Raw genomic sequence first — 206,413 nt, 5'->3', positions numbered from 1 at the left:
CAAAAAGCAGAAACCGATCCCCATAAATACAGAGAACAAAGTGGTGATTACCAGAGGGAAGAAGATGGGGGGCAGATGGACAAAACGGGGGGAAGGGGAGAGAGAGGTACAGGTTTCCATTTATGAAATGAGTAAGTCACAAAGACAAAAGCTCCAGTATAGGAAATATAGTCAATGGCACTGTAATAGCTTTGTGTAGTAACAGATGGCAGTAGCTACGCTGGTGGTGAGCAGTGCTTATAGTACAGAGAAGCAGAATCACTCTGTTGTACACCTGAAACTAACGTAACACTCTGTGTCAACTACACTTCAATAAATAAAATAAATAAAAGGCTTTAGCACTTGGGTAAAATTTGTAATGAGGACATTCTGAAGATATCAGAGAATATGTTGGGAGCATCTGTGTGTCTGGGTATATGCATATACCCAGCCACAGTCGGCATGGCATGGAACCAGAGAGCCCACAAGCCTCCAAAACATAGTCTAGAGTCTTCTGATAATTTCCAGGAAAATCCCTGCAACTTGCTCTTAGATCGGGACAGTAGGGTCTGCTATTAACACTCCAGCACCAAACTAAAAATCCAACAAATTATGCTGCCAATGTATATGCTGGATATGAATGTAAGGTACTGTCATAGTTACTTAAACTTACGGTATTTTCAAACCAAAGGCTGGGGGCTTAAGGTCAAGATGTCTTGCTTATAAAATAAAACACATTGTACCAATTCAGAGAACACTATGCTAAAATATTTTCGGCAATAGTAGCAGAATTACACTTACCTTGGTTGACTCCCTTTGACTTTAAGGTGGCAGGCAAGGTTGCTCCTCTGTCTACATCTCCAGCCCCACCTCCTCCTACATGCCCACCCCGACGCTCACACGTGCAAGCACGCTGCACTCTGGTTGTGGCAAATTACTTACACTTCCTGAAATCCAGAGCTGCAGCCCTCCCAGTTGCACCCCTGTGCACCTATGATTCCCAGAATGCACTGCCAATTTCCACCTGACCAACTCCTTAAAACTCAGCTCAAGCTCAACCTCCTTGGGGAATCCTCCCCATCTTCCCACTCTCCACCCCTCTGGGTGGATGCTGCTCTTAGGGGCTCTCGTAGACCCCAGTGAATATCTCCACCAGAGTTTTTTCTTCCATTTACTTGCTATCTTCTCCCACAAGACTGTTAACTGCTAGTGGGCAATGATTTTTTTTTTTTAATTTCTGTATCCCCTACTCAAGTGCTAAGTGATGATAAATGAATAAATGAATGAAACAATCAGTTAATTAGAACAAAATGATTTGGGTTGAAGAATTTATGTGTTTTGAATAATTTACATACAAAAGACAGAGTTGGGGCCAAATATTTTTTATGGAAAGTAATGCGTAGTAAAGATATAAAAGATTATAATTAATATAAAGAGAGGCAGATTCGGGGTGCCTGGGTGGCTCAGTCAGTTAAGTGGCTGACTCTTGATTTTGGCACAGGTCATGATCTCAGGGTCCTAGGACTGAGCCCTGAGATGAGCTCTGTGCTCAGCGGGGAGTCCACTTAAGCATTCTCTCCCTCTCCTTCTCCCTCTGCCCCTCCTCCCACCCTTTCTCTCTTTCTCTAAAATAAATAAATAAATCTTTAAAAAAAGAGAGAGAGAAAGAGGCAGATTTGGGCTCAAAGTAGAATTTTCTAAAAACCAGGACCATCCCACAAAAGAAGGGCCTGTCTCTGCATAGGCAAATTATGCCAGTGGACTGAATTCAGCCCATGCCTATTTTTGTAAATAAAGTTTTACTGTAACACAGCCACACCCACTTGTTTACACATTGTCCATAGCTGCTTTCACACACAGCGGCAGAACTGAGTAGTTATAAGAAAACCCTAGGGCTGCAAAGCCTAAAATATTTACCATCTGGCCCTGTATAGAAAAAATTTGCTGACCCCTGGTCTACTAATGAAGTTGTGAGATTCCCATTATAGAAAGTATTCAAGTAGAGTCTGGATCTGTCCAGGATGTGGAAGGAATATGTTCTCTTAACGGGAGAGTGGTAACCTTTAAATTTCCTCTCCTCTGGGCAGGTCTGTGATTACAGGTCTCCTTTTCTATGACAAAAACAAGTCATACTCTCTCATTTGTCTTTGACTGACAGCCCTATAATGGGTAGCATTGCTAGGTGTAGAAAAGGAAATCATTGCCCAGCCACGGTTTAAGTAATGCACCTGACTCCCTAAATACAGTTTAGTGGCGCTCTGAATAATGAAAGAAATAAGTTTTTGCCTTCAAGCGTCACCAGGGCACTATCATAGGAAGCTGTCATGAAAGATTCAAAGGAAGCCAAAGGGACAGTGACCTGATCTGCTGCTAACTCGGTATTTCCCACAGACCTAAACCCAGGCTCTCCCTCTGGACCACACGTATTAATCAGCTGGCAGCCCTTCGGCCTTCACTCACTGTTCTTTATGAGGCTGGGTGGTCGCGGTGGGAGAGGAGTCACCTATGAGATTACCTCTCCTGCTTGCTTTCTTCTTATCGACTCCCCTCAATGGTGCCCCGAGGTCAGGCCTCCAAGGCTGCTTTTTCATCCTTTGGCAGGTTTATTTACTAGGAATGACAAATTCTCAGAGTCAAGCACTCTGGATGAAAAACAATTCCCTTTCAGAAATCATCCCCTCTTCACATATTAATATGAGACTTGTGAAATGTTAATGTTGGACTAAAACTGGGTGTGTACAAACATTTGTTGTGTATTAGGAGAGTTGAAATGTCTGCATGCTTCCAGACTTCCCTTTGCAGAGGCTGTCTCTTTAGGTAGATGAAGGAAGGAGCCGCGGCATCAGGAAGACAGAAGGCATGGCTGTATCCTGCCACGGAAAGCCTTGCTGCAGGGAACTGGCCACCCGCTGCAGGGAACTGGCCACCCACGGCAGGGTGGGGGCAAGTGGCGTCTTTGCTCCCACCTCCACATCGGTGCAGCTCGTCGGCCATCTTAACACGGTTATGGTATCACTAGGTATATTGTTCTACCAGTAAAGGAGGGAGAGAAGCTAGCCCCAAAGGCTTCTTTTTTTTTTTTTTTTAAGATTTTATTTATTTATTTATTTGACAGAGAGAGACAGAGAGAGCACACAACCAGGGGAAGTGGGAGAAGGAGAAGCAGGCTCCCCGCTGAGCAGGGGGCCCAATGTGGGGCTCGATCCCAGGACCCTGGGATCAGGACCTGAGCCGAAGGCAGTCGCTTAACTGACAGCCATCCAGGCGCCCGCCCCAAAGGCTTCATTTTCAAGTGGTTACATGAGCTTTCCCCAAAGACACTTAACTTTCATTCAGCCCCCTTCAAATTGCTCCTCACCAAATCTATCAAGTCCCAGGAGATGTTCAAGGAGGAAGGCAGCTGAAAAGACCCCCAAATATTTGTGGTTGAAATTATTTATGGCTGTTGTTGACTTCTTCCGTGGCCACATTCGAAAACGATTCTTTCGGGTTTCTAGCAAATCCTTCTCCTTCCCCTCCTGTCCCTTCACTCGGTGGCTGTCTCCTTGCTGACCACAGCTGCTGTGCCAAGGAGCTGTACTCCAGTTTCCAGATTTCTGCCCACTCTTGTTATCAGTCTGAGGGAACCAGCTGCCTGAGAAGGGACAGGAAGAAATAGCTCCCGCATCACGTGGTATAAAGGGAGGCTCATGTAAGCTGCAGCTGTCTGGGGCCAACTTGCACAGATCGCTCACATTGGCTCCCCTCCGCCTCCTCCTCCCCCCCTCCCCAGTGCTGGAGGGTACCTGCTGTAATAAAAAATAATAGAGAAAATTTTGCTCCCCTGAAACCTGATTGAAATGCTCCACTGCAAGGAGTGACTGGAGGTCAGTAGGGGAAACCTTTGATCATGGGATTCAGAGAGTGGCTCCCTCTTCTGAACTCCTTTGGCACCAACTGGCTGAACCAGTCAGTGGCATTTATCAAATCCTGCTCTGCTCTGTTGTCTGTGCTTGTCTATCTCATCCACTCAAAGAGTGTGTAAAAATTCCTTAAAGGCGGGCGCCTGGGTGGCTCAGTTGGTTAAGCGATTGCCTTCGGCTCGGGTCATGATCCCGGAGTCCTGGGATCGAGTCCCGCATCGGGCTCCCCCTTCTCTGTGGGGATCCTGCTTCTCCCTCTGCCTCTGCCTGCCACTCCCCCTGCTTGTGCTCACTCTGTCTCTCTCTCTCTCTATGTCAAATACATAAATAAAATATTAAAAAAAAAAAATTCCTTAAAGGCAGTATAATCCCACATGCTCTCCCCTGCACTTCCAATGGCTCCTAGCACAGGACCTTGCACCCTGAAGTCATTTGACACTTCTTTTTTTTTTTTTTTTTTTTTTGTTCGCTACTTTTGAAGCCTGTGAGCTCTTTGAATACACTTTAGGAATTTTTAAAAGTCTGAAGAGTAACCTGAACACAGAAGGGAAGGGATCAGATTGTTTCAGCCTTCTTTACTGCAGTAAACAGAATGATGGTACCGCAGAGATGTCCAAGTCCTAATTCCCCAGGAGCCGTGGATATATTATGTGACATAGCACAAGGGGGAATTAAAGTTGCAGATGGAATTAAGGTTACTAATCACCTGACCATAAAACAGGAAGGTTTCCCTGGATTGTGTGGGTAGACCCAACATAAACACAAAGGTCCTTGGAAGTGGAAGCAGGAAGTAGGAGAGTCAGAGTCAGAGTAAGGCCCTGTGAGGAAGACTCTGCTAGCCTTTGCTGACTGTGAGGATGGAAGGGCACACAAGCCAAGCCATGTGGGCAATCTCTGGAACCTGGAAAAGGCCAGAAAACAGATATATCCCAGGGCTTCCAGAAAAGGAGGCAGCTCTGCTGACTCCTTGCCTTTAGCTCAGTTCTGGCTTCCAGAAAGGTAAGATAATAAGTTTGTGTTGTTTTAAGCCACCAAATTGATAAAAAAATTTTTACAGAAGCAGTAAGAAACTAATAGACTCAACTATCCAAGATTTATGGAAAAGGAAACAAAGTTTAATGAGGAAGTATTAAGGAAGTTTAATAAGGAAGGGAGTATGATTTCAAGGAGAAGGAGAAGGTGTCCCAATTTACTTCCCAAAAAATGTTCCTCCCACTTCCCACTGGGCCTTGAGAACTGGGAAAGTAATATCTCAGCCAGTTGAATAGGGCACCGTCCCTGGTTTCTGTAAGGAAATTTTTTTTTCTTAGAGAGAGAGAAAGAGAGCACATGAAGAGGGAGGAGGGGTGGGGGGAGGAGGGGTGGAGGGAGGAGGGGTGGAGGGACAGAGGGAGAGAGAGAGAGAGAGAGAATCCCAAACAGGCTCCACTCTGAGTGCAGAGCCCGACTTGGGACTCAGTCTCACAGCCTTGAGATCATGACCCGAGCCAAAATCAAGAGTCAGATGTTCAACCGCCTGAGCCACCCAGGCAACCCTCCGTAAGGAAATCTTACATTGTTGGCTATCAAGGATCTAGTTTTCACGATGGAAAACCACTTGTTATAGTGCCTAGACAACAAAATGTTGCTTGAAAGTGGTGTCTCCAAACCTGATAAGCAGTGGATGTTGCCAACTGAGATAGGCTTGGAACCAATAATACTGGCTGGAAACACAAGGTGATGCATGGAGACACAGGTGTTTGCCAAGCCAGAGAGGAAAATAGAGAGAATTGGGCTCCAAAGGCCATCTTTGCTAATATCACAATTTTGCTTACTGTCAAACACTTAGAGGGGCAGGCTCCCCAGTTCAGTCTTTATCGAGTTGATTAGCCTGGGAGGGCTGCAGAGGCTGCTTCTATTACATCCACTGAGTGAAATAGGAGCCTCCAGGGTTCTTGTAATTGCTCAGTACCGAGGTACAAGTCAAACACGTTTATGGGAGTTGGCCTCTAGCCCACTTCCTATGAATACACATAAACACACCTTTTATTGCTCAATAATGTTTTCCCTTTTGCAACTTTTTATGAACCACTAAAAAAATGGGGACTGTATTTTAATTTTTTCCAAAAAAGGAACCACAGAAATACCAAATCTTCCAAATGGGAACTACTCTTGCCTGCTGCCTCAACCAAAAATTATTCACCAAGGGAGTGGTCAAAGACTCAGCTTGATATTAATTTGGTCCAAATCCAGCTAACTTGCTCCCCAGACTGAGTTTCTGCATTCCTCTTTATGAGCCCAACCTCAGCCTCTGGGGTGCCTAGGTGCAATGCAGCAGAATTCATCAGCTCTTTATGCCTATGGGAGGTGCTCCCCACTGGCTCTGTTACCAATCAGCGTTCTCTTGCCTTGGCTCCCATCCAGAAAAGCAAGAAGGTCTTTCCTCCACGCACACCTTTCATTGCCACCTCTACACTGTGAGTCAAGCCTTTGTGACCTCCTACTTGGACCATTGCAATAGCTTCCTGAGTACCTTATCTCCAGTATCCACGTTCTCCAATTTCTGTAACAAACCACATTGCCACCAGATTAATATCTAAAGGAGAGATACAATCATATCATCCCAGCTTCAGTGCTTCAAAAATTCTCCACTTTTCACCCAGTGAAGGTCAATCTCCTTAACCTGGCACTCAGCTTCATACAACCAGGATCCGAGTCACCTTCCCAGATCTCTCTCTCACTACTCGTTTCCCCGCATTCTGCCCTGCAGACAGCCTGGATGATCCGACACTCTGGCAGCATACCCCACACATGCCTTTACCCTTGCCACTTTCGAATTCTTTGTTGCAAGCCACAAAACCCGATGTGGGCTACCTTGGGAACAAACGGATGTGCTGGAATGATGTAGGGCAGTTCACAAGAATCTGAAGAGCAAGGCATAGAAAGTACAGGAACAAAAGTTACTCTGGGGAGAGGGCTGCTCAGTAGCAGGAACTGTTGGACCATCTCTTGGGGCACAGCCGAAGTGGATACACGCACCCCAGCTTTTTGAGTTGTGTTGTTTGCCACTCTGCTTTTGCTTAGATTCCAGTTCCAGAGAGTATTCAATAGACCTGACTTTGGCTAGAGAAAATCAGACCACTTTGATAGATGATTTTGCAAACTTCATCCAATGGGAGAAGAGAATTCCCCAAAAGTGAGTCAGCGTGTTAGCGCCGAAAGAACACATCATGGAGGCCGGGCAGCCAAAAGCAACAGATATCGGCACCACAGTATCTTCATCGAAGATGCTCATTCTCTACCTGCCAGTCCCTGCCCATCCTCGAGACCCAGTTCAGACATCATTTTGAAACCTACGCTCATCTCTCTTGTTATGAACCCCCAGTTCAGTGTGCTCCCTCCTTTCTTGGATCCCCCTTGCTTTCTTCCTTGTTTTATAGGTTTTATGTCTCATCCCTTTCCTCAGTAGCTTTGGATTGAGAAAGTTACCTCCCTTCTTTCTGCTCCAGTTTCTGGCTCTACAAAAAGCAGACAGTAATAACCGTTTCACAGAATCTTAGCATGTAATGGGATTAGTTCAGTGCCTGGCACATAAGAGGTCCTCAGTAAATGCTGTTGTTGTTTGTATTAGCCTGTCATTGTCACCATCATCAGTATATAACTACTTTAGACTGGAAACCAGGATGAGTCTGTCTTTATGGACCCCGGTGAAATATTTTACACACAAAACTCTTTGCTACGTCTGGTGAATAAATTACTCACTCAATAGAACAATCAATCAATAAAGTAAGAAAAAATTTGGAAGCTGAGATTAAAAGTGGGGTTTCAGTAGGTCTGCTGTTTCTACCTTTACCACCCAGTAACAGACCCCAAGTGGAAGAGCAAGGGTCTCATAGAAGTTCCAAGAAACAGACAGAAACAGAGCTTTCCATTGAACATTCCGTGGTTGTGAGGCAGTTGGAAATACAGCACCAGTTCTGTTGTTTTTTTTTTTCAGTGACAGCCTGTGTCTGCAGAAGATTTTAAAATTGGTGATGAAAAGAAGAAAGAAAGGAGGGAAGGAGACCATTTATTAAATCTTTAGGGTGGCCCATGGTAATAGGAACCAGATACCCTAGCCCCCGACCTAGTTTTCCAACTCTCTCAGTCGTCCCCTCAAGAGCCATCCTTGGTTGCTACTATGTGCAGTAGGTAGGGATGCTCCTCAGGCATTCTTATCTCCTTGGTTACCATTATGGGTCTGTCATCTATGAATTATCTAAACCCTCTTCAAATCTATTTATATGTCCAGCTTTTGCCACTTTCCACTTGTATCTTAAAGTTTTGCTTTAAGCCTCATCTGGATGATTAGGGGAAAAAAAAAAAAATAAGTCCTTCCAACAAAACCTAGAGATAGTTCCATTGAAATCTTACCTGCGCCACTCACTCAACAGCCTTGGGCCAGGCATTTGCTCTCTCTGCTTCATTTTCATTAACTTAAAATTGATATAATAATCTTCAGATTAGTGCATTAAAGGTTAGTTAGATTTTAACTTTTCCCTGCCATTTCAGAATATAAAGGAGATTATGTACATGTTACATCTTATTACAGATTCTGGATTGGAATCCATTTTTAATTTGCCTAAATGTGTATGCCTCCCTGATCACTTTTTTGTCATCCTATTTTTTATGCACTTTGGATAATTCCGGTAGGACCACAACATATGGCTGTGTGGATGATGCACTGCAGTACTCTAGGGGACAACACCCATATCTTGTTTATCCTAGATAATGTACGTTCGTTATCAAACTTTCCAGACAATTACCCGTAAGGTGTCTCAAGGAAGGGGTACATTTTTCTACTTCGCACAAAGATACTAAGAAGACATTATGGCTGGATTTGAGACAAAGTGTGTCTTCCCCCACTTTCCCCCCTTGGGTCTTTAATGAACTTCCATTTATTAAATAGATTCAAGGGAGCCCACTGGTATTTCAAATGCAATGACCTCCTGCATCAGACTTCCCACTCATGGCATATTGACAGTACTCTGATGGCAGCTCTTCCTCATGGAGTTGGTCTTTGAGGCCCCACACTTCCTCCTTCTATAAGATGCCAGCAAGCAGATGCAGAGGTCTACTCAGTTTACAGCAGCCCAAGACAAGCCTCAAATGTAAGTAAGTCCCCTTGTTTCTTAAACCCGCCACCTACCAATCTGGAGTGCTCTGCCTCTTCCTTTGGTCTCTTCCCGCCCTCTGCGTGCAGGGCAGAGGGAGAGCAGGGGAACTCCTGAGATTGCAAACCCCAGCACCTGGCCTTGGGCCCAACACAACATAGTCAGGAAATGGTGGCCGAAGGATGGGATGGAGGGAAGGAGTAGAGGGAGGGAGGGTAGAGGCAGCAAGGTGACAGGACACCAGGATTTGGCACTGAGACCCACGAGGCTCCATCATTTGGGTGCAGATTTGTCTCCATTTTTAGATTTTGAGCTTAAGAACAAAGATCATAGTCTAGAATCATCTTTATATTCCTCCAGCCAAAATGCCTAATATAGAATCAAACATGTACTAAACGTTCAATAAATGTTCACTACATTGAATTCCCTCAATGAAATGCATTGGCTTTCTTCTTTCACTTTTCGGGAGGGTGATGTGTAGATTAGCCCTACTTTTTAAGATCCACGAATTCTTGTATATGGGTAACTTCTAAATCCCAAATTATAATGGGTTTCCACCTAGTACTAATAGTAGTACCACTGATCTGCCTGCCTCTTGTGCCCAGGAATACTTGAAGATCCCATGGGTAAAGGAGACTGGAGTCTTTTAAAACTAAAGGAGCCCGCCTTCACCTTCTCTCCAGCACACCAGCAAGAATTAATTACCTACTTGGAGGGGAATGAGCAGAAGCATCATCCCATCTAGAATGGGAAAACCAGGCCCTTGGGACTCAGAGGACCTCAAAGCTGAGCCTGCTAAGCTGCATCAATTTAAGGAGGATTTAAATGGCGTTAGCCTGCTTTCTCTGTGTCAGAAGTGAATCACATTGAGATGAGAAGGAGGTCTAGCGATGACAGCAAGCATCTTGCATGGGGTCAGTTGGCATCATCTATTCTAGATACCTGAAGTCTAAAGATAGCAACTGTGTCTCTGGACTTAGCACAACTTTGAATTATTAAGAACAGGGATTCAAGATTAGAAAGAAGCCTTGCATTTAAAAACAGATGGGTTTCTCTTAATTTCTAGGGAAATTAGGAATGCCTAGATGCTGCTGCTGATAGAATTGACTTCTATTAGCATACTACAAGGTTGATGCTGGGTCATTTGTGCTTTATTGCTTTGTAAAATTCCAAAATCTTTAAGTGCTCTCAACAGCAAAAACCCAGGCAAACTGAAAAAGCTCCTCTGTCCACGTCCCTCACCATCTTCCACTTCCCCTCTTCTGCTTTGCACCAAGCACTTTCTGATTAAAAGGCAGTCACCCATAAAAAGCAGGCAGAAGCCCAGCAAAGGTAATGTGTTCTTTCCCTTTATAAAACGAGTGGAATGTCAAGCTATTACCCAATGTAGGAGCACACCAGTTTTAAAGATCTTCAGCAAGCTTTCTAGGTGTTAAGCCGTGCCAAACGATTCACTCGTTACTGAACAAACTTTTCTTGAGCATCTATGTTATGCCAGGGATTGAGCTGTCAGATGTACTGGTCAGAATCCATTACCAAGAGTTTAGGGCAAAAGGCTGTGGTCTAGACCTCACAGGCAAGAAGGTCGGTGCACTCCGTTCAGTGAAAGGCTGTGTTATCTTCCCAACGATATACTGGCAGGAATGAAAGAAGGTCTTCATAGTGTCTATAGTGGCCTTTGAAATACGTTTTTATAAATCTCATGACTCTCTTGTGAAAAACCTACTTACATTGCACTGTGTTTTTTGGTCATAGAATTATGACCAAATTGGTCATAGATACACACATTTTTTTAATATGCCAGTTTTTAACCCTGTTTTAGCATTTCTCCATTTGTGAATATACTGGGTGTCTCAAAATGTGAAAGTGGCCCAGGCATCCCCGAGGGTATAAAATAATACAGCTAGCATTATAGCACAGAAGTGACATCATCATTTTCTAGCACTTAACTCATCTCAAAGTAACAATTACTACCCTTTTAAATCTCCACTAAAGGTTTCTTACTGACTCTATAATGGCTTGATGGCATTTCACTGTAGTTTGGAATTGTATTCTGCTGCACTTTCATCTAAATCCCCCCACATCAATTTCCCTCCATTCTTTCTTGACCTATTGGTGTAAGTAGAAAAAAAGAGAGTCATTGACCATCTTTTATACTGGCTATTCCTTACCTTTCTGCAGTGTATGTGGACAGAGTACTTTGCTTGTCGTAGATGCTGAACAAATGCTGCTCAATTTTAACCAGTCAAACATATTCATACACCAAATCTATCTATATCCATATGTAGATATATAGATATATATGGAGAGAGACTATTGAGCAAACTACTTCTTCCAAAACACTTCATGTACATTATTTTGCAAAATCCTGTAAAGTTGTTTTTATTATCCTAGATTATACAGCTGAGGAAGCCAAGTTTCAGAGAGGCTAAGTGACTTGCCCCAGGTCACACTGCTAATAAATTACAGAGTTGGGACTTATGCTCAAGCCCATCTAACATCAAAGCCATGTTTCTGGCTCCAGATTACTTGGTAGTGTCTCACCTTTGGTCCTGGGGCTAGATTTGGCTGCATCTAATTGCCAACAGACTTCATATGTACTTTCTAACAAAAACAATTCTTAGCTATGAACAACTCTACGGAGAATTTGAAAAAAAAAAAATGAAGAGTAAATTTGGAGAGGTCAGAGCTTTGAAATTTGTTCTCATCATATTTCTTGAAAGTAATTGCCCAGGAAGATAAGGTGGTACTTGTTTCCAGTAAAACTGTGACAGTCTCAGAAATGCTGACTCACTTGTAAGGGAACAACATTCCTGGAACTATGTCCCATATAAAGTGTCCTGTCAGAACTCTAGAGTGCATGAAAGGGCCTCTCTGACCACAGCACCTCTTCCCCCTCACGTGAACGAAGGTGTTCAAGGGACACCTGTCTAGTCGATGATCACACGACATGTCTGCTTTAAAGAAGCCACTACTTCTCCAGTTGCATTCTAAAATATGTTGCTGCCAGGACACTTGTTTTCTTTAAAATGAACAGTTTGAAATTAATAACTTATTTTGTCTCCTTTACTATTTTAGCATTTCACTGTTTGGATTATTTTACCCCTGCCTCATTTATGTGCAAGTCACATTTATGAGTTCTGACCCTACACATAGAGAGCAAGAAGCGAGCTCTAGCCAACTCTCTCTCTCTCTTTCTCTCTCTCTCTCCAAAACTCCCCACCCAGTACTTTCTAGTATCCCATGGCCAAGCTTTATAAAGATGCATGTCCACCTATCATTTCTCATTCTCTCTTCGGTGTTCAGCCTTCAACCCACCGTTCCCTCCACTACAGTAAAATGGTTTTACTCATGTACCTCCAAAAAGTCATGTTGAATGCATGTTCCATTCCTTATTTATTTGATCTCTCCAATATTTGGAACCACTCACCATTCCCTCCTTGAGACTTTTATGTCCTTTGACTTCCTTGGTATCATTCTTTCCTTGTTTTCCTCCTACTTGGCCAATCCTCCTTCCCATTTTCATTCATATGATATCTTTCATAACATTCATCATTCTTTTCCCTCCTGCATATTGAATGTTAATCATTCATGAGAGCCTGCTTCTGCACTTTTAACTACACTCTCCCCAGGTGACCTTACTCTTAAGACAGTCTTATAATGTGCCCATTATACTGCGTCTGCCAACTACTGTAATCATAATAAGGGCAAGGATCACACGAGTCTTGGCCTGGAGCATAGAAAATGGTTACTAGATGTTTGTGGAATGCAGTAAATATCTATCTTCAGCCCAGGTCTCCTTCCTGGGTCCCAGACAATAAGTGTGTATGTGTGTGTGTGTGTGTGTGTGTGTGTGTGTGTGTGTACATGTGTCTATACATATTATACGTCTACCTACTGGACTACTCCCCCTGAATGTCCTACAGGCATCTCACATTTATCTTAGTCAAAAGAAGCTTATTCTCAGCTGGCCCTCAACCTCTTCCTTACCTTTGGTTCTCTTTTTTAGTAAGTGGCATCATGCAAATCAGATACCCTAGAGGTTGTCTTTATGACTCCCTCTTCACCCACATGCCCTCTCCCCGTATCTAATTATTCATCAAATCCACTTATTTTTCTCTTCCAAAGCTTTCGTATCTACCCTCTCTAATCCATCTGCTCATGCGACCACAACCTGAGTTCGGGCCTTCATCGTTATGTATCTACCATGGCCCTTCTAACTGGTCTAACTCTTCACTCTTTGAATACCTCCATGCATCTTCTACACTGCCATCTGTCAGAATATTTTTTTCTGAAAGCAAACCCAATCATGTGTAATTATATATCGAGTATTAAATGTCCATGAATTTCCCCTTTCTCTGTCTTTATAAAGGCTGCAACAGGCACATCTCATGAAAGGGGCCCTCAAGGCAAATGCAACTATATCCTTGTAACAGGATTCAGCCAACCTTCTCTAATGGGGATCAGAGCACCAGGTCAAGAGCACCCTAGATTCTTATACTTTGTTCATGCAAGAGTGGTAGTGCCTGTACCATATCCCTAGGCAATATACTCATCTTGAATAGTACTTATTTCACTCACGTAAAATTATTGCTAGCATCCCTCTGGCTAATTAATAAACCCTCCAGTGTCCATTGAGATGGCGGAGACTTTATCATTTACAGTAGCCACCTGATTAGACTCTTGCAAAGGCTAACTAACCTCCCCTGGAGTGTAGATTTCTGATCAAGTTCCTTCAAGTATTAGCAGGCTGCCCCTGGAGGTAAGTTAAACTGACTAAACACACACATATGCATTACACTTTCCATGCTGAATGATTTTAAACTAAATGACAGACAATATAATGCCCTATTTTGTGGGGCCTTACATGCTGGTATAATTTACCTAGTGGATACTTAAGCAGTGCCAGTATATACCCAACCTTTTGCATCCTTGCCTCAATGATCAATACAAGGTTTTGCAACAGAGGTTTTGTTAATGAATAAATGAGTAACTTTCCTAACTCATGACTTATAAGGACAAAGATTCTGGAGAGGAACTCAGAATTCATTTTACCTATCTTGGCTTAAATCTTCTATTTTCTGATTGTAGCTAATATTAAGTTAAACCATACTGAAAATGAAAATGCCATCTTTAAAAGTGAAAAACACGTGAATATTGGCAATTTTATACGGCTCGGCCTTCCATGAGGCTTCCAAGCCACCTTCAAATAAATGAAGAGAGACGAGTTTAAAGAACTTGTAAGAATCAAGTTCTGTTCAAATGCCTAAGCGTGGGGTCCCAGGAAGAGGTACCCCTACCTGTCAGTGTTTTGATGCCTCCAACCCCCTTAATATTCTTTAATCATTCAGTGGGGACTGTGGTTGCCTTGAAGTTGTCACAGATCAATTAAATCCCGGGTGCTTCAGAGGTGACATTCAGATTAGCGGGAGGGTGAAAAGAAATCAATTCTTATTTCTTGGCCTGTGAGTACCCACAGATGCCTCGGTGTGAAGAGTGAATTCTCATTTCAGACACAAAGGCAAAGGTGGCCTCTCCTTTCAGGGCCACTAGCTGATTGCTGAGGTGATGCATGGAAGAATAGGAACCCCAGGGGTCTTGCCTCTCCATTAAGGGCACTGACACAAAAAAGACCTCTTTATACCAGCAGTTAGAAAGAGGGCAGGATGGAATTCCTCTTTCACCAATCCTTGAAGTAAAATTACCTTGAGAATTTGGGCTTCAAACAGGGATAAGAGCACCAGCTTTCATTATCCAGCCAACAGGTGAAGGGAAGAAGTGCTTTCTGTGGGGGGTGCAGGGAAGGAGGAGTGAGTCAGGGTGAGGCAGGTGAATTCCACCATTTAATAAGCCATCACCCCTGACCCGCCAGACAAAGACAACGTAATTCCTGAATGGTTAAGTCAGAGCAAAAGGGCAAGTAATTAGACCGCGGGTGCCAGAGCACTGAGGAGCGTTACATTTCCAGGGTTTGCACTGAGAGCAAATTGGATATATGTACTCTGCTTTTAATATATTCTGTTTTCTAATTAGCAATGAGGGCTGATTTGTCAGTCATTCCACCTATAATGCATAAAGCACTGGAACATGGGGGGGAAGCAAGTTGAGAAAATCAATTATGCTTATATTTACATTCCCTCAAGGCTGAGGCGTTACCAAAAAAATGCCGAAATATTATCTCTCTCTTTACAAAGGAGCAGAACGGAAGGGTGAGATTGCAATTCAATATAATGAATAAATCCCTGGCTGTTTGGCGAGAGGTACAATAACTAAATATTTATGAGACCAATGATGGAAATGCATTTCATGTGGTCAACAATTGTGGAAATATTCTACCCTTTTTAAAAAGCCTAGGAAAAAGTACATGTTTAAGAAATAGAGAATCATCTTTTATATGTGGGGAGTTAGCAGGAAATGGTTTAAAATCCAGCCTTTTTACTGGATGGTGGGTGGCAGAATGGGAATTTCTCACCCCCTCCAATAGCCACATGAGTGTAACCACACTTTTTGTGGTATATAACTTCCTTCCAGACTTCTCAAGAGGGTACTCTAAACTCATTCAGTTACTCCACTTCAGCTCACGTTCAGTCCCCAACGAAAATGAAGGCATTCCTTTACCACCAGTCGGTCCAACCTAGCCCTGCTAAGGCCACCAGGATCTCTTAATTTCCAATTTAGTGAATACTTCCCATCTTCATCCTAACAGACTGCCCTATGGTTGTTGCCACAGATGACTCCTCCCTTCTTCTTCAAAGACCCTTGTCCTTGGTTTCTGGGATACCTCACTCTTGAGCCACCCAGGCGCCCCGAGGATTCCTTGTTTAATAGGTACAGAGTTTCAGTTCTGGAAGATGAAAAAGTTCTGGAGATCTGTTTCACAACAGGGTAAATATTTTTAACATTACCAAATTTAACCTTAAAAATCAGCCAAAGATGGGCAACATGATACATTTTGCCACAATAAAAAAAGTCTTTAATAAAAAAAATAAATGTATGGGTGCCCGGGTGGCTCAGTCGGTTAAGCAACTGCCTTTGGCTCAGGTCATGATCTCAGAGTCCCAGGATTGAGTCCCGCACAGAGCTCCCTGCTCAGCGGGGAGCCTGCTTCTCCCTCTGGCCTTCACCCGGCTCGTGTTCTCGCGTGTGTGCTCTCTCTCAAATAAATAAATAAAATCTTTAAAAAAAAACCTAAATGTATTCCACTTCAAAATGGCAAAAAAGTATACTGTCCTTTCTGAGACTAGATTTAAATGTTAATAAATTGTTCAAATTAAAAAAAAAATAATTTTAGACATAAAAAAATCTGAAAAAAAAAACCAGTTCAAAGTATAGCCTTTACTCAGCTTCTTCTTCTAAACTTACATAATTTATATGCATAATTTAGTGATGAAAACTGGGACATGAACATTGTACCAATACTATTAAGTAAACTAGAAAACATATTCAAATTCCATCAGTTTCCCCCCTAACGTCCTTTTTCTGCTCCAGGATCTAATCAGAATGCCTCCTTAATTTTATTCCTCATTTTCCCCTTGTTTTTCATGTTCTTGACAGAATACTGGCCTGTCATTTTGTAGAATGGAGCTTAATTTGTTTTTTCTCATGTTTTCTTATGATTGGATTGACCTTGAGTCTTTGGGGCAAGAACACGACATTAAGTACTGTTTGGCCTTCTCAGTGTCTAGTAGAAGGTCATGCCTTATTACTTGTGATGTTAGCCTTGATCACTGGCTAAGGTGGTGCCTGCAGTTTTTCCTTTCTACAGCTACTATGATTCCCCTTGTAATTAGCAGAGATGGTTTGAGACTGTGCTAATATCCTGGTTTTCCTCAAATTTTTGCCCAATCATTTTAGCATCTATCTTAGTAGATTTTACTTCTGTATTCGCTCAGGAATGATTTTGTATTTCCTTTCCTTCTGTACTTTTTAATTGGATTTTTTCTGTAGGAAAAAGCCATCCCTTCTCTTCATGTATTTATTTGATTATTTAATCAAATAATCAAGTATTGATTCAAGGATACTTTATTTTATTGATTATATATTTATATATATCATATATATCAAATATTATCATCTTTATATATATATGAATACTAAGCCACACATATACACATCTATATTTATTTCTATATCAATCTATCTGCATTTTTATTAAAAACCATGAATTCATATTGATACCTATGATTTGAATCCAATCCCATGAGGTTCATTCTGGCCCTCTCCCTTTATTTTTCTGTAACTTCTTTCCCCAGTGAGACCCAACTGTCATTATCTACAATATATCACCTATTTGTTTAATACTAGTTTACACATAAGGTAGTTACACTATTGTTTATCTGTATCTCTAGGAGAAATAGATTTACTAACAAGATAACAGTACTTGTATATCATTTGTTTCATCTTTGGCCTCACAATATCCAGTCATAACTTTTTCCAAAGTTCTTTAGGTGAGTTCTTTTTTAATCCATTCACTTCAGTGCAGTTATGCCTTTCATTTTTTTTTTTATTCAGCCATCGTTTATTAAGTATCTACCATGTGCTAGTCACTGCTATACAATGTGCATATAAATCAGTGAGAAAAGAGACACCCAAGAACTCAGTGCTACCCTCTTCAACACAATAATAGAGTTAGGTTCATTTGTGACTGATTACATTCTATTTTAGATTTCCTTTACTTCCTCATTGATTTTATTTATGGAGGAAAAGGTTTGTATATGAAAGATTACTATGGTTCTAAAAGTCACACCTATATTTTAAAACGTATATAGTATATACATATATAAAATAATGTGCTTGTGTGTATAGATATGTGTGTTTCTCCCTTTTCATCCCTACTAACCCGTTCCCATTCATGCCTTCATTCCTGCATCTTTTCCCGCAACTTCTGCAGGTACCCAATCTCTTTAGTTTCTCATTTATCTTTCCTATATTTCTTTTGCACAGATGCGCAGATATGTATGTATTTTCTTATTTCCCTTCTTTCACACATGAAAGTTAACATCCCATATACACTTGTTTGTACTCTTCCTTTCCACTTATTTGGAGAAATCACTCCATAACAGCTCACAGAGATCTTCCTCAGTCCTTTTTACCATAGCAGAGTACTCCACTGTGTAGTTGAGCTACAGTGTATTCAGCCACTCCCCTATGTACTGGAATTTAGATTGTTTCCAATATTTTGCAATTACAAACAATGCTGTCATAAGTAACATTGACATATATATTTTTGTATTTATGGGAAGTATATCTTCTAGATTCCTAGAAGTGGGATTTCTGGGTCAAAAAGCAAGTACATATGTAGTCTTGTTAGGTATTACTAATTTGGCCTCCAGGAGAGTTGTAATGGTGCACATTCTCGCTAACGATTTATGAGCGAGTGTCTGTGTCCTCACGGCCTCATTAACAAAATGTGTTGACATGCTTTCTGGTTTTTACCAGTCTCATAGTGAGAAATTGTACTTCAGCACTTTTTAATGTGCATTTCTCTGTTTATAAGTGAATCGGAACATCTTTTCATGTTTGAGAGCTATTTACATATTTTTGTGTCTGTTCATGGTTTTTTCCCATTTTTCTAACACATCTCAGCCTTTGTCTCTCAATTTCTTTGTAAATATGTATCTCTGTCTGTGGTATATGTTATAGATATTTTGTTATAGTTTGTCAGTCCTCCTTTGATTTTGTTTATGGTATGTGGGTTTTGTTGTGAAAAAATTTTTAATGTAGTTAGATTTCTCAATCTTTACTTTTATTGATCCTCGATTTTGAGTCATGCCTAGAGAGCTTTTCCCTCACCTTTAATAAGGTTGAAGGGGAATTTGCTCATGCCTTCCTCACATATTGTATGCTTTTTTTTTTACATTCATTTAGATCCCTAACACCTTTGGAGTTTATCCTTGTGTATAGTGTGAGATATGAATCTAATCCTATCTTCTTCCAAATGGCTACCCACTTGTCCAGCACCGTTTATTAAAAAGTCCACCTTTACCCAATGATCAGAGATGCCACCTAATAAACTAACTTCTAAATCTATGACAATGAAGAGACTATGAGAGCCATCAACTGAAAAGAAATTTACAAAAAATTATTTATTACAAGAAGCAAATAGAAGAGCATTGACAAAAGAAAGTGAGCTAAAGAAGCCATGACTAGAATATATACAGAGGAGGGACATTTTCTAATGATTAAAAAGAAATCATCAAGAATACATAACACGCTTAAATGGGTGTAACTGTAGCATGTCTCTTGACTGATTTTCTAATCTACCAAAATGTTATGGGTCTCATTTAACACAAAAGTTTGGGTTGGAAAACCATTTCTTTGTTGCTCAGAAACTGTTTTCCATTTCAACCCACAGAGCCAGAGGCATAACGAGGAGCTTTCAGCCACATCTACAGTAACATCTTAATATTCTCAACATACTTTAGGTCCTTGGGAAACAGCTGGATATAGTATTCATTTAATTTTTCCAGCTGTGAGTTTTTAGCTTTTGCTTTTGGCCTTTTAAAATTTTACCAATTAATTTCTATTCTCCAGGTAATGAAAACATCAAAAAAATTTTTAAGGGAGTGGTTCTGGGATAAGACTTGATTCTAAGAAAAACATGAAAAGCCAAGCAAAGCAGCTTGGCAATGCAGTTCTGTGTTAGTCCTGATCACTGCTCTGCTTCCCACCCTGCAAAAGCATTGAATTTCAAAAACACTTGGGGTTCATTACAAACTGGATGATGATTTTTGTTATTAGTCAGATCAGTTTGACATTTAGGAAACTCTCCAGAAGGCACTTTTAAGGTGTGCATGAGGTGGGTAGATTAAATAACTAGAATTCATACCAAAAGATTTATCCATGTCCCTGAGCTGTGGGAATCAGTGAATCAGCTAAAGTCTTCTCTTCATGTTTATGAAATATGTTTCCTCCCGGGAGTTCTCCTCACATTCATTATCTCACTAATCATCTACCTATTCCCTTGGAGAAAGGAAAGTGGGTAGAAATGAGTTATGTTAGCTCTTTTATTCCCAGGAGGGAATACTGACGCTCAGAGAGAACAAAAATAGTAATTTAAATCTGGGGGGGGAAAAAATGCTGTCCTAAGAACTGTGTGGAGTAAACATGTAGATTTTACCTTTAATCCCTACAACTGATATTGAGAATAAAATGTGAACTCTGCCCAATGAGTATCTTTAGTGTTAATTTGTGATTTAATGCGAAAAGTACTTTAGAGCACTGTACCAATAATGTTGGTTAAAGTTTTGACATAAAACCCAAACTCATCAGAGTCTCTTCTGGCCAACCTGCTGAAAGCCCTATCTTCTTGTGCATGCTATGAAGACTTAGGTATGATCTGCTTCAGATGGGGATAAATCACTGAATTTCCTCATCTATAAAATGAGTCCTCTGGCCTCTCCCAAATGTTTTTGCTCTAGGTACTTGATGAGAATGAAAAGATTTGGGAAGGTCCTTTGCCTCTTTAGAACAAAATAATTCTATATGGCTAGTCCACAAATTATTACAGGCTGAAAGCCCCAGGACCTCAAGAGAAATGAGGACCTTATGCCACTTGACCTCAGTGAGAATTTTAATAAAAATGAAAAATATACCATGAAAGTACCTACTGCTGTTTTGTGGCTCCTGATATTTATTTCTGGTGGATCATGGTTATGATCCCAGCCAATGAAGCTTTTATAGGTTGGTCACCATTCGAAGGTATTGATGTGTTTATCACATATATGAAAGAATGAAATTAATTAACATTTAGGGGTACTATCTTTGCACGCATAATTGTAATTATTCTTAACATCAACCAAAACAATACAGCATTATTATCCTGCTTGATTAGTTTATACAGAAGAAATTATAAAAGAAACTTATCCAGGATATCATAGCCAGTATGTGGTAGAGCTGAGATTTGAATTCAGGTCTTTTGATTCTTAAATACAGGTTCTTTCCAATACACAGAACACTTGTCAGCCATGATGTTTCATTTTAATTTGAGTTACTGCAATATTTTAAATTGTGTAATTTACAAAATGGACATGCATCTGTATCTGCTGTTTTGGAAATACTGGGGTTCTGGATGAGATGGGGGCAAATTCAACCTCTGTAAGTAGAAGAAGGATACACAGTGTCACTTCTTGAGAAAGGCATCCCTGGGGAGTTTGCAGGTTCAAGGGACACCTGCAACCCCAGGAGTTGCATACCTGCATAGAGATTCTCTGAAGGATGTTCCATAACCTGATACGTCTGGGAAAGGAGGTATTGTGGGTATTTTTAATATAACTGAATAGTGGGTATTTTCAAAAATAACAATGTTCAAGGCTAAAATTATGACTGCCATACAATATGACATTAATTTTCAACTTTTATTTTGCCCTAGCATCCCTGCAGAATACAATACACTGATACCAGTCATAGTGGTGTATTTCTCTGCTACACCATTCACGGCCAAGTGAGCAATCTATCTGATTTCTTGAGGATATCTGTAGAAATTTGGAAAAGTTCCAAACTTTTCCAATTTGGAAATTTGGAAAAGTTCCCTTCCTCAGATAATTCACCTGTGGGAGTTGGGGGAGGTAAGGAGAGCCATACTCTCACCACTGTAGAAATTTGGAAAAGTTCCCTTCCTCAGATAATTCACCTGTGGGAGCTGGGGGAGGTAAGGAGAGCCATACTCTCACCACTAAATAAATCCAATCCTCGGGGCGCCTGGGTGGCTCGGTGGTTAAGCGTCCGACTCTTGATTTTGGCTCAGGTCATGATCTCAGGGTGGTGAGACTAAGCCCTGTGTCGGGATCTGCACTGGGTGTGGAGCCTGCTTAAGATTCTCTCCCTCTCCCTTTGCACCTCTTCTCTCTCCCTCTGCCTCTAAATAAATAAATAAATCCAACCCTCATTAGAGCAGACCATGCTTTCACACAAATTATTAGAAATAACAGCCTACAAAACTACAGATTCCTGTAATTGTAAAGGCCTGATGTAGCCCCATGCCCCAAGGCATGTAGCTTGATAAGTACATACTGTATACATCAATCGCAACTCTCCTCTCTGGGCTAATTGGGGCATAGTCTCCACAACTACCAGCAGTGACCCTGCTCAGGGACTATGAAAATACAAGTCTCCACATTTCATTAGAAGCACAGAAGGGCTCCAACCAAGTACCTGTTAAAAGATTAAAACCTCAATCTCTTTGCTCCTCAATAATTATCAACAACTCAGTTGATCTACTTACCAAAAACATTTATCCTGCCTAGAAATTAAAGAAATACAAACTAAAATGATTTTTCACTTCTCAGAATTGTGATTTTATAAAGTTTAAACCAATGCTGATAACCCATACATTTCTACTGGCAGTGTGCATGTTGGTACAAACTTGCTAGAAAGCACTGTGGCAATGTGATTCAAAAAGTAAAGATAGGGACGCCTGGGTGGCTCAGTCGGTTAAGCCTCTTGCCTTCGGCTCAGGTCATGATCTCAGTCTTCTCCCTCTGCCTGCCGCTCCCCCTGCTTGGGCTCTCTCTCTCCTCTGGCAAATAAATAAATGAGGTCTTAAAAAATATATTTAAAAATTTTTAAAGTAAAGATAAAGGCTACATCCTGTATAATTCCAACTATATTATATTCAGGAAAAGGCAGAACCCATGGAGACAGTAAAAACTGTCAGTGGTTGTCAGAGGTTAGGGGGAAGAGAGGAATAAATAGGTGGAGCAGAGAATTTTTAGGGCAGTGAAACTACTCCATATGATACTAGAAATGGTAGATACATATCATTACAAAGTTGTCAAACCCATAGAACATACAACACAAAGAGTGAACCTTAGTGTAAATGACAGACTTTGGGTGATGACATATCCAGGTAGGTTCATTGTAACAAGTGTCCCACTCTGGTGCAGGATGTTGATAATAGGGGAGGCTGTGCATGTGTAGGGACAGGTGGTATAGGAGAACTATAATTTTTACTCCATTTTGAGGTGAACCTAAAACTGCTGTAAAAAAAATTAAAGTATTTTAAAGAAAAATTTTTTTAATTTTGTTTTAAAAATCTTACTAATAAAAATCAATCTTGAAGAAATACTCAAGATGCAATCAAAAGGTTACATTAAGGATGTTTATCAGAGTAATTGTGAAAATTTAGAGACTAAATATCTACCCGTAGGATAACAGGAAGAGAATTAATGGTACCGCCATAAGGGAATACTACGCAGACATTTAAAATCAACCCTTTGATTTTACATACATAAAACTATGAGAAAATTCCCATTGAGGGTAAAAATCAGGATATAAAAATAAGTGTAATACCTAGGGTATATAGTCCTTTCCATCTCTTGGGTATAACAAGATCTGTATTTAGAGACAATGTGAAAGGTTTTTCTTTTAATTTGGGATGGGGAAAGCTTTCTAAAGCATGACAATGAAAACAGAATCCATAAGAAAAAAATGGATGAAATTTAATATATATAAAATATTTTTACTGCTGGGCATCAATCAAAACAGCAATATAAATAAATTAGATATAAACGGGGAAAAATACTAATAGCATATGTGACACAAACAATTAGTGAACTAACCTCACAATCTGGAAATCTAGATCAATATCTGCTCGTATTTGTTCATATTAAAGCTCTCTTGACTCGGTTTTCATTTCTCTAATAATAGCTACCACGTTAGGTTGTTGTGATGATTAAATTAAACTTTGAAGTTCATAGCACAACTTATGACACATAGCTCTAAATTAATAATAGATGTTACTACTAATAAGCTAAAGAAAACTCTAGCAAGTCAGCATTTTTCACCCAAACTATTAGTAAAAATTAAAATGACAAGTAATACCAAGTATTGGGAAGGGATGAGGACTCTCATATTTTGCTGATGGGGAGTATAAATCTACAAAGTCTTTTTCAATGGCAATTTGGCAATACATATCAAAATCCTGAGAATGCCCACATATTCTTTGAGAAATGTCACTTCTTAAAATTTATCCTAGGGAATATCAAATACACCATAATGAATGTACAAGGGTTTTCATGACAAAATTGTATATAAGGTTGGAAATAATTTTAATGTTCAACAACGAGGAATTGATTAAATAAATTATGGTACATTAATACTACTAGGATTTTTTGGTTATAAAAGACTCATTCAATTTGCCTCAAGGAAGTGAATATTTATTGAAACTATAAATGGCACAGAATGAAGTTGAGAATCTTATCCACATTATCATGCTTCAGTGGAACCCAAAGATATTCTCAGAGGAAGCACTAGTCCAACCGTCCGTTAAGACCTCCCAAGGATGAGAATGGAATTAAAAGAACCAAGGAGTCATTCAGCAGACAGCAACCTAAGAAACCCAGAGTATCTGTCCACTCATCCCTCTGAGTTTGTTCGTCCAGACTGTATCATGACTCAGCTACTATCTAACTGCTTCTGCTAACCAGCTACCTAACCCTCTATATTAGCTTCTAATAATACTTTTCTCTTACTCTTGGCATCTGTAATCTCTTCCATGTCTGCTCTGTCACTGACTAAAATCCTCGTAGTATTGTACAAATTCTCAAAAGAATATGATTGGTTGTGTCAATTGCCATTGTCTCTAATTAAGCATGCTTTGGCGGCAGACCATCTCGTAGGTCCTAGGTCATTGGAACGTGCACACATGGACTGCTCTTAGAAAGGCCAGAGTGGGGGGCACCTGGCTGGTGCAGCAGGTTAAGCAACCGGCTCTTGGTATCCACTCAGGTCATGATCTCGTGGTCATGGGATCGAGCCCCTCCACGGGCTCTGAACTCAGTGGAAAGTCATCTTAGGACTCCCTCTCTCTCTGCCCCTCCCCACTGCATGTGCGTTTGCTCGCTCTCTCAAATAAATAAATAAATCTTTCCGAAATTAGAAGGAAAGAAAGAAAGAAAAAGACCAGAGGGTGCAAACAACCTACATATGGACTAAATCCAGTCTATAGATATATTTGCTTGGCCTGAACTTTGTTGGCCCACACAGTGGAAAGATCAGGGAATTTCATTTAAAAATAGAAACTTTTAGCTCTTCTTGAAAATCCAAAGATTTTGGCAATACTTAGTCTTTATTTCCTGGGTAACGATAGTTGGCAAAAACGGAGTACTGTCCTCCCCCTTAAAATAGGACTTCAGTGCTTCAGTTCTTTGCAGTCTCCAATGAACCCTCTATGGTCTTCTGCATCTGCCTGCTTACTTGCCTGGCCTCTATTGACTTTTGAATTTGCAAACCCTGGTTAAGTGCCCTCCTCTGCTCCAGTCATTTCTGACCAGAGTGGTGGAATCGGGTGATAATAAACAGTTCCCCATTTGTAAGAAACAGTAAGTTCCTGCTCCCTCAACATAGGGCCAAGGACAGGAACACTTCTGCATGTGGGTATGGCAGACATTCTGAGGCTTGGCTTATCCATTACACAAACCGGGCAAATGCGTATATTTTTATAATCAATATAAATCATTTATTTATACATAGATATGGTCGCAATACATCGCAAAAAAAAGCAGGTTCAAGGGACACCTGACTGGCTCAGTCGGTAGAGCCTACGACTCTTGATTTCGGGGTTGTAAATTTGAGCCTCACGTTGGGTGTAGATATTACTTAAAAAAAAAGTGGGTTCAAATCAATAAGAGTATTATCTCATTTTTTGTAAAAAAATAAATAAATTTATATTCAGGAATTGCTTGTTCTTTGAATCTAATCCTTCCCTGGTTTGATACATTGGATATCAAATTTGGAAGTAGTGGGAGAGTAGGGCTATACATATTCCACTATTTTAAGATTTTATTTATGTATTTTGAGAGAGGGCATGTGGGGGGGGGGGCAGAAGGAAAGGGAGAGAGAGAATCTTGAGCAGACTCGGCTCTGAGTGCAGAATCCGAGCAGGGCTCTGAAATCATGACCTGAGCCGGAATCAAGAATCCACTGAGCCTCCCAGGTGCCCCATATTCCACTATTTTAAATGGGAAAAATTATAATCTGTTTTAAGTCCATCCAAAACCCCAACAAATTCTCCAAAATTTAACTAAATATTCTTAAACACCTATATAATAATATCGCCAAGGATTTCTGCATAAATGTATGAAATGTCAGCTACATAATTATTTAATACTTTATGGGCTTTTTAATGGAGACATCTTTATGTAATATGCAACAATACAGTAGAAATTAGTTTTCCTTCTGTACCGTAACAAGCACATACTATAATGTAAATTTAAAGGTACTATATATTTTAAAGTTATGCTATGTATATAAATAACAGTTAAGCAAACATGGAAATTGTTTTTAAATGATCACTTACCAAATAAGGAGTCATTTAGAGAGAGGAAGGTAGAGGCTGCAGTTAGGTAAATGTTGATGCTGCTCAGGATTGGGTGAAGGTGGGGCACCTGGGTGGCTCAATTGGATAAGCATCTGCCTTTGGGTCATGTCATGATCCCAGGGTCCTAGGATTGAGTCCTGCATCAGGCTCCCTGCTCAGTGCGGAGCCTGCTTCTCCCTCTGCCTGCTGCTCCCCCTGCTTGTGCTCTCTCTCTCTCTCTCTCTCAATTTGACAAATAAATAACATCTTTAAAAAAAAAAAGGATTGGGTGAAGGTGAGCTGGAGTGAGTTGGCAGAGAGCAAGTGAAAACAGCAAACATCTACAGATCACCTGTGTTCAAGTCCAAGATTCTCGTGGACAGTCATCTCTTTTCGGCACTTGAGTTTCTAGAAGTGGAAGGCTGTGAACCATTATCTAAAATGGTAGATAACGACGGAGCAACAAAATAAAACAAAATTTGCAAGAACGATCATTCATTCATCTTGCATAATTCCAAGTTCCCTAAAGACCAGCAACAAGTATTTATGGCTCTGCTTCCTTCCCTTCCTTTGACCTAGAATGAACATCAAGTTAAACAAGTGCTGTGGTCGTTAAGTTCTTTGTACCATCATCCACTTCACTAAATCTAGCCTTCTTCACAGGATTTAGGATTTTTCCTTTGCGTTAATCACTTCCTCCAAACCTTGAAAGTCAGCAACAATTGCGGGAGTAGTTGCTCCCATACTGCATTCATTGTTTGTTATGATACATGCCAAACCCAGTTGATAAATTTGAAGACCTTCTGAATGTCAAAACTCTTCCATAAATCCTGAATCGAAGCAGTGTTGCCTGCATCATCAGACCATTTATCAGCATATAAGCACCACATACTGCACCACCATCTGTAAACAATATGCCTTGACGGCTGCAGCAACTCTTAGGTTCAGAGGCTACAATAATGACATAACGCTGGGAGGCAAAAAGACCACTGTGGTATTATTTCCGTAATTGTCAACACTTGAAGGACATCTGGGCGCATTGTCTATTATCGAAAGAGCCTTGTTTGCAAGTTTTCCATTCTTGTGTACTCTCTGATGAATAGAGACAGTTAGCCCCTCATGAAATCACTGAACACTGCCTTGGGCACCCAATCTTTATGAGCTGAATATCCCAGAACAGACAATTCACTTTTCAATAGCCCCTAAAAGGTGGCAGGGTTTTCGAAGTGATACAGCAGCAGAGGTTTTAGTTTCGACATCATATTCACTTTAAAGCAATGTTAGCCTATTTTGGATGGTTTATGTTCTAGCACTTTTGTCTCCCTTACTGAAATGAACGTGCAAGATGGCATTCCCTTCCAAAATAGCCTCGTTTCATCAACATTAAAAATTTGCTTTGCAGGTCAATCACTTTGTCAATAGTTTTCTGCAATTCACGGGCCCGTTGACTTTCTTCACAGGCTTCTTGGCATTCTTAGGAGACATTTTCATTTCATAACGTGGGGGATCTGATGAGATAATGCACAACATGTGGGAAGTATGCAGGCACGGGATTTAGTATGATCGGAACAAGAGCTGAGAATCCATTGCAGCGTGCTCTCTACTGTCTCCCCCGAATTTGGGCACAAATCAGTTTGGCTGCTGTGACAATGTGGATTTGCTATCACAAGTTCTCTTTTCAGATTGTGAATTTGGGAAAAGAAAAATTATGTCATTTATACAAAGATTTGGGTAGGAGATTCAGAAGGCAAAACACATCCATTACAGTATGAGAAGAATAAGGATATAAACCAAGGTTAATAGTAACTATCTCTGAAAGATGGGACAGTCATTTTCATGATTTTTCTTTCTCTTCATTAAAGCTTCTAATCTCTCAAAAATGAATATGTATCAATTTTGTGGTTGAAATGGGAAAAAGAGGTAAATCAATAGAATAAAATGCCATCTACCTGGACTAGCAATGCACTTTACACCTGAACCACACTGTTTTGGTCCTCAAAGCAGAAAGGCACTTTAACAATATTTCTCATTCACTTATACTGCAGAACTTTATTAAAAATGTAACAAGGTATTGCGGTACCTGGGTGGCTCAATCTGTGAAGTGTCTGCCTTCGGCTCAGGTCATGATCCCAGGGTCCTGGGATTGAGCCCCACATCAGGCTCCCTGCTCAGACGGAAGTCTGCTTCCCCGTCTGTGCTCTCCCTCCCTCTCTTTCAAATAAATGAATTTTAAAAATCGTAAAAAAAAAAATGCAATAAGGTATTAAAATGGGACTCTTTTTTTAATCCAGTTCAACAGAGACCACCAAGAAGCTGAGAGCCAGACAATAGGTGACAAAGGAGACTTGCAAAAAGGTGTCGGAAAGCTGGTTTTCCAGCCTTTAGATGAACGCCACGTCAATGGTATAAAAAAGGTTTTGTAGAAAATGTGAATAAAGAAAACCTGCCGGCACTGTGCCAATTTCCGTCCCCTCCCTTGGGGCAAAGAAGGCTGTTTGTCCTTTACCTCCAGCTTGGAGAAAGGGATTTGAGGGCAGCATTTAGAGAGCTTGATGTTTCCAGGAATGTGGAGGGCATGGTGCCTGACACCCAGAAGGAGCCACCGCCTGGGGTAGAAGAGCCCATGAAGAGCCCCAGCTGCAGAGGGCACGACCCACACTTGCACCAATTGCACGGTCACCGCACTGCCAGCTAAGGAAGCTGCTTCCTTACCCCACCTTCTCTTCACTTCTCCAGAGCAGAGGAATCCACGACAACTTAAGTCATGGAGGTAGGAGGACAGGGTGAAGTAAAGGAGAAAAAGAAAATTTCAAGACCGGGAAAAAAGCAAGATGCGAGACCTTGTCCTTCCCCTACCACCACAGACTTCCAGTCCAACTTGGAAGGAGGAGGAAGGTTCCGTTGCAAAGGAAGTTGTGTCTTGGGTGCAGGTCTTAAAAGTTAAGGTGCCTGACGTGGGGTTCAAACTCTTTGCTCCTCAGGGAGAATCCTAGGTTGGTGAGTTTCCTCCCAATTATTTAGTGGAGAGAACACAATAGACAAAAAGGAGACTATTCCAGTGACCAAAAGTGAATGGAAACACTTCATTTTCTGAAAATGATAAGAAAATCCAAAGGATCCTGTCCTAAACTTCAAAAGAAAGGGGGGGGGGGGGCGGTGGGGAAAATCAACAGGCATTAAATGGATAGTGATTGTGGTGTGGGGAGCAGGAGAATAAAGTTGCTTCTAATTGTACCCTATCAAGTTCTGTTTGATCATATTTCTACAACTCCCATGGGCATCATATTGCTATGGTGACTATAAAAAAGGGATGGAGGGGCGCCTGGGTGGCACAGTCGGTTAAGCATCTGACTTTGGCTCAGGTCATGATCCCAGGGTCCGGGGATCGAGCCTGCTTCTCCCTCTCCCTCTGTCTTCTGCTCCCCCTGCTGGTGCCCTCACCCTCTCTCTCTGGCAAATAAATAAATAAAATCCTAAAAAGAAGTGATGGAGTACATCATAACTCCAAACTTAAACCTTCCTTCCCTACCAGAGCCCACAGGAAGTCATCACCCCAGTCTGTTGCAGCAGTAGGTCTACTCCACAGCAGACTGTTTTTATGTTACACTCACTGTGACTCAAGGAACTGGTCCCGCCGGTGGTGGAACCGGCTATTGCTCAGCTGTGAAGATGTACAGAATACAGTGCGTGGTGCCCTTCTCGCAAATACACCAGACACTCTGCAGGCACTTGAGGGACAACCTCAATCCTAGCTTCATCTTACCATTTCTACTTTTTGCCGTTGTTATCTTTTCTCTTTTCATGCACTACGTTTCTATGTACACCACCTCAAATCCATTCTGTGCTATGGTAGGGCAATAAAGATATTTATCACAAATGTCTACAGTCCTAGCTTAAAATCATTTGTTCTAAAATTAATCTTGGACATAATTCAACTTCGTTCTGATAACTATAAAGATGCTTTGGGGTCTTGTATTGCCTTAAAATATGATCATATATTATGAACTCCAAGTTCATGGTCACAGGTAAGGAACAGGACAGGAGGACAGGGGACTGAAGAGAGATGAAAATTCTTCTAAACACTCTGGGAGAGGTGGTGGGGAGGTTGTAGTTGTAGGGACAGGTGAAGGGAGGAAGGCAATAAGGAATACAAGGGGAAAGAGCCTTACAAGAAAGTCCTGTTGTGGGCGCCTGGGTGGCACAGTCATTAAGCATCTGCCTTCAGCTCAGGTCATGATCCCGGGGTCCTGGGATCGAGCCCCGCATCGGGCTCCCTGCTCGGCGGGAAGCCTGCTTCTCCCTCTCCCACTCCCCCTGCTCGTGTTCCCTCTCTCACTGTCAAATAAATAAATAAAATCTTCAATCTAATTTGTTTGTAGAAATAATAATTCATTTGCTGTGGCAGGAATATAAAGGCAGGGGAAGTAATATTTTGGTGTACCTCGGGGCGCCTGGGTGGCTCAGTCGGTTAAGCGACTGCCTTCGGCTCAGGTCATGACCCCAGGGTCCTGGGATCGAGCCCCGCATCGGGCTCCCTGCTCGGTGGGAAGCCTGCTTCTCCCTCTCCCACTCCCCCTGCTTGTGTTCCCTCTCTCACTGTGTCTCTCTCTGTCAAATAAATAAATAAAATCTTTTAAAAAAAAGAAAAAGTCCTGTCCCCCAAATCATGGACACTGAAATATGGCATGATTTTGAACAGTTGGAAGAGGGCTTGCTGAAGAAATGGAAATCCATTTGAATTGGATACAAAGATCTTTTGGCTTTGATTGATTAAAACATCGAATTTATAATCCTAACATTATTTGTCTCCATATAGGACAGGCTTCACTCCATCACAACAAAGTAAATGCTGTGTATTAATGTTCAAACTTTGGATTCACCTATAAACCAAATCTGCAAAACTTAAGGATGTTAACAGAATGTAACACAACATAAATGTTGCCAATTTTGACATTATATAGTTAATTTCTTTTAGTGCATTATATAGTTAATTTCTTTTGGCGCAGACTGTTCAGGGCTCTCCACCTGCATCACACCCCCCGCCCCGCCCCCATCCTTCCTGAGGCCCTCTGTTCCAGGGCCCCCCTGTCACTGGAGCCCCCGCCAGGGTGCATGAGAGCATGCCCACCACCAGCCCCACCATTCCCACTTCCCATGCACAGGACTTGGAGGAGCTGCCTTTTCACTTCCGGAACGTAGGGGCAGGTGGATCAGAGAGCTTCCTCGGGAGAAGAGCCACAGAGTAAAAAGAAGCAGCATGATACTCTCACTGTGGAAGGTGAACAGGATGCGTCTGGGGAATGAAAAGGAAAAGAGCAGTTAGATGTAGGGGACAGGAGACGCATGAAAAAGTGGACAGACATAGTGGAAGGCAGGCAGACATTCTAAGAGCCTCCTTCATGTGGGAGATAATATTTATTACAAATGTATTTATCACTGTGGGGAACCAATGGAGCTTAATAACCACTAGCACAGATTTTAGAGCTATCCCAGCACTACCACTTATTAACTGGCAACCTCCTGCAAGTTACATAACTGCTCTGTGCCTCAGTTTCCATGCGTGACAAAGAGGGGAAAGAATTGTGATTTCTTAGGTCCAATGTGAAGATATATGAGCTGGGTGCTAATAAAAATGTGTTCAATACATTTAATATTATCTAAAGTCATTGGGAGGGGAGCCTGGGTGGCTCAGTTGGTTAAGGGTCTGACTCTTGATTTCAGCTCAGGTCATGATCCCAGCGCTGTGAGATGGAGCCCCGTGTGGGGCTCCGCACTGAGCATGGAACCTGCTTCAGATTCTCTCTCTCCCCCTATTCTTCCCCCCAACTCAAAAAAAATCATTGGGAATTATGAGATGCTGTTTCACTTAGTATAATAAAAAATCAAACAAAAATAACAATTGTTTTAAATTGGAGGTGGAAGTGGGGTGAGGAGAAACTATAACTTATGTAGACTAAGCATTTTTCAGCCTCTCAGAAGTTCAACTAATAAATAATGCCTAAAGTTGACAGTTGAAGAAACAGCAGTGTTTTGTATTATTTAAAGTTAGGCAAGTAACCATTAGAAACACTAAAACCAGGAATAGTATAAGCATTTATTATTTTTTAATCAAGTAGAAAATTATACAGTTCTTCATTTCAAAAATAAAGTTATAATAAATTTGGCATGAATTAATTCTAGGGAAGTTGAAACCACAAAAGCCAAACAAATCAAGCTTAATCTCTTCTTTTGCAAATGAATTCAGCCTGGCAGATTTATTTGGAGGTGAAAAATAATCTCTCAGCCTACAATATTTTCCCAAGTCTCTGCCACACTTTCCCAGGGTTATTTCCAGCAATGCCCCTCCTCTTGGCAGTGAGGCTCAAATCCTGGGGAGGTACAATATTAGTGCCTTATGTCACATTTTCAAAGTCTACAAAAATTATCCTGGCCCACAGCCCAACTTCATCCGGGCTTATGTGGCTGCTCTTCTAGCTCCCACATGTGGGTGTGAGGTATGTGGATGAGGAAACACTTTCTCTAATGGATTGCTACAAAGGTTATCAGTTTTCACACTTTTTGCAGGCAGGTGATCAGCCAAGCACTACTTCCATCAGTAACAACAAGTTAGCAAGTCAGAGCTGCCACCTTTCTCATCTCTTTACCTAACACTGCTCCCTGCAATGCTTACAATCCACATTCTTCCTATGGCATATCTAACTGGAACAGGTTTGATTTGCACCTGCTGAGAGGAACTAAAACCCCAAAGGTATTTAGACATACATTGAATGTGGTTTTTTTTTCACTTCAGTGACGGAGTTGGTTCACTTTCCCCAATATACTGGAAACATTTCAATCGTTATTGAGCACCTATTACCTGTCAAATTCTGTGCTAGGAATTGACAATCTAGTTTAACAGATAAATTAGACACCCTCCCCCCCCCCAAATGTAACAAAATGTAAGTTCTAGGATGACGGCAAACACAGAATGCTGCTAGAACAGGTAGCAGGGGAACTAACCCAGCCTGAGAAAGAGAGTAGAGCAACAAGGCATCTTAAAGGAGAGAAGGGTTAAGCATAAAAGGAGAGGAAGGGCATTCTAGGAAGAGGGTACAGTATTGATAAAGAGTTAGAATAAGAGTGGAGAATGTTCTGGGAAGGTTTTATATGGGGAAGTGGTGAGTGAGGGCTCTAAAGAGGTAGGAAGGGGGCAGGGAGGATCATTATAATATTCTAAGAAGCATATATTTTTCTGGAAGTCTCTAGCAGACAGTGAACATTTTTAAGCAAGAAAATAACAGAATCATTTGTTTTTAAGAGATTACTCTGGGGCACCTGGGTAGTGGTTAAGCATCAGTTGGTTAAGCGTCTGCCTTTGGCTCAGGCCATCCCAGGGTCCTGGGATGGAGCTCTGCCTTGGGCTCCCTACTCAGCGGGAGTCTGCTTCTCTTTCTCTCCCTCTGTCCCTCCCCCAACTCGTGTGCTCTCTGTCTCCTAAATAAATAAAATCTTTAAAAAATTAAAAAAAAAAAGATTACTCTGGCTCTAAAGGATGGACTGCAGTAGAAGAATCTGTCATTCAGAAGGTAAATCAGACACTTCCTAACCTACTTCACATCCCTCCCACTGAAGCCTGTGCATGAGTATGTGCTACCTACCTCTCACTTCTGCCCCAGGCCATTTCTGAGGCTTTGAGGTGTCAAAATTGCCCGCATTCATCATGCAAATACAGCCTGTAATTGCTGGAAACCTAACTTAAAAAAACTGGGGATGGAAGCAGAGAAATCAGTGCTTCCCCCAACAACAAATAAAATTTTTTCCACAGGACTGAGCAACCGTGGCTTGTGGTGGTGGCCAACTAGATAAAGCAAACTGTGTTGGATTTCCCATCTCTGTTTCTCCATTCCTACTCCCCAAGATAAACCACCTCAAAAAAATAAAAAATAAAACAAAACAAAACCAAACAAAAAAAAAAACCTTGAACACAGCCTTGTTCCACACTCTGCTTTTGTGGAATGCAGGCTAGAACTAGATTACCACATAAATGCAGGAGAAAGTCATGTATACCTGAAACAAAGCATAGCAATTAGATGCAGGCATGAATTCATTTATAAGATCTTAAGGAGTGGGATCCCAGGCTGACTATGAAGAATAAGGAAGAGAGACGAGCCAAGGCATAGGATGATTCCCAGGAGTCTGGCTCAGGTGACAGTGTGGCCAGTAATGTCATTCATAGAAAGATATAGAGGGGGAAAAAAAAAAACCAGTATTACAGGGGTGAAGGAAGAAGACGAGACTTCAGATCTGAAACTACAAAGTGTGAGGTGTCTTTAAATCAGGGGATGTTTAACTTGGGAGCACCCAAATATATAAATCAATTAATAACCAACATAAAGAAACTCATTGATAATACAATTATAGTATTGTAGGGGACTTCAACACCCCACTTACAGCAATGGACAGATCTAAGCAGAAAATCAAAAAGGAAACAAGGGCTTTGAATGACACACTGGACCAGATGGACTTAACAGATATATTCAGAGCATTTGATCCTAAAAGCAGCAGAATACACATTTTTCCTGAATGCACATGGAACATTCTCCAGAATAGATCACATACTGGATCACAAATCAGCCCTCAACAAGTACAAAAAGACTGAGATTACACAATGCATATTTTCAGACCACAATGCTATGAAACTTGAAGCTAACCACAAGATAAAATTTGCAAAGACCACAAATACATTGAGGTTAAAGAACACCCTGATAAAGAATTAATGGGTTAACCAGGAAATTAAAGAAGAAATTTAAAAAAAAATACATGGAAGCAAATGAAAATGAAAATACAACAGTCCAAAACCTTTGGGATGCAGTAAAGGCAGTCCTAAGAAGGAAGTATATTGCAATACAGGCCTACAACAAGATGCAAGGAAAGTCTCAAATATACAACCAAACCTTATACCTTACGGACCTAGAAAAGGAACAGCAAATAAAGCCTAAAGACAGCAGAAGGGAAATAATAAAGATTAAAGCAGAAATAAACAATATAGAAACAAAAAAAACCCCAGAAGAACAGATCAATGAAACTAAGAGCTGATTCTTTGAAAGAATTAATAAAATTCTTAATTAATAAAACCCCTAGCCAGACTTATCCAAAAGAAAAGAGAAAGGACCCAAATAAATAAAATCATGAGAGAGGAGAAATCACAAACACTACAGAAATACAAACAATTTTATAAGAGAATATTATGAAAAATTATATGCCAACAAACTGGACAATCTGGAAGAAATGGACAAATTCCTAGAAACGTATAAACTACCAAAACTGAAACAGGAAGAAATAGAAAATGATATGGCAAAGAAATGGAATCAGTAATCAAAAATCTCCCAACAAATAAAAGTCCAGGGCCAAATAGCTTCCCAAGGGAATTCTACCAGACATTTAGAGAAGAGTTAACAACCATTCTTTTCAAACTGTTCCAAAAAATAGGAATGGAAGGAAAACTTCCAAACTCATTCTATGAGGCAAGCATTACCTTGATTCCAAAACCAGACAAAGACTCCACTAAAAAGGAGAATCACAGGCCAATATCCCTGATGAACATAGATGCAAAAATTCTCAACAAGATGCTAGCAAATCAAATCCAACAGTACATTAAAAGAATTGTTCACCATGATCAAGTGGAATTTATTCCTGGGCCGCAGGAGTGGTTCAATATTCTCAAATCAATCAACATGATATGCCACTTTAATAAAAGAAAGAATAAGAACCATATGAAAGCATTTGACAAAATACAGCATCCATTCTTGATTAAAAAAAAAAAAACCTTCAGCAAAGTAGGTAGAGATGGAATATACCTCAACCTCATAAAAGCCACATATGAAAGAGTCTCAGCTAATACCATCCTCAATGGGGAAAAACTGAGAGCTTTTCATCTACAGTCAGGAAAAGACAGGGATGTCCACTCTCACCATTGTTACTTAACATAGTACTGGAAGTCTTAGCCTCAGCAATCACACAACAAAAAGAAATAAAAGGCATCCAAATCAGCAAGAAAGAAGTCAAACTTTCACTATTTGCAGACATCGTGATATTCTATGTAGAAAACCCAAAGACTTCACCAAAAAATTACTAGAACTAATACATGATTTCAGCAAAGATGCAGGATATAAAATCAATGTACAGAAACCTGTTGCATTTCTACATACCAATAATGAAACAGCAGAAAAAAAAAAAATCCAGTAATAGATCCCATTTACAATTGCACTAAAAACCGTAAGATACCTAGGAATAAATCTAACCAAAGAGGTGCAAGATCTGTACTCTGAAAACTATAGAACACTTATGAAAGAAATTAAAAAGGATGCAAAGAAATGGAAAAGTATTCCATGCTCATGGATTGAAAGAACAAATACCATTAAAATGTCCATACTGCTGAAAGCAATCTACACATTTAATGCAATCTTTATCAAAATACCACCAGCATTTTTCAGAGCTAGAACAAAAACAATCCTAAAATTTGTATGACACCACAAAAGACTCTGAATAGCCAAAGCAATCCTGAAAAAGAAAAGCAAAATGGGAGGCATCACATTATAAAGCTGTTTTATAGTACAAAGCTGTAGTCATCAAGACAGTGTGGTACTAGCACAAACACAGACACACAGATCAATGGAACAGAATAGAAAACCCAAAAATGGACCCACAACTACATGGTCAACCTATCTTCAACAAAGCAGGAAAGACTATCCCCGGAAAAAAGACAGCCTCTTCAACAAATGGTGTTGGGAAAACTGGACAGCCACATGCAGCAGAATGAAATTGGACCACTTTCTTACACCATACACAAAAATAAATTCAAAATGGATGAAAGACCTAAATGTGTGACAGGAAACCATCAAAATCCTAGAGGAGAATCCTAGAGCAGCAATCTTTTTGACAGCGGCCATACCAACTTCTTAACTAGATACATCTCTGGAGGCAAGGGAAAAAAAACAAAAATGAACTATTGGGACTTCATCAAGATAAAAAGCTTCTGCACAACAAAGTAAACAATCAACAAAACTAAAAGGCAACCTAGGGAATGGGAGAAGGTTTTTGCAAATGACATATCTGATAAAGGGTTAGTATCCAAAATCTATAAAAAAAGTTATCAAACTCAACACCCAATAAAAAAATAATCCAGTTAAGAAATGGGCAGAAAACATGAATAGACATTTTTCCAACAAAGGCATCCAGATGGCCAACAGACACATGAAAAGATGCTCAACATCAGGGAAATACAAATCAAAACCATGATGAGATACCACCTCACACCTTTTAGAAAAGGCTAAAATTAACAGCCAGATGTCAATGAGGATGTGGAGAAAGGAGATCCCTCTTACACTTTTGGTGAGAATGCAAACTGGTGCAAGCACTTTGGAAAACAGTGTGGAGTTTCCTCAAAAAGTTAAAAATAGAGCTACTCTATAATCCAGCAATTGCACTATTAGGTATTTACCCAAAGGATACAAACATACAGATTTGAGGGGCACCTGGGTGGCCCAGTCAGTTAAGCATCCAGCTCTTGGTTTTGACTCAGGTCCTAATCTCAGGGTCTTTGAGATGGAGCCCTGTGTGGGGCTCGGACTTGGTTTCAGCTCAGGTCATGATCTTAGGGTCATGAGCCTGAGCCCTTTGTCAGGCTGGAGCATGGAGCCTGCTTAAGATTCTCTGTCTCCCTCTTCCTTTGCCTGTCCCCCCAACAATTTGTGGTATTTCTCTCTTAAAAAAAAATACGGATTTGAAGGGTTACACACACCCCAATGTTTATAGCATTATCAACAACAGCCAAACTATGTTAAGGGCCCAAGTGTCCATCGAGTGATGAAGGGATAGAGATGTGTTATGTATCTACAATGGAATATTACTCAGCCATCAAAAAGAATGAAATCTTGCCATTTGCAGCAACATGGATAGAGCTGGAGTGTATTATGCTAAGCAAAATAAGTCAGAGAAAGACAAACACCATACGATTTCACTCATATGTGGAATTTAGGAAACAAAACAGATGAACATGTGGGAAGGGACAGAAAAAGAGGAGTAGGCAAACTATAAGAGACTCTTAATGGTAGAGAACAAACTGAAGGTTGATGGAGGGAGGTGGATGGGGGATTAGCTAAATTGGTGATAGGTATTAAGGATGGCACTTGTTATGATAAGCACTGGGTATTTTTTTTTTAAGATTTTATTTACTTGAGGAAGAGAGAGAGCATGAGCAGGGGTAGGGGCAAAGGGACAAGCAGACTCCCCAGTGAGTGGGGAGCCTGACACAGGGCTTAATCCCAGGACCCCAAGATCAGGACCTGAGCCAAAATCAGAAACTCAACTGACTGGGCCACCGAGGTGCCCCAGCACTGGGTATTATATGTTAAGTGATGAATCACAAATTCTACTCCTGAAATCCATATTACACTGTATGTAAACTAATTAGAATTTATTTATTTATTTATTTTAAGATCTTATCTATTTATTTGACAGAGAGAGACAGTGAGAGCAGGAACACAGCAGGGGGAGTGGGAGAGGGAGAAGCAGGCTTCCCGCCGAGGGGGGAGCCCGATGTGGGACTCGATCCCAGGACCCTGGGATCATGACCCGAGCCGAAGGCAGACGCCCAACGACTGAGCCACCCAGGCGCCCTAAACTAATTAGAATTTAAATAAAAATTTGGAAGAAAACAAAATTAAATAAAAAATTTAAAAAAATATAGTGATATGAACATAGATGTAGAGATAGAGACATACATACATACATACATAAAATAGTATAATGTGAGTATATAAGATGCAAAGAAATAAGGACCAAGATGAATATTTGGGGAGCAGCTACATGTAAGAGATGGGAAAAATTATTTTATACAAAGATATATATTGAGATGTAGCTCAATAGGTAGGAGGGAAAAAAGTAGTGACACAAAATCCAAAGGAGGAGAGAGTTTTTACAAAAGGAGGGAATGATGCATCAAAAAATATAAAATACCTAGGAATAAATTTAACAAAGGAGGTGAAATATCTGTACGCTGATACTATAAGACATTAATAAAAGAAACTGAAAGAGATTCAAATAATTGGAAAGATAGTCCATGCTCATGGATTGGAAGAATTAATATTGTGAAGATGTCCACACTAGGGGCGCCTAGGTGGCTCAGTCGTTAAGCGTCTGCCTTCAGCTCAGGTCATGATCCCAGGGTCCTGGGATCGAGCCCTGCATCGGGCTCCCTGCTCAGCGAGAAGCCTGCTTCTCCCTCTCCCCCTGCTTTTGTTCCCTCTCTCGCTGTGTCTCTCTCTGTCAAATCAATCAATCAATCAATCTTTAAAAAAAAAAAAAGATGTCCATACTATCCAAAGCAATCTTGATTCAATGCAGTTCCTATCAAAATTCCAATGGCATTTTTCACAAAAACAGAACAAACAATCCTAAAATTTGTATGAAACCACAGAAGACCCAAATAGCCAAAGCAATCCTGAAAAAGGGCAGAGCTGGAGGCATCACATTCCCTGATTCCACACTATATTACAAAGCTAGAGTAATCAAAACAGTATGGTATTGGCATAAAAACACATATTGATCAATGGAACAAATGAGGAGCCCACAAATAAACTCATGAATATATGGTCAATTAATTTACAACAAAGGAGCCAAGAATATAGTGTGGAAAAGACGTCTCTTTGATAAACAGTGTTGGGAAAACTAGTTAGCCATGAGCAAAAGAATCAAACTAGACCGTTATCTCCAACATGGACAAAAAATTAACTCAAAATGGATTAAAGACTTGAGTAAGACGTGAAACTGTAAAACTCTTAGAAGAAAAATAGGTGGTAAGTTCCCAGACATTGGTCTTGGCAATTATTTTTTGAATTTGACACCAAAAGCCAAGGAAACCCATAAAAGCAAAACTACACAAGCTTTGACAACATCAAACAAAAGGTTCTGCACAGCAAAGGAAACCATCAACAAAATGAAAAGGCAACCTACCGAATATAAGAAAATATCTGCAAATCATGTATTACAACTCAATAGCGAAAAAACAATCCAATTTAAAAATGAGTAGAAGACCTGAAGAGGCATTTTCCAAAGACATACAGATGACCATCAGGTACATGGGAATGTGCTCAACATCACTAATTATCAAGAAAATGCAAATTCGAATGCAATGAGTTATCCATTCATACCGGTTAGAATGGCTATTAGCAGAAAGGCAAAAGATAACAAGAGTTGGTAGAAATGTGGGGAAAAGCAAACCTTTGTGAATTATTGGTGGAAATAAATGTAAATTGGTACAGTCACTATGGAAAGGAGTATAGAAGTACCTCAAAAAATTAAAAATAGAACTACCATATGATCCAGCAATATTAACCATTTGGATTTTCTCAATTGTGAAATGCTTGTTTTTCTACATGGAAGTCTAATTTTTTTGGCTTTTTAGTTCTTTATAATACAATTCTGGATGAGTCCATCAGTTATACATATTGTGAACATATACTCTGTGACTTTTGCTCTTAATGATATCTTTTCATGACCAGCGTTTTCTTTAATTTTTTTATTGTTATGTTAATCACCATATATTACATCATTAGTTTTTGATGTAGTGTTCCCATGACTAGAAGTTCTTAATTTTAATGCAGATTTATCAGTCTTTCTCACTACAATTATCTTAAACATAGTGACACATTTAAGCAGTATTTTCCAACCCTGGACAGATTAAGATACTTTCCTGTATTATCTAGTAAAATCTTTAGTTTTACCTTTCATATTTACATCTCTAATTCCCCTGGAATTCATTTTGTGTAGAGTGTGAAAAAGAGATTAGATTTTTCTTTTTAAAGAAAAAGATAACCTATTTTTCTCAGTATCATTTATTGAATAGACTGTCTTCACTGTTTTAAAGTGCTGCTTTTGTCTATCGGTTTTCAATTAAGATCCACTAATTTATTTGTGTTCAGTGCACCAAGACTTCCAATATCTCGCTGTCCTGATACTATAGTTTTATAATAAACATTGTTTCTGATAAAGCAAGTTCTCTCACCTCTTCAACTGATTGGTCATATAACCCTTTGTATATCCATATACATTCTGGAAACAATTTGTCATGTTACACCCACACACACCCACACACACCCACACACACAAAACCTGTATTTTGATTGGCTTGGATTTCTATCAATTTCCCACACCTGGCAATTTCCATATTTTTAACCTCAGTTATACACTAAAATTATTTTTAAGTTGTATTTCACATACGTTTGATATTTGTTAGGAAACCCACTCTGGCTGTATTTAGTCATGTAGCCCAAAATTCCTTAGTTGGAATTTTATGAAGAACAGTGCCTGAGTTTTATTAAATGACCTTATAGAATCTATTGATAAATCATGTTTTTTTCTCCTATAAATTGTCAATAAGTCATATTCGTAAAGTTCCAAATATTGAACCACACTTGTAATCTTGAAAGAACCGTATTTGATGCAGTAAAATCCCTAAAACAATTCAAAAGGCTCTTTAGCATTAATATTGGATCCATCTGGGAACCTGATTCCCATTTTGGCTCCCTAATGGTGCAGAGTTGAGAAATAAACTTGAATCAAACTATTTGAGTCTAAGAAGGCTGAAGTAATAGATGAGAATATATTCAGACTTCAGATTAATGTAATGCACCATTATCCTGTAATCATGCAGTATGTCACAGGACTGATTTTTCTTTCAGTCAAGGGAAGTGTGTTTCATTCACCATGATCATTTTGTCAGTTTAGATCTACTATGTTTATTAGTCATTCCAATGGTCATATATCGATTAGACTGTATTTTAATTGTACTTCTAGACTTAATTGTCCATTTAGAATGATTGCTTCTATATTCATAATTGAAATTAATCAGTACTTTTCTTTCTTAAATTCTTTTAAAATGTTGATATAAAGCTTATATTAACTTCATGAAATGAATTGGATAGCTGCTAATCTTTTTTAATTCTGCAAAGTAGGACTATTACTATACATTAAATAGCCTTTTAGTGCTGGAACTCAGCTTTGAAATTATTTGGAATTTGCATCTTTTTTTACAGTACATATTTACCTTTCTAACTTGTGCTATTTATTGGGCCATTAGAATTTTCTACTTCCTCTTGAGTCAACTTTGGCTTACTTTGCCTAGGTCCTCCACATTTTCAAATTTGCTATGGAGTTAAACATTTTCTTATGTCTCTTTCATACGTGTGATTCTTTATTGATATGGTTCTATATTCAATACAACATGTATGAATTATATGGTATAACCCACAAATACAAGAATGGGTTAACATTACAAAATATATTAATATAATGCAACAGATTAAAGATCAATGAATAAAACATTTTCTCAACAGAGGTTAATTTTATATAATATCCATACATGATAAAGCATCTTAACAGGTAAAGAATATAAACAAACTGTTTTTAATTTTTTAATGGGGATATACCAAAAATACTAGATCTTAGAGTAGGTATCATTACTGAGAAAAACTAGAGGATTCCCTTTAAAGTTAAAATTAACTACCTGCTAATATTTTGCCAGTGTTCATCCAATACATTTCCAACTTCATGCCTTATCTCAGGTCATTTCCTCTCCCTAGACACACCATACTTTTGGAGGGAATCAAAGCTCCATCTCCAACAAAATGATAAAAGCTGTGTAATTTCTGCCAGAAAAATGCACACATGCACTAAACACAAAATTTTATATAAACTATCATAGGATTCACTACCTCCATCCTGCAAAAGATTCCAGATTAGAAGCTTCGGTCCTGGAGCGCCTGGGTGGCTCACTCCATTAAGCATCTGACTTCAGCTCAGGTCGTGATCTCAGGGCCCTGGGATCAAGCCCCACATCAGGCTCCATGCTCAGCGGGGAGTCTGTTTCTCCCTCTCCCTCTGTCCCCTGTCCCCCCCAACCCCTGCTCATGCTCTCCCTTTCTCAAATAAATTTTTTAAAAAAAAATTGCTGTCCTACAGGGCGCCTGGGTGGCTCAGTTTGTTAAGCAACTGCCTTCGGCTCAGGTCATGATCCTGGAGTCCTGGGATCGAGTCCCACATCGGGCTCCCTGCTCAGCGGGGAGTCTGCTTCTCCCTCTGACCCTCTTCCCTCTCGTGCTCTCTATCTCTCATTCTCTCTCTCTCTCAAATAAATAAATAAAATCTTTGAAAAAAAAATTGCTGTCCTACATATAGCTCAGTATACATAATGCTTAAAAATATTAATGGAGAAAGGAACAAGCAGATATATAGGCAAGCAAATATATGAGAGAAGTTGATTCAGACATTCATACTGACCTATGAAAATCTGTGTAAAGGAATTATTTAAAACATGAAACATGGGTGCCCGGGTGGCTCAGGTGGTAGCATGTCCAACTCTTGATTTCAGCTCAGGTCATGATCTCAGGGTCATGGGATTGAGCCCTACATCGGGCTCCATGCTCAGCAGGGAGTCTGCTTGAGATTTTCATTCTCCCTCTCCCTTTGCCCCTCTCCCCACTATCTCTCTCTCTCTCTCTCTAAAATAAAGAAATAAATCTTTAAAAAACAACAAAAAACATGAAACAAAATATACTTGAGTTTTAAGTATTTATTTACAAAGTTCTTACTAATACAACTGCTTTTAAAATATATCAATAAAGAGTGATTTACTATTTAAAAATGGCAAATATGTGGCATAGAAAAAATCTATATAGTCAAAGTATTAAAGCAGATGACTGAAAATTGTTAAATGACAGTTAAATGTTTGCAGTACTCCCTACACAGATAGGAAATAAAAATTCATTTGTTCATAGAAACTTGATTATTTTGAATCACTGACTATAAAAAAAAAATCTATTGTGAAAATTAACATCAGGGTTTGAAAGATATTTTACAATAGCAAATAAATGTATTTTGATTTTACATTTAATTATGGGACCAAAATAAAAGGTAGACCATACACATATCTATGTATTTTACAGATTAGTAAAACTGATGCCAATTTTAGAATTATTTCATAAAGAGTGTAACAGTCTATACCACAATTTCCCCATGGTCTTACCCTTCAAAATAAAATTCCTCAAACTATCAAACTAAATGAAGACTTGCTAGTGGCTAAAATCACCCAAAATATATGGCCCCTGAAAAAGTTACAAGTATACACCAATACCATGTTTGTCAAAATACACATTATTTTTTAATCTTTCTGTTCTTATCTCAATCTGCAAAAATATTTTGGAACCATCTCCTTTAACTATTATTCTTGTTAATAAGGGCAAATCTTTTAAAATCCACACTCTAGATCTTGACATTTGAGAATAAAATAAATTGCAACAGGAGCAGCTAAATAACTACTTCAAACAGCACATGTGAAACAAGTCCCCACTACTAACCAGAAATCTGTGCAGGGGTTTTATCTAGTACATTCTTTGATATCACTCAATTTCTTCACAAATTGAGATACACAAATAGGTATTTCCAAAAATTCATTCATGGACACTATACAGAGAGATTCACAGCAGTATTTGGCATCCACCAATAAAATTTATTTACTATTGTCAAGTTGCAAAGCTACTAATATCATGAATAACTTAAATTATTGGTCTTCGAATGAAGGATCTGAGCAAAGAGAAAAATTACATCAAAACCAATATAATTTTTACATGAATTAACTCAAAATATGTAAGAGGTTAACTTTACTCTTTCAAGAAGAAAATCAAATGACATAGATTTAGTGTTACCTATATTCTTTCCAGCTTTCACCAAGTGCTAATGACAAGTACCATTTAAGTCAGTTTCTTATTTGAGTATGAAGTGTTTATAAGTTGCTATAAATTAAGATTTTTTAAGTTTCATATCAAATGAGTTGTAGATCTGCTTAAAGTATGACTTCTTCTTTCAAAGAAGGAAGGCAGGCTGACAAGGGAGGGGGATGGGATACCCTGTAAAGACAAGACAAATACTTTTATATTTAAATTTTTCTTTTAAAAAATTTTAAAATAGTTTAGCATCATGCATATTATTTTACAAATTAACACAATTAATTTTAAAACATCTGAAAATTCTAAACTCTTTAAATAAAAGAATTTAAATTAGGGTAAGGGGGATCGGAAGAAAACAATTAAAACTATTTTAGCATTCTGAAAACAAAAAAACAAATGGACAGACTAGTTAACTACATATTAACTCAATTGGTTTACTGCTACTAGGGTGTATCTGTGTGATATTAAAGACTGTTTCAGGTTCTTTAAAAAAAATTAATAAGTTTTTGAGGTAAAAAGACAAACCCTAGTGGTTTCTTAATCATAAAGCAAATTTAAGAGGAGTGAAATTACTTCATGAAAAATAATTCTCTAAAATTAAAGGTCATACATTCCTAGAGAGTTTCTGTGTTATGTGTGCAATCCATAGCAAAATAGCAGCAATTCTGATAAGAGATTATTAAGTTACTAAGCTATCTAAATTTATTGTTTCAGAGGCCAAAGTTAAATATCATCAGAATTTTCAGTAATAACAAAGGAACATGCACAAGAACACCAAAAACTGAAGAGCAGGTGTAAATCAAAATGAATTATAAAGAAAGTTACTGCTTTATTTTAACATACATGAATGTCTAACTGTAACTAAACTTAGAGCCAACAAGGTAGCTGGCTGTAAGTTCTCATCAACAAGGTAGTAAAATGTAGTATTTAAAGAGCTAGGTTGGTAAAGTATTACCATTCAGGTGATAACAAAGATGATTTAAGTAGATAGTATAAAAGCTTACATTTTCTTCAAGTGAAACGTTTATGATTTACCATATTAAAAAGCAAGAATTTTATATAAATGCCATAAATCTAAGATTAAGAATCAGATTTGGAATAAAAATCTGCTTTACATCAAAATTATTACTATTCTTTAAAATGATCATTTTCATAAATAGGAACATTTCTAATGGGATTGAATTTTTCTGGACTTAAGAATAAATTACCTTGCAAAAAATATTTTTATGTATCAATACACAAGGAAACTCTATTAAGCCTAAATTGTTGTGAATTCAAAGCAGTTATAAAGTTGTGAATTTAAAAGTCCCCACCCGCCTAATAACGATTCAGTGAAGAAAGAATGCTTTCTTTTTTCACAAATACAAATTTCAAATAGCTAATAAGCTCACATTAAACTTTCACGAGGCTTGTTTCCATTACTGGTTGGCATATCTCCTAATTCTTCACAAATGTCAAAGATGACTTGGATAGGACTTTTTTTGAAATTTGAAAAATCAATAGTTCCTTCTAGTATCTCTGAAAAACTAGCTCGTGAGGCAGAATGACGGATAGATCGAAACCAGGAGTTTTGAGAGCGCCCACCAGTAGAGTTTGAGCGCTGTACATAAACATGCTTAGTAAATCCAATTATATTGCTTGTGGAAACAGAATGGACAATCTGTTAGAACAGAAATAAGCAATTGAGAAGAGGACATGAACGTCTTAAAGATATTTTAGGTACTTCGTATTTATATTATCTACATAAAAGTGACTAAACCATAAATAATTTTCTAAAAATTTTCTGTAAAATCAAATTACATTCATTTGAAAAGCAATGCTTATAATAGTTACACAGTTATATAGATGCAGGATATAAAGAAGGGACAGTACTTTGGCCTAACTGCATTTTGTCCATCTTAATTCATTTTCATTTTTCAAATTTCTTGGCATATATTTATATTATCAAGCACAACTTCCCTCCCATTGGAAGGTTAACCTTCCTCCAAAATTTGTATAAATATACTCATAGATTCAACTATAAGTCTCTGAGTTAAGACTTAGACTTAACTGGCTTTTTAAAAAAGTAAGAGTTATTGAGTATTAAGTACCTCATCTATAAATTTTATATAATAAAAGGTAACCAGGCCACTCACTATGTGCCAGGAACTGTTCAAAGCACTTTGCATATATTAACTTATTTAATCCTTACAACTACTACTTTAAATTCATCTTACTGATAGTGAAATTGAAACAGAGAGATCTTTAATAACTTCCCAAAAGTCATACAGCCAGCAAATAGCAGAGCCAGGATTTGAACATGTGAGTTCCAGAGTTTATGCTCTTAACCACTATTCAAACTGCCTCTCCTTAGATAATCACATTGTGTGTGTGTGTGTGTGTGTGTGTGTGTGTGTGTGTGTGTGTGTGTGTGTGTGTTTAGTCCTTATAGTCCTATATGGTTAAGTACTATTAACCTCTTTTTTCCTCAGCTGTAAAAATGAGGATAAGAAGAGAATAAGAAACTTGCTGAAGGACACACAACTAAGAAGTGACAGTCATTTGCTTTTCTTAACCTTAGTAGGTTAGATCAATAATAATTTTACAAAGAACAGACACATCACTCACATACTTAGAGACAGTAATAAATGTTAGAAATGTCCCTAATATTAATTATCTAATAATTCTGATATCACTAGGAATTTGAATTATTCAGGAAATATTTAAAAACATACACATATGAATTCAGAATCCATATCATCCTTCAGCTTCAGAGGTTATATTCTACTCATCACAGAAATAGTTAAAAAAAAAAAAAAAAAGCCAAACAAAAAAACCTCTATCTCAGCTATATTATTGGAGCCAATCTCCATAAACAGAACCATCATTATTTACATGTTTCTTTTCTTAGATTTTTGAATGTATCTCAATCCCAATAAAATTTCACATCAAACTATACACTAAGTACGTCTCTAGTTCATTAAGTGAAGTTTTTCTCAGTTACCTTTACCCAGTAAAGAGCCTAAAAGTTTAGAGATTAAAAAAGAGAGTTAAGACTTCCATCTTCAAAAAGTTAACAAATTCCATACCAATTCCATAAATGTGAGTAAGTCATTTAGCCCATTAGATCAAAGTCACTTACTGCTAATGATGATGTGCTAGAAAGACGACTCATTACATGCTTGTCATTGCTGGAAGGACTTCTTCCCTCCACTGAGCTTTGGGATGTCATAAGGGCCCTTCGCAGAGCTCTTTTTGGAGTTTTTGAGAAAGAGAATGCTCTTGTAACCTAGAGTTAAAAAGAGTCACAATTAATTAAGCATACATAAATCTAATACAACTGATAAGAACACAAACAATGCCAAATATACATGAAGTTTTTCTACAAATAGTATATGTCAGAATTAGAATTTCTTTGGACAAAACAATGAGAAGATGAAGTAGTACATTGTAGATAGACTATTCCATCCTGCAATCAGAAAGCACTATAGCCCGAAGGGAGAAAGAAAGCAGGAGGAAAAAACCTGGCCTGAGAGATTAGAAACCTGGGTTTATATTAGATTCTGCTAAAATTTAGTTGTGAAATCTTTAATCCAAGGCCACTTGAATCTCAATTTATTTATTAAAAAAGTGAAAGAGCTCATTTGAATCATTCAACGTGTTTATCCAGTATACATCATACACATTAAATGCTGGAAGATACAAAGATGATTAAAATAGAAGGCCTCCCCCTCAAAAGCAAAGAAAACAACAAAAAATTGTAGATGATGGTTGCAAATTTTGCTCAAAATATTAAAACTCTAGTTCTACTTTTAAGAAGCCCCATTATACGGGCAAGTGGGTGGCTTAGTCGGTTAAGATCTGAATCTTGATTTTGCCTCAGGTCTTAATCTCAGGGTCGTGAGTTCAAGCCCCACGTTGGGCTCCATGCTGGGCATGGAGCCCACTTTAAATGAATAAATAAATAGCCCCATTACCAACATTTTTACATAGTCCTCAACTCTGATAAAGTAAGAAGGGAAGTGATCTTCATCATTAGGAGACTGAAACATATTTATGGTCAGGAATAGATCCCAGGTCTCCCAATTCTATCAGTGCCCTTTGCTGAAAAATATCTGAGGCAATATTTAAGATGAATGTACATATATCTACATCTAAACCACCACCCGTACATTTCTAGTGAAGCATGGGGCATAGAAGCATCACTATAACAAGAATGGGAGGGATAACAAGTTGTTAATAATTACTGTGTGAAAGGATTTGCTGAACTAAAACTATTATCCCTATGGGCCATTTCCTAGAACCAAGAAAACAGCTGTGTTAAACTATCCTTATACTGGTGTTTATAGCAATGTTATTTTAATATACTCTGAAAAATACATTTTGGAGATATGTTAAATAATAAGCTAAGACTCACCTTTTTTGAAGTCTTTTTTATTGCTCTAGATGCTCTACTCAATGTACTGTCCATATCTTTAGTATTTACTTCAAAGGATTCTGGATCAGCACTGTAAATAAGATTCTCCTGTTGAAAAAATAATACTTTTTTATAATTTTAAAATAAATAAGGGTGCCTGGGTGGTTCAGTTGGTTAAGCGACTGCCTTTGGCTTAGGTCATGATCCCAGGGTCCTGGGATCGAATCCCACATCGGGCTCCCAGCTCAGCGGGGAGCTTGCTTCTCCCTCTCCCCTCTCATGCTGTTTTTCTCTCTCTCAAAAAATAAATATAATCTTTTTTAAAAATAAAAAAATAAAATAAATAGGTAAAACAAAATAAAAATATACAACTGTTTCTAAAATCAAAGCTCTAAGTACATGGGAGTATATACAAATAAAGCTACTCAGGTTTTTTATATGCTTGACATAATTTCAACTCTGAAATATACTAATTTAAGGACAGTAAAAAAAATCAGCATTCACTAAATGAAAAATTCATTGCAAGGACTATGGACACCAAAGCAACTGAAAAAAGAACTCAATAAAAAATCTTTTTAACAACCCTAAAACCAACAAGTTAGAACCTTAGTGGACACAATGCTTACGTATAAAGTCTGCTATAAAACCAAAACCAAGAAACAATTTCCTTGAGATAATCTCAAATTAAACTTAGACTTTTTCCTTTTTTCTTTCTTCCTCAACCAACATCTAAATGGATTCTAAATTGGAGGTTCTGAACCTATGATCAAGAGCTCCTAGGAGTGGCAATGGATAGAAATAGGAGGTATGCAACCTCCCTGAAATCATGTGCAAAACTCTGTGTGTGCATAAATGCAAAGGACAGTTTTCTGAGGAGTAAGCTCATAGTTTGTTACATTCTAAAAGGAGTCAAAGATTTCAGATAGGCCAAGAACCACCGATCAAAATTAACCTTAAATGAGACAACTAATCTCCAAGTAATCCAAAATATCACTTACTCAAATTACATTTGGGCTTTTTGAGGAAAAAAGCACGTGAGACAAAATGTCTTTGCATACTCCTATAACCAATTTGCACTTTAAATTTATAGATCTAGGTCATGAATCAGTAAGTTTCCCCACTAGTCTAGCACTATTAAGACTATCCTCCACCACTGTCATTCTGTGGCTAGAGAGAATTTTATACAACCTTGTGAATACTGGTTTTTCTGAAAATGTTCTCACATGCAAAATGTAGAAAATATCTGTATACTTAACCCACAGGAGTCATGAAACAAGATAATGCACAGTAGTCCTTTGAAATAAAACGTTAAACCCCCTTGCAAACAAATAGTCTTAAATATTATATTCTACAATTATAAATGCTTGCTTTGGCTCTCTGCCATTGACATCCACATAGACAGGCTTGGTTTTGCCAAAGCTTCTTAAAACAAGCAAGTCCGCCCTGCCTGCTCCAGACCCTCTCTTTCCACTTCGTCCACCTGCTGAAAGACTCAGTCACTTACCGAATCTTAATCAGGTAACAGTACTTGTAATCATCAGTAACTTTTTAAAATGTTATAATTTTTTTCCTGAGTCAAAAAAACAAAAACAAAAACAAAAACACACACACACACTTCCATTATAGAAAATTTGAAAGAAAAATTACCCACAAGTGTCCTGGCCATTTGCTATTTACATTTAAACATATTTCTTACATATATTTTTATATGCATAAATGTTTTATTTTAATAAAATTAGAGTGGTTCTATTCAGTTTTATATCTTATATTTTTCAATTAGCTCTGTATTATGGCTTTTTTCCATTATCATTAGATACTCAAAGTAATTACTATTAATGAACAGATGATAAAAGTCTCCTCTGATTATATGAGAATTAATTTTATTATTTCATTATTTTTTAACACAAAGAGCCTCTACTTTCTTCTCATTAAGAAACAAATATAACATCAAAAAATAAAATATTTAGGAATAAACTTAAAGAGATGAAAGACATACACTGTAAACTACAAAATGTTGTTGCTGAAAGGAATTAAAAAATACTTGAATAATTGGAAGATTTAATATTAACATGTCAATAGTACCCAAAGCAATCTACAGATTCAATGAAATCCCTATCAAAATCCGAGTGACTTTTTTTGCAAGAAAAAAAAAATTCATTCCAAAATTCATATGGAATCACAAGTGACTCCAAATAGCCAAGACAATCCTGGAAAAAATGTACAAAGTTGGAAGTCTCAAACTTCTTGGTTTAAAAACCTACTATTAAGGGGCGCCTGGGTGGCTCAGTTGGTTGAGCATCTGACTCTTGATTTCAGCTCAGGTCATGATCTTGGGGTCATAGGACTGAGCCCCACATCGGGCTCCTCCCTCAGTGGGGAGTCTGCTGGAGTCTCCCTCCCCCTCTCCCTCTGCCCCTCTTCCCACCCTCTCACACACTCTCTCTCTAAAATAAATGTATCTTTAAAAAAAAAGAAAAAACACCTACTACTATAATCAAAATGGTACTGTACTGGCATAAGATACAGAATAGAAATGGAATGAAACAGAATAGAGAGCCTAGAAATAAACCCTCAGTAATATGGTCAAATGATTTGACAAGGGCATCAAGACTATTCAGTAGGAAAAGGAGGACAGTCTTTTCAACAAATGGTGCTAAGAAAACTAGATATCCACAGGCAAAAGAATAAAGTTGGATCCTTACCTTACAGCACACACAAAAATTAACTCAAAATGGATCAAAGATCTAAATATAAGAGCTAAAAACTATAAAACTCTTTAAGACAAAGAAAACATAGGTCAAAAGCCTCAAGACACTAGATTTAACAGTGCTATCTTAGATATAACACCAGAGACAGAGGCAACAAAAGAAAAACAGAAAAATTAGATTTCATAAAAATTGGTAAATGTTGTGCAAAAGACACTATCAGTAAAATAGGTAGCAATCCACAGAATGGGAGAAAATATAAATCATTTATCTGATATATCTGAGAAGGGATTAATATCCAGAATATATAGAGAATGCCTAAAACTCAACATCAAAAAAAACAAAACAAAACAAAAAAACCAGATTCAACATTCACCACCTACACCTACATTTTCTTAAAGGTTTTTGAAATGGTTTCACTTTTAACTCGCAAATCTACCTATAAACTTATATGGATATAAGGTTAGGATATACATCTAATTTTTCCTATGTATTTAACCAACTATCGTAGCACCATATGTTAACAATCTTATTAAATTGTTAAAGTACTATATTTATCATACAATAAAGTCTTATTTCAAGAACATTTATTCTTTTCGTTGTGCAGTAGTGTTCTGATCATTGTAACTTTAAAAATACAATGTAATATCTCATAAAAGAAGTACTGTTCTTTACTTTTTTATTGTTGCTTTTTGTTTAAAAATTATCTTTGGAATCATTCTGTCAAAATCCAAAATTTCCTGTAGGATTTTATAAGAACTACAATGAATTGACATCTTTATGCTAGTCCGCATTCTCATTTAGGAACATCACAGATTTCTTTGTAAAGTATTATATAGTTTTCTTAAAATAGAAAACTTTCATTTATTTCTTACAAGGCTATTCCTAGATTTATACTAAAATTTCCTAAATTTATACCAAGTTTTATTGGAAAGAGGGGTCTTCCTTTCCTATACTTTCTAGTTAGTTACTGCCAGCATAGAGAAAAACTATTGAGGGGCACCTGGATGGTGCAGTCGGTTAAGTCTCCAACTCTTGGTTTTGGCTCAGGTTGTGATCTCAGGGTCATGAAATCGAGCCCCGTGTTGGGCTCCATGCTCAGCGGGGAATCTGCTTAGGACTCTCTCTCCTTTGCTCATGCCCTCCCCCCCACCACCACACTCTCTCATGCGCTCTCTAAAATAAATAAGTCTTTAAAAAAAAAGAAAAACTATTAATATGTATGTATTTTTTATTTGGCTGAACTAAGCTGTTACAAGTTCTAATACTTTTCAATTGGTTTTTGTTAGACAATCATTGGAAATAACTGAGTAGTTAACATCTCTTAACAATCTATGAAAAACCAAGTAGTCAGGACCGTGATTCAAGCTCTGCCTATCCCTGAGTCTCCCTTATCCCCATTCACATACACCTGGCAAGGTTCTGCATTAACATCTCCTACATCTTATAATAGAGGGATCACATTTCCTACATTGCTATACATATGACACCATAAACCAAGCACAGGTGTAACTTTAGTTTTATGAATTTGATTTTGTTCTCATTTCATTTACAATTTTAGTTTCATTTGATTTCATTTCAAATTTGCTTTCATTCAATCAACAAATACATATATTAAAAACCTATTTGATAGAACTTTTTTATGTTCCTAGATACAGAAGCAAATTCAGAAAAAGGATGTTTTGACACAAATATCTTTTCCTTCATGATGTTTTGTTTTCAAAGTACAAAGTAATTCATCAATGCTCACTCTAAAATGACCAACCCAAGATATTTTTAAAAAATGAAACACTGAAGGGGTGCCTCGTTGGTGCAGTCAATTAAGCATCGGACTCTTGGTTTTGGCTCAGGTTGTGATCTCATGGTTGTGAGATCGAGCCCCACATTGGGCTCTGCCCTCAGCATGGAGTCTGCTTGAGATTGTCTCTCCCTCTCCCTCTGCCCCTCCTGCTCATGCACACACTCTCTCTCTCTCTCAAATAAATAAATAAATCTTAAAATTAAACACTGGGTGCCTGGGTGGCTCAGTTGGTTAAGCGACTGCCTTCGGCTCAGGTCATGATCCTGGAATCCCAGGATCGAGTCCCGCATCGGGCTCCCTGCTCAGCAGGGAGTCTGCTTCTCCCTCTGACCTTCCTCCCTCTCATGCTCTCTCTCTACCATTCTCTCTCTCTCAATAAATAAATATCTTAAAAAAAAAAAACAAGAAAAAAATTAAACACTGAAAGATCCAATAGAATTAGGTGGGACACAATTAGAAGCTGTAAGAGAATTAACAAAAGTGACTGGTTATAAAACTGACATACATATCAAAGATTAACCTACATACAAAACAATTAGAAAACAACTTAGCTAAAATATCTCATTTATAAATGGAATTATGGAGAGAAAATTACCTAGGAATACATCTAACCAGAAATCCATGTGTCTGCACTCTTTTTTCTGGAAAGATAGATGAAAGTATCAAAAGTTGCACTGCTATAAAAAAAGACTAGTGGGACAGGTGCATATAATTTACTGGAGTATACTTTTCTCTATTTGATTTTTTATGTGCAAATATTATTTTTCTATTTCAATTAGAGAGTAAAACTCATAATATGAATATAAAATTAAATCCCTAAGCAGTTGCTAATAAAAGAGATACTTTTCTATTGCTATCTTAACTGTTATTAAGCATATAACAACCTATGAGCTGAAAAGAGAGCAGATGGCTTCCTGTTTTTTCAAGGAACAAATAAATTACTTCTAATTTGGTTACGGTCTTTTACATGAGGTCTTTTACATTTCTAGAAGCTCTGGGTGCAGAATGAATGAAAAAGTAAGCAACTAGGTGGTTCTAGTGGCTGAAAAGACAATATAGCTGTTTGCTAAGATGTAAAGATGAAGTACTTCCTTTAGTTCTCTCTACACAGAGGAAGGTAAATAGGGCAAATCACAGACAAAAATGTAAAGTAGGAGAAACTTCTCTTCATTATTCCAAGGTTTTTTCTACTAGTCTTCTTGTCTTATTAACAGCTCCCATTCTCTCTTCCAAATATTGAAAAACCTTACTCTGGGGTACTGGCGTGACCTGGTCTTTCCCCAAGGTTTTCCTCTCTCGCCCCCCCTGAGGCTTCCTAGACAGGCAGTTCCGCAGGGGACTGGACACTGAGACTGTCTAAAGCCGCAGGGAAATTGTGGGATATTCACCATCACCATTGCCAGAAAGAGTGATTTACGGCTTTGTTCTTTTCTTAAGCTCTCAATTACTGTCTCTCTCTCTTTTTTTAAAGATTTTATTTATTTTATTTGAGAAAGAGAATAAGAGAGAGAGAACACATGAGAGAGGGGAGGGTCAGAGGGAGAAGCAGACCCCCTGCTGAGCAGGGGGCCCAATGCGGGACTCGATCCCAAGACTCCAGGATCATGACCTGAGCCGAAGGCAGTCGCTCAACCAACTGAGCCACCCAGGCACCCTCATACTATCTCTTGTGTGGGCTTTTATTCCTGAATCTTGGCTAAACTCCTTAGGCTTAACCTATTGGCCTCAAAAATACCGGGCAGTTGCACTGCCTGTCTACCTCCTCATTACTATAGTAATCGGTTATGTACTCTTATTTGGGCTAAACCTGATGAGTACCTCTCCACTCAACTCCATTTATACAATCACAGACAACTATGCTAAAAATCAACAGCAGAAGAAATACCAAGAAGATGCCAGCTCAACCTTAAGAGATATTCCTACTAGTGAAGTAAACCAAATGTTCTTTTTTGCGGCCAAAGAACTTTATGTCAAAACTAAATTGTATGAAGACTAACACCAAGCATTTAAAGTTTTTGATGAAATAATTTTGACAATTATTTTTACTATCTTTTATAATACCCAATACTGAAATGTAAAAAAAAGGTGAACTTAGATTAAGTTCCATTAATATTATAAATGTTCTCAAACATTAGTTATTAATAGAATAAAATACTGCATTACCATATACCACTTTTTAAAAAATAAGTACCAGTAAAAGCAAGTCCCTCCAAAAAAACCTTACTCTATTCCTCTAAATTTCCAAAATAAAATAAAAATAAAATTTATAGGGCGCCTGGGTGGCTCAGTTGGTTAAGCGACTGCCTTCGGCTCAGGTCATGACCCTGGAGTCCCGGGATCGAGTCCCACATCAGGCTCCTGCTCAGCAGGGAGTCTGCTTCTCCCTCTGACCCTCCTCCCTCTCACGCTCTCTGCCTCTCATTCTCTCGCAAACAAATAAGATCTTAAAAAAAAAATTTAAAAAATAAAATAAGAAATAAAATTTATACCAGAACTAAAACTCATTTTTAGTAACATACTAATATAATTCTAAAAACATTTCATGATTTAGTCAACATATCTCAAGGATTAAAGACTAGAAAGGGAAGGAGTTCTTCAATAAGCCCCAAATCCACATGTACCTAAGACTAGTTCTAAAGACAGAGCTGCAGAGTTTAAGATTAGAAAGTAGTAATCGATTTCTCCCACTGAGAGATAATAATATTAATTTCAGGAGAAACTGAATCTCAGCTACAGATTTATTCATGGGTGTTAATTCAAAAGAAATCTTCCAGCATTTCTGACATCTTAAGCTAATGAGCCTACCCACATGTGAGTTATCAGACCCTTTTTTCCCTAAGCTCTCCTCTCCCACTAGTCCTCAAATGCACATACTAAAGTAAAAATAACTAGTATCATGGTGCCCCTCACCTTAGCTTATGCCTCAGTGATTTCCTCAAGCTCTATAATCATATTTATAGCTCAGAGCTTCGGCTTTGGCCAAATTAAAGGAGTACCAATAACAGATATTTATATTAACAACTTATTATGGATGACTAATAACCAGCAGAATTAAGTACAAATCATATTAACTCCATTACAAATATCTTCAGCTCAGAAGCACTAACTCTTCCCATATATGTTCTACTTTCAGTCTATTCTTCATGTAGTTAGTTCTTAAACTTGTAACTAGAATCTCTAAGAATGAATATTGCTACTTTAAGGTAGCCAGTAGTGACTAGACTAAGATGTAAAAACTTGATTTTTAAAAGAAATATGAAGAATTAGTAGTAAAAGACCTGAACTATAGCACTGGGCATTTAATTATCAAGTTACTTCCTCTAAACTATTCAAAGTAGGGGGAGTGAAAGAATAACATTGCTTAAATCCACTTGTTCATAGATTATACTTTTGATATTTGAGATTAGAAATCTGCAATGGCATCAGAAAGTTACTATCTGACCTTAGACAATATATGAACTTTAAGAGTATGGACCATACATTTAAAGGTTACATACTGGAAGAGACCAAAAATATAAACCTAAGTATTCTGAGAGATAAAGCTCTCAACAGATTAAAACTCTAATCTTTAAATTCGAAATTAAAATATGGGACACCATATCCATGGGGAGAAAAGATATACAAAAGGGTTTAACCAAGAATGAGAATACCTGGATTCTAATGTAAGCTTTATGTTCTTGGCCTTAATTTCACATGTAAAATAATGAGATTAGATTAGGTTTTATTTCAGCTTAAAAATTCTTAAGTCATTTATAAATGGGCATGAAAAATGAAACAGTATAGAATAAAACAGTTGCAAGCTCCAGTTGTTTAGGGAACCCAAAATGTGTAATAGAAGGACAAAAACTACTGATTGAAAGAATCAAGAAATTTTTATCTGTTACATTGTGTGTGTGTGTGTGTGTGTGTGTGTGTGTGTGTGTGTGTGTGTGTGTATTTAGAAATACTCTTCTTGTTATCAAGGCAAATGTTATCAAATGGTAAGACATCAACTCAGGGCTTTTTAAAATTTACTATGTATTTTATATATTTTTTAAAGATTTTATTTATTCATTTGCGAGAGACAGAGAGAGACAGAGAGAGAGAGAAAGAGAGAGAGCACGAAGGGGGGAGGATCAGAGGGAGAAGCAGACTCCCCGCTGAGCTGGGAGCCCAATGCGGGACTCCATCCAGGGACTCCAGGATCATGACCTGAGCCGAAGGCAGTCACTTAACCAACTGAGCCACCCAGGTGCCCTATGTGTAGTATTTTAAATGTGGGAAAGAGCTCAACTGAAGTCAGTGAGAATATCTCAATTTACAAAATATTTCTTAGTAACAAAATTTCACAACTTCAAAGAATTTTGTGGTTTAAGTATAAATCAGGACACAGTTAAATGTTTGCTGCCATCTTGTGGCTAACATATGAAATTTTTCCATTAGCTGTTTATATTTTAGTTCTAGAATGATTAGCCATCCTGTGGCTAGTAATTCAATAGACTATATTTTAAGGAAAATTTTCCATTAACAGCACTTCAGTATTATGGTTATAAATTTGGAAAGGTCTTCATAAGCCATGTAGTCTGACATAATAAATGTAGGAGTAATTTCTACAACAGGCAGTCACTATACTACAAGGATCCATTTTATATATGCATACTTAGACCTGTGGAAAACAAATTCCTCCTAACAATGAACACTTTTGTAAGCTTTATAACAAAAGCTGTCTTCATCATTTTTCTAGCCAGCACTGTTGTATGCACTAGCCTTCTGCGAACCTTTCTGTGGAACAATCCTTTATTTATAACAACATATTGTTGGCCCATAGAAATTAAGAAAACAAAAACATCATGCTGGATGAAGTGTTCTATAAATGACAATTAGGACAAATTAGTCAATCTCAGGATTTTATTCTTTGGTTTTCCCTGTCATGTCATTTACTGAAAAAGAAATTGAAATCTCCTGCTTTTTAAAAAAAAGGGGGAGGGTCTGTTAATTGTTCTCAACATTTAGGCAGGAGGTTTTAATCAAATATTACCTACTCTATAAACCATTATAATTATACCTTAATAGCCTTCAAAGTCAGACTTAACTACGATAAACATTTTAGTCCAACAGGAATGTCCAAGGCAATCTTCATTATAGTACTACTGTGCTGAAAAGGGTCGTTTATCAATGCATTCTCCTCTATGTCATTTGTATAAAGATGAAAGGGTCTATATCTGTCTATTACATGTCTCTCCCATTTATAATGAAGAAATCAAATTATTTCTTAAGGGATCTAGATTTCATCCAAGATCTACTACAGGCTATCTGATTTCTGTGAGTCATTTAACTTCAGTAATTTGATTTTCTCATGTATCTGCACTTTAAGCTGTATAAGATAATTATATATTCATAATGGTATTTGATTTTCAGAGGTTGGGCTCAGAAAACTGGACTGGCAACAGGCCTGACAGAACAACTTGCTACAACTCACCTATTGCTTTCAACAAGATAAAAGAACAATAGAAACAAGATTCCCTCTATTTTACAAATAGCCAGGTCAAAGAGCACCAATAAAAATCACAGAGTACTAGAACAAGTCCCAAAAGCCTCACTCAGTCAGAAAGGCACAGGAGCTATTAGGCTTTGAGGACCTATCTGTAAGCTAGGGACTCAAAATGTCTCGTGTGTCTATACTTTTAAAAAATCTTTCCCAAACCAATTTTTTAAACCAGTTTTCCTCAATTCACATAAAACAAACTCTCCTACATTCATAATTACCAAGTCATTAGAAATGTACAGGGTTAGTCTGAATGCATTGCAATGAAGTTAAAACTTTCATTATAATAGTTGTTTAAGAACTTACAGCGTCTGCTTTACAAATGGTATTGGCTACATGTCGACATAGCATCTTTAGCCAGTTTTCTTTTGGAAGTTCCTCTGATGTGATCTGGAAACTGAGCAGCACATTTGCCCGCTCTGTTGGTGGCCTCACAAGCAAGGCAAAAGCATTATGGCAATCTAGGGTTCCAGAATAAGTATAAACATTAAGTGTTACTCCTTGGAAAATGATAGATTTACTCAAGTTTGGTTTCCTCAGAGCAACAAAATTCCAATAAAATTATCTCTTCTCCATCCTTCCCATCCCTCTATTTTTAACTGGACAAAGAACATCACATGTTACATTGAAGCACTGGAAAGAATTCTAATAGTAAGTACCATGTGAGAAACCAACAATGATAATTTACTGACATTTAGTATTTTCTATGAAATCTACTATTTTCTGAGACAATTTTTTTGAATTAGATTATATCATTTCTTAGAATTCCAGAATTTAAGTTTTAAATTAAAATGTGATAAGATTAATTTGATAACTTAAATCAAGTGCAAAGAAATAAAATATCCAAATATCAAAATGTTACAAAATGTTTTTGGACCAAAATGCTAAAACAGAACCTATTTTAAACAATAATTATAATCTATAATTCCGATCCAAAAATATGGAGATGATTTAAATAAATGCACTATTGTAACCCTTAATAAATCCAGAATCTGACAACCAAATAAAGATAGCAATAAAAGCTGCTGTTCGAGTTTTCTTTGTTTCTCATTAACTCAAAGTCTTCCATCATTAGATGATGGGATCAGTAATGGAACCAGCTTACACCGTAAAAACATTATGTATAACATCTAAAATACGGCCATGCACACACATGCCAATTAACCGATGATACTGGTTTTGGTAGGTATAAACTTTTGGTAATTGCAGGCCTTCAGAGAACCCTCCCGAACACTATCAAGGTTGAGTAAACTCTCCTTAATACACATTTGTCCCATGTTAATTCTACCATAGTTACTTTAGGTACATTTATTCATGTACTTCTTTCCTGGTCATATCCTAAACATATTCCTAGCAATGCAGCCATTGCCAACAGGGAAGGAATAAGATGCAGAGCACAGGTAACAGACTGATTTCTTTTGGATTCTGAAGGAATAAAAGTAAGTTTTGTAAGGATAAGAGGCTAAGTTACTGCACTATCTTCACATATAACCATTTAAAAGCTCTTTGTCCCTTAAGGGATGAAGATATCCCACAAGTTGAGATAGTATTTTCATTTGAGAAAAATAAGTTATCAAGTAGGTTCCTAGAGAAGAGTTGGGATAGAAGTATAAGAAAAATTACTTTACCAAACTAACCAACTGTATTTAAAGATAATTTACCAGTTTAGGGGTACCTGGGTGGCTCAGTTGGTTAAGCATCCAACTCTTGATTTCAGCTAAGGTCATGATCTCAGAGTTGTGAGATCACGCCCCGTGTCAGGCTCCATGCTCAGTGGGGAGTCTGCTTGAGTTTGTCTCTCTCCCTCTCCCTCTGCCCCTCCCCCTGCTCATGTGTGCACGCGCGCTCTCTCTAATAAATCTTTAAAAATAAATAAAAATAAAAAGGTAATTTACCAGTTTAAAAAAAAAAAACAAAAGGGAGTGAATCAAACTTACAATGAATGTTAACTATTTTCATTTAGCCAAGTTTATCCAGTGAGCATACCTTCTGTTTCTCTTATGTCCAGTACCTTCTTTATCTGAGAAAGAGGCATTAGATGAATATGCTTAAGAGAAGCTGGGGGCCGGGTATGGCCAGGAGGACTCCTAAAAGTGCCAATAACCTTGTGTCGTTTTCTTGCTATCTGATTACAGAAAAATATGAATGAAAACAATTAAAGACCAAATACTTAAAAATGATATTAATCACATAAATCTACAGATGATTCTTTTTGACTATTAGTCATTCCAGAATTACTGTGATAAGAAGCAGAGTTACCATGTGACAAATTCATACATGAATGTAATTGTGTAGCAGAAATGCTGATGTATATATGAAAAGAGCCTAAAAGTCAGGAAAACAGACAAAGGGACAAGATCTATTGAAAAGGTCCCAAAGGTGTGAAAAAACTCAGAAGCACTTTGAGAAGGAATAGCATTGAAGGACAGAGGAATCTTCAACAAAAAACTTTGATCTTAGGAAGGGGAATAGTTGCTCTGGGATCTCAGTCTTGGGTTCAAAAGATAATTGATTTCAGTTTAAGAGCAGAATTCACAATGATCTCAGATCCTGTACAAGGCATTGAGGACAAAAGAGTAAATAACACAGAAATGGTTCTGGCTCTCGTGATATTTACATACCATTCAGAAAGAGGCAGGGTAAAGAACTAACTAACTAAACAATACATTATGTAAATGACACAAATTATAAACTCAAGCTACAGTGTTAAGATGGAACCCTACTTAAACCCCGAACTCCTGTAAGAGGAAAAGATAGGTAAAGTAACTCTGGGGAAGACAGGAGCAAAATCAGAAAGGACCTTGTGATTCATTATGTACTGAATTCTGTGAATTTTATAAGGTTTTTAAATTTATTATTTTCATTTCCATGAAAGCCTAGTGTACTATTTTGCCTTTTTAAAAGAATGTCTTTTTTGAGGTCATAATAATCAAATGAAAGATATTAACACAAAATGACTTAGGATAAGTTACTTAATGAGTTGAGATTAGTCATCATCATGAATGACACAGTATGGCTAAAAATGCACTACCCTGTGTTGGCTAATCAGAAAAGATCAAAAGGCAGTCAATATCATATTCACACTGAAGCAGAAATATGATACAGATCTATGTTACATATCAAATATTAAAAGTTAATTTACATTAATATAGTTAAAATAAGCAATGAAGAGTTTCTTTAAATAATTTCCACCATAAATATGAATATTCTTTTAAATCAATTTGGATAAGCAAATAATTTTAAAGTTCATTTTTAAAAAGGAAAAACAATAACAAGTACCAATACTGATGACACAAATGCTAGCACATCAAGGTAAAAACTCAAAACACAGATAAAATATAAAAGGGAATATATGTCTGTAAATCCTCAGTTAGTTTAGCTTCAGTAAAACATCAACTGTCAAATTTAAGAGAAGTCAATATAGATTTTATCCACTTTAAATGTTTCTAACTTTTACCATATTCTTCACTCCAAATTTGCTAAGGATTTTTTTTTTTTAACAAGCTAAAGAATAAAAGTTTAGGATTATAAATCTTGAAGTCCAAATTGAATGTTGGCGATAGAGCTGTTTCAGTTAATATGATTCTAAGATAGGGAGCTAAGATAAACTAGAACAAAAAGTCAGTGGATTTAAGAAAGTAAAGGAAATGCGGAATCGGAGTATCACATAATGGGACTCAGAAGCTACAGGAAATAACCAATGACAGGAATTAAAGAGGCAGGTAAGTCAATGAGGCAGTTATAGAAAACTTCATGGAATTTGAAGATGTATGATCAAAAATTTAAAGTAAGCCACAACTCTCTCAAGAGTATGAGGATAAAACCCAGAATAGATTAGCAAAGAGGTACAGACAATGGAGCCAGTTGACCTGGGCACTTCAAGAGGAAAAACCTAAAAAAGGCTTTTAAGAGAAGCAAATAAACAGAAGTACTGAGCAACTATGTACAGTAAAACCCCACTGGAAATTGACTTCACCTAGCCCCTGTTCTCCAAAGCAAAGCAGGCTGATATTCTCCTTATGGGGGTGACAAGTAGTTCAAAATTATCTGCCTCATGATTTTTTATGACTTTTTCAGTTCAGGGTACCTTCAATTATGGGTAGTATTTTCATTGTCTTTTGTGACATTACTGACCAATAAAAAGACGATTTTTTATTAACCTCACTAAACAAAACTCCGCATTTAACACAAATCAAGTTTTGGTGAGATTTTATTACACCTGTAACTGCACATGGTTGGTTCTCTAAAATTCCCTTGTATTTTACACTTTAAATAATAATGTATATAAGAGGGCAGCACTTTAAGAGAAGTAGAAAAGGATAAAAGAGGTACAGACTTTAAAGCAAAAGGAAACCCATCAAATCACTTCAATGAAAGCAAAAGCAAGTTACCTAATAACAGAAATGTCAGGAGTCTTCTGACTAATATTTGTTTTATCAAAATACACAGGTTTTTTTTTTCTGAGATAAAGGAAAATACACATTTTTATATCTCCCATTAGACTGTTTCATTGTTTAAAAATACACTATTAGAGTTGGAAAAGCACACAAAGATGATTCAATTTGCCCACAGAATATGGGGTAAATGCTTTAAGAGATGAGAATTTTAAATTATAATCATTGTACCCCATCTGATATACTAACCACTCACTCACCCTAAAACCTGCTGTTTTAAGCAAAAATCGGGGGATCATGATTCATGGTAGTAAATAATCAAGTTATCCTACTCTTCAACAAAATACTGGCTCCCTCTTTGCTTGAAAAATCTACTTAAATTTCAAATTATTTTGTGGATCTTGAACAAACATACATAGAAACAGAAAGTTCCTAAAATTCTTGACCTAAGCATTTATTAACATGAAAATAAACTAAATTTTCATTTTGACTTGGATTTTAAGTCATGAAAATTTACCATACTTCTTAGTATTAAGCCTTCTCTTAAAAGCATTCTATTAATAGTATTAAACCAACAAGAAGTCTCAAAAGTGATTAAGTTTACTTTAACTTGTATATTCTACTTCAGTCAAGGCTTGGCTTTAAATATTCAGGCAAGTCACACAAATCAGCAGTGTTATATACATTAAGTACAAATTTACCTCCAGGCAGTCATTGAAGAGAAAGAGAGTTACTTGCTCTCCTCTGTCACAGGGGTGTTCACCTAGAGAAATTGTTTCAACTCGTTGGACTAAGCTTCGGTGAGAAGACAAAAGATTAGCCTGTATAGATTGAAAATATTAGTAAAAGAGATCACTCGGTAGTAATCTTTTTAAATTTATCATTTAAAAGAAAATGGTGCCGGGGCGCCTGGGTGGCCCAATTGTTTAAGTATCTGGTTTTGGCTTGATTTTGGCTCAGGTCATTATATCAGGGATCGAGCCCTATGTTGGGCTCTGTGCTCAGTGGGGAGTCTGTCTGAGATTCTTTCTCTCCCTCTCCCTCTCCCCACCCTCCAGAATAAATAAATCTTTAAAAATAAAAAAAGAAAAGAAAGAAAGAAAAAGAAGATGGTGCCAAGATTCTGTTTATATTAGAACTATAGAATCTAAATAATAAGAAAGAAAATAAATTGACAATCATCAAAAATGAATACTTACTGGGCATCCATCTACTTCATAAACAACATCAAAAATTTGCTTTTGGGCTTCTGTTTTTCTCTTATCTTCATTAATATGGCTGAAAAATTAATAAGTTTACTTTTAAAACTTCAACTTTTAAAACAATATGAAAACTGCATACAAAGATATCTCGTGTCACAAAAAATGATCTTCCATGTGTTTATCTTAATTTTGACAACTGAATCAGTTAAAATACTTCCTAAAAGCAGCCTATTATATTAAAAAAAATTCCATAGAATCCTTCAGAAAATTGTTTTACTATCTTCTTTCTGTATTATTTTTTTTTTTTACTATACTCACTATATACTTCCTAAAATACAGTAAACCTATACAAACTTCACATTAACAATTCTAAATGTTAAGGTTTTATGTAGGTCATTCCCAAGTCATATCCTAATCATTTTATTGAAACAAAAACTAAGACTAATGCTTCCATACAAGATGAAGTAAGAAGGAAAGGATACACCTTCTTCCTGAAACAACTAAAAAACTGTCAAGATATAAAGAAACAGGGTTGGGGGGTGCCTAGAGGCCTGATGGCCCCCCCATCAAAATAATACTGGTAAAGTACTCTACACACCAAACAAGTAAATTGGGCAAGTAATAACCTTTCAGCTTTCTCTTTTGTGAAGATTAAGTTAACGCTGTCTACTTCACAGTTTGTTGAAAGGATCAAGGTAAATTATGTGCAGTGTATGTTAAACCATTAAGTGTTGAAAAAAACTATTATCCTGGCCCTAAAATAACAAAGCAAAAGCATGAAGGCTGGCTGATCGACATATAAAATATACATAAACAAAAACAGAAGCTGTTATTTGCTAATTTGAACATTATTCTGCTGCTGGACCCTCTCTCTAGAGCTAAGTATTTTAAGAAACTCTGTTTCATATAGAAGCACCTCAGGAAATCTCAGAAATCATTTAACTAGATCTATTAAACATGTTGATGACATAATATCCAAAGAGTTAAAGTGCCCTCACCCTCCATGAGGCAAAACAATAGCAAGTTTTCATTTCTGATTATAATAATCAAGAAAGATCATTTCTGGGGTGCCTGGGTGTCTCAGTTGGTTAAGCATCTGCCTTTGGCTCAGGTCATGATCCTGGGATGGAGCCCCACATCAGGCTCCCTGCTCGGTGGGGAGCCTGCTTCTTCCTCTCTCTTTGTTGTTTCCCCTGCTTGTGCTCTCACTCAGTCTATCTCAAATAAATAAATAAAATCTTAAAAAAAAAATTAAAATGTAAAAAATAAAAATAAATAAAAGAAAGATCATTTAAGTTTATTTACTTATTTATTTTTAAATAATCTCTATACCCAACGTGGGGCTTGAACTCACGACCCCTAAAAAAGATGTAGTACACACACACACACACACACACACACACACACACACACAATGAAATATTACTCAGCCATCAAAAAAATGAAATCTTGCCATTTGCAATGACGTGGATGGAATTAGAGGGTATTATGCTAAGTGAAATAAGTCAATCACAGAAAGACATTTATCATATGATTTCACTCATATGTGGAATTTAAGAAACAAAATAGAGCACAGGGGAGGGAAGGGAGAGAAAAAATAAAATGAGATGAAAATAGAGAGGGAAGCAAACCATAAGAGACTCTTAATCATAGGAAACAAACTAAGGGTTGCTGGAGGGGAGGGAGGTGGAGGGTAACTGGGCATTAAGGAGGGCACGTGCTGTAATGAGCACTGGGTGTTATATAAGACTGATGAATCACTGAACTCTACCTCTGAAACTAATACACTATATGTTAATTAATTGAATTTAAATTAAAAAAAGATCATTTCTGATTAGAGCTACATCTCCAAGTTAGACCTATAGTAAGTAGCCTAAGTTTAACAATCAATCACCCAAGTCAATTCTACAGAGTTTATACTTTAATACATTTCCAACCAACCCTATCAATTTATACTCCATTAAATTCAAGGTAAGAAACAAAAAATCAAGAGTAAAAGTGAAAGAAGTATTATAAATCTATCTTTTTATTTCACCACAGTCAACTTTCTGAGTTACATTTGGGTAGTTTAAATGAAGACAAGAACACACTATGCCTGGAGGTATATGAAGAACATGTCCAGAAGTATTTATAACATCACCAAATTTCTAAATCAATGTTACTTTCTATGCATAATAGTTTAATACCTTAAGAAATAAATGTTTTTGATTTATCAATGTATTCTTACAATACTTCTCTCATCATTTTAATGTGTAACTACACTATTAGAAAAATAATTTAGATAACACTTTATAAAAATTTGCCATTGATATTTTTTCTTCATTTATGATTCCTAATTGTTCTACAATTCCATTTTAATCTAGGAAACAATAAGAAATTGAAATAATGCACTTACGTCATTACTTCCTTTAATGATCCAATAGCTTTTTCTAGAGTGCTTTTGTCAGGATTTTCTTCGGCTGTATGCTTCTTAAGATCTGTTATGATAAAATGGTTTTTTTCCATGATTAGAAAAACAGTAGTAAAAAAAAAATAGTTTTTTAATCTGACTTCAAAATACTGTCCATCTTGGAGCACCTGGGTGGCTCAGTTGGTTAAGTGTCTGACTTCGGTTCTGGTCATGATCTCATGGTCCTGGAATAACACCCCATGTTGGGAAGCTCAGCAGCAACCTGTCTGCTTATCCCTCTCCCGCTGCCTCTCCCAATGCTCTCTCTCTCTCTCAAATAAATCTTTTAAAAAAATAAAATAAAATGCTGTCCATTTTGATATAGGCTGCTTAATTTTTTAAAGATATTATCTAAGCTTTACTTCAAAAAAAGTTTTTCCACGTTCTCTTAGGAGCTCTCTTCTTACACATTTGTTAGGGTTTCCACAATTTTATTGACTAAATTCTCAGGATATGTACAGATTTTCTTACACTGCTATCTCAATTCCCTTTTAGTAAAGCCTGGGGACACTTAGGTTCCTCAAGCTCTCTCCAAAGTGCTGAATGAAAACACACAATCCTCAATTAGCTGAGAAGTCATTATATGTTGTATTTCATGTTGGGACCCATGGCTCTATAACAGAGAGCATTCGGTAACCCTGAAACCTGCAAATGGCAGGTTTTGTTTAACTTAGAGGTTCATGACATGCTGACACTTTGACTCCTATAGAGGTTAAGCTTCCTATGCCATGTTCCATCTGATGGTTCCCTAGTACCATGTCCACCCGATCTCATAAGAGAAAGGCTTAGAAACTATTTGATGGATTTCTAAATATACTTAATAAAAAATAATGAAGTAAATAATCCAAAAAAATGCTTTATAAAGTTAAATCACACTGCTTTGTTTGTGTAGTCTCCTTATAATCTAAAAAAACAGGACAGCTTTTAAAGATGGGGGAAATCATCTTATAAACTAGCTATTCTAACCTACATTAGATGATCTTAAAAACAACAAAAATGATCAATTTTTTAAATTACTACAACTCATACATTACCCAAAATATTTTAAAGAGAAAAATAGATTAAACAGTCACAAAATTAGCCTCTTTATCTGCTGCTATCCATAATACTGTGCTTAAGGTTTGGGGAACAAAATGCTTTATTACAGACTTATTCCTGTTTGTAATTTAGTTTTCATACTTAATTTTAAAAAATATAAAAACTGACCCTGTCCTAAAAATATTCACTAGTCAGCTAAATGTAAAGGCATATACATATGCTTTTCTTTTGATAGAGGCAAAATTTATTCATAAAAATTAAATGTAAAAAAATAAAATTAACTCTTTAAGCTCCAGAATAAATGGATTCAGGCTTCAAGCATGTTCTGCACAATCTAAGAAAGAAAGTAAGCATTAGATCAAGTATACAGATTTTATAAAGATTCAAAAAAGGACTAAATAACTTGAGACATGAATCGTCTCTCATCTTGTGATTTTTGTGGGTTAATTTTATTTACATGGATATAAATTGATTTTGAATTAATGACACACCATGAAATAAACGTAAGGCTTTTGGTAGAGAAACAAAACTAAAAAAATAGTCAATGTAATTGATATGGTAACAAATAAAGCATTTTAGGAGACTTAATTATTGTAGTATCTGTGATTTTAAGATTATCCATAAAGGTATTTTCTATGTAAGACATAAACTTTAATGCTGAAATCTAAGAAAACTATGAAAATGAAAAGAATTTCAAAATTTTTAGAGCAAAACAATTCCATAAAAAAACCATCCAAAGTAGTCTGAAAACAGATCAGACAAGTACCATTTAAAAGTAACGCAACACTGGGTAACCTCTGTACTGGTCGAATGAGAAGTTCAACAAGGCTCTGCCGTCCACATTCTGGTTTAGCTTGGTTTATCTGAAAAGAATTAACAACAAAAAAGGTTTTCTGCAAAGATTAAACGCCTTACATTTATTATACCTTATCACTAGTGCCCTGAAAAGAACTAATAGAAGAGATGGGGTGGCAGTTGTTCTCTGGAAGATTACTGTGGTTAAATAATCTTCCAGGACCTGAACTGACCTCCTGGCCACTCAAGGATTAGCATCTTAAACACAAAGTGAGTTTCTCTGCACACTCGTATAAATTCCATCTTAAGTTTCTCTTGAGTCTACACCATTCACAAGAAAAAACAGTTTTTGAGGTATTAAGTATGCTGATACCACTGAGTAAACAAAATAAAGCACTGGTAAAGAAAAAAAAAATCCCTAAAGGGAAAACCAAATCACACTGACAAATGTTTGAGAACTAAAACATGTATAACTTTAAAAAATATGAGTACCTACAGACAACATTTTCACTCACTCAGCTCCCTCATGGCCTCTCCTATCTAAATCTTCTGAAGCCTAATATCACTGCCACTCTCAGGTCTGGCTAAAGTTAACAGATTAAACATTAAGGTGTTCTTACAATGGATAGATTTTTACTAAAAGCATAATTTAAATGAACTCCTTCAGAAATTATCCTGATTTTTTATTTGAAAGAAACGCATGTTACCTTCAGAAAAGCATGAAATCTTGGTTTCTGTTTTTCACATTTAATAATTGTTTCCTTGCTCATTTCAAAGAAGTTTACAAAGGGAGGGTAGGTTTTTACCAAATCTTTTGACTAGGAAGAAGAAGAAAAAACACATTAATTGTTATACATGTTACCCTTAGATAATGAAATTTAAAGCCAAATAATAGTCAAAATCTGATATACTGGATGCAAAAGAGAAATTTAAAACAAGTTTCTTAAGTTAAACACAGAAATTTTATGAATTTCTCATTAATGAGTTAATTGCTAACCAAAATGCATCAACTGGTACATATAGCCTAAAACTTGAAAAGCAAAGACTCAGAATCGAAAGTATACTAATGCTTATTGTATTGACATAAACATGACAAAGTTTAGGGCGCCTGGGTGGCTCAGTTGGTTAAGCGACTGCCTTCGGCTCAGGTCATGATCCTGGAGTCCCTGGATGGAGTCCCGCATCGGGCTCCCTGCTCAGCGGGGAATCTGCTTCTCCCTCGGACCCTCTTCCCTCTCGTGCTCTCTATCTCTCATTCTCTCTCTCAAATAAATAAATAAAATCTTTAAAAAAAAAAAACGACAAAGTTTAAAAACTTCTGTAAGTTCAGAATATAGTAATTAGTACCCAAGAACATGCTATTATTTATTGACGAATCCAAACCACCATTTAAAAGATCAATTATATTACCCAAAATCTCAACAACAAAAAAAGGGAAAACGTCTTGGCTAACTGAGGAGACTAACAGGTATCAAAAAGATATGTGACACAATAGCCAAAATATGGAAAGAGTCCAGATGTCCATTGAGGGATGAATGTATGAAGAACATGTGGTACACATACATACAATGAAATATTACTCAGCTATCAAAAAGAATGAAATCTTGCCATTTGCAATGACGTGGACGGAACCACAATATGGTATTATGCTAAGTGGAAGAGTCAATCAGGGAATGATACCACATGATTTCACTCACATGTGGAATTTAAGAAACAAAACAGATCAACATAGGGGAAGGGAGGAAAAAATAAAATGAGATGAAAACAGAGAGGGAGGCAAACCATAAGAGACTCTTAACTCCAGGAAACAAACTGAGGGTTGCTGGAGGGGAGTGGGTGGGAGGATAGGGTAACTGGGTGGTGGGCATTAAGGACACTTGAAGTAATGAGCACTGGATGTTGTACGCAACTGACGAATCACTAAATTCTACCTCTGAAACTAAAAAAAAAAGATGTGACCAAAAATAAGAAGAGAAAAAGATATGTGACAATAATCTGCATATTTGGAATTCTCAACCAACCAGAAAAAAAACATGTAAGACTATATGGTAAGGATGGAAGTTAGGAGAAGGTTTCAGAAAAGTATGTGCCAGAACTCAAGGAATTGAAACCTATAAATGATATTCAAAGAGACTGAAAGACACTTATAAACCCTATTCACAGCACCTCTTTCAAAATGAATTTACTTTATTTGATAAAATTAAGTTATGTGGTTCCTACCCTAGTTTAAAAAAAAAAAAGGCAGTTCATTAGAAGCTTTTATGCAGAGGAAACACAATGACAGCAAAAAAATGGCATCAACTATAAAGAAAAAAAAAACCTCAATTACAGAAAATTTTTTAAAAAAATCAATCTGTGACAGGCAAATAACTTGACATATATAAAATGATTACAGCAGAGTATGACAATCAGTGTTCCTAACAATGACCTTGGGGTTTCAAGAAAGTATTAACTTATATATAGCAAATATGTTTCAGAAGAACACTTCCAATATATTTTACAAACACAACTGTATCAAAGTTTTGAAAGCTCTCACATTTAAACAAGTAACTGTCATTCCCTGCGAGTACTTAATGAGATGATGCTTTAACCTGAAATCCTAAAGAAGAAATAAAATACTTACATATTTAAGAAATATGTCACCAATGCTTTTGCTCTCATCCCAATTAACAATAAGGTCTTCAAGATCATCCTAAAAGAGCACAGATTGAAACATTTAAGCTTGAACTTGACAGTCCCTTAAACATCTTTCAATATTTTTGAAATATTTGAAAGAAGCACCTTACAAAGTATCTTAATTTGATGTGCAAAACAATTAATATAACACATTCTTTCTCCTTAACAAGGAATCAACTTTTTGACTAGAAGGAAAATATCCTTTGAAAAATAGTTAAGAAAATATAAAGAGTGTCAAGTCAGTAAGACTAAGCCTAACTTTCCAAACTGATATGACAGCTCAACATCTTTTCCTATTAACTATAAAGCTGATTGCCATTATTAATTACAGAAAACTACTTTCAATCTTGCTGCTAAAGCATCTTACTTAACATCAGCCATTTGAAACTGTAATCTCTAACAGGTCAGCAAATTTTACTTAAAGGACCAGATGGTAAATATTTTAAACCTTGCAGACCATATGGTTTCTGTTACAAGTACAAGTCCTTATACTGTGGAAGCAGCCAGACAATTCATAAGCAAGTGAATGTGGCTGTGTTTCAATAAAACTTTCTTTACCAAAACAAGCAAAACTACGAAAGTCCGAAACTGACTGAATTTGGTCCATCAACCGTAGTTTGCTAATTCCTGATCTATAAAACTTTTCTATCATCATCCTAAAATAAGAAATATTTATAAAAAATTAAGACATGTAAAAGCATTATAAAATAAAACACAAATCAGATGATAAAATGAGATGCCAAGAAATTACACATTCCCTAAATGAAATTCTAAAAGTGACTTGAAAGTAGAAATTAATCAATAAGCTCTTATAACCAAAAGTTCTCCAAGTGTCAGCGACAGGCCCCCCAGGACATCTTTTTAATGGGATTCATGAGATTAAAACTATTTTCATTACAATACTAAAGCTCTATTTGGTTTTCCACTCTAATTCTCTCAAATCATACAACAGAGTTTCCCACAGGCTACGTGATGTGTGATACTGCAAAAGACTGAATTCAGAAGCAGATATGAGAAAGTCTTCTCTTAAACCAGACAGAAAAAATGTAAAACAGTGTCACTCTTCTCACTATTTCTGCTTTGGAAATTAGTTACTCTCCATAAAGATTATGTTATTTATGCTACCCACATAATGAGTTATTATTGCTTTAAATGTATTAATATAATTTTTAAAATGGATTGGATATCCACATGCAAAAAGATGAACCCTCACTTTACCCAAAAATTCAAAATGGATTATAGACCTAACTATAGAGCTAAAACAATACAACTTTTAGAAGAAAACATAATCTTTAAAACCTTAAGTTAGGCAAAATTTCTTAGATATGAAAGCAAAATCACAGTACATAAAAGAAAAAATGGATAAACTGGACTTCATCAAAATTAAAAGCTTTGGCATTTCGGGCGCCTGGGTGGCTCAGTTGGTTAAGCGACTGCCTTCGGCTCAGGTCATGATCCTGGAGTCCCGGGATCGAGTCCCGCATCGGGCTCCCTGCTCAGCAGGGAGTCTGCTTCTCCCTCTGACCCTCTTCCCTCTCATGCTCTCTATCTCTCATTCTCTCTCTCTCAAATAAATAAAATCTTTAAAAAAAAAAAAAAAAAGCTTTGGCATTTCAAAAGACACCATTAAAAAAATGAAAAGACGACCAACAATAGACTGAGAGAGATATGTACAAAATACGTAGCTGATAAAGGACTTGTATCTAGCATTTATAGAGAATACTTGCAATTCAGTAAGACTGACAACCCAGTCAAAAAATGAGCGACAGAAGTAAACACACATTTTACCAAATATAAAAATGACTAATAAGCATGTGAAAAGATGCTCAACATCATTTATCATTAAGGAAATGTTTACCAAGGCCACAATGAGGGGCACCTGGCTGGCTCCGTCATTGGAGCGTGCAACTCTTGATCTTGGGGTTTTAAGTTCAAGCTCCACATTGGGTGTAGAGATTACTTAAAAATAAAATCTTAAAAAAGCCAAAAAACAAAAAACTGCTATGTATAAGAAAAATAAGAAAATACACAAATTTTTTAAATTTGGGTGATGAGATTATGGGTATTTTTTTTTAAGATTTTTTTATTTATTTATTTGTCAGAGAGGGCACAAGCAGGAGAAGCAGCAGAGGTGGAGGCAGAAGCAGGCTCCCGGCTGAGCAAGAAGCCTGATATGGGACTCATTCCCAGGACCCTGGGATCATGACCTGAGCCGAAGGCAGACACTTAACTGACTAAGCCACCCAGGCGTCCCAAATTATAGGTATTTTCTATTCCTCTTTTCTTTACTCCTGATTTTACAAATGTTTGACAACATGTATTGGTTTCGTGGAAAAGAACACAGGCTTTGAAAACCTTTTTTTTTTAAGATTTTATTTATTTATTTTAGAGAGAGACGGAGATTGTGCAAGCAGTGGGAGGAAGGGAGGAGCAGAGGGAGAGCCAGAGAATCTCAACCAGACTCTGCTCTGAGCATGGAGCCTAATGTGGGACTCGATCTCATGACCCTGAGATCATTCATGACCTGAGCCAAAACTAAGAGTCAGATGTTTCACCAACTGAGCCACCCAGGAGCCCCACACACTCTGAAATTTTTAAATGTGTGACAAACCTGAAATCAGCTAAAAAAACAACTAGTAGTTGCAATATTGTTAATCCAACTTTCTAGAAAAAGCTTAAAGAATTATGTTACACACGAGAAAACTAAAGAGTGACAATCACTTCCAAAGCTCCAGTGAATCAGAGAACATGATTTTCTCAATTGAGATTATGATCCCGTACACATAACAAGTATAACATTTTATATTAGAAGAGCACTTGCACACCCAGACTGGCTAAATGACTGACACAAATTCAACCTGATTCACAAATTAGTGGTAGAACATCAAGCTGAAAACCTACTTGCCTTCCCACTCTACCTTTATGCCTCCCAGTGTTTCCTATGAAAGAAAAAATACACCAAGAATACTTTTCAAGTATTCAGAAACCTAACTAGAAACAAGGATAAACTAGGCTGAAACTTTGTTAGCTTTTTAAGAAAATAAAGATTCCTTCAGAGTTCCCTTTAGATCTAGAAATAACTGAAATATGATTGTGGATTTTGATAAAGTACAAAATATGTTTGATAAATTGCATTTTTATTAACTTATAGATCATTTATATTTGTTTATAATGTGCAGTAAAATCAAAAGTAACTTAATGTACTTGTTTGAAAACATTCTATAATTCAGATTGATCTTTTTATTGGAATATGGACTAAACATTAATATGAGGTGTTCTGAGGAGAAAATTGATCAGTTTACTCAAGCATCTCATAGGAAAAATAAGAGGAAATAAAGCTTAACTACTTTTAAGAGTTCAGGTAAACCTGCCCCAAAATTACTTAACTATGAGAGACTAATACCTGTAAATCACAAACCCTTCATCAAAGGAAAAATCATTAAAAAGATAGCATTGTCTTATGTGGTTTTTGTATTTATCTGACCAGAAGTAGAGAAATGAACAAAATGGTCTCTAAGTCTCTTTCAGCTTCAGTTTTTCAAACAATCCAAAGCAAAACAAAATATACAACCTGAGAGAAACAGTAAGAAAATAAGAAAATTAGCAAAAGCAACCACGTCTCTATAGAAAAGACATGAGAAGGCTTAATTCCTTATTTTCAGGATTCATAAAAAATAAATAAAATAAAAAACAGGCAAACAACAAATATTAATAAGGCATTGTAGCAAAGGGACATAAATGATTCAAAGAAATAAATAAGGGAATAAGTTTTAGGTACAAAACTCATTTAGCCAATCAATAGTACCTGAAAAAAGCATTATATAAACACAATCCAAAAAGAATTACTACCAACCTAACATATAAAATTTACCTTTATCTTTGTGTGCACATCAAAGATATCAGGGATACTACCAAAAATAGTCTTAATCTCTTCTGGTGCAAGGATAGGCCCACCACGTTGTCCTTCCTCTTCCAATGGTACTTGAAATAACTAAAATGTTTAAAAAAAAAAAAAAAAGACTAATTTAGATAGATTGTGGGAAAAGGAAAAAAAGTAAACATATAGACAGTGATAAGAGAGGAGATGTTGAGGGGTGCCTGGGTAGTTCGGTCAGTAAAGTGTCTGCCTTCGGCTCAGGTCATGATCCCAGGGTACTGGGATCAAGCCCCTTATCAGGTTCCCTGCTCAGCAGGGAGTCTGCTTCTCCCTCTGCCTCTCCTCTCCCGCCACCCCCCACCCCACTTGTGCGTGCGCGCCCTCTTGCTCTCTCTCTTGCAAATAAAATCTTAAAAAAAAAAAGAGAGGAGATGTTCATGGAAAAGAAAAAAGTAATTAAAAAAATACTTCTCCCTAAATTTGAAACCTTTTTTCTTATAACATTTTCTATTTTATCCTATTTATTTATACATCTGTGTGTGTATACATTCTCTTATAATAAAATGTTGTTAGAATCTAATAAAAGTTTATCACACAGTTCTACAAATCATTAAAATTGTTAGAATACAAGAGTAATTTCTACTTTCTATTCAGGTTACTAAGGAAGACAATAAGCAATCAGTTATTTCCAGACATACACTTAATATAAGTATTAAATGTCTTGACATAGTAGTGTATTAAACCAAGTTTAATAGAAAGAGACTGGATTTCAAACTAGAAGACATGTTTATGTCTATATTGCTGCTTGTATCAATCTAAAAAAATAAAAAAAACCTAGAATAAATGAGTTTAGCAAGGTCATAGGTCAGCATAGAGATGTGCACATTCTCTCTCTCTCTCAACACACACAATCACATTCCTATATACCAATAATGTACAAATGGAAACCAAAATTCAAAAAGCAGTACACTTACAATAAAAAATTAAAATTAGTATAAATATAATAAAATATGTACATGATGCTGAAAATTATAGAAAGCTAATGAAAGAAGTCAAAGACCTAAATAAATGAAGACATGGATCGAAAGATTCAACACAGTAAGAAATGTCCATTCTTCCCCAAATTGATTTATGGATTTAACCCAATGTCAATCAAAATCCCAGGACTTTTTGTAGATAAAGAAAACCTAATTCTACAAATTTATATGTAAAGGCAAAGAACACATTAGTATAAAGCTGCAGTATTCATGACTGTGATATTGGTGAATAGAAAAACATACAAGATTAATAGACGAGAAAAATGTCCACAAACCAACATACACAAAGATGACCAAGTAATTTTTGACAGATCCGATGGTGGAAGGCTAGTCATTCAACAAATGGTACTAAAACACCATTTGCCCTAGGCAAAAAAATAAACTAAAAATGGATCACAGACCTAAGCAAAAAGCTAAAACCATGAAAACATTTAAAAGAAAACATAAGAGAAAATCCTGTAATTTAAGCTTAGGTTAGAGCTTTTAAATATGAAATCAAAAGCATGAACTATAAAAGAAAAAAACTGATAAGACTTCATCAAAATTTAAAAGTTTTCAACCTAGAATAAAAAGACATGCTAAAATGTCCACAATAGCCAAACTATGGAAAGAGCCTAGATGTCCATCAACAGATGAATGGATAAAGAAGACACACACACACACACACACAAATGGAATATTATGTAGCCATCAAAAAAATGAAATCTTGTCATTTGCAACGACGTGGATGGAACTAGAGGGTATTATGCTAAGAAATAAGTCAATCAGAGAAAGATAAGTATCATATGATCTCACTGATATGAGGAATTTGAGAAACAAGACAGAGGATCATGGGGAAGAGAGGGAAAAATGAAACAAGATGAAACCAGAGAGGGAGACAAACCATAAAAGACTCTTAATCTCAAGAAACAAACTGAGGGTTGCTGGAGTGGAGGGGGGGGTGGGAGGGATGAGGTGGCTGGTGATGGACACTGGGGAGGGTATGTGCTATGATGAGCACTGTGAATTGTGTAAGACTGATGAATTACAGACCTGTACCCCTGAAACAAATAGTACATTATATGTTAATTTAAAAAAAAAAGACATGCTAAAGACTAGGACAAAAATATTTGCAAATCACATATCTGACAAAGGACTAGTATTCAAAATATATAAAGAATTCTCAAAACTCAGGAAGGAAACAACTCAATTAAAAATGGGCAAAATCTTGAGCAGTTATTTCAACAAAAAAAGATAGAATAGATATTCAACATCATTTATCATTACAGAAATGAAAATTAAGGCCATAACATACCATTACATCTGTATGGCTAAAATAAAAAGTACTGATAATATCGAAACTGGTTGGGATGTAATCAACCCGAACTCTTACACATTGCTGGTGGAAATCCAAAATTGTATAACCCCTCTGGAAAAGGGTTTTACAGTTTCTTAAAGTTAAATATTACTTACCATATGATTAAAGAACTTCTGGGTGTTTACTCAAGAGCAATGAAAACTTATGTTCACATAAAACCTATACAAAAATGTTGATAATAGCTCTTTTTATAATCACCCAAACTGGAAATAACCCAAATGTCCTTTAAGGATCATCAGATAAAATTGTGGTACATCCATACAGTGGTATACTATTCAGCAATATAAAGGATCAAACTATGCAGACAAGTTAGAAGAACCTCAAAGGCTAGCAAAATGCTAGCCCCAACAGGTTATATTAACTATAATCCCATTCATAGGACATTCTCAAAAAAGACAAATTTTTTTTTAAAAAAAGACAAAATTATAGCGATGAAGAAGAAATCAGTGGTTACCAGGAGTTGCAATCAGGAAAGGGTGTGACTTATAAAGGAATAGGAAGTACCAGGAGTTTTTTTGGGGTATGGAAATTACCTATATTCTGATTGTAACAGAGGCTATACAAATTTTTGCATGTGTTAAAGTTCATAGAACTGTACAAAGTCAATTTCACTGTATGATAATTTAAAAAGCAAAACTTTAAAAAGCCAAATGACTATTCAAACTAAAAATAATATTGTTGGGGTCTTAATATATGTGGCAGTAAAATGAATGCCAATAGCGCAAAGGGGAGGAGGAGATGAAGTAAAAAACAAAACAAAAAACAACGAAAAAAGATAAAAGGAAAATACATTATAAAGAGTAAGGAACTAAATGAAGATTATGAATTGTTACTATTTTTAAGAACTACAATTCTGTAAGTTTATTTATCCAAAATATTTATATGTACATATAGATATATATTGTAAATAAATATATTTTTCAGGCCTTCCATTTCTGCAATTATGATGAACCCTACCTGCTAAAAACAACTAAAAATACCGAAGTAAGAAAGAAGAAAAGAAACATGGTTACATTTACATAGCTTGTGCACCTACACATATATGATAAAACTGTAAGGGTAATGATAAGCACAAAATTCCAAATGATAATTAACTTCTGAGGAAAGGGAAAGGATTAGGATTTGGGGGGAAAAAACAAAATAGAGGTTTCAAAGATATTTGTAATCATTTATAAACATTCCTTTATCAACATTTAATTAAAAATCTTTAACAAAAATATTCAGACAACCAAAATACATCAAGGTTCATTAAAAACTCCCAATAGTCTTAAGACATGTTAAACTATCCAAAAGCAGTTCTCCTGTGTTTGGCTATATAAAATTAGATAGCCAAAAACTTCTGATTCTACCTTTCCAACATTTCTCAAATTTATCCTGTTTTCATTTTCACTGACTTTATCCTAAGAAGTTCAGGTCCTCAAAATCTCTAACCAAGACTGCTGAAATAACCTTCAAATTGGTCTCGCCTCCACAATTTCCCTTCTCCAATACTTTCTTCAAAGTGAACCAAGTTATCTTTCTAAAATCCAAGTCAGATATCATCTTCCCCTTCCCATCAAAAATTCTTCTCTAGATTACAGATGACCTAACATACTATACAAAGGCCTACTCTGGTCTGGCATAGGCAGACTTACCTCAAATCTCACTATATCCAAACCCCACCCCCTACTCTAAGTCCCCTTAACCACCCTAAACTCTAACGCCCCTAGACTAGTCATAATACCTTGAATGATACACATCTTCAATTGTCTGTACTGTTTGCACAATCTCAAATACACTTCCCACCCATATTTTTTGCATGTACTAATCATACTCATACTTTAAAATTCACTTCAGGGGTGCCTGGGTAGCTCAATTTGTTAAGCATCCAACTCTTGGTTTCAGCTCACATCATGGTCTCAGGGTCGTGGGATGGAGCCCTATCGGGCTCAGCACAGAGTCTGACTGACATTCTCTCCCTCTCCCTCCGCCCCTCCCCTTGCACATGCACAATGCACGCTCTCTCTCTCTCTCTCCCTCTCTAAAATATATAAATCTTTATTTTTTTTTAAGATTTTATTTATTTATTTGACAGAGAGAGACAGTGAGAGCAGGAACACAAGCAGGGGGAGTGGGAGAGGGAGAAGCAGGCTTCCTTCTGAGTAGGGAGACCGATGTGGGACTCAATCCCAGGACCCTGGGATCATGACCTTAGCCGAAGGGCAGACGCTTAACGACTGAGCCACCCAGGCGCCCTAAAATATATAAATCTTTAAAAATAAATAAAATTAACTTCAATTTTTCTATTCTTTATGATACTCTTTCCAATGTTCAATCCATTGAAACTTCCAGCCCAACACCTTCCCTAAGCTGGAAGAGTAAAACTCTCACTTCACATATTTCCAAATACCTTATCTAAACCTCCTTCGTGATGCTCATAACCTTCCATTTGGTATTATAATTAGGTATGCATGTTTTATCTCCTCTTCCAGTCTAAGCTCCTCTAAAACAGGAATCCTCTTTAACACTTGGCACAATAATTTATATTAACAGGCACCCACATATTACATGAAATAAAGAAGCTTCTGGATATTCATTTAATTTGGAGCCTAAATTAAGTTTTTCCAAATCCAATTTCAAAAAAAGGGAAGGGAAAACATCAGTCCTAAAATAAAGCTGAAGGGAACATCATTATGAATTTAGACCACAATCTTTTAAATAAAATCTTAGGTGAGTTTATAGTAAGCATAGTGGTATGAGACTATCTACAGTCTAATAATTCTAAGGGCGTTTTTTAAAAGGCATTTTAGTGAGTTTAACTGATATGCAAATTAGAATTCTGAAACTCCAGTGCATTTAACATGGCCTGAAAGGATTTACATTTCTGGGTAATAAATGCTACCAAAGTACATGAACAGTATATGCCAAGGGGATTTTCCGCTACTCGACTACATTTTTGGCTGACTATAAAAACTTCAACAAGAAACTCATCTAGAATGATTTCCCTTGAGGAAGAGCAAAGCTGAGTTAAAACAAGTAAAGTTTACTACAGCAGAGGGCCTCATAAACCCTTGACTACTGCTAAACAAATTAACTGTGAAGAATAACCTCTCCATGAATACCAGGAAAGAAGTCTTTCCATTTCTTATCCATGCATTTTATCAATGGCACAAGCAACTAAAGGCTATTATATTGAACACTAATGAGTTATATTAAGAATTCAAATAGAGATCAGTTAAAAATTAACCCCAATCAGAAACTCCCTATTATTTTTCTATTCAAAGATAAGCTTGATGGTATCAACTTTATTTTCCTGACAATCTCCTTCATTACCTAAAACAAATCTATTCCCTCTTTCTGCAGATGCCAAAATAGTGTCCTAAATATTGCCTTTTAGAACTCTGAATTTCAGTTTATTCTTAGTATCTTCTTCAATCTCATCCTATAAGGATCGATTAGAATTTTTTCTTCAGCAGTAACTTCACAGAACATTTTAATGATAAGCAATGAGTTAACATTTATGATTAACCACTGCATACTTTAAGAAACTTGACACATGAAAGGATTACCAAAAAAATTACATCCATATTGTTATGCTTCATTGCTATTGCTTTTCGCATATATACAGTACTAAATAAAGCAATGACTCCTAGAATGCACACTTTTAGAAAAAGTTACCTACCATATCCACGTATAAATATAAATGCAGTATCATGACAGAGAACCTGCAAAGTTCCATATCAAATAAAACTTGGTCCCCTCTAAGATCATCTACTGAGGATCCTTCTCTTTTTTAGTCACTATAAAGAAGGTGCTATTTCTATAAGAATAAAAGCTACTATTACAGTATGGCATTTCCCTAATAGCAGTTTTTTGTCATATATTTTCATTTTTAATACGTATGTTCAAATTCTATGCTTATATAACTTTCTTATAAGAAATAGTATCTCTTAGATTTTTTAGTTAAGAACACTGGAACAGGGATCATTTTGCAACAAACTTTTACCTGAATAATTGTGGCCAATATATTTACGTAATTACTTTCAGTTTGATAAAGTTCTTTTGCAACTTGCCACCTGGCTGACTGCTTCGAAGGAACCGGAGTAGAATTTTTAGAAGACTTAGTACAAGACTTCGGTGTTTCTAAAAGGTAAAAAGGAAGAAAGATTTAATGAAAAACCAGACATTGTACAGATTTAACAACAAAAAAAGGGGAAGGATATCCACTCTGAGAAATATACCCATTTAGATTTTCATTAAAGTAAAATTTCCTCATGGGATAAGGCCAGAAAAAAATAATGGTCAAAAGTATCAATGGCTCCAAACTGACAGACATTATACTAAATAACTGGCCTGTACTCTTCAAAAATGTCAACGTCACTAAAAACAAAGTTGAGGAACTATTCCAGATTAGAAGGCACAAAAGAGAGAGAACAACATATGATCCTGGATTGGACCTTAGACCAGAAAAAAAAAAACTTTTTTCTTTTCCTAAAAAGGGTATTAGCAGAACAACTGATTAAAATTAAGAGTCGGTCATACTATTAATGTCAATTTCCTAATTACAATACCTCTATTGTAGTGGTACAAGAAATTTCCCTCTATTTTGGGAAATACACATTTAAGTATTTAGAAGAAAAGGCACATCTTATCTGCAACTTAGTCTCCAACGGTGCAGAATACGTGTGCATATAGACAAAGAGAGAGAATGAATGAATGCTAAAGCAAACATGGCAGAATATTTCCATTTGGGAATTCTGAGAAGAGTACTGGAATCTCTGTACTATTTTTGCAGCTTTTTGCAATCTGAAATTATTTCAAAATAAAAAGCTCAAATAATAAAATGAAAAAACTATATAAAAATATTTAAGTTTAAGAATAAAAAGGTTATGATTATATAGTAACAGAAAACTTATCATATATATAGAGGAAGCCTTCCTCAACAAAACACAACATCAACTGCAAATTCTGTTAGTTTTTAACATAATATAAAACATCCAGTCCAACACAAAGTGGGAGGACACATTAGTATACTTCATATGTATTTCAAAAAAATGAAATCATAAGCTTTCATAAAAGCTTAAGATATACTTTCTTACTATAGATATGGTTAAAGTACTTTAACATAATGTACAGAATCTCCTAATGGCAAGTTTTTAAATAGGAAAACAAATGTTTTAATATATATATTAAAATGTATAATATACAATGACATGAAAAAACAACATACAGACCCAGCATATCAATTTTACTCAATGATAATTTTAAATATTAAAATAATGATGTATACAATAAGAGTTTGAATGCTTTCTAAAGCTAACAGACCAAAGATTTTCCCACTTGTACATTATTTCAGACTATTCTCCAGACCCAAGAGCTTCTGCCATTACAAATGTCAAGAGGAAAAATTTGACATATATTGACTCAATTTAACTATTGTGTTTACACAGTGACCTACAAACTGAGGATTCTATATAGAGTACCTAATATATTAGAATAGTTGTCATGTCTATTTTCTTCTCCTGTCCCCTAAACTGCATATTCAAGCTTCAGTCCTTTATGATCAGCTCTTAACATCTCATGCCCAGTATGTCCATCACAATTATGGAACCAATAAATTCTTACACCTATGGATCTAATCATAATCTTTCCACCCAAGCACCAAGTTCAATTTTTCCAAATACCCACTGGGCATGTGTACCTCAATTTAACGTGAATAGTCTCTAAAACTATACTATCTTCCTCTAAAATAAGGACTCCCTATTTTCACCAAGGTAACATTCTTCTATTTTAATACTCTGCTGTCATCTCTTATTCCCTTCTTGTCACTCCATTCTATCAGTATCTCCACAGTGCTTCCTACTTTCCTTTCCAACCATTAGCAACCCTGGTTCAGGGCTTTATCACCTTGTGGCCCAAGCCACTGTAGATTACTTCATGGTCTGGCCATCTCTAAACTGTCTTCCTTTTAATCATTCTTCAGAAGAATCCACTACAAATTACCTACTCAACCAATTACTCTACTGCTCAATAGTTTCTAAAGTTCCTTGTTGATGACAATATGCAGTCCAGACATACCAGTCTGATTTCAAAGTCCTCTAATATTGGGCCCCAATTAACCTTTCCAATTTAATTATTACTCCTCCATTCTCATAAGCAAACTGACCAATTCACTATCCCTTAAAATATGAATTTGTATAGTATTATTTATATTCTTGTTCCCCTCATTTCTCAACTCCACCTCAGTTTTCTGGGCCTTCTATAAATTGACACTGAACTCTTTCCAAGAATATTTAGTAAGTACCTACTCTATACTAGGTATTGAGAACAAAGCAAAGGATTAGACAAGGTTCTTGTTCTCTTAAAGCTTACATTCTGGTGAAACAAACAAAAAAATATAATTTCTAACAATGATAACTACTACTGAAGACACAACCAGGTAATGGTTTAGTGAGAAGTGCTGGAACAGGGACTTAACTTTGCAGAAAGCCCAGTAAGATTTCTTTAAGGCAAAGAGGTCAAGTATAAAGTTCCAGAGGTATGAATGTAGTGGAAATATCCAAAGAATAACAGAGATAGTGTGACTAAAGCTTAGAGTATTACAGGAGAGCATGATATCGTCATATGAGGTTGGATGTAGGTGAGAAAGGATCACATAGAAACTTGAAAGCTATGGTAATACAAACCCTCTGAATGACTTCAGGCACAGGACTGGCATGATTTAATTTATATGTATTTTAGAGACCTAAGTGCTGCATATAGAAAGGCAAAAATGGGGGCACCTGGCTGACTCAGTGGGAGGAGCATGTGACTCTTAATCTCAGGGTTGTGAGTTCAATTCCCACATTGGGTATAGAGATTTCTTAAATAAATAAACAAACTGGGGCGCCTGGGTGGCTCAGTAGGTTAAGTGTCTGCCTTCAGCTGAGGTCACGATCCCAGGGTCCTGGGATCGAGCCCTGCATCAGGCTCCCTGCTCGGCGGGGAGCCTGCTGCTTCTTCTCACTATGCCTGCTGCTCTGCCAGTTGTGCTCTCTATCTCTCTGTCAAATAAATAAATAAAATCTTTAAAAAAATAAATAAAAATAAACTTAACAAAAAAGGCAAAAATGAATATAGAGAAACCATTTAGGAGACCAACATAATCATCTAAGAGAGATCCATTTTATAGAAAAGGCTGATAAAGGAGTAGAGAGTGGTAGAGAGAATCAAAATCAAGGGTTCTAATTTGATTATGTTAGGTTTCAGATATATATTAGACATGGACAAGTAAGTATTAAGTAGGTAGTTGGACAGGGAAGAAGACACATTGGGGAGTCAACAGCATATGAATGTTTCTAAAGCCATGGAATTAAATGAGACCACTTTGGGAGAATACAGTGGAGAAGAAATGACTCAGGAATAACATTCAAGTTAGAGCTGGAGAAGTTAGGCAAAGGAGAATGAGAAATGAGGTACAAAAGCTAAGAGAAAAAAACTATCTCCAGCAAGAAATAGCTATTCATGTGTTAGATGCTGCTGACTGTCAGTCGCGGGGCACCTGGGTGGCTCAGTTGGTTAAACGTCTAACTTCAGCTCAGGTCATGATCTCAGGGTCCTGAGAACGAGCCCCACATCAGGCTCCAGGCTCAGTGGGGAGTCGGCTTGTCCCTCTGCCCCCTCCCCCAGCTCATGCTCATGTTCTCTCTCTCACAAATAAATAAAATCTTTAAAAAAAAAAAAAACTGTCAGTCTCCTCAGCAAGAGCAATTTCATGCAGTAGGGGCTTAAGTTCAATTGGAATGGTTGGAGAAGACAATGAAAAGCAAGGAAATGACACAACAGATCAAGGTAATTCTTTGAAGAGTACTCATGTAAAAGGAAAGAGAGAAATGAAATAGTTAAGTAGAGAGTCATGGGGTCAAGAGGTTTTGATTATTTCTTAACTCTAAAATACACAACATATTGTGTGCAAATTAAAAAACAAAAATAGAGCGAAAAATTGATGATCAAGAAAGAAGAGTTAATTGTAGAGCCTCCCTGTATCATTTGAGAACAAACTGAGCTCACCCTCCACTGATTTCATCATACCTATTTTCTCCATAATTCATGTGACACCTTCTGTGATCTTGTTTTGCTAATGTTAAGAATTTGCTCTTTGAACAGCTCTACCATTTTCTAGAGTGATATACAAATAAAATATAGAAAGCACTTAGCATATAGTAAGCAATCATTAAATGGAAGCATTTTTATGTGTCTCTTCTCCTCAGCTAGAACAAAGGTGATAAAGTCAGAACCTTTCATATTCCCGCTGTGGTAGTGATTTATCTAAATTCTAATAATTATTCCATTCCACTAACTTTTAATGATCAATTTTTTTAAATGTGAATTACCTCCATAGTTAATGCTAGACTCTGGTGTGTTGGAGATATCTAGAAGTGACCCTATAGAAAGGGAATGTTCAGCTGATGGGCGCTTACGGGGAGGAAAAGGTGACATGTCTGTCTCTCTTGAAAGCTGAGCAAGTGTCTCTTTTAAACGACGTCTTTTGCGATTGCTGTTTGGGGTATTTAGAGAAAGCAGTGACACTGATTTCTTGAGCTCAGGAGTATTAGCCTGCAATCAAAAGCACAAAAGCTCAATTTTACTTCCTTGGTTCTATACTGAGACAGCAACAGAAGAAAAATATATTTACAAGTCTGACAAAATCTGGATTTTGAACAATAATTTTACAACTACACACTCTGCCAGGTAATTCAGAAGATTCATAAAACACAATAGTCAAGGGACCACTGTAATTGCCTAACCCCAAGCACCTCATTCTGTTTCTTCACAGCTCTATCATCATTACATATTCATTTGTAAGCTTGTTTACTGTCTAGTCCCCTGTTAAACTCTGGAGGGCAGGGACCATTCATAGTTTGTTCACGATATCCTTAGCATTTAGCACAGTGCCTGGACATATTGCTCTACAATATTTGCCAAATAACACTTGGCTTTAAAAGCTCTCTCCTGAAATTTTAAGCAGTTTTTAAACTTTATGGTTAAGAACCTTATACTAAGAACAAAAGCATTCAGAAGACAATATAGTACCTATCTAGATTTTATAGTAATACAATAAATCTGCACCTCATCTTCATTAGTCCATTCAAATTAAATCTCCAACTAAAGAAAATCCTCCCTTAAAGCCTGCTTCTATACCTTTATGCCATGTTTTGGTGAATGATACCACTCTTCACCAATCTAGCATGAAGGCTGTGTTTTCCTTGCCTATAATCTACTACTAGAGTCATTTTTCTAATGACATCTCTCCCCTTAATATTCTTCAATGGCTCCCAATACTTACCAAATTCTTTAACATTTTAAAAACCACTTGATTCTACCTAAATCATAAGCTTTATTTGTTGGCCTTCTTTCCCATACTCTTTTCTAAAGCCACACTGAACTACTTGCTATTTCAATGTACTTTCAAGCTTCACACCATCTCTCACCTGCTGTCTAACTTGAATGTCCTTACAAGGTTAACCTAGTAAGTTGGCTCTTTACTCTTTTTACTCTTTTCAGTCCTGCCTGAGTCTCTCAGAATGAGGCTAGTTAAAATAATTACTCAACTATAGCACGTATTCTGCACTATAGTTGTATGTATATCTATCTTTCCCTTAAGATTCTAAGTTTCTGAAGATAGGAGTGTTATTGTTCATAACAGTATCACTATGAAGTAGCACAGAATGACATATATTAGATTAAAATAATTCTGCATTGAAGAGTTTTACTTAAATCTACACAAACTATTACTCAGTAACTAACTGTTCAATTATTTTCAAACTCTTAAACATGACTTAAAGATGACCAGTAGGCCAATTATACTACGCTCTTTTCAAACAGAAGTGTTATCTTTATACAATCAAATGCACAAAACAAATGACTAATGGACAAAAAAAAGCATACCTTTTCATATAAATACATAGTTTCTCCAGCTCGGGCATCCATTTGAATGCTTCCCCAGAACCACTAGGGTAAGAGGAAATAAAAAATGAATTAAGAATTTATCTTATCAGAGAAGCAATTAGTAATATTTTTAAAAAACCAATCTTGGGGCTTCTAGCTGACTCAGTCGGTACAGAAGGCAACTCTTAATTTGGGGGTCATTAGTTCAAGCCCTGCATTGGGTGTGAAGCCTACTTAAAATAAAAAAATAAAACAAAATAAAAATAAAATTCTATCTAAAAAAAAAGCCAATCTTATCCTAGAATTACTTGCCTCCTGTTTGACAACATAAAGTTTCTTCGAAGGTTCAAATGGAAGTTCTTTTACTACATTCTCTTCAACTACAAGGTGAGTGCATCTTTCATCTCCAACAGGTAAACAGTTACCTCCTAAAGAGAAATGCATGCAAGCATAAATAAGCCGAACTGTTTATCTCCAAACCTGAATTTTTAAAGAGGCATATTCGCCAGGAGATGATAAAGCAAGAGTGGGGGGAAAAATATAACTTTTAAATTGTAATAAATTCTACCTTGCATTTTAGTCATTTCTTCCATATTGGTTTTTTCTTCATCCGAAAATCCCAAGAAACTTAAAATACAATCTTGAAATGGAGGAACTTTAAATTCATTTCTAAAGTCATCAACTGATGCACAGAAATCCCTAAAAACAAAATATACTCTTCTAAAACCAGCTAAAATTCAGTAAGTATATCAATTTATGAATCTATAATAATTCAAGGTTTTCAGCATAATCCATTTATTGAAAATATTTTACATGTAGTCCTGAAATGTTCACAAAAACACCAGTTAAAAAAAAAAAAATTGGTGTGTCCTCAGTCATCCCGGAAATAACTTCTAACAAAATTTGATCACAAGTAGTCTTTACAAGATTCAGATCCTTGCTCTGGACATGAAATTTTCTATGTATTCCAGGGGTTCTGTAGTTTCATGAAATGTTAAATAATGATGAAGTAGAATAGCAAGGAATTATGAGGTTGGAAAGCTTAACAGGTTATGAACTGCAATCACCACTTAGAATGTAACTAGACAAACAGTGAAAAAAGTGTAACAATCTAAATATCCAGATGCATTAAGTTTTTACATAATAGTTTTAGAATGTTAACGATAATCAAAATTATTTCACAAGGTAAAGTCTGAAGATATCACGGATGCTTTTCAATTTTCAATTTTTTATAATTTTTTTTTATAACTTTGCTCCTCCTAGACTTTATTCCTTAGGCTACCCAAAGACTATTCATTTTATCTACACTATCTATGAATTTAGGGTTTTGGGCACATGGGTTTATAGTCATAACATACTTAATTCAAATAATGAGCTACTGAATTTCTAGAAGTCCAAAGCGCTATCCATAGCGCTAGAGCCACCTTGAACTACTGAATTTCTAAACACTTACTGTTCATTCCGCCTTTCCCAAGCTTTATAAATCCATTCTGACTTCATAATTGGAGTGCCCAGGCTCACAGCAATCTAAAAATATAAACATTAATTACAATAAATTTTCACCCTAAATAACTGCATTCATGGAATTTCTAAGCAATTTTATACATACTGTTTTTTGCAGTTTTAGATAATTATTCATCTGCTTTCTGACAAAGTATAAAGAAAAATTAACAGAAAAACTGTCTTTCAATCATACAAGTTAGGTTAAAATAATTTAGAACGAGTTCCATGATGTCCAAACCATTTCCTTTATTTTTTTTAAAGATTTTATTTATTTATTTGACAGACAGAGACATAGCGAGAGAGGGACCACAAGCAGGAGGAGTGGGAGAGGGAGAAGCAGGCTTCCCGCCGAGCAGGGAACCCGATGCGGGGCTCGATCCCAGGACCCTGCGATCATGACCTGAGCTGAAGGCAGAAGCTTAACGACTGAGCCACCCAGGCGCCCCCATTTCTTTATTTTAAACAAATGTAACTCTGAAGCTAAGTTCATCTTTATTTTACTATATTTCTATTTCTCCTTTCTCCATCTTTACTTCCTTGGAAGTACTGACTCCCAAGATAGGACTACAGAAGAAAATATCTGATTAAGTCACGAAAAACGGAGATATGAATTGGAAAGAATACCTCCCAGGAATTTAACACTACCCCAAAATTACCATGTTACATAAATACACTGATGGAGGGTGGGAACAAGGTGATAAATTCTTTGTAGATACTCAAGTGCAGTCTTAAACTAAGATTTTAATTCTAGTAAAAGTAGTTTCTCCTGTTCCTTTACAGTTTTCGCTAGTTAAATCTTATAACCATTTTATAAGAACATAACTTTGTTCTTATTAATACCATTTAGACAAGAATGAAATATCTGCTCAACACTTCCTAACCCCCTTATTCCCCAACACTTCTAGTAACCTTTGCTAATATTAATCATCTGCCTGAAATGTCACCCATCTACCAACCTCCACAATCCTACTCATTCACAAATCCTACTTATTTCAAGACCTAACTCAGGTTCCATTGCTTCCTCAAAAACTAAAGACCACACTCCTATAATTTAAAATTTTTACTAAATGTACATATAGCAAAAATGGAATTTCTGATCCTCAATAAACCGTGGGAGAAATAGATAGGATGAAAGTACTGTTATTAAATCCACCCCCACCAAAATGCTATACTGAAATACACTCAAGTTTACATACCCTGAATTTTTCTCCTTGTGTACAATTTGCCACCAAATGTGTAACTTTTGAATTAAAGTCTTTTCGAATAACTCCACCCATGTGATGAACCAATGTCACCAATCTGACCTCAAAAGAAAAATTAGGGAACATTAACTATGATTAATTTGAACAAAATTTTAAATTATGTTTAGAAGTCATTTAGAATCTACTGAAAAATTTTTACTTATAAGGTACATATAAGAATTTTTATAAAGATATGAATTTTATGTCAAAAAATTAAAGATTCATTGCCTAACAGGCACAGACAAAATTATATATAGAGATAAGATAGTAAAGATAATTACACAAAACTTAATTAAACAACTGGCTTTCATGCATCCTAAACAGAAGACTTCTTTTAAACACGAGGTTATATCACACCAAGATTCTGCCCACAAAGTTACAGTAATACCCTATTAGCTCCAACACAGAATTTTATGAATCAAAAAAGTTTCTACGAATTCTCTAGGGCAATGAATATACTTTAAGCCTGGACGTGTATAACAAAAAATTGCAATGTATTAACAAAAACTTGAAATAACGTGGCTGATGATCCTTAACAAAAAGACAATTTAAACAGATCAGATAGTAATGAAGGTTTTCTCTTAATTCATATGCCTGCCAGCCTAAACAAAATGTTTCTTTACAAGTCTCTTCATAATGTTTCTTCATAAAATTTAAAATAGTATATTCATAAATTCTCCTTCAATATGTTTAAAATAAAACTATGATATAATTAACCCCCCAAAAAATGTCAATTTAAATTTATTTGGCTGGAAAAAATATTCCTTGAATGGAATGTTTTAAAATACTTACTAGTTCTTCTTTTTTCCTGAATCCAGTAAAGCATAGTACTAGATTCATCATGCTTGTACAATAGAGTGGGCGACATGAAAAAGGCAAAGGCTAAAGGACACAACAATTTTAAATCTGTGAGTTTTCTTTATAGTAGAGAACAGAACACATCTTTCTCAAGCTAAAACATATTTCCCCCTCTTGCCAATCAACTTTGTCAATCCAAAGATTTCCTGCATTTTTCAATATGCAACAAAAAAATAGCAAAAAAAGATTACATGTTTTATAATACAAAAATCCCCCATAACTCCCAATTTATATTTGACACACACAATCTAAACACACTTTACTACTGGCAAATTAAACATATTTATATGCAAACTTTCAGTTCTAAAATATACTTTGACTCAAAGTTTTATCTGCTAGGAAAAATTTCAGACTCCATACACTATTGTAAATGTTTCCAATTAAAATTCCATTTTATAATGAACACTACATAAATAACACTATACTTGAACCAAATATGATTCCAATTTTTGAGCTAAAAAAATGGAAATAGTAAATAATTTAAGCAACAGAGATAGATAGATAGATGTATGTATGTATGTATATATATAAATAATAGGAAAAGAATGGTTAAAAAAATAAGTATAGATATATAGTTCCCACCATTATGCAAGATTATTTAACAATTTTGGCCTTTAAAAGGTTTACTTGGTTTTTTGAAAGCAACACTTCTGACTCAAAACAGAGAATTAAAGATTATCATGCACTTTACTAAGTACCTATAACAAAAGAAGCACAAAATTGACCTATACAATTTTAAGTTAATAAGGCAAGTTTAAGAATGGCAAAACATAGCAACAAAACCAAAGATTACAGACTAACTCTACTACAACTCTAACACTGAAATGTTATTTAAAAACAAAAAGCTGGGGCTCCTCACTGGCTCAGTTGGAAGAGCATGCAACTCCTGACCTACGGGTTGGGAGTTCAAGCCCCACACCGGGTGTAGAGATTACTTAAAATAAATAAACAAATAAACAAATTTACAACCCAATATAAAAAAAAAAGCTAAAATAATTTAATTTTAAGCCATGCAGTAACAAATAAAAATGGAAATGTGTATTTATTCTGTGGAAGAAAATAAGTTTATATATGTATATACATTTCTGGAACCCAAGTTTAAAAAATTATTTCTCCCAAGATATTGCAGGTATTAAGATATATATGTGTGTATATATACACACAAATATGTAATTGTCATTATTTAACTTTCAAAGTCTTAGATTTTCACTCTTAAAAGTTACAATAGAAAGATTTTAAAAACTATATTAGAGTAGCCAATACTATCCCTATTCTAAATCTTACATACTCCCAACAATTAACAGGATTTTTCTGCTTACGAATTTTCACAAAATTCATTAATAAAAATTTAACCTTGAAAGTCATAATAAATGTATATTTTCTTACCTCTCCTTTTTGGGCACAGTTTAAGATAACTGGTGGTCCAATAATTCTATAATCAGTCTTGTGTAACTCATTAAAAACAGAATCCTGGAAGTCCATGACTATGAATACATTTTCAAATTCTGGAGAATCCAAACTTTCAAATTCTTCTAGTGATTCCATCTTTACAAAGGGCACTTTAATTTCCTTGATTTTTTTTCAGGTGGTTATTAGAAATAAAAATTATTTATAGATTACAAAGTTAACTCATATAACTCTAAATAACACCTAAAAAAATCAATTCACTATCAACACTTTTTTATATTTGTAGTAAACTTTTAAATCACACAATGAGCATTATACTTAATAGTGAACAGGCTTCTTTCTTTACTATTTGTTTTTTTATATATACATTTCTCCATCCATACTGATATTAAATTTTGAATATTAATATCATAAAGGCATAACTGTGGACATGACTTAGTCATTATAAATCATCTAATACACATATAAAATTAAAATGATTTTTTTAAGTATACACATTTCGATAGTAAGATGCATTAGAAAGATATCCACTATTACTTTTTATTTTCACCAAGAAAATGATGCCACACTTAACAGTTCTTCCTGCATAAATCATCTTCAGAATGATTTATAGAAATAGAAATAGAAAAAATACTATGGCATTTAGTATCTACAAAAAGGGTATAGATTAACTTAATCATTTCAGGATATATGAGGGAAATAAGAGAAAGATATAAACATGTAGGTAGCTGTTACATGGCAAATGTAGAATATAAAAAGGCTTTCCTGTTTAACACTTTATAATGTACATCTATGAAAAAGAATGAAGATATTTCAGTACCTGTATGACTCCTATGCAAAAAGAACAGAACCATTTAAAAGAAAATCCTGAATAGGTCAGTAAATTGTTTGGGCTTTATTTGCTAGGCTGATGTGATGAGCTGAATTGTGTATCCTCGAAACTCACACTGAAGCCCTAACCCCCATACCTCAAAACGAGACTGCATTTGAAGACAGGGCCTTTTAAGAGGTCATTAAGGTTAACTGAGGTCACGTAGGTAGACCCCAATCCAATCTAATTGGTGTACTTATGGGAGGAAATTTAGACACACAGAGTTATCAGGGATGTGCATGCCCAGAAGGGCCATGTGAAGACACAACAAAAAAGTGCTGGCCATCTGCAAGCCAAGGAGAGAGACCTGAAGAGAAACCAAACCTGCCAACACCTCGATCTTGTGACTTTTAGTCTCCAGAACCTAGAGAAAATACATTTCTGCTGTTTAAGTCACCCAATGTCGGTATTTTGTTATGGCAGCCCTCCAAACTAATACAGCTGGTATATAGAATTAGATATATTTCATATGCTGAGACAAATTCCCTGATGACTGTCAAATTATTGTAATTTATATTTTTTAAGATTTTATTTGAGAGAGAGACTGTGTGCAAGCAAGCAGGTGGGGGGGGGGGGAGTCTTAAGGAGATTCCATAACAATCGTGGACCCCAACCCAGGGCTGGATCCCACCACCCTGAGAACATGACCCGAGCCAAAACCAAGAGTTGGACACTTAACCAACTGTGCCACCCAGGTGCCCCTGTGATTTATAATTTTGGAAATAAAGGAAGAATTTGGAATAAACATAAAATTAATGGGAAAAAAAGAAGCTAAAGAGTTTAAAGAAAAACATCAGACCTTTGTAAATATATGTGTGCCATTTAAATTTAACAATGCCAAATTACAGTGTAAAAAGTTCATTACTTATAATATATACCATAGTTTGGGATTTCAGAAACACCTAAATTTTTAAAAATAAATATAAAAGATTCTATTCATCTAGCTTCAGAGTGCACAAAATATACCTTGTGCCTAATTTAGGTCCAATCACCATTAAGTGGAATTTAAGAATACAATCAAGAGTAGTGCAGCATGCCACATGCAATGAAATGCTTGACCTACCATATTAACAACACTTTTTATTAATTTTTCATCCGACTTTCCAGGACAACTTTCTCTTATCTTTATAACAGGGACTTCCATTATTTTAATAGTCTGTGGAAAAGAGACTTAAGTATAAGATTAAGAAAACTATAAAATTATTTAAACACTGATGGAAGAAAAATAGCCTTTCTTAAAAAAAAAAGCTAAAATTCCATACCTTTAAAGCTTTTATAAGTTCTTCTTGTTTTCCAGCTTCCTGAACCAATATCAGTCTCGTTTCAATTTGAGGCATTTCTTCTATTAAAATTAAAAATGTTTAAATATGTTTATCAGGTACTAATATCAAAATCAACAGTTCTTAATCCCTCTTTTCGCTATATCTGGCATGTTTTTCCATCTTTGAGGAGACTGCTTTCTCTAAAATTAAAATGACTTAATTCTCAGTTTATTTTTTAAAATTTGGCCATCTATCACTTTAGAGAAAGAAAAAACAAATTGCCACAAAGTCTACAAACATTAGCACTCCTCCTAACCAAAAAAAGCATTCACTATCTTGCACAGCCATCCTCTTCAACAGTGCATGCAACGTCGGGACAGACCCATTTATATAGGGGCTAAGGGAATAAGTGGCTTTTCACCTGACCAGTCATAACTGGGTAAACTCCAACAGTGTTGCAGCTAGATTGCCCTCACACACAGAAAAAGCAATATTCAACAATAAGATGCTTTCTCCTTCAAAGCTGAGAAGCATTAATCCAAACAATAATCAAAAATCTAAACGGTATAAATGGCTAAAATCAACAACAAAAGAAACAACAGGTGTTGGTGAGGATGTGGGGAAAAGGAACCCTCATGCACTATTGGTGGGAATGCAAACTGGGGCAGCCACTGAGGAAAACAGTATGGAGGTTCTTCAAAAAGTTAAAAATAGAGCTACCTTATGATCCAGCAATTGCACTACTGGTATTTACCCAAAGAATACAAGAACGCTAATTCAAAGGGATACACGTACACTATGTTTATAGCAGCATTATCTATAATAGCCAAATTATGGAAGCCAAGTATCCATCATCAATTGGCGAATGGATAAAGAAGATGTGGTGTATATATAATGAAATATTACTGAGCCATAAAAAGAACAAAATCTTGCCATTTGCAACAACATGGATGGTATTAGAGGGTATAATACTAAGAGAACTAAGTCAGAGAAAGACAAATACCATATAATTTCACTCATGTGAAATTTAAGAAACAAAACAAGCAAAGTGAAAAAAATGAGAGAAAGATAAAGCAAGAAACAGACAATAGAGAACAAACTGATGGTTACTGTGGCGGGGGAGTTAAATAGGTGATGAGCACAGGGTGATACATAGAAGTGTTGAATTACTATATTGTACAACTGAAACTAATATAACACTGTATGTTAACTAACTGGAATTGAAATAAAAACTTAAAAAAACTACAAAGAATAAAAGATTCTGTCAACAAATATTTACTGAATCACTTTACTCTAGCTTAACAGTATTACAGTTAAATTCTAAATTCCTAGTCAGTTTAGGATTAAAATAATGATTTGGTGTTTTAAAGCTGATTAACAGGTTTACCTTCAACAGGTTTACCTTCAACATATGAAGCAGATCCAATAAATACATTTTCCTTAGAAATTTCAGTAATTTTAGAATCAAAAATAGAGGAGTCTGCCAAGCTTGTCCTCCCAGTAGTAGATGTTAATACACTATTGTCAGCCATTGTTAGTACTCTTCTACGTTGGCTGAAAAAAATAAAAAACACATGAGCATTGGGCAAAAACATGCATTAGAGGCTCTACTTTTATATCTAGAATTTATAAAAAGTATCATTACTCATTTTTCTTAATACTGAACCAAAGAAATGTCATTCAACCTCTCTGAGCCTCCATTTCCTGTAAAATAAAGATACTACTACCTGACTCATAGGAATAGAGTAAAAATAACAAATAACACTCAGAACATGACCCGATATACAATGAAAATTCAGAAGGTAGTCATAAATATTCCATCTCCCTCCTCCTCTACCCCTTTGCCCTCAACCAACCCATTTTCCTATCTTCATTTACAATACTACCATCATCCCTCAAATAATCCCTGTCAAAAACTAGATCTATTCTTACCCTTTCCTCTACTTTATTTTGCCCTCCCCCAAATTCCTATCAATCCTATCTCAAGTACTCTGGGAACTCATAGGGTTGTCTCTGATTATTAATCTATTGCCAAAGCAGCTTCAAATTTTAGAAAAAAAGAGCTGAGACCTGGCCCCACTTCTCTATGTTCAATGCCACAATGGCCACTTGGTCAAATACAACAGCCCCAAACAACTTTATCATCAGTTTCTTCAGATCACTCTCCACATTGTTGCCTGGGTTGTGGTCCTAAAAACAAATGTGACCATATCACTTCCCTGCTTAAGAACTTCCACGAACACTCTTCCCTATAGGGTCAAGTCCAAATTCACCATCAGGTTTACAGTTTGGTCCTAGATTAACTCTTCAACCTCATCTCCTGTTTAATTTCTGCAGTCCACATATACTGTACTGTATGCTCCAGCCACAATGTATTTCTCAGCATTTTTCAAACACAGATCACGATTTACTCCACACACCTACTTACATTTAATAGTACTCAATTCTCCACCCAGCAGATCTTTCAACTCCCAACCCACTGCTCTTGACTCATTCTCTGTGGATGTCTCTGTATATCTCATATGTGTAGATTGCTCTTATCTGTATTTTCATATTACTTTACTATCATCTCTCCTTTAAAAGATTTAACAAGACAATTACACATGGGTTAGTGTCACTATGGCTCTAGACATTAAAGGATTTTTTTTTTTAAGACTTCCAGGACTTAAGAGTTGAAAAGTTAGGCTAACAGGGAATAAAGAAAAAGTTAAATGAATTTTCAATTCAAATCAAGGTTATTATGTAAGTTTATTATCTTGAAGTTAGTTTCCAGAATATTCGGCAAATATAAAGAGGCGGCCCTATCTTTATCTGGTACATGTCTGACCTACTGTACCCTCTCCTACTTTTTTTAGGTTAATAAGATATACAAATATCTTCCACCAGCTTTTTATCAAAGTAATAGTTTAAATAAACTATATGCTGTGGAGAAACAGCATATAGTTCAGGTATCATTAGCATCATTTCTAGATGGTGATATTAAGTAGTGCGAAGATGAGCAAACTAATAATATCCAAAGACCTAAGCATAATTGTTAGGCGCACACTTCAAAGCCAGGCAACCCAGCCTCCTGTCTCAACTCTGCACTCAGTTTCCACATCCAAGAAAAAGATAATAGCACAACTCAAATCCAGTTGTGATGAAAACTGAATAGAAGACATCTTAATATGAGTGACAATTATTAACTTTCATAATATTCATAATGTGGACATTTTTAATTGTCTTACCATACATCCATATCAATCATTATTCTAAGGATCTCCAAAGGAATGCCCCAACAGTTGTTAATAACAGTCTCCATTTACAATCAATGACAAATTCTATCGAGCCCTTATTGTTGTTAAGTCTCCTACACTTAACGGTTTCCAGTCAAAAAGAAAAGGCTCTACAAAGGCTATCATTCAAAGTTCCCTTAAAAGAACCTTTAAAAAAAGTCAAGAGATGAACTAACATACTTTAAGAACTGAAGGAGGGAGATTTTAATAATCAAAAACATGAATTTACATTCTTCTCCTATGCCTGTTTAAAGGCCAACAAAATAGGTAATTAAAAATTAAAATTGTCTCTGTTAAAACTGTATATGATCAATTTATTGCTGAAATAGCTTCAAATTTTAGGGAAAAAGAGTTGCGTGGAAAGTTGATGACAACACCCAACACTCTGATTACAAAAGGAAATACACTAATCACTTTTTCACATTCATGCATTCTGTAAGCTTGTAAGACAATAGGATCAGTGTTCATAAACCTATACAGCTTATTTCTCATCCAAGAATATAGTCAAGCAGCTTTTGACTAAATAACACATGCCTCTTTTCATCCCAAAGAGAAAATCTGTCACTTCAACAAATAATTCACTTTAGGTTTCCTTTTACTTATTTTTTTAGGCAATCATCTTTCAGAGGAGTTAAATGAAATACTGGATATGATGGTAGTGTTACTGACAATAATAACATTAGTGTTAACATTATAAACGTTATGGTTAATATTTATTTAACGCTTAATATGTGGCAGACATTGTTCTAAGTCTTTGAAACCATCCTAAGAGGCACGTACTATTCCTGTCTCCATCTCATAAAGAATCCTAGAAAAGAGAGGTCAAGTAACCAGCCAAGTCAATAAAACAGGGATCCAAACCCGGGCTGATTCCAGAGGCTTGCACTTTAAACCACTAAGCCAAACAAATCTGTACGGGGAAGGAAGGCGCACGCGGGGGGGTCGGGAGGGGAGGGTCAGGCGGAGGCCGGAATGGGCTGGCATTTTTAAAAACTAAAAAGTAAACCTCCTACAGAGAAAACACCAAAAAGAATCCTGGAGTGAAACCACTAAGCACTCTGAGATAAGCCCCCAAAGGCAGCAGCTGTGGGCCGCCAGAACCGCAAGGACAAGGCGGCTTGTTGAGACCACGCTTCCCAACTCCCTCCCTTCATCCAGACATTCTTCCGGAAAAAATATCTCACCAGGTGAGAGATGAAGATGCCCAACAACCGGGAAGACTTCGGGATCCCACTGCGCTCACTGCCCAGCTGTTAGTAGTGCGGTGGCGGAGTTCCCAGAGCCAGGAAGCCTGAGCAGGGGGTGCTCCGGAATTCGCGGTCATGGGGCGGGGGAGCCGGACAAGAGAAGGGGCCCACTGCTCCGGGGGCTCTGGCCCACTCCCACCTCCCCTACCCACATCCACAAAGTTCTCACCACTCTCAAAAAACGCCTCGGAAGTCCACCTCTTCAAGCACTGATTCCCCTTACTGGTACCGCCATTCCTCGCGGGTGTCAGCCACAACCAATTCAAAAAGTGAGCCTCTTTCTCTAAAAGCCATGCCGATTGGCGCGTGATGTCAACCTCCTTCCCATAGGCTGCGGTCTCCAGAGGGGCGGTGATTGGCCACTGCTCTCCGCCCACCTCCCCGCAGGCGCCGATTGATTGGTTCTGCGTGTGTTTCAAATAAACCTAACGGCTCGCACGTCGGAACGACCGGAGTTTGTAGAGAAGTGCCCGGATGTGACCGGGAGGTGGCAGTGGTAGCTCCTGGGTTTGTCTGGGAGTGGCAGGTGTGTCTGAGGCTACCGCTTGTTTACTCAATAAACTTCCCATTTCCTGAGTCAAGTTTTGAGTGGATTCCTGCCCCCCCCAGCCCCCGCGCCATTTACTTTTTTTAAGCGTCACTAAATCCTTTAAATTAAATCAGTGCCCCCACGGTTGAATTTTTTTCACTGCTTGCTGGGAGCTGAAAGATTTTCCTGCTTGTGTGCTTTCTGCTTTAGGAATGTTATTTCAAGTTGGCTTCAGAGGTTTTGACTTTGGTAGTTGTGTTGGCGTGGCACTGCCATGGACAGGGAGGGGCTCTCCAGGTGGACTTCAAATCAGCAGCCAATTATTTAAATGGTAATGTATGTAAGCACTGCCCTGGTCTGAGGAATTTCACCGGTGATTAGAATAAATTCTTAGTGTTTCTCGGACTTTTTATAGATATATATATAAGTTTACGCTTGAACAAATGTAAAAATATGTCAGAAGATTCTAGAATCTCCTGGAGCCAAAGTAAATTGCTTCTTGCTGCCTCCTCCGGCCACCGTGAGATCTTTTCTTTCCTGTAAAGTCTAGCCAAGAATTTATCGTTTGTCCTGTAATTACTATAGCTATTGTGAAAACTATTTTACTTTCTTCAGTTTCTAAATATGATACCCTGTAACATTATCTCTTAAGAAAAATACTGGGCGCCTGGGTGGCTCAGTTGGTTAAGCGACTGCCTTCGGCTCAGGTCATGATCCTGGAGTCCCGGGATCGAGTCCCGCATCGGGCTCCCTGCTTGGCGGGGAGTCTGCTTCTCCCTCTGACCCCCTTCCCCCTCGTGCTTTCTGTCTCTCATTCTCTCTCTCTGAAATAAATAAATAAAATCTTTAAATAAAAAAAAAAAAGAAAAATACTTCTCCCCCCAGGTAGGTTTTGCTTAGTTCCCACCTAATCACTGATTTAAGTAAAAGAAAGGGAAATCCGTTGCCCAAATCTTAAATCCCAATAAGAGAAGGAAAACTTGTACTCTGGAATGGAACACTTCCGACCATGTCAAACAGGTGAGAATTTACAAGTTTTCCTGATTTTGCCTGGCCACTTTAGAATCACTGAAAAGTGTAATGTAATCCAAAAAAATGTGTGACTCAGTCTGGTAATTATTGGTTTCCCTGTTTATAACTGAAGAATATTTGCAGTCTGCCCTTCAGTATAATGCTGTGATAACCGTTAAGGCAAAAGAAAAGAAAAATAGTCATTGAAATTTCACTTTGGAATGTGCTTGCATACTTAAATCAGGGTGTGCCCAGCATTCCAAAAATTCTCACCAGTGAAACATATTAAGCTAGTGAAGAGAACAGCCTATTTCCTCTGTGCACTGCTCTGTTAAAGTGGCTTTGCACCCAAATCTAATGACCATGAGGTATCACCACACAAAATGTATACTAGCCTAGCAAAAGCTATACTTGATTTCTTTTAAGGGATATATGGCATTTTACTAACAAACAGGCAATAAAATCTTCTTCCATTTCATAACCATGTAACAACCTCCTTTTACATCTCCTATCCATGTAACCTCAAGCAAGTTACTTAACCTCTCTATGCCTCAGTTTGCCCTCTATAAAAGGGTCTAATAGTACTTCATAATTTTGTTGTGAGGATTTAATTTATGTAATTAAAGCAGGTGCCTGGCAGGCTCAGTCCGTAGATCTCAGGGTTGTGAGTTAGAGCCCCACATTGGGCATGGAGCCTACTTTAAATATATATATGTTTATATATATAATATATATATTACATAAATATTATATATAAAAAAACATATTCTAGCATATGGTAAACATGCAAGAGAATGTTAGCTGCTAATATTAGTACTACTTTTATTACTACTGTTATCTCAACTAAGGGGCCCTATAAATTGCCTGATGGGACTGATGGTTCTCTACATTGCCTTCTCATCCCTGACCCCAGGAGCGATGGCACATATGCCTCCCTTTGCCCCACCCTACCCCAGCCACAAACTACCACCCTCTCCAACCAAGCTCCAAGCTTGATACAGCCAAGACCTCCATTGCTTTCTTTCCCTACCAGAGAGAGGACAATTTTCCTTCTATACCAAATCTATTCTTCCTTTTCTCCTTTAGGGAAATCCTGCTGTGCTGTGCTCAAGACATGGCTCTCTTGCTGCTGCCCTTGGCCCGACTTTTGTCCCCTTCCAAGGCAGGTCCTAGCTAAGATTCTTTACGTTAAATGTTAGCCTCATTCTCCAGGCCCCTTCACTGGAAATACACTTATTAAATTAATATGTCAACCTCTGTTTGTATAGGGTAGATAGATAAATTAAAATAAAGAGTAACTTGAAAGATAAACCATTAAACAATTCTTATGTGTCATCCACAACTCCTAGGATACCAAATGGACAGGTTTCAGATATAAAATACTAAAGAAATTTAACTGAATTTAAGTACTTAGTAGTGTATGACATATTTTCCCCCAAGCAATAAAACAACTTCTAAAGATGGGGGATAAAAATTTTAGATGTGGAGAAAATGAAATGTGAAAGATAGAACTACTGAGATTTTTCCTTTAGAGGATCAGCTTTCCCACCTCCATCTTCAAATTGGGTGACACTCTGGACTCTCTTTCTTTACCCCTACAGCCTTGTGCCTCTTCAAGTTTATTCCCTCTTACTCATATTTCCTCTTTTTCCTCCATGCCCACACCCTCCATCTCCATCTTCTTTCAGCTTCTTCAGAGCAGCAGAGAATGGGAAGTTAGGAAAGTTAATTTTGAGTTACGGGATATCTTTCCCCACCTCATACTTACCCTAATAAGAACTAGTATATCTGAAAAATTATTAAATCTGTTGCAATAAATGGGCAATATCTGTTGTAGTGGACTTTGATTTTATTACCTAAAGCTGTAATGAAATATATTACAATTTCCAGATTTTATTTTAAAAATGTGAAATGTTGGGGCACCTGGGTGGCTCAGTCGGTTAAGCGTCTGCCTTGGATTCCAGTCATGATCTCAGGGTCCTGGGATCAGGCCCTGCATCGTTGGGCTTCTTGGGGGGGGGGGGGGCGGCGGCGGCTGCTCAGCAGGGAGTCTGCTTCTCCCCCTCCCTTCCACCCCCCTCCCCACCCCCCGCCCCACTCATGCTCACTTGCTCGCTCACTCTCTCACATAAATAAAATCTTTAAAAACTTTGTAAAAAGAAAGTACTTTCATATGGAGTGACAAAAAAAGTTTTAAAATGTGAAATGTTATCAACCACTAATTCTATTTTATAGTAAATTTAAATACTTCATCATAGGATTGAATGTTTTACTTTAACTAAATATTAACTTTGTGATGTCACAGATTTCATGAAATTGTTTTTCTCCTTCTAGCACCATCCTTACCTCCTCAAAACATTTTTGAAGTATGTACCTATATATAATGCCACACAAGATACCAAGATTCAGTCCCTCTAAGAACTGATCACTTATTTCAGAAATTTTAATGAATAGCCTCGGAATTCTGTCCTTTCTTGGAATTAATAACATTTTCCAATGGAAATGTCATATTTCCAAGTAGGTTATAATGCAGCATCTTTTAACCTGTCATCTCTGCCTGTAAACAAGCTTTAGAAATTACAATCACTGGGAGCCAGAAGAAGCCATTTTAGATACCTCGATAACCAGTAATTAGGATATGAATCGTAGCTTTATTTGTATGACTCATTAGGCTATAAATCACTTAACATAGATTTCCAAGACTGTACAAATTTAGCACTTAAAGTTTCACTTGAACAAAGAGAATTAGCTTTGCTTGATGGAGCAAGAGGTTTCCAAATATGATGAGACCATTATTTCAAATTATGTAATTTGATTAAAAAATATTTAGACGTGGAAAAAAAATCTCAGCTCGTTAGTCTCATTCTTTATCTTACAGAAGAATTTTACCAAGGCCAGCACCATAGAGGTTATATTCCTTTGCCAAGGTCAGATAACTAGTCAATGGCAAAATCAAGATCAAATGTTTTATTTTCATTAAACTATTCTGTCTTTATTAAAATATTAATATTTATATTTTACAACATACTTATAAAAGTACCAATATCTTTATTCATAATGCTTATATATATATATATTTTTTTACCTTTGAAAGCCTTAAGATACTTTCAATTACTTAAGAGCCTTGTTGGCGGGTGCCTGAGTGGCTCAGTCAGTTAAGCGGCTGCCTTTGGCTCAGGTCATGATCCAGGGTCCTGGGATCGAGCCGCATCAGGCTCCCTGCTCGGTGGGGAGCCTGCTTCTCCCTCTCCCTCTGTCTGCTGCTCTGCCTACTTGTGCTCTCTCTCTATCTCTGTTAAATAAATAAATAAAAATCTTTAAAAAAAAAAAGAGCCTTGTTGGTCTTGTTTACCTATGTACCTTCAGCACCTAGCAACAGTTCCTGGCATACAGTAGGTGTTTCATGAATACATTGTAATTGATCCCTAAGAATACACATTGCTTTCTAATCCATTCTCCACCTGGATTCAGAGTGACATTATGCAAATACAAACTCATCGGCTAGCACCACCTCTTTAAAACACTTCAATCCTACTAGGCCTTCAATCCTTCTACCTACATTTCCAGCTTCATCTTACACCATGTTCGCTTTCTTTGAATTCTATACCTGCTTTCCTTCTCAGGGTTTTTTGCACCCACTCCTCTACCAATCCCTCTGATCCCCATTCCTTTAACCTAGAGTAGGCAACTTCTATTCATCCTTTAACATTTGCTCACTTTGCCACTTCTCGGAAGGTCTTTCCTAACTACCGACGGTATCAGAACCGTTTTAACCACAGTACCTAGCACACAGAAGGCACTCAATTAAATATTTGTTGAAATAACAAGTAACTCAATGAATGAATGAACTTATTTTTATTATAGTATCAGTGATGTTTTTTCCAAAGATACTAAAGAAAGTGTCTCTTATTTTTACTTTTATCTAACCCATTATTTATGACAGTTTTTCAGGAAAAATTAACTGGCATGTTTCCAAAATTAATAAATTTACATCAAGGACAAAATAATTTGCATCTTTGATATTCAAGTACATTACCCAAGAATTGAATGATTTTTGTACCACAGCCAGTCCAGCTATGAGTGGAAGAGAGTTAATGCTAATGGTACTGAACTGATTCAGGTAAGACTTAATAGTTTATGAACACAGGCAATTATCCATATCAAAAATTCAGTTTTCCTACAACCTGCACCTTTATACATTATACACTGACACTCACAAATTACCTCTTCCACACTATCAACTAACTTGTAAATATCTGAGGTATTCTAAAGTAATACTATCTGCCAGTTTAGTCTTGACAGCTACTTCATCTCTGTAGAGTAGTATTTGCTATGGCAACAATTTGAATACTTTGATTGTACTTAGCAGTATTTTTGTTGCTGCTGTTCAAATGAATGGGAAAAAATGGAATTGTTAATGCAGGTGAAATAAAAATGGAAACCAGGTCATTCAAAAATGGTGAATATTTGACCTCAATTGCATGCCCATTTGCAATAAGCAGTTTAACTGTGGGTTTAATAATGAAGGAAAAACTACATGTAAGAGAGGCACCTGGGTGGCTCAGTCGGTTAAGCATCTGCCTTCAGCTCAGTTCATGATCCCAGAGTCCCTGAATTGAGTCCCCATGTCCAGTTCCCTGCTTATCAGGGAGTCTACTTCTCCCTCTGACCCTCCCCTCTCTCGTGCCCTCTCTCTCTCAAATAAATAAGTAAATAAAATCTTTTTTAAAAATTACATGTAAGAAATAACAAATTCATTGGGAAAATTAAAACATGAGATTTAAATGATATTTAAGTGCACAATGCAACTCTATATAAATCCTATGTGTAGAAAAAAATTATGAAGAAATAAAAAAAAATGTTCTTAGTGTTTCTATCTGGCCAATAGCATTTGAGATTATTTCTCCCTCTCCTTTCCTTTTTTTGGTAATTTTCAAATGTTTTATCATCATGTTTTAGTGGACAATTGTTGTTTTCGAGGCTGTTCAGCATTTATCCCTTCCTTCCTAATAATAGTCTGATTTCCATTTTGAGAAATCCCTCATGGAATGTGGTTTTAGTGAGAGGTAGTGCTTCTCTGTTACCACAGATATGAATGGGGCCACATTCTTCCCATGATTAAAGCTCTGCCAATCAGATGCTCTCTTCATAGGACTTTGAATGATTAGCATGTGCTAAAGATATGGAAAGGAGTAAGGATCATATGCATTCCAATAGTAACAGCAGTGTGCAGACAAGAGTCTTTGAGTCCAATAATCTTTGCTAGTATTTCCACTACCTACTACTCCTCTCTGATCTTGCCCATTTCCCAAGGTTGATCCTTACACAGATTCTGCAAAAAAAAATAATAATAATAATAAATCTTTTTTTCCCTTCAAGACAGAATTTATTTCTATTGCTTGTAACCAAAAATGCCAAGATATATTGCTTTTACAAATCCAAATCTTGTCGGCTCTACCTTCAGAATACATCCAGAAGCTGACCAGTTCTTAGCCCCTCCATTACCCTTTTGTAGGCTACCATCTTCCCTGACCTGAGTTATTGCAGTAGCTACTAACTCATCTCCTCAGTTTCACCTTTAAACCTCCACTGTCTATTCTCAGTAAAGCTGCTGAAGCATTCCTGTTAAAACGTAAGTCAGATCTTGTCACTATGCTCAAAAACCTTTAATGGCTTCCCATTTCTTCCATTCTAAAACCAGTGTTCTCACAATAGACTTTATGGCCCCAACACAATCCTCACTGACATCATCCCTACTCCTCTCCCCTTCAGTTTTACTTACCTCTAGCCACCTCTTTGCTGCTAGCCAGCCTTTTTGCCTCCTCCTGTCAGGAACACATGGGAGGCATGCTCCTAAGTCAGGCTGTTTCCTCTGCTTTTATGTTCTTCCCTCATAAATGCATGACTTTTTCCCCCTTTTCCTTCAATTCTTCATCAAATGCACTGTTTCAATCAGCCTAGGTGGCTACCCCAGCCAAAACTGCAGCCCCTCCCCAAACACCTCTGGTCCCCTTTGCCTTGCTCTTTTTTTATTTCATAGCCATTATTATCAGCAGTTATGTCATTGATTGTCTGTCTCTGCATACTAGAATGTGAGCTCCATGACAGCAGAGAGTTTTCTCTGTTTTGTTCCCCGGTATATTTCCAGTAACCAGGTCAGTGCCTGCCACATATTAGGTACTCAAATTTTTTTGAAATAAAGAATAAGCAAAGAAAGAAATGAAAAATGAAAAGGAGGAAGGGAGGAAAGATTTTAAAATTTCTAAATATTATCTACATGTTATAATGACAAGCTGTTTTCAAGCTTTTTTTTAAGTTTTCATTTAAATTCCAGTTGGTTAACATATAGTGTAATATTAGTTTCAGGTGTACAACTTAGCGATTCAACACTTCCATATATCACCTTGTGCTCATCACGATGAATGCACTCTGTAATTGCCATCATCTATTTCCCCCATGTCCCCAACCACCTCCCCTGTGGTAACCATCAATTTGTTCTCTATAGTTAAGTTTTCAAGCTTTTTGAATATTTCTTCAAATGAAACATCACAATGAACTCCCATATATAAAACATATAAAAGCCAAGCTGAATTGAAATAGGGGAAGGGGGGTGCCTGGGTGACTCAGTCGGTTAAGTGGCTGACTCTTGGTTTATGCTCAGTTGGTGATCTCATGGGTGGTAAGATCAGCTCCATGTCTGGCTCCCGCTTTGGGCTCTGGATTCAGTGGGGAGTCTGCTTGGTTTCTTTCTCTCTCTCTCTCTCTCTCCCTCTGCCCCTCCCCCTGCTCACACTCTCTCTCTCAAATAAATAAATCTTTAAAAAAAAAGTTAAACATATGATTGCGTAAGACCCAGCAATCCATTCCTACATGTAAGAATCTTTGAGGAAATTTTATTCATGATTGCTAAAAACTGGAAAAAATTTAAATGTATAGCATTAGCGAATGCATAAACAGATAGTGGTACATCCCAAACATGGACTACTACTAAGCAATTTCCATGCAACAAAAAGGATGACTCTCAGAAGCATTATGTTAAGTGAAATAAACCAGAAACAAAAAGTAAGTGTTGTATGATTCAATTTATATGGCATTATGAAAAAGACAAAGATAGGGACAAAAATGCAGATCAGTGATTGACAGAGGCTGAGGGTGAGGAGACAAGTTTACTGCAGAATGGCACAGGAAGACTATTGGGGATAGTGGAAGTCCTCATGTCTTGATTGTGGTAATAGCTACACCAATGTATACCTTTGTCAAAACTCATGAATTTTACCATATGTAAGTAATATCTCAATAAACATACTTTTAAAAAGAACAAAATGGAATCTGTTTTCCATTTTCAAAATTTTCTAACAGTTAAAATCCAAAATTAACGGGATGGGCTAACAGTAGAATGTAGGTGTCAGAGGAAAGAATTCATTAACTTGAAAATAAATTAATAGAAATTATTCAATATTGACAAGATAGAAAAATGTTGGAAAAAATGAGAGCTTCAGGAACTTGTGGGAAAACATCATATATAATTGGAGTCCCATTGTTAAGAAACAATAACCAAAAATTTCTCAAATTTGACAAAAGACATAGATAGCTTTTGCCAGAAGAAAAAGTTTCTACTTCCAAAAGATCAGCAAACCCAACTTAGGATAAATACAAAGAAAGTCTTGCATATCAAAGTCAAATTGCTGAAAGCCAAAGAGAAGTTTTAAACCCATGATGACTGAGCTATTGAAATTGTAGCAAGCATAAGGGACCAAGTAAACTGTGTGAGATGCTAAGGACCAAAGAGCACAGACAGGAAAAGAAATTCCATATTTTAGACAATGGTAAGTGAGAAGAAACCTATAATTCAGGCAATTGTATGATTCCAAAAGTTCTTAACCTTTGCCCTATAGTGAATTAACTATAAACTTCTTTTAGGTCCCAGTGCCTTTGAACTCATATCCCGTAAGTTGTAAATTCCTGCACTAATAGATACGCTATGAAGTAGTTTGTGAGTTTTTGTGAGGACTGTATAATATTAGTGTTTAGAATAGTGCACTGAAAGCACTCAATAAATGCTAGCTATTACTATTATTATTTATCTCACAAATATTTATGAGGTACTTATTATACACCAGGCACTGTACTAGGCACTGGGGATACAACTGAGAAACAAGCTGATGCAGACTTTGCCCTCATAGAGCTCAGAGTTTAGTGAGCCCTATCTAAACAATCGCTATTTCATCCTACCACCTTTCTTTTTGTACAACTGGAGTTCACAAGGCTATAGAGCATGCTAACCATCTATAGTAGAGAGGTAATTTCATGGTAATTTGTATAAAATTGAAAAATGTTTCCCTAATGCACACTAATATGAAAGTTGTGATGCTTGATATAGTCACAGATGTGAAAAAAAAAAACCTAATGCTTTACCTCTCATTATTTTTACCTTCTCTTTCACACACAATTAAACTTATTTTATAGAGGCAATTAAAATATTAGGCTATTTTCTCCTTCATTAAGCATAATTTCCTTTAATTTTTCATTAACATTTTGCCTGCTTCTCTTTTTGAAGATTAAATGGAGCTGTTATGTATGGTATCATATGGACTTGAGATGTTTATCAAGATTTTAAAATTACACTGTTTCATTTTCCTAATTAAAATATTTTTTGTTTGTTTTCTTTTCCTTTTTGCATGAATGTGACTGACCAAAGAATTTATATGTATTAAATTACTGCTCTTGGGAACACCAACATGAAATTAAAAGCCAATATGTTATCATACAGTAGATACCTCTAGACAGCACTTGTACATTGATTGATTTTTAAAATTGTAAACGTAGATTACTTTTATAATTTATAAGTTAGGGGAAAAAAGTACCCCAATTGTGCCATTTTCCTTATCAAATGCTTGACTCCCTGTTAGTTATCGGTAGCATACATCCAAGCACTGTCCCATGAACATTCAAGGTCTTTTACCAACTCTCCCCCAAAGCAGACAGAACAAATATGTTTCCATGCTATGAAACTAAGAAACATAAGTTAAAAGACCCATTTCCTGGAAATTCTTGGAATACCTTGAGGTAGAAACCACAATTCATATATTTATCTGAAATTTTAAAAATTAGAAATTAAATCATCTATCCATAAACTATACAAGTAATAGTGCAAATCTCAAAAACAAAAACAAAAGAAAAAGCTTGAGTTTCTAGTCTTAGTCTATTCGATTGTCTTGTTAGAATTGTAATGATTATATTTACCATCTTATTATCTCAGATCCCTAAAGAAAAATCAACTGTGTTTGATTATCACAAGATTATCAAAAGGAAGGAATTTTTTAGTAAAACCAACATTGTATTGTCTTGAGGAAGCTCTGGCTTGATTTCTTGACTTGACTTTAAAATTCTTCAAGACAGGGAGCCTGGGTGGCTCAGTTGGTTAAGTGACTGCCTTCAGCTCAGGCCATGCTCCTGGAGTCCCAGGATCGAGTCCCACATCGGGCTCCCTGCTCAGCAGGGAGTCTGCTTCTCCCTCTGACACTCTTCCTTCTCGTGCTCTGTATCTCTCATTCTCTCTCTCAAATAAATAAATAAAATCTTTAAAAAATAAATAAATAAATAAATAAAATTCTTCAAGACAGAAAAAAATTGATTATTACAGTACAGTTCCTCTTCTTAAACCAAGAGAAGGGGATTTAAGCATAGGCTTTGTTTCCTAAGCCATACAAACGAAGAGCTAAGTTCTAGTTCATTGTCCTTGGCTTATAGCACATTACTGGGCTATACCTCCACCTGCTTCAGTTGGTTCACCTTTTTATATCTCCTCTCAAATGTGGACACATTCTGTGGAACCAGGGATCTCACAGTAGTACCTTTTCCATGGGTCTTGAATAGCTTAGGCTGAGTCAAAATATACTGGCCCCACTACTTTTTTTTTAAGTTTATTATCTTTTTTTCTTGATAATCTCTGCAACCAACATGGGCCTGGAACTCACAACCCTGAGATCAAGAGTCACATGCTCTTCCAACTGAGCCAGCCAAGAACTTCTGGTTCCACTACTTTTATAAAGGATATGAATCTGCTCTACAGTACTGGGTGCAAAAAAACATCATTTTCTTTAGTGTTCTAAATTAGATATATCTACCCTAAGCTTGCTATTCATCAGGATTGATGGGAAATTTAATCCACCTTATTTAACTGATTTTATGGGAGAAATAAGATAGGACAGATGAGCTTCACCCCTCTCCAGGTCGTAAATAATCTGGGTCATCATATACAATCTAGGGGAAAAAGGCGGAAAGGGTTCTAGTCTTCAGTCCTTTTTGATCACCTTTGAAATGTTAATTATTGATCCCTGCATAAATCATTTGTAGGCAGATAATTCTACTCCTTTTATGCCATGCTTGAACAAGAATATCTTTCATTTCCCCAAATCATGACATGTGGTTGGTGTTCAGTCCTCACGCATCCCCAAACTACGCCTACTCAGCAGCTTCTTCTCCAGGAGTGGTGCATGAGAGTGCGTCTGAGATCTTCCTCCCTCTTAGAACTGCCTCCACCATGTTCAGGAAAAATGCACTGGAAGTCGGAATCCATCTTCACCTCAAAGAACTGGTCTGTTTTCTCCCTCTCCTTCCCTCAAGTGCTTCCAAAACAAAATGGCTTACTTCCTTGAGGTTAAATGGGAGAGTGTTCAGAGGACCTTCAATTCCTGGAGCTTTTCTTGAAAGGAAAGCTTGCTCCTACATGTACTTTGTTTCATGCTAATTTACTATACCATTTATTTATTTATTTAAGATTTATTTATTATTTGAGAGAAAGAGGGGTGGAGGGGTAGGGGCAAAGGGAGAGAGAGAGAGAGAGAATCTCAAGCAGACTCCCTGCTGAGCGTGGAGTCTGACACAGGGCTGGGTCCCACCCTCCAGAGACCACGACTGGAGACCGCGACCTGAGCGGAAACCAAGAGACAGCAGCCCAACTGAGCCCCCAGGTGTCCCACTACACTAATTATTTAAACATGAGTTAGGAGATACTAAATCAAAATGAATTAAATTTAAACATTGATTATTTACTTAATGAAACATTGAAACGTATAACTGAAATTTCACAACTATTAAAAATCACAAGTCTGATATATCAGATTTTCTTAAATATTATATACTCATTTATCAAACTACACACAAATTATATTGATTATAAAACATTACTACTTTTATACTTCAAGTAGTTAAAAAAGTATTAATACTATGGATTTAAATTTATGCTTTTCATTATTTCTATACTATTCTTATTATTTCTCATTCCTCTTAGGGCTTGCCTTCCTAGGGTTACAAAATATTAATTACCTTGCGGGGTATAGTACCAAATAAAACAACCAAAAAACGTCAGTGCAAGGTAGTCAAGGTCACAGAATCAGGATTGTCAGTGTATTGGGCCTGGCTTCAAATCCTAGCTACTGATCTCCAGGTTATACTTCTGTGGCAAAGAGTCTAACGTGAAATTCAGGATAAGGTATTTCGAGCAGAGAAGAGTCAGAATCAGTAAGGGCAGCCGAGAATAAATCATGGAATATTAGAGCTAAAGAACCCCTTAAAATCAGTCTCTGCTCACTCCACTCTCTCAATGTGGAAAAGAAAAAGAAAAGGAATCAGATACTAGTGGCAAGCAGACTATTAAGATACCCTTTTTAATAATCTAGGAATCATAATTTTATAGTCATGACCAAGGATGCTGACAGTTAAAAAGACTAATGTGAGAGACAAGAGAAACAAAACTGATAGCCATAATTGTGGTTTTCAGTTACAAACAAACCAAGGCACACTAGCTAGTTTTAACAAAAAAAAAAAAAACCCAATCATTCTCAGAGGCTAAAGGTGCTTGGAGCAATACCCAAAGCCACCACCAGATTGTCAATGGTGCTCTGGGAAGAAGGAGCACAGACACTACCAGCAACCCTTACCTCTGTTGCCACTAAGAACTCAGTGCCTCTCAGCTAGACTCTACACAACACCTCCTTCTTCATGATGCTCTTTTAGTCAAAGGCATTCCATGACTGCTGCTAATGACAGAATCTAGGGGACATGCTGGGTGTCTGAGATATGAGAGAGACTAGGAAAGTGACATATATAGCCTCCAGCTTGCAGACCTAGGACTCACAATATGGGAAATTACCAACATTTATCAAGAGCGTTCAAAAGATTCTGGGAGGCCACAGATATAGCAAATGCTCACTATGACACTCATGCAAGTTTTCTTTGGAATGATGTCCCATTCATTTGACCCCAAACATATTCACTATAAGACATATGAAAAGTCAGATAATTCTTTTTATTTATTTATTTATTTATTTATTTATTTAAAGTAAGCTCTACATGGAGTTAGAACTAACGATCCCAAGATCAAGAGTTGTATGCTGGACCGACTGAACCCAAAAGATAATTTAAAAAAAAACTAGTCAGGTGCAGCTATTATGAAGTAGATTATCAAATAATTTCTAAAATTAATGGGACTTTCATTTAATATAAATAGGCTGTTATATACAATTAACAGTATATGTGTATATATATTGGGGTGTGTGTATATATATATACACATTTATAAAGTAATTTATAATGAGTTAATCATGAATATTGCAAAAACTGAATGATTTATTTTACCAAAGGAAAAGAAAAATAACTTTAGGCCAGTGAATCTAGAAGACTTTAATCATGTTCTATGTTTTTTCCCAACGATAGAATTTCTTGCCAGTATACATTTCTATGATTTGATCATGATCACTTATTGAGTTAATACTATATCTTAACCATTCCTTGTTTTTTTCACACATAAATTACTTTTTCATGGCAGCTTTTGCATTTTTCTTATAAAAGTATGGCTTTAGAGCCTTATGTAAAGTGCCTTTTGTAATATGTTTACCTTGTATTTGCATTCTCATATAACTGGTAACTCTTGAAGATAGAAAGAATCTTAGAGATCCTGGGTCCAAACCATTATTTTACAGATTAAGAAACTAAGAGTCAAGAAAGTTGGGTAACATTCCCAAGGTATTATAGACAGCCAATGATAGAGCTTGGTCAAGAATTTCCAGCCATCTTTCTTTCTGTTAGGACAGGCCGTTTGAGACAAATATAAAGGATTGTTTTATAAATACAATTTTTGAATTAGATAAATAAATGTAATAGATATAACTTTCAATAAAAGTTCAGGTTTATCTGGTATGAGATGGTTCTGATACCAATTGTCTTAGGTATTTTTGTTAACTTCTGTTTCTACATTATTTTTAAAACATTATTATATAGTAATGAATGAAGAAAATTGAAAAACTCAAAGTAATAAAAAGAAATTAAAATTATTCATAGTTCTACTACATAAACATAAATGCATCTGAGGCTTGGGTATATTTACCTCCAGTTGTATTTAAACTTTTTTTCATTTCTTTAAACTTAATTGTTGTCATAATACATATTTACTTATTCTAACCTAAGCAATTTTTTGTGGTAGTATCCTGCTTTTTCAATTATTTTAAGGGCTAAGTGTTCCATTTACATTTAGATACAATGTTTACTTATTTTAATATGTAGAAGAAACTTATTTTTATATATTTTAAATATATATAATTTTAAAAATAATCTTTATTAAATAATTTTTTTTCTACATAAAGACTCATATCATGGCACCATTTATAAGATGAAACTGGATACTATGTATTTACCTACCTTTCCTAACATCTATTTTCATCTATGATCTATTCTCTCATCATAATTTTTTGGAGGGAAAAGCAGGACCCTGAAAATTGTTTTGCATTCCTAGACTCTTGGTAAGGTTAAGCATTTTCCTGTGTATCTCTTTACTGACTGTATTTTCTGCCACATGAATATAAAGATTGTTAAAATGTACTTACATTATCAATGGATTTGTATATTGATATGAACTTTAATATAAGAGAAATTTAAAATATTTAAAGAAATGCATCAAAAGTCTGCCATATCATTTTTTACTATGTATATCAAATTATCACAACTGACTAACAAACTTCAGGGGAAAAAAATCCTAAAACAGTGCTGACACAATATCCATACCTAATGATAAAGGGATCAATTCATTCAGAAGATGTAATAATCCTATATATATATGGTCGCAATATTAGAGCACCTAAATATATTAGGTGTATACCGACAGATTTGAAGGGAGAAATAGACACTACAATAAAAGCAGGGGACTTCAACAATGAATAGATCATCTAGACAGAAAAGCAATAAAAAAACACTGGACTTGAACCATGCTTTAGACCAATGGCCCTAACAGACATATACAGAACATTCCATCCAACAGCAGCAGAATACACATTCTTCCCGAGTACACACAGAACATTCTCCAGAATAGATCATATGATAGGTCACAAAACAAGTCAGCAAATTTAAGAAGACTGAAATCATACCAAATATCTTTTCCAAACACAATAATATGAAACTAGAAATGAATAGTAGGAGGAAAGCTGGAAAATTCACAAATATGTGGAAATTATACAACACACTCCTGAACAACCAATGGGCCAAAGAAATCAAAATGGAAATAAAAAATATCTTGAAACAAATGACAATGAAAACACAACATATTCAAACTGTGGGATAGTGCAAAAGCTGTTTTAAGAGGGAAGTTTATAGTAATAAACACATTAAGAAAAAGAAAGATTCCAAATAAACAACCTAACTTTACACGTGAAGAAACTAGAAAAAGAACAAACTAAGTCCAAAGTTAGTAGGAGGAAGGAAATAACAAAGATCAGAGCAGAAACGAATGAAACAGAGACCAAAATGACAATAGAAAAAAATGAAACTAAGAACTGGTTTTTTTTTAAAGAAAAACAAAATTGAATTTTTAGCTAAACTAAGAAAAAAAGAAGATCCAAATAAATAGACTCAGAAATGGAGGAAGAGACATTACAACTGATACCACAAAAATACAGAGCTTCATAGAGACGACGGTGAACAATCATGCCAACAAATTGGACAACCTAGGAGAAATGGAGAAATTCTTAGTAACATACAAACTACCAAAACTGACTCATTAAGAATAGAAAATCTGAACAGATCAGTAACATGTAAGGAGATTGACAACTGTAATAAAACCTCTCAACAAGAAAGGCCCAGCACCAGTTGGTTTTTCTGGAGAATTCTACCAAACATTTAAAAAATTAATGCCAATCCTTCTCAAACTCTTCCAAAAAATTGAGGAGGAGGGAACACTCCCAAACTCTCTTTACAGGTCAGCATTACCTTAATACCAAAGCCAGATAAGGACACTACAAGAAAAGAAAGCCAGAGATCAATATCTCTGATGAAATGAAAACAGAATATCAGAGAGATATCTGCACTTCCCATGTTCACTGCAGCACTATTCACAATAGCCAAGATATGTAAAAAAACATAAATATCTATGTCTATCAACAGATGTATGAATAAAGAAGCTCTGTTATAAGCATGAGCTTGTGCACACATGCAGTGGACTAATTCAACCATGAGAAAGAAAGAAATCTGCCGCAACTTGCAGCAACATGGATGGAACCTGGGGGCATATTATGCTAACTGAAATCAGCCAGACAGAGAAAGACAAATACTGCATGATATCACTTAGTATGTGGAATCTAAAAAAATAAAATAAAATAAAATGTCAAACTCAGAAACACAGTAGAAAAATGATTGCCTGGGGCTGGGAGGTAGGGGAAATACAGAAAGGTTGGTAAAAGGGTACAAACTTCCAGTTTTAAGTCGGATACAGAAAGAAAAATGCTGAATGACAGCACTTCTTTGTGAAATCAAAAAAAGCCAAACTCAGAGAGTGAGAGTAAAATGGTGGTTGCCTGGGGAGGAGGTAGGGAAAATAGGGAGATGTTGCTTAAAGAGTACAAACTTCCAGTTACAAGATGACTAAGTTCTGGGGATCTTATGTACAGCATGGTGATTACACTTAATAATACTGAATTATATACTTGAAAGTTGCAGGAAGAGTAGATCTTAAATGTTCTCACCACAAGAAATGATAATATCTGACACCATGGATGTGTTAGCTAATGCTTTGGGGGTAGGCATTTTGCAATATTTAAGTGTATCAAATCAACAGGTTGTATACCTTAAACTTATAAGTGTAACATATCAATTATATTTCAATAAATCTGGAAAAAATAAAACACAAACATAAAAATTTTACTTAAAAAAAAAGGATTTGGGGGCACCTGGGTGGCTCCGTCATTAAGCGTCTGCCTTAGGCTCAGGTCATGATCCCAGGGTCCTGGGATCGAGTCCCACATCGGGCTCCCTGCTCAGCGGGAAGCCTGCTTCTCCCTCTCCCACTCCCCCTGCTTGTGTTCCTGCTCTCGCTGTCTCTCTCTGTCAAATAAATAAATAAAATCTTTAAAAAAAAAAAGGGATTTGGTTATTTCCAAGTGCTCTCTCTCTCTCAGAGGAGATATTCAAAGTTTTGAATTACTTTCCAAAATTATACATGCATAAAAAACAGATTCGAATTTAGTAAACGTATTGTTTTTAGTTACTATGTCATATTCAATTTGTTACCTGATGATATTTAGCTGTGGAAGCGAGGTAATGATTTCTTTTTCACATTGTCGGTCCTTCAGATCTCAATATTAGACTTTTTTTTTTTAAATATTTTATTTATTTTATTTGAGAGAGAGAATGAGAGAGAGAGAGAGAGAGAGCACATGAGGGGGGGAGGGTCCGAGGGAGAAGCAGACTCCCCGCCGAGCAGGAAGCCCGATGAGGGACTTGATCCAGGGACTCCAAGATCACAACCCGAGCTGAAGGCAGCGGCCCAACCAACTGAGCCACCCAGGTGCCCAGACTTTATCAGCTATCCATATTTACTGAACTTTGGCTATGTGGCTAGGACTGAGTTGGGACCTGGATATAGAGCTTAGGGCAGACATTGGAATAGGTAAGAGATTAAATTCTGGGTTCAAATTTTTGAAAAGAATAACTTCTGGGAATACTCTAGGGACCTAACAAAAGTAAATGCCCAAACGAACTAACCAATGGTTTATTTTTCTGAGATAAGTACATATTTAAAAACCAAGAAACAGTAGAGAAACCTAACTGAAATATATAACCCACTTGATTTATTTTTTAGCATGTCTAATTGCTAAAATTTAAATGTCATCCTGACTACCTGGCCCAAGAACTTAGGCCAGTGGATATTTTAAATAGTTATTACAGAGTATATTTTATCAATAGAAGTCATTTATTCCTGAGAAGCATACACAGATTATCCTATCTTTGATTTATATAAATTCAATTAAATCAGTGAAATAAATTCTGATTGTATATCACTATCTCTTTTTCCACTGGTAGTTCAATTAAGAACAGACCTGAGGGGTGCCTGGCTGTCTCAACTGGTAGAGCATGTGACTCTTGATCTCTGGGTTGTGAGTTTGAGTTCCACATTGTGTGTGGAGCCTACTTAAAAACAACAACAAAAACAGACCTTAAACTTCTGCTGATAAATTTTATTATTTTGTATTGTTCATAAAATCTATAGAAGCTGCTCCCTGAAGCTATCATGCTCTCGCCACAAACCTTAGATTACACAGTATGCTTGCATATGCCTTTCTCCCCTTGTCTGTCTGGTGTGCTTCTACTTACCTTTGAAGACTATTTTTTCTACACCTCTATTATAACACTTAGCAAGTTTTCTTTTATTTTCCTGTTTACTATTTTTTTTTTCTACTAGACTGAGCACTCCTCCCATGCAGGGATATTGTCCTATCCCCAAGCATGATACAGTGTTCAATACTTAATAGGTCATTGGTAAATGTCCAATAATAAATGACATCTATGTCCAAAGATAATAAGGTAATTATAACATATTGTGATGTTATATAAGCTTGAATATGACCAATTCCTTGATACATAATTTCATACATATGCCATGAAAAGATATCTGGTTCTTAAACGTACACATAAAATGGAAGGAGCCATTTTATATCAAAAAATTACAAAGTCACTTTCTCAGGAATCATAGGAAGATAAGCCTTAAATATGTTACCCAGAGTTGTTTGCATCAGTCTGAGAATCTGAAAAAAAAATGGAAAATGGAGAAAAGATACTTAACCAGAATACTCCTAAAAGACTGTCTTTTAAGCAGGCAAATATTCAGTAGTCTTTCTGAAACAAGATTCTGAAATAAAATCATTTTAGTATTTTCAGAAATATTGAAAATTACTTTAAAACAGGTGCCTTCAGGATATAAATACCCAACAACATAACTCTCTTTCCATCTAACTCATTTCCATCTTTCCTCAGGGGTGGGTCATTTAAATTAGCTTCATAAGAAAGATAAGACTCTTACTGCGAGGTGGTCACTTAGCAGTTATAGAAGGTACCTACAGGCTTCGGGGCCCAATTACATGCTGAACTTTACAAAATATTGTCACTCTGAGGAAGTGACATCTAAGCAGATATCTCAGTAATAAGAATGAGCCAACTAGGATGGAAAGTAGGGGACAGAGTGCCAGGCAGAGGAGACAGCACAGAATAACATACATAAAGACCCGGAGGCAGAAAAGCCCTAGGATATCTGATTGGAAGGGAGCCAGTGCGGTTGCAGCATAGGAGACAGGTAGGGAGGGCAAGAGGTAAGTTACAGAGGTAGGCAGGGGCAACCAGCCCAACCCCGACTGAGGTCTGGAAAGGAACTTGGAATTTATTTGAAAAGGATATTCAAATTCACAGGTGACTGCCTGGAACTGTAATTACTACCAGTTCCCTACTTTCCATTAGATACAACCCAGGACCAACAGCTATGCCCAGTCATCTTCAGAGGCCACACCTTTTCTCATAGGTAGATCCACCAAGGACACCAAAATAACATTCAGTTCCCTGGAGAGCACAGCAGTTCTTAGAAAATAGGAAGTGCCTGATTTTAAGCAATAAATATCATCATCAACGACAACAGCTACAAATGATGATCTCAACCTTGAATTCTTGAAATACCATTGAAGTGTGCCCTTTATATGTTTTCTTCCAACTCTGAACAAGAAACACATTTTCTCCTAATAATCTCATTTTCAGTCCCAAACTTATGACTATTTCAGTCCTTTGGATCAGATTAAATTTAAATGACTATATTAAGGTACAAAATTATGTGTACCAGGTGTTTTAAGTCCTTGTTCAATAAGTTTGGAGCTGTTCTCGTACCACCTCCTTAAAACAGTTCTTCCAAATGTTTTCCTCCGGGATCTCTGGTTTTAATTCACCTGGTAGAGTTCTTTGTCTCATTCTATAACCTACCCTCTCCCCCATGGGAAATCTGGATTCAAATTATTTTGCTGCTCTCATTGACCCACTGAAAGAATTTTTTTTTCAGGTGGCTTTTCCCTATTTATTTATTCATGTATATTAGTATAGATTCCCGGTTTTTATGTTATTTATAATCCATTAATTATTTATTTTGATGCTAAAATTACCCCAGCTTTAGCTATTGGGAGATCCTTCAGTCTGTCACCTGTGTCCTTTTGACCAGTCCCCTCATTTTTGAGCACTTCCTTATCTTCTAGCACAACAGACTCGTCTTGTACTTTACTTGCCCCAGCCTTGGAATCACCTTTTTCTCCAAAGAGCCAGCAGAGTCCTGGTTCTTTTTATTGGCAAATGAAATTTGGAAACCAAGACTTGGATGCTAGATATACTATTGGCTTGTCCCTGATTGAGCTATAGGAATTTATTATCTTTTTTTTCACCACGTATCAGCTAGAATTTACATTCCATTGCAAGTCTGGCTCTAGAAGACAGTGGATTTTTATTATCTTTCTCAGTATCTCCACTGTGAGTCAGAGTGGGCCAAGGACTTTGCACACACACACACACACACAGACTCATCACATTGAAACTATTCTGGGTTTTAGTTTGGGATCCTGCAGGAGGGAGCCCTTAGTCACAGGCGTGCAATACAGACCTGTGTCCTCCAGAGTCCGCTGTGCTGCTCCTAGCGCAGCCCCGGAGCTGTCTCTAACCTCGAGTGTCTGCAACACTTTGCAAGGACACCGAAGAGGAGGCACGTCAGCGCTCCGACTTCCTCCCGACGCCGCCTCTGATTGGCTCCTGGGCGTGTAAGAAACCGGTGAATGAGCCGCTGACCCTTACAGAAACTTGCTGGAGGTCTTTGCGTGGCCCAGACCTTTCCTCCGCGTCCACCCGCCGGTAAGCCGAGCCGCGGGAGGATGAGGTCGTCCTGTGTCCTGCTCACCGCCCTGGTGGCGCTGGCCGCCTATTACATCTACATCCCCCTGCCCAGCTCTGTGTCCGATCCCTGGAAGCTGATGCTGCTGGACGCGACTTTCCGGAGCGCACAGCAAGTGGTGAGACGCAGCCTAGAGCTGATTCTCTCTCCCTCCTCTTAAGTAATATTTGGGAAGGGGGAAGCAAGATTCCCAGACCGCGTCCCACGAGAACGCATATTTTTCTAACGCAATTAGACGATCAATTTTTAAGGTGGTTCAGTCTGGCGTTTTCAGGGTGTCTCGTTTGCCTCCTTGCTAGCAGCGGGCTAGATCTGTATCTTCTCCTCTGCGTTGGTGACCGTGAAGGTGAAGTTCTTGAACAGAATTTGACAACTGTTTAACCCTTCGTCTGTCTTAAATATCCCTCCTCTTTCTTGGTTCGCAGTGTCAAAAAACAAAAAACCCACCTTTCAGCCTTTTATAAACCACCCTTCCCCATTTTCCTTCTTCTGCAGGGGCCAGCAGAGAGTGAGTTAAATGTTTTAGGAAGGCTGTGGGGAAAAACAGGCTCTAATTCCGGGTAGTGTGCAGCCACCTTAAAAGCGGAAGCGGGCACCGGCGATCTTCCGAGGTCCCCCGACTGTGGAGCTCTCCATTCCTGGGGGCAGCAGGCAGGGATCCTGTAAGCACTTGAGTAACCGCGGAGATCTCCCGTTTTCTGCGTGGTGCTTATCAGCTCAGCGCAGGAAGGAGGCCAGGAGGCCTGGCTGCCTGGCTGAAGACAAGGCAGTGGAGGGGGCGGCAGCGGCGTTTTGCATGATGCACTTGTTTTCCGCCTGCCCTGCAGCATTTATTTTCTCTCCTTGATTGTCAAGGAGATGATCTTGACCTGAGCCAAGATACTCCTACTTACCCTTGCAGGGTAACATTTCTGTCTACTGTATCATGGGTATGGATTTCTTTTCCCCGTAGGCCATACAATGTAACTGTCTGCATTTTATTATATAGTAAGAGACATTAATTTTAGTGCCAGAGAATCTAAAATCTAAACTACAATCTGCAGCCAAGGCTGGGCCCTATTTTCTAACCCTTCTTAATCTCAGGTTATTTTTGTAAGCTCCTTTTTTTTCAGGAGTGACTAGAGAAAGAGGGGGAAAAAAATCATGAGTTTTCCTAGAGGGGTGATGTTTCTTTTCCCTTTTCCATTCTAATTGTGTGTAAAATCACAGAGTCTCTGAGGCTTTGTCCTATCACAAAGCCCCTGAAGTAGGGTATTGTAGCACATTCCTGCTAAGGGTTTGTTTTTCTTTCTTTTTTTTAAATTAATTTTTAAAAAGATTTCATTTTTAAGTAATCTCTACACCCAATGTGGGGCTCAAACTCAAACTCCAAGATCAAGAGCTACATGCTCCACCTACCAAGCCAGTCAGGCACCCCAGAGATTTGTTTTTCTTAAATCCAGCCATGTTTTCCATTCCCTGTTGTCTCTTAGGAATGGTCTATGAAGTTATACAGCCCGTTCCTTCCCTCCTGTTGACTGCAATGCTGACATGGTGGAAGAATGACCATCCCCTTCTCTAGCATTTGTCCCAAGAAAGGTGGTCTTCTTGTAGGAAGCCCTGAAGACCCTCTCTTCCTTCAGAAATTATGTAATTTAGGAGTGATATCCTTTAAAGTTCTGGGGTACAATGGTCTTTATCGAGGTGGGTTATAATGGCCTTCAACAAGAAGAAGAATCATAACTAGTTAGAAGAGTAAGAAAAATGTGAAAAAAGAATCAAACCGCTCTGTTGGCTGCAGAGATTATTCTTAGTTTTCAGGTCACCAAAGAAGTCTTCCCCATCATGTGTCATTGGGGAAACGCCAGGTTTGGAGAAAAGCCATTCTTCCCCAACTATAGGGTATCAACCCATCAAAGGCAAGGCCGTTGTACCCTATGATCCTCTATATAGAATGTGCCCTCAGTTGATGTTTGGGACTGATAATGTGTGTAAAGCCAGGTCATGGAGATAAATGAGGTAACCAATTATCCTCACCTGACACTGTGGCTTGAGAGTGGGTTTGCCCAGAAGTGGCTCTCATCACTTTTCTTCTAAATTGTGAAAGATCAGAAAGATCATTCAGGGCACATGGTAGCATATTCTACCCAGTAAAACAATTTACTAATGTCACTTCAAATTGTGCCGGGGAAAAGGCGATGTGACTTGACACATTGTAAGTGAATACGAATGTGACTGCTAGAGTATGCCTCCCTGAGTCCCATCCCAACCAGGCTACTTACTGGCATCGAGGCCAGGAAATTTACTAACCTTCTCTGGTCCTCCATTTTCCCTGTAAAACAGACTTAACATCTACCTTACAAGGTTGCCATGAGGTTTAATAATGTATTTAAATGCCTGGAACTTGTAGTTATTCCTCTAAGAGTTGTTCCAAAGGTCCACTACGGATTGTAGAGAAAATGTGGGATTGCCCAACTTTGTTGAAACAATAAAACAAATGTCAACTGGAAAGGATTTATCTCTTTGAAACCTGGGGAGCTACCACTAAATTGCATGGCATAAAGTTTGTTACCCAAGCAATTTTCGTTAGAATTGATTTGCTCAATTACAAAAGCTGCCTAAGCTACTTCAGAGGTGAAGCTTGGCCTACTTCTTAGCACAGTAGGCACGTGCCCAGCATCAAGAAATATGAATGCTGCTTTTATTCTTGTGCAGATGAGTCAGATTATTGAGATTTTATTGATTGTACTTTTTTTTCCCTTGGGATCCTCCAATATTACCTAAGAAGAAGCTACTTGAGATCCTTCTCTAAAGTCATCTCCAACACAGATGCTGCATTAAAATCGTCTAGGGAGCTTTAAAAATCCTGATGCCCGAGTTCAGTCCTATACCAGATTTATTCAGAATCTCTGGGAGGTGAGACCCGGGCTTCAGTTTTAAAAGCTCCCCGGGTGATTTCAATGTGCAGTAAAATTTGAGAACCACTGTTCTTTAAGGTAAATCAAATGCATTGCAGATCAGATAATATATATTCCTTAAATTGCACTAGTTATCTTGCACACATGTGGCTGGAAATGAGCCCTTTTACATTACATGGATTAGTTTATCAGATTAGTTGGTTGACACTCAACTGACTGAGCCACCCAGGCGCTCCAGCACTGCTGTTTCATGAGAAATATGGGGGACCATTCAGCAACCTTATTTTGTTTTGTTTTATTTTGTTTTGTTTTGCAGTATCATTTAAAAAAAAGGAAGCAAAAAATTAAGAGATTATATAAATTATGGAACACGCATTTTTTGAATACTATACAGTCAAAACATTTAGGTTGTAAATAATGTTTAAAGACCTACAAAAGATACGTACTTTATGTTAAGTGGGAAAATGCAACAAAACAGCATATATGCCATTATCCCATTTAAAATACTTATATATACCAAAACATATAGTTCTGTATATCTATATGCCAAAACATATAATTATGTATATCTATATATCAATTTATCTATACTTAGAGAAAAAGCAGAAGGGTATGATTTAAAATGTAGTGCTTTTTTTTTTCTGGGCCATCTTCAATTTTCACTTCTATATATTCTAGCTTTTCTACAATGAATGTGTAGTAATAAGAAATTATTAAAAAAATTTTTGTAGGTTTCCTACTTCTAAAGAGGAATTGATGTGCACACACATACCAATATGATTACTATTTTAGTAATTGTTCTCTAAAAAAATCAGATTTCTTTAAAAAAAAAAAAGTATCCTGGATCCCCTGATACAGCTCTCATAGTGGCATACTCCCTGCTTAGTCATTTAGATGTGACACAGATGGAAAGTGGTTTTAGGGAGATGCCAAAATGACCTAAAAGAACCTATAGCCTGGTAGAATGGAGAAGACATGTTAATATATAACTATTAAAAAGGTACTTGCTGACAGGCATTACTGAAGAGGCCAGTTCCAGAAGCTCATAGGAGGGAGAGGCTTTGTACGGTTTAAAGGAAGGTAAAGATGGCGGCTAAAGGCAATAGGTTATCTGAAGGGAGTTCAGAACAAGGGCTGGGCTTGGCTTACCTTGATCATTTCCCAATTTACTAATTCCTCTACTATGTATCTTTTTTTAAAAAATTGTATTTACTTATTTTAGAGAGAGAAAGAGAGAGCGGGTGCAGGTGGGGGAGGAGCAGAGGGACAAGCAGACTCCGAGAGGAGTACAGAGCCTGACGTGGGGCTTGATCCCATGACCCCGAGATTGTGACCTGAGCCAAAATCCAGCGTGGGACGCTTAACCCACTGAGCCACCCAGGCCCTCCTCTACTATGTATCTTTTTGATGACATAATGTAAAACAGGTGTTTTTGCTGAATGTTTCCCCCTGTTTCTTATGGGTGACAGTGCCTTTGAACCAGTTGAACAAGGTTTTTCATCTTGTAAAATGTCTCCAAACATCAAAATGCAATGTGACTTCACCTGGAAGTTCCATGCAGGAATGTACTCTCGGGCTGTGTAAGTGTGGTTTAAATCCGGCTCAGCTGGATGCCACGCAGAACTCCAATTTGCTAACCTTTTTCATAACCATTCATGAACTGGAACGTTTACTATTGTCAGGTAAATTTAACTCAAAAACATTAGTAAATACTAAGTTTTGTCCACCGCCTTCTAGACTTGCTGTGATACATATTTCTTCATTTAATTAGAGATTTCACCAATCACAATAATTTTTAGCTAACTTGGTGGAATTTTCATAAACACCTCGCAGCAGAAATGCTTTAAGAATACTTTAGGGGCAGGGCACCTGGGTGGCTCAGTCCATTAAGTGACCAACTCTTGATTTTGGCTCGTCTTGATCTCCGGATCATGGCATCGAGCCCTGCATGAGGCCCTGCACTCTGTGGGGCATCTGCTGGAGATTCTCTCTCTCCCCCTCTCCCTCTGCCCCTCCCCCCACTCTCTCTGTCTCTCAAATAAATAAATAAATCTTTTAAAAAATTAAGGTCGGTTTGATTCAGCTACCAAGTGTGTTAGACAATGCCTAATTTATAGCTTTCCTTGTTATTTTTCCTAGACCTCTATAAATATAGCCCTCAGCACAAGAATGCTATATTACTTTATTTTAGTGGGACATTCTATTTCTAACATGTGACTTGGGCTTGATCTGAAGACATTTCTGGAAGGCATGGAAGTGCAGTGATCGTTCTTAAACAGTCTGTTAATGCACAGTTGCTTCTTTTAAAATGCAGAGTATATATTTTCACTGCTAAATGAAATGATATGGGAGATCAATACTTATTTTCTCCATTTTATGTTTATAACGAATTAAGAAATGTAATTGAATGTCCTAGTGGCAAACCTAGTTATATTCTATACCCAATTTGTGTCCAATTATGAAATTTTAACAATCTATCTTTCAGTGTTTCCAAAATAAAATTAAAGTCCTACCCTTTGGAAGTCATCACTCGTTCAGTAAATACTAACTGAACACCAGTGCTAAGAACTGGCAAAAGAAAAATGAAAAAGACACATGCCTAATCTCAAGGAGTTTACAGTGGAGTGAAAGGAGGGTAAGCCTATTGGCAGTTACAGAGTGTGTTCTTGAATGACAGAGTTATTGACAGAGACTTTAAGGGTTGCTCCAAGAGCCTTAAAAAGGACCTCTAATGTAGACCCAGGCCACAGGCACTGAGGACTATTTCCCTCTCACATTGGCATCTAATCTGAGTTATCGAGGTTGATTGTTTACAGTAAAAAAACTAACATTTCTTAAGCATATAGTGAGCATTTACTCTGTGCCAGATACTGTGCTATGTGCTTTGCATGCAATTCATTGAGGCCATGCTATAATTCTATGAGGTGGATGTCCTTATTCTCCTTCCTTTACAAAGGAGGAAACTGAATTGCAAAGAAAACTAACTTGCTCAAGATGACACAGTTTATGAGAGGTAGACTCACAATTCAACTCCTGCCTGTCTCACTCTGAGCTCAAGACTTTAACCATTGTACTCGCTTGCCTTTCCATAGGAGCTGAGTAAAGGAGGTGGAGGAGGAGAAGGTAGGGGTAGAAAGGAGGGTGGAAGGGCATTCCGGCCAGAAGGGACATTCCAATGGGAGAGGATGTTAGAGCTAAGGAACTACAAGTGGATTAGACCTCAGAGAGGTAAGGCTGGAAGGAAGCATAAGCAAGATAAAGAAGGGCTCTGTGGGCTGAGAAAGGGGCCACTGAAAGATTTTTCACAGGGAAATTACACAGTCAAATGTGTGTTCTAGAACAGTTTCTCTGTGACAGTGTAGAGACTGGAGTTGAAGAAAGTAAATGAAGGTGAGCATCCACTGAGGAGACAATCCAGATGAGAGGTGAGAGCATGAACTTACAGTGAAGCTGACAGACTTGCTGACGGAGAGAGAGTATGGAGTGAAGGAGAGAAAGGAGTTCATGGTGGCTCCTGAGACAGACCCTGGAGTACCTGGCTGAATAGTGACAATGGCCCTGATTCAGGAAGAGCAGATCTGAAAGTGAAGATCATAGAGTTTTGGATCTTGTTTTGAAATGTCTGTGGGACTAGTCTGAGGACAGCTTTTCATAAATAGTTTGCATGTGCAAGACCAGAGCCCAGGAGAGAGGGAGTTGGACCAGAGACATGGATTTGGGAATGGTCGGTGAATGGGTGGTGGTGGAAGCAGGGGGAATGGAGTCAGAGTGAGATTGAGAGATCCTACCAGGAGTACCTCAGGGAGATGCCAGTGGCCACACAGGGAGAGGAGAAATGAGACCCTGACGAACATGATTTTTTATTATATTTTACATTTATATAGCGCTCTAGATTTTACAAAAGTTTTCACTTAATCTCTCTTTTTTTTTTTTGTCCAAAAAAAATCTGTGTTTGGGTGGTGGCTGGGTGGTGCCCTTGGTTAAGCATCCGACTCTTGGTTTTGGCTCAGGTCATGATCTCAGGGTCATGAGATCAAGCCCCAAGTCCAGCTCTGTGTTCAGGGTAGAATCTGCTTAAGTCCCTCTCTGCCCCTCCCCCACCTCTCTCTCTCTCAAATAAAATAAATAAATCTTTTTTAGAAAAGTGTTTTAAGGGCGCCTGGGTGGCCCAGTCATTAAGCGTCTGCCTTCGGCTCAGGTCATGATCCCAGGGTCCTGGGATCGAGCCCCACATCGGGCTCCCTGCTCAGCGGGAAGACTGCTTCTCCCTCTCCCACTTCCCCTGCTTGTGTTCCCTCTCTCGCTATCTCTCTCTCTGTCAAATAAATAAATGAAATCTTAAAAAAAGAAGAAAATGTGTTTTAAGCTTTTTTTTTTTTAAGTAAGCTCTATGCCCAATATGGGTCTTGAACTCACGATCCCAAGAAAAGAGTCACATGCTCCACCAATTGAGACAGCCAGGCGCCCCACCCTTCATTTTATTTTTGTGATGAATAATTGGCTGGCATGAATTACTTCCATTTATCAAGTGAGGAAACAGGTTCAGAGAGAGTCAGTGACATCCCCAAGATCACATGATTCGTGAGACTAGAATCGAACGTCCTAGATTCCTATTTTCCTGCTCTCACTTGCTGAGCCAGGCTGACCTGAAAACAAAGTCCTCCATAATGGATTTCCCCTTTTTGTCTCTGGTGCTGTCTCTGACCCACCCCTCGTAGCTGCGGCCACGCACGTGGGAGTGCTCATGATCACTTTGACACTAGTTCACCTGGCACCTGGGTGGCTCAGTCAGTTAAGCACCTGCCTTCAGCTCAGGTCATGATCCCAGGATCCTGGGATCCAGCCCTGCATTGGGCTCCCTGCTTAGTGGGGAATTTGCTTCTGCCTCTCCCTCTGCCCTCCGCCCGCCCCACCCCCGACCCTGCTCATGCTCTCTCTCTCTCTCACTCTTTCTCAAATAAATAAATAAATAAATAAAATCTTCTGAAGAAATAGACTTGGAACAGTACCTGACATAATAAATATATATATATATATATATATATATATATATTATATATATAGTCCAGATCTGAGTTTTGACAACTGTCTGCAATATACTCCAATAGTAATATGCTGTTTTGTATTCTTTTATTTTCACAGTTATTCTTGTCAGTCTACTACTGCTCTTACTGGCAGACTGGAATCTATACAGATATAGATCTTCTTAAACTTCTGTTGGCTGTGGCTACTGGGTTTAACTCCTGGCTTCAGCACTAACTAGCTGTGAAACTAGTTAGGCAAGTTACTTGAACTCTAACCTTAGTTTTCTCACCTATAAAAGTGAGATAATGATAGTGCATCCCTTGAGGCTTGTTATATGGACTATATGTGATTGCATATATAAAATTCTTGCACAATCCTTGCTGTAAAGCAAGAACTAAAAACTGCTTCCTATGGTTAAAGTTTTAGAGTCTATGGGCTGAGTTTGCTGATGTTCTAACTGAAGAGATCTATGAATCAGCACCCTCATAGCTAACTCATATTCTTCTGTTTTATGTATATACTCAACCTTTATAAGAATCCTGTAAGGTAAGTACTATTACTATTACTATATTGTAAGTGAAGAAACTGAGGCACAGAGGGGTTAAGTATCTTGCCAAAATCAAACACCCAGAGCCAAAACTCTAATTCAGGCACTCTGCCTTTGTAGATAGTGCTCTAAAAGTCAAAGAAATTGAATGTCTCTTAGGCTTTCACTGTCTCATATCAAAGATCTCCACTGGAGTTTGCCAAGGTATCAATTCGTTTTAGAATATGATGTCACCTGAAAAGAGTTCCTTAGGTTTTAGGTATCTCAGGTACAGTTGGTGACATGACATTTTGTTATATAAATTAAAGTCCTTTATTTCAATTCTGTCTCAATGGTGGGCCATCTTGCCGCATTGTGAAAGTGGTGAAGAAGTACTTGCAAGCAGGGTTGATCTTTTTCTCAACGAAGGGCTTCGGATTTGCTCAAATGCTTGCCATCTTTGGGGCCTGGAGATCTTTCCTGTACCTATGGAAAAGATGACTTTGACTTCTAAAGTTATTAAAGGCAGGTGTCTTCAGTCGAACACCAGAACAAGAAATTCACGATGGCCTCTATCATTTGTTAACCACCATATACCGGGCACTGGGGTGATAGCAGTTCCCAAAACACACAGCACTTGGCCTCCCGAGAGCTACAATCCAATGCCAAATATATGTGGCAAGAAAATAGAGTGAGTATGGAGAAATTTGTTGGCAGGCTGATGGTAATCGAAATCCTATAAAGACATGAAATCCCCTATGGAAACAATGTTGAATGAGAAGAGGTGGTACCAACAAAAGCGACAGAACAGGGAACAATGAGGAAAACTGGGGAAATAAAGTGTTAAAGAAACCAGCAAAGAGTAGTAGCAGGAAAGGGTGGTCAACTGTGTTGAATTCTCCTGAGAGACTGAGGGACGTGAGGATGGCATGGGGCCCATCAGCTCTACATCCTGGTGTTCTCCTCAAGGTCTCAGCCACAGATGTACTCCCAAGCAACTGTGGATTTTACAGTTCAGGGTCTCAATCTATAGCCTGTTTGTTAGAATGATTTCAAGGATGTCTGCCAAAACTAATATTTTGACTGGTAATGCTCATCATATTGAGCTATCATTTCTCACAGGAAATAGCCAAAATAAACTTTATAGCTTGTGATTAAAACCTGAGATGGAAGTTACTGATGGATATTACTGAGGTAATAAATAGCTATATATAAAAATTATATACATATAACTATTTAGTAGATTAAAAAATATTTGTTTAAAAAAATTTAGGGGCACCTGGCTGGCTCAGTCAGTGAGCAGGTGACTGTTGATCTCGGGGTCATGAGATCGAGCCCTATGCTGGGTATGGAGAGTGCTTAAAAATAAAAATGATGTTGAATGAGAAGAGGTGGTGCCAACAAAGGCAGAAAGAAAAAGTAAAATAGCTAATTTCCCCAAAGAGCTAATTTTAAATTTGTGTTGTTTGGTTCATCTATGTGGAAACCTATCTTAAAATGTGGAGTCTTACAAGCTAAGTAGCTTTTTCTGTCTGCTTCAAAATGAGGTTCCCATCAGATGAATATTAAACTTTCTCCCCTGTAGGTTGATGCCTATTAATTCTGTAGTTAATAGTATACCATTAAAATGCACATATTATACTTTTGTCAAGAACAGTGGGCCAGTATTTTTTAGGACACACCATGTGCTAGATTCGAGCCTTAGTTAGCAACCACAGAAGCTCTTACTGACTAAACCAGTAACTTGTCAGTCTTATTTCCTCACATAGCAAATTTAAATTGGCATAATTCTGCAACTTAAATGAAGATATTTTGGATAAAAACAAGAACATTGTTATTGGTTATGTCTACAGAAGGAATCTGTTTGGCAGTGATTTTCAATTCCTCTAAAAACATGATTTCCCAAATTCATAAGAGCCTATTTTTGGGTAAATCATAGAACTTTAACTGCTTAAAAAGTTGGGACTTTCATTTGGGTGTTGTCAGTGTTTAAATGTCTTTATGCCATTCCCCCCACCATCCATTTTTTGAGTCTGAAAGGATGTAAAAAAAACACCAGACAGATGCAGAGATAAGGGTATTCCAGGAAAACAGCATGTGTACAATTCTGAGGTGGGACAGCATGGTGCCTACCAGAAGCTACTTCGGTTGAGATTCTGAAAGGTGTAAGAAGTTTGAAGGAGATCTTTATGTAGCTGAACCATGGGAAGAACTAGTCCCAGTCTTGTGTTAGGATCTATTTCACTGTTTTAATTATGCTAACTCTAGTTAAGCTAACAGTAAAATTATGAAAACACAAGAAAAGTATGATTTTTCAAGAATAAGTACCACTTGGTGAGATCAGCTTTAAACTACTTATTAAAAACATTGTTACAAACCTGTAGAATAGCATTTAAATTTTGGTGACCAAATATATAATTTGACTGAAAACGATTTTGCTACTGTTATTTGGTTTTAGTAGTCTTTTGTCTTAAACAAAAATTTCTTTAAGTCAGTCTTTCCTGTTGTATCCCCCAGTGCCCTGCTTCAAAAAACTCCTTCTTTGTTCCAAGTCTAAAACAAACGCTGCAGTTATTCAGAGTTGTGGTGCCTTACTTGAGACAAGAGCTTCTTGCATGCTCATCTAAGGGGTTGGGTCTACAGTTAGAGACCTCTTGTTTTAAACACTCAGTGTAGTTTCTGTCTCATCCCTATTTCCCTCTCTCACCCCACCCGGTTCTTTCCCTCCATAGAACATATGCTATTGGGAATTGTCTGTTTAATTACTCCTAAGTAATTTGTCTCCCTAAGTAATTCTTTCTTGCCAGGCTGGAAGCTCTCTGAGGGGAGAGAGCATGTCTGTGGGTTTCACCACCGTGTACCCAGCTCCTGAAAGTACCTGGCATGAAGTAAATACATATCCGCTGAGTGAATAAATGGTGACTGACCCAAAGTCCCTGGACAGCTTTTACTGTAAAGAGGCTGGTGAAAATGTCCTGACAGGAAGTTTTCCCTCTACATCCCACTTTTCAAATAAGGCATCATCAATAGGACCAGCAGCAAAATGTGCTTGCTACTGTTTTTATTTTTTGGTTTTTCTTCAAATTTTTATTTAAATTCTAGTTAGTTAACATACAGTACAATATTGGTTTCAGGAGTAGAATTCAGCGATTCATCACTTACATACAACACCCAGTAAATGTGCTTGCTTTTGCCCTGGATTCCTGTTCCTCTTCATGAAAAGCCCAAGTAGAAGAATGATAAGGGGTAAGCCGCCTGCTTTTTTTCAGAAAGCAAGAACTTAAAAGCAACAATGAAAGGAAACATAATCTCCACTATATTAATCCATTCACAATTACACTGAGCACTAGTTGCCTACCCAGCAGTCTGCCCCTCCTAGGGGAAAGAAGGTGAAGGAGGTAGATGTTACATTATCACTCTGTTTCTACAAGTATCAAAAGTAGAAGCTTGAACCATGAACCAAGAGAGGGTGGGGGCAGGAGTGACTGTCTGGGGAGTGAGTAGGGCAGGGTGCCACAGAGGAGGGGGCATTTGCAATGGATCCTAAAGGATGAACATGAGTTTGGTTGTGAGAGGAAGAAGGAGACATTGCAATAACAGATGGAACCCTACAATTTAGCCTTCTGTATCTTTGAGGAAGGGATGTACTGCATGGGCAAGACAGACTGTGCAGGCAGAGGTGTGTACAAGGAAGTAGTGTGTAGGAATAGGAGTAGGTAAAATGTGTGTTGGTGCAGTAGGTTGTTATCAGCAGGTGGAGAACATTGCTGTAAGTTGTATAATCTCTGGTTGTCACAGACGCTTTAAAATTTTTCCCATAGAAGCATAATTCCTTGAGTAAATTAGAGGACTGAATTATTTTTTATATACCAGAAGTATATGATTATGCTATAGAAAATGTAGAAAATAGAAAAACTTGACTACAGTCTCACCTTAACACAGCCATCATTTGCTTTTTGTTGTATTTTCTTCCAGTCTCTTTTTGTGTATGTGTCGGCTTTTGTTAGACATTATCACACTATACATAGAGTTTTACACAGAACTTCTCTTACTTATCATTTACCAGAAGGATTTACCCTATCATTACTGCATAGTATTCTCTCCCCTTTGGAATGGATGTATCAAAGAGCATGTGCCATTTTTAAGCTATTTCCCTATTACCAGATACTTGGACTAGTTACTTGCTATTATAAATAATGTTACAGTGAACATATTTGAGTATATGATCTTTTTGTTTTTAGGGTTTTTCCTCAAGTGATTGCCCCAAATTAGAACTATCATACCAAAGGGTATAAATATTTTTACAAGTCTTGTTTCTTATTTCTAAGTTATTTTCCTATATATGGTTAATAGCAGTGTAAGAGAATGCCAGTTGTTTTATACTCTTTCCAGCATGAACTATTAGACAGTGGACCATTGAACAACACAGGTTTGAACTGTGCAGGTCGTCTTACACATGGATTTTTTTTTCAGTGCATATTTCAGTTTTTATAGCAGTTTTTTATAGTTTATATAGAAATTTGATTCCAAGCCATTTCCTGAGGTACACATGAACATCAATCTCATTGCTTTATAGTCTCACCTTGTTTATGAACAGAGTGCAATCCTCAGCTTCATTACACATATTGTTATTTAGGGGGACTTTGACTTTTCTGGAAAGTAAATTCAACCTCAGGGAAGGAAGATTTGTCTTAAGAGTATACAAAGGAATGAACCAAAGTCTCTGAAAGCAGTTTTTAAAAAAATACTGTAGACAGTGGTAGCCATGTTGGATCAAACATATGAACTCCCTACTTCTTTGCAAGGGTTAAGTCATTTTCATGCTCTAGAAGTTGCTTTGGTTTTCAGTTTATGTGAGGATTGTTAGCTTCCACCCCTGATTATATCGTAGGGCCCTGTATGTCAAGAGCACCTCCAAGTGTTTAACACATCTGTCAACCTCAAGGAGAAAGACCAGTGACCCTTAGCATAGTACTGGGCACCTACCATTATAACACCCAGTTATAAATAGTCCACTTCCTGGCATCCTTGGTGGGGGGGAGCGGTGAAGGAGACAGTATTTAGGCAGCTTGGACTTTCTTTCATACTTATACTACATCATATTATATTCTCTTTAACGTATTTCCCTTTTGAAAAAAAAAAAAAAAGATGGGGCACCTGAGTGGCTCAGTTGGTTAAGCATTGGATTCTTGGTTTCCGCTCAGGCCATGATCTCATGGGTTGTGGAATCAAGCCCCCAGGTGGGCTCTGAGTTCAGCCGGGAGTCTGAGATTCTCTCCCTCTGCCCCTCCCCCTGCTTGTGTACACTCTCTCTCTCAAATAAATAAGTAAATCTTAAAAAAAAAAAAAAAATTTCCCTTTTGTCTTCTAACTCTAACCCAATTTATTATCTCAGTAAAATTAATCTTTATCCCCCATTTCTTTTGTAATCCCCTAAGAATGACTATAATTACCTCTGACAAGAAGACTATACTCAAATCAGGGATAAGGAAATCTATGTGCTTTGAAGGGAAAAGAAATTTTATTTTGTTTTATTTTTGCTTTGAAAGGAAAAGAAATTTTAAAAAGAAAGTGCATCAGCCTCTGCAGTCCTTGAGAGAACCCCTAAGTCCCACTCAGATTATCCATAATTCCCATGTCCATTGTCATTACTCTCTAAACTGCCTCTATGCATCATCGCAACCTAAAATGCCAAATAAACAAAACCCACAATCAAATATTTCTAATTTTATGTCTTGGTTTTATTTATTATTATCCAGGTTTGGAGTTAGAAGACTGTCAATTAGGCATATTGTTTGTATGAAAAAATACGTTCTGACTTTCAGATCACCAACTTGAGAGCCACAGGCTGTCCTGCAGATATGTTATTTTTGGTCCACATGGTATATTAAACGTTTTTATTTTTTATTTTTTTATGTTTATTTATTGAAGTCATCTCTACACCCAACGTGGGGCTTGAACTCACGACCCCAAGCTGAAGAGTCGCATGCTCTTCCAACTGAGCCAGCCAGGTGCCCCTGTATAGTAAACATTTTTAAATTCATTGCCAACACTTAAAATTCAGAATATTTCACACAACAGTCTGGGCTTCCTGCTTCTCTTGAAAAATCAGATCGCCTGGCAATAGTAGGCCAGAATTTCCATATCACACAATCACCTAGGGAAAGCAGCAGCTTCATCCTTATTCTGGGCCTTGTTTCTCCAGTTTGCCACAAGCCTCCCATTCCCTGATGTCTAATCACCTATTTTACTCATTTGCATTAGCTGCTGTGGCCCCTGAAGACATGAGTTTAAGGCTTCTACAGAGTTTAGTGTTGCATAGAAGTTGGCCAACTGAGGAAACCCAGCACAGTCCTATGTTCTAATTAGATATAGGATCAAGCTGAAATAAAATCAAACATCCACCTTTCTCACCTTCCCCCATGGGAACACGATGTGAACATTTGTAGTCTACCCCCAGCAAAGGGTTGGACGCTAGACATGCGGAAGACCAGAAAGAATTGGATCCAGCAGAGGAGAAATAACACTTAGAATAACAGAGAGTAGGCCCTGCCTGGGACTCAGAGCTGGATTGGGGCCCTGGTTCTGGCCCCCAAATAGAGGGAAATCATTCAATCCATTCAAATTCAGTTTAAATTTTGACGTGTAAAACAGCAGGGCTGTTACAGGTGTGAGGAGGTTAAAGAATAAGTTTACCTCTTCTCCAGCACCTTTGGATACACTGTGTTCCAAATGAAAATCAAATTTGAAACTAAAGGGCTGGCCAAGATCTGATTGCTTCCAGTTAATATAATTTAGCAATGTCAGAATAGGTTCACATTGTTGTTTTACTGTTATATTCATTGTTTATATCACATTATTATATTGTTTATTGTTATTTTAAAGTCCAACAATATTTTTAAATATTTTAGTGGTGGTTTTTTCTTTTTTCTTTTTTTTCCACTTTCTTTCTCCTTTTCGATTTCCGCTCGCTCCCTCTTATTTCTCTGAGTCTTGAGGCCCTGCAGAGCGGAGATCTTCCTCATGAGGCTGGACCTCGTCTTCTTCCTCTTCGGCTTCGTCTTCTCGCTCCCACCCTGTCAGGCCTTCAGCCTGTAAGGTCCATCCTTGGCCCTCCATCCTCGGGGAGCTCATGGATTTTAACAAGTACCATCTTAAGAGATGTCATCGTACTTCTTTACCAGAGTCTGAAATTCTTACTACATTTGGCCTCTACCTGATCACGCCGCTCGTGCAGCTCTGAGGGCAAGGACTGGGCCTTTCACGGGGCGAGGCGGGCTCTCACCAAAGGCTTTTCTAGGCTTTGGTGCCCTCTCGGCCCGGGGCCTGGGCTCCTCGGCCAAGTGCCCAGCGCGCCGTCAGTCTCCACTCCTCGCGCCGCCGGCCCGCCTAACCTCCGGGGCCGCCTGGCAGCCCTCCGGAGCTCCCAGCTCCCTGGCTCGGCCATGTTGGAGGACGAGAGTTAAAGGTGAAAGGCCGAGCGGGAGGGGTGAGGGCCCCCGGCGGGGAGGGGCCGGCGGAGCCGGAGCGAGGCTCTGGGAGCGGCGGGCCTTTGTGACTCCGCGGCTGCGCCAAACCTCCGCTGCGAGAGAGGCCAGGAAGGAGACGCCTCCCCTGTCCCCTGTCCCCTGTCCCCGTCGGCTTTCAGGCGACCTAACGCCCTCTCCGCAGCCGTTCATCCCCCGCCCCGGCTGCTCGCCCGCCTCGGGGCTGGTGCGCGCGGATGGCCGCAACTGGGGTTCCGCTCTCAGAGTTCGCGGGGCAGACAGACATAGACCAAACCTCGCACGGAGAACCGAGAGGTGCAGCAATGGAGACGCGTTCGAGCCACGTCATCACACACGGAGCCTGCAGAGCCGAACTGTTCTCTGCGGAGCAGGGGCGGCTGGGGGGTGGGGGACTTCACAGAGGAGGTGTCTGGAAGGATAAATAGGAACTTAGGGAACGGACCGTTCAGTCCTGAGGGAGGCCAGCAGTGCTCCTTCAAACCCTCTACGGTGCCTTGCGTTGCACGCCCTGCTCTTAGCAACATTGTCCCAAACCCGTTCAGCCATTACGGTTGCAAAGAAAATCGGTAACCACCAGAGCTGTCTCGGACACCTGGCTAAAGGGGCACCTGGCTGGCTCGGTAAAGCATGTGACTCTTGATTTCAGGGTTGTGGGTTCAAGCCCCTCTTCGGGTGTAGAGTTAATATTAAAAAGAGCAAAGAAACACAACTTGTTTAATGAAATATTGAACTAGACCAATATTTCTCAACTTTAACGTGGAAAAGAACCACCTGGAGAGATTCCAAAGTCCCACTCCCAGAGATACTAATTAAACAGGTAGAGCTGGGTAGCAAGAATTTGCATTCAGGTGCTGCTAGTCTTTGAACCACCCTTTGAGTACCCTTGGATTAGACAATTTGTATGATTGCTTAACAGTGATAATAGAGATGAGGTAAAACTGGTTCTTAATAACCTATTTAAAAACAGGTGGATTTTTAAAATTACTAATTTGCTAATCTATTGGTGAGCGAACTCCTTTTGTCTCTTCAGTTAGGAACTCTTTTAGTGGAGCCGTACTTCGGCTTCCCTGGGTTTTGTCCTGGGGATAGGATGGGGGTGGGGGAACAGATGTTCTTAAAAAGTATCATAAAGACCAGATGCAAAATCATCAAATTAAAGCTATTTCAATACGTTAAAATACAGTGCCAACCCTATTCTTCTTAGGGCTACAGAACAGTAGTCCATCCCAACTTTCCAGTAAGCCTTACTCTTCTGTACCTTTGTGTGTTACCATATTATTCCACTGGCTGGAATGTCCTTCTCCCCCTTTTCTCCTGGAAAATTATTTGTTCTTAGAGACACAGCTCAAATGTCACCAATGCTGTGGACACACTGCAAGCTCTTCTGGGTAGAAATTGTTACTTCTTTCTCCGTGTATGTATCCCTGGTACTTATCACAGTATTGCATTGTATATATCCGCCTTATACAGTGTCAGCTTCTTAAGGATGGAGCCTATGTTTGTATTTCCCCTATCTCCCTACTAGTCTTGGTGTCTGGTATACAATAAACATTCAAATGTTTGCTGAACAAGTGGATGACAAATAGATCCATACCCTTTTCCTTGTAGTGGGATATCTCACGTGTAAATTCACCTCAGGAGGGCAATACAGTTATCTGGTGTATAGATACTTTTATTTAAACTTAATATTTTAGGGGCGCCTGGGTGGCTCAGTCCATTAAGCATCTGCCTTCAGCTCAGGTCATGATCCCAGAGTGCTGGGATCGAGTCCCACGTCGGGCTCCCTGCTCATCAGGGAGTCGGCTTCTCCCTCTGCCCCGCCCTCCTCCCCCACTTGTTCTCTCTCTCTCTCTCTCTCTCTCTCTCTCTCTCTCTCTCAAAAATAAATAAATAAAATCTTTTCAAAAATAAACTTAATATTTTAGATATTAAACACATTAGATTGTTTGTTGCAATTGTAGATCTTGACTAAATGTTTGTAAGGAGTAAATTTTTTCTGTTTCCTGAGTCTGTTAAAATGAGAAGCCTCTCCTGGGGCAGAGGTAAAAACCTCCATTTTTAGGGACTCCAGATTCTATCACAATGGGACTGATGGGCCAAGGAATGACTGAGCTACATTAACTTGAGTCTGCTGGCTATAGAAATTCCAAGTGCTGTAAAGCTCTTGTACTATTAGTTTTCTTAGGCACTGTTAAAGTTGGCAAACAGGTCCTGCTAACCAGCCTAGCAGATCTGCTGGCAAATATGCCTCTAGCAGAATAGAGTTTGAGATACATTTCATGACCTACTTCCCTTCCCCACCCTGATTTTAAACCTTTCATTCTCAGGTGTTCAAAACCTGTGCGATGGGAGAGGCTCGGCTTTAAATAATGATTTGGTTAGTGATTTTTCGTCTGAGCTCTGAGTATTAACATTGAGCATGATGGGTCAGTCAGTTGGGCTTTTGGGTTCCAGTACTTGCTTTGTCACTTTGGGCTTTATGACCCTGGGCAAGGCATTTAACTTCTTTAAGCCTCAGATGAGCATAAAATGTGTGTAATACCTGCTCTTCCTATTTCACAGGTCCTTGTGACATGCAAACTGGTGAAAATTCAAGCGGTCAGAAACTGCAAAGCTCTGTACAAAAGAGTATTATGATTTTTATAATTTATTACATGTTTTATATAGTATGCAGTGATTTATTATAATCATGTTCTGAATGTACACAAAGGAGTCTTAATTTATTATAATCATCATCTGAATCTGGCCCTTCAGACATCTGTAGATATCTATAAAAATCATTTGTTTTATATCTTTTGGATTTATATGACATTTAAGAAACAATTTTCAAAGCTCACATCTAATCTGCTGCTTCCTGCACTTTACCTAAAGCAGATGATTACCCCAACTTCTGGATTATCCTGTGTAACACACTTGTGAAGTCAGGCGGGAGGTGGGAGTGAGCCAGCTCTGAATTGTTGTATAGCAGAAGGGAGTTTGGGAGGTTTTGTTGTGAAGGTTCGTTCTTTTGTGCTGTCTTTAGTCAGCTGCTCTTTGGAACACTCAAATGAAAACAAATGCTTCTTGTCCTGGCAGTCAAGGGAGGCTTTTAGCAGCTCGAGTAGCCTCATGAAGGACATTTGTTTATGACCAGCTGTACATGGGGCACTGGAAAAAAATTTTGATCCCCAAGACTCTGACCATGTCTGTCCCAAGGAGCTCACAATTAGTTATTGCTGTTAAAGATAACAGAAATGTGAATAAAAATGCAAAAGTGGAGCCTGGGTGGCTCAGTCCTTAAGCGTCTGCCTTCGGCTTAGGTCATGATAACAGAGTCCTGGGATCAAGACCCGCATCAGGCTCCCTGCTGGGCGGGAAGCCTGCTTCTCCCTCTCCCACTCCCCCTGCTTGTGTTCTGTCTCTTGCTATGTCTCTCTCTGTAAAATAAATAAATAAAGCTTGTGTTCCCTGTCTCTCTGTCAAATAAGTAAATAAAATCTTTAGTAAAAAAAGGAACGCAAAGTAATTTTTTCAAGTCTCATTTCAGTTGTCATGGGTGTGTGTATGGAGAAGAGTGAGAAAGGAAACAGGACCCCAGAGAGAGAAATGTGCTGGTGAGGAAGAGCTGGAGGAAATGGGAAGATGGAGAGTGCCTCTTCAGCCGGAGTGGTCAGGGCTAGGCTGTGCTAGAGCAGGTGACCCTGGGCGAGTCATGTATCCTATCCTTTCCAGGCCTGAGTTTCCCTTTGTGTAATACGGGAGGCTAAATGTTCATTCCAATGTAAAATCTTCCAGTTTTCTGATATATGTTTGAAACTACATTGACTCTTGAGTGTCAGTTGAGGGTGATGGTTAAAGGTTCTGGAACCAGAATGTTTGGTTCAAATCCAGCCCACCACTTCTTGCCTGTGTGACTTGGTCTGAGACTCCCCCAACACTGGGAACAGTGACTGGCAGAGAGCAGATATCAGTACGTTGTGAGTCATTATGCACCTTGATGTACCCTGATAGGAGGCTTTTGGAGCTAAGCAAGCACCTTGGCAATGTAGAATTATTTGTGTTCTGGGTCATAGTAAAAAATAAACAAAAAGTTTTAGCAACTGGAAAGAGGGGAGCCTGTCCTTTTTGTGCTCCCCCAGATTGAATTGCAACCCTGGGAGTGAGAGAACAAAGTGAAAGTTTTAGGGTAAAAGGGTTAAGGTGTCAGATCCTGCAGTTCTACTTTACCTTGCTAATTGAATGGCGGTGAGATGCTCCTCAGGTTTGCTTTGTAGCTTGTAATGAAATCCTTGAATAGGAGGCTAAACCAATTTGAAATTTTGTAATAGAGCAATCTCGTCAGAGAATCCTGTTACATAATTATATTTGTGTTTCACAGGTTGGTTTAATAATTCTCTCCAGTGCTTTGCTGTATGGAGAGAGTGCAACTGTGGCCCAACCTGAACGCTTTTGGTCCATGCCTACTCTCAGAGTGTGAGACAAAAGTTGGTTTTTTGTTTGTTTTTTACAAAAATAATACTGGGTAAAAGAAATAAGAGAGGAAGGACAGGTGTAGGAGGGGTCCCTAACCAGATGGGGATTTGCCCAAGACCTGAGCAAGGCTTCTGCCAATTCAGGACCTCAGGAGAGAGGGAACAGACAATAAGTAGTGTGGATTTCCTCCTCACGTGCAGTTTTTTTCCTCTTTTATCTCATAACTGGGGCCCAGAGAACTTAGGAAGCTTGCCCAGGCCATGTAGTTAATAAATGGGGGAGCCAGGACCTGTCTCTCTGCAAAGTCTGTGCCCTTTCTTCTCAATTATTTTTCTTTAACCCTTTCTGCCCTGTTCAAAGAATTTCAAGTCAGGGATAATGAAAACTGATTCTTCACAGCTTTTTCTTCTGAGGAAGCCTTGAAGATGGGGTTTATATCAGTTAAAGAGCTTTGCTACTTTGAAGTCCTTGTGTATCACTCAGTCTAGGAACATGCAGCTGGTGATTTAGCCTGGCTCTTCCAAGCTAATGTAGCAAGACTACATTATATGACAGGCTAAGATGCTATGAAGACCTGACATAAGCAAATAAAAAGAGGTAACAAACGGGGCACTTGGGTGGCTCAGGCGTTAAGCGTCTGCCTTCTGCTCAGGTCATGATCCCGGGGTCCTGGGATCAAGCCCCACTTGGGCTCCCTGCTCAGCAGGAGGCCTGCTTCCCCCTCTCCTGCTCCCACTGCCTGTGTTCCTGCTCTCCCTATGTGTGTGTCTCTCTCTCTGTCAATTAAATAAATAAAAAATTAAAAAAAATAAAAAATAAAATAAGATTTATTAAAAAAATAAAATATAAAAATAAAAAGAGGTAACATTATGAGCACTTATATTCTAAGTTTTATGTCAGGTATCCTTTAAGAAGCTCTATAAAGTAGATATTATGATCTCTCCGATTTTATAGGTAAAGAAACTGAGGCAGACAGAGGTTTGGTGAATTGCTCAGAATCACCCAGCTAGAAAGTGTCAGAACCAGGACTGATCCTTGGACAACTGACCTCATAGTGCACACCATAAAGAACTATGCTATGCTCCGAATGAGTAGGGAAGGGGGAGGGGTGAAGTAGAGGCAGTGGAGTGCTCTCCATGCAAATTAAAAGTGGTTAAACCTTTGAATATGGGAAATGAAGTGGGTAGTGAGTTACAATAGATGTTCTAAGTATTTAATGCTGTTGGTTCGTGTTGAAATTTGACCACAGGCTAAGTTAGTATTATTATTTCTGTTTTATAGACGAGAAATCAAGACACAGAGAGGTTTAGTAACTTGCCCAAGATCCCACCCCTGGTAAAGTGGGGCAGCTGGGCTTTTCACTCAGGTACTTTAGGGCTGGAGTCTGTGCTGTTGCCTTTGGCGCTATCCGTGCCTCTTAGATTGAGCCTTTTATTTCTATACCCCCCCCCACCCCCGCCTTCACTTCCCGAAGGTACCTGATCTTCCTGTAGGTGTCTGAATGATAGCACGTGCGCAACACTTTTACATCTTGCTTTCCAACCCTTTTCTTTGCTACCTGTGCTTCATCTTCCATTAAGCCACGATGTAGGCTAGAAACCTTACTGAATTCCATCCCAGGAAGAACAGACAGAAGTAATTCCTTCCTTCTCTGAGCTCATGCAACCTTTTATCTAGATCTCCCTTACTGCTTGTATTGCTTAGCTAACTAACAATAGCTATTCCTTTACAGCTCTTGGTTCTCCTCTATTTCCCTAAGCTCCTAAGGATTGTCTCTTTCTTCCCCCTTAAGCTTTCCTGCCCATAGAATCGAATTCATAATTTACATGTTGAATGAGTTAACAGAAAACAACCCCATTCACAAACATAACAACTAACTTGGATGTTGATAAACGGAGTACAGCCTCTGCTTCGCTTCCTTTGATTCTTGCTTGTCCTTTGATCTCCGGCCCTAATACCTGGGTAGGGACCCAGTGGCCCACCTATTTTGCTGTGTCTGGTTCCACTGTGGTATAATGAGCACCCTTATCCCTTCCATGTCCTTAGGCAGAATTTCTCCCCCAGATCCTGTAATGATTATTGGGGCAAGTTTAAGACCCATAGCACTGCCCTAGAGTCCTTCAACTGGCCAAGAATTGGTCAATTCTCAACCTGTGGGGCTCTAAAAACTTGGCCTGCTTCTTTGTGCTACTGGAATTTTCCAGCTACTTCTAAGGAGATTTCAGGAAACTTTGTTAACTTAGAAATGTTTTTTGGGGTGGATCTGAATCCCACTTAAACAAACTCAAGGATGCAAGAAATAAAACTTCATCTGTATTTTGAGTCTACATTTTTAAGGTAGAACTTCATTCCCATAAATTCCCCCTAATTGCTCTTTACTTTTAGGTTTTGGAGGGTCTTAATACAATGTTGAGGCATAACGTGTCGGGGAGGCCATCTGGGTACTCATCCTTGGCTTATATCTTTGTTCCATGTGGTCTTTGGTGTTTGAGTCCCATACATTGCCCTGGAATATCCTTTGTTCTAATTTATAAGAGCAATTTAGGTTCACTAGTGCTCTCCCTCTATTCCCATTGGACCCTTGAGAGCCTATAATGGGCCATGGCTAATGCAAAGGTGGTCTCAGGTCCATCTGCAAGACACTCATGCAGCCCTTGCCACTTTTATGCCTTTATTGGACTATGGAATCATTTAGCTGCTCCTGCACTAGTGGAAGCCGGAGGAACTCTCTGAGGTCATTTGAGGCACCATCTTCTTAAGACTTACCTTGCAGCCACTCTTCCCTAGGGTCTTGCCTCCTTCCAAGGTTCTGTCTGGGCATGGGGCAGATATCTACTGCTTTCAGATTCCACAGACATATCTGGGAGTTGCTGTGTCTCAGGGGTCTCTTTTGATTGGATTTCAGATATCAATCCATACATTCCTCACTTCATCTCCAATGCTTTCTCCTCCCCTCTCCCACTACTTAGTTTGGAGAATCATTTTCTATTCTAGGAGACTTCTTATTCATCATGTGATCTTCTAAATCAATGTCTATTTTTTAATTCTCCCAAGGATATAGGCTTTGAAAATCCAAAGTATGAAGTCACTCCTGCTTCTTTGCTATTTGTTCTCACACCCCTTCCCTGAAGTAACAACAACAGAAAGACTGGGATAGTGAGAAGAGCTAAGGGAGGGGCGCCTGGGTGGCTCAGTCATTAAGAGGCTGCCTTCGGCTCAGGTCATGATCCCAGGATTCTGGGATCGAGCCCTGCATCAGGTTCCCTGCTCAGCCAGGAACCTGCCTCTCCCTCTCCCACTCCCCCTGCGTGTGTTCTCTCCCTTGCTGTCTCTCTCTCTCTGTCAAATAAATAAATAAAATCTTAAAAAAAAAAAGAGCTAAGGGAAACAGTAGATATTGGAGGAAAAAGTTAGATAATATTTACAATTTTATCATGCCACATGATATCATACAGACATGCGAATGTCATCCCATACTGAATAGGACTACCCTACCCAAGCACTGTAGGCGCTTAGGCAGTGATCACTATTATTAACAATAGCAAGAGTGTTTGGTGACAGATTACTGTTTGAGTATCTCTGTTTTCAAATTTTGAAATAATCTTGGTATTTTCTGGAGGATAACTATTTTTCATACTCTCATTTATCAATGCAATTCCAAACATTAGCACGACTTTTAGCACCTGTTTGACCCTATCTGACCCCTACCTGCTTATCTGTTTTTCCCATATAAACTGTCCCTTCTTGAATCAACACTTCTTTTTTTTTTAAATATTTTATTTACTTATTTGACAGAGAGAGACACAGCGAGAGAGAGATCAGAAGCAGGGGGAGTGGGAGAGGGAGAAGCAGGCTTCCCGTGGAGCAGGGAGCCCGATGTGGGGCTCGATCCCAGGACCCTGGGATCATGACCTGAGCTGAAGGCAGACACATAACGACTGAGCCACCCAGGCGCCCCTTGAATCAACACTTCTGCCCCCACCCCACCCTGGCAGCATTGTGAACAATGCAGATATTTGTTCAGAAATTCTGTTAGTGCAAATGATCATAAGCTGACATGGCAAAAGTATTTTGGGAAAGGTATGGACAAATTGAGTCAAGTCTGCATGCACTCAGAGCATGCAGTGCATAAAGGAAACCCAAGGTGGACTCTGTAAAATGAACAATCTTCTCTAATCTGTCTTGTAAAGACAATTCACCTGTTTTACAGCTTTCCTATAGTTGAAGAAACTCATATATACTTTGTCATAAGTATTCAGTAGTCTTCATTTAACTTAAAAAAAAAAAAAACAGTCCAGAAAGTAACACAGCCAAGCCTGTGATTGTTTTCTTCATATTCATTATTTCATGCTTATCGAGCTACTTGTTCTGTGAGAAATGGGATGGATCCTGTGTGTTCTCTGTTAATTGATAATGATATTGACAAGGGTTTATGTGTGAACTCTAGAAATCTTAGTGAATGCAGTGATTTTTAGCTATGTCCTGGCAGAAATCAATGTTCCCCAGTAAGGCTGACATTTTACCACAAAACTCAAAGGATGATTGCCTTTTCCCACTTTGACAAAACATTAAATTAATGGTTCGAATTCTGTGTGTGTGTGAATTTATATCATATCACACACATTTATTTCATAGCAAGCACATTATCAGTTGTTTAACTTTTTCAATAAAAGTGGGCAATTGATAAAGAAATTGAATTATTTTATTAATATTTATTTGCTCTGCTGCTTATATTACAAACAAATATTAATGAAATTACTGGAATAGCTCTTCATGGTTAGATTAATTGCCTGTTGTTCTCATTTTTCATAAACCCTGGCCAAAGGTTTGTGGGTTTTTTCTTTTTTTTTTTTAAGATTTTATTTATTTGACAGAGCACAAGCAGAGGGAGAGAGAGGAAGAAGCAGGCTCCCTGCTGAGCAAGGAGCCCAATGTGGGACTCGATCCCAGGACGCTGGGATCATGACCCGGGCGGAAGGCAGCTGCTTAACCAACTGAGCCACCCAGGCATCCCACTGGCCACTGGTTTTATAATGCAGTGATTTCCAACTCTTTTCATGGCTGGGCATATGTATACAACAATATTTTACATGGGACACTGGGGTAAGGGGCTCTCAGGAGCTTGGCTCCCCAGGGGTAAGGGGATCAGTATTATGGCACACCACTGTGCCTCAGGCACATGCCGGGAAGCTGTATTATGCTGTATCACAGACTTTTTATAGTCCTGATTTCTGCTACTAGTAACATTGTTTCCTTGACCTTATGATGGCATTAAATATTTCACTAATAATCAGTGTTCTGTTTCATATTTTCCGGAAGGGCACTGCTAATCTCTAGCTGTCCCTCTACCCTAGGTTTGAGAGCCACTAGGAGATACAGTATCTAAATTCATGCACCTGTGCCAGGAAAGTTTCCAGTCACTCTTTGACACTTGTGAGCCTCTCCATTGGACTAGTCACTGGCTGCCTGATGGCTTCCAGTTCTCTGGCTTTGAAACATGTCCATTTAAGTCTTACAGGGAGGTCAGTTTTATAAGTGTACTCAACAGGAACACCTTGTGTAAGATGTGGAAAGAGGGGAATACACTTTATAGGATCTTTGCTGGGTGGATGACTTGGGTCTCTTCTCTCTTTGCTCCTTCTCCAACCAGATAACTTCCTACAAAGACTTAATGCGGAGCTCAGTGCCCTCAGGTTCCAAGGGGACGGGATGGCAGACTGTTTATTCTTTGCACATTTCTGAAAAGCTCCTGGTAATGTCTGAGGTGTTCTGCTTCTCAGTGCTAGGACCAGAGTTACCTCTGCTCCTGGCCTCTCACAAATTCATTTCTTGCTTCACTCTCAAAATAACAGACATGCTTAAGTAGATAAGCTGTAAAACACTTTAAAAATAATTACGGTAAATATGAAACTTCCTTATCTTTTATTTGCATTTAAATAAAGTATTCTTCCTCTAGTCTTAGTATCTATTGGAACTGTGATGTGCTGATTGAGGGGAGAATAAAGGACTAAATCCTAAAATTCACAAGTCCCAGAATTACCACTTATCCAGCTAAATGTTTATGTTTGCTTAATTTCTAAGCCTTCTTGATAAAATGGGACTGATGATACCTGTCCAATGCCCCTCTCAGAGCTGATCCAAAAACTACGATCTCATGTATGAAAATACTTTGCAAATGCTAAAGGCAAAAAGTAAATATAATTTGTTATTGGATTAAAAGTGGCCAGTAAGTCCTGAAGAGTATTGGCAATTGCTTGTAATAATTCAAACACCAGGAGTTGGTGAGTGTGGCTCTGGTGAGACAAAGTTGACTCGTGTTCTCCCTCTGTGCTCCCTCCCTTGCCCTGCAGAGCAACCTGATACACAATCTGGGCCTGAGCCATCACCTGCTCGCACTGAATTTTATCATCGTTATTTTTGGCAAGAAAAGCGCGTGGTCATCCGCTCAGGTGAAGGTGACCGACACTGACTTTGACGGTGTGGAAGTCAGAGTGTTTGAGGGCTCCCCAAAGCCAGAAGAGCCTTTGAGACGCAGCATTGTTTACATCCACGGAGGAGGCTGGGCTTTGGCCAGTGCAAGTATGTCCTAGTCACCTTCGGGTCTTTTGGGGCTGTGGTTTGCCCTGGGCGAGATGTGTGATTGAGTTTGACTTCCTTACTGGGTAAGGAGAGGAGGACCATTTGACTTGGTTCCCTTGAACAGTCTCAGTTACTCCTATTATCCCAGCAGAATTATTAATAGTGTCCCCTTTTCACACTCGAAAGGGTCCTGTCTTGGATGATTAATTATATGATTACCCTACATAAAGGTTTTGCCTATCTGTTTATTGCTTGTTAATGCAGGCAGACTCTTTTGAAAATATTTCCTGTGACCTATATCATAGGCTAACTTATGCGAAGTGCTGACAATAGCTTTCAGCACCAAAACAAGCCAAAGTTTCACTGGGCCAGAATATGAGGAAATTATCTTTTGCCGTTGTGTTTTGAAAACATTTTTCTGTGAAGTAGGACCAGTATTTATGAACATACATGATAACTCATCCACATTTCATCTGCTTATGAAACCAAAGATGAAAATATAAAAGGTATACCACCATTAAAAGGAAACAATGTTGCAAAATTCAAGAATATTCTCTTTGGTGTTTGGTAACTTTCATGAGTTATGAAAGGCAGGCAGCCAAGTGGAACAGCCTAGCAGAAAGCATACCAAGGAGAAAGTAAGGGCCTTATCTCTGCCTGTAATTATCAGAGAGCTACTTTCTCATGTTCAGCCCAAAGCTACTGGCATCCCCTGTGGCTTTTTTTTTTCTTTTTTATTTATTTAAGTAATCTGTCTGCTCCACGGGGGCTCAAACTCATGACCCCAAGATCAAGAGTCACATGTTCTTCCAACTGAGCCAACCAGGTGCCCTGGCATCCCCTAGGTTTAAAGGTAATGACAACTTGTTCTAGTTTGTTTGTGGGTTTTGTTTGTTTGTTTTAATATAGGCTCCACACCCAACGTGGAGCCTGATACAGGGCTTGAACTCACGACCCTGAAATCAAGACCTAAGCTGAAATCGAGTCCGATGCTCAACTGACTGAGCCACCCGGGCACCCCTTGTTTGTGTTTTTAAATAGCATTTTTTTAAATGTGGCAAAGGCCAAAAAAGTATAACTTTTTCTAGTAATCACGTTTCATATTCATTATTTATTATTTTATTCGTGGATTTGTTCATGTTTTCAACAGATGTTTATGGAGTACGTAGGTTTGGCCAGGACTGAGGGATTTCCTGGGGTTCAGGACTTCAGTATTCAAACAGTTATGTACAAACCTATACCTGTGACTCTCCTAATATGTGCTAGGGGATGAGGATACAGAAGTGAGTAACAGAAGTGATTGCATCTATAGTATTGGACACTTGCCAAGTGAGACATTCCCGTGGAGGCCAGGAAGTGTCAGTACCAGGAATGGCATGGATTACAAATCCAGCTGGCCTTGTCCACATGATTTTGATCACTCCTGCCAGAGGAAGAGCTCAGGGTGGAGACACTATGCAGATGGTTATGTAGTTATTAAAATTGTTTCTGTCACTGCAAACCTTTGGATTCTCTTTCTAAGAAATGCTAAGATTTCCTAAAATTCTAGTTTTTATGTGTTGGCTTTAACAGAATTTGCTGTTCTTCAAATTGGAAGAATGCAATTGAATTGCAGCAAATGAAGGTATTAAGACAAAAATTTCCTCCAAGGAGGAAACTGTTTATTTGCTGTGATTTTTGGAAAGGCATACGTTTGAGGAGCTACGAAATCAGAATTAATTTGGTGCATTTCATATAGTCTATTATGAAATACATGTCCAGTTAGTTAAAAACACGTTCAAGGGTAATCTAATGTGGATTTCTTGTTATTTTATACTAATTACATTTTATAGAAACCAGATTTAATTTTTACATTGGTATATGTAACCCTATAAATGAGACATATGTTCACATTTGCTTTTTATTAGTTTTATTATTAATATCTTAAGTCCAAGTCTAAAAGCAATCCACAATGAGCAGAATTTAAGAATGGACAGTATTGAGTAATTTGTTTAATACTGGTTGTTCCTTTGTCTCTTTTAGAAATCCGGTATTATGATGAACTGTGTACAGCAATGGCTGAAGAACTGAATGCTGTCATTATCTCCATTGAGTAAGTAATTAATCCTAGTCATAGAGGGCACCTGAGTGGCTTTGAGTGGCTTAGTAGGTTAAGTGTGCTGGGCATGGAGCCTGCTTAAGATCTCTCTCTCTCTCCATCTGCCTACCGCCGCACCCCTCCCACCCCCCCCACCCCTCCCACCGCCTCCCTGTGCATACGCTCTCTCGAAAAGAAAAATACGGGACACCTGGGTGGCTAAGTTGGTTAAGTGTCTGCCTTCAGCTCAGGTCCTGATGGGATCAAGTCCTGAGTCAGGCTCCCTGCTCAGTGGGGAGTCTGCTTTTCGCTCTGCCCCTCCCCCTGCTCATGAGCTCTCACTCTCTCTCTCAAATAAATAAATAAAATCTTAAAAAAAAAAAGAAAAATACTAGTCATAGAAAAAATAGTTTTTAGGAAGGGATCTTAGATAACCATCTACTTACTTTATTTTACAAGCAGGAAAATACAGTGCAAAATACACAAAATGCACAAAAGATGAAGGGGTTTGCCCAAGGTCACACAAAATGATTTCTGATACAATTAGCAATTTCTTGAACTACCTTTATAGCACCTTGAGTTCTCTTTTTATTTTAGTTTTGCAAATTTCTGGAAAAGGAATTAACTGAAACTAAGAAAAATATGCAATCAGTTATCTACAGCAAATAATTTTGTTTACTGCCTTTTAAAATTTAAAAAACAATCCAGAGTTGGAAAAGTCATCCCCTGCAGTTCCATTCTGTAACTCAGACCTTGTAAATAGAATGTGTTCAACAAGTCTCGGTCAATGCAGTTATTGTCGTCATCATTACTAATCATATTAAGAAGAATATGAGTAAGAATTAAAACAATTGTGGTGATGGCAATAATACAAAATCCTGCTGCCTCTTCTGCAGCAGGTGTTGTATGGGTGCTATTACATACATTGTCTCTCCTCCTTCAGATCCTTGTTCAAATATCATCCTTCTGGCAAGACCTTCCTTGATACTGCTATTTAAAATTGCAACCCACTTTTCCTCTGTTTCATTTTTCTCCAAAACTGTCATCAACCTCTGAGAGATCATCTATTCGACTTATTAGGTATTTATTGTACTGGGTTGAAATAGACGAAGTAAGTTCTGCAGAAACAGAAAATTTTGGGATTTTGGCCTGTTTTGTTCATTGTTAATCACTGGTGCCTGGAAACATCCCTGGCAGATAGTGAGCATTCAACCAATGTTTATGGAATGAATGAATAGGACTCTTTCTTTTTGTTTTGTTTTTTTTTAAGATTTTATTTATTTATTTGACAGAGAGAGACACAGCCAGAGAGGGAACATAAGCAGGGGGAGTGGGAGAGGGAGAAGCAGGCTTCCTGTGGAGCAAGGAGCCCGATGCAGGGCTTGATCCCAAGACCCTAGGATCATGACCTGAGCCAAAGGCAGACACTTAATGACTGAGCCACCCAGGCGCCCCGAATAGGAGTCTTTCTTAATTCTCATATAAATCATTCAAGATAAATATTTTTATATTTTTCTCTTAGATGAGGAAATGAGGTCACAGAGCTAGCCAATTATATAGAGTGAGGCATTAAGCCCACATCCTAAGGCCCCTATACTCTTTGACCCAGTATCCAGCCAGTACTGAAGGACGCTGATAATGCCAAGGGACAGGGCTATGATCACATTGACCACCTTCCACACTCCGACCTTATCCAGAGCTCCTCTTCCCTCTGCCTCTCTCTGCCCACTGTTCTCCTGTTCATGGCTCATCCCCTCTGTGCGCCTGCCTCAGATCTGAGACCTAAGAGAATCCTTTCATCTGCAGTCTCTCAGAAGGGCTGGTTTCCCAAGTCATTTGGGCAGCGATGACCCTTGAACATAAGACTTAGAGTCACACAGAGCAGTGTGGCGCCTGCCTCTTGAGCAGATTTGCCTCCTAGAGAGCTCTGGACAGCTCCTGGCTGGCTATGGCCTCTCCACAGGCCCCCCAGATCACCGAAGGGCCCGTGGTGCAGTTTTGTAATGCAGGAGCCTTCGAGTGAAGGCTTGCATCTAGCCAGGGCAGCTGGCCGGAGGAAAGCAGAGTCTGCTGAAGTAGCTGGGCCCCCATATGGAGCAAGGCCATATAGCTCAGAGCTGCGGAACCAGCCTTCCAGTGGTTTCCTGTGTAGCTCTGGCTCCTCACAGGCCTGAGGACAGTAGGGAAACTGCACCTGCTTTACTTGGCACCATGAGGATTCTCCACACAGGACCTTACCATCCCGGGCTTCAATGGAAACAATGGGCAACATGTCTAAAGTCTTCCTAGATGCCCGTCTCCACCTGTGAGCATCTGTCTCCAGTAAAATAGGTGTTCTCTTAAGTCTAGGCTTATTATACAACATATAAGGATGGATGGAATGTTTTTAAGAAGATCTCTTTTAAATATGGAAGGGACTGCTTTCATCTTAACTTTCCATTCTGCCCCATCTCGGTGGTACGGTATCCACAAGTTTATCACTGGGAGGGCACCACAGTGGTAGGCAAGGACCATTACCCATGACCGCCTGACTTCAGGCAAATCATTTAATGTCATGTGCAAACTGGGCTGAGGAATCCTTCCTGTGTGTCTAGACTGTGAGCTACTGGGAAGAGAAATCCTGTCTTCCTTCCTCTGGTTCCCATCACCCAGCTGAAGACTTAGAACATATATGCTAAGTAAATATACTTTGAGTTAGGTTAATGACTGCAGAGAACTGTCATGAGAATTGGTTTGGACAACTGAGCTAAAAGGGCTTTAGATACTCTAAAGCACTAGACAAGTCTGGAGGATTAGTGCTGTAGTCCATAGAACGGGAATGGTTCAACTTACAGATTTATTTATCAGCACCTGTTTGGAGCTCACAGCTCTCTTTGCAGAAATCAAGAGTGAAAGTGGTTAGAATCTAGGCTAGCCAGCCCACAAAGAGCCACATAACCATGCATAGCCAACATCACATGATCATGGTTCTCTTGGAAAGTTATATTCAGAGGTCTACCTTGGGAACATTATTTCTTCTCACTGCTCATCTCATTCCCCTTTCTTTTATTCCAGAAATATTTATTGAAGTTGTTATGTGCCAGTTACTATGTTACACTCTGCTAACATCCCAGTGTAAGACAGACATAATTCCTGCCCTCATGGAGTTTACAGTCTAGGTGAGAAAATAAACAGTGAACAAGTAATGTTATATTGTGATAAGTGACGTGAAGTAGAAGGCTAAGTAGTACGGAGGCATCAAATAGGTAAGATCTTACCTCGTTTGAAGGGTCAGGAAATTCATCCCTTAAAGAAAGCAATGTTTGCACTGAGCTCCTAAGAATGAGCAAAATCTAGTTCAACAAAATGAGTTGGTCATGAGAGTCCAAAGTGGTGTAATGAGAGGGCTTGGAGGAAGGGAAGGAAGCAGAGAGCCCTAAGGGAACAAAACAAGAGAGAAGACAGATGGAGAGGTTCCTGGTGATGACTAAGGAAAATAAGAAAGAAAAGCAGATGATCTTGAGAGCCTTAGGAGGATGATAGACCCTTGGTTCTCCTGAAACTCTACCTTATAGCAGGGAGCTGTCTGGGGGCAACTGCTCCTTATCCGTGAGGCGCACAGGAGTTAGATGGTGGTGGCATGGCTTAGTTCCTGTGTGGTGTGGCCCTGGGGAGGGTTATAACCCGAGGAAGCTGGTAGGCAAGGGCTGGGGTCAGCCCCAGTAATGGAATCGCTCCCACAAAGCCAGTACTGGGAGCTGGCACGTCTCCATTCGTGTTGCTGGTGCTGGCTCACGCACAGTTCTGGGGACCCAGCAACTAAGGTAGATAAAGGTCTCAAGTTATAAAACTAGGCCGTGCCTCTGCTCAGTTGCTTCTATAACACCATGGTGCTTTTACATATTAATTGCACAAGTTTTCTGCACACAGCAGAAAACACATGTACCCATACACATTGTTAAATAAATGCAAAAGTTCATCTTATACTACCCAAGATACATGGATGTTTCCTCATTTATATAATCTAAGAAGGTCCTATTTTTATATTCATAAACCTATTTTCATAAATTTTAGTGCAGGTTAGCTAAACATTGCAACTTTTTACCCATAGCTTATATAATAAGACACAGTACTGGAACCATAAGACATAAGAGAAAAGAAAGATTTAAATTTTTTTTAAGATAAAATGCAAGATAATAGCAAAGTAGGCATGTTGGATATTATTAAATTCTACTTAATAAATCTATTTAATTCTATAATTAAATTCTACAAGGCATTTACGTTGCTTTTTTGGGTATGGAAAACTGTTTTAAGTTGTGTTTTGCTTTTAATTAAATCTTTACTACAGTCCAACCCTCTGTGTAGATGGAGACCTAGTCCCATTCCACCAAATGTCAGGTGGCCTTGTGCACAGAGCCCTTAATACTTTACAGAGCTATAAAGAATGTTGCTAAAGTAGACAGAAAAGAAGCTGGAGCACCTCTCTAAGTTTGCTGCTAACAGAGTTATAAGCAATGGGATTTTTATGCTTCTGTTGTTTTTAATCCGTAAAATTAGATGAGTGAAAGCTGACAAAATCACAGTGCTTTTAGGAGGCCCAATACAACACTCATCGCACGCAGTAAATAGTTGTACGAATAAGGTACTCAGAAAAGCACAGAGTGAATGGTGACCTAGCTGTGACTTTCTCTCTGTGCCTTTTCCTGCTCTTCTGAGTCATGAGCCTAGAAATCTTCATGCATCACTCCTACCAGGGCAGCCCTAGAAGGTGGGCAGACCAAATTCCTAAGCGTTCTCCTCCAAGAAAGGAAAGATTTGCTAAAAACTTTCCTTTCACTCAGCCTAGGCCAACTTCAGCAAATCTAAAGGCCAGCATCACAAATAATTTAAAACTAGAGAAAGCTAATATTGTGCTTCTTTTAAGAAGTGGCTTGTTTTGTTTTCTTCCCTGCCATTGACTAAAATGAATCTCTCCTCTTCAGACATATGCATCTAATGTCTTCCTGGCTCTGTTTTCTAGTAACATGAAAAATCCACTGGCTTCTCTCTTGTGGTTTTAGGTCTTCGAGAATTTCAGGGGAGCAGCGGGTGAGAGGGGCTAGGGGGTTAATGGGAGCTTCTACAACAAGTCTGAATTACAGCTGCAGAACACCGTGACTACAAAGAACACCATAGGTGTGTAGCCCAGTTCCACCCACACCTGAACTAGAGAAAATGTTTAGCTCCGGAAGTCAGACAAAGAGAGGAGGCCAGGAGGAGGAGGCACCAAGCCTACTTGGGCTTCTGTAGCCACCTGGGAGTGCTCTGGCTCTTTATCTACCTTTGAGGGTATAGGCAAGATTTGCATCTGAATGGGAGGAGGTAGTTTAGATCTATATTTAGAGCCTGGGGAGATCCCCCCGGTGTACTTAGATAAGTCTTCAATTGTGAACTGTGCATCAGAGAATCACATTGTTTAAACAGATCCCAGTGGATCCCAGTTCTAGGCTCCATCACTCCTAGGATTTTGGCAAAGCATCCTGACCTCTGTCAGTTCTTTTGAATGCCATTCTTACCCAATGGGTCAAGGCTTCCCTAATCTCAGCTCTCCCTTGCTGAATGACTATGGTCAAACTATCACAGGGGCCAACATCAAAGTCTTTAGTATGCAATTATGACTTTCCATCTACTACTAGAGGAAACAGAGGTGTCCTCGATGTGACCTATTGTCAGAGAGACTTTGAGGGCTCCAAGGAAGGAGAGCGACTTTTGGCTGGGCTCTCCCAAAGGTTTCACAGCGAAGCGGCATTTGAGATGAGACTTAACAGGACCGGCACATTGGATGAAGACTTGCTGGGGAAGGGCAGAGGATGGAGAGGACAAAGCACCGGGAATGGGAACAGGGAAACTGCTCAGATAACAGTGACAGTATGACTGGACTCAGTGATATTTCTGAGCCTTGGCTGTGCATCAGAATTATTGGGGAGAATTTCCCTTCAAATACAGATATGCAAGACTCCACACCAGATCAAATACGTTGGAATGTTTTGTAGAGGGGCTTAAGCCTCAGTGTTTTTGTAAAGCTCCCAAGATTATCGTAAGGTACACACAGAGTTGAGAAACTCTGAGCTATGCATTAGAATACAAGAAGTAGAGTTCTTGGAGGTGCATCCGGGGAGTAGGTGGGTTAGGAACAATTTCTTTTTTTATGTTTTTAAAGCCATATGGCTTATTACTTGTCTCACCACAGAAAGTGCTATATGACATATTTTATATATAAAAGGTACAAAATAAATCTTTAAAATTTTGTGTGGAAGGAAGAAAAGTATGTTATTAAAGATGTACCATGTGCCAGGCACTGTGGGAGGTGGTTCGTTTGAGAATATTGCAAAACGACTGAAATCAGGAGACATGTTCTGGGATGTCAGAAATCCGTAGTTCTGAGAATTTACTGCTCTGGTGAGGTAATGAGAAAACACATGTACCCATACACATTTATAAGGCTGTAGGTTTCTGAAGGAGAATATTTTCTTTCTTTTTTTTTTAAAGATTTTATTTATTTATTTGACAGAGAGAGACACACCAAGAGAGGGAACACAAGCAGGGGGAGAGGGAGAGGGAGAAGCAGTCTTCCCCTAGAGCAGGGAGCCTGATGCAGGCTCGATCCCAGGACGCTGGGATCATGACATGAGCCGAAGGCCGACGCTTAATGACTAAGCCACCCAGGCGCCCCAAGGAGAATATTTTCTAAGGCAGGGGTTACATGTTTGTTTTGAAGTCAGGGGTGAATTCACCACACAGCTTTGCCACATACGAGCTGCTGTAAACAAGTTACCCCTCCTTGAGCCTCACGTTCTCATTCTTACACCCACAAGTTTGCCCTGCAATTTGAGTGAAACACATCTACAGAGTACTTGGCAGGGGGCTGGGGGGGGGGGTGCCTCACCTAGCAGGAATAAGATAATATTTATAGAGTGTATGTATTTATTAAATTGATTAAGCTTCATTCCTGAGTTCACAACCAAATTTTGCTAGAAGGAGGTGTGTGCAATAACAGATAGGCAGAAGCCAGCTCTGCAGAGTTATCTATCCCTGCAGTGAGCTGGGCAAATTAAGACCATATTTGCCACAAATTCAGCAGGTGCTTTAACTCAAGATCTATAATTTTGAATTTTTAAAAAAGTCAGAATCCTCTTTTCATACTTTGCAGGAACATATCTTTAAACAAAAGCATCAGATAAATATATTTATTTATATATATAAGTAAATATATATATTTATATGTTTATAAATAAATATATATATGTAAAATTTATTTATCTTTGGCTCTAGCACTCATAAATTTTCTCCTGACTCTTGAGTTTTCTGTGTCTACAAAAATATTACAGAACTTTTGCTGTACTTCTCAGGTCAATTTCAAGTTACTTTGAAGGCTTATCTTACACTAGGTGACCTCAGAAGTACATAGTTTCACTCTATTTTCCAATCTATGAAAATAGTGTCCCTTATTGAATAAAACTAGAGAAAGTTTCCAGCTTAAACAAAGATAGGAGGGATTAGGAGGCAGATCTTTAAGGGTACCAGGAAGACTCTATTATGACCTGTTTGTTGTTTACTTTGTTATCTGAGCCAATTATTAATCGACTGATAAGATTGAGGCAGTAGCAAGGTTTTGTTTTTTTTTAGATTACCAGTTTCTCTTGATTCAAAGTCACGAAGACGTTTTGGGAAACAACATCCGAAGATTCAATTCATGTGTGTGTACTGGTAGAATGTGTTCTGACATCCTGGGCTACCTGGAAAACAGTTTATCATGATATATGGAATCTTGCTAAGATAAAATAGCCTTTATTGTCACAACTTGAGTCATGAAGTGCATTTGTTTTTATTTCATTGAAAGAATTAAGAGTTCAGCTTGGGGGTGCCTGGGTGGCTCAGGGGGTTAAGCGCCTGCCTTCAGCTCAGGTCATGATCCCAGGGTCCTGGGTCAGTCTCCCTACAGGGGAGCTTCTCTCTCTCCTCCCCGATCTCCTGCTTTCTGTCTCACTGTCTCTGTCCCTATCTCTGTCTCTCTCTCAAATAAATAAATAAAATCTTTAAAAAAAAAATCAGCTTGGTAAGGGGCACCTAGACGGCTCAGTTAGTTGAGCTACTGATTTCTGCTCCTGTTGTGATGTGCGCGTTGTGAGATTGAGGAGCCTCATGTAGGGCTCCACCCTAGGCGTGGAGCATGCTTAAGATTCTCTCTCTCTCTCTCTCTCTCCCTCTGCCCCTCCCTCCTCTCTCTCCCTCTCTCTTAAAAAAAAAAAAATTCAGCTTGGTGAAACTGAAGTTGAAAATTGAGATCTTGTCCTACAACTGGGGGTAAATGGAATCCTATGAGATGGCGCCATCTAGTGGACAAAATGGTGTACTCCTGCTCCTTTCACTCTAACCAATAGTATAGCAGGCGCTGTAGGACATAATGAAATTCAACGGGAGAAAAAAATATTTTGGATGATTAATTGATCCACAGATGGAAAAAAAAAAGAAGTTAGAAAAATCATTTAGTCCGTTATAAGGCAACCACTAAGGGAATTTTTTTTTATTGCATTTAGAATTTTCCAAATGCAGTCATTCTTGAGTAACCAGGTCAATGTTCACTACTTCTTGGAGTATTTCACAAATATTTGTCCATTTGATTGTATCTGTACTGAATGTCAAGATACTTAATTAACTAGCTAGATTTTAGATGGGGGAACAATTAGTTTCCGAGAATAAGTATGTTAATTATAAAATGGAAATTAAAAGACCTGAGTTCTTTTTTTTAAATTTTTATTGTTATGTTAATCACCATACATTACATCATTAGTTCTTGATGTAGTGTTCCATGATTCATTGTTTGTGCATAACACCCAGTGCTCCACGCAGAACGTGCCCTCTTTAATACCCATCACCAGGCTAACCCATCCCCCAACCCCCCTCCCCTAGACCTGAGTTCTTAATATTAGAGTTTAAGTAATTAGTTTCTATCCCACCTTGTTTTTATCTGTGCTTGACTTATTTCACAAATAAAGTAACTTGTCGGTGCCTCAGTTTCTTTTGTCGGCAAAAGGAAGGTGTTAATTCTCAAAAAGGGTTTACTGGATGGATGATATGTGCCTAGCACATGGATGGATACTGGGAACACAGTGATGAATAAAACACAGTCTTGATATCAGAGCACACACTTTTTAGAGGAAATACATAAAGCAATCGTTTTAAGATGAGGCAGAAAGAACAGTAATCTACCCCAGCACGTAGAATTATCAAGGAGTGGTACCCAGCTCCGCCCCGAAAGTGAGTGGAGTTTTAATCAAGGAACTCTACCTAGAGGTGGCCAAACCCTTGAGTGAGGCTTAAAGGATGAGTGAGGATTAAGGACGAAAGGAGGAGGAGATAGAGGGTTCTCCAGGCCCAGTCTACCAGCAGATACAGATTTGTAAGATGATATTATGGGTGGGGCGTTTGACAAAACTAGGTTCTTTGGAACTCTTAACGGCATAGGACTCCTACAAAGTGTACAGAGTAGGGTCCCAAAGGGACTCTGATATTACAAAGTGGGGTGAAAGGAGAAGCCTCAGAACTGTCCTGGCCGTCTGGCGGACTTGGCTTCCTTTTTGCTGGTTGGCAGCTAGCCTTTCAGTTCCATCCTCCCAGGGAGTGAATTCATTGCCTGGGTTTAATGTCAGGCTGGCATGACCTCTTCATTGGAGTACAGTTTTACTATATTTCTCAGGTAAATCATGAAGGGTACCATATGGAGCCATGAGACACTGACTTCCAGAAATAAAATGTCAAAATCTATTGTGGTTCTACCCATATCTTTTTTTTTTAATTTTTTTATTGTTATGTTAATCACCATATATTACATCATTAGTTTTTGGTGCAGTGTTCCATGATTCATCGTTTGTTCATAACACCCAGTGCTCCATGCAGAACATGCCCTCCTCAATACCCATCACCAGGCTAACCCATCCCCCTACCCCCCTCCCCTCTAGAACCCTCAGTTTGTTTCTCAGAGTCCATCATCTCTCATGGTTCGTCTCCCCCTCTGACATACTCCCCTTTTCTTCCTCTCCTATTATCTTCTTCTTTTTCTTTTTTCTTAAAATATGTTGCGTTATTTGTTTCAGAAGTACAGAACTGTGATTCAACAGTCTTGCACAATTCACAGCGCTCGCTCACCGTAGCACTACCCATATCTTAATAATCAACACCCACCTTTAACTTTGAAATTTTGTTGTTTTTCCATTGTGGTGGTCTAGGTGTTTGTTTTGTGTGGTGGCTGATCATAAAAAAAAGTGGGGGAGGACTATTACTAATACAAAAGCATTACATTCTTAAACTAAGTATTTGATTTGCAAGAAAATGAATGGTTCAGGATGCCTCCGTGGCTCAGTCAGGTAAGCGGCTGCCTTTAGCTCAGGTCATGATCCCAGGGTCCTGGGACCGAGCCCCCGCATCGGGTTCCTTGCTCAGGGGGGGCCTGCTTCTCCCTCTGCCTGCCGCTCCCCCTGCTTGTGCTCTCTCTCTCTCTCTGGCAAATAAATAAATAAAATCTTTTTTTAAAAAAGAAAATGAATGGTTCATTTTTATATTTTATTATTATTTTTTAAAGTAAGCTTTGTGCCCAATGTGGGGCTCGAACTCAAAACCCTGAGATCAAGAGTCACGTGCTCTACCGACTGAGCCAGCCAGGCACCCCTTTATATTTATTTTAATTCTTCACTTGCTTATTTCTGTGTCAAAAGAGCCAGTTTCCCCTTAAATCTTAAATGGCCTATAAAGACTTGGTGAAGTCCTTAAATGAATACAACTTTTGTCTTCACAGATACAGGCTAGTTCCAAAAGTTTATTTTCCTGCACAAATTCACGATGTTGTGCGTGCCACGAAGTATTTCCTGCAGCCGGAAGTCTTACACAAGTATTCGGTTGACCCAGACAGAATTGGCATCTCTGGTGACAGTGCTGGTGGGAATTTGGCCGCTGCTCTGGGCCAGCAGGTAATAGATACTGCCCTTCGGTGCTGGAGGTAGGAGGGCGCCGGCTAACCTCCTGCAGACAGACAGACAAATATTCTCCACCATGTATGGCAAAGGCCTAGCAGGTGGGCTGGTCAGTAGGGGGCCAAGTTATTCAGAAGCCTGCACTTGGAGAGTTCTCAGATCTTTTTGAAGTAGGAAGAGGGGTGAATGAAAGAAGTGTCATCTCTCAGTCCTTGGAAAGGCCCTGATTACGATTAATATGAGAAAAAGGTCTAATGTTTTATAGGGCTCTCTTGCTGCTCAGGGATATGCATGGAAATCAAGTATCCCTGGCTTCTTGTCTATGTTGGACCTGAAAAATGGGGGTCTTTGTGCTTAAATTCCAATTGCTAAGATTGCTTCCTTAGGACTTTGAGGTAAATGGAGAAGTTAAAAAGCGTTTCCCAGAGTTTTTTTTTTTTTTTTAAATACAAACAAAAAAAATTAAAATGGGTCAGCCACTTTGAAAGTTATCCCACAAGTTCATTTGGGCTTACCTGGTTAAATTCTTTGGAAACTATCTAGGTCTAAGAGCACCCAGAATTTTGGGCAGCTGCATAAATTCAAAGATAAGTACATTTTCTTCCTCTGATGGATTAAATAAGTTTAGAACACGAGCTCTGTCTTCTCGCCTCCAAATTTCTTTTGGTATTCTCAAATAGCATCCACCTTTTTATCTGTGGTGCACCTTGGTTTCTTCTCCTTTGCTGTATGTAAAGACCTTTGTTCTCTGGTATTGTCAGAGTTGCTGTACCTGTGTCCAAATGCGGTAAGAAGGAAGTGCCGATGTAGCAGGGTGAGAGCATCATGGGCTTTACAATGAGAACTGGGATGGAATCCAGTCCCCCTGCTTTGAGAGCTATAGGGCTTTGGGCAAGCACCTTAACATCTCTAAGCTTCAGGAAAATGAGGATAATGCCATCTGATTGCAGGGCTGTTGCCAGAACTTAGTGAAATGATGTATATACAATTCCTGGCACATATTAATAGTACCATTAACCGATCATTTCCTTTTGCTTTGACAGAGCAGTTACATCTTCCCTGGGGATGGGGTTCTAAATTCTGACGTGAAACAAAATTGCATGTGGCTAAAGTGACGTTGAAGATTGTTTAGTTGCCTATAAAACACAGTGACCTAGTTAGCTGCCTTTCAGAGGTTACATGAAAATATATATCATTTGAGGCGCCTGGGTGGCTCAGTCGTTAAGCGTCTGCCTTCAGCTCAGGTCATGATCCCAGGGTCCTGGGATCGAGCCCCGCATCAGGCTCCCTGCTCCGCGGGAAGCCTGCTTGTCCCTCTCCCACTCCCCCTGCTTGTGTTCTCTCTCTCGCTGTATCTCTGTCAAATAAATAAAATCTTTAAAAAGAAAATATATATCGTTTTAGACACAGTTCTCGTGTCTAAAATGAGGCAGTATGTTCGCATTTTGCAGGGGCTTGGGGGAATTGAGATCTGCTGAGGTAGGGGATGCATTCACGTTCCCATTTCACGTGAATGACGTGACTCCTCAACTCTTGGGTGCATGCTCATTGAGGAGAATGGAGGGCATGTTGCCAGCACCATTTAAATTCTCTCTCACCCAGTGTGAATACTAACTGCTCATCAGAGGAGATATCCCGAGGTCCTTCGCAGACACTTTGGAGTCCCATTGTCTGTTCCTTTAGCTTTTCCTACCCCTCTCCTCTGGAAGGGTAAGACTAGTTTGTTTCTCTCCAGGAAGCCATTGCCTTTTGGGGCCTTGCAGAGAATACCGAACTAAATAAGGTTCACACGTTATCCAACCGTCTTACCCCGGCAAGGTGTGCTAGTGCCAAAGAATAGAGACAAGTAAAGTGTGCATGGGGGTTTAAAGACCTAAGAGATCGCATACATCTGCAGTGTCCACTCAAACATCATACCCTTCTTAGTAAATATCCAGCAGCTTGATCGGGGTGGTGGTATGGTTGGTGGTAGGGAAGTTTTATTTTTTAAACTACATTACTTAATCCCATGGCTGGTAGAAATTTCACACTTATACCCTTTGCTTGATGCAAAGTAAGGCATAAAGCTACTTTATAAGGTGTGGTTTCTGTAAAAGGAGCCATGCAAAAAGAAATAATGTGTTTGCTTCCTCTTCTCCAGTTTACTCAAGATGCCAACCTCAAAAACAAGCTCAAGGTGCAAGCTTTAATTTACCCGGTTCTTCAGGCTTTAGATTTTAACACACCCTCTTATCAGCAAAATGTGAACACACCAATCCTGCCCCGTTATGTCATGGTGAAGTACTGGGTGGACTACTTCCAAGGCAACTATGACTTTGTCCAGGCAATGATAGTTAACAACCACACTTCACTTGACGTGGAAGAGGCGGTTGCCCTCAGGGCCCGTCTAAACTGGACGTCCCTCTTGCCTGCCTCCATCACAAAGGACTACAAGCCTGTCATGCAGACCACTGGCGATGCCAGGATTGTGCAGGAGATCCCTCAGCTGCTGGATGCCCGGGCAGCCCCACTCATTGCAGAGCAGGAAGTCCTGCGGCACCTCCCAAAGACCTATATTCTGACGTGTGAGCATGACGTCCTAAGAGATGATGGGATCATGTATGCCAAGCGTCTGGAGAGTGCAGGTGTGCAGGTGACCCTAGATCACTTTGAGGATGGTTTCCACGGCTGCATGATTTTCACCAGCTGGCCCACCAACTTCTCAGTCGGAATCCGGACTAGGGATAGTTACATCAAGTGGCTGGATCAAAACCTGTAAACAAGTAACATTTCTAGAATGCTTGAGCCCCTCTTGACCTCCTGCACTTGCTTTGGAAAGAGATGCACTTTTTAATTGACTGATTTCCCCTTGTGACTTCTGAGTGATGGAATCTCTATTCCTTGCATACCTTATGTTAATTTAATTTTGGGAAATGCATTTGACTAACCTCCATACAAAATGTCTGAAGCTGGTTCTCAAGATGGGCCAGTGTCTGTTCTTTTTGTTTTAGCCCAACTGCTACCATTACTCACGGCTGCAGAGAGCAGGATGAGGAGCCGAAATAGCTTTGGGTTCTGTCTTCATCAAGAAATTCTTTCTAGAAGAAATTCTTCCAGCTGTGGATGACATAGTGACCCTTAATGAGTAAAGAAAATGTGGGCTCTTCTTCAACTTGCTAGGGTTTGCTTTAAATTCAGAGCAGTGTTAACTTGTGTGCACGTAAAGGCCAGTGCTGGGGTTCCAGCAAGGACAAGTTTCTCAAATGACTTTCTTCCTTTAGAGCGTGAGAGTTATCTGTAAGTCCAGTTGGATTAGAATGAGACTTGAAAGTTGCTTTTTACCACTATTATTAGAAAATAGAGAGTCACATGGACTGGATATCTTTACATTGTTAAGTGTTTTGGTTAGCTGTCTCCGTGGGGGTGATCTTCTGGGAGCAAATTCATTTAGATGTAGGATAAATTTTTCATTACAGAACAAGTAAAACAGACAAATGAACCAACCTATTTATTTTCGTAATGAATATTTCTGACATAAATTACCAAGAGCAGTGTGTAATATATTCGGCATAGTCAGAAAAGAAGATACGTTTAATACTGAAATTATGAAAAATACCTTTAGAGGGTCTAGTTTATTCTTAAAAACTCAATTTTTTCACTTACATGGCTTTAAAATGAGGCTATTTTGGTATATATAATGTATTGTTTATTTTTTAAGTTATTTAATGTTAATATATGCAGCTAGACTTAAGATTTTTCAGAATAACGTCTATAATGAATATTAAAAATCATATTTTTTAAAAAACTACCTTAGAATTATATCCACGTGTAATTTTATGGAAAGAGGTAAAGTAGCTATTAATATTTCTGCACATTAGGCTTAAATATTTTGATGTTTATAAGCAATCACAAATTAAAATAATTAGAAACTATGACTACACCTGGTGTAGTCGTCTAAGTTTATAGTTCAGTAACTTAGGTAAGACACACACTGCTCATTTCTGCCCTCTATGGTCAGAGGAACGCTAACTCATATTCTCCTGGGTGACGCATACATCTGCACCTGGTGCCTTCACCTCTTTTTATCTCCTTCCAGCCTGGTCTCGAATTTACGATAGCCCAACCTTGACTTCATGTAAAGCCTTCACCGCCAGTGGGAACATCTTCGGAATTGCAAGGGACTCCAGTTCTGGGTTGAGTACCTCTGCCCTCCTTCCTGCCATTCTGACCATGCTCCCCCTGCCCCCGACCCCCTGCCCTTTGCAGGGGTTGCAGAAGGGAGCAGGACAGCAGGTCATGATATGGCCCATCCATCAATGGACAGGATGGAGAGGAAGTGAAACCTTTTTGCTTGTTTGAAAGGGGGGCACTTCCCACTTCTGCAATGAAATCAGTGAAAATGTGCACCCTTATTTTTCATTTATTATACAAGCCAGTAGCATTTTATGTAAAAATATGTGTGTATGCATGTGTGCCTGTGTATGTCTAAAAAATAATCATGCAGATTAACATGCTAATGGACGGAGACAAGTCATTGACCATTTCTGGGCCTTTTCCCCCTTCCCTCTAAAATCAGTGATTTGAATTAATCTATGAGGTCTCTTCCAACTGTAAATTCCAACCATTTTGTCAGACTGGAAAATTGTATTGGCTTCTTCTCCAGTGGTTTTTTTTGTTTGTTTGTTTGTTTTCTATGGGTTTTTTTGCAGGTCATTTTTTCATATACATAGACACAAATCTCATCAAAGATTTTGTTTTTCTAAAAAACCAGGATTTTGGTTCTTACTCTTTGACAGCTACTCTCCTCTTTTAGTACTATTGGGTTTTTTTAATACCGTTTGAAGGGACCAATGTCTGGGCCTTAGTTTGAGGTTATCTACCTCTAGAAAGCAAGGAAAATATACATGCAAAGAGTTTCTTAAAATGGCATATTTTCGCCCAGAATTATGAGCCAAATGTTATAGTAATTACAGACAACAAATGATTCTAGATCTTTAAAGGGTTCTCTTGGATGAGAAGGGAGTGAAAGAAAAAGGGCCAACTACTGTTCCGAACGAAACACTTGAGTTTCATTAAAGCTTTTTTTGTGTGTGAATAATTTGTCTAATGACTTAAACTGGATCCCACCTCAAACCTTGCTTGAAGTTCTTTCTTTTTTTTTTAAAGATTTTTATTTATTTATTTATTTGAGAGAGAGAGAGAATGAGAGAGAGAGAGCACGAGAGGGAAGAGGGTCTGAGGGAGAAGCAGACTCCCCGCCGAGCAGGGAGCCTGATGCGGGACTTGATCCCGGGACTCCAGGATCATGACCTGAGCCGAAGGCAGTCACTTAACCAACTGAGCCACCCAGGCGCCCTTGAAGTTCTTTCTTGAAATTCTCCCTGGAATAATAACAGTTGGGATCAGGATACACAAAAACCAGTAGGTACAAGAGAGGTTAAACCAACCAAAAATCTGAGTGCTAAGAACTCCTTCGGGACGCCTACAGAGTTTATGGTGAAGATATCTTAGTTTGGGTGAATTCGCTGTCTTTTAATTTTTGTTCTTATATTAAAAAGTTTATGCTCCGCAGATTGATTTTATAGTATGATGGCTTTGTTTTGTTTTCTTATTTTATGGAAAAGTTGATAGTCTTTTTGTAGTATTGTTGTTTGTGAAATATGAACATAAATATATGAAGAAAAAAACCTTGAAGTGCTGCGAATATCGTGGAGTGTAAATTAGTCTTAATGTTTTATCATTAATTTGTGAAGAATTTGAGACTATTGTATAATTATCTTGTTGGCTATGATATTTTATGCATGACCTCTTAACCTTTGACTTTTTGCTTATTTCCCACTGCCAAGAGGAAGGCAGATTTTTATGAAGGATTTTGGGTAGCAAATCTATTTTATAAGATGAAAATCCACAGTGGAGGCAGGAAAGTCTGTATCTGTTTCGACTCAAGTTTAGAAATAAAATGGCTCCATCTGGGAATGTGCCTCTTTTACTTCTTGTCTCCTTTTCTGGTTCCTATCTCTCTCTCTGTATCTCGGATCCCTAGCCACAGCTCTGCCCAAATCTGCCCACCGAAGTCTCCCAGCTACCTTTTGATCCCTGAGAGGTTGGTCGGTGGCCTCCTTGATGACATTCATTTTGTGTCTGGATCCAGTATGTGTTGCTCATGTTGGGGAATCCTTTCTTGGACTGACTAGAATCTTTGCCAAAGTGAGGCAGGCCCTGAGACTATTCGGGGACTTTCAGTACACATATTAGAAAGGGATGACCCTGGTACAAATGAATTTAGATTTGAAGTAGTTTAGCCACAGAAGTATCAACTTTCACTGGAGGAAATGTTTCAAATTGACCCTGACTTTACAAGCAAATCTAATAATTTCACACTTGAGTTTATTATGCTGAGTTTATATCAATGTTATAGGAATGTTTAAAATTCAAAGTGAATTGTTCATATTGGTTCTAAACGGTCACATACCTGTGTGTAAATTATGTTTTTCTACTCAATTTTAGTTTTTTCATCTTCTCCAACAAAACCTCTGGGGTAGGGCTATATTTTGTTGGAGAGACCCACTAACAGTTGCAGCAATTCTTTGGAGCATTGAAGATGTACTCTGTGTGTTTTAATATTGTTTCTCTTGTGATTGGCATTTTTTATCCCCCATTTTTTTTTATACCCTCTCCTATTTTCCAATAGATCCTGTATTTAAACATCTAGAAGATGTTGGTGTCAGTACCAGCATCCCCAGATCTCAGAGACTTGCGACATAAATATGATTTCTACTGCGTAGCCATGTCACATTAGAACCAGCATCTTGTGTCATTAGAGAGGCTGGTGACATCTTGTGTCTTGTGTGGAAGGCTCCTCCCCCAGATTTTCTCACAGCTAGCCCACTGTTGACAGGAGGTTGAGAGCCCCACCTTCTGGAGAGACTGTCTGCCCAAACGAGACCCCCCCTTCCAGGGACCAGGCTTTCTTTAGCCCCTTCTGATTGCTGTTGATTGCTGCCCGTTTGCCATCTCACTTCTCCATCTGCAATTCTCGGTATTTGATTGTTTTCTGTTTTCCTCATATTTAAATGTAAGCTCCATGAAGGCAGGGACTTTATTTTGTTCATTCCTGTTTCTTCAGCACTTAGAACAGAGCACACAGTGGACTATGAAAATGTGTTGCTTTTGTTTTTTTTAAAGAGGGGGAGAGAGAGAGGTGGGGGCAGAGGGCGAGGGAGAGAGAATCCCAGGCAGACTCCATTCCATTCCTAGTGCAGAGCCTGATGCGAGGCTCAATCTCACAACTCTGAGATCATGACCTGAGCCGAAATCAAGAATTGGACGCTCAACCGACTGAGCCACCCAGGTGCCCCTCAAAAAGCATTTTTGAACAAATAAATCCTCACTGAGAAAAACTGAGCTTATAAGAATTAGGTTTTATTTTTCATGTGTTTCTTTTAGAAGTAAATTAAGTTTATGTCATAAAAACTACTTACTTTAGACTAAAATTACTTAGCTTAAAAACTAAACATTCCCAAGAAAAATTAAATAATTCAAAGTAATCTCATATCTGTTTTTAACTAAATTTTATTTATTCTTTTTTAAGATTTTATTTATTTATTCATCAGAAAGGGGGAGAGAGAGAGAGAGAACACACAAGCAGGGGGAGCGGCAGGCAGAGGGAGAAGTAGGCTCCCCACTGAGCAGGGAGCCCGACGCGGACTCGATCCCAGGACCACAGGATCCTGACCTGAGCCGAAGGCAGACACTTAACCGACTGAGCCACCCAGGCGTCCCTAACTACTAAATTTTAAAGCAAAAAAAAAAATTTTTTGAGAGCATGGATAATGATGTGGAGAACAAAGGCAAAAGAAATGAAGAAAAAAATTAAATTTCCTTTGCAGCCCACTGACAAGTACTTAAGACAGGCAGGGTGACCTTCCTGCAGGAACTCAACTGTCTCAATATTAATACATTGCTAGAGGCAAAGGGCAACCTTAGCTTGACATTAGCCTGACCTCCAGGATCCTGTAAGTCTTAACATAGAAAAATCCTTTTGTAAACTTGCTTTATCTACCCTCCTCCCCCAAGATATATGTTAGCAATCATCTTCCTAACATATGGAGCACTGATATACATCTGAAGGCTCTGAAGACTAAGGTTTTACTAGACAGTAGCAAATGACCTTATCTTAAACAGCAGCTAGCCCCTCAAGTTCCTGAAAACCTTGCTTCCAAATTCCTTAGAGATATACACTATCCTTAACCCCCTCCCAACTTAAAAGTATATATAATCAGTCACCTGTCACAACCCTAGTGCAGCTCTTCTTGCCCACAGGTCTTGCCCCCGTGCCTTACTAAAACCATGTTTTTTGCACTGAAGCCGTCCCAAGAATTCTTTCGTGACCGTTCACTCCTGGACACCAAACATTTTATCACATCAGTTAAGGTGAAGTCTTTTTATTTTTCTTCCCTCCATAGCTCAAGTCCTTCCTGTATTTTTCTTAACAGATATTCACCGAGGTTTTTACCCTGTTAAATAAAACTGTTGCAAACTGCCCTAAAGAATGATCTATGTAACACATTTTACTAAGTGTTCCATGGAAGTCAACTTAAGAACTTAAGAAACTTTTAACCACTTAAAGCAATTCTACCACTTTCAGGAGATTGTCTTCTTTCTGGTCTCATTTTTTAATAGGGAATCAAATTCTATGTTCTTTATTCCAGTTAAATTCATGCAATAGGGGCACCTCGCTGATTCAGCTGGGAAGAGCATGGGATCTCGGAGTTGTGAGTTTGAGCCCCACATTAGGTGTAGAGATTACTAAAAAAAAAATTTAAATACTTAAAAAAATCATGCAATAAATAATATTTATTTGCTGACCACAGATTAAACTTATTTTAAGTTTTTTGAGGCGCTCAGGTCATGATCCCAGGGTCCTGGGATGGAGCCCCACATCGGGCTCCCAGCTCCGTGGGAAGCCTGCTTCTCCCTCTCCCACTCCCCATGCTTGTGCTCCCTCTCTCGCTGTGTCTCTGTCAAATAAATAAATAAAATATTTAAAAAAAAAAAAACCTATTTTAAATAGAATGAAGTTCCCTGTCTTCTATCAAAGCCAGAATCTCAATTTGCCTCCTTGATCAATTCATTATTGTCTCATTCAAGGACGTGTTAAAGTACCTCCCCTTTCTTCTGGACCTTTTACTCTTCACTGAACTACTCACTCCTTCATCTTAGCTCTATAAAGATAGTCAAATCTGTCCTGTCCAGAAGAAACTCTCTTTTGGTCCTTTATCTCCATTTTATCTTCCTTCCAATCCAAACACTGCAATACTCTTTTGGTTATTTATTGCTGAGTAATTTAAAACACTAGCCATTTGTTACTGCATGATTCTGGGTTGACTAAGCTTAGCCCCGTGGATCATCCGCTGGGGCTGTAGTCAGAGTGCGCTCTGCTAAGCTGGAACGTCATGATGGCTCCCTACGTGCCTGGCAGTTGTTGCTGGCCATTAGCTGGGTGACTCAGTTCTCCTGCACAAGCCCTTTCCTCCTGGATTAGAATTCTAGAAGCATGGCATATGGATTTCATGATGGAACATTCTGAGTGTGCAAAAGTGGGAAGCTTTTGATCTTAGGAAAACCTCCTAAGATCCAGGTTTGGAAGCTGCCCAGCATCGTTCTACCATATCCCATTGGTCAAAGCAAATCATAGGATTAGCCCAGACTCAAGGGGAGGAGAAGCAGACACCACTGCTTACTGGAAGGAGTGACAAAGAATTAAAGTCATCTTTAATGCTCCACAATTCCTGCCTGGAGAGAATTTTCATTTTGGGAAGTCATTGACAAGAACAAAATCCTCTGCTTACATTTATAGTACATCGGATGATGGGGAGAATTTTCCAGAGATTACTTCTGGCCCCGTACATTCTTTTTTTTTAACCTTGTTTTTCCTCCACTACCCCTTGAACTTCTGGTGCTGGTGCAATAGTTCATATTTTAATACATCTGGCCCCATACTTCAGCAGAGGGAGGGGCAGGGGTATTCCTGGAAGTTATTCCCCTACTGCGTGAGTCAGCAATAGCTGAAGAAGCTGAGAATCACATAAATATATCCCACTAAACCCAAGCTAAATGCACCGCCAGCTCAATTTTCCCCTTGACTGGATTGCCCAAAATGTCTGCAGGCACTCTAAGCATCTAACACCTAGGGAATTTGTGATGGAGAAGCTGGGGTGGAGTCACTGACACTAACCAACTGCAGTTTAAAGGTATTTTAACTTGTGTATTTAAAAAAGGCAATAATCTTGTGCACCTATGAGTGGGGTCCCTCTAGTTCCCTGAATGGGACCCATGCATGTGAGGGGCCTTGAGCTCAAGTTTTATGGTAAATCTGCCCCCACACAAGATTCAGATTCAGGCTTTCACCCTCATTCTAAATGCCTCTCCTGGGCCATCTGATAGCCCTGGTACACAAGCCCCAGACTAAATACCTACATTGCCTTCTCCCTCTGCATTGGCCGGCCTTATCTAGGCCTATCTTTCACTGGTCATACTGCCCTCTCTCTGGTCACCCAAGCTAGGACTGTGAGGGTTGCCTTTATCTCCTTAGTCCTTCAAATTTTTTAAGATTTTTTTTTTAAATTTTATTTTATTATGTTACGTTAGTCACCATACAATACATCATTAGTTTTTGATGTGGTGATCCACGATCCATTGTTTTCATATAACATCCAGTCCAGTGCTTTATAGAGAGAGAGAGAGAGAGAGAGCGAGAGAGAGAGCGCATGTGCACGAGCAGCTGGAGAGGGGACCCTAGGGAGAAGCAGACTTCCCGTTGAGCAGGGAGCCCAACGTGGGGCTCTATCCCAGGACCCTGGGATCATGACCTGAGCCGAAGGCGGACGCTTAACGACTGAGCCACCCAGGCGCCCCTTAGTCCTTCAACTTTGTCAGTCACCAAGTCCAATCAATTCTACTTCCCAAATATTTTTTTTAATTTTTTTTAAGATTTTATTTATTTATTTGGGAGAGAGAGAGAATGAGAATTAGAGAGCACGAGAGGGAAGAGGGTCAGAGGGAGAAGCAGACTCCCCGCCGAGCAGGAAGCCCGATGCGGGACCCGATCCCAGGACTCCAGGGTCATGACCTGAGCTGAAGGCAGCCGCTCAACCTGAGCCACCCAGGTGCCCCATACTTCCCAAATATTTTATAGGTAAAATATGTGTATTTAATATTTATAGGATATTTGTATAAAAATATACTTATATATCAGATATGTATATCTCAATCATGCAAAATCCATTGCCTTCTTTCCATACCTGGACACTCTGCTCTAGTTCCAAGCTTAAAGTCCTTCAGGCCATTGGTTAGGTTCAGGGCATCAAATGTGACATGCACAGCGCCCCCTCATGGCCGCTCCCCCTCATGGCCCCGTCCCTGCAGACTTGTGCTGCCAGGGCTCTCCAAGTGTGGTCCAGGCACGCTTGGGGGCCCACAGAATCAATTCTCATAATGATACTGTGATGTTACTTGCCTTCACCACTGTTCTCCTTTCATGAGTGGAGTTTCCCAGCTGCTACTAGACATGTAGTGTTTCAACAGGTGGAATGTTGCGGCAGATATGAATATCCAGCTTGCTCCTGTTAAACCAGACATGAAAAGGGTTTTTGCAAAGATGTAAAACAATGCCACACTCCTCACTCATTTGTGTTGGGAAAATTTAGCGTTTCGTCTTCCATAAAATATAGTTTAAGCTTAACATGTAATTAAATACATGAATAACTATGTTTAAAATTTGTTTCAATTCCTAATATGGTAAATAAACATCAATAAATAAAGCCCATAGGAACAAAAGCTCCCTGGGTCCTCAGTAATTTTTAAGAATGTAAGGTCCTGAGACCAAAACGTTGGAGTTCCGCTGTTGTACAACCTCATCTCCTGGCAAGCCCTGTATGTTGTGCTAAGCTATAGCCCGCCAATGCTGAACTTATTATCATGGTTCGAAATACCTGCCATGTGTTCTCTTCCCTCTGCCTGTCTTTGTCCTTTCCTCATCTTCCTTTCCCTACCTCCTCCAGAGTACCTCTCCTAACTCCTCCCTCCTCGGGATGATTCAGGCATCCCTCCTCCTTGGTTTTGTTGCAGGATTTTTTTCTCCCTCAGTGGGTGCTCACGGTTCTGGGTCACACTGCTTCGAAGAATAAAGTGGTAGACCATACAGAGTGGTGGGCAGCAAAGCAAAGTTTATTGCGTGATAGCAAAGTGACAGTATCAAGCTCTGGAGAAGGGAGGGGACCCGAAGGGGTTACCACCATAGTTTGTAAGTCTAGGGGGTTTTATGGGCTTGTTGACAGGCTGTTATAATCTGATTAACCCTCCCTGAACCTCTCATCCAATTAGGTTTTTGTCATTTATCTATCACGTAGGAAAGGGTGGAGGGCTCCTTCCCGGGTGGGGCAAAATCCTTTCAAAGGTTGTTTCCTTTGTTTCCTCTTGGGGGGCGGGGGCGGGCGGCCTTCCAATTATCCTTCATCAGTCTCACATTGCACTCAACCCTCGGCGCGTGGTAATTGTTAGCAGTCCTGACAACCCTCACAGGACTGTGGGATCCTTGATGTGGGGTCAAGCCAGTGTTACCTTTGTTATCCCAATGGCTGACACAGTCCCTCTCACAGAATACCACTCAAGAAATCTTTGCTGAACAAATGTTTGTAGGCTCTACAAAGTAAAACAGTGTTCTCTTCCTAACATAAAATTATGCCTGATACTGTTATATTTAATATATTTGCTTATTTATATCCTTCAGATAAAATCTGTTTTGTTTTGTTTTTGTTTTCCTGCAGATTATTTTTTTTCTTTTTACTAACGCATTAAAAACTTACTTGGTCGTGGCGCCTGGGTGGTTCAGTCAGTTAAGCATCTGCCTTCCGCCCGAGTTCCTAGGATCAAGTTCCCAGAGGGCTCCTTGCTCAGTGGAGCGTCTGCTTCTCCCTATCCCTCTGATGCTCCCCCTGGTTGTGTGCTCTCTCTTTGTCAAACAAACAAAATAAAATAAAGATGTACAGGCCTAATTGTCAAACAAACAAACAAACAAAACTTACTTGGTCAACAAATGAAATCCTGAAGCCTACTAATATTTTTAAATTCAAGGCAACTGCCAGCAGAGGACACTCATGAAAGTAGATGGCATTAACCATCCTCCACATTGTTGTGTTTCACCTGGAATTAAAAAAAAAAAGATTTCCCAGTAGCTTTCTTTAACATTTTATATTTATCAAAGGTAAATAAAAAGCCCTGCTATGTTTCATAACAGAATAAATTAAGTTGGGTAGTTTTTTAAAGTAGAGAGATTTTAAAATCCTCATTAAGTAACTGATAGAGACTGACTGAATTCTCAAAACAAAGCGAAACAAAACAGAAAAAGGACTTATATTGATCCTTTGTTAAAGCATGATTCACCTCCCGGCCCACCAAAGTGTTTGTCTTTTCTTCTTACAAGTTTTTATTCAAGGTAGGTATTTGCCATCCATTTGGAAAGAAGCTGACGGAAAAATGGTGTTCTGCATTTTTGAAGGACCATTTAGTTCAGCAGAAAATATAGGGCCGTTATCTTTTGTTGTGCCTGCTGGCACAACCCAGGCACCCAGCATTGGGTGGGTCCTTAGATGTGAAGAAACTGCCTTTGAAAACAATACCTAAGGCAAGCTAGGTGGGCTTCAAAAGCTAAAGCACATTTTCAATTCAAAGAACATTCAGCTGTGATATTTGCAGGACTGCCATACTTTTAAAAACATAATATGTTATGATTAAGGGGGAAAAGCTTGCCACTCACTCAGCTCACATGAACAGAGGAAATTGCATGAACTAGCAGTTAGTAAACCACAATTCCATCTCCAGCTCTGCCAGCAAATACCTCAGCAAATACAGGTAAGTCTTCGTTTGTGCCTTGGTTCTACCATTTAAAAGGTTATATTTATCTAAACTTCTTATTCTGATAAGGAAAATCTGTGTCCTAAAATGGCCCACAGAGCCCGGGGAGAGATCCCAGTCCTTGCCCCGGGGTCCTTCCGGGTTCTTCTCCCTGCTCTGACTCCTGCGTGCACCAATCCGGGTCCTTCTCCCTGTCCCGCTTCGCCCAGGCGCCAAAAGTGCTAAGTATGCGGAAGTAGAAGTGTATAAACTTCCCCCTTTGTGCTGGGGGCTCAGACCTTTGGAGACCTCTGTCCTCTGAGCCCGCCAGCGTTAAATAAACCTCCTATCCTCCAAGATCTCTGGGTGCCCTTCGGTTCTTCCCTCAGGCGACCCAGTCCAGGTTCCGTAACAATTTCACAAAAATACTTGGAGCAACTTATAATTAAACAAAATATACAATGATATAGTGACATAGAAATAGGAGCTTATTGCCAAGGAAAAAAAGAAAAATCTGCAGTTAGAAAAATCAGTTGCTTTGGGGCGCTTGGCAGGCTCAGTCGGTAGAGCATTTGATTCTAATCTCTTGAGTTCAAGCCCCACATTGGACATGGGGCACACTTTAAAAAAAAGAAAAAGAAAAATCAGTTGCTTTGGTTAATTTCTGATTTGATTCCGAGTACCCTGGTAGTTGAGGCAAAAAGTGAAAACCATGGTCAGTGATTCAGCCTGCTACAAAATGAAGTGTTCCAATTTCTCAGGGATGGCGGTCTTACCCTAGCACTAAATTCTAAAAGAAAATTCCTACGTGTGCTTATGGATAATGTCTTCAAATATTTTAAAGCAAATCCAATAGGAGCTTTCACGTAACTATTTATTTAATGAGCCTCACTGAAAACTGAGAACATAATTTTAAACCTGAGTATATCCATACTTCAAATCCACAACAGTTACAGCGTTTGCCCTACTGCAGGCCTCCAAAGACTATTTTATAAATAATAATCTATAGAAGGGCATTTTTAAAAGTTGTAAGTTAAACAAATGTTAGATATGTTTAAATGTATCTCTCCAGGCATACTGATAATAAGATGATCAGCTGGCTCGCTCTTTCTTTCTTTTCTTTCAGAAAAGTTAAAAATTCCTTAATTTTTAATTTCTGGTACCACCACCACAATTTACAGGGCAATATACCAGATGTGAGGAAAGAAAAAGAAAAAGACACAGCTACAGCTACAGCATGTAAAAGACCTCAGGAATGTACATGTAATTGACACTACATTGCTTTAATCAATAGCTGCACTGTTTGCAAAGTGCGGCCCTGAACTCTGACCAAGAAAGGGTTCCTGTTCAAGCTGCAGTAACTTTTCTGACTATGGATCATTGTTCCTTCTGTGGCAGATTTTTAGAGTTCCTTTAATGCATTTGGGATGACTGTCTCAGAGTAACCTGCAGCTGTCCTAACAACTCCTCACTCTCTCTGCTCCTAAGAACCGTAGCCCTTTTCTTCTGAGTTTTTTTTTTTTTTTAGAACCTTCTGCTGCCGTAGCCACCACTTCACCACCAGATCCATAACCAGCACCATAGGGACTGCCTGAGCTTCTTCCACTAAAACTGCCCCCCTTTGTGGGTCCACAATTTGATTGCTGTTGTCCACTATAATTTCCAAAATCCTTATGATTCCCACCACCACTATAGTTAGCTCCAAAATGTCCTCCTTCGTTGTAACCATTGTATCCTCTACCACCGCCACCGCATCTGCCTCCTTGGTGTCCGTAGCCTGGTCCGCCCCCGCCACCATCGCCTCCTCTACTGCTATGACCAGGACCACCCCCATGGTTGCCACCATCACCTCCAAATCCTTTATATCGACCCTCACCTCCTGCATATCCACCTCTGCTGCCACCACCTCCACCAGAGCCCCCCTTGCACTGCCACCACCTCCACCAGACCCATCAAGTTGCCAGATGCACGACGTCTTTGTGATCCAGCAGACGGCATTTCTTGTTTAGAAAGGGCCTTTTCCACTTCACAGTTATGCCCATTGATAGTGTGGTGTTCCTGAACAACAATTTTATCAACTGTATGATGATCATCAAAAGTTACAAAAACAGGGCACCCGGGTGGCTCAGTCCGTTAAACATCTGTCTTCCACTCAGGTCATGATCCCAGGGTCCCGGAATCAAGTCCCACATCAGGCTCCCTGCTCAGCCGGGAGACTGCTTCCCCCTCTCCCTCTGCCCCTCCCCCTCCTCGTGCTCTCTCTCTGTCAAATAAATAAATAAAATCTTTTTTTAAAAAGTTACAAAAGTAAATCCTCTCTTTTTTCCACTCTGCCTGACTTCCGTAACTTCTATGGTTTCAATTGTGCCATACTTTTCAAAGTAGTCTCTCAAGTTATATTCTTCTGTATCTTCTTTAATACCACCGACAAAAATGTTCTTCACTGTGAGATGGGCACCAGGCTTTACAGAATCCTCTCTAGAAACAGCTCTCTTTGGTTCCATGCCTACCAACCCTGTGTGGTCCGACACACATTGCTGCATCTACCTCTTCAACACAAGAGTAAATCACAAAACCAAAACCCCCGGAACGTTTTTTGGTGGAGGGGTCTCTCATCACTGCACCATCTGTAAGTGTGCGTCATTTTCCAAAATGTTTTCTTGAACTATCATCTGTAGTTTCAAAGCTCAAACCACCCATAAACAGCTATCTCAACTGCTCTGGTTCCTTTGGAGCCTGGTCCTTCACTTTGGGATTGGACTCGCCTCTTCCAACTCAAGTTCAATATGGGACCGAGAGCCAGCTTTCTTTTCTTTAATCAGTGCCAAGGGTAAAAACAGGGGTGGTTATAGGTACCTCAAAAAAATTATTAAAGGTTATACGAGACACTGTTAACTGTTTACCTCTAGGGAATAGGAAGAAGGCTCTTAGGGGAAGAAAGATCTTTTTTCTATTTTGCTTCTCTCTGAAACTTTGGAATTTTTATAATGATCATTATTTAAAAATTTTTTTAAAGGTAATTTACTCGTAAATTATACCCTATACAATATACCCTATAAATGACTCCAAATATCTGTTTTAATTTTTTTTAGTTGCGATTTTGTTTATCTCTTTGCAAGTTATCTGTTGCCAGAAACAGACACTCATTCAAGCTAGATAAAGTAAAAAGAGAAGTTTATTGTAAATGATACAACCAGAAATCTCCTGGACACCCAAGATCAAAAAATGAAAGAAAGCCTGCTGTCAGGGAGCCTAATACAGAAAATTCAAGAACTCAGCTACTTTCTCTGTTTCTCCATGTGTCTAATATCTACTTCTTTCTTCTTATTTTCCCAAATAGCCACCTGCTTTCAGCAGACAGGCTTTCTTAATTACTTTAAGAATCCATCATAATTTTGTCTGATCAAAACTGACCACCGGGGCGCCTGGGTGGCTCAGTCATTAAGTGTCTGCCTTCCCTCAGGTCATGATCCCGGGGTCCTGGGATGGAGCCCTGCATCTGGTTCCCTGCTCAGCGGGAAGTCTGCTTCTCCCTCTGCTCCCCCCTTCTCCCCCCACTCGTGCTCTCTCTCACGCTCTCACTTTTAAATAATGACCACCAATTCTGGATAGGGTTGAAGTATCCACTCCTGAGTCTCTAAAATGTTTATGTCTCTTTAACCAGAGCTTCCAAATATCAGTCTGCATGTGAATCACCTGGGGATCTTGTTAGGATGCAGATTCTAACTCAGTAGGTCTAGGTGGGTCCAGAGAAAACCAGGTGATAGCTTGATGCTGCTGGTTCGCAGACCACTCTTTGAGTAGCAAGGCCTTAGTACCCATTTTTGAGAGAAGGAGTCTGGTTAGTGGCTAGCCAGCCAGTGATTTTGATTGGATGCAATCATCTGTGGCCTGGGATAACGGTATGGTATGCCCATTTGGCAGGAGCTGTGGATGGGAGTAGAGTCTATGAGAAAGAGGGGAATGGGAGGGCAGCCACCTTCAAAACACAGGTCAGACATTTGACTCTTGTCTGCATCCAAAGTTGCCATGAACATGATCCAGCTGTATACAATAGGAAACCTTCTCCTCCTGTTGCCAGTACACAACAAGCTAAAGTCAGGTCCAAAGGTGATTCTGGTTCCTTAGAGCTCACCACATCCAGATGACATACATTCTTCCTTCCGGTTTGTTCTGTCTATTCCAGATGTGGTTTTTGCCATTTCGAGCTGATGGAGGGATCAGGGGTTCTCAAACTTGAAATTCTGACTCACCGAATCCAGTGTGGGATCTAGGCATCGGGATCTTGAACAAGCTTCCTGCACCGGTCATTCTGGTGCATTAGCATACTCCAGTCTGAGAAGACCACTGAACTGGAAAAATGAAAGTCCTTTCCCGTGGCGTGGAGGGTGGGGTAGAACAGGACCGGGTTCTTTACATTAAAGTACATATGTAACCATATGTTACATTGGTGGTTTTCAAACTTCAGCATGTATTAGAATCCTCTGGAAGGCTTGTTAGAACACAAATAGCTGCACAGATTGCTGGCCTTACTCCCCGAATTTCTGATTCAGTAGGTCTGGGATTGGGCCCAATAATTTACATTTTTATAAGGTCCCAGGTGACACCGCTTCTGTTGATGCTGAATACAGCAAGAGCCCTTGTGTCACGTGTTAATGCTACTGATGCTCACCCACCTCACAAACAGGACCAGCGGAAAGAAGGCATGTAAATATTTATGAAATTACTTAGAGCCATAAAAATGAGAGTAGTGAATTGCTCAGAGAAATGAATAGAAGATGATGCCCAGCCAGGCTTTTTTTTTTTTTTTTTTTTTTTTATTCTCTTGAGAGAAGGAGACAGAACAAGAGAGAGCATGAGCTGGGGGGTGGGCAGATGGAGAAGGAGAGGCAGACTCCCCGCTGAGCATGGGGCTTGATCCCAGGACACTGAGATCATGACCTGAGTCAAAGGCAGATAGATGCTCAACTGACTGAGCCACCCAGCTGCCCCCTCATCCAGGCTTTTGCTAATATTTAAGGATCTAAGACACAAAGGCCAACTAACAGATGCATTATAGTCTCTCTGCACAGGAGGTATATCCGTTAGGGTCCTGGCAGGAAAGGGGCATGCTTCAAATGGTTCATTTGAGAAGCATTTAACAAAGGCACTCTATACAAAGATGTGGGTAGGGATTACAGAAACCACCAGCAGACAGTGCACCCTCAGGGGCCAGTAGCAACAAGGAGCTGTTATCTCATCTGGACCTGCTAACAAAAAGGAGGATGTAATCCCCATTCTAAGAAAGGGGAGCTCTGTGAAGAAAGCCTAGCATCTACTGTGTCCTTTGCTGAGTCATTAGAGAAGAAACCAGGGAAATAAATACCCCAAACTTTATTTTCCTTCTGTCCTCCATTCTGCTGAACTGGAAGTGAGGGACCCTGTGTGTGCAGCCCATATTGGCCTGACTCTGTGGGCCCACAGCAGGTTAGAGAAAGGTGGAAGGTGGATCTGGAAACAGAAGATACTCAGCACACAGAGTACATAGGTAGGGCCCCACCCCCAGTGCTTTTGTAGCCTGAGATTTAACAGGGAGGTAGGGGTTTTTCATGTTTATTTCACACAGGCTAATTTTAGCCCTTTAGGTTCTCTGAAATAATTACACTTAAAAAAAAAATAGGAGTGACATTTAATGTAGGATGGCACTTAGCAGAAATAATAGGTGCACTCTGTTTCAATATCCAGGCCTAGTGGTTATCCTGGCTCAAAATTCATAGGCACAATAACTAACTAAAAATATACTACTAGCCTTTCCTTTTAAGTATGAGTTTTAGGATTGAATGATTTTTTTCTGCCTACTTCTGAGCACTTTCTTTTGACTTATGGTGGGCAGAAAAAGGACCTCATAAACTACAACTCCCACATGTATAGGGGTGAATACTTCACATAAATTGTCAGTTTATTGGTCAGTCAAAAAAGAGGACCCTGCTTCCCATCTGTGGCCAATGAGGACTGTCCAGGCAGAAAAGGGATGCAGGGAGGATGCATTCAGCTCAATACTGGATCTCAAAATACCCACTTCCCCCATGGGCTGTCATTCGTACACACATTCAGTCATTCATTTAATGAGTGTTGTTGCATCCCTCCTCAATGCCCGGCACAGAGTCAGTCCTTGGGGATCAGTGGTGAACAAGACACCCTCCAGGGCCCTCTAGAATCCTGTGAGGGCAATGGAAAAGTTAGTGGTATTGATCTAATTATAAAAATAACTAACAGCGTTGGGCACCTGGGTGACTCAGTTGGTTAAGCGCCAGACTCTTGGTTTCAGCTCAGGTCATGATCTCAGGGTCGTGGGCTTCATGCTTATTGCAGAGTCCGCTTGAGATTCTCTGTCTCCCTCTACCCCTCCTTCCACTTGTGCACACACACACTCTCTAAATAAATAAATAAATAAATAAATAAATAAATAAATAAAATCCTTAAAAAAAATAACTAACAACGTTTATAACAATCCAAGCTTTACCAAAGCATTTTTTTTACAGATGTTATCTTATTAAGTCCTCACTCAACTTGGGAAGTCATTTTTATTGTCCTGTAATGAGTGGTGGAGAAGGGCATTGAACCCCAAGCTGTAGGACATACACCTCTCAGCCAGGCACTGCATTTAATGAAAGTTGGCCTGGAGTTGAGGAAAATAGTGTGAAAACAGAAAATGAGGGTCACCAACAGACAACACTCACTGCTTCACAGCTCCACTCAGGTCAGCCCCGTTCTACCACTGCTATCTTCTAGATTCAAGATGCGTCTCCAGGGTCGAGTCTATAGCCAGGTCAATTATAATTAAGCCTGGATTCTTTTTTCCAGCTTTGCTGTGAGGGAGTGGGATCCCAAGTCAATGGGATGGACAGTGTTCATCTGCCCTCACGGTCAGTATTTGTTCTTTTCACTGGGCCACAATGAGTTTGTGCCCCAAACGGCACAGGAAGCTCTACACAGCCAAATTAAAATGCACTGTTAGTGGTCGCAACACCATGTTTTTCTCAGTCTCCAAATGGGCATGACCTAATGGGGAGAGTGCAGTAAACAAGAGGGAACACTCTGCTGACTCCGGACGCTGACCGAGATACTCCCTCGGCTTGCCTTGCCAAATTTGGCACATTGGAGATTCAGGATGTCTCAAAATCAAAGCACATTATAGAGGAATGTGGCATATATAAAGAATTAATATCATGGTCTGGTTTGATTTTCAAGTTTAAAGTTGCAGACACATTTTGGTGATTTAAAAAAGAAAAGCACTGAACATACCTTCAAAAATAGTACATTCAAGTACTCTGATTTATCTTCCATCTACACACTATTTTCTATGTTACCTGAAGTACTAAGTGCAGAATAGTTATTTTTCGGAACACTGATATATAAATCCTGAGGGAAGCACTAATGATGATAGGTATGATGTACTAAATGCTTATGTATGTGACAGTCCCATCACAAATATTTCCCCTAATAATCTGCAATATTTTGTGCTTTGTGGGTGAGGAAATTGAGAGGTTAATCAGCTTGTCCAAGAGCACATAGCTAAATAGTGGCTGAGATGTGGGGATTTCAATCCAGACCAATTTAACTCCAAAGCCTGAGCTCTGTCATCATGTCACTCTACCCCAGAGGAGGTGAGTCTTCTGACCCTAAGCTCCAACTTTGAGAGCCGCCTTGATTGTTTTGGGCAATGGGGAAAATCCTGTGAAAACAACTTGTGATGGTAATTTTATGTGTCAGCTTGACTGGGTCACGAAGTGCCCGCATATTTATTTGGTCAAACGTTATTCCTGTCAAACGTTATTCCGAGCCAGGCGGTGAGGGTGTTTTAGAATGAAATTAACATTTGAATTAGCAACCTGAGTAAAGCAGATTACCTTCTCCAATGTGGGTGGGATTCACTCGATCAACTGAAGACCAAAATAGAACAGAAATTCAGCCCCTTCTGTTGTTAATAAGAAGGAACTCCCCTCATCTTGAACTGTCTTCAAGCTGGGACATCTTGTCTTCTCTGCCTTTGAACTTGGACTGAAACTGCCAGCGACCCACCTAGGTCAACGCTTAGCTGACTGCAGATGTTGGGAGTCCTCAGCCTCCCTATCTGTGTGAGCCATGAACCAATTTCTTAAAATGAATCCATCTATCCATCTATATATCTATATATCTCCTATTGGCTTTGTTTCTCTGGCGAACTCACACTAATACACAACTCTTCCCAGCAAGTAATCTGAGATCAATCAGCCAGTTGTTATTTGTTTCATCTGGTTCTTCTCCAAGCCGCTGACATGCTCATCTCTGATAATATTCTGGAAATTCCCGACATACTTCCCTGTTGGCAAAATTCACACCCGCTTACCCTTGGTGTTACTGACAATTTCTGGAGCTAAAAGGTGGCTCATGATCCAAAAACAGCTAAAGCCTTCTATTTTTTTTTTTAATTCAAAACTTCTAAACATCAAATTTATTTTTTAAAAGCAGATTCTTTGGCTTGAAATAAATTTATTTTTATATTTGTTACTGTGCACATTCGGTTCAATATTTATTAACAGATAAAATATACTGTATAAAGTACTTCAAGTCTATCTTGAGCCATATGAAACTCATAGGTCAGAAAGGGAGACATTAAAAAATTTAAATGCATAAAAATTGAAACGCATAATTAACATAATTTCTAGGACCACATTTTGGATTAGATAATATAATTGTGCCATATCTAAGAGGGTTTTTCTATCAATCTCATTCATATTGAGAAGTCTGTTAAACAAATCAGTTGAATATGATGTTGCCCTGGGCAGGAGCATCCTGACCTACCTGGGGAAAGGTTGGCTTCGTATCTGCAGCCAAGGATCTCTGACCCCAGCCCTCTCGTCTGTTTGACATTCAGGGAATTTTCTGAGTGTCCCATTTCTGTGGCCTGTAGGAGTTGATGTGCCCGCAAAGGAGAACAAACTCATTTCCAGTATATTAATGAGGTCAGATCCAAGGACAACTGAGCAAGAATCCTATTTTTAAAAATCTCAAAAAAATTTTCATGAATGAAATGCAACTAGAATCTGCAAGTCCCTTGCTACATTCAAATAATCCAACAAAGGGAGGTGTTTTTGTGTGTTTTGACTTGTGCCCCAAGGTTGTTTCATAAAGCACATATTAAAATGTGTACCTATTTGCCTGCTACACCATCAACTCACTTACCCATCCATTCAAAGTCATCTTTCTTTTTGAGCCATGATGCTGGGTACTATAAGAGTTTTTAAGATAAATAATGGAAGTGGAGGGGAGAACAAATACCCAAACAATTGAAATTCGGAACAGCATTGCAAGTGCTAGGAGAAAAAACAAAAGGTGATCAGGATTCATAGAGGCTAAAATTAAACAGAGTACTGCATGAAAAAAATGAGGAACTATTTTAGCTTTGAAGGACAGCAGGCAGGCACTGGCAAAGAGCCACTGCAAGCCAGCGCAGGGGTGTAAGTGGGGAAGTTCACTGGTCAACAGTTTGGTTGATGGGAAAAGCGTGGGAGAGTGCAGTGGGGTGATGGACCCAGCTCAGATCAAAGGAGAAATCAGAGAAGCCTATAGGAATCAAAGGTTAAACTCAACCAGAAAGAAATTGCCCTGTGTATGCAGTGGCTAGTGTGATGTGATAGAGCAGGAGTCGGAAGACATGTGGTAACCTGGACTCTTGTCTTCTGGGGGCTCATTTTGCCTCTTTGGGCCTCAGTGTATGTCCACTTGCATAAAATGGTGGTACTACTCTGCCTACTTCACGGAGTTGTTATGAGGATTACATAACGCAGATAACTGCTGATTTCCACTGTGGATTGGTAGACCAGTTGGTTAAAGCTATGCTATTCAACTTTTGAGAACTCCGCATACTAAATAATTCTTAAAGTAAAATATCCTTCAAAATTTTCTACTAACAATATTACTAGACCCACAGAGATATAGAGCAAAAATAATTTAATCATATATTCTAGCAGTGACAATAATAAAAGTACTTATATTCTTTTACAACAAAAAAGATATAGAATTTCATGAAATTAATGAAAATGATGTTGGAGAACTGCTCCAGTATCATGTATAATCGTGTGTCAAGAGACTAAGTAAAAACCAAAGAAGTAAAAATACACAAAGAATCAGGTAAATTTACCTAAAGAAGAGGAAATGGGTAAAGATGATAACACAATAAATGTTCCCACAAGGTACAGGCTTAAATGTCAAAGAATTTTACAAATCCTTCTAGAAGATTGATTTTTTTAAAAACTTACTTATTTACTTATTCATGAAAAATGATCCTCCTTTGATGGTGTTGCACAAGGTAACATGAGCTAAAGGATGTTGCATTGTGCCATCCTACAATGGTGTCCAAGAAAATATATGTCCTCTCCACATCAAACCAGCTCCCCAACATTCTTTGGACTAGAAATTAGTGCATCATTGCAACAAATTGTAAAAATGCTGTTAACTTTATGATAATTATTTTCATAACTTACCTTAAAATTTGCTCCTTATTATAATAATAAGAGGATTAATTCACTTCAGCTCTTCGCTGATACCACTTATGCTTAAATAACGAGTGCTTCTTGCAACTCTATTCTCTGTGAAGAACTTTAGAGATGAATGCATTTCTTTTTTTTTTAAAGATTTTATTTCTTTATTTGACAGAGAGAGTGAGAGAGCACAAGCACAGGGAACAGTAGAGGGAGAGGGAGAAGCAGGCTTCCTGCTAAGCAGGGAGCCCGATGCGGGGCTCGATCCCAGGACCCTGAGATCATGACCTGAACTGAAGGCAGATGCTTAACCATCTGAGCCACCCAGGCGCCCCAAGATGAATGCACATCCACACCGTTCCTCATTTTGCTGATAATGTAATAGAAGCACAGAGCTGATGCATGACCTGCAAAAACCACAGTGACAGTATTTGCATTCTTTTTAGATCAGAATGCCTCCCAGGACCTCAAAAGTGGAAACAGATGGAAACCTAGGGTGATTCTTTTTACTCTCCAATCCTCAGTCCTTTGAAAGAGAAAATGGTGTATCCATGCATTCTTACTCTTCTTGAGCAGGTACTAATACCAATACTTCATGTTTGCATAAACAAAGCACCCCCATGCCTCATTTGGTCTTTATTACCACTTGGAGGTGATGGAGATGTGGGCAAGCCGGAATCTCAGGCTCAGAAAGCTGAATGACTTGTCCAAGGACCCACAGTTTGACAACAGCAATGCTCTGACTGGAACTAACTCCTTTAGACTGCAGCTCATGCTCACTTCTCTTTCTCACTCCACCTCCTGGCATGAAAGGAGGGTGAGGGAAGTTAGAAGAGACTTTTATAGACAAAGTTAATGTCTATGTAACATCTCCACCGAATACATGGTCCTGGTATTGTGACATTTTCCAGGCGAACAACTTTGGCATCTCCTTCCTGAGACGGCTGTCCACAGTAGCAAGAGGGAGGCTCTAAGATCACAATTTTCCTCACTTTGGAGGTTGAAGAAGGCTGGCTTTTTGCTAAGAAAACCAGCAAAAAGAGCCCTCATGTGTCTCTGTCCCATCTAGTGCACTCTTCAGGGGAACCAACAGGGGGCGGTTACCCAACACAGATCCTGTGAAAATTCGCAGTCCCTAAGTTTTGTTTTCTTTCAAATGACATTGTTTTACTTTCTATTCTTGAATTAACTGCTCATTGTCCATGCCAGCGGAAGGTCGAGACCACAGGAGCAACACATCTGGGACTTGTATACTCATTTCTCATAGAACTCTAGGCTCTTTAAATTGTTAAGATTTAGTCTATATTTTTTATTTTTATTTATTTATTTTTTTAAAGAATTTTATTTATTCATTTGACAGAGAGATAGAGAGTGAGCACAAGTAGGCAGAGAGGCAGGCAGAGGGAGAAGCAGGTCCCTGCTGAGCAGGGAGCCCGATGCAGGACTTGATCCCAGGACTCTGTGATCATGACCCAAGCCGAAGCAGACGCCCAACCAACTGAGCCACCCAGGTGCCCCGTTAAGATTTATTCTAATAAGCCTTGAAATTGATTGGACTTATCAATGCATGTAATTTGTAATTACACAAATAGTGACAGGGTCGAATTTTGGACCCAACAATAGGGTGGGGAAAAAGCACAAAAACTTTTGGTATAGGGGCACCTGGGTAGATCAGTCGGCTGAGCATCTGACTCTTGATTTCAGCCCAGGTCATAATCTCAGGGTCCTGCTAAGTTCCAAGCTCTACAGGGAGTCTGCTTGTCCCCCTGTTCCTCCACCCCCCTACCCTGTCCCCCTGTACCCCCACTCCCCCTCCCCAGCGCTCACTCCTCCACCCCAAATAAATAACTAAAATCTTAAAAAAAAACAAACCTTTGATCTCGCACAGCCTAGGAAGGGAAGCTACAACTTGAAATAAAAACAAACTACTTCAAATACACATTCTGAGCTCATCTAATCCAAAGACAGTTTTTAAAAACTATTATTATTTTTCCTTTTCCTTTATCATGTTTATTAGGATTTCCTAATCTTTTTTTTTAGATTAATAAAGCTTTTGTTAGGTTTCTTAGTTAAATATGAACATGCAATCTTATATTACTTTGGATTCAATTCAAAACTTATCGAAAACACCCCACCCAGTATGTGGGAAATTCCAGATTAATTTCTTGCCAGTTTTAGTTGATTAGTTAAGCACTGAGTTGGTCACTTAAGGGAGCAGTGTCTAGTTGACTGAACCAGCTCCGTTGGGTTTAAATGCATTTGTGTCCCCCTGGATTGGCACACCCTTCCTTTTTACTTGAGGAATCAAGCGTGAAGGGAGGATCCTGTTCTCATAGAAGAGAACAGCAAGTTGGAAAAGACATTTCTGTGGCTTTAAGGATACAGGCATGCAAGCTAGTATATATTAATTTTATATACATGAATATATATATATATATATATATATATATATATATATATATATATAGTGTGTGTGTGTGTGTATCTTCGAAGCTAGCTGTTCAGGTTCATTCCTTAACTCCAGAGAACCCAAAATGTAATTACAGCTATGACTTTCCTATCTGCATTGACCTTGGAGAGGGGAGAAGGCAGGAATGAGGAAGGGCTGGAAGGAGGGAGAAACTGAAGCTGAGGTCCCTCAGAGGTCACTCAGTGAATTTGGCCCAGTGAATAGGAACACCTGCTTGTTAGACTTTGACTTGTAGTAAAACCTCCACACACACGGGACTTGACCGCCTTAAGTCACCTAGAATATATTTGGCAAAGTTCTGGAGCCTCCTTAATTTTAAGGAGAAATAATAAATCCTTCCTTGGTCTTTGTTGTGTTTAGAACAAAGCCAGCATGATAATGATATTCCCAAGGGTATGTGGAGAAAGTTTTCTCTGAGCTCCAGAATATTCCTATCACAGCACACACCAACACATATGCACATTATGGCTCAGCACCATGTCCCTGGGAGGCCCAGTGTCACTGGGAAGGAAAGAAAATGGAACATCTCTCCCCATCAAAATACCATCCACTTTTTTCAAAGAAATGGAACAAATAATCCTAAAATTTGTATGGAACCAGAAGAGACCCCGAATAGCCAGAGGAATATTGAAAAAGAAAAGTAAAGCTGGCGGCATCACAATTCCAGACTTCCAGCTCTATTACAAAGCTGTCATCATCAAGACAGTATGGTACTGGCACAAAAACAAACACATAGATCAATGGAACAGAATCGAGAGCCCAGAAATGGACCCTCAACTCTATGGTCAACTCATCTTTGACAAAGCAGGAAAGAATGTCCAATGGAAAAAAGACAGTCTCTTCAACAAATGGTGTTGGGAAAATTGGACAGCCACATGCAGAAAAATGAAACTGGACCATTTCCTGACACCACACACAAAAATAGACTCCAAATGGTTGAAAGACCTAAACGTGAGACAGGAGTCCATCAAAATCCTAAAGGAGAACACAGGCAGCAACCTCTTCGACCTCAGCCGCAGCAACTTCTTCCTAGAAACATCACCAAAGGCAAGGGAAGCAAGGGCAAAAATGAACTATTGGGATTTCATCAAGATAAAAAGCTTTTGCACAGCAAAAGAAACAGTCCACAAAACCAAAAGACAACCGACAGAATGGGAGAAAATATTTGCAAATGACATCTCAGATAAAGGGTTAGTATCCAAAATCTATAAAGAACTTATCAAACTCAATACCCAAAGAACAAATAATCCAATCAAGAAATGGGCAGAAGACACGAACAGACATTTTTCCAAAGAAGACATCCAAATGGCCAACAGACACATGAAAAAGTGCTCAACATCGCTCGGCATCAGGGAAATCCAAATCAAAACCTCCATGAGATACCACCTCACACCAGTCAGAATGGCTAAAATTAACAAGTCAGGAAACGACAGATGCTGGCGGGGATGTGGAGAAAGGGGAACCCTCCTACACTGTTGGTGGGAATGCAAGCTGGTGCAGCCACTCTGGAAAACAGTATGGAGGTTCCTCAAACAGTTGAAAATAGAGCTACCATACGATCCAGGAATTGCACTACTGGGTATTTACCACAAAGATACAAATGTAGGGATCCGAAGGGGTACGTGCACCCCAGTGTTTATAGCAACAATGTCCACAATAGCCAAACTGTGGAAAGAGCCAAGATGTCCATCGACAGATGAATGGATAAAGAAGATGTGGTATATATACACAATGGAATATTATGCAGCCATCAAAAGGAATGAGATCTTGCCATTTGCAACATCGTGGATGGAACTGGAGGGTGTTATGCTGAGTGAAATAAGTCAATCAGAGAAAGACATGTATCATATGACCTCACTGATATGAGGAATTCTTAATCTCAGGAAACAAACTGAGTGTTGCTGAATGGTGGGGGGTGGGAGGGATGGGGTGGCTGGGTGATAGACATTGGGTAGGGTATGTGCTATGGTGAGCGCTGTGAATTGTGCAAGACTGTTGAATCACAGATCTGTACTTCTGAAACAAATAATGGAGCATATGTTAGGAAAAAAGAAAAAGAAGAAGATAGCAGGAGGGGAAGAATGAAGGGGAGTAAGTCGGAGGGGGAGACGAACCATGAGAGACGATGGACTCTGAAAAACAAACTGAGGGTTCTAGAGGGGAGGGGGGTGGGGGGATGGGTTAGCCTGGTGATGGGTATTAAGGAGGGCACGTTCTGCGTGGAGCACTGGGTGTTATGCACAAACAACGAATCATGGAACACTACATCAAGAACAAATGATGTAATGTATGGTGATTAACATAACAATAAAAAAATTAAAAGAAAATGGAACATCTCTCTGGCCTCTACACCTCTGCCCATCTATTTGGCACCCCAACTAAGAAAGACAAAAGACTTTAAGGAAAGTTCACCAGGAGAGGCCGTGGAGGCCCAAGGTTTAAGAAAATCTACTGGGTTGGGGGGGCAGGGGTGGTGGTGCCTGTCTGGCTCAGTCAGTAGAGCATGCAACTCTTGATCTTGGGGTCATGAGTTCAAGCTCCATGCTGGATGGAGAGACCACTTAAAAAAAAGAAAGAAAGAAAGAAAAAAAAAAAAGAAAATCTACTGGGATACTTAGTGGACAGACCTGACATTTTTTTTTTCCTTTTGTATTACAGGAGTCAATCCTCAGAACTTCTGTCAGGCCCCAGGTAGCTGCTGCTGCTCAGTGTAAAACTAGCTAGTTAGATCTCTTATGACATCAGCTCCGTGAGTCTGAAAGCTCTGCTCCCTTAGGAGGAGAGGAAGAACAGTTACAGCTGGAACCAGGAAAAGCACTGACTAACTCTTCCCTCATCCTACTCCAACAAACAGGGGGAAAATTGTCTTCTTTTAATTCAACCTTTTGCCTGTCCTGTCCGGATTCACCTTACCTTATTTTGTGTGTGTGTCAGGGGTGGAAGGAGTCTCACTAACAAGGATTTGGCTCTGTCTAAAAGCTGATGTCCTTCGAAATGACAAGACGGAAAAACTCACCTCAAAAAAAAAAAAGAACAAGAGGCAGTACTGACTGCCAGGGACCTAATCACAATGGACATTAGTACGATGTCAGAACTAGAGTTCAGAAAGACAATTATAAAGATACTAGCTGAGCTTGAAAAAAGCATGGAAGATATAGAGAAACCCTTTCTGGAGAAATAAAAGAACTAAAATCTAACCAAGTCGAAATCAAAAAGGCTATTAATGAGGTGCAATAAAAAATGGAGACACTAACTGCTAGGATAAATGAGTCAGAAGAGAGAATTAGTGAATAGGGGACCAAATGATGGAGAATAAAGAAGCTGAGAAAAAGAGAGATAAACAACTACTGGATCAAGAGGGGAGAATTCGAGAGGTAAGTGATACCATAAGATGAAACAATATTAGAATAATTGGGATCCCAGAAGAAGAAGAAAGAGAGAGAGGGGCAGAAGATATATTGGCAGAAGGTATATTGGAGCAAATTTTAGCAGAAAACTTCCCTAATTTGGGGAAGGAAACTGGCATCAAAATCCAGGAGGCACAGAGACCCCCCCCCCCGCAAAATCAATAAAAATAGGTCAACACCCCGGCATCTAATAGTAAACTTACAAGTCTCAGAGACAAAGAGAGAATCCTGAAAGCAGCTCAGGAGAAGAGATATGTAACCTACAATAGTAGAAATATTAGACTGGCAGCAGACCTATCCACAGAGACCTGGCAGGCCAGAAAGGACTGGCATGATATATTCAGAGCACTAAACGAGAAAAATATGCAGCCAAGAATACTATATCCAGCTAGGCTGTCATTGAAAATAGAAGGAGAGATAAAACCTTCCAGGACAAACAAAAACTAAAGGAATTTGCAAACACGAAACCAGCCCTACAAGAAATATTGAAAGGGGTCCTCTAAGCAAAGAATAGCCTAAAAGTAACATAGACCAGACAGGAACAGAGACAATACACAGTAACAGTCACCTTACAGGCAATACAATGGCACTAAATTCATATCATTCAATAGTTACCCTGAATGTAAATGGGCTAAATGCCCCAATCAAAAGACACAGGGTATCAGATTGGTTAAAAAAATAAGACTCGTCGATATGCTGTCTGCAAGAGACTCATTTTAGATGCAAAGACACATCCAGATTGAAAGTGAGGGGGTGGAAAACAATTTACCATGCTAATGAACATCAAAAGAAAGCTGGGGTGGCAATCCTTATATCAGACAAATTAGATTTTAAACCAAAGATTATAATAAGAGATGAGGAAGGATGCTTAAAGTGTCTATCCAACAAGAAGATCTAACAATTGTAAATACCAATGCCCCTAACATGGGAGCAGCCAGTTATATGAGCCAATTAATAATAAAACCAAAGAAACACATCGACAACAATACAATAATAGTAGGGGACTTTAACACCCCCCTCACTGAAAGTAACAGAGCATCTAAGCAAAAGATCAACAAGGAAGTAAGGGCTTTAAATGACACACTGGACCAAATGGACTTCACAGATATATTCAGAATATTCCATCCCAAAGCAACAGAATATACATTCTTCTCTAGTGCCCATGGAACATTCTCCAAAATAGATCACATCCTAGGTCACAAATCAGGTCTCAACCAGTACCAAAAGATTGGGATCATTCCCTGAATATTTTTGGACCACAATGCTTTAAAACTAGAACTCAATCACAAGAGGAAAGTCAGAAAGAACTCAAATACATGGAGGCTAAAGAGCATCCTACTAAAGAATGAATGGGTCAACCAGGAAATTAAAGAAAAATTTTAAAAATTCATGGAAACCAATGAAAATGAAAACACAACTGTTCAAAATCTTTGGGATACAGCAAAGGCGGTTGAGGAAAGTATATAGCAATATAAGCCTTTCTCAAGAAACAAGAAAAGTCTCAAATACACAACCTAACCCTACACCTAAAGGAGCTGGAGAAAGAACAGCAAATAAAGCCTAAACCCAGCAGGAGAAGAGAAATAATAAAGATCAGAGCAGAAATCAATGAAATAGAAACCAAAAGAACAATAGAACAGATCAATGAAACTAGGAGCTGGTTCTTTGAAAGAATTAATAAGATGGATAAACACTTGGCCAAACTTATCACAAAGAAAAGAGAAATGACCCAAAGGAATAGAATCATGACTGAAAGAGGGGAGAGATCACAACCAACACCAAAGAAATAGAAACAATTAGAAGAACATATTATGAGCAGCTATATGGCAGCAAATTAGATAATCTGGAAGAAATAGATGCATTCCTAGAAATGTATAAACTACCAAAACTGAACCAGGGAGAAATAGGAAACCTCAACAGACCTATAACCACTAAGGAAATTGAAGCAGTCATCAAAAATCTCCCAACAAACAAAAGCCCAGGGCCAGATGGCTTCCCAGGGGAATTCTATCAAACATTTAAAGAAGAATTAATACCTATTCTTCTGAAACTGTTCCAAAAAATAGAAATGGAAGGAAAACTTCCAAACTCATTTTATGAGGCCAGCATTACCTTGATCCCCAAATCAGGCAAAGACCCCATCAAAAAGGAGAATTACAGACCAATATCCCTGATGAACATGGATGCAAAAATTCTCACCAAAATACCAGCCAATAGGATCCAACAGTACATTAAAAGGATTATTCTCCACGACCGAGTGGGATTTATTCCTGGGCTGCAAGGATTCAACATCTGTAAATCAATCAATGTGATACAATACATTAATAAAAGAAAGAACAAGAACCATATGATCCTCTCAATAGATGCAGAAAAAGCATTTGAAAAAGTACAACATCTTTTCTTGATTAAAACTCTTCAGAGTGTAGGGATAGAGGATATATACCTCAATATCATAAAAGCCATCTATGAAAAACCCACAGCAAATATCATTCTCAATGGGGAAAAACTAAGAGCTTTTCCGCTAAGGTCAGGAACACGGCAGGGATGTCCACTATCACCACTGCTATTCAACATACTACTGGAAGTCCTAGCCACAGCAATCAGACAACAAAAGGAAATAAAAGGCATCCAAATCGGCAAAGAAGAAGTCAAACTCTCACTCTTTGCAGATGATATGATACTTTATGGGGAAAACCCAAACGACTCCCCCCCAAAACTTCTAGAACTCATACAGAAATTCAGTAAAGTGGCAGGATATAAAATCAATGCACAAAAATCAGTTGCATTTCTATACACCAACAACAAGACAGAAGAAAGAGAAATTAAGGAGTCGATCCCATTTACAATTGCACCCAAAACCATAAGATACCTAGGAATAAATCTAACCAAAGAGGCAAAGAATCTGTGCTAAGAAAACTACAGAATACTCATGAAAGAAATTGAGGAGACACAAAGAAATGGAAAAACGTTCCATGCTCGTGGATTGAAGAACAAATATTGTGAAAATGTCAATGCTATCTAGAGCAATCTACACATTTAATGCAATCCCTCTCAAAATACCATCCACTTTTTTCAAAGAAATGGAATAAATAATCCTAAAATTTGTATGGAACCAGAAAAGACCCTGAATAGCCAGAGGAATGTTGAAAACGAAAAAGCTGGTGGCATCACAATTCCGGACTTCAAGCTCTATTACAAAGCGTAATCATCAAGACAGTATGGTACTGGCACAGAAACAGACACATAGATCAATGGAACAGAATAGAGAGCCCAGAAATGGACCTCAACTCTATGGTCATTAATCTTCGACAAAGCAGGAAAGAATGTCCAATGGAAAAAAGACAGTCTCTTCAACAAATGGTGTTGGGAAAATTGGACAGCCACATGCAGAAGAATGAAACTGGACCATTTCCTGACACCACACACAAAAATAGACTCAAAATGGATGAAAGACCTAAATGTGAGATAGGAATCCATCAAAATCCTAGAGGAGAACACAAGTAGCAACCTCTTCGACCTCAGCCACAGCAACTTCTTCCTAGAGACATCGCCAAAGGTAAAGGAAGCAAGGGCAAAAATGAACTATTGGGACTTCATCAAGATAAAAAGCTTTTGCACAACAAAGGAAACAGTCAGCAAAACCAAAAGACAACAGACAGAATGGGAGAAGATATTTGCAAATGACATATCAGATGAAGGGCTAGTATCCAAAATCTATAAAGAACTTACCAAACTCAACACCCAAAGAACAAATAATCCAGTGAAGAAATGGGCAGAAGACATGAACAGACATTTTTCCAAAGAAGACATCCAAATGGCCAACAGACATATGAAAAAGTTCTCAACATCGCTCGGCATCAGGGAAATCCAAATCAAAACCTCAATGAGATACCACCTCACACCAGTCAGAATGGCTAAAATTAATAAGTCAGGAAACGACAGATGTTGGCGGGGATGCGGAGAAAGGGGAACCCTCCTACACTGTTGGTGGGAATGCAAGCTGGTGCAACCACTCTGGAAAACACTATGGAGGTTCCTCAAAAAGTTGAAAATAGAGCTACCCTATGACCCAGCAATTGCATGTCTGTGTATTTACCCCAAAGATACAAATGTAGTGATCCAAGGGGGTACATGCACCCCAATGTTTATAGCAACAATGTCCACAATAACCAAACTATGGAAAGAGCACAGATGTCCATCAACAAATGAATGGATAAAGAAGATGTGGTGTGTGTGTGTGTGTGTCTGTGTGTGTGTGTGTGTGTGTGTGTGTGTATATAATGGAAAATTATGCAGCCATCAAAAAAGAAATCTTGCCATTTGCAACAGTGTGGATGGAACTAGAGGGTACTATGCTAAGTGAAATAAGTCAGTCAGAGAAAGACAAGTATCATATGATCTCACTGATATGAGGCATTCTTAATCTCAGGAAACAAACTGAGGGTTGCTGGAGTGGTGGGGGTGTGGGAGGGATGGGGTGGCTGGGTGATAGACATTGGGGAGGGGATGTGCTATGGTGAGTGAATTGTGTAAGACTGATGAATCACAGACCTGTACCTCTGAAACAAATAATACATTATATGTTAAAAAAAAAAAGAAGAAGAAGAAGAAGATAGTAGGAAGGGAAAAATGAAGCAGGGGAAATCAGAGTGGGAGACGAACCATGAGAGACTATGGACTCTGAGAAACAAACTGAGGGTTCTAGAGGGGAGGGGGGTGGGGGGATGGGTTAGCCTGGTGATGGGTATTAAAGAGGGCACGTATTGAATGGAGCACTGGCTGTTATACACAAAGAATGAATGATGGAACACTACATCAAAAAGTAATGATGTAATGTATGGTGACTAACATAACATAATAAAATAAAATTTAAAAAAATAAAGAGGATTAAATAATTAAAAAAAATAAAAGTTTATGTCCTTAAACCCTGAGGTTCTCTCTGGAGAACGATTATTATTTCAAAGAAATAAAAGTACACTGGTGGGAGGGGTGCCTGGGTGGCTCAGTCGGTTAAGCGTCTGCCTTCAGCTCAGGTCTTTTTCCCAGGACCCTGGGATCAAGTCCCGCTGGGCGTGGGGGTTTCCCTGTTCAGCGGGCAGTCTGCTTCTCCCTCTCCCTATGCTGCCCCCCCTTTCTCATCTTCTCTCCCTCTTTCTCTCAAATAAATAAATAAAATCTTTAAAAAAAGTACACTGGGGAAAATAAGCATATATATTTAATTTGTAAAGAAGAAATGTAGAATATGTTTTTCTGTTTTTTACTTTAGGAGATGACCTAACTATATCTTTGCAATTGTTTTATCTTACAGTAAACACATTCAAGAGATATTTTTCTTTTGCTGAGACCTAGATCCTTTTTCTGTTTTTCTCTTTCTTCCTTTCTTTACTCTCCTCTTCTCATCTCCACTCTCTTGAATTTTCCTGTTTCTGAAGATAGACTCGGGAAAAGAAAAGAAAGAAAAGGGCTAGGTGTGTGCTGACAGTTTTCAGACTTCCAGAATGTGTTTAGATGGGGGTAAAAATGTAGAAGGATATAAGTCTGAGCATGCCTAGATTAAGGGAATGAGCATTAAATGAGCACGCCATTTAAGGGAAATGGCGAAATTTCCCTTAAATATTCTAAGTTTAATCTGAGAGGGATTATTGTACTAGAGGTTCAGATCCCAGAAGGGAAAACAAAACAAAACAAAAAAGCCGATGATACCATTTCATCTGGATTCACGAATGCCATCCCTGGGTTTAAATAAAACAAGGTGCTTTTATGTGTGTGTTTATTCACGGCAAGCTTCCTTGCCAAATGTTTAGTAGACACCTGATTTCCTAGAATTAGCCGTGTTTAAGAGTAGTGTTAAGTTTCCTTTTACTTGGCTCTTTCACTTTTGCTTTACCCCAAGTGGAAGAATTATAAGCTTTTAGAGCTGAAAGGATCTTAAGCCTCTCCTTTTACATGGACAGAAAATTAGAACGAGTGGCTTGCTTAAGCCTTTCCCAGCACCACATGGTACTCTTTTTTTAAATGTCTTTACTCTGGTTTTATACATTAGGTAAAAATCCGTACTATTCTTTTAGTTGGTTAAAGTTTAGATTGATAACTATGCCAGAAACCATCTCAAGTATATTAAGCAAGACAATCGTCCATGAACGAAAAATACATTCAAAGCACAATTTAGATCAGTGTCTCCCTCTCAATTAGACGTGCTGTTCAAAATATTTAATAACAGTGCTTGCTTCGGCAGCACATATACTAAAATATTTAATAACAGGCAGAATGCAGGTGCTGACTCACTGATGTGTAGACTAGCTGTAAGCACCTAGTTTGGCTGGGATCAGTACTGGGGAGAATTCACTGTCTGGGGAATGTCCTACATTAGTCTATTTCCAGTTGGTGTGGGCTTTGAGGCCTGCGGGTTCACCAGGAGCTGTATTTTTTCAGGGTTTTGGCTTCTTGGGTAACACATTTGGGGTTTCTCTGGCAGCCTATTTCCTTTAAAGTCTATTAGCTTCTGTCTACTTATATTTTATTCAACTCCACAGATCTTGACTAGTTATGGTTCTTGAATCAAGAACTAAATCTGAGGGATTCTGTCACATAGCAACAGGTTCTTTTTTGTTGTTGTTTAAGAGAGAGCGCATGCACACAAGCACATGCTAGAGCCGAGTGGGGTGGGGGTTGGGCAGAGGGAGAGGGAGAGAGAAAATCTCAAGCAGACTCCCCACTGAGCGTGGCTCAATCTCACATCCCTGAGATCATGACCTGAGCCAAAACCAAGAGATGGACGCTCAACCGACTGAGCCAGCCAGGCGCCCCACATAGCAAGAGGTTCGAATGCTTCATCCATTCTGTAAGTTTTCAGCATAGAACTTGACAGCAGGCCTTTTGACTGTGAAAAACTATAGCCAGAAGAACTATAGAACAGTTCACCTTCCCCTTGCCCCAAGTTACATGTCATAGAGTGGTTTTTACAATGAAGGAAATTGTCATCCTTGCCAATAAAAAGAACCCCAGCATGTGTTTGGGGCTGTCCGCTTCTCAGTCTTATATCCAACCACATTCCCTCTTAATGCTTCCTCTAACTTTACCTTTGTGCAGAAATTCCAGCTTTTTAACTCTGCAAAACCCAAGTCCATCAGCCATTCAACCATATTGGATTTATGGCTATAGGAAAAATGTATCTTTCTTAGGAAAACTGTGTTTTCTTTCCTCCCTGTCTCTCAGGCAGGCCACATTTGATAGAAACTTGTTACCTGCATAACTTTACAGAAATTTTTTAGGAAGTAGTCAACACACCCTAATTTCCTGATATCTTTCCACCAAATCTCCCAAAATCAAGGCTTGGTGCAAGCATATACTCTGATTTTATTAAAAAAAAAAAAAAAAGAGGGAAAATATTTGCAAAAGGCATATCTGATAAGGAGTTGTTATCCAAAGTTTACAAAGAACTCTTAAATCAACACAAGAAAACAACCTGTTGGAAAGTGGCAAAGACCTGACCTGACCCCTCACCAAAGGAGATGCCCAGAGAGCAATAAGTGTATGAGAAGATGGTCAACATCACATGTCTTTAGGGAATTACCAATTAAAATAACAATACCACTACCAAAATCCAAAACACTGAGAACACCGAAAGCTGGTGAGGATGTGAAGCAACATGAGCTCTCATTCATCGCTGGTAGAACTACAAAATGGTATGGCCACTTTGGAAGACAGCTTGGCAGTTCCTTACAAAACTAAACACACTTTACCATCAATCCAGCCATCACACTCCTTAGTATCCACCCAAATGAATTACAAACTTATATCCACACAAAATCCTTCACACTGATGTTTATAGCAGCTTTATCCATAATTGCAAAGACTTTGAAGTAATCAAGACGACCTCCAGTAGGTGAATGGATGGATAAATAAAATGGTACGTCCAGACAATGGAGTATTTATTATTCAAGTATTAAAAAGAAATGAGCTATGAAGCCATGAAAAGACATAAAGGAAACTTAAACGCATAGTACTAAGTAAAGGAAACCAGTTGGGGAAAAGCCAATCATACTTACTGTATGATTCCAATTATATGATTTTTCTGGAAAAGGCAAAACAGTAGAGACAGTAAAAAGAGGTTACCAGGGGCTGGGAGGAGGGAGGGGCGAAGAGGTGGAGCACAGAGGATTTTTAGGGCAGTGAAACTATTCTCCATGATACTAGAATAGTGGATACAGTCATTATCCATTTGCCAAAATCCATAGAACCTGTTGCTATGTGACAGAATAAACTCTAAGGTAAAACATGGACTTTGGGTAATAAGGAAGTGCCAATATAGGTTTATCAGTGTTAATAAGTGAATGACCCTGGGGTAGGATATTGATAGGGGGGGAATTCATGCATGTGTGTGGGCAGGAGATATATAAGAACTGTCTCTACTTTCTGCTCAGTTTTGCTGTGAATCTAAAACTTATTTAAAAAAATAAAGTCTACTTAAAAAAAGATGGCAACAGCTTAGCTAGTTGTTTTTGCTATCACCTATCAGAGATCATTCTTTCTCAGCCAGGATAGGAGAGTTTTCACTGCCCTGTGATACATGTTGTCTTGCACAAGTCCCTAATTTAGAGTCTGTTTCATGTAAAACCTCATCTCCATAGACTAATTTTTAGAGTAGCTAAGACCTTTGTCAAGTCAGTCAGTAGTCCAATTCGAACTGGCTTAAGCAAAACTGAGACCGTATTGACTATATAACTGGAAAGTGTAGGAATCAGACTGGATTTGGGCATAACTAAAACCAAGTGCTTAAAAACTGTAGTCAGGCCTCTCTCTGTCCCTGTCTTTCACCACTTCCAAACCCATGTTGACCTCAATCTCATGAGGGCTGGCTCTCCCCATGTGGGGGCTATATCAATACCAGCATCTCTAGACTCATATTACACTGGGTCAGCAACACTTAGAAGAAAGAATGATCCTTTCTCAGCAAAAAAATCACAAGTTTATCAAAGTTTCCGTTTTGCTTTGGATGAGGCTGAAAGATAAAGAAAGGTAGTAATTCACTTTTCATGGTTAGGATGAGTTTCACTTATGATGTTCAGGCATGTGAATGTTTCAAACCTTTGGCAATCTGAATCATTCACCAAGACTTCACCTTTTCTATGTAGGCAAAGTGTTACATAGGCAGAAAAATCTAGTCATTATTTTATATGAGGGGGAAACTTTGGGGTGACTGAAGTACTTCAGAGAGTCTAGAAAAATCCATTGCATGTGATTATTCATAAGGCAGCTTTTGAAATGAGGTCAGTATGCCCGAAATGGTATTTGATGGCTTCACGTTCCATATTATAGTTGATAAATGAAAGATTTACCCCTGTGGAATGTGAAACCCATTCACAGAATCAATCTTGGAGCATCTGGGGGAGTTTGAATTAATGAGATATATAGCCCTTGAGTGTAACTAAAATCTTTATCCCACTTTGACCCACTTGAGAAGAAACAGCATCATTGCAGTATAAAGCAAAATTAGTTACATGACCGGCCATGCACAGTTAAGTTCCTTTCAACTAAAATTATTTAACTGATTTTGTTCCTTCTGATTTATTTTAATACAGTTTGATTACCAAGAGGATGCAAGCTTCCTTTTTAAGTTCCTTTTTAAGTTTAATTCAAATTCTATTCCAGGAACAAACAGAAACCATTTCCTTTCACTTTTTTTTTTTTTTAAGTATCACTTATGCTGCTTTGTGGTTTTGCTGAGAAGTAACTCAAGGTAGAAGAAGGCTGGTTATATTTGTGTTTCTTTTTTTTTAAAAGATTTTATTTATTTATTTGACAGAGAGAGAGAGCACAAGCACGGGGAGCGGCAGAGGGAGAGGGAGAAGCAGGCTCCCCGTTGAGCAAGGAGCCCGATGTGGGACTCGATCCCAGGACCCTGGGATCATAACTTGAGTCAAAGACAGACGCTTAACCGACTGAGCCACCCAGACGCCCTATATTCATGTTTCTATTCTTGAGTGAATTCTTTTTAGAAGTTCTTCAGATAATAGAGTATGTAGTTATAATGTAATTTTCATTTATTTGCAATAATAAAAATTCATGAGGATTCATCCACCATGAAAATATAAAGTCTCATCGCTCTCTGTATATGATTATTTTACATGATGATCAACATACCAAACCCCGTGATCTGTATCCTTCTTATGGCCATTGTTTTCTTTGACCCACTTTGTCACACTTTTATGTTCATTCGTTCTTCTTAACATTTGTTGAAAGCTGGACATGAAAGACTTCATTGAATTTGGACTCACAATTGGGACAAAATAAAACAGGATACATCTGAACACTGGTCAAAACAGAAACAGAAAAAAACCGAAAATTAAAAATGAGCATATGTGAACTAAGGAAAGAAAGGGAATGGATATTTACTGAGTAGTTTATTACACATGTAGTTATATAGTAATTTCACAGTAATCACATGGGGGATGTTATCTCTGGAGATATATCTATATATCTATATATATCTTTCTATAGATAGATAGATTTCTTTTTACTTTTTAAATTTTTTTTTTAAAAGTGGGTGCCATTTTTTTTTTAAGATTTTATTTATTCATTTGAGACCCAGAGATACCGAGGGAGAGAGCACAAGCCGGGGGAGCTGCAGGCAGAGTGAGAGGGAGAAGCAGACTCCCCCCTGAGCCAGGAACCCGATGTGGGGCTCAATCCCAGGACCCTGGGATCATGACCCAAGCTGAAGGCAGACGCTTAGCCATCTGAGCCACCCAGGCATCCTTAGATATATTTCTTTTTAAAGTAATTTCAAGGTTAAATAACTTCCTCAATGTCATCCAACTTGTAAGTGGTATTTTGTTTGACTCCAGAGGAGTTCCTTTACCATTCAGCCTCAGGAAGAACAGTCTCGCAGGCAAAATTAGTTCACCTTATTTAAAAGTCTTTGGAATATCTTTTGTGCATTCTATGCGTTCTAATTGATTCTGCCTCGTTAGAAGGTGATTTCTCAAGTAAAATGGATTGGGGGCCAGAAGAGCCATTATTCGGTTAACCTATTTCTTGAAACCAGGAAGAGTGAAAGGTCTGGCTCAATAACCCGAGAGGCAGACATCCTGGGAACCCTTAGGGATAATGCAAAGGATAGTGAGGACCAGCTCATACAACTGTAAAGGGTCAAGCAAATATCATTATCCATTCATAATTTTTTTCTGGCCCAAGCACCCTTGAAGGAACAAGTTGTGAAACTGAACGTTACAAACTGCAGGTAGGGAAGGGGACATTTGAGGCCTTTTGTTTTTAAGTCGAAAGTAAAGAGCAATGACTGGCTGAAACGATATAATGGAGCAAAGCCTGCAACAGAGAGGCCATAGGAGCAAGGAGCAGCCAGGGGACCAGGAAACAAAGAGGGACTGTTTAAACCCGTGTGTGGCCTTATTGTCAATCACAAGAGGGAGACACATGGATCGACCATGCTTTGCTATTACGATAATATCAATAACGGCCATGTTAATAATACTTTATCATAGGGGGTTTTGATATATTATTTCATATTCTCGAAACAACACTGCAAGGTTAGCAACAGCATTTCAGAGCTAGGTTCAGTGAAGTTCAGAAAGGCAAAGCAATCCAGCAAAAATTATAGCTGAGCTGGATCCCGCCCAGGTCCTAGGTATTTGACTCCTAGGTCCCTGCTCTTTACACAACTATGCAAAGCAGAACACACATGTTAAATGTGCGGTCTTTTATTAATAGGGCACTTGATAAATTTTAGTTCTCTTCTTCCTGCCTGTGACTTGCCTGTTAGAAAGAATTTCTGGCTTTGTTTTACTCTTGGGTCTGATTGTCCGCCATCTATAGTAGTATATTATTGCTGCTACAAATGTAATGGTTTAAAACAACACAAAGTTGTCATCTTACATTTCTGGAGTTCAAAATCATCTCACTCGCCTAAAATCAAGATGGTGGCAAGACCAGTTCCTTCTTGAGGCTGTAGGAGAGACTCTGTTGCCTTCTCCAGCTTCTAGAAGCCACCTGCATTCCTTGGCTTATGGCCCCACATCGCCTCTCCTTATTCTCCCCCTGCTTAGCCAGTCATCAGGACTCCTGCCTCTCTCCTGTTAAACCCTATGATTGCACCGGACCCACGTGGATAATCCAGGATATTCTCTTTAACTCAAGATCCTTCATTTAAACCCACCAGCAAAGTCCCTTTTGCCGAGTAACATAGTCACAGTTTTGGGGAATTAAAACATGAACATCTTTGAGGGGCCATTTTTAGCCCATCACACCATCTTTCTGTTTCACCCTTCACTGGATGATCAGGCTCTGCCTCAGGGTAGAACACAATATGAGTGGAGTCAAGGCGCAAAAGCAGGCCGGGTCACCCAGAGAAGAAACCAGTGCATGATTTGAGGTCACTGAGAGCAGACAACATGCACACCAAGTTCAAGTGGGAGAGTGTTGAATAGCAAGAGGAGAGAACATGTGCAGAGGATCCAGCCCCTTGCAATATGCCAGTCCCCCAGAGCCCAGCTATTTCATGCTGCTAAAGACCTGCCTCCAACCCCACCCCTGTGAGGTCTGGCATGCAGAAAGTGGGAGGTGTGCCTGATGCACGGACGCAGGCATGTAGGCAGAACAGAGGAGGACACACTGAGTCTGAAAGCTATTCCCACGTAGGGCAATAAGCCCAGTGCAGGTGCAGGGGTTCCCAAACTCTTTTTATTTTTAATTTTATTTTTTAAATTTTTTAAATTTTTTAAATTTTTTAATTTATTTTTAATTTTTTTAATTTTTTAATTTTTTAATTTTTTTATTATTTTTTTATTTTTTATTTTTTTTACCAAACTCTTGATAAGAAAGTATTCCAGGCCCGAGGTCCATTCTTCAATGGCCAAGTCGGGCCAAAGGCTGCATGCACCACACTGCCTTTCCCAACACTTCCCCCCGCCCCCCGATCCCCATTCCCTGGCTTGGGAACTGTAACCAAGAAGTATAGGAATCACTTCAATCCCTACCCCACCCTCAAATCCAGATACAACTCTCAGATATCTGTTTTTTTTTTTGAGAACATTCTCCCAAGTGTTCCTCTTCTTCCTTCTGCCCTGCTCTCCACCGCCAGTGTTGTTGCTAAGGGCATCATGCTATGCATCCTCCCAGACAGACATCTCCAGCCCAGAGTTCCCAGAGCGATCATATGTTCAGGTTGTGGACTACGCAACCCTGGGAGGGTGCCATTCATATAATAGATATTGTAGATTTGTAGATTTTTTACATCAATTTTACGACGGATGGAAGTGTCTTGAGAAAAGAGTTCCTTTTTCTAATCTATCTGCACAAGGGTGTGGTGCTGACAGGCAGAGGCTGCTCTGTCCTGAGAGGAAGGAGAAGCAGCTCAGGTGGGAGGGGAGCAGGGGCAAGAAAACCTCATCACAAAGAAAGATAGTTCTCATAAAGAGTTCCTTCCCTGCTTGCTCAAGGGACTAGGCTGAAGGACGTTTTTACAATGATTACTTGAAGATACCAAGTCAACTGGGAAGTTAAGCCACTCCCTATCCTGAAATTTTGAGTCAAAAACCTCCATTTGCACAGTATTTTGCAATACGTCTTAGTCTTGGGAGATTTGGAGCAATTCCTATCAAAATCCAGCAGAGGTGATTGCAGGATGAGAAACAGTAAGCTAAAGTCTTGCTTATATTTTTTTCCTTCCTTTTTACCCTCAAGAGCTGCCTAAACTGGGCTCTAATCCTGCACTGTTTTCAGCTCATAAAGCTCTGTCTTCTGAAGGAGGGGGATAAAATGGGCTTTTTGTCTGCCCATCTATCTGCCTAGCTTCTGTGTTATTCCACTTCATGCATTTTCTGTTAAGATCTGTAAAAAGAATGGTGTCCAGCTTGCATCCCTAGGCAAAAACTACCTACTGTGGACATAGTGCCCAAATTAGAAGAGAACCCCACCTATGTTCATGTGTGCTGGAACATTATGGGTCACCAAACTGAAACAGTTTAAAATTTGGAACAGATAAACAGAAGTGACTTCATTTGATAGATTTTGAAATATCTAAGGAAAATCATGGAAAATGCTCTTCTAAGAACCTAGATTTGTGGGGGATGTGTGTGTGTGTGTGTGTGTGTGTGTGTGTGTATGTGTGTGTGTGGTTAGGGAACATAGGCTTACTACCAAATACCTAAAACCTCACTGAGGACCTTGAGAAAAAATCTCAGTGGGCATCTCCTCAACCACCTGTAAAATCCCTCTGGAAAATTGCTCCCAAAATTTGTACTGTGGTCTCCACCTGACTCAACCCTTCACAGGAGCCTAAATCTCCTATTCAGTTAGGCTTCTTTCCTCCTACGCCTTCTAAATCCCCTAGGCACTCCCTGTACTGAATACTCAAGAGCTTCCCAGTCAACCATCCCTAGATGCCAGAATCCCATCCATCAGGTTGCTTCATAATAAGATTGAGCCTTTG

At 38.6% G+C, this 206,413-nt stretch overlaps 3 protein-coding genes and 1 pseudogene across 5 annotated transcripts; 2 read left to right on the top strand and 2 right to left on the bottom strand.

Annotated features, from left to right (window-relative positions):
• Nucleotides 1-46,507: 46,507 nt before the first annotated feature.
• ECT2 (epithelial cell transforming 2) lies at nt 46,508-100,043 on the bottom strand. Its single transcript, XM_027583909.2, is given in 26 exon segments — nt 46,508-46,552; nt 46,554-46,730; nt 48,192-48,338; nt 49,467-49,574; nt 59,803-59,957; nt 61,483-61,621; nt 64,592-64,711; nt 65,090-65,168; nt 67,488-67,569; nt 69,346-69,442; nt 70,082-70,192; nt 71,998-72,066; nt 75,922-76,041; nt 82,307-82,443; nt 86,673-86,895; nt 88,228-88,290; nt 88,540-88,655; nt 88,796-88,926; nt 89,681-89,754; nt 90,927-91,034; nt 91,764-91,853; nt 93,216-93,398; nt 95,171-95,263; nt 95,370-95,449; nt 96,757-96,923; nt 99,829-100,043. Coding segments are annotated over 26 exon segments (3,054 nt in total). The 5' UTR covers nt 99,969-100,043.
• LOC113917399 (phosphatidylinositol N-acetylglucosaminyltransferase subunit P-like) lies at nt 50,255-55,968 on the top strand. Its single transcript, XM_035728904.1, has 3 exons — nt 50,255-50,271; nt 55,341-55,418; nt 55,623-55,968. The coding sequence occupies exons 1-3, from the start codon at nt 50,255-50,257 to the stop codon at nt 55,966-55,968; spliced, it is 441 nt and encodes a 146-aa protein (XP_035584797.1).
• A 21,360-nt stretch (nt 100,044-121,403) lies between the features above and the next one.
• Nucleotides 121,404-167,668, top strand: NCEH1 (neutral cholesterol ester hydrolase 1). Of its 3 annotated transcripts, none has more exons than XM_027583910.2 (5): nt 121,404-121,782; nt 148,423-148,651; nt 150,674-150,743; nt 161,539-161,710; nt 163,854-167,668. In XM_027583910.2, the coding sequence occupies exons 1-5, from the start codon at nt 121,645-121,647 to the stop codon at nt 164,469-164,471; spliced, it is 1,227 nt and encodes a 408-aa protein (XP_027439711.1). In that variant the 5' UTR covers nt 121,404-121,644; the 3' UTR covers nt 164,472-167,668. The 3 variants fall into 3 exon arrangements, with proteins under 3 accessions (XP_027439711.1, XP_027439713.1, XP_027439714.1); XM_027583912.2 differs by having other exon boundaries at nt 121,405-121,624; XM_027583913.2 differs by lacking the exon at nt 148,423-148,651 and having other exon boundaries at nt 121,658-121,782.
• Nucleotides 167,669-177,109: 9,441 nt separating this feature from the next.
• LOC113915946 lies at nt 177,110-179,787 on the bottom strand (annotated as a pseudogene).
• Nucleotides 179,788-206,413: the final 26,626 nt, after the last annotated feature.

The sequence above is a fragment of the Zalophus californianus genome, chromosome 1 (assembly GCF_009762305.2).
Source record: "Zalophus californianus isolate mZalCal1 chromosome 1, mZalCal1.pri.v2, whole genome shotgun sequence".
Taxonomy (NCBI): domain Eukaryota; kingdom Metazoa; phylum Chordata; class Mammalia; order Carnivora; family Otariidae; genus Zalophus; species Zalophus californianus.
Note: the sequence above shows the minus strand (reverse complement) of the source record. Positions and strands in the feature narration are given on the sequence as shown.

Excerpts from the sequence above, each read along its gene's own strand:
- NCEH1 (XM_027583910.2), top strand. The coding sequence starts at position 121,645 with ATGAGGTCGTCCTGTGTCCTGCTCACCGCCCTGGTGGCGCTGGCCGCC. Across the intron at positions 121,783-148,422 it reads TCCGGAGCGCACAGCAAGTG|AGCAACCTGATACACAATCT; the intron begins GTGAGACGCAGC and ends CTTGCCCTGCAG. Across the intron at positions 150,744-161,538 it reads GCTGTCATTATCTCCATTGA|ATACAGGCTAGTTCCAAAAG; the intron begins GTAAGTAATTAA and ends TTGTCTTCACAG.
- LOC113917399 (XM_035728904.1), top strand. Across the intron at positions 55,419-55,622 it reads CTTTTCTTAAGCTCTCAATT|CACCCTCATACTATCTCTTG; the intron begins ACTGTCTCTCTC and ends GAGCCACCCAGG.